At 42.8% G+C, this 287,092-nt stretch overlaps 5 protein-coding genes and 1 long non-coding RNA gene across 11 annotated transcripts; 5 read left to right on the forward strand and 1 right to left on the reverse strand.

Annotated features, from left to right (window-relative positions):
• Nucleotides 1-479: 479 nt before the first annotated feature.
• CLRN3 (clarin 3) lies at nt 480-9,687 on the reverse strand. The gene is made up of 3 exons (XM_074908495.1): nt 9,459-9,687; nt 3,775-3,954; nt 480-1,483 (listed from the first exon to the last, which is right to left on the reverse strand). The coding sequence occupies exons 1-3, from the start codon at nt 9,685-9,687 to the stop codon at nt 1,209-1,211; spliced, it is 684 nt and encodes a 227-aa protein (XP_074764596.1). The 3' UTR covers nt 480-1,208.
• Nucleotides 9,688-18,079: 8,392 nt separating this feature from the next.
• On the forward strand, nt 18,080-128,632 carry PTPRE (protein tyrosine phosphatase receptor type E). Of its 6 annotated transcripts, none has more exons than XM_074907957.1 (21): nt 18,080-18,200; nt 47,599-47,678; nt 89,080-89,189; nt 96,566-96,668; nt 96,931-97,004; nt 98,755-98,891; nt 102,679-102,769; nt 103,300-103,376; nt 103,493-103,529; nt 104,156-104,253; nt 105,809-105,928; nt 108,033-108,193; nt 110,851-110,986; nt 111,430-111,579; nt 113,634-113,727; nt 114,526-114,602; nt 116,107-116,241; nt 117,032-117,157; nt 118,849-119,009; nt 123,920-124,055; nt 125,456-128,632. In XM_074907957.1, exons 2-21 carry the CDS (start codon nt 47,656-47,658, stop codon nt 125,528-125,530), a joined length of 2,121 nt encoding a protein of 706 aa, XP_074764058.1. In that variant the 5' UTR covers nt 18,080-18,200; nt 47,599-47,655; the 3' UTR covers nt 125,531-128,632. The 6 variants fall into 6 exon arrangements, with proteins under 6 accessions (XP_074764058.1, XP_074764054.1, XP_074764055.1 ...); XM_074907954.1 differs by lacking the exon at nt 47,599-47,678 and adding an exon at nt 32,229-32,287 and having other exon boundaries at nt 18,156-18,200; XM_074907953.1 differs by lacking the exon at nt 47,599-47,678 and having other exon boundaries at nt 18,100-18,200.
• Nucleotides 128,633-138,781: 10,149 nt separating this feature from the next.
• On the forward strand, nt 138,782-161,070 carry MKI67 (marker of proliferation Ki-67). Its single transcript, XM_074908045.1, has 18 exons — nt 138,782-138,873; nt 139,989-140,070; nt 140,153-140,268; nt 140,759-140,828; nt 141,735-141,813; nt 142,454-143,956; nt 144,260-144,498; nt 145,274-145,694; nt 147,761-147,876; nt 148,070-148,241; nt 148,330-148,464; nt 151,033-151,305; nt 151,486-151,845; nt 152,245-152,966; nt 153,457-153,532; nt 154,093-155,466; nt 157,835-159,205; nt 160,607-161,070. The coding sequence occupies exons 1-18, from the start codon at nt 138,782-138,784 to the stop codon at nt 160,756-160,758; spliced, it is 7,353 nt and encodes a 2,450-aa protein (XP_074764146.1). The 3' UTR covers nt 160,759-161,070.
• LOC141961540 (uncharacterized) lies at nt 155,490-157,390 on the forward strand. The gene is made up of 3 exons (XR_012633774.1): nt 155,490-155,621; nt 156,644-156,719; nt 157,280-157,390. It is a non-coding gene; the product is annotated as an uncharacterized LOC141961540 (long non-coding RNA).
• A 3,417-nt stretch (nt 161,071-164,487) lies between the features above and the next one.
• On the forward strand, nt 164,488-176,271 carry LOC141961244 (uncharacterized). The gene is given in 12 exon segments (XM_074908046.1): nt 164,488-164,501; nt 165,345-165,414; nt 166,322-166,400; nt 166,857-167,033; nt 167,036-167,368; nt 167,874-168,450; nt 169,026-169,180; nt 169,837-170,630; nt 171,655-171,730; nt 172,294-173,747; nt 174,249-175,650; nt 176,051-176,271. Coding segments are annotated over 12 exon segments (5,166 nt in total). The 3' UTR covers nt 176,086-176,271.
• Nucleotides 176,272-179,919: 3,648 nt separating this feature from the next.
• Nucleotides 179,920-191,966, forward strand: LOC141961245 (uncharacterized). The gene is given in 12 exon segments (XM_074908047.1): nt 179,920-179,933; nt 180,784-180,853; nt 181,760-181,838; nt 182,295-182,471; nt 182,474-182,806; nt 183,312-183,885; nt 184,461-184,615; nt 185,272-186,065; nt 187,090-187,165; nt 187,730-189,183; nt 189,687-191,088; nt 191,489-191,966. Coding segments are annotated over 12 exon segments (5,163 nt in total). The 3' UTR covers nt 191,524-191,966.
• Nucleotides 191,967-287,092: the final 95,126 nt, after the last annotated feature.

The following is a 287,092-nucleotide window of genomic DNA, read 5'->3' on the forward strand; positions in this document are numbered from 1 at the left end:
GCAGGAGAAAATCCCTAAGCAAGGAAGAGACAGTGGTAAGAAATGCAGGGAAGGGATCTGACCCCTGTGCTCAGCACTGGTGAGGCCACGCCTCGATGAATTTTAGGTCCCTCACCCCAAAAAGGCCATGGAGTGACTCGAGCGTGTCCAGAGAAGGGCAACAGAGCTGGGGCAGGGTCTGGAGCACAGGTCTGCTGGGGAGCGGCTGGGGGAACTGGGGGGGTTCAGTCTGGAGAAGAGGAGGCTGAGGGGAGACCTCCTGGCCCTCTGCAACTCCCTGCCAGGAGGGGGCAGAGAGGGGGGGTGAGTCTCTGGAGCCAAGGCCCCAGCGCCAGGCCCCGAGGGAATGGCCTCAAGCTGCCCAGGGCAGGGTCAGGCTGGCTCTGAGGAAGGATTTCTGTGCAGAAGGGGCTGTTGGGCATTGGAATGGGCTGCCCAGGGCAGGGGGGAGTCCCCGGGATCCCTGGGGGGGTTGAAGAGTCGGGCTGAGCCAGCGCTGAGGGATCTGGGGGAGTTGGGAACGGTCAGGGGGAGGGTCATGGTTGGGCTGGAGGAGCTTCGAGGGCTTTTTGAACCAAGATGATTCTGTGAATTTCAGGACAAAATGAAGCATCAATACCCTCATGAGCGTTTCTCATCCCGCCCTGCCTCTTGAGATCCCAAATTACATACGCAACCAAAACCGTGGCTCTGATCCTCCTTTTCAGGCCCGACGGGTTGAAGCAGAAGCACATCCACAGTATGCTGATGTTGGTGCACCCCTGCAGAAAGCCAGGGCAGCCACCGCTTTCCCAGGGTCCAGAAAAATCCAGAAAGCAGAGGTGGGAGCCAGCCCCTCTGTGCTGTGTGGGCAAGAGGTGGTGATACGGAGAGGAGGAGCCTGTCTAGGAGCATGTTTTCACGGCGGTGCCTCCAGGGAAGAGCAGATCCATAAGGTCCTTGAGGTCTGTTCCTATGGGATGGCGCCGGCATTACATACTTCAGGCCACATCTACTCGGAGGTGTTTAAGTGGCACGTTTACCAATGGAAACTTGTAAGTATTACGCTAATGCCTACCATAAAGATAAAATCAAATTACTCTGAAGGCAAAATAGGCTCTTTTGTTAATTGAACTATACACACAGCTTCAATTTGAATGGAAATGATCAGCCATGATTGTCCATATTAAATAGTCATTTTTCTTTACATCCTCTTTTCAGCAGTATCCTTAAAAGAGAATGACATCTTTTGGTGCATTTTCAATGGGCCTTTCCTGTTCTTTCTTCTTAGAATATCTGGCATGGTCATAGAAATATATGATGATGATAGAAGCAATGTTCAGAAAAATGATGAGGAGCATGATCCAATATGAATATCCGTAAGCGTGTTCAGATTCGATATGTGTCTGCAGAAAAGAAAAACATCCTTTGGCCAATTCTGTAGACAGGCCATATTCTTCTATGTTCACAGGAAAAAGTATCATGGCTATAAGTATGAAGATTCCTAGAAAATGTAAGTACAGATGTTAGAGGTGAAACTAGTGTTATTTATGTAGCTACTTGTAGATATTCTAGTTAAATTAGTTAGAATACCTGGACTAAAACAAAGATTAATCTACTACTTCCCGTTAGTAAAATATGAGGTCATTTAAAGGACTTTTATCCCACCTAACAGAATCTGTCAGGTGTTTTGACATTGGCAACTATATCTTCTAAAATTAATGGATTCTTACTGACTTTTCTTAGATAAGGCTATTTAATTATTTTTTTTTTCCCACTGAATTTAGTGCTGATGAATATAATATATTCACCCTTTGGGTGGTTTTCAGAAAGCCTGTTTGATATGAGCCCAAATTTATGAAGTGTGCAGTATCACAACTGGATAAAACCCTGAGCAACCTGATCTGTGTTCAGGGTTGGCACAGCTTTGCTCAAGAGCATAGACTTAAAGACCTAATTTTCTTTCCAAGCTGAATGATTCAATGACGCTGTGATGACTCAAAATGAGGTCTTATTAGATCTGTATCTACTTCCTATACCCTTCTGAATATACATGGAATCTGGATACTTTGACGTTTAGCTAAATAATGTTTTTATATCTCTACTTTCATAGTGCTAATGGAGGTATAATCTCTGATCATTGGTGAAAATATTTCTAGGTACACCATTCTATGCATGTTCCCACTGAAACAGGTTCAGGGTTTTTTTCAGGACGACACTGAACTTTCAGGCCATCTGGTAGGAGAATTAGGATCCTTCAAGATACACTCACACATCAAGTGATGCCTGATTTTTCATAAAAACATACCCATGGCAGAATAGACTTCCAGGTCATAGCACTTATAGGGCTGTAAAAAGTAACCACAATCTTCAGTCAACATGGGGGTTTACTTTCTCACTAATATTTATTTTGGCAAGACCACTGTCCTTTCATTTCAGGTCCAATCTTGCAGATTCAGGCTGCGTAACGGGTGCTGGGCTCAGGAAACTAACAACTTTCTCATGTGATGAGACAATGATCTGCTTCTCCTGAAAGTTAAATAATTGTCTAACCTAGAATTTTGCTCACTCTTCTTACTCTGTTTCAAGGCATCCACAGCTGTTTCATCGTTTATTTTTATACGCTGTGTTAGCCATGGCTGGAGAACAACGGGTGGGCTTCACACCCCCACCAATACTTGCTATGAATACGACTACATTTATCTATACGATTCCCTTTCCACCAAGGTCTGATTTTGGCAAAGGCAGCTCACAGAGTGCAGCCCCAGGACAGGACGATGCTGCTGAGGACACAGCCCAAGGGCGAGCAAGCTCCCGCTCTGCCAGCGGAGTGTCTTCGGACCTGAAGAGCTTTTGAAGGACAAAACGCCAACGCTGAAGTATTCTGTAATCAGATGTCTTTAAAGAGAATTTTCTGAGTGCAAACCTAGTATTAGAGGGACGCATAATCCTCTTGAGGCAAATTGAGTGTGAGAGCTGAAGTCATTACCACAGCGAGATGAAGAGGGTAGGAAGGCTCCTTGGGAGGAGTCGGGCTCAAGTCTATCAGGTGAATGAGGGGTTACACCTCCAGGGACCTGTTTAACACACTTCATGTCTCTTAAGAGCTCAGTGTCTTTTTTTTTTTTTTTTTTTTTTTCCTGCTTAGGGAATGTTAAAACTTACTTTTTATGTGTGAAAGTGTTTTTTAGAGAAGGAAATAAATTTTACCATGACTCAGTCCTCCTAACTGCCACCTCCCTGTGTTAACGCTGTTGTGGATGTGTTTGATTCAACACATTTTTTGGAAATGAAGCTAGAGTCCATCCTGTAGATTCAACCTTAGAGGCCTAATTTGGTATGTATGTAACCCAGCAACAGATATGCTGCAAATACCACAAAATAGTGACGTAATGTCTTAAAGAGGTTACAAATTGCACTTTAGTCACATCCAGTTCATACTCTTCTGTTAGTGTCATTCTCTATTTGTCAGCTTACTCTGTTTTTCTCGATGTGCATCATGCATGAAAGGATGCTACACCTGTTGGGGCTTTTTCATTTCCATTTTTCCTGCTAGTGAATCCAGACTCTTACTGATCGATGGTGTCACTTCAAGTACATGCTCCTATTTTACTCTTACTTAAAAGATAGTTTTCAGGTATCCCAGCAGACATGGTTGAAAATCAAAAGCAAACGAACAGAGTACTTTTTCCAGGTGTTTCCTTTTACAGATACATAGTTCTTAATCTTGGAACTGATGAGAATATTCATCTATATGGTGGGCAGAAAGTGGTCAGCATGGGATGTGTTACTCACCGCATAAGGAATTCCAGGTATAGACTCCTGTAGGTCCCAGAAATGTCTGGTAGGGATTACTGACAGCATTAGTGCAGGTAAATCCAGAACTCAGAAGCGAACTCAGTAAACCAAGAACCAGAATCACAATAATCGCAGTGATTGTGCTTTCTGCCTTGGTGCTCCTCAGGTTATCTGCAACTGAAATACAGTGGCTCAGCATCGATAATCAGCCTTCCCTGCACAGTCTGGTGGGCCCGGATGACCTCATGACTTAGTGACGTGGCTGTAATTAAAAGCTAGTAACCAGAGATTAGGCTGATCTGTAGAGATCAGGGTGTAGAAGGAACAGTAGGTTTGGACACAGCACGTGAACCCAAATCTAAAATGGGGTGAAGGTACATTAGTCTGATATAAGTACATGCCTGATAATCCTGCAGGCACACAAACCTCCCAGCCATCAGGCTGGGTAGTAAATTTCTCTTACTTAATGCTTCTGTAAATATTTTCTCTTGATGTGGCCAGACAGAAATTTTATGCCTAAATCAGATCAAAAAACTAGGTGTTCCTCTGCCCATCATTCCTGAGATGTCTGGTAACTTCTACAGATACACATTTAAAACTTGGCTCCAATTGTAGATTATTCCATTTAAATATAGCAGCAGTTCCACCTCCTATGGAATAAATGTGACAGAGGGAACAGCTTCTAAAGGGCCAGTAAAGCCATTAGCCTGGAGGGGTGAGGTGCATTTGTAGGACAAATGTCACTGAGCATGGTCATTCACGGGCAGATGAGGCAAGGTTGAGCTGGTGTTCACACCCTCACTAGATCTGTCTCCACATCCTGCAAGGAAAAAAAAAAAAAATGGGTGGAGGCAGTGGCGTGGCTGACCATATATACACAGCACGTACAGCCAACCTCTCCAGGACTGTAACCAATTTTTTTTGTTTTTGCCTAAATTCTTCTAGTTATTTGGTACGTTGCTGATAATGAGACACAAATGTGAATGTAATACACCCCAAGTGTAATTGCAGCATAGCTGCGTTGCAATACATTATTTTCCCCTTTTCAATCTAAAGATTGAAAAGGCAACTATAATATGCCTGTGGCTGCCTTACCCTATAACAAATACAAAAACAATGTTTTCAAGCTCTGTTCAAATGGGTGCTGTGACAGACAGCCATCTGTAGGAAACCTTCCATTCTATGGTGCTTTTAATACAAAGCCATTACTGCAAAGTATTCAGTTAGTGCATAAATAGGAGACATCATTTCAGAAAAGATAGTAAAATGCCCATAAAAAGAAAATAAACACTCATAACAAAAAGAAGAACTATTGGAAATAGATGAAAAGGAAAGCTTCTCTCTCATTTTATATAATATTCCTGGTAGAAGTTAATTTCTGTTTGAGGAAATGGCAGGTAAGGATGTGTTACGGAAATCAGTTGTAAATTTAAGCAATTTTCCCTGAAGAATAGGGAAGATGGGCGTTCAGGGGACATCACTCAATTAAACGGAAGAGAGCACACTGCTGGTTGTACCATGTCCTTGCGCTGAAGCAGCCTTACTGCTTGGGCATTTCCTAGATCAAGAAATAAGACTGGAACCAAATCAGACAGGTTTGTGTAATTTCCCTCTGGCAGCCTCACTTAATTTTATCGCTCAGAACATCTCCAGAATTGGCTGCTTACACCTATTGCCCCCCTCCCCCTAACTGATCTTGTTTATCTCTGACAGTGATTCGCAGTTCAGGGGATGTAATTTTGTCAGACTCTGCCTGTTGTAAGCACGTCTGCAACAGCACAAGACAAAAGGTTATAAATAAAATACTGTTTTCATGGTGGCAGATTTTTTTTTTTTTCCTAAATGAAGTGTCTGTGCAAACTGAAGGAACGCACAGTAGCTGATCTACTTGAATGGGATCGATAGTAACCCACAGCTGGATAACTTCCACATCATATAACCTCCATTACATGTACCATAACCTCATTCCAGAACAAAACCAGAGGTTTTTACCTTTGCCAGGTCTCACTTTAATTTTCTGTATCTTTGTTTTTCATCTTTAACTCTTGTACGGTTGGAGAGAATTTCCCAAACTTTTACTGACCAGTGTGAATGACATCCAGCTGCCAGCCTGGAGGTTTTTCTAAGCAGTGCTGATCTGGCAACTTTCACGAGGTCTATGATCCCTTACAACACAAAATGGATGGTTCAGTTAAAGAAAACAAAACCAAAAAATACTAAAGTAGAGTTCAACCTAGCTTTCTACTTTTCAGGATATCCCATCTCGCATCTGGAAACCGATGATAACGTTAACAAAGTTCCAGCAATTTTCAAGCATTTTTCACGTATTTTAAAAAGTTAGAAAGTTCATCGATTCGTCCTGCGACAGGAAATTTCAAAGGCTTCCTCGTGTGCTGTTGGCCTTGCTGGTTGCCAAGAGTCAGATAAATCCTGACTTTATGAGACTCTCTGGGTGTGCCTCTTCCTGCACCTTGCTCACAATTTTTACGTGTTTGACTGGGAAGCAAAGCTGTAAAGAAACACTTTTTACAGACTATTATAGTCATAGGTGGCTCCTTTCTAAGACAAATCATTAAAATGGCTAACGAAGACTCGATGGACTTAAGTTATTTAATAACTTGATCATTCTGCCAGATCGTTCTGCTCATCCCCTGAGCCTCTGAAGTAGCCTTATTGATTTATTGCTCTATTAAGGTCACTCATGGCAGTCAGTGGAAGAGGCTACCCTGACCAGGCAGTTCATGCACTGTACACTTGGAGAAACCATATTCTTTTGTTTCTTTTTCATCTTTACTCTCAGAAATTTCTCTTAATGTTGTGGTTTCTGAAAGAATAAGTTATGGTCTTTGTAAAGGTTGTTGATAATCTGCTTTTGTATGGCCATCAATAAAAGCCAACCTGGGCTATTGCTAACTAATAATCTCTAGGCCCAAGCTCTAGTCTTTGATTTACTCTTTTGTGATTTCCATTCTCCCTTTCTCACACGCAAATATGACAATGTCTATTGAGAAGCACACTCAGGATGCGCAGCAGAGACCCCCAGCCAGGCCATATTTGCTGAGTGACAGATCGCACCGTGATTTAAGAGGATGCTTATAACTCTTCTTACTGGTGTCTGAAGTGTTAGAGTGGAGAAAGCACAGCACTTACTTCATTCCTTTGTAGCACAGGCAATCCATTTACTTAAGGATATCATCAAAGGAAAGACATCTACTCTTAGGAGGACCTGACTATTTGAATTTAAAAATGGTATGTATGCAATTCCGTGATTTTTCTTATTTCAAGAATGTATGGAATCACACTTAATATGTGACAATCATGCCTAGTATGGAGCTTAAGAATTAATTTAAAATCAGTTCATTTCATCTTGGATATATGCCCAGCTGAACTAGTGAGGGATGTGGGCAAATCGCTATTTAGGCTAGTCATAAAGCATGACTTACTTTCAGCAGCTGTTGAGAGCAACTAGAAACTCCTGAAACTCACTCGTTTTGTTCATTCCTAAATGGCTGGTAGGTGAGAATTGAGATAACATTTTGTAAATAAGCATAAAAACCTAAATCTGATCACTACCACCAAAATGCATGTAGCCCGTGCAAAGAACTGAAATCCTTTACTGATGCGAGTGTTCTGTGAGTGCTTGCCGTTAACTGTAATTAAAACCTACCCGATGGTAGTGCCCAGGCCCTGGGACTGGGCTGCGTTAGCTTCTGTGCAAAGGCAAGACATGTCCCCGAATTCCTGCCAGACTGCAGCCTCGCTCTGCAATCAGCTCTCCACGGGTGGACTCCTGGTTTCACACGGAGCCCTGTTAAAACCAGCAAGAGTCTGCGCATGTGGCGCGAGGTTTGGGGCTTGAGCCAACCGGCGTGGGGAGATAGAATCATGTATAAACTATTTTTATAAATGCATATTTACTCTTCTAAAAACTACTCTGATTATTCTGCTATGACTGGTTTGAATGACTTGTGATTTGGTATTTGTTATGTGATGATCTCAATGTATGCTGTGCTAGGAACACCGCTGTGCTCAGATTTTTCACTGCAATATAATTGTAATAATGTGAACTGGCTTTGCTGCTCTAAGAGCTTGGGTGCCTGCTTGTATGGATACAATTTCTGTACTAAGTTAAGATGGGGAAGAGCTCGGAGATGGGAACCATCTGGAGGCTTAAGACTGCTGTACGCTACCTTGGTGGCTTCTCCATGATGGGACATCTTACAACAGCCTACCCAAACCAACAGAATATCTTAAGGTACATCTCATGTTTCAAAATTGTTTGACCTACTCTTCCAAGTTTTCATTAGGTTCCTTTCGACCAGCTTTTTTCACTTTCACACGTGTGTATCATCATTATTGCTCTGAACTCAGTGAGCCAGCAAGATACATAAAATGAGTGCAAATCCTTGATCCTTGCAAGAGCTTTCAGGCTTATCTGCCTTTGGGCTTTGTGGATGCTCTTCACAGCAGTAGTTACTTGTGCATAGAGTTCAGGAAACCTTTGCTGAACCGTGTGAAACCAGTATTGAGTCTGTGGCTTGTACTCGGTATATAATTTCTTGTTTCTGTTTTGTTTTTTTTCATGTTTTGCTTCTCATGCTAGGGTTTTTTTCAGCTTGTCTTAATTTTAGCCAAGATTGCTCTAGGTAAAAGCCCTTCTCCTCTTCCCCTTTTTAATTTTGTTTTATTCCCAGGTATCATCCCTCTGCCCTTATCTCTCAGTCTTTCTGTCCTCCTTAATTATTTTTTAATTCTTTTTCTTCTATAATAATTCTACCACTGAGGATAAATACCAGGAACTGCAGATGCACAAAAACTAAGATCTGTTGCATGACAACATAAGATACAGTTTGAATCTACTGGATGCTTGCTGAAATGTTTTTCTAATAACCTTCTTTCCAAATCTCATTTCAGAGTTTTTTTGGAAAGTCATGATGACGAGAAGTCACCTGAAAACTCTGCATTGGGTGGGAGAAGAAAGGCCTTGTAACAGATTAGAAGCTATTTTGTAATCCATACTTCTCTGTTTAGCATAAAAAAAGAAGACATGAGCAAGCCTAAGTTTTGAAAATACACTAATCAACTGGTTAAGTTTCATAATATCACTTAAAAATTAAATGAGACGCTCTTAAGGAAAGAAATAAAAGGAATATTTTCATTAATACGTAGGTCCAGCACACCTATAAACACCATATCTATCTAAATTACTCTTTTACGTGTTTTGCTCTTTTCCCTTCAGCAGCCTCATAAAACCTTCCTCTATAAAAACGATGCTACATTTGATAGTAGGTGGCAAAATATTTTCAATCAAACAACAAATTTAACTTAACAAAATTAAAAAAAAATCCCCGAAGGTGAATTAGGTATGTAATCCTTTAATAAAATAGTAATTGAATGATGTTGCTTTTCTGTTCCACACTGAAATCTTCCGAAAATGAAAGTTGGTTTTCCACAAAGTTCTTATTTTGTATTTTTAACTTGTTCCTAGGCATAGGCTAAGTTCACAGGTAATTAGAAGAAGTTGCTATCGGCAAGAACGCTGCGGCATTTCTGTGCTTTTTGGGGGGTCTTTATACCACTTAAATCCCCAGACTGGAACACAAGAATGACCCACGGTTCCTACATCCATCACCTGCACGAGCGAGAAGACACCATCTATTTCCAGGCGCAACACCACTCACCTTGGAAAGTCTTTTCTGAAACCTGAAGGCCCGCATCAACGAACTGTTCACAGGTGCCGCTAAAAAGTCCGTAGGTGAGACTCACGGTAACGCTGGAGTTCGTGCCAGAAAAGCGAACCTGACTGCTCATCCAGTGCTGGGTTGCCAGCACGACACAAATCAGCACGAAAGAGCACGCACAGGTCAGAAAAGCAGATGCAAACATGGCTGTTTTTTTTCTGGATGGCATTTTGTCAGTCGGCGATTTCCCACCAATTCAGGGTATTTTTGTCTCTTTAGTCCTGTTTAGCATGCGGCTGTTTCCTCCTTCTCGCTATCCGGGATCTGCTCTCTGTGCTAGCACGAAGTTACCCTGGTAAACTTTAAGCAAACAGCAGTGGTAATAAAAATGCAAAATAATTGAACTTTGGTCTGGACAAAAGGTGTTGCCATAGTTACAACAAAACCAACCTGGCAAAGGCCTGGAGGAATCATCGGCCGATGATTTATGATTGCTTTGCCAAGCCAGAGCTTTTCAGATCACGGCTCTGGAGCCATCTTCTAGAGCCTGACTCCTGCGGGTTCCAGCTCGCCTTACTGCTTTCTGGGACAGTTTTTACTCCTCGATAAAATTTTCTGGCCTGTTCTTTCTTTTTCTCTTGAAAGGCTGATAACCAGGCTGGAAAGAATTTTTGCTAAATCTGTATCTAATCCGTATCTAATGCGTTATATTAAAGAGTAATAAAAAGTTCCTTCTCTGTTCAAATTCCCAGGTTGCTTAACAGCTACTCAACGATCTCCTTTGTGTCCTGTTTTAAACTCTTCATGCTCTTTGTGAAAACACCAAGTTGGTCTTGGCTTTGGCAGAGGTAAGGAGGTTCTATCTACTCTCCATAGATTATTTTCTAAGGAAGAGCTATATTTCGTAATTAAAATCCACATGTTTTCACACAATAATTCTCTCCCTTCTTTTCGACATTTTTTTTTTTTTTTTTGACAGGGAGGGAACAAATAGGGATTCATTTCACTGAAGGAGTGGATATGTAAAGGGAGCGATACTGAAGAAAATCTGTTCTGGACTACAGAACAAGAGAATATATTCTTTTGTTCAGCCCAAATTGACCTAAACAAAGACAAAAGACAGTAACAACATGATATCGCACAGAACATATATTGCTTAATAAAAACACTGAAGACAAAGTTCTGGAATTTGAACTAAACTAGGCACCAGCATCCCCATTTTGTCTGTGTGAAACCTGAAACGTAAATTAATAATCTATCGTCAGGATAAAGTAACAGCGATTACATTAGCTTTTATTTTTATTAATTATAATGTCATTATCCCAGGTTATACTGATCCTATGCTTCTGGATCATCCAGAGGTTTTTTTTAATTAACCTTTAGGAAGCAGTCTCTTTTAACGGTGCTTCTAAATAAACCTGTTGAGCTATCTTCCTGAAGCTTGACTGCTTTATACTGTAAAGACATTGAGAGATTAAAGTTTTATGAATTTGAAACGGCAAATAATTGCTTGGGAGGAGAAAATACCTCTTCTGTAATGCGGTGATATTATACTCTGATTCTTCTAGTGTTATGATTTCTTGAGTCAAAACTTTAAAGCAGTAATCATCTTTGAAATCAATGTAATTAATTTCTTTTTTTTTTTTAAATGTTATATGGTCTTGTGTATTTTTTTTTTTCAAATTATATGGGACTTTAATGATACTTTTGATGTCATTGCTTTAAAGAGTTTATACATTTTATTCATAAAAAATTCATATGCTTCATATATGTACTTAACACACATAGCGTAGAGGAAATCAGTCAGTGTACAATTTAAGCCCTGAAGAGCAAAGGGAAGCTTTTCAGCCCTTGGAAAGGCATAAGAAATAAGACACCTGCCTCTCCTTTTCTGTCCTGTACTTCAGTTAAATTTTAACCACAGCAGTATGGGCTTTTTTAGACTGATCCACCTCCGTGGGTTTATTAATGCACTAGTTCTATTTGCTGCTTAGTTGCATACAAAGAGCATAGTCCAAGGTTTGTTGTTTGTTTTTTTTTAATAAAGTGATGTAAAAATCTGCCTGCCTGCCATCAGCCCTGTGCTGTCAGCTGTGCCACTTGTCCCCTGTGAAATACATTTTTTAAAATACATATTTAAGATTTGCTATTTGTCTTGGTACTAACTTTGAGGGAATAAATTTTCAGCTGTCATTTGACAGACTTGAGAACCAAATTTAAACGAACTGAGCATCCACACCTCTAAAAATGCTAAATAACAGAGACTAAGAGCTGTAGTGGATAGCCTGTAGTCTTTGCTATGCAATCTTATTCAATTCTATTTAGTTTTTGGTGACTCAGCTCAAATTTTTGTGGCTCAAATCATTACAACTCTCCTGTGGCCAGGGGAATTGCTCTGTAAATGAGACCGTAATTTGTCTTTTTCTTCCCTGCCACCTTGAAGTTAATCTATTCTCTGCCAGTGGTATGATTCCTTGTGTCTTTTTTTCCTCACAGCTACCTAAAAAAGCATCATACAACTTGTAATGAAAATTGCAGTTTGACATGACACACCCCATCACTTGAGAGAAAAGAGAAGTGATTGGTTTTCTCCAACTCAAATATTTCCCGATCAGCACCTTACCAACTCTGTACAACAGTCAAACAGAAAAAGCAGAGTAATTTGTTATGAATCAGATGGACAGCAGAGAGATTTGGAATCCTTTGCTATATAAAATTATATATTGCTCTGTATTTTTAAAGGTAGACTCTGTGACTGCTTCTCTTCAGTTTATGTGCAAGTTAGTTCGCTTTAAGCAACCGGACATGTTAAAATATAAAATGAAAGCTTTTAATTGCAAATATTTCATATACATTTATTTTTCTGTGTTACAAGCAGATTCTTACATGTGGGGAAAAAAAAAAATCACACAGCAGTTTGCTTTGCCCAAAGCTCCGGAGAGATGTCATCTCCTGATAGATGCTATCTCCCAACGGATGCCATCTCTTGATGGAGGCCATCTCCCAACAGATGGCATCTCTTGATGGAGGCCATCTCCCAACAGATGGCATCTCTTGATGGAGGCCATCTCCCAACGGATGCCATCTCTTGATGGAGGCCATCTCCCAACGGATGCAATCTCTTGATGGAGGCCATCTCCCAACGGATGCCATCTCTTGATGGAGGCCATCTCCCGACAGATGCCATATCTTGATGGAGGCCATCTCCCAACGGATGGCATCTCTTGATGGAGGCCATCTCCCAACGGATGGCATCTCTTGATGGAGGTCATCTCCCAACGGATGGCATCTCTTGATGGAGGCCATCTCCCAACGGATGCCATCTCTTGATGGAGGCCATCTCCCGACAGATGCCATCTCTTGATGGAGGTCATCTCCCAACAGATGCCATCTCTTGATGGAGGTCATCTCCCAACGGATGCCATCTCTTGATGGAGACCATCTCCCGACAGATGCCATCTCTTGATGGAGGTCATCTCCCAACAGATGCCATCTCTTGATGGAGGTCATCTCCCAACGGATGCCATCTCTTGATGGAGGCCATCTCCCAACAGATGCCATCTCCTGTTTGTGGCAGGCAGGATCCGAGGGCTCACTCCAGGCTGGCTCACAAGTAAGTGCACTCAGCCATGCTCAGCAGCAGCTGGGAAAATTCAAGATGAAGCCACTGCAAATTATTTTCTGTTCTGCTGCAACTGCAATGTTTAGCAACGGTTGCTGGTGGTTTAAAAAAAATCCATATTTAGTTAAAATCTTTCATTTTAAAAAACAACTGACAGGTGACAAGATGATTGAGCAGGCAGTTGCGCTGATATTTGGTTTTCCTTGGACACCACCTTTGGGGTACACCCTTGTGTATCACACAAAGCTTTCACACCCTTTTTATTTCCACTGTCTATGTCTAATTGCAGAGGAGCTCAGCACCTGCGATGGCAGGATCCTTGAGCTTCACTTGACCCAAAAGGAGTCCATGAAGCCCCACGTGAGGCAGATGTATGTGCAGAACTGCAGGATCAGGCTTTGCATTACTAACATTGCCTCTACCTCTTCTAAGATGGATAAATTGTCATTGAAACAAGTTACTATAAATCTACTATAGAATACTAAAAACAAGATTGATTTTTTTTTTTTTTTTCTCCCGTTGCTTTGCAGCCAGCATTCTGAGTGGTGATGGAAGTAAGGATTTGTTTATGCCTTTTGGACAGGGTGAGGAAATCGGATAAAGCATCATGAATTTTATTGTAGCTGGAGATGAAAAATTTGAAGCTCAACTGAACTGCAAAATTATTGCAACAACTGTTTGGGAAAGTGAGAGGGTTGCGATCACAACAATTGTTGTGTCTCCATACCTTGTGAGGTGGATTTGTACTATTCCATCTTCTAATTTCATTCTTCTCTGGCTCTGACCTTTTTTAAAGCACTATTGAAAAAAACCCAAGCGCATTTTAAATGTTGTTTGGATTTCTTCCCAGAAAGTGACTAAACCTTCTCAGCTGAAATCTCCATCACTAGATAGTTACTGATTTCTGGGCTCTGACGCTGGAGCGTATTGGTTGGTATTGGAGTGACAGCTGGAACGTTGCGCTGCCACCAGCCTCTCCGGAGCAGCATCCTTTCACACGAGCAGTCAGCAGGAACAGTGACTGCTGCTTTCCATCCTGAAAGAAAAAAAAGGTGGAGGACTCCAAAGCCACCACACTGGTATCAACACAAACACGATGAGCAAAATCCTATATTCAAACGATTGCTTGCTGCAAAGGCATTCCTCAGTTTTACCATCTGACTAAGCTAGCCGGTGTCTGATCTGGCATAACCTGTGCTGCTCCAGAAGATATGTACAACACATCTGTGTTTTGTACTCAGACACCTGCAGAGGTGATGGCCAAATAAGCCTGGTCTTGGTAGAGGGGGAAAAGCCATGTTCAGCAACTCCTCCTCTTGCCGTGAGCGCTCCTTCCCAAATGGGAAGACCACTTGCCTCGCGTGGCGGCTGCAGGGGCAGCCCTTCACATTCCCTTTTCTCGAAGACTTTTAGAGAAATTAAGCATTAAGTTTCGATAAGAAATTAATTCTTCCATCGGGAAGTTTATCTCCTAAAACTTCTCACACAACACATGCCCTGGCAGGTGAAGGAGAGCCGCACCTTGGGTAGCAGCTCACTGAACTGCATCTCGCCCATCCTGTTTCTCTCCATTTCCAAGTCGTTAAAAGTTTGGGGGGCTGAGCAGAACAGCATAGGCCATTCTGGTAAAATAAGAAACTTTAAAATAAAATATTTAAAGCATAGAGACGTTTTCCTTTTTTCTTTAACCCCAAAGGTGAGTGACTGCAGTAACCAAAACAGCTGAGCTTCACTAAGGCCTCCAAGATGTCCAAGGGTTTCTTTTTTTCCACAAAAGATGACATGGAAAACTTTAAAATACTGTGTTCAGGCATTAACAAGTTGCTGTCATTCATGATTGAATAGTGCAAATTGAGTGGTCAAGTACACTTTATTGAAGAGTGGGGAAAACTGCCTTCTGGCCCTGTAAGAAGCAGAAAATACGGCATTTGCAATAATTTCAGTTTAATAAAATGTGGCTTTGAAGCTTTGTACTGTTTAGAACAAACCCTGGAGGTGGAGATGGAGAGAAGAGCTGGCAGAGAAGGCTTTCATTTCTTGCAATTTCTGTAACAATTATAAAGATATGAAGTCTTGAATACTTAAATATATTCCCAGATACTCATAATTTTAGATTCCAAATGTAGAAATCTTAGACAAATACCTCTCTGAAGTAATTAAATTAGCTACCGCTAGGACATTACATATTCTCATACTTTTGCCCAATTATCTGTACTTTAAAGAGTTTTTCCTGTATTTTTAGGCTGAGATATATTTGCAGTTACAGAAACCACATGTCTGTATCTTATTTGCTGTGCTGCCTCTGATTTTCTAACTTCTTCAGTACATTTACGATTTGTGTCCCAGTATATCGGCAAGGAGGGAGATCGACTGTGCCGCTACCAAGGGCAGAGTGGCCTTTTCTCAGTAAATATGGAAACCTGGTAAATATTTGGAGAGCTTTTGTCTAAGTGAAGGAAAGTGGTAGGATTATACTCAGTATCGTATGCTTTAATTAGACTATAGATGCTTTTCCTTGAAATCCTTTCTCTCAAGGCTGTGACCATGCATTTTTGTCTTTTGGGTTTACAGGCATTGTGAAGAAAGCAGCAAACACAATTTTTTCTTGCTCGGTGCTATCAGGTTCACTATCATGCTGAAATATCAGAAATAAATTTTCGGTGTTCAAATATTGCCTATTTCCTATCATATATTTAATGAGCTTGAAGCAGAGAAGCTACTTTTTGTAACAGAGAGTAGCAAAGTGACTGTAATTGCTCATGGGAAAGTTTCCACCACTTCCACTGGACTAATGTTACATCCACCAGGGCAAAACAAGGGCTGCAGGTGCCGGGTCCTGCCAGAAGCTGTCGGAGGTCCTTCAGCTCCTCCGGCAAATTGGAAGCAAGGGTGAAACGGTTGCCAACGAGCTGACATTTCAGAGAATGTCTTTGATTTGTGATGGAAAGAAAGGAAAAGACAGATGACCAGTGGACTGTGAGGTGAACAAAGAAAAGCCGCCGTTGGAGCTCTGTTGGGCTAAACAGAGGATATCTACCTGTTATGATCTTATTTTTCCTACAGCATTTCAGTCTTCCAGTCTTCTTAAAATTTATTTTCTGATGGAGTGAACTCTGTCAGTGTAGCTAAATTGCTTCAAATCCCATAGCAGCTTCATTTTTCATCCTCTCCCCTTACTTGCCAGCATAAATTCTCTTCAGACCTCATCTGGAGAGCACTGAAAATGGGTTTAAAGATGTTTCATTCTTCAGATCCCCAGCTCCTAGACTTTGTGGAGTACTAATCTAGTTTTCTGGATAAAGAACTGCATCAGAGAACATCCTACTAGGTTGTTTTTCTCTAGCCAACAACTGAAGATAAAATCAGCTTCAGGCTTACTCGCTCCTGTTGGCTCCAGCTCATTAGTGTATCCTGAAACCCATCAGTGGCATAAACCCGAGCTTAGAAGTTTCTTGGATGTGACTGCAAGAAAGCAGAGCTAAGAACACTGATATGGATGAGCAGGGCTAAATTTCTGTCATGCTCTATCAATACTTATATTTAGGACTTGAGTATAGGGTGCTGGAGCAAGAAAGATGGGATGAAGTTTCTCTTACAACTTTATTTCATGATTGTTGAATTTATTTAGATATTCCCCTTATCTACAGAAAATCTCTTTCCCCCAACTAACGACAATGTGCATTTTCTTTGGTTCTTGATTGTATAACTTGGCTTCACATTTCTTTCTCATGACTAATTAATTTTTTACACGGTATAATAGTACTTTTAATTTCTGCACTAATAAAAAATGTAGTAATTTTGTCCAACATGTATAATAATTCCATTTATTTTATTGCTTGGATATAAGCAGTCACTTAAACGAATACACAATTTCTTGCAAATGGTTACTAGTGAGAAAACTGCTGACTTGCAGACATTTGATCTACAAACACGTTCATTAAAATCAAACGCCTTCCTGGTACTGTGCCCATTTACACTGCCATGTCTGCTGAAAAATTTTACCCTTCTACTAAATTGCTGTTTCCTAGTCAACACGATGCCAAAGGGACGTAATTAGGGTCTGATTAGGTTTTCTGCAGGAGACACAAATATTCAGAGACGTTCTAATATTTTGTTTTGATGGGCTTTTCATACAGTCCCTAAGTGTCTGACATCTTTTGGTACACTTAAAATAAATACGGCGCACGTGGATATGGTTTTTTTTTAAAGTATCGTCTCCTTGAACTGCTCCTGGAGAAGAGATTTCTTCCGCAGGGAGACTTGTCCTGTTTTGCGAGAGGCGGTATCCTGGGGACTGGAGACAAAAGGAAGCAAGTTGTGCCTCCAGACTCCCCGATTCTCGCCTTTCCTTCGGTAATTCCCTCCTCCCTGTCCTACTTTTCAGCCTGACGTTTCTATTCTGGGTTTCACCGTCTTGATTCATCGGCCCCGTGCAGCCCAAGCTGCTGCAGAGGTTTCTTGGCGGGGAGGTGGGTGTGAAAGGCCCCAGGCTCGGCCCTTCCGCCCCGGCTCCGACGGGCACGTCAATGGCGGGACGAGCGGCAAGGGGCAGGCTCCCGGGAGGCCGTTTGGTCGCCACAGAGGCCTCGCAGCTCCCTCCAAGCTCCCTCACACCGGTCACCTCACGCGGGCGGCCCAAGGAGAAGTTGTCACCACCCAAGGCCCGTCCCTCGTGCTCCCGCTCAGCCTCGGCGAAGCGCGGGGAGGGACGAGGCGCGTCCGGGCCTGGCCTGGGACATGGCGGCCAAAGCCCTCAGGGAAACTTGGCCCTTCGCTTCCCCTCCGCGGAGACGGGAGGGGGCCGGGGGGCGGGAGGTGACAGCGGTGTTTAAGCGCCGGCCGGCGCGGAGGGGTGCGCAGGATGGGTCTTCTCCTCCTCGCCGGTCCCGCTCCCGCTGATGCGGACGGTGTCCGCCAGGCGGCTCCGCGCCCGGCGCTGAGGGGAGGAGGAGGAGGAGGAGGAGGAGGCGGCGGCGGCGGCGGCGGCGGCGAAGGGAAATTTCCTGCCTGGCTGCCGCCGCCTCTGCCCGCCGCCTCGGGCCGGAGACCGGCTGGGCGTCCCGCGGGCGGGGGCGCCGAGGGGCCGGCGGAGCGGCGGCCGAGGGAGCCGGCGAGGCGAGGTGAGGGGAGCCGGAGGGCGGGAGGCGGAGGGCGGGGAAGCGGGGTGGGGGGAGGAAGGACCCGCCCGGGCAGCGGGCTGGGGGCGGCGGGGCCGCCGCTGCCCGTCAGCAGGTGCTGGCGGCGGGGACCGGCGCTCGGCCGCGGCGCGGCGGGGGGAAGCCCCGTCCCCGGGTGCGCGCCGGGAGGGGACGGGGGTTTGCGGGCGCTTTCCCGGGGCCGGCCCCAGGCGCTGGGGGACACGCGGGTCCCCTCCTCCGCGGGATGCCCGTCCTCGGGAGTGCCGGCAGGAGCGTTGGGCGCCTTCCCGCCGAGCCGGGAGGCCAGCGGGCGCCCTGGCCTTGAGGCCGGGTTTTGGGGCGCTGCGCTGCGTGCCCCGCTGCCGGGCAGCCCCGAGCTGGGCTCCAGGCCGCCCGCCCGGCAGGCATGCCGGCCCGCTCTCCCCCGGCCCCAGCACGGGGCTCGCCGGCCACGTTCCGCTTTAACGGTGTTCTGTCTCCCGCCAGCGCCTCCGGCCCCTTTTCATCCAGCGCCTGCCGGGGTGAGCGGGGCTGTGGGTCCGTGCAGCCTTTAGGGGTACAGGACTGAGGGGGGGTCCTGGCTGCGTCCAAACTCTTTCACTCTCCCTTGAGTAAAATTCGCCTTGTTTAAAACCTTTACGTTTCCCTTGGTGCTGTTTATGGGTTTGCTGCTACCTTGGCCGGCTGGTTCCCGCTGCTGCCAACACGGTGCCTGGGCAAACCCTGAGATTTGGCACCAAACGGTGCCCGGAGGAAGGGGGTCACCCCCTGTGCTCCCCGGTGACCCCTTCCCTGGGGCAGAGCCAGGGGCTCGCTGAGCCCGGGGGCTGCTGACAAGGAAAGCACCTGCTTGTGTGGAGGTAGGTGTAAATCCTGCAGCTGGTGAAAAACTTTGTATTTTCCTTATGCAGGCTCTGAGGGAGAAATCAAATGAGGCTTTCACGGGAAAAATTGAATTATTACTTGCAAAACTAAAGATACTGTATTCCTCGCCCCCCCCATATGGTTTAGTTTAAAATAATAACAAACCTCACAAAGATAATGTAAACATCATTGGATTTATTTTTTTTTTCACTTTAATTGTGGGTTGTCAAAAGGGTTAATGCATATCTGCTGTGCGATTGGACAGTGTGTTTTAATTGGGAAGGGGTGTCTCTTAATTTTTTAAAATCTTTCTGTGAGGTTGCTCTCCTTGTGGCTTATTTCCATAGAGTGAGGTGATTTGCTGTGTGTTCAGCTGCGTAGCTGCTAAAACACTGCCAGTGTCTGATTGGTATGGGGTAGAGGCTGCTGAGTTAAAAAGAAATTACATGCCTTACCGAGCTTTTTTTTGGTTTGTTTTTTTTTTTTTTTTTTTTTCCCCTAAAATGTTATAAGGTCTATGGGAAAACTTGGAAAGTGGAAATAAAGAGGCTGAGAATTGAAAAATACTTATTATGTGCATGGCAATCTTAGCTTGTAAAAACAAAAACCAAACCACAACTTCTGATGAAAATTAATGACATTCAGCTGGAAAGTTGGTGTCAATGAAAAGAGATTTTTATGTGGATATAACAAGCCTCCTGGATGAGGAGAGCGCATTGAGTGCCCAGTTATCTTTGCTGGGTAAGAAATGAAACCGCTTCTGTCTTAATGTAGGAAGATGCAGGTGGTCCAGTGGCACCAGCCCTGTGTTGTTCTTGCTGGAGGTGGAAGTTGGGCCTCGAGGAGTCCCTAACAGGGTAACGTTAATTACTAACTACTGTTGATGGTGTGTGTTGGGGGGGGGGCGTTGGACAACCTGCCCTTGCTTTGTGCTGGGGGTGGTGGCCCTTGTGTCCCAGGAGAGGAAGAGGGTGAGGATGGAGGTGGGACAAGCAGAGACCGTCTGGCTGAGGAGCCCAGGATGAGCGGGGCTGTGATGGTGTGGATGCAGACATCACGTACGGGGGCTCTGCGTGAGGGAGAGCCAAGGGAGTTAAGCTAGAAACGTTTGTTTTCACAAGTGACAGAATCAGTTGTTTTAGAAATGTAGGGGGAGGAGGGAAAGAAAATAATGCGAGAAACAAAATGGTGTGGGTGTAGTGTTTGATTCCTTAATTTGCTCTGTCCTTGATCACAAATAAAAGAATTACACAGGAGCTGTGTTACACTAGCCATCCTTGGTCGCTGTGCTTTGACTAACATACTCTGTATTCCTGAAATACGTTTAATATATTCTTCCAATATAAAAACTGAATCCTAGTTTAAAAGCTTCCTGACACCTTTAATAAAACCAAACATCTTTATATTCCTTAAATCAGTGTACTGATGCTGTTTGAACTACAGTAATTTATCCTCAGCCTGTGAAATGCAGGTGCAAAGTGGATCATTTTAGCACGTTTGGGTCCTAGTTTGCTCTTGTATCTTGCTTTCTCTCCTCTTTTCTACTTCACATGTTTATGTCCGCGTTACCCAGCTCGACTGACGTTTTTCATCTGTATGAGTTAAGGGCTGACCTCTGCCAGAACAGCTGCCTTGAATCCGTGTTTTTCTTGGTTTTATTTTTCTTCCCCCACGCTCCATTGCCAGCTCCTGGATTATACGGCCTGGGTGATGTCAGAAATGCACCACGTGGGCTGAAATTGTGGGGAGCTGGAAGATGATGGTTCAGGGACTCTGCAGGATTGAGGTCTGTGTAAGACCTTCCTCTTCCTCGCGGGTTCTCGTGAAGGTGAAGTGGAGGACAGGCAGAGCTGTGGTCCTTGCCTTGCACAGGTCGAGTGGGCTCTGGCACGTTCCCAGCTGGAAGGGGACAGCGGTGGCTTTTGGGGATTTTGAAGTTTGTATTTTCTTGGCCTCTTTCTTGCAGGATGGTGTGTGCTTCATTATAGCAAAAGTTGACTTGTGAAATAAGTTTGGTGATTGCGAGACACCTGCCTTGCGCTGCGCTCGTCGTGCGCTTTTTGATTCTTCTGTTTTGCCATGAGTTGCTTTTTTGGAGCTGTTGGTTTATGGATCAAAGCTGCAGAGCTGTGTTATTAACTGAACTTGTTTTAGAACATGTGATGGAAGTACTTCAACTGGTGTACATGGTGACCTTTCTCTTTCATTTAAGAGGTTATATGAAGAAAAATGGTGGACGGGGCTTGACAAATTGCAAAGTGAAAAAGAGCTGTAGGAAGTCAGTGATGCAATCCCGCCTTGTCACAGGCGTCCTTGGACTTTTCAGAGAAGTCAGCTATGTTATCAGTAAAGTGCTTATATACTTCTTCATGTTTGATGTCACGTAAATTTGTTCACTAAGATTTTTGGAGCGGGTCAGTCGTAGTGTGGCGTAGAACAAAATAGAGCTGAGGGGAGTGCTGAATGCTGTGTGGGATGAAAAACAGAATGATAAAAAGGAGCAGTGACTGTTTGCCTTAGTGATGTGAGCAGAGTCCCCCTTCCTCACTGAAGGAGTCGGAGGTTCTGCAGGACAAACTGCTGTATTATAAACCTGAGGATTACGTTTGTACTTCTTTTGAATGATGTTGTCATTTTGTAAATATGGTATTATATTTCAGTCTATTTCCAAAATTCTCTTCAGCACAGATTTATGACAGGGCTCAACACCAGGTGGAGATACTGTGTCTGAAGGTTGTATCAGAGCACTTGAAGGCCATCAGCAATGAATGAAGATGCTTTAATGAAGAAAAACCAACTTGCCTTTGCATAGAAACATTAAGGTGAATGACTCTGTATCTGGAAGTACCCTGAAAATTCCTCAACGAAAGCAGTTGGCAAGAAAACAAGCTGGTTTTGGTAGAAGGTGCTGGGGGTTGATAAGAAGGGGCCGGCTGAGCGGTGGGGGCTTATCTCTGTGAGCACCAGAGTTGAGGCAGGCTGGGCTCTCGTTCCTGCCCAGGAACGGGGAAAGCAGCAGCAGGACAAACCCACGCACCGAGGCGCCTGCAGACAAACCCCTGCTTTCAGAAGGCTGATGCTGGCGGTTTTAATTTCTGTGTAAAACAATATGTAGTGATAGGGGGCAAGGCAAAGAGATTGCTGAGTGTACAGTTATATGTTTGAGTTTAGTGAAGGGTGTAAGGGGCTCTTAGGAGTTTTCTCAGGGTTAGCAGGAGTGAGGCATTCAAAGTAGATGGAGAGCGGCGTGAGAAATTGCTGCTTGTTTAAAATGGAAGGCTCGTTACCATAATTGTCTTGTTTAGAAATAACCACGCAGTTTACCCCATCCTGGAGCCTAAAGAAATACTTGGAATTTTTTTTTATAAATTAATGCCTAAAGAGTGAAGGAGGAACAGCCCAACACGGTGTTCCCAGGGAGTCATGGATGCAAACTGAAAGTTGGCTCCTCGCTCCGCGTCCAGCGGGCGCCGGGATGCTGCGGTTTTCCGGCGTGGGCCGGGAAGCGGCAGCGGAGGAGCCAAACCTGAGGGTGCCGGTGGGATGCCTGCAGTAAGCAGGTCTTTGTTTCTTGACAGACATTTCATGATTGATTTCTTGATACAATATTAATGAAAGCAGAGTCCCTCTGTAACTTAAAATATAATTTGGTGCCCCGTAATCGAACGTCTTGTAAATTGACTGGATGCATTATTAAAGAGTTCTGAATTACGTATTCTTTGTGGAGCGCCGTGTATGGGTACCCGGCATGTGATGCTTGTTTTATGGGTTGAGAGCTGTCTTGGGGAATGATTCAGATATTGCTCTAACTGATTTGCGATGTGATGCAGCAGAATTCCAGCTGAATGAAAAGTGGCTGTAGCCACCAGGCTGCTCTGCGCAGGGTTTCTGCATCCTTTTGAACTGTAATCTTCTTTTTCTCATTGCTTATGCCCTTCTGCACAAGGTTTCATCCAGGTGTAGTCTTTGTCCTGTCTGATAATGTATTGTATAATCCCAAATTCTATACGGGTTAATATTAAAAAAGAAGTGCCTGTGTTTGTTCCAAACTTTTTGCTAAAATGTAGATATCTTTTAAATATATATGTACAACAGACCGGAAAACTTGTGTAAGCCAGAGCTGAAATGAGATACTGATAAAGCAGAGATTAGGAGAAGATCAGCGGCAGCAATTTATTGAAGTGTTCGTACAGGATTTATTTTTGAGTTATTCACAACATGGAACATATTTTTCAGGCATGTGCACAGTGTTGTGCTTTTTAATTCAGTCCATTTACTGCAGGTATTCCATCACAGTATCCTTTTGCCTGCCAAAATCCTCAGTGGGGTCTGCAGAGAATGCCTCTAGGCAATGGAAGAGTAGATGGGAGATTTTCTTGCTGATGGGAGACAGTGATGCTGTTGGACTGTATTTTGGTTGCGGCGTGCTCAGGTTTTTCTTTCTGTAAGCCAGCCAACCCATTACCTCCAGTGAAACAGCTCCCTGCGCAAGTGTAGCATTAAAAGCTGATTTTTATTTTTTTTTTCTATCCTTCTGGCCCTGGCAGCACACGAGGGGACGAGTGGCCTCGCTGATGGTTTGCCCTGGCACCCGCAGCACAGGCATGGGAGCCCTCACCCTCCCCAGTGCTGTGGCCGTCGGGCATGGCGGGGAGCTGCCTCCGCTCCTCACCAACTACATCCCCTGTCCACCAGCGATGCCCTAAAAATGCCCTTTTACCTTTGACTCCTGGCTAGTGACTCACTGATGAAGTGGCAAAGTAAAACACTTGCAGAGATCTAGTGCTTGCCCGTGCAGAGGTGATGTGTCTGTGCTCAAAGGTGGCTCCTGGCTAAAGGAAGAAATCAAACTGGAAAGAAATTTGTTGGGGGAGTTTGTTGCTTGCAGTGACAGCTTATTGTCACTGGAAAATGTGGCACAACTCAGTCGTGGGCTTTTCAATCCCTTTTATCCCTGCTGTAAAAAAGGAAAAAGTGCTCAGTCCTGAAAACCTGGGTTATCAGAGATTTTCTTTTTCTAATGTAAAGTAATAATTTTCGGTAAGAATGAGAGATCTGAGCAGGTAAAAACCAAATAACAAGAGTGTAAATCAGGTAAAGATGAGATCTGAACTAAAAAACATATGAGTGATGGAAGTGATGGGGTTTTTTTGATTATTGGCACCGAGAAGCAGCAGCTGTTTCATGCAGGAGAGTGGGGATGCCCCAGCAGCTGGGCAAAGCTGTGCCAGTCGTGCTGCTGTTCACTGAAGGTGACACACACAGACAACGATGCAGCAACGTCAAGAATCACCAGGAAAAATGCTGTCTCAAAAAGGCTTTGGGTCAACAGTACTATGAATTTTTAAGAAAAAGCAAATAACTAGCAGAAGACTTACAAGGGAAGCCAGTGAAAATTGTATTACTCCTGTCACAGAAAAAAGATCAGGACAAAAAAAAGATTAGATAAGCTGGAGGATAAATTTTTCTACCACAGCAAGGGAGTTAGCCGAACTAAGAGGTCTCTTCCTGCCTCGAGGTTTTGTTGCTGTGGAGGCACCAGAGCATAATTCAGAATGAAATATGCAACTCCACATTCATGACAAGATCTTACTCTTTTTTGAGACCAGGCGGTTTCAGGTTTCCTGATGGTTGAGTGTTTCTTTAATTGTTGTGGTTCTTGAGTTTTCTTCCTCTTCAGTAAAATCAATATCTCTTTCATCTGAACTCAGCTTTTAAAGAAAACTTAACTAAAATGGAGCGCTGCCATCGTTCATGACAGTGCCTGGCAGGGGGCTGACTGAAGACTAGCAGAATAATTTTGATTATCGGCCAGCATAATCAGACTGAGGTGAATTGTGGGAGCACGATGCTTTTAAACATCACTTTCCCGTGGACGTGGTGTAATGTGGGTTGTAACAAGGCCACTATAATTTGATTGCACAGAGCTAGTACTTCCCTGGCCTGTGGCCTGGCAGCCGAAGGGACGTGGTGCCCCGTGGTCGGCTCGTGTCCTGCCTGCGGGCAGGACCACGGTCCCTGAGCTTCGTGCTACATCATCTCTTATCTTGGCGTTTGCTCTTATCATTTGTTACCTCTCTTGGTTCTTTTAATGAATTTTTTTATCAGGAACAAAAGATAACTCTTCGGCGATGAGAGAAAGCCCACGTAATCACGACTTTAAGCCAGCGATGAGAATTTGTGGTTAAAGACCCTCTTGTTTTCAGTACATTTGATAAAGGCTCTATAAATATTTCCTTACCAAGAGCTGTGATTCTTCCATTTCAGAACAGTTTTCACTACTACATGGGATGCATTTTAATTTGTTTCTTAGAGGGGCAATTCACTTTTCAATCAACCCTTCCGTCTTTTAATTTATTTTTGGTAAAATGTGGCAATTTGTAAGCATATCTGTGTGTAAAATCTGCAGAGAATTCACCATAACTTATTCACTTTCTTGTCTCACTTGTCTGAGTAATGCCAGGTCTACTCTCACTTCCAGTGTGCTTCAGTTGCAATTTTTAGACTTCAGATGCTGTAAGACTGGTTAGGAGAGTGTGAACCTTTCAATGTGTACTTTAAATTCTTTTTTTCCTAACAGATTTTCTCGGTGAACATGATGATTTCTTCACCTGTAGCTGTTTTTCAGCTGAATTCCAAACAGTGCCAATAAACAAGCAAACAAAAACAATCTTGTCCAATACAAATATATCTATTAACCCTACTTTCATCTTGCTTGCTATTTCTTTTTTAGAAATTTTTCTTTTACCCTTTAATCTTACTGTCTTTGCTGTTTGTCCTTTGATTATTTTTCTGTGCATTCGCAGCCTTATTTTCCGCTGTAATAGGCTGTGTATGGCTCGAGCTCTAATGCTGTGCTTTTTTGAGTAGTAGGCTGTTGATTTAAAAAAGCAACGGAGAATGTTTGTATCCCGTGTTCTATGGCATTAGATGTCTCGGGTACTTTCTGGGGGTTGTGTGTTTTATTTTTTTTTTTTATTTTAAGTGTCACTTAAAATATTTAATTACTCAACAATATTAATTTATCTGCTGCCTGTTTCTACTAATCTTGTACAATTGGGCCAAGTTTGCAAATTGCTACTGAGAGCAAGATAGCCGTAAAAAAGCTTTCATAATGCAGAAGAAAAGCCTTTGTATAAACAAGTTAAAATGATATATGCTTTTCCAGTTAAACATAGAGATGACTTTAAATGGGTTCACATTATCATTTTGTTTGCAGTTGTCAAAAACTCATTAATTTTAAGTCAAACTACCTAGCTTGCTGCTTCAAATTGCTTTTAAATTACGCATGGGCTGATCAGTCTTGAAAAGCCAAATTAAAAACTCAGCTGAGGGCACATTTCAAAGCTACAGATACAACACTTAATTCTAATCTGGTTTTCACAGGCTAACCTCCCACCTCCAGCACCTCTCCGGTTCCCGGCAGGGCTGGGGGGAGAGGAAGTTTTAGTGACTTAGATATTTCTAGGAAGGCTGGGAGGAAAGGAAAAGGTGGAAACAGGGAACTATATTTAAATAATGACCTATTTACATTGCTTAGTTTGAACTACTAGAAGCAAACTTAGAAAGATGTGACGTTGAGATAATTGGTACTGTTATAATGTGTGATTTTTTTTTTTTTTTTTTTTTTTTTTTTTCTTCTTTCAAGGAGACTTGCTCCTACTCCAGTGTAAGTCCCTCTCTGTTTCAAGGGAGCACAGTGTGGCTTAACCTGGAATACAGTGATGTGCAGGAGGGCTCTTGGCAGTCAGATTCTTCACTTTTTCTTTTCTTTTTTTTTTTAATGTCTTTGACCAGCAAACTGCAGAAGTTATTTACAAGTTATGTGTCCATGTGATTTAACTGAGTTGTCATTTGTGCTGAAAGAGCTGCAGAATTGTTGTACTGTATTGAGCTATTAGCCCTTGAAATTTGGCCTCATTTACCGGGATCTTCAGAGGAAAAAAACTTGAACAATTTCCTTGAAAAATCACTGAACCCTCAAAATTTGCTCTGTAAACAGTGTTTTACATTTCTAAAGGCCCTTGGTTAGCATTGGTTAGCAGTTTGTTCTTTCAAATGAAAGCTTAATGCCTTCCAAAAGAGATTACATATTTTGTCTAGTGTAGCTCTGTAGGCAGTTAACCTCTTCAGGCTAAGTTCTGCCTGTGTGCCACTGTCCCACCAGCATACTGCTTTTTCCTCCTGTGATGTTGTATTTAAATATGACAAATTTTAGCAGGTTAATTGTGCACAATACCTTTTAGATTTTTTTTTTTTTTTTTTTTTCTGGTACTCTGTGCTTCCCTCATCTGCCAGGCTCTTTCACATCAGTTTTGACAGCTTAATGTCTATATTCCTGATGTTGGTTTTGCTTTTAAAAAAGTGGCAAGGAAAAGATCATGCACTGGCTGAGCATCCGTGGCATCTTCTGGATTTTAAGAGAGAAAACAGGAGTGACATTGGTGTCAAAGTTGGAAACAGCTTGCACTGTACTGTTCCCTGATAATATACGGACTTCTTTGGGGCATTATGCTTTCAAACTGCTATTTGATTGCAGTGGATATGTTCATAGCTGTCAGCCCTGATGGGGAATGGAGATACCTCTTGTTCCTCGTTGGGGATTATATGATAGAGAACTGAAACACCGGGACTGTCAGGAGGAAGAGAGCAGAGAGCCTGGGAATCGCTGCTGGTTTATCTTCAACCTGCCCCTGTAATCTGTACAGGGCTAATGCTTTAAGTAATTAATACTGTGCAGGATGCTTTGGTGCTGAAGATGTTCTTAAAGGAGAGTTTTGCTCCGTGTACTTTTATTGTAATTGAACTTAAAGGTGGCTGGTTATGAAATGCTGAAGGGAGAAGAAAGATTAGAAAATTCCCTTGGGGGGAGGGCTGTGATTTTTTTTATCTTTTTTAAAGGAGAAAGTATCCTGCTTGCAAAATGAGATGAAAAGTATTCCAGCAATAGATTAGCAAAAGAAAAATCTACTGGTCTTTGAGACAGTGCATTTATTTACTTTGGCCCTTGTGGCAAGGTAAGACCCTCAAGCGACTCTGCATTTTTAGAGACAAAGATTGCTTTGGAGGTTCTGGAGGATAGATAAATAAGAATCCACTGCTCCTATCCAGCCTGGCTGTGGTCTGCTGAGATCTTCCCCTCCGGAGAGAAACTGTTCAGCCCCTTAAAAAACGATCCAGCGTGTGCTTTGGGGACAGACTGTGGCGGAGCTTTTGTCCCCAGGGCTCCTGGTTGCAGAAGGCGCTGGGGCTGCGAGCCCCACGGGACGCTGCCGCCGCTGGGAGCTGCGGTCGGAACCAGCTCCGGAGCGTGGGACAGGAAGGGACTGTCCTGCCGGACGGCTGGCTGCAGAAATGTGCCCAGCTGTCCAGGGGCCGCAGCGGGGAAAGCAATGCTTTGTCAGTTTTTCAGCTAGAAATGCATTTGCAGTGGTGTAGCAGTTTTCAGAGGGGTGTTGCGGACTTCAATTATTGCCTTCGTACCTGAATTTTGTATATATTTCAAACTTAAATTTAATGACTTCTACTAAAATAGTTCTTTACACCTATAATACAGATACTAGACGATTTTTAAGGTCCCTTCAAGATTCTGTAGTCTCCTTCAAAACCTCCAGGCTCTCCTATTCTCTTACAGCTGTTGTCCTGTGCTATTACACAGCCCCATATCTATCCAGCAGTGCTTTGGGCAGCTTTTAACATCTTAAATGATGATGTTACTACGCAAAGACATGTTGAAAGGTTGGTGGATTTCTGCTTATTCATTTAACTTATTGCTCAACATGCAGTAACGTTTTTCACAGTGTTGGTGAGAGGCTCTGACAGTGCTTCGTCCTGCTGCTCTCAACCCTTGTTGCATCCAAGTAATTAATATCCCCATCACTGATGGAATCCACCAGGTTGGATTTTTTCTGCTTACAAAATAATTTTCTGAAGCTGTCAGTGACTCGGATGCGTGACAGTTACTTCCACATGTGCACGCTGCCTGGAAGTGAGTAGCAGTGTTCTCATCTTCCTCCCTGAGTTTATGCACGCAGTGCTAAACCCCGTAATAACCGTTGCATGACTGATAACGGAAACGTCATCTCTGTAGCAAACAGAAAGTAAGGGGCCGGCGTAGTTCAAGTGGTTTTCAAGTGTCTGGACTGTAATACAGAAAATTGCTTATCCTTATTTACTGTTTTCTGTAGGTGTGTGTTGTTATGGCCAAGAAATAGAGGCTGATGATTTAAGGTCAATGGGACAGCAGACTGGCAGGATGTGTTAATAGGTGTCTGTTGGTCAAATCTGTGGTAGGATCATGTAACCTACCTGGACAAAGCATTTGACACAGTCCCACGGGACACCCTTGTCTCTAAATTGGAGAGACATGGATTTGGTGGACAGACCACTCGGTGGAGAAGGAAGTTGCTGGATGGTCACACTCAGAGTTGGGGCCAGTGGCTCCATGTCCAAGTGTTGAGCAGTGGTGAGTGGTGTCCTCAGGGGTGGGTGTTGGGACCAGCGCTGTTTAACATCTTTGTCAGCGACATGGGCAGTGGGATCGAGGCACCCTCAGCAAGTTCACCAACGACCCCGAGCTGTGTGGGGCGGTGACACGCTGGAGGGAAGGGATGTGCCATCCAGAGGGACCTGGACAGGCTGGAGAGGTGGGACGTGCAAACCCCATGGAGTTCAGCAAGGCCAAGGGCAAGGTCCTGCCCGTGGGTCGGGGCAATCCCCAGCACAAATCCAGGCTGGGCGAGGAGTGGCTGGAGAGCAGCCCCGAGGAGAAGGACTTGGGGGTATCAGTGGATGGAAAACTGACTGTGAGCCAGCAACGTGCGCTGGCAGCCCAGAAAGGCCCCGTGTGCTGGGCTGCACCCAGAGCAGGGTGGGCAGCAGGGCGAGGGGGGGATTCTCCCCCTCTGCTCCGCTCTGTGAGACCCCCCTGCAGGGCTGGGTCCAGCTCTGGGGCACCAACAGCAGAAGGACACGGACCTGCTCGAGCGGGGCCAGAGGAGGCCACGGAGATGCTGGGGGGGCTGGAGCCCCCCCTGTGAGGACAGGCTGAGAGAGTTGGGGGGATCAGCTGGAGAAGAGAAGGCTCCGGGGAGACCTTAGAGCGGCCCCCCAGGGCTGAAAGGGGCTGCGGGAAAGGGGGGAGGGACTCTGGATCAGGGGTGTGGGGATAGGACAAGGGGTCACGGGTTTAAACTGACAGAGGGGAGATTTAGATGAGATCTGAGGCAGAAATTCTCCCCTGTGAGGGGGGTGAGGCCCTGGCACAGGCTGCCCAGAGAAGCTGTGGCTGCCCCCTCCCTGGAAGGGTTCAAGGCCAGGTTGGACGGGGCTTTGGGCACCCTGGGCTGGTGGAAGGTGGCCCTGCCCGTGGCAGGGGGTGGGACTGGATGGTCTTGAAGGTCCCATCCAACCCAAACCAGTCTGTGATCCCTTTGAAGACATTCCTTTTATAAAAGTAGATTTATGGAAAATGCTTAGATTTGTATTTTGCTTTTAAAAACATTTTTTTTAAGAAAAACCCAAGCCCCTGAATGGCCTGTCTGGGAAAGGATGATGTGCCCCTTTGATGGTACTTTAATGCTTAGGTTCCTATGCTCCCTTACTAAACAGATGGACAAGTTGAAGTTCAGTGGAGAATAGGTGCTGTATCACAGTTCCTCACACGTGGAGCATCGGGGTTAAAACTGAAGCTGGAATATTTTGTCTTCCTCCCAGTAGTCAGGTTTTTCTCATAACAAGGCGAATGAAATATGCTCTGCAGCCCCTCAGAGAAATAGTCCTTTCTCACACAACGTGTGGGTTTGAGCTTGTCTTATATTTCTGTGTTTGGGAGCAGGTCCAGCTGCTGCTGGGATGGAAGGAGGCTGTGCCCGATCCTTCTGGCAGAGCAGGCTCAGGCCCTTGAACTGTCTCTCGATGGTCAGCTGGCGTTTGCACACACAGAATGCTGAATTTAGGTATATGAGAAATGTGTTTTGACACTGGTTGTATTTTAACACTGCTGCTTTTGCCATGATCAGAATGGAAACTTGGTGGTTGGGTAAATTTTCAGACTACTATAAATTTTCAGACTGAGGCATGCTGCTGTTAAACAGGACATTTGAACTTCAAAAGTGTATTAGTGCTGTGTTTTTTCCAAGATTAATGTATTTATGTGTTTTCAAAGGCAATTTTTTGGTGAATGTCACATAATTAAAGCCTCTAGGAACCTGGATACATTGCTATCTTAATATTACTGTAAATTTGAAAACTTGTATTTCCCAGTCTATAAACTTAGGTATGTGCACTCCCCAGCACTGTACCCCTAAACTGGCAGGCTGGTTTACTTAAGCTCTGCCTTTAGTTGCTAGAGAGAATCTTCTGCAGGGATAGTTCAGACAACCTGTGGGCTTCTGCCCTGTACTGAGGGCACTTCTGGCCTCAAGACACTTGTCTTACCTTGTCCCTCCCTCTGATGAGGGGAGGGAGCACGGAGAGATTAACTGGTCGAGTTCCAGAGTTGAGCAATGTACATTTTATATATCTATTTGTGTCTATTCACATAGAGAGATTGATTCTTGCAGCTAAAAGAAACGTATCAAAGCCAACAGAGCAAGACAGATACATTTAAAATAGTTCAGTTTATTTTTTATATATGAATAACAATGATAACCTGACTGGTAGACAAAATTCATGGATAGTTTGAATGGGAATAAACAAGGTGTGATTTTCTTTTTTTTTTTTTTTTTTTTTTTTTTTTTAAGATATGAAGTGAAACTTCAGGCTGTTGATGTTTAGTTTCCAGGGATGGAGGTGGCTTATGTCAAGCTGTTTGGGGAAAGGCAAGACAAAGAGAACAGATAACTGTGAATTCAAGAGAGGGCTGTGGTGATGCCTGGGTCGAGTGGCAGGTGGGTGAGGGTATGAGAAACCCCCTGAAGGGGCAGGGTTTGGAAGGTGGAAGTGGGCTTGCGAGTTCCTGGCTCTGGTGGTCGTCACCTCCTTGATATAACCGCGTACAGGGCAGAAGTTGCAGCTAGTAAGGGTGATGGGCTTTCCTGTTTCTGCTTTGAGTAACAACCTGAAGCCAAAGAACACTTTGCAACTGTATCTTTACATGTATTAAAGATTTTTGTCGTAAAAATGATTTTTTTTTTTTTTTTATAGCAAGATCTGCCCTCATTTTTGAATGAATTGAATCTGGCTGTGCTGCAGCTTTCCCTTAGGTAAGCACATTTCCTGACTGACTTTCATTTTGAGACACTCTGTGGCTTTGGTGCTTATCGAAAGTTGCTTCAAAACACAAGGACGAAAGAAAAAACCCTGAAATTTAAGAAAATCTTGTATTTCTTTTGAGTATTTTTCACCGGAGGTGATACAAGCACATCTGTTGATGTCTAGTAGGCTGCTGCTCAACCCTGCCTTGAGGAACCACAAACACCCATTGTGTTGGGCAACACGACAGGCTCTGGAGCTCGCTCGTCACACAGTGCCAAACACTGAAGCTATTCACAGTGTCTGATCCAAGGGGCTGACAGCAATCTTTCTCTCTGCATAGAAACTAGAATTTTCCTCTGGGACAGAAGCAACAAAGCTCGAGGGGAAAAATGACCGTGTTCAGCACCAATTTGTTGCATCCTGTCAACGGCAAGGTGGGAGCGTAGGGAAGCCTCCACTTCCCTGAGCCAAAGGCAGGTGGTATCAGCTCTTTAGTATATGGGGCTAATGGCTGTGTTTTATATATGCTTATCTTTCTCAAAAATGAGGCTTTTTATTTATTTTTTTCATATCTTATTAGGTCATAAGGGCATACTGCTTTCTAGAAAGATTCCTTATAGTATTGGTCTATTTTTTTTTAACGCTGTATTGATGAATTGTATCTATGGAATATAAATGTGGTTTCAAAATACTGTTGTGATCTCAGGTAGAAGGCAAAGGGAACTTTTTTTGGTAGTTTCAGCATCTAAAATCAACAGTCAGAAATGATACAGCGTGTAAACATCAGAAGTAGTACTGCATTTGCAGGGAATTGGTGGCATGTCAGAATCTGCTGCTTAGGGGTTTGCAGCAGCTGAACAGTAGCTCATAAATTTTCAAAAGTATTAAACAGATTCTGTTAGTTTTCAGGGCCAAAAAGAAACAAAACTCAGAAACCGCAGAGGCATTTGTGTAATTTCTGATTCCGTGTTTAAGAACTCCCATGGGAACCTCTTAAAACCAACAGGTGTTTTCTAGCTTTTTAGGTCTTTATTGTTTTCTAGCTTTTTAGGTCTCCCTGGAAACATATAAACAATTGCATCACCTGCCTGCTCTTTGATCAGAGTCTTTAAATACTGAAACTCTTCTTGTTTAATTGCAACATGTGCTGTTTGATAACATGATTTGTGAAACAGTGTATTCTTAAAATAACTTCATACCTAGGTCGTGGTAAATACATAATCAAATTCAAGCTTAGTACCAAGGCACTAAGTGGGGGCAATTGGTAATTGTTGCAGTAAAATTAATTTTGGGATTTTTGAGACAAAAAAGTTGTTGTGTTTCTTTGGTTTGGGGTCTATTTTTGATCCGTTTTAATTATACCAAAGTTAAATAATTGAGCAAGGATGATGTTTATGGCAGCAATTCCCTAGTGTGGCTGAGCCTCAAAATAGGAGGTTGCTCCGTCCCAAATCCCTGTAGCCCACATTGCTTCTGGATTGTCTGGCAGCTGTTCTTTTTTTTTTTTTTTTCCCAAGGCATGCAAGCAGGTATTGAATATGTCTATGCTGTCATGTCTGTCTGTAGGAAGAATGGGCAAACAAGGCATTGCCTGTTTATAAAGTTTCTGGAACGCTAGAATCATTTGTGTGCTTTGTTTCCAAGCAAACAAAGTCAGGACAATGGGGAAAGGATATTGTTATTGGGCCTCTGGGACTCTGCGACTGCATTTTATTTTGAAATAGCCTTTAATATTTCTGACCTGATATCCTGAGCAATATAAGAAAATTCCAAGTGGAGAGCTAGCTTTCCTTATTTTGGAAATGTTTTTGCTTCCCCCCATTTTTTTTTTATTTTTTTTTTTTTAACTTGAGATGCAGGTCATGTTCTTAATGCCAGACCAGCTTATCTACTGATGGTGCACCACTGTATCTGAAATGTTAAGTCAAAAAACAATTCTCAACACAAATGAAACCAGCTAATGTAGTGTCAGTGTCCTGCCAGACGGTAAAGCAGAAAGTAAAAAAGGGAAATAAATTATGCAGATAAATAGCATCACAAGAGGGAGCATTGAGTATAGGGTTAGATGATGGATGTTGTTTGAGACTGTTTTGCGTGTCTGTCTGTCCGTGAGCTTTCAGCCAGGATCAAGTCTTTCAAATGTCATCTAAATGAATGAGGAACCTTTATAATGTTGGATCCTAGAGAGGGCTAAAACTATGTCATGGCCTTGTGGTCCAAAGATCCAAATCCAAATTATTTCTCCTCCCAGCCTTGAATACTATTAGCAGGCATTATTTTGTAGATGTCTTTTAAAACTTTATTTTAAAATATTGTTTCATGTTAACTGAGTGGCCCAGGGCAGGCAGGGCTCCCTCGCTCCAGCCTGAAGGGAAGGACTTGAACGGCACTTCAGCACAGCGGTCCAGTTTGATGCTGTCTGGGTTTAATTTAGCAGATTTGGGGCGTTTTCTAGGGTTATTTTTACAAGAAAAGGAACAACTTTCTTGCTGGGAATGTTGAGCAGTTGTTACTGCGCGTGGGTGGGCTGTGTCTGAGCGATGTTACACTTCATTTTGGCTCATCTCTTGGGGGATACCTTCTCTCCGTTTATGTCTTCGGTAACATGTTTACTGTTAGCGTTTTAAAAAAAATAATCTGGTTTTCATTTTCCTTTTACAATGTTTCTGCATAACAAATGGAACAAATTTACTGCATATTCTTGCTGAGTTAACCTCAGTTCCCAGTAACCCGTAAGGACCAGCCAGGAGCCAACTTAGTCTGTGCAGACTCTGTTTCAGCAATACTTGAAATAAAAAGTTGACTGATATTGTGAAATAATGCATGATATTGTGAAGATACAGGGCACGTTATTGCATGGTATTAAGACACTAACAGGGATAGATATCTGGTTAATGTTGTGGCATTCTGTGCTGCTACCTTCCGAGGCTTAGGCTGTGTACTCTTGAGAGTGTCTCTGACACTGACCTGGTGAGGGTGGTTTGTGCAGAAGCTTTCTTATATTTTTGACTGAGGCATAAACTGATCATTCCTGGTAACAAAATTCTATTTCTGTTGTTCGTGTCTGTTAGAGGAACAAGGATAGCTGTCAGATAGGAAATAGCCATCAAAAGAAGAGGTAAGAGCTGCTGTCAAAATTCTTTTTCGTGACTACATACAGAATTTGCCATGTGGCTGAAGGAATCTCATTGGCAAATGGAGGATTTGGAGAAGAGGAGCTACAGAAAGATGCTGTTCCTTACAGTAAACACAGGAGGAATGAAGAGAGAAAAATCTTTCCTTAGATGCACCAATATATTTGCTGCCATCAGTAAAAGTGACTGGGACGTCTTTCATATTGCCTTCAGAAGATTTTTTTTTTAAAAAACCTAATAATTAGAGGAGCTTATGATGACTTGCTAATAGTCCTCATCTTCCGGCGTTCGTGCCATCATTTTACTTCTGAATGCTCTGGGCTGGGATGTGGTTCTTCTCTTCGGTTCCCCCTCCCCACACCCAGCTGTGGTGTAGCTACTGGGAAGCTGCTAAACCGGCCTTAGCTCTGAGGCTTTGGGTTCCTGAGGGCCCTGAATTTTAGGTTGAGGGATGAGAACAGTCAGAGGTCCTTAAAACTAGACCCTTTGGGTTTCTGTCCCCCTGAAACAGATCTCCCTGGGAGTTGTGGTTGCAGTAGTGGCACTTTACACTCCACAGGGAGATGTAAGAGAGGGATACACAAGACCCAGGAGACTGAGTGTTGATTTTTTTTTCCACATCTGTGGAGTGTGGACAGGCATTCTTGTGTAGTCCATCAGTCTCTTGAGCGCTTCACATCTTTTGTTGCTGGTTTGTGGACCTGCCTGCCAGGTCCCGTCACCATGTCTGTCCTTCCTGTAGCTTCAACCTCAGAGCAAGAGGGAAAGAAGAGCACACGAGCAGGAAAGGCCTTTCTAAGCTGATTGGTTTCTAACTCTGTGGTGTTTATATTTGAATTCATCTGTGTAGGCCTATCTGACCACCAGTATTGGAGGGAAAGGTTCATCTGAAAGACAGGCACTGTTATTGAGCCTTTTAAAGGCAACCAAGTCGAAGAGGGTGTTTTCTTCATGGAAAAATAGACAGTCTGTGCCAAAAGCTGGGCATAACTCTCCATTATTTAAGGAGTGGAAGGGACTGGGGTAGCAGAAGAGCACATGGAGAGTCAAGTCTACCCCTTGACTTTAAAACCCTGTCATGTGTGGACTTCACTCTGGAGAAAAAAAATGTAATACATGCATTGGAAGTTATGGGACTCTGGAGGTGGCAGGAGTCACTGTACTGGTCGTCATCCTCAGCCTTGAACAGCTTCTGGAGATCTCAGAAAATATATCGGTGTTCATTATGTGTTTTCAGCTTGGAGTTGTAGAACTCCTCCCTCCTCCTGTTTTTGCAAAATAGTGAGAGTCCATGTGAAATCCTGTATTTTTGAAAGGAGATTTTATATGTTTTTATTTCACTCTCCCACTGGTAGTTTTTGTTTTGCAACTGGATTTTGGGTTGTTTATCCAACCTTCAAACATGAACATCTGACGTGCTTCTGGAGCCAGTAGTAATAATGACTTAAGGAAGAACGAAGCTCACCATTTCTTTTTGGATAATTGTATGGAAGAATAGCTGAAATAAGCAAAGACTGATACAAGTTTGAGTTTTCATCTCCCACATTAGGCAAACGGTGGTTCAGATGTATCCAGTATATTCAAATGAAGGAAATTTTGTATAAATCATGAAATGCTTTTTGAGGGCAGTAACTTGTATTTATCCCCTCAATGTTACAGAAAACAAACTTGGAACCAATTTCTGCTCTTTAAAGCATCACTGTGAGTCTCTGGAGGATGCTGGCCTCCTTCCTGTGCATGTAGAAGTCTCCAAGGAAAAGTCCTCTCCAGTCAACTCAATCTGTGAAGTTGGAACTTTCTTCTGCACTAAGTCAGAGAAACAGTTTATTTGCATCACATTTATTCTAAAACAGAAGAAAAGGCTATAGGGTAATTTAGCATCAAAGCACATTTATAATGAAAATTGGCAATTCTAAGGGGAGGAGGTCATGTCTCCTGTACTGCAACGTTAAATGACAAAATAGTTCCTTGAATCTTACAGATTGGTTGTGGAATGGTTAAGGCAAGGCTGTGCTAGTATGAAGAAGATGAAGGTGATATTTAAACGTTTCCTGCTGTTGAGGTATGTGATTGTGAGAATCCCATTGTGATAAAACTTAATGCCTCAGAAACGGGAGATTGTATGTACTTATCTGGAAGTTACCTTTCTTTCAAGCTGATAAAATTCTGAGGAGACTGAAAATAGAAATTTCCATCCATTGAGTTGTGTCATCTCTTTTGGAACAGGTTTTCTAGGCTCGAGTCGATGGAAAAATATATTCTTTAAATAATATTGAATGCAATCTATCATGTTCATGAAGTAGAGTTGCATTATATGGGCTGTGGAAGAGGGAACTGAGGGAAATAACTTGTTAACTCTTACCGGTGATCTGGTGCTGTGGATGCTGCGCCCAGGCCGAGTGTCTGCTGGAGCAGACCTGACCTGGCAGTGCCGGTCTCCAGGATGGGAGAGGGGTTAATTAATGTTCTCTTTGCATTACGCTGGAAAAAACTATTCCGATGTCTGTGCAAATGGTTCAGGATTTACTTGAGCACCAGACAGAGATGACCGCAAGGACCTGCGAGCAGAGCCTGCGTTTCCCTGGCTCCACAGAGGAGCTGCTCTGCTCGGCATGGTCGGTGTTTCTGGTCTGTTTATCTTCCCTTTTGCCCACAGGGAGCCATTATGTGAAGGAGATTTTTGGACAGGAAAAGTTACAAACTAAACAGAGACGACAGACAAAGGCTGAAGTAAATGAGCTAACAGTGTTCTTGTTTTGTCGATTTGAATGAAGGCTCTTTGGGTTATATGAATGTCTTCTTCCAGCAAAAATTGTTAATAGGTTTCTGCCTGTCCTCAGTTACTTATTCATGCCCCTGAGCTGCCACTCACTGAAGATGTGTAATGTTGTTATTTGCGGGCTGTAAATCAGATCAGGGAAATGTTTCCTTCTGCAGGGCTCTTTTATTTATCTTTTATTTATTTCTTTTAACCCAGATAGTTTCTCAGGCTGGCTTACAGCAAACAGTTCTGCCAACACCAGGGATGGTGTGGTGTGGAGCGGTTGAGGTTCTCAGCTACGGAGGGAGGAGAGAAGAGACAAAGGGGAAGAAAAAGGAGCCTCTGATCTTGGATATTGTTTTTATTGCTGTTTGTATTCATGCACGTGCTGCACTCTTTGTTTTTCCAGTGCTGCTAGCTGTGCTTCCTTTCGGCCTAATGTTGAAAAGAAGGTCCCCCATGGTTAGATGGTGTTTTAGATGGCTACGTCACAACTGGTGGCCGTGTCTTAGACGCCATGCAAAGACAAAAATAAAAAGATTGAACAGGAAGAATAATAAACTAATTATTACTAAATCAATATGAAACGTGACATGGAGAACCATGTTTCTGTAAAAGCACAGATGACTGTGACAGAGCCACCCTTTCCTCGGGCTGTGGCAGTAGGTGCTGTCGCCAGGACTGCCCTTAGGGTAGAGGGAACTGGCATTGCCCAATAACTGAGATTCTGACTTAAAATCGTTGCTTCCCCTGGATATCCCAGTTTGAGAGCACGCTCTTGTACCACTCAGCCTGTCAGGTTTGCACTTCCTGTGACACTTCTCTCATTGTCCCAGGGGGAAATTGCCTTGCTCTCCGTAATCCTTTCAGAATGAGCATGTTATCAAACCCTAACATTATTTCCAGATGTTGCAAAATAAGGTTGTTTTCAAGATCTATATTGCCACATATTGATGCAGAGCTTAGTCATCAAGTTTTGCTTCTGGTAATTTGTTAAATAACTGTTTAAAACTTCAATAACAAATACATCTGGGCTATTTGAAAAGGAAAAAAAAAAATCTCCTATGTCCTTACAGAGATAATATTTCATATTATCTTCTTCAGAAGTACAATTTCTCCTCTGACACAGAGGGTAAATCCAGAGCTACAAAAGCAGAACCCTAAAATGTTTGCTGCAAACACACATCCCTTGTTAACTAGTATTTACATAAAACATGCTGACGCCACTTTGGGGAGATTGAGTAGGATGCTTTCTCAGCTGCTGAAATTTGCACACGAGATGGAAGATGTTTTGATTAAAAAAAAAAAAAAGGGTTAGCTGAATATTTTTTTCCATTTATTCCCATGTGTCAAAATCAAAGCAGCGTTTCTCCAGGCGTTTTGCCCATTTTTCTTTTTTTGTTCCTCTTGTTCAGATGTTTGGATTTTTTCCATCAAGGTTGTGATTTGGGTTGTTTTTTTCCTCGTAATGGAGGAATTCAATCACTTAATGAGATAAATACATGTAAAAATGCCTTTTAGACAAAAATGAACATAATGTTACCAGTTTTAGTTTCCTGCTTATTTTTAGTAATATTCATAAATTCATTCTTTTATTTATTGGTATAGGCAGTGGTGAACTAGGGGCAGACAGTAGGAGACCTGTGAGAATTCACCAAGAACGTCCTCCTGCTGTGAGAACTCTAATGAAAAAGATTACAGTTATAAGGCCTTTTTACTTCTGCACATTCTTTTACCTTGTGAGTTTTCTAACATGAAGCCCCTTCCGTGACAACATTTTAGTATGTGGTTGCCTAGTTTATTTTTGAGTTGTATTTCAAAAGCCTCCTGTCAAGGAGGAAAACTCCAACTTTCTTAATCAGTGTTGAAATGACTTCTTAAAAGCATAAAATAGAATCTTATCTTTTTTTCCCCTGCAGTGAGGAAAAACATTCCCTTTCTCATTTCATTGTTTTTATTTGCTCGTGCTTCTGGCCACTCAGAAACTAGAACAAAATCTTTTTTTAGAAACTAGAGCAGAATTTTCATAATAAACCTGATCTTGTGCAGATTCAGAGCCTCCTTTGGGGGGAAGGATGCTGGAATTAGGGAGAGCTATAAGCAATGTAATTTCAAGGATCCATATTCTAAAAAGTCTCCATGGATTTGCTACTGCTGCCTGGATTAGGAAGCCCTTTAATTTGCTTTTAATTAAAATGATTTTCATTTATTCTGTGCCTTCTTCAAAGGTCCCAAGGCACCTTACAAACTTGTGATTATATATATGAAATGCAAAATCCATATTCATGTGATGCTGAGGTTTCACGTTGAAGTATGAAAGTGAGTTTTACCCTCCTTTTTTCTACTAGCATTTTTAGAACCACAATTCCCCATTACAGTGCAACTTATAAAGCAGTGTACAGGTTTGATCTCAATGAGATTGCAGTCCAAAGTGTAAACATTGATCTTCCATAAATATCTTATCTGAATAATATATTTGAATAGCCAAGGCTTTATTTTTGCTGCCTCATTAAGGTGGAGGAAGAAATCATGTAAATACCTTTATTTTGTATCAAAAGGAAATGCACCTATGCAGAAAATTCCCAGCCAAAATGCTATAAAAATGATATATTAAAATGGAAACTGTTACATAGCTCCTATGTGTAGTTAGTTTATGCTAATTTTCTTTTAAATAGCTGATCTTAATACACTGTAAATATTCAGAAATGAGGAAAAACCTTTCCTAAAGATGACAGTACTGCACTACAGTTTACTTGTGTACTCGACAAGAATTACTAAGGGGAGACCTTCCCATGTTCCACTATTTAAAGGGTGGCTACAAAGCAGATGGAGACTCCCTTTTTACAAGGAGTCCGTGGAAAAGATGAGGGGTGATGGGTATCTGACCGCATATGAGGAAAACTTTTCCCAATGAGAACAATCAGCCACTGGAATACTCCCCCCGGGGAAGTGGTGGGTTCCCCCAACACTGGACACTTTTTAAGATTCGGCTGGACGGGGTGCTGAGCCAGCTTATTTAGGCCGTGCTTTTGCCAAGAAAGGCTGGACCAGATGCTCCTTGGGGGGGCCCTTCCCACCTGCTATTCTATGATACTAAAGAACAGAAGAAATAGGGTCATCAGCAGGGAAATACCCATATTTTAAATTACTTCTGCGGTGGTTTTGTTCTTTTTGGTTATTTGCTGTGGAATTAAACCTGATGATCAGCACAGAAACCTGAAGAAGTCTAAGGAATCATATGGATAACGAAGTCTTGGGTGGGAATTTGATGCCCCAGCTAAGATGATGGAGCCGGTGCTGGGAGAGAGGAGCAGGAGAGAGCAGGAGGCTGGCAGGAGCAGGGATCCACAAATGCTGAATTTTTCCAGAGACTGGAAAAATTGTTTTTATGTTGGTTCTTTTGCTTTTGGAAGAAGCATAAGCTTTAGCGGCAGAGATGCTAACATATTTTTTTTTTTCATGCTCATTAGTTTAGACAGCTCTGCATTAATGTTGGGACATTTTGTAACGACCCACAGTCTGCTGGAGGCAGAAGTTCTCTGTGTGCTTTTGCACGACGTAGGCAGTTGTACAAATTTGGTAACGGTAACATGAGCTTTTAATATGTGGTAATTAAAATGGAGAGACAGAATAAAGTCCTTAAAACAATTTAGACATATTTATTTCATAATAAAATTGTATCTTGAAAAAATGGGTCTTCTACTGTCAAGGAAAACCCGAAACTTTTGCTTGTTTATAGAGCGCCAGAAATTTCACTGTTCAAGTTCGGGTAAGCAAAATGCCATTTTTGACATTACACTGTTGTTTGAAGATATTACACCAGAATTGTGAGCAGCATATTTTCTTATAGTACCGTTTTTGTTTTCGAAATGAATACAGCAGTGTTGGTTTCTACGGAGGAGTTATTCATGAGGAGTTCACAGAACTTGCTGAGGATCTGGGAGGAGGGGAGATGGCTGTGCTCAGTAGTTTGATTGAGGATGGTATTTTCAGGGGTTTAATTTGGAAAGGTTGGAATCGTCGCATGGATATCTAATATACAATCTTGAAAAAAATGATGTGATTCAATTCTGTAGCTGTTGGCAGTCATCTGCAGAAGCTGTCCAGGTAGGGTAGAGGTGGTGCTGGTGGAGGCTGTGGTTGTGTAGCAAGAACTGAGTGTTCCCAGCAAGCAGACAATTCAACTTGCAGGATTTCCTTCCCTAATATGTGAATTTTTGTTTACTGAATTCAGTTTGAGGCTTGTGGGTTTTTTTCATTTGTTTTTCTTCCACCATTATTTCCCAAACATCTTCTCCATCTCTTACTCTACAATCAAAACCATAAAGTCTCAATATTATTTTCTGGTAAAACCAGTAAATAAAAGTGACTGAACACATGAAGACTGGTATTTGATGAAGCATTAGTGAAACCCATTGTGAGGTAAAGTGTCTCCTAAGGGCAGATATGCCACCTTCTCCCTGCTGTGTGCTCTTCTGGCCTCTGTGATTTACGGTGGCAGCAGATTTCTGGTGGTTGAGTCTTTCTTCAGACCTGGAGTGGCTTGTTTCCCGTAAGAAGTTTCTTGCAAACTTTGGCCTGAGAATCTGTGAATTTTTGCTTTCTGGATTCACGTTAGGCAGTAGGAAAACTGTATTTTAAAAATACAGGTGCATGGTAAAGCTGAAAAGGCCTTTCATTTATTTTTTTTCTCGGTTTTAGTTGACTCTTACCTTGAATAAGATGTTTGACTGAATTAGAAAGATGGTTATAACCATCTTATGAAACAATTGTGTTCTGTTACTCTGTAAATAGATATCAGAAATGACTGGTTTGGCATTGTGTTCATCTGAGACCAAGAAACATGCTGCTGCAGGGTCATTTCTTGTGAAATTGGAGGCTGTTAAGACAATGGACTTTGCGGCAGCTCTCCGCATACAGCTTTATGAAGGGCCAGTTTATGCATTTGTGATGAAAACCGTAGCAGTTGTGTACTTTAAATGACTTTGTGAGCCATCTGTGTTACATCTACTGTGCTCTGTTGTTTCATTTAGGCACAGATGTTAGAAAAATGACTGGAGTTATGTAAAACTCCAGTGCAAATGGTTATTCTCTTTGAAATGAGGATGGTGTCGTCTTATTTTGACTCTGGGGAGGTCGGATGAAATGGGCTTCCTAGAGGAACATCAAATACCGCAATTTGCAGCTGAGTGTGACCCCACATGCTTTGTGAGAGCTCACTGCTCTCTATCCCTATAGTAGTGCTACCACCATGTGGCATCGGTGTGAATTATGATCCCCAGAAAAATGGCATTTACGCTGTGTTTTGCTGCCCGGGGTGGGTGTCAGCATCCAATAAAGGACCATCATGTTGGCAATCCAGTTGAAGAGACGTATCCTGCTGTCCTGATGTGCTGCTTTGGGACAAAAGGATGTAGAGAAGTGCCTGGAAATTCTACAAGTTTAATGAACAGCCTTAAAGGCTTCCCACAAAGCAGCGTTCACTGCTCTTCAGGCAGTGCTGTTGTATTTTGAAGGCGAGGGGAAGGTATGCGGAGGTAACCGCTGTAACTGCAGAGGGTTTTGGCCGGGTCTGCTCTGGTGCAACTTCACCTCTTTGTTCAGGATTTCTGATCAGGAGTTCATCTCTTGAGTTTATCTAAAGCTGGATATGCAGTGAATGCTGCAAAGTTGTTGTCTTCTCATACGTGTATGAAAGGAAGTTCCTTAATGAGCGCAGGGTAAAAGTCATTTTCATAATTACTGTTCTAAAATAAATTTAGGAAATACTCAAACTCCGACAGTCCCTGGAAAACCTAATCTAAGGCCCAGCTTTCCACAGAAGATTGGACCAGGTCTCCACAGCTCCTTGCCAACTCCAGCTTTCCTATTATCAATTTTAAAATCACTTGGCATGTTTCTTTCAGGACTTGCAGCCTTTTCAGTAGATGCAATTAATTAATTTCAGGTGGAGAAGGGTGCTTAAAAGAAGCCTTGGGGAGGCACATTTAAACTCGTATCAAGCATTTGTCTTTTTTTGGGAGGGGTGGCAGTGGTGCGCATACATTAACTCAACTGAGTAACCAGCACGTCGGAAATAAATGCGGTCGCACACCCATCAGGGAACATCTGAGTTGAGCTTTTTTTGTATTTCTGCTGCATTGAGGTGTAGTGATGTTTGGGATTTTGCCTCTTGAGTGCTTGTGGCAAATGGGCAAAACATCAGCAATTGAAGTTTGCTGAAATAACTGCAGGTTTTAAAGTGGTTTATATTCATCAAGATACAATTTTTGTTGTGTGGTTTGTTGTTTTTTTTTTTTCCTAAGGTGTGGTACAGGAGTTGGATGTTAGTTAATGTTGTCCTCATTTTGCATTGTGTATACATCTAAAACGTCCTAACAAACATCCTTTGCACATCAAAAACATAGAAGACAAGCAAAGCCTGACCTCTGAACACAGTGGATTTTTCCTGTTTACATTGGCCAAGACGCTTTAAAAAAAATTGTTTATTTTGTCATGAAGACAACTACCAAATAAGTTCACATCTGTGGAAGCTCATCGAACGTAGTAAAACTCGACATGTTCTGCGTGTTCTTGTCCTTCCAGGAGATCACTCAGGACTTTTGTGTGATACCATCATCTTGTCACTGGAGACACATGGGATCAAAATGAAACGACTGCTACTGCGCTTTATCAGGGAGCAAACTCTGAAGTCAGGTTTGCCCACCAGCTGTTCCTTATTTAAACTGAACAAACACGAGAGCAAAGGTCTTTATACATCATTTTCCACTGGAGACTGTTCAGCCGTGTGTTCATATGCAAAATCTTTGCCAGTGACCTGGGTGAGGGGATGGAGCACATGCTCAAGGGGTTGGCAGATGGCCCCGGTTTGGGAGGAGCGGGGCTGCTCTGCAGAGGGACATGAAAAAGCCTCCAGGCCCTGGGCAAAGACAAGTGCAGTCTCCAGCTACCTGGAGGAAGGGGATGGAGTAGACCGAGCCAAGCCCTACACCAAGGTGCAGAGTGCAAGGGGAGGAGGCAGTGGGCACAAGCAACTGGTTCTATGAGGGGGAAAAAACAAAAATTCTCCATGAAGGTGGTGTGCAGCCCAGGAGCAGGAGCGCAGGGGGGCTGCAGCATCCCATCCCCTCCTCGGAGCCCCCCCAGCACGAGCACACGTCCCAGCAGCCTGGAGCTCAGCTCTGCTGTCAGCAGGAGGTTGGACATATTGACCCTGAAAATCCTTCTTGGCCTAAGTTATTCTGTCTCCTTCAGCATGGATGCCCACCTGAAATAATTGCCAGAAGCTGTACGTGCTGTTAAGTGACTGGTTACTGTTAACTGGGAAGTAAGAAAAAATTACTTATGAAAGGGAGTTCACATCTGTGTGCAACTCCAGCTGCACTCAGGTATATACAGCGGGATTCCAAAACGCTGGAGATCCTGACACTTTTTATCATCAATCTGCTTAATTTTATTATTATTATTATTATTAATACTTATTCATTATAATTAATACTTATGATTAGTCTAAGAAAAATGGTTCACATTTCTGTTAAGAGGCTGTATTGACAGGATAGGGTAGCTTATCACAGCAGGTGTTTGTGCTGTTCTGAGGGACTGCACTGCTTTAACAACTGTAACCAGAGGATGTTTTAATTGAATTATAAATAAATTTTCATGAAGTAAGTGTACTGTTATGCTTTTTTTTTTTTTGAGCCGTGCTGTTAGCTGGTGTAATATTGGAAATCCGAAACAATTCTGTTGATTCAGAGGAAAGTAAAATTTGACATTTATGTAATGCTTAAATTATTAATGCTTCTAACAGACTACAGGGCAAAGTGAGAGCTCAGCTTAAATGTGAAAAGGGTTGTAATCTAAGTCTGGTGTACTTAGTGAAGTCAAAGCAGCGTTACACACCGTAGTTAATGGTTTTAAAGAAACTGAGAGGTGAACCCATGTTTCAGGGTTTAAACTCCCAACAGGGGAGGGTCAGACTGGACATTAGGAAAAAAATTTTCACAGAGAGTGGAATAGGCTGCCCAGGGAGGGAGGGGAGTCACCATCCCTGGATGTGTTTAAGGGTTGTTTAGATGAGCTGTTGGGGGCTGTGGGGTAGGGGAGAGCTTTGTAGAGTGGGGCTGAGGGTTGGACTCGGTGATCCCAAGGGGCTTTTCCAACCTGAATGATTCTGGGATTCTGAGATTCAGTCATCAAAAGGTACCATGTTTCAATATCGGTCACTCACCACCACCCATCCTCTGCAAAGAGCTTATCTTCTTGCACCATCCCCATATTTATATCAAAAATAGTGCTGTTTCTAGCCCATTAAACCAGGATGTGTAACACCAGAAACGGTTTGTAAAGGAAGTAAGATATATATTTATATAACCTTGTGTGGTAGCTGAGATACATTTATGTATGCATATATATCATAGTATACATATATTTATTATAGCTCTACATGTATAAAAGGTAATATACAGTTCTACTCTGCTTTGAATTTTCAGTGTTGAAAAAAAGTCAGTTTTGGTCAAGTTGGTACAGTTATGTCTTACAATACATCTACTTTTGTGGGTTTTGCGATGCATTTTGCCTGCGTGGGTGAGCATGCACTAATTAAAAGTCATCGAGGGGTAAAAGTCTTGGATCTTTAATGAGTTTCTTCAGATCTTTTTGATGAAGGGTTCCCCTCTGAAGGAGGAAGCTCTGCAGGTATCAAAAGTGTCAACAGAAAATGTGTTTAGATTTAGATCTTCATAGGAGGAAGAGGTTGAGAAGCTGCACAGAAAGGTATGCAGATAAGTTTCGAATTATATTCTGCTGGGGGAATCATGCTGTTTTAGAAAGGCTTGATAATGAATGAATCACTGGAAGATCTCCTCTAAATATTGCCCGAAAGAGGCCACAGAAGTGTTTCGTTACCAGTGCTGGGAGGTGGAGGAACACAGTGGGCTACAGCCGTAGCTCTCAGCCGCTGCAGCCAGCTCCCGTGCATGCAGTGTGTGGTTTAACTGAGCGCCCAAACCTCTGCCTTTCGGTCGAAAATCACTCTGCTCCAGAAAGCACATGGCAGCAGCCTGCCTGGGGGCCTCCTGCCTTCCATCCATGCCTGTGCAGGTAACTTTGCAGATTGTTCGGGTTTCAGGCAGCACCCTGAGCCATCAGTACCCCCGGGTGCAGTGGGTTAGTTCTCAAGGATGGGCAGAAAACCAGGGGCCTTTTCAGAGCCAACAACATCTTCTCAGGATCTTTTTATCCTGTTTAGAGACAACAAGTTGCGTGTATAGTCAACATTTTCCCCTATTTTACCACTTTGCATTGGTCATGATTGAGTGGCGTGATAACCGTCCCCAAAATCTGATCAGGAAGTGTGAACTTTGTCCAAACGGAAAAATTTGAAACCTGCAGATTTTGTGACCTCCCTCTTTATCCTTTTTTCCAGAACCCTGAAGAATGGCATTCCTTTTATTTATATTGTCCAGCATCAGTGCAGCTCCTCATGAAACACTGTTGTGAAAACCAGTAAGTAGAGCAGGAAGAGTAAAGGGCAGAAAAAGTGATTCACCTACTGGCAGCTCTTCAACTGTGTCCTCTGGTTAAAATACAATGAAGTCAAGCATTTCAGTTTTACATTTTTCCAAAAATGATGTTTAGGATGTGTCCTCCATCCCAATATTATTTTTGACGATCAGTGTTTGTGAAATAAGGAGAAAAAAAAAACAGTGTCTTGCCATTCCACCTCACTTCACGTTTTTTTTTTTTTTTTTCAATACAGGTGAACCAAAAGTTTTGCTTTATTACTTAGGAATCTAGTTGGCCGTTGTTTCGAAAATACTCCCCGAGGATTCATCTTTCACTGGCTCAAAAACACTTTAAAGAAGGCATTGCCTTATCTCAGAAACGCATCTGGGAAAGTCATTTAGTGAGCAAATTGCCAGAATTGCAGTTGCATTGATCTGCTGTTGAGAAAAATGCTGATAATGGACTGATCTTAATCATGATATCAAAATATTGGTTCTGGTCTATTAATTAGCATGCTGTGAAATATATATATATATATATAAAAATATATATATTTCTGCTTTTTTTTTTTTTTTTTTTTTTAAGGAAGCAACTTAGGCTGATCTGGTTTGCTTTTTATTTTTAGTTAATGCCTTTAGTTGGTAGTTGGTTCCCTGACAGAATCAAAGCTTTGTGCCTGTGTGTGTGAGAGGGAAAAACAGAATTTCTAGGGTGACAGTAAATGAAAATACTAAAGACTTTTCCATAAAATAAATTTTGAGGTATATCTCAGGATTTTGTGTAGCTTTGTTGAACGATTTTTCTCTTTCCTTCAACACACTGTTCTCCTAAGAGTTGCCCACCGGTGACACCATGTGCTTTGCTTTTAAACCTGTCGTTAGCAGGAAAACTCCTGCCTTAGTCTGTCATGGTACATCTGCATTTTATTTTGCTGACCTGGTTAGAGCAGGCGATGACTGAGCAGCCAGGAGATGCAGGAAGGTGATTGAGTTTGGCTTTTTCCATGAAGTTTTAAAGCTTTCTTGATGGTTTTGGTGACACCCGGAAAGCTGCTGTTCAGACACGGAGGAGGCTCATTTTATAAGAGGTTTATGACTTAATTTGCTTTTCTCCCACACTTTCCTTTGTAGTTGATCTACTTGATCTATGAACAAAAGGTCTCTTGGAAGCCAGTGTGTCCTGATTTTCTTATGTTGTTGGGTTTTGATTTTGTTTTGAAGCACTTTTTTGCAGAGTACTATTGACCTAAGTGTAGTTAACATCAGTTTTGTTGATAATTAGACTTGGTGCTCTGCTCTCCAGCAATTTTTTTTTTTTTAATTTTTTTTTTTTAAATCTTTATGTAACTTACTGCTGTTAATACAGCCAAATAATTAAGACAGTGAAATAGGTGAAAAAAAATCAGTTGGAGCCTGGAAATTAGTAACAATCCCATTATTTTGTCTCATTCATTTTTCAGACTATGGTTGTTCCGTGCCCTTTGAGGAAAGGTATGCGGTACATTTGAGTATGAAGAGAGAAGAATTGAGGATAGAATTTCTTTTCAGAATTGCTCCAGTGCTACTTCTGATAAGGCTAAGATATGTTTTATGAAAGAGCTTACTTGCATTAAATTGTACATTAATGACTTGAGCTGGAAAAGCAGATCATAAGCACAAAATATGCATGCCCCAGGGCAGGTTTTTATAGCTAATGCCTGATGTGATAGGAAAGGAAGGGATATGTTTCAGACACAGACTGCAGAGCTGCTTGTAAATGCAGCTTGGTTCCATTTCTCTCCATCACTGCAGTATCTCACATATAGGATATGTATATATATATATTTTTTTTTTTTTTTTTTTCTCTGTTGAAAAGTGTGTGAGATGGGGAGAAGCCCTCAGCACCCCGGCAGTGTCTCCTGTGGTCTCTGGGATAATCCTTACCAGTGCAGGAGCGAGTGGTTCTGCCAGGCGTGCTGTGCTTGGAAGTATACGAGCATATTATCCTGTTTTTTTTGTTGGTTTTGGTTTTTTTTCTTTCTCAGTGTAAAGCAGTTGACTTCAACCTAGCAAAATCAGAACTACCCGTTGTTTTGCAGCTGATAGAAAGATTTCTTGCAAAAAAAAAAAAAAAAAAAAAAAAATCAACTCTGGCCTTCCATCTAACGATGCTTCAAATTCCACATGAGTCTTACTGAGACTTCATTAACTCAAGTTTATCTGCTGCCTTTCTGAGTTTTCCACAATTAGTAATTGCTAATGTCGAAGAAAAAGACCTTGTTTTTTGTTATGTGAAACATAGAGTCCCACAGAGCACATGGGTGAACTCTTAGCTTTCCTCTTCCCACCACCCTGCTCAAAATGAGTGTGAGTTACACCATCGCTTGGTGGGGCTTCCCGGAAAGCAATTTCCTTGCTTTGGGACATCTAATAGGCTTTAAATTAGCTTTTCCAGCTCACTGAGTTCAGCTCTTGGTTCTTTTAAATGCCTGTGAAGAGACAGTTCTCTGGAGCCTGCTGGACTCTCAGAATATAGTTAAAATTACCTTGACCTGGTGATAAAAACCTGGTTTACTGCTTCCTGCTATCTCAAGCTTGTGCATCTTTTTCAAACATGATTTTTTTTCTCCTTTTTCTGTCTTGTGAGATGTTCCCTGACACGTATGAAAAAATAAAGTAGTTGGAGATGGGATTTTGAATATAATCTCTTGCACATATGTTGCAGGAACCCCCTTTAGGGGGCAGGGAACTGTGTTAACTGGGTTTGAAGAAGTTGAGCCCCAGTTTCCCAAGCTGGGCTTTCCCAGGGCAGGGGGCAGGCAGCCGGCGTGGGAGCACGCTGACAGTGCGCTTGTAGGGAAAAGGGAAAATTGCAGACAAAAAAAAAAAATCCTGCAACTTCCCCTTTCCTCCTCCCCCAGCATTTGTAAGTAGGGTGTGATGAGACCAAGGACGGTATATTGAAAATTTTGTTTACCTGTACCACAAGGAGATTTTCTGTTATCTCCTAAGATAGAAATATGTGACCAGGTTCTCAGTAGCTGCTCTGTTGAGAAAAAGAGGGGATTTCACTTTGTTGTGGCTTCAGCCAGTCATTGATCAGCCTGAACGTTTCCTTTTCCAGTCACAGGAGGGAAATTTTGATGTTATAACGTGGCCAGTGCGTCTCAGGTTATTCCATTGAATCCGTGGGATGAGCACTTATCACATGCTGAAGCCGTGAGCAAAACATTCAGCAATCAGGTTTTCCATCACCAGGGTGGGACTATACAAGCACACTGAATTTATTCTATAAAAAAGCTCACCCTTTTTTTGGCTGATACACTCCAAAAGACGAGTTTGACAGCCAGCAGCATTCAACTGATCTGAAAAAATGGATCCCCTGGGGCAGTGGCGTTTGCTCTTGCGCAGCTCTGCATCAGTTGGAAAGCAGGTAAATAAAAGGAAAATAAAAACTATCAGTTTGCATGAAGTGTGCCTGTATTTCTAAATATGTGTCATCTTTGGGAGCACAGAGGGGAAATACAGGAGACATTGCGTGTCTCGTATTTTGTCATGCTGGGGTAAACCTGCCCAAATGCTGTGGAAGAGGAGGGCACAGCTGGGGGTGCAGGGAGGTGGCGAGGGACCGGAGGGACAGTGGAAGCACGTCTTGGTGAAATACAGCTCCACAAGTGCATTTAGACTGAAGGACTGCGAATGAATCGGAATTACTTTTAGTAGGCTCAGCCATTGCTTGACCTGAAATAATCTCTACAGGAATATTAAATCAGGAAAAAAAAAAATGAGGGGGAGGACTGTAGAACAGCAAACTATGGATTACTTAAGTGAAAAGAGTTGGAAAATACAATTCGGAGGATCTCCTCCCTTACTCTCACAGGCCTATATGTTTTTTACCATAAGATGTACATGTGTGTGTCTTGTCTCTGTGAAGCTGGTACTGTGGCTTGGACTTAAAAATACGGGTGTATTATTTGTGCTTGAGTGACTGTGGTTCAGAATGTACCAGGGAAAAAACCAAGGTTGTGTTCTGTGGACAAGGAAAACAGAGAACTAGGAAAGTATTTTAAATATTCACTGCTTTGAAAGATTTGTTGTTTTAGAGAAATTCAGTTGTTAAGTGTGGTAGCCGATTACTCAAAATGTAAGATGAAAATGCAAACCAACCAAATGAAAGAAGTGAAAATATTAGTACCTGTGCATTTGTAAATTATACTGCTTTCATACTGCAGATTTTGATGAGGCTATTTTAATCCTGCTTCATCAGAAAGGGTTATCAAAAGGAAGTAAGGTTGACTGGTTTAGTTTCATATCCTCTGAAGCTAAAAGTGTCATTTAAGTAATTTTAGGGTCTTTCTCTATCTGACGAACTAAAATTAAGCGTTTATGTTTCTGTAGCCTAAGGCAGTCTGGAAGTTTTATAGTTGTCTTATTAAGAAGTTACTGTTTAATTAGCTCTATCATACCAGTAGTGTATTTTTATTACAGCAGATGTAACATACTATGATGCTCCGTACTTGTAAAATTGCACTTCTAGTCAAAATTCAAATTCTTTTCCAAATGAAAAGAAAATTCATCTTCTGAAATGGGCCTTGAGGTGTATGGCATCTCTGCGCAGGTGCTTGGTTGTTCTGCAGGTAAGCGGAAGTCTGGAGGGGGTGAATTTTGGAGTAACAAATTATTTGTGTAATATTCCCTGGTAAAAGCCTGTGAGCAGCCATGCACTGTGCAAGCACCAAGGTTGGATTAGCAACCCCAGCGTGTACCTACCTGCTATGACTGGGACCTCGGGACCCCTCAGTGTCCCCAGAATCCCTTGGGGAGGGATAGAGCCAATGATATCCAAGGCCAATGGCATCCTGGCTTGTACCAGCCCTGGCGTGGCCAGCAGGGACAGGGAAGGGATCTGAGCCCTGGGCTCGGCACTGGGGAGGCCGCCCCTCGGGGAGTGGGTTCAGTGTTGGGCCCCTCACCCCAAAAAGGCCATTGAATGACTCGAGCGTGGCCAGAGAAGGGCAACGGAGCTGGGGCAGGGTCTGGAGCACAGGTCTGCTGGGGAGCGGCTGGGGGAACTGGGGGGGTTCAGTCTGGAGCAGAGGAGGCTGAGGGGAGACCTCCTGGCCCTCTGCAACTCCCTGCCAGGAGGGGGCAGAGAGGGGGGATGAGTCTCTGGAGCCAAGGCCCCAGCGCCAGGCCCCGAGGGAATGGCCTCAAGCTGCCCAGGGCAGGGTCAGGCTGGCTCTGAGGAAGGATTTCTGTGCAGAAGGGGCTGTTGGGCGTTGGAATGGGCTGCCCAGGGCAGGGGGGAGTCCCCGGGATCCCTGGAGGGGTTGAAGAGTCGGGCTGAGCCAGCGCTGAGGGATCTGGGGGAGTTGGGGAGGGTCATGGTTGGGCTGGAGGAGCTTCAAGGGCTTTTCCAACCTCAATGAGTCTGGGATTCTGTGGAGCTGATCCCAGGAGCCTCATTTTGTCTCATACTCCTCCCGTGGTGTGAAACATGTCTTTTTTTACCCATCCTCGTGTTGTCCTCCCCAACACACCCCTGCTTGTGTTTTATCCTCAATGTATAATGTGAAATAAGGGGCCCAAACATCACGTAAGTGAATAACTGGACGTGGAGCCTGTCTGAAGCGCAGGGGAGTGTGTGTTTGTGCATCCTCCACGTGAGGCTGGGCTACCAGCAGGTTTCCAGTAAGCAGAAACAGATGGCTTGGGCAGACGCAGAGCTCTTGCCAGCTTCCTTTTTTCAGCACATGCCATAATAAACACTGGGGCAGAGAAAAAAAAAAAAATATATTTTTTTTATTAAGAAAAAAAAATAAAATTTGCCCTTTCAGGGAGCAACTAGTTTTAGAAAGGGAGGAGCTTTCCTACCCCATTATTTCAGTGGATGCTGCTGGTGCTTGGCATGGAAGGGGCAGGACATGTGCCTGCCAGACAGTACCAGGTTGTAGGTGCTGCTCTTGCTGGTGTCTGCTGTTGGGTTTGTGAAAGTAAAGCTTGAGGATTTGGATCTGAGTGTCCTGTACAAATGCTGGATTTTTTTTTTTTTTTTTTTTTTTTAAGTTAACAAACTTCCAAAATAGAAATGTAATTCTCTTTGATCTTAGATCCGGAGTACAGTCTGAGTCCAAAAAGCTATTCCCGTGGTAATAACCCACATTTGACCAACGGGTATTTTCCACCAAATAGTATTTTTGGATTAAATGGGCCAGCATTTCTAAAGACGATGGTCAAATCAACAACTTTGTTATGTGTTTCACTTCAAGGACATTCAAAAAAGGGACCCTCTTCTGTATTTTCTACACATGGTGTCTTAGAGACAGCTGTCAAGGTCTGGTGGGAAAACGCTCTGCCTTTTTTAATCCCTATCCTCAAAGAAAAACATTCCTTCATGCAAAAATCCAATTTAAAGAGTAAGGAATAGAAGTAAATGATTTTAGGTATTCTTGCAAAATTATGTTTTTGTGAGCTATAAAAAAATCTGCTCTAAATACCCAGAGCAGCACTCAAAATTCGCTTCTGCTGAGTATTTCCCGAGAGTATGCTTCTATATTATTGCCATTATTATTGTACTATTAATCACATACCATTTTTCTTCTGTTCCTTAGTAAATACGTTCAGGAGTAGCAATTCTTTTTAATACCATGTCTTGAAAAGTATTGATGAGAGTTTGAATGCTGACTGGCTCTGGATGTTTAGTGCTTTGCCAGGGATTTAAGATACATGTACATTTTATCAACGGTAATGCCATCAGGAATTCCAGTGACAATTTTAAAGCACATTAAATAATAAAATATCAGTTTATTATGCAGCAAGCCTAACAGTAAAGGCATACCGTTGTTGACACGAGCTGTCACTGGAAAGCAAATATTCTTTGTTTATTTGTAGGCAGCAGAAGTGATGACAGTAACCTATAGGAAAATCAATAGCTGGATTTTCCATCAGGCCAAACTACTCCTGAATGAAACCGCTTCAATTTAGCACGTTTGCGCACTTCTTTGTTAATGAATATTGTTGAAATCTGAGTAGAAGAAAAAGGGAGTTCTGTATTAATTGTGGATGGGACAAATGCAAGCGTAGGAGTGGGGGCTGCTGGTGGCTGGGTTGGGGAGCATCAGTGTTTCCTACCCCAGCGTGTTGCAGTCGTGAGTGTCCAGGAGGTCAGCCCCTGCTTGTGATTTGGGGAAGATTCATCATCTCTTCAGTTATTTCTCATCATATTTTCCCATTTATCATACATCTGCCAGTTGTTTTTCCTTCTGAGTGATGTTTTCAAGCTTACTTTATTGCTTGAAATTTGCTGCTTGAAATTATCTGACGATTAAATGCTTGAAGTCCAGCCCCTGCCAACCTCTTTCTTGTCTCCTTCCAAAAAAATAATAAAAAAAAAAATGTTGAGGGCTTAGGGGGAGTTCATTCATGCAATGGTGAATTGTAGCCTTTTGGCCCTGTCTGCTAATGTGGCTGTGGGGAGTTCTTGTACAGGCTGTGATTTTTTTTTTTTTTTTTTTTTTTTTTCCTCTCAATTTGAGTTGAAAACTGACTTTAAGCCTCTGATGCAATGTGGTATTCGTACCTGGTAAGGTCCCAGAGGAGCCACCAGCCTTCCTACTGGTACCAGAGTTGGCCTGTTTTCTGTGCTGGACTTTTTCTTTAGTGGATTTTCCTGATTTTTTTGCTTCAATATACACAATTACAGCTGTATCTCAGAAACCATCTGGCATCCATCTGCTCCCATCCAGCACAAGGTTTTCCTTCTCTTACTCTTCTTTACGTGTGTTGGAAATGTGGGTTTTTTTTAATTATTTCACCCATTCCCTTCAAACCACGCTTGAAACAAGGGAGGCAGTGGTTTACTGCACTAAGGGTCAGGCAGAAAAAGGAGCTATAGCAAAAGGAAAGAAGAACTGTTATTAATTGTGGAAAACAAGTGCTTATTGAAGTTAATTGAAGTGTAAATGAACTTGTTGCGCACATTAGCATCAGTGAAACTGAATATGCTGTTTGGTAATTGCAGTGGGGGCAAGCAACTCTCTAGATCTAGACTGCTTCAGATATTTTTAGTTGTTCCTTTAGTCATCAGCTTCCACTTTTGTCTGTTCCAGGCACCGGTGGGAAAATACAGCAGCTCTTTTCTCCAGAGGGTCACGTTGTTCTGAGGAGATAAGATTTCTTTCAGTTCTTTTTTAGCATAAAGGGAAAAATGTAGTGTTTTGAGCTCTTAGAATTATGCTGGTGAATACTTACTCCCATCACAAAGCTGTAATGTTTCTTCTTCAACGTGTCAGGTTCTTGAGGATTATTAGAAAGGTGCTAACCAGGTCTGACTTTGAGGTGAAATAACAAATACTGCTCATGATAAGCAGCTGAATATCTACTCTAATGAATTATCTTCCGTCTGAACTGCAACATTGGACAAAACATGAAGCAGCACACCTGGGGATGTGCCTCCATTTTCTAGCGATCTGCTGGGTTTTGTACTGAAATGGGTAATTACCAAAAGTCTGGGCAAACTACACCGTTAGTGGCAACTTCCAGTGAATGCTGGAATTGCTTTAAAATGATTTTACTTTCAAAACTTCTCTGGGTGAGGCCAAGTGTTATCTCCAAGAACTGCCTGGTTTATGGGTCTCCACGTGGTTCTGCCTTCTTGTGTGTCTCTTGAAAGCATTAAATGAAGCAATTAGATTATAGTGGAAAAGTGTGCAGTGAAAATGTTATAAAGGTTGTAAAACTCCTCCTTAGCTTCTTTGTTTCTGGAAAAACATTGTCTTAATTCTTGAGGAGTCTTGTTAACTGGAGGCAGGAGTATAGTGCTTTCCCGGAGGTGGTGGCATTGACGTGAGTGTAGAAGGGAGACTCCGGAGGAGGGAATTGTTCCCGAGAGCATCTGCAGATATCAGGGAAGGATGGGTTGACCTTTATCTCCCTTCTGTTGTTGACTTGGACTGTACTCATCTGTGTCATGTGCGTGGCAGTAAAAGCTGTGGTGGTGGTGGTCTGAGTGAACTTCCACGGTGAACTCTGCTCATCACAAGAGTTTGGTTCAAAGAGCAGTTGTATGCCGCAGGTTTTTGTAGCTCTTTAGATCTACAGGTCAATGTTAAGGTGATGAAGAGGAAATTCAGTATTTTAGCAGAAAATCTCAGGAGCTTGGACTCTGATGGGGTCAAGCTGTCAGGGCTGAAGCTCTCCCTAGCTGAAGACCTATGTGATGCTGTGGTTCATGCACAGTACAATACTCTTTACCATTTTTAAAGAACTTTGCTGGCTTTCTCCACATAAAATATTTCAAAATAGCTTGAGGTTGCTATGCCAGTTAATTAAACCCATACTGACTATAATCAGAAATGAATGGGAGCAAACATCAGTCACAGCTAAACCTGTGCTGGTATGGAGCAAGAAAATGGCAGAAACAAAAATTCACCATTTCCCCTGTCAAGCTGCATTAGTAATTGAATATTGTTGATTGTGGGCCAAGATCTAAAGCAAGCTTTACAGCTGGCAGGCAAAACTGGGGTGAAAAGGGGACTGTCACGCACAGAATAATATACCAGGTGTGTTGAAATGGTATAAACAAGGTCTGGAGGAAGCAGAACCTTTCATTTCCATCTGCTCTTAGTCTGTGGGGTCAGAAAAGACCTTGGTATTGTAAATTAGGGAATATCTGCCTTTCAGGTGGCTGTTTACGACAGTCACCTTTGTACAGTGTTTGTGTCCTTCAGAAAATCAGCAGTAATCTCCCCGTGATGCGCACTGATGTGGACACTTACTGTAACACAGTCTGTGCACAACAGAAATACAAACCAAAAAATATTACAATTACTACAAGCTGACTGTCTGGGCTTTGCTGTCTGGGTTGGCACTATTTGAACATATGTTTGCTGTCAGCTTGGCTTGCAGATGAAAACCTTAATGTTTCAAACAAACCGGCTCTTGTGGGCTCTGTATGTTGAGGGGAGGTGTAACAGCCCCGAGAGCCTTGTCTGTGGTCGGATTCAGCAGCAGGATTCTTCTTTCAATGCTGGGAATTCATCTTCATTTAGCTTCTTCAGTATTTTCCCAGTAACAGCTGTTCCACCCTATGACTACTGGTGTATGCTTACATAATAAGCTTACATATTATTATTTAATTATTTGTATTACTGCTGTATTACCCGGTTTGCTAAGCATTCTGCTTTAGGCATCGCGTGAAGGCGCAGAAGTGGTTTTGCTGAGCAAGATGAGGAGGGGTTTACGCCGAAGCCCAGCCAGGCGTCTGCTCATCATGCTGACAGTGCTGGATGTGCAGGATAACCTAAATACACAGTTTTAGCCAGCTTCAACTGAATTGATTTGACCTCTTTTTTTTTAGAAACGTGAGCAGTAAAAAGGGAAGGAAGCAGCTTTCTTTGTTGGTTTTTATTTTCAGCCTGTCTGTTAAGCCCTCTCACATTTGTATTCGAAGGGCATTACGTTTAAACAGTCCAGTTTGGTGTTATGTGGCAGATTGGTACAAGTGACACGTTGCTGCAAGGAACCACACATGCAAACCAGTTCATTAAGAATATAGAATCAGGTTTGAAATCATTAGATATTCTCCTGATGACTCCACTGGTGTCATATGACTCCTCACTATTACAAAAGTAAGAGAACAAAAGTGAAAAAAACCAGCTTGTTGATGGCTTTTTGATTTGTGGGGTTTTTTTGACTTGTAAATTAACTATGTCTTGTCACATAAATATTTTAAGTTTGGCATCAGGAATTGTTGAAGTTCACGCTTAGTCTGACAACTTAATAGAATATTTTCTGTTGCAAAGGTGTGACTCTGGGATGTAAACTACTTTGTGTTGTATTTTCATTTTGGGCTTTATAGTCTGAAACACGACTAATTTCTAAATAGTGGGTGGAAACGTATGTGTGCATGCAGACAGGCCATGGATCTCGAAGCAGTCGTACTTGCGGGATGAGAAAGAGCCATTGCAGCCTCATTATATGTTGTCCCCCAGAGATCCATTTTCTCCCCGCAACGACTCCTTCAGGAAAGGGCAGCCCTTGTGTTTGGGGAGTTGGGGATGTTGCAGAAGGGATGCGGCCCTCTCCTCTGCAGAACAAGTCACTGTCAGGATGCTGCAGATGTCTGCCCCGGCTGTGATTTGTAACCTGCAGTTTGCTGCTCTCGCCAAATATTCCCATTTAAGAGCAGATAAACCTGTCAGTAAATCAGACTGCAGTCTGCTCGTTTCTCTTCCATGGGGGATAAAGTCTGTTTTGAGAGTGCCAACCCCTGTTTTACTCTTCGAGAAGCAAAGACAGATGTAGTGGCCAGCTTATATGAGGCTTTACTTCTCCTGAGTAAAGCTTCATGGGTGATGGCACTTTGTACCTTTGCCTGAATTTGAGTTGAAGCTGCTGGTCCTACATGAGACCTCTTAGTAATGGGGTCCAAAGTCTTCTGAGAAAATGTGCTACTTAGGGTGTGCCAAAAGCAAGCCTGACTGGAAGTTTGCACAGCATGAATAACGTGACTATATGCATCTCTTGTTCTGATTCAGCAGTGACTTTGTGGGAATAAATGGAGAATGTTCTCAAGTAAATATTTTATGCACGTCCAAGTTGTGAAGAAGCGATGCAGACCTTGTCTTGTCGATGAGAAACTAGGGTGTAAGAAGTGGATGGGGGTTAGTTTCATTGCTTTAGACATTTAGGAAGATGTTCCTACTCAGAGCCTATGTGAAGCTGCTGGAGAGAAACCTCTAGTTAACCCATACTGCAAGGACAGAGATTCCTGCTTGGTGACACTTTCCCTGCAATGTCATGGCTGGGCTCACAGAATCCCAGAATCATCTGGGTTGGAAAAGCCCTTGAAGCTCCTCCAGCCCAACCATGACCCTCCCCCTGACCGTTCCCAGCTCCCCCAGATCCCTCAGCGCTGGCTCAGCCCGACTCTTCAACCCCTCCAGGGATCCCGGGGACTCCCCCCTGCCCTGGGCAGCCCATTCCAACGCCCAACAGCCCCTTCTGCACAGAAATCCTTCCTCAGAGCCAGCCTGACCCTGCCCTGGGCAGCTTGAGGCCATTCCCTCGGGGCCTGGCGCTGGGGCCTTGGCTCCAGAGACTCATCCCCCCTCTCTGCCCCCTCCTGGCAGGGAGTTGCAGAGGGCCAGGAGGTCTCCCCTCAGCCTCCTCTGCTCCAGACTGAACCCCCCCAGTTCCCCCAGCCGCTCCCCAGCAGACCTGTGCTCCAGACCCTGCCCCAGCTCCGTTGCCCTTCTCTGGCCACGCTCGAGTCATTCAATGGCCTTTTTGGGGTGAGGGGCCCAAAACTGAACCCACTCCCCGAGGGGCGGCCTCCCCAGTGCCGAGCCCAGGGCTCAGATCCCTTCCCTGTCCCTGCTGGCCAGGCCAGTGCTGACACAAGCCAGGATGCCGTTGCCCTCCTTGGCCCCTGGGCACACTCTGGCTCATTCTCAACCCCCCCAGTCCCTCTCTGACCGGCAGCTCTCCAGCCACTCCTCCCCAGGCCTGTAGCCCTGCTGGGGGTTGTTGTCCCCCAAGTGCAGAGCTTAGTATTTGGCCTTAGTGAAACTCCTCCAGTTGACCTCAGCCCATCGCTCCAGCCTGTCAAGCACGTGTAACACCAGCTGCCTGGAGCTCTGTGGTCCTGCCTGGAAGGCCCTGGCAGAGGACAGAGGGTTGCTTTTCTGTTGAGTTGGTAGAGGTTACCCATCCACCCCAAGGACTCCTCTCCCCAGTTTGTACCACGACCAAGTGGGAAGCTACAGAAACCCATAGCAGCTATACTGCAACATCACCATGGCAACCAGCGAAAATAAGGGCCCCTTCTGGGAAAACGAGATATTTCAAATTTTGTTGCAGCCAAGAATTATTATTAGTGTCTGATTGCAGCGCCAGCACATCCTTGTTTCAAAGTTTCTCATCAAACCAAATGGTGATGGCTATTTCTCTAATGCTTGGGTGAAGGTGTTTGCAAGCCTGTACTGTTGGTTCAAGAAAAAGGAATGGGATTAAGCCAAAAATACAGAAGAACTACTGCGTTAATTGCCTATATCAAGCTATTTACGTGCAAGATTAAAATCTAAAAGTCTACACAGTCCTCAGTTCTGTGTGTAGCCCCATGCCATGTGTGCATAAGGCTGCGTATAAAATCAGAACACCTTGAGTCTGTAGGTGAAGCTTAAGGTCTAGTTTTTTGGTTTTAGTTTAAGACACTGGAGGAAGTAGCTATGCATCCAGTCATTTTCTGAATGTGAGAACCCTTTTTTTAAATATTGGGCTCCTTTGCCAGTCCTCAAGGTATCAGTTCTCTCTAGTTCTTTGTACACAAATTTCTGAAATTGTTCGGTTTTGGATATTGGGGTTTTTTTTATCAGGTAGTTACAAGACTTGAAAACATGTAAATAAAAATGGGGAATTTGAGAATTACAAAAGCAGTGTGCTGTTGAGTCAGATCTTATTTTGCATAGAATTACCATTTCATGTCCTCTTTAGCTAAGAAATTGAACTATGTAAGAAAATACCATATGATATTACATATGGCATTTTAATAACACCTATTTTACATAGCTACTGCTTAGCCTAACTGATAAATGTGAAATTTTACATTTCTAACGGAAAGTCAAGTTTGCCTGGCAAGCTAGACCATGCTTTTTGGTTTTTTTTTTTTTCATTTTTTCTTTGAGCAGAGGGGTGAGTCCTGTGCAACTGGAGGACTCTTGCCCTATCAGCATGATTATTTGTTCACCAGGTCTTCCCGAGCCTTGTCGTCATGCTGTGCTTGAAGCAGTGGGGCTCTGTGGCGGCCACCTCCTTCCTCCTCTTCTTCCTTTAGTCACAGTTAGTGACAGCTCCTCATTAAATGTGGGTTCAGGTGAAGATCAGGGATCTTTTTCAGTTATTTCTGGCTCCTGCATTTTAACTATTGATCTATGCTGATGAGGGAAAGGAGAAAGAAGGAGAGTAGAGGAGAGCCTGCAGCTAGCAAATGGAGAAGGCATATATATATATGAAGATACGACCCTGCTTGGATTTCTGTGTGTCTCTTATAAATGAAAGCTTACATATTTTAAGTGATAAAAGTTGAGTTTATTCTAGTTCATAATGTTGGTGTGGGGAAATACATGGGTCTCCCAATAATAGTACCCACTGGTCTGGAGGGTTGGAGTCTTGGATTTATTTTCTGGCGTTACACAAACTACTTGTATGTTCTGGTTTGAAAGCCTAAATCCATACATTTTTAGGTACTTAAAGGAACTGAATGTTGCCCAGTGAAATTTTCCAAAGTATCGAGGTGCCAGCTGTCAGATGTAACACACAGGGTTTTTACCCTTCCACAATTACCTTTATACCTGACTTGAAGATCTGATATGGTGCCTTATTCACACTTACAATATATAAAAATAAATATAAACTGGTTTTAAATTATAGCTACGGATACTGTGAATTTATCTGTGGGAAAGCTACTTTTCTCATAGAAAATTTAGACTTTGAAGAAAGTTGCTGAAATATTTTTAGCCCTCTACATACTGCTTCCATTGCAGCATATAAAAAGTTTCCAAGATTTTACTCGGAAAAACATACTAACTTTTTTTCATAAATGTAATCTTAGCATTAGTTTATTTTCAGGAAATATATTTCAATCCCTTAAATCTGCCTTTCCTAAGGTGGAGGACTTGGAGTTGGCAATAAAGACCTGACCCCTACCTCTTTCCTCCCATTATTAACATTTGAAGCCTGTGATGGTTTTCCTCTGTTTGTTTATACATGGAGAAAAGTTGGATAGATCAGCTCCATATGCAATTTCCTTCCTGAGAAAGTGGAATTTTGAGGTTTTTTTTTCATATAGATAGGATGAGTATTGACTATACATCATCTTCATCATTCAAACCTATTATTTTAAAAATTGTCATCACTACTGTGATATTAAAATCGATGATTAAGTTGCCTTTATTGCAGAGTAGGCATTTACTTAAATATTGAGAATTCAAGAATAAGAAAACTAATTGGAAGATCTCGGGTTTGATAAAACAGTTTGACCGAGTGATACGTAATTTGTGGATCTCGTGCTCAGCTGCAGGGATTCAGCCTTGGGTATCACTTGGACAAGTAATACATAAGTAAATAGAGCCTCTTCCTTTTTAAATCAAAAGTCAATATGGCTGAACCCTGCCAGCGTTCCCGTTTGCAATCCAGTTCAGTTCCCTGTCCTTAAGAGATGGAGGAGAGTCTCTGGCCACGCTTCTAAAAGGAAGTTATTTAATGATTACAGTAACCTTAGCTTGTACTGCATTTGAACAAGCAGGTCTCCAAGGACACTGTACACTGTTAGCAGTAGATGTAAGACTTTGCTCAAGTGTTTGAAGTTGGGTTTTTTGGGTTTGTTTTGTTTTGTTTTGTTTTTTTTCAAAGAACTGTTCCCAAGTTAACATCAAAACAACGTTTTCAGGTGATCTTGAGCATTTCTGAGAACGCTCTGTGAATGTGCAGCTGAGTCCTCAGAATTATTCTAGATTATCACATCACTGATATGAGACTATATCAAATACCTATTTTAAAAGCCCCAAAGAAGACTTAAAGATCATTTTAATGCTTTTTGGCTTAAATTTCAGGGGCTTTGCTGGGTTTGCATGAAGAATTTTCATAAACATGTATTGGCTGTGTTAGCTTAAGTGCTTAGAAAAACACAGTGTTGGGAGTGGATTGTTTGGTTATCAAGAAAGGAATAAAAAAGTATTATAGGCTTACTGCTTCCATTTTCAGGAGCATACGTGTCTTGGGCTGCTTTCCACAATATGATACAGTCTTTTCCCTAAGCTGATGTACCCACAATTAAAATAATATGATTAAGTAATTTAAATGGGGCCACAATTAAAATAATTTTTATGTGTTTTATGTCCTCTCCAGTCTGACTTCAGCATGGGCTGCAGAGATACTCTGCAGGGCAAATGAATATTCAAGTGTTTCCTGTTCGAACTGCCTGGAGATAGCCCCAAATGTTCACCTTCCTTGGGAGGCGACAGATTGCCTGCATCAAAGATTTTTGTCCTCATTTAGGTGTAATATTTTACCTTTTCCCCAGTTTTGGGGGGTTTTTTTTGGTGCCTTGCTTTTCTTGTATGCATGACACTGCCTTATTACCAAAAAAAAATTGGCTTACTTTTGGATAAACAGTGTATTTCATGTTGATTAAAAGGGATTAAAGATTATAGGGCATATGAAGAGCAATGAAACTCCTGCAGATGTCTTAGAAATGAGTGTTCATGCATCATGAAAGTAATCTTTGGCAGTTATTTATATATAAAGATTCATTGTTTTCCAAGTAGTTTTCATTTTGATGGAGAAATGAGGCATAAAGCTGTACTTCCAGACCATATATGCATTTTGGAAATGACATGTGAACATTCTCCTTTTTCTGGGGTTTTTCTTGGGTTATAGTGAAGTTGAGTCCAGCGTGGTGCAGTTCAAAGCACCGGTGTGCTAGATTTTGCAGCTGTTACATTTCAGGGGCTCTTTAATTTTTTTGAGATTAATCTTGAAATACTAATCCTTGCCTTTTGAGGCAATATCTTAGAATTATTGGCAGGATAAATTTTGCTTGGAATCATCTATTTAACTAGCTCAAATTCCAAGAGAGCTAAACTGAAGGTTTATCATTTATCACTGTAGTTATGATTGAAGAAAAAATGTTAACACCAAGTGCCACAGATACACTTTTAGGAGAAGGATCTAAGCTTCACTTTGGCAGGTCATTACGTGTATCATACTGTTGTTCAGTTTTCTGAGCCAACAGGATATAAATATCTAGGAAGGAAAATAGAAGGTCAAGTGTAACCTCTCAACATCAAAGGATGCCATCTAGCATCTTCCAGCCTTCATTGTGCTAATCTCTGATGAGAAAAACATTATTTTTTTTCTTTCATAATGCAAACAAACCAACACCAAAAGTCTCTGAATTCACTGGGGCTAGGAAAAGTAAAAGGTGGCAAGTTAGGAAATACGTGGCTTGAGGAGTGTCGGGGATGGAGGGGTGGTACAGCCCAAGGGCAGGAGCAGTGACTGACACTGGATCCTTGTGCCAGATTTTCCTGGGAAGCATTTTTAAACTATACTCTTTGATACAGCTGTAAATATGAGAATGTGCCATGTTTAAATGTTTTTTTTGCTGCAGATAATACTTCCAAGGAAGCTCAAAATGTTATGATACTCGCATAAGAGCTTCTTTTCTAAATATAGTGATGATATTTAATTTATAATTCTCTCCTCTTCTTTGGGGCAAGAAAAGCTCACTCTCCTGCTCAAGTTTCTGAGTTGGTGAATATGACTACTGAATGTGTAGGCAGCAGTGGAAGTAATTTGTAGGCATGGAGGCTATACATAAATTTCATATGCTGTTCCCCTGCCGTACTAAAATGCCGCGTGATTCGGAGGCTGGGCAGTGGGGCAGGCCACACCCTTGCCCAGTTTACCGACAGCACCCAACTGGAAGGGTGGCTGGTAGACCTGATGGCTGTGCCGCCGTCCGGAGGGACCGGGACCTGCTGGAGATGTGGGCCAGCAGGAACCTGGTGAAGCCCAACACAGATGTGCCAAGTCCTGCCCCTGGGAGAGTCCTGCCTGCGGGAAGGCAGCTGGAGGAGTGCCACTGCATGATTAAATCTGCTTTAGGATCTAACTTTTGAAAGCTGCCCTTTGGTTGACTAACGTTATGCATCCTTGGCTTTAGCCCCGTGTTCTACATTAGCATTTTAAGCTTAGTTTTTTAAACAGGAGCTCTTGCAGAAATGGCTGGCATTTAAAATTAGGCCATGTGTATTAAAATATTTATCATGGCCTAATGACTTCACTCATTTTGAATAAATCAGATTGTGATTGATTTTTTTTTTTTTTTTTTTTGTGATACAAAACCTGCAAGCAGTGCACTGCTGCTGCGTTTGAGTTTGAATTAAACCGTTGGGAAGGATGGTGGTAATAAGCTGCAAGTTCTGCTGTTGTCCAAGGGACACTTTTTAAGCACTTTTTAAGTCCCCCAGCCAACAACTTTTGTTTTCCTGACGTCTCTTGGACCGACTGGTCTGGCAGTGCTGTAGGATGGGAGTTGCACAGAGACAACTGGAAGGGTTGAAATGTCTGTTAGTGCTATAGGTTGGCTTTGCTGTCAATGCTTACGATTGCTCTTCCTGACTTTCTTGTTAATAGATTAATGTATTTCAGATAATTTCCACTCTCTGGCACAATTTTGGCCTTTATAGATGCGTAATGTAGTAGGCTGAAACACTGAATAGTCAAAAGTAAGAGATAATGTAGCAATCAGCGTTTTGGAAGCAGATCTAAAATAGTCGAAGTATGCTCTTTTCTGAACATTCAGGCAATATAAACCTTGTCAAGGTTGTGCAGTTATCTTGCATATTTATGAGAGTATCGCCTGCCCTTGCTAAAGCAGTGTATGGTGGGACTTCCATAGCTGTGAAGTCTCTGGCACCTCCTCAGATCTCACAAACACAAAATTTGTGGCATAAGTATGTTGTTTTGAGCAACAGCGAGTACCATGGATTATTTTCCTGAAGGTTTTCAAGAAGAACCTTGTTACAGGAGTCGCAGTGTTATTAGTTCACAATAAATATCACAGTTGACCAAAAAAACCTGTTTCGGTACTGGAGGTTGCTGTTTGTATTTAGGTGGCATTGAAGAGAGAAAAATCCTGATGTAATTTAGTGAAGCCATCAGAACTAAATAAATAATATGACCTTGGTTGCCTGATCTAATGATACATTTTCTCAAAAGATGCAGCAGCTCCACTGCAGAGAGATTCCTGTATTTTGGGTAAGTAGCACAGTTTTTGGAGAAGGCGGGGAAGCCACTGACCTAAATACATGTTTATCTGAGAACTAGTCCATTACAGGGAGGTTTTTAAGTAAAAATGATCTTAATGTTGGCCCTCTAAATCAGTAGGGGTTTGGAGATTTTTAAGGTTACAGGACCCAATACATTTGCACGGACTTTGCTTGCATTATTCGGTATTTATTACACAGTTTCTTTAAAAATCTTGCAATTTATCATTGGTCTGGATGTTTGTGTATTGGCAATGTGAATTTAGCGTGAAGGCATGGAACAGATGTAAAGTGCACTGTGTTGGACTGAATATTATGCCTACTTTTCATTAATTTTTTTTGGAATGGATATTTCAGAGGAGATGATTTTCTGGCTGTAACAGTTCAAGTGTTTTCAAGGCTCAGAAGCACTAGGGAGAGAAACATTTTTCTTTACTCCTAAGATGCTGGCGGTTTTTATATACCATGAACAGTGACTTTTTTTTTTTTTTTTTTTCCCCCTGCCGTTCTCACATTTGTAAGTGGTGTCTCTAATGCACTAAAGAGGCTGCAGATGTGCCCTCCGGTGTGTATTTTATTTTTCTTCCACTTGAACTCCCTTGCTGCTGCCTGCCAGCCGCTCTCTGCGCTGGGAGCTCCCCCTCCGTGCCTTGCCCTGGCGGGCCCGTGCCTGCTGGCTTGTGGTTTGGAGAAGTTGTGGTGATCGGGGAGGGAGGGGAGGATGGAAGGGAGGAGGCAGAGCAGTGAAAGGTGCATTTGCAAAGGCCTTGTTTCTTCTGCAAATTTACAGTATAAAAAAATGAGACTGTTAGCTGGGGATTCTGTCATTGCCTGCTCCTTCCCTGAGCGTGAGGAACCGTTTGTTGTACGAGGCGCGGCTGTACGGTGTTGTTAATAAAATATTCGTGAAGATGAAAATCAAATTAAATAATAATTTTAGGAAATTGTACTGTCTGCAGTACTGAAGACTTTTTCAGCCATCAAGGATGAAGAGAGAAATCTTGGAGGCAGGGTAACTTTTTTTTTTTTTTTTTTTCCTTCAAGCCTGAGTTGAGTGGAAAGGAACAGAGGACTGTGTAAGGCAGAAACTTTGCCTGTCACAAGGCATCCTGTCATCCTACAGATGTCTGCAGAAGAGGAATATATTTGGGGAACAGAAGTTTTGTCATGTCACTCCAAGGAGAAAAAGGACAAACAATGCAGCCCTCAGCCCTTATTTAAAGAAAGCTTTCTGTTGACTTGCATAAGAAATCATGAACTTTGGCTGTCCTTTGTAGTGCAAACGCTAAGAGCTGCTCACAGATACCAGGAGTCACAACCTGAATTTTTGTAAATATAGTAACTATAGCATGTGTTTCACTACTCAGCTTTGTTTCCAATTAATTACTAAGTGGTTAAGTTCTTGCAGATCGGAGCCTAAGGCTGTTGTCATTGACAGGCGGGATGCTCAGACAGTGATACTGTTCAGATAGGAGGAAAAAAAAAAGTTCAATAATGTTCCAGTAATGAAGTTTATATTTTCATTCAGAAGAAAAAATTAGCAGCCACCCATCGTTAGACAGAAGTAGTTATGGAAGAAGAATTATCTGTGTGCTTCTTGATGCATAAAGGCTTCAGCCTTAAGCTTTCTGCCTGAAGTGCACAGCTTTGGGGAAATTTAATTACAGAAGGCAAATGGACTGTTCTGGGTTTGTCAGTATATTTTGAATTATAGTTGAGAATGTAAATAATTTTTCTAGTTAATAGTTGAAGGTTTCCAGTTTTCACTTCAGCTACTCATTGCCCTAATGAGCAGGGGCATTATGACACACTGGCTGTCTGCATCTGGGAGAGCCCAGAATTTCTAGCAAATTTGAGAAGGTAAAAAAATTGTTGTTGTTGTCAACCTACATGTGCTCTGCAGTTTAGTGAGGAGGTTTACCATCATTTGAGAGAGGGTATTCGTATACTGGAGATACTGCAGGTGCTTTTGAAACCTGGATGGAAGCAAGCGTTGGTTAAGAAGCAGTGATGGGGCTGGTGGTGCTCTGGGCTGCTGAGGACAGCCAGTGTGGGCTGGTACCTATTGCCTCGTAGATTAGAAACATAGAGTATTTTTGGTGTTTATTTTTCCCTAAAAATGCATTTTTAAAAGATGGTTAAAACGCTATGAGCTGATATTTATTGGGCAGTCAGGTCTTGCATACCTCCTTTGTGAATAGTAGCACAAAAACATTGGCCTGTACCAGATTTTCTGAACAACTAGGAAAATAGGTTTGGGTTTGGATTTTTTATTTTGATAACACCCTAAATATTCTTAGGGCCCCAGTGTAAAATGGTGGTTCTGGATGTGTTTCTTTCCTTTGATGCTATGCTCCTGCTTTTAGTGGCAACTAACAATTACAGAAATGCCATCACAGTGTTTATTCTGCAGATAAATTCACATTTTTCCCAATCTGGTCTTGGACAGGATTGCTGTACCTGTGCTGAAAGCAGATGTGTAACACCAGCTTCTTCAGCAGGGGACTTGACATGGAAGTTAAAGGGTTTTGTTCAGTGCACCATTGTCAGATAGCTCAACAAGCTACTGCTTCAGTAACTCCTTGGCTTCATAAAAAGAACTGGATGTCTCTCTTATCTCTGTATCAAATACAAGTACAAAAATGTAGTGTTTTTTTTTTTTTTAATAGAAAAAAAGCAATCTTACAGTGTTTTAGCAGCTTCTGACCAACATGATGACAACTCTTACTCAGCTAAAGCAGGGGTGTTCTTGGTGGTGACTGAAACAAAAATTGGAAGCCTTCGGTTTTGTTTTGAGCTATTTCCTGTATTAGAATAACAAAAATGCATGAAACTGGATGGATGGTTACTGAGAAAGCTGTTGCTTTGCAAGGCGAGAGGTTCAGAGAGCGCAGCTGGAGAGCGGCCGGGCAGGTGGATTGGCGGCAGGACGAGAAGGTTTGCAGGGGGTGCTTGAGGAGGGGTGGAGGGGAGCCCAGAAATAAGAACTAATAACTCAGTGGGGCAAGAGGGAACACTGGCAGCAATTATTTTTTTCAGTTGTAGTTGTTTTTGGTTTTTTTAAATCTCCATTTGACGTTCTTTTCTCGTGGTTCTCAGACTGTTACACTTTCGCTCCGTATATTGGACATTTTCCCATTCTTATTTATTGTATTTCTTTGTAGCTTAGGTTTGTACGCGGTCCCAAAGTGTGGCCTAAACACCAAGAACGAGGGACATAGTTAACTGGCTTGTTGGGGGGTGTACATCTTTTTGTTTTGTTTTATCTTTGTCTTAGTTTTTTTCTTCTACGTGAATTCTCACTGTTTGCTCTGAGCATCTTCAAGCTGAGGCTCGATCCTGTTTCTCATGGGAAGAGCGTAGGAAATGGAGCAGCGTGGCCTTGCACAGAGGTGCTTATGCTTTTGCCTTCACCCTAGAGACACCCGAGCTGGCCGTGGTGGTAACTGTGGAGAAGAGTCCACACTTCCAGCTGTAATATGAAGGGGTGACAAATGGTTTTTTATAGCTCATCAAGAGCCTGGCTTTGCGAATATGAATGTCATTGCCTCGAGGAACTAACATGAATCCATCAATTGTAGGGCTGTAAAAGCGAGATGATGATGATGATGAATGGGAGGTGAGTTAAGCCCACGGAAAGGACATCTCCAGCAGTGTAGCTGTCGATAGTTTGGGCAGCTCGATGTCTGCTCTCAGCGTAACCATCAGAGATCATCATCTTCCTTGGTAAATTTTACCCCAGCTCTCTGTATGTTTGATTTCAGAATCATTTATCTGAAATGGTGTTCAGCTGTCATGTAATTTGAAGGTGATACCAAGCATCATTTTTAAATATATACTGATTTCCTGCTCAACTTTTAAGCTTAACTGTGCAAGTAGTGGTGTGACAAAAAACTTGTGCAAAGCTTTATCCTTTTTTCTAAGCTTAACGTAAAATTTTTTTAAACTTGACTGTCTGTATCATGCAGCTTATCCTAAAGAGTCCCTGTGTTCTTTAGTAATCAGTAAGTACAGGGAAAATGATACACAACAGTCCAGGATGTTTCTAGACCCAAAATCTTGCCCATTATTTTATCAGTACCTCACCTCCTTCAATCTATATTTCTTTGTCCCATTGCAAGGAGATTTTGCTAATAGGACGCTTGTTAATTCTAGAGTATTTTGAAGTCAATTAGATAACACGACAAAACAATTGGCATATTTAATTCCAGTGCACTGGGGGTACGTTGTAATCTGCAGAAAAAGGGCGAGTGATTTGTTGGAATAGAGCCCAGGTTGGCTAAGTTGGGCTTGTAAATCCAACTCAGGCCAAACGAGATGTTCTGCTGAGTGAAGACTTCTCTCCAGCATAAGTTATATAGCAGAGGGGGGAGAAGGAAAAACAAGGTTGGGGGTGAGAAAGGGGTGGTGGTGTTTTTGGAGTGACTCACCTCTGTGTGAGCAGAGCAGAATTACGCACAGGAGGCTTGGAGAGCCCAAGGACTGCGAAAGCAAGTGGTGTTTGCTTCCCCCTGGGAGAAGCTTCGCAAAGAATCTCCCCACATTTATACTTGGGGGGGTTGGTCTTCCTTTCCTATACATGTAGTAAAAGCCAAGCTGTAATCCTGGGTCAGCTGGAGAAGAAGAAAGATGGTTTTCCCTGGTGAAAAAGGCATTGGAGATATCTGCTCCAGGCATTGCATCAAATACCCAGGTTCTCATTCCTTTTTCTTACATTAAAGCTACCCCCAAAAAAATTATTTTTTTTTTTAATCTCTTTTTTTAGGGAGCTTGCTACTACTGTGCGGTGCTCAGACTATACTTTTCAGATGACCTGTACAAAACTCTCACCCCGTCCTTGCAGTCTGAGGCATTTTGCTGGTGTGAGGGGAAGCTCTGTGGTCCTGCCTTGCCTGGGCCGGGTCCTGGGGGCAGCAGCAAAGCTCCGGTTCTTTTTCACTTGCTGCCTGTACAGAGATTGTCTTTTGATTTGGTTTTGTTTTGTTTTTTTCTGATCATTTTCATTGAAATGATTGATAGATTGAATAATGTTATATTAAAAAAGCGGAATTTTTGAGTCTTGACTCCTAGAAATGATTCATGTTAATATAAGCAGCTGCAGGCTATGTGCTGCCCTTCAGAGGTGCTGAAGTACTTTTTTTATCGGACTCTTCTTTTTTTTTTGTCTTCATGGGGTTTATATTTTATTTCCTTTTACAACAGAATTGACTGATTTTTGTCCAATGATCTGAGTTTGGAAAACATTCCATGAGCTCCCACTTACTGATACTTTTTTAAGAGCATGTGGCCAGCATTATTAATTTTGAAGGTGGAGGTGTTTTAGATGGAAATTCACACATTTAAATTGTGCCTTCCTGCCCTGCCCCTTACACTCTCATTTTTCTCATTCTATGGAAAAGGTTAATTTTTGACAGAGCGCTGGAGGGGAGCAGCTGCCCAGGCTTGGAGTGTCACACATGCCTCAGGGAGGACTTCTCTCCAAAAGGATGAAAGTAATTTGGTTTTCTGTTTTAATACCTTTCAAGATAGTTCCGTTTCTCCAAATCCAGGACAAGCTTAAACTTTGAGAAGGCTTCAAACTTAGAAAGATGATCCAAAGACTTAGCTCAGTTCAATACTGTTCTATTGGGTTTTCTTGACTTTTCCCAGGCCAGTGCTGATCTGAGCTGAAATGATGGAAAATTCACTGTGTTCCTACAGAGATGGTTTCAGTGGTGAATTGCCCTCGTGGTCTAGTGTCAGTGTTTTGCCGTCAGAGCTGGTATTATGGGGAGGAGGTAGGAGTTCTTGCTGCATTTAACCTCCTCTCCCTGCTGCAGAGCCCAGGGTGTTCCAGAGCTTGGTACTAATGCAATTTTTCTATCTGGTGGCTTTTCCAGCCTGCATCAGCGTTTTCCTCTTGGGGTTAACTTTTTTTTTTCCTGGTTGTTGTTCCTCTTTTATGATACCAATTCTTCTTTTTCAGACTGGAGCAAAGATAAATCTTCTCCCCCTGCCAAGAAACCTTAATCTTCTGTTACACCATGAAAAGTTGCAGATAGGTTATTCGGGAGGGATTTTATTTTCTCAGTGCAGAAGAACAGCATGTGTTAACGCTTTCAGCAGGCTGTGGCGATGCCGAAGCTGTGCCTGGGGCAGCGATCTGCCCTCCTGCAGCGACTCCTCAGGGTGTGGGGGGGGAGTCCTGGGGATTCAGGCACTCAGCACCTCGGGGATTCAGGCACTCAGCACCCCAGGGATGCTGCCCAACGTTTCTGTGGCCAGGCTTGAGTGCCTGCATCCCTAGGACTCAACGCAGGCGCCGAGAGCTGCCTGCACAAACCGTGCTGCAGGCTTCAGTTTTCCATTTCTAATAACTCAGAGGCTTGCTAGTTTAATTTTAATAGTAAATGCAGTTTCTGTTTATTTCTTGAGACTCTAGGCTGTAAAGAACTTTACTATCCCTAGAAATTTGCATTGGTAACGATCTTTTTTTTGAGATAAATGGCTTATTAGCAGGTTTAGAACTTAATATTGGATGAGAAAATCAGATTCATTTCATGTCCCAAAGCCTCATTTCAAATTAAAGTGGTTGCTGTTGATACCATAAATTTAGTTATATAAAGAAAATATATCTGCTAACTTAGTGAATGTCACAGGAAAAGAGAAATGCCGAACACTGCTGACAGATGCCACAATATAAATGTAATGCAGGCCCTGCTGTTGCTTTAGTTCCTAGTGCAGGGTTGCTGGAAGAGCAGAGAGCTGCCGTCTGTCCCCGAGACAGCGATGTCTTTCAGATAAATAATTGGAGTATCAGGCTTTTGATGAATGCTCAGCAAGCAACTAATATAAAAACAGATGTTACCCTTGAATCTCTGTGCACGTTTCCGCATGCTGTTATTACGATATGACACCAGTCACAAAACAGGTGTTACATGAAATTGTCTGGGGCCTGAGTTTAACATCTGGCGTAGCTTGCTTCATTAGTTTTGTAATTGTTTCTTACGCATTTAATTTGCCGCGTAGCCTGGCTGGTCAATGGGAGGTGCTTTTGGTTGGAAGGTGCAGATTTTCGCAAGCAGCGAAATTTGTTTCATTAAACCTTCGATTTGGTTGCTGAGACTGCTGTCACTCTCAGGAGAGTGTTAGATTGTGTGAAGGATAAATATTACGGGGTAACTTTTAGTAGTTAAAGTTCTAGCGCTGTTTTGTAAAAAATCAGAGATATGTATATACACACACATGATTTCCTAAGTTTGCGGAGCAAAAAAGGCTACAAAGAGTATGGATTTTTGCCGGCTGTAAACTGCAGCGTGTGCTGTTTTGAAGCTAATGCTTTCCGTGAGCCCCTGGGATGTAGGAAGCAAGCGTGGTCCTCTGCTCGCCTCGCATGATGAGTGGCTTAGTCTGAACATCAAGAACTCCTGTTGCTTGAGCTTTAAAAATAATCCCCAGAGTGACATTTATCGTGCTGTGCTCTTGTATTTTCAAAGATTCTGGTTCATGCTCTTGTCAATGTTTGGATACAGCTGGCTCAGTGTGAGGAAGCTGGATCCTGACCCCCCACTCTGTGGAGGGGGGTTTTCCTGGGACAGTTGGGGTTCCCAGTGTGGGGGATGCCCGTGGCTCGGTGGCAGTCCCTCTTGCCTGGCTGGCAGCTCGGCGTGTGGATGGTGCCTCCTTGCTGCTCCACGCTGGCCAGGTCACAGATAGGGTGTAACAGAAAAAGGTTGAGCTTGGGTTTAGAAAATACTCTGCACTTAAAGAGAGGGTTGAGCTGGGAGTGGGGGCCTCGGGGAATAGGGTCTGGTAAGGCCTTATTTCGGCTTGAAGAGCAAGTACCCGTCTGCCTGTAGGACATCAGCAAAGTCCAGAATGGTGCAAGCTCTTCCAAGGAGGCTGTGAAGAAACAGTCTTTGTAAGCAAAGAGGGATGTGGAACCCCACCTTCAGTGCATGTGTGATCTGCAGGCGTGGCTAAGCTGCTCCTGACTAGGCTGGCTCAGGTACTGTTCCCAGTCTGAGATGCTCTGCCTGGTGTTTACTGCCGCTGCTCCGCAGTCCCTCGCCTGTGTCTGCACTGCAGTACGTGGGCACCTCAGTTTCACTGGCTCAGCTGTTGGTTGGGTTGTGCTTGTGAGTTTCATCATTAAACTGGTTCAGATTTAAGAAAAAAATAAGCTTTCCTTCCTTCTCCCCCTCGGATCGGATGGCAGTATGATGTATGGTTGTGTTGGCGTAAGTAGGAACAAGTGGGGCGTAGGAAGACAAAAGGTATGAGAATGTGTAAAGCCTTGTGCTATCAAACCCTTTGTGTTTTAGAGCATCAGTCAGAGGCTGATACAACCCCTCTGGCATTGCCTCCGAGCTGTGCCTGTGTGTGCTGAGAGGAGGAAGTTTCATAGAAGCGTAGAGTCACAGAACAGGTTGGGTTGGAAGGAACTTTAAAGGTCATCTTGTCCAACCTCCCTGAGCAGGGACATCTTCAGCCAGACCAGGTTGCTCAGAGCCCCGTCCAACCTGACCATGAACCCTTCCAGGGAGGAGGCATCTACCACCTCTCTGGTCAATCTGTGCCAGTGTCTTCCCACCCTCAGCATAAAAAATTTCTTGCTTTTAGTCTTAGCAGCTCCATGTCCTGGTGAACTGCTGGAGCAGGGGGTCAGCCATGTGCAGATGTGGTGCAGAGCTGATGAGAGGAATTATAAGCCTTGAAATTTATTGGTGCCATTACTATTTCTCCAGTTATACTCTTGCTAAAAAAAATTATTACTGTACATAGGAAGCAGCTGAAGGCTTAAAACCAAGAACTTATTCTACTCAAAGTACACCTTGGAGACACACTAACTGCAGAGTGGCGTGGTCCTGTGGAGGACACTGGGCAGGGAGGAGGAGAGGAGGATGGACATGTTACCTGAGACAGCTGGTCTGAGCAGCTCTGGGGCTCTCTCCAGCAGTAAATGGGGGGAAGGAGCAGATCTGAGCGCTCTTGAGCCCTGCCAGCTTTGTGGTGGGGCTGGAGCTCCTGACCAGTCTCACCAGCGAGCTAACCTCCCCCACCAGCCAAGAAGAACCTTTACTATTAACTCTAATGCTGATCGTGTCCATTTCAATCTTCAGCTTTGAAAAAATACTTCTATCTTTCAATTTTGTCAGGTGACGGTGTTGATCCTGAATAATATGCCCAAGGCTTGACTGCTTACCTTTTCTTCACGGATAACGAGTGGTTTACCTGACCAGCTCTGGTGCTGCTTCCCGCCCGGAGGGGCTGTGGGGTTCACAGTGGGACGTGGGGCTCTCAGCCACCTGGAGCTCCAAGGACCTGGTGTGGAGGGGGCTCAGGGCACGGTGGGGTTAGAGGACCAGAAGGATCAGGAGCGAGCTGAGACACTGTCCATGTGTAATGGCCATGAGTAACGATGGCACCGAAAGCAGTGACAGAGTTCCCCATGTCTGGACGCACCACAAAATCCATCTTTTTACTTGGGAGCTTGAGTGTTGCTTTTGCTGCAGGGACTTTGGGTTTGAATATCTGCAGTGCAGAAATGTTGGAGTTGAATTTCTGCAGTGCCAAGCCACGCTAGACTTCGGATATACCCGTAAGGTTTCCAAGCCCTGCTGAGCTGAACAGCTTTAAGCCGTAACACTGCTACCTTCCTTTCTGTATTACACCTTCTTGATGTGTTACAAACGAATTCTCAAACATCCAGATGTCGTGTTCTCCTTTTCTGCTTTGTCTGAGTATGTAGAAAGAGCACACACACGCTTGTGCTTTTGTTTTTTCCCTTCCTTCCCTTCTCTAAAATGAAATACTTTGCTGCCGAAACACAAGCATTTAATCCGGCCTTTGCGCTGTATATAATTTTTCTGTATGTATTTTTCATCGTATACAATTAGCTTTCCTTTTCAAGAAGCAATTTTAAATATTCATATCTATCTGTTACAAGGGAGCATCTGTATGATGATATGTTTTCTGCAACTGAAGAATAAAAGGACCACTGGGATGGAACGAAAGGCAACTTCTCAAGTTAATTGTAAGATTTTATTGGTGTTTCACTCCACTGCTTGAGGGTTTCTCCTGCGAATCAATCGCAGACTGCCTAATTTATGTATGAGCCCCGGTTGAAAGGCGTCACAGATTGATTTGCTGACAATGCACAGGGAAAGGTGACCCTAATTTGTGACTTCAGTCTCCAGCACAGGCCTGTTGGGAGAGGGGGATGCTGGAAACATGCGAAAATGTAAATGCAATTTTTTGTGTTTGCTTGAAAGATTCTCCATATGTATTCAGTAAACCGAAATTAATTTGGGATGTGGATAGGAATTGTTTAGAAGATATTAATGAGGTTTTAAAATCAGTCGAGATGTTTTTCCTTAAATGTTCTTGTAAGATTTTATAAGGTAGGCTTGGAACTTTTTTGTTGGCCAGTGTTGCACTGTTTGATGACTGCCCCGAAAATACTGCTCTGATAAGCCTCCTTTCTTTCTCCATGTTTCTGTGTTAATGAACTCGCTCCTTTGGTGAGATTGCAGATAAAATAGTAAATAATTCAAAACAGAGCCTTGGAGATCTTTATTTATCTAAAATGAGACCAAGAAGGACAGACAATGAATATTTATGTGGCGAGACACATCTGGATATGAAATAGGAATGTAAAAACGGCTGTGGCATGGGCCTAATGGTGGGCAACGGGTACTTTTGAAATAATCATATGTTTTTTTCTTTTATTTCCACCATAATAATTCTCTGTGCTTTAATCTTAACTCCGTCTTTCACGGCTCAGTCTTCCACATGAACATTGGGCATAACGCCAGGGCTGGTGCGAGCACTCCCCGGGGAGTGTGGCCGTGGTGGGGTGGGCTGGAGCGTGGGCATGTGGCGGTGGCACCGGTGGTCAGGAGCCACAGCCACCCTGTGAGTGCGGCCACTGCTAACCCAGGAGTCACAACCACTTCCTTTCTGTGCGCTGCTCCAGGACACGATGACGGTGGCAGCGGCCGGAGCGTGGGCTTCCTGCTGAGTCAGCACCGGCATCCTGCCACCGCTGCCCGTGCCACCGCTGCCCCTCTCATTAACCAGGAATCGCAGCTTATCCTCCTGGCAGAATTGCTCAGGGCTTTTCATTTAATCTATAACTCATTATCTGGACATAATTTCTTCTGTGCCGAGTATCTGTCTCTAAACTTGAAAGTGTCTTTTAGGATTTAGCCTCTGATCTAGAATTCCTAGCGATTTGGGCTAGAACAGAGACTGACAGGGCAAGTTGGGGTTAGCAGTGATAGCCCAGGCAATTTCTAAACCTCCTCTGCCAAAAATGAGGCCTTTTCTCCCACACCGCCTTTGAATTGGCTCCTCTTTGTGCACTCCAAAAGCTGGCGTTACTCAGATGTTCATCAAAACACTGATATAATGCTCTCCTGCGCAGGGGAGTGGGGGGCAAGGGAGGGCTGGCTCCTCAGTGATTATAAGCTTTTCTATATATAAAATAACGTGACTGGCACTATGAAACGTTCTGTTAACTATTTCAAAAATTCTGCCTTCAGCAGTACTTAGAGCACGTATCACCTGCTTTCCATTAAGTCATTTGGCTAATGACTAAGAGCAAGGCGTAGTTCTTAATTTTCACGCATGCAGCCTTGCATTGCAGAAACGGCTGCTGCAATTGGGCACGTTAGCAAGAAGGAAATGGTGAAAGTGGTTCTAAAAAAAGGGAATAAGTCCAAGTGCAACTGCACGGTAAAAGTAAGAAAACATCAATAAACTGAAAATGCTTTGTTCTTGTAAAAATGTCATACAACGGAGATTCACGTTAGAGCATTATCTGACAAGCCTGCAGAAATATTGCAATTTAAATACTGAAGACAATGAATTCAGCTCTTCCTTTGGCTCAAGAAATATCCTTTAGCTCATGAAATACTTCTAGAGCAGCTTTGGGGCTTTGTGTGGGAGCAGTTGGTTGGGAATCGCTCCTGCCTCGGGAGTCACCTGGCAGTGTCTGGTGTGTGAGATGAGCACAGGCAGCAGGTGAGATGAGATTATCAGGGTGGTGACACAGGGACACGTACAGGTGGAGTGACAGTGGCCTCAAGCTCCAGGATTTTGCTGTTCTGGTTTCCAGTTTCTGCCTCTGCTGCTCTGCTATAGTGGAATTTGGGCTCAGACCTGGCATTTCAGGTCAAAGTTGTTCCTGCAGCATGGAGCTTTCTCACCAGAGCTGCAGTTTACTTTTTTGGGGCAGGACTGGGCAGTGCAGTTAAGACATGAGGAAGAGTCTCTCCTGGGACCAAAAAGAAGAAGAATCAACTTCTCGTGAATTTTCTGGTTTCTGAAAAGACTTCTGGGTTTGCAGAGTTGGTGACATTCAGCTCCTTTACAGCTGTACCTTCCCCAGATGACTGAGAGTGCCTGGGCTTAAGTGTCACTGAAAGAAATGGTCCTTCGGGGGCTGCGTGTGTGAATGCTGAAGGTAGGTGAAAGAATGTATGGAAGAGAGGTGGCTTAGCTCTCCTCCCCAGCAAGGATGCTCCCTTCCTCGGGCTGCTGCCCTCCCTGCCTGGGGGCGAGCAGGGAACAGGCAACGAAACCCTCCGGGGGCAGGTGCATGGGTGGGAGCTGGGGCTGCTGTGAGCCAAGGACAGATTCACGTTCAGGTGAAGGTAGGTGTTTTCAAACTGAGTGGTTTGTGTGCAGTTCTCATATGAGACCAGGCTGGAGACATCTCTGGGTTTGTGTTTGGGAGGCTGCAGGAGCCAGGACATGTGTGAGTGGGCAGAGGGCGTTACATGAGTCTGCTGTGGGATGGGGATGACTCCTGGCTTGTGTCAGCCCTGGCGTGGCCAGCAGGGACAGGGAAGGGATCTGAGCCCTGGGCTCGGCACTGGGGAGGCCGCCCCTCAATTCCTGGGTTCAGTGTTGGGCCCCTCACCCCAAAAAGGCCATTGAACGACTCGAGCGGGGCCAGAGAAGGGCAACGGAGCTGGGGCAGGGTCTGGAGCACAGGTCTGCTGGGGAGCGGCTGGGGGAACTGGGGGGGTTCAGTCTGGAGCAGAGGAGGCTGAGGGGAGACCTCCTGGCCCTCTGCAACTCCCTGCCAGGAGGGGGCAGAGAGGGGGGATGAGTCTCTGGAGCCAAGGCCCCAGCGCCAGGCCCCGAGGGAATGGCCTCAAGCTGCCCAGGGCAGGGTCAGGCTGGCTCTGAGGAAGGATTTCTGTGCAGAAGGGGCTGTTGGGCGTTGGAATGGGCTGCCCAGGGCAGGGGGGAGTCCCCGGGATCCCTGGAGGGGTTGAAGAGTCGGGCTGAGCCAGCGCTGAGGGATCTGGGGGAGTTGGGAACGGTCAGGGGGAGGGTCATGTTTGGGCTGGAGGAGCTTCAAGGGCTTTTCCAACCCAGATAATTCTGGGATTCTGTGAAGAGCTGGAGGTTTTGCAGACAGTTCAGCATAACTCAGTTGCCAGGAAAAATACCGTAACAATTAAATATCAGTAACCCCCAGGAAACTGCTGAAAAGATGTATAGGGCCTGACATATCCTGTCACATCAGGCTTTTTCCCGTGACAGTGTAACATGCCTTACAGATTTCAGCAGAACCTGTAGAAGTTGTAGTGGGGTTTTGACCCTGTCTCAAAGAGATGATGCTTTCTCAGAAGCATGTTAGGAGAGAAGGTGGATGTGATGAAAACGATGCTTTCAGAGCAGCTATTAATTGGAAGAACTCTACCCTGAAGAGTGCAGGTGTGTGGCCTTCACAGCAGCCTGGATATTGTATTGTGTCTATTAATGGCTTGGCTTGCTTGGCAAGTATTGTATTAATGACATAGAAAACAATCTTGACTAATTAGGGAAACACTGTGGAGAGGGTGGCGTGCAGATCCAGAGCAGAAATGGTCACACCTCTGCATTTTGGGCTGCTGAGGCCTTACCCAGCTCATCGGGACTTCGGGAAGGATCTTGGGCTGAGAGAGTCCAGCAGACAGTAATGCGAATTACTGGGGTTTAGAAGTGATCTTTTTGGGGAGACTGAGAGATTCGCTGTGGTCAATGACTTTACAGGAGAGAATATTAAAGAGATGCCTGTCTTCAAGCATCGGTGGCTCAAATGGGAAGAGTTTGTAATCTGTCTCTCCAGGTGGGGGGAGAAGGAGCAGTGGGCTGACTCTACATGGGGAAAATCAATTTAAAATACAAAACGTGAAGGACTGGAATACAGCGCAGAGGGGTGCTGAAGAACTGGAGGTTTGGATGCACTCTCCAGGTCAAGAATGGGGCAGGTGTAGTCAGTCCAGCCTGTGGTGAGGACGTGGCCTTGGTGACTTGTCAAGGACCTTTTGCAAAGGCCCTCCCTCTTTGCTCTGCCATATTATTGAGCACTTTACAGCTCTGTTGGTTGTATTTAGAATGAATCCTCTTGCAATTGTGTAAAAACCTAAATAAAAACATGACTCATTTAATTAATTACACTGAAATCATAGGACTTTACACTTAGCTTTAGACAGGAGTTATTTCAACTTCCTTTAATGATTAAAGCCTCAGTTCATGACATAACGAGTATGAATCTTATAAAAATATATCAGGCTAAATTTTCGGAATATTTAAACATTTTTCTGTACATCAGGTAAGAAGGTTGTGAAATTGTTTCCTCGGTGTTTTGACTTTGAACTATAGCTCCTGGTTGTAGCAATCTGGGCTTGAAAGACATCCATCCATCATGGTACTCATCACACCTGAAAATAATGCTGCATCTACACCTAGTGTTAGTCATTACGTCATCAAGTGGGGGGTTATTTTATAAATAATAATTTGCTTGCTGGCTTCATCCTGATTATTTATACTTCATTTATTCTGGTTAGTGTGGGCTGGCTTAGCCTAGCTCATTTTAAATCAATATTGGTCTCCGTGCTCGCTGGTGGAGGTGGATTATGTTTACTTCAGAACTGCACCTGCACAGACTGGTTTTTCCTACAAAAGCTGGTCAGACGACTGAAAAAGTAGCAAATAAAAAGTGTTTGAGAGTAAATGTACATCTGTGAGAGAGAGAATTTATTAATCATCATGACCGTTTTTATTGCCACATCGAAATACAATTTTTAATTTGAAAATAACTTTAATCTCTATCTCTGAAGTTGGAATTCCTTCTCTTTTCTGTGCACTCTTTTCTTAATTTTGGATTTTTATGATATGAAAGCTGACTGTTCCAAGTCTGACCTGTGGAGTTTTAGATATGATGTCCCAAAATCGTCACAGCCTTTGCATTGCTTCTTTGAGTGCCACTCAGCATGGCATGGAAAAGAAATTTTTCTTTTTTTTTTTTTTTTCTTTTTCATTTCCAGAATTATGGGGCTGCAAATAAGCACTAGACATAATACATGTGGAAATGGAGACTTTTCCAAAATTAAGGCTGCAGTCAAAGTTCGTTATGCTCCTGGTTTTAAACACACCTAAAGCAAACCTCTTTTTAATGCAATTTAGCACATAGCATATCTTTGTAACTGCTTTGACTCTAATTCTGGGGAGCAGTAGTAGCAAAGAACCCAAGCAAATCAAAGAAAGCAGATCGCTCTCATACTCAGCACTGCTGCCTCCTGCTCCTGGGTGCGTTTGTAGAATCGTATTGAAAAACTCCTCACCATTTTTAGTGTGGCAAATGTCACCGTGTAACGGTGGCATGTCAGCCCCACTGTCAACACTGTCATTTAATCCTTTTCAGAGCAGACTTGCTAATGCAGTGCTTAATCTGCTGGTGACAACCAGTGATTTATATTCACTGGAGATCCCGGCATTGCTAATTGAAATGGATTTGAACTAGTGTGAGCCATGGTAGACTGGGTTTTGAGACTTGTTCGTGATACTGAGAAAGAGAGACAGGACCAGCTATATCAGGTCAGTAGAATTTAAAAATTACTCTTACAGAAGTGGTAATTTTTGTCTGTATTAAGGTACGTGTCTTTAAACATAACATTTTTTTGAACAGAGATTTTCTCTATAAATCCTTGTTAACTGTATATAGCCCATGAATGCGTGTGCCCTGCGGATGGCTGGTGCGTGCACCTGAGAAACCAGCTCCCAGCACATGGGAAATCGTCGTTTCTCAACACCGCTGTAACTTTTTGTCACGCACATACTCTGTGCTGCACACGCTGACCTCCTACGTGAAAGTGAAAGCAAATGCACTAGTTTGTCTACCTGAATTAGAGACCAAGTGACTAAGCAAGTAAGACAGTCTATCGAGCTTGATTATTCTAAATGGGAATTCATTTTATTCAGTTAATTGGTACTTTGCCTCACTCAATCTCTTACGTGTAAGTGATTATTCTAATTCGGATTTTTTCAATCTAATTATTTCCATCTCCTTTCCATGATCTTTATGGCAAGTGTTTGTATAGAATCCATGAGGAATTGTTATTGTCTGATAGAATTTTGTGAGCATTTACATTAAGTTATACATGATTTTATCTATTAGATATTTATCCCTTAAATTCTCTTGCTATTCCTGAAGAAGTCAGAAACAAAGCTTGTATTTACATGTACAAAAACCCCAACAGTGAGTGTGCTGTAGACAGTCCCATGAAAAACAGATTTTTTTATGATAAAATGTCACTTTCCATCACGAGGTGTTTTCGGACTGGCCGTGCAGCAGACCACACGGCTGAATTTTGAGGAACGTTTCCCAAGCAGAGAGGTCCCTGCCCGAGTTTCTTGCTGTTTGCTAGGCTGCGCTGAACGCACGTGTGAACAGCTCATCAAATACCTCAGTCCTTTTTCGTTTTCTGGATTTTAGGCCATCCTAAGTCTCTGAGGCAGAATTGCAGGGATTCAAAAAAATGAAAGGGAAAAGATGCCTGATATATTCATTTTTTCTAAAATGAAGCCTGAGGTCCTGCGGCTCTCCAGGCTTTGATGCTGACTGCCCAGGGTGGGGATGGCAGAGGAGAGCTTGGCCTTTACTCGGGGGGTCTGCTGGGACTCAGCGCTACCCTCCACCCCATATTCATCTGTCCTGAAGCCACACGAGTTGAATTCATCTTCATGCAAGTTCTCACTTTCCCCCTGTTTCTTTAGAATGGATAAGAGCGTTTGCTTTTCTAGTTATTTTGTAAAAGCATAGTTTAAGTGAATAATTTTCTTTGAAATGCTGCAGCAATGCTTTCTGACCTGTTTTATGATGTCATGGTGCAATAAAGCTCTAACCAAAAATGGAGTCATGTGAGAGCTATTCCAGTTAAACTATAACTTGGTGCTGAGCTCAGGTGGGACGGCAGAGGTGCGGTGGGAATGTCAAGGCTTCAGGAAAAAGAAAGTAGCTGCAGTCAGGCTGGCTGGGGGCAGGACCTGCTCCTGGTGCCCAGGGATCCCGGGCAGGGCGATGCCGCTCCAGGTCTGGCAGCCCCCCAGCCAGCAGGAGAAAACAGTCACTGGGGCTTCAGACTCTAGAGCAGGACCAACAGCGTTTGGGGGTTTATGGGTGAAAAGCAGGAAGGGCAAAAGGAGAAGATGAAGGAGAGAGGATGGTTTTCCCCTATTCCACTTTCAAAGTATTGTGGTTTTTTTTTTAAACTATCAACCTTTTTGGGTAGGCGCTTGCTCTTGGTGTGGCCAACATCCCAGGAGCCAACAGATTAATCAGCCTACAGTGAGAATGCTTTCACGTCTCTCATTTTTAATTATATTTTCTGAATTGATGGTGCTTATCCTTTCGAATATTACTTTCTTAGCACTAAAAATCTGGGGCATGACCTGAGCTGCATGATACTAAAGCCCGAGAGGAAAAAAAATCCAAACCCCATCAGCCTCTCCACCATCCTCTTTATTAGCTGGGATGTTTCGCTGTGTTATTCCAGGAGGATGCGGGGAATGGGTATCTATTTCACCTGCTCTGAAGGAGCTTGTGCATCAGGCAAAAGTCACACGGCTGTAGCAACACCATGCAGCATGACTAAGGTTTTATTAGCATATTTTCTTAAACCCCAGATTTTATTCTTAAATGGTCAGGTCAGATGAGGATTCAGTTCTGCAGCGAAAATAGAAATTAAGCATGTGTACTAATCCGGTAATCCTTCAAAATAATGCTGTTTTCTCATGTTTTGGGGAGCTGGGCCATCCCCCGGGGCATGTCTTTGGGCCGTGCGAGGAGCGGTGGCAGCGATCCCTGTGCTGGGAGGAGCTGTATGGGGGCTTCACATGCTCCCCGGACTTCTGAGCTGGTCCTTCCTGGATTGCTTTGAGATTTCCAGTGCTTTGCCTCCTTGGCAGGATTTGAGTTAGCTGTGCGATTCTACAGTCTTTTTGTTGTCGTTGTGGTGGTGGTATCAAGTTCCCTGTTGGACATAGAAGCATTTTTCTAGAACAATGCAGACTCTTAGAACTGTGGTTGTAACAGGAATCTCTGGCACCTTTTTAAGGCTTCAGATAATCAGAAATAGCTAAGAATCCTTCACTCTACAAAAAGTACAAGTCCTTGGAGTTAAAGCTTAAGTGCCTGGGCCATTTACCCACGCAAATCCAGGAAATAAAGGCTGGAGGATGTAAGTAGATAAAAATGCATTGTGTCCCCATACGGTTATGAAAGCAGTTCCTATTTCTTTCTCCAGGCGGGGCAGCAGTTGCCTTACAGCAAAGCCGTGTAATAATGACAGTGTGTGCCTTTTACCTGGGTCTTGTCCTTTCTGATTTTATCAACAAGAGGTTTCTTTTGTAGTACACGGTTGTCCTTTCTCTTTCAGCAGTGCTCTTCTACCTGCCTGTCCTCTCTGGAGAGGAGTTGTTGTTTTTTGGGTTTTTTTGTTTTTTGTTTTTTGTTTTTTTTAACAGACTGTGCCATGACATTGTACCTTCTTGAGGATGGCAAATGCTGCTGTGTCTATGATGATAGGGTTTTTTGGTTCAAAAATGATATCGTTGTGGTCCTGTATGTGAAATACATAAATATACATATACAATAAAGCTTACAGTGTTTTATGCTATTGCAACTTGCTCACCTCCCCATCCAGCCCAGTCTGAAGAGGAGTACTTACTACTTGGTTGCACATAGTGCTCGGTCGTGCCAAGCTCAGTCTCTTGCGTCTGCCTCTGTGCTGCGGCACCCAAATTTCCTGTAAATTTTAATCCTTCTTTCTTTAGCAAGCAGAAATGCAAAGTGCTTCGGGCAAAAATGAGATCCCAGAATTGGCATAATCTTTATAGCTGTGTTTATTTCTGATAAATTGTGGGGCATCAACTGTACACTCAAGTTGTACTTGAGTACATTCAAGAGAAACAGATACAAGATGTCTGGCGTGGGTTTTGTATCTGTAAAACCCTCATAACAGTAATTTTGTGAGAAATTATGTTCCTTACACTTTCTAGTCTCTCAGAAACCTGCCAGCAAGTTCAATTATTCTGTTTTTCTTAAAGAGCTGGATGTATTTTAACTCTGAGCCAGCAAACTCGATGCTGTTCTGTAAAATCACTCAGCGAAGCAGCTCGCTGTAACTGCCAGGATCGATTACCCGAAAGGCCAGTGGATCTGAGCAGCCTTTGCCGAGGGTGTAAAGCTCTGAAATCAGTCAAGTGCAGCATTCAGCACCTCATTCCTGGCAACGCCAGTCCTTTCCCTATTGATTCCAGGGTTATTCTGGCTTTATTTCAGATTTCCAAATCCTCTTCCTTCCTTTTCCGTCCCTTCAGTTTCTGTAAACTGCTGCTGTGTGTTCTGAGCTTCCAGCACGCTATTGCTTATAATTCTAAATTTAAAATTTTGAAGGGTTATGTATGTAATGCTAAATACAGTGTCACCTTACCAGGTTTTTATAATATGGATTGCTTCCAAAGTTAACACCAAATTCCACTGGGGATGTTTGTTTTGCTGAACAGAAAAATTCACAATGACTTGCAGGTTTCTAGAGCAGGTGATTGTCTTAATTTTTTTTTTTTTTTTTTTTGTTAGACACAGCCTTGTTTTTTTTCCTGCAACATCAAAATGCTAACTCCTTACTCAACTCTTACAATAGATGGAAAAGACTGAGGAAATATATTTGTTTAACTCAGCCCAAGTAGCCTAGGTATAAAACTTCATATAATTGATAGCAGTATGGTCCCTCACCATGGTGACTATCATACAGAACTATAAATGGGTTTGATTTTATCCAGTTACACCTGGCTAAAGAGATTTCTCGAAGCTGGAGTGTTTTGGAGTAAAAAGGGTGGATGTCCTGCTGTCAAAGCTGGGTTGCAGTTGTCAGACCAGGTCTGCGTGTGATGGGACCACCGACATGTTTTGTGATAAGCTATTCTGCATAATTAGTTGTCTAATCCTAAGAACGGCTAGTTCAGGGGTAACCTGGCTGTTGGCTGAGCCTGTTAGGGTAAGACATCAAGTCTGCTTAAATTATAAAGAGTAGCAGAAGGAATTGAATGAGTAAATCTGTCAGTAGGAAGCTGGATGGGGAAAGAAAAAAAAAAAAATTAAAAAATAAAGTTTGATGGTAATAGTACTTTTTATTATTATTTTTTCACTCATTACGTTAGAGAAAAAAATCAGCTAGATCCACTGAGCTTCAAGAGAAGCAAGAAGAAATTCTGTTAAGCGTGTGCTGCTGTGTAAAAACAAATTTTATACCTTTTCTTTTTTCCTCAGAAAATATATTTTGTCTTTTAACTTTCATGTTTATTTTTTTCTCACTCCTATATTCTCAGAACACTTGGAAGAATTTAAAGTAGCATTTTAGGAGCAATGGATAGCAAGCATCCTGCAATCCCTTCTGGAAGGGGTTACTGTGGTAAACAGAGTGTGCTCGAAGTGCTTTCAGCAGGCAGAAGGGCTGCTCTCTATCGAACAGAGCCTTGAGAAAGACAAATAATGAAGTGTAACATCAGATGAGATTATTTGACGCCCACCCTTTAAGGGTCTGTGTGCTCCTTAAGGCAGCTGCAGTTTGAGGTGCCCTCAGCTGAGCCTTGCTACTGCCAACATCCCTTCAAAGCATGAGAGAATTAATTTTGAGGTCTGTTTCTCTTTTTTAAAGAGTACCGGCTGTGTGCTGAGTTTGAATTTAGTCCTAGGTATAGCAGAGAGGCTGGGAATAAGGTTCACTGCCGAGTAATGCATGTGAAAGTGGCGAAAAGGTGGTGTGAAAGTTGTTGTTAGAGGAGTTTTTTATACAATCAAGATTATCCAGAGATAATTTCTGGTAAATTATCCCATTTTACATTGAAAGGAAGGATTTTCTAATGGTTATTCTAATAGTAGATTTTTCTAATGGTTATGCTAAACTGCCAAGTTCGTGGATGATTTTTTTTTTTTCTGTCTGTTGTTAGGCAGCACTATATAATATCCTGTGCAAACTGTAATATTAAATATATAATATTTAAACATCGGGAGCTTTGTTGTGCAGTATTACAATGGTTATCATTTTAGCAATGGATGTAGAGCCACCATCTGGATGTGTTCTGCCATTTGCGAAATACAGAAAGTAATGTTTGTGTGGAACGCCAAAGAAAATCTTTTCAAATCAAGCAAGACTGGCTAATGGCTGAGATGGCAGCCTTTTATAATTAATATGTTTATTAGAGACTGGATAAATGTAGATTAAATTAATAACATCTATTTTTTTCCACATAAACCTTGATTTAGAGGGACTAGAATATTTCTAGACCAGCTCATTTATAGACATTAATTTCCCTGAATTTCTCTACAGTCTTCAGAGTAGCAGCACGTTCTCATCACACCTTTTCTCTAACCTTCTCTACACTGGAAATGATTTTCTGAAATTCTGTGTGTTTGGAAGGCTTTGGTGAAATGCTTTATAGCTCGCAGACGTGTTCTCCAAAGGGACGTATCTGCAAAGCACCGTATGTCCGTACATACATATGGCTGTAGCAAATCAAGGTGGGGTAAGGAAGCTCTGAAAAGTGCTTCTTACAGGTACTTTAAACCTCATGGTTGTTACTGGTCTGCCTGGTCGTAAAAGCTTTTCCTCTTTGTTTTGGTCTCCAGGCATCGGTGATGCCAAATGGTGTGTCAGAGTTACCCCATGGTATTGGTCTTACGGAGGAAAGTCCCTCGGACCCCTGAGACAGGGTCTGGCCACGCTGGGGTTTTAGGCTGCTCTCCCCTCCCTGCAGCCCACGCTCCTCCTGCTGCTCCTTGCAGAAGGTATAATGCATGCAGTTATGGCAGGAACCACCAAAAATACGTGGGGTTTGCATTTATTCTCAAGATTTGTTTTCATTCTCTCGATTCCAGCTGCTGGTCCTCATGAGTTTTCTTCTTATTTATGGAAGTGACTTCCAGACTCCTTGCCTCGGTGTCCTCAGCTGCTGTGTTTTACTGATGTAAAGGAGATTTTCTGGCCCAATTTGAGTCGTTGTCTTTGAATGATGCTGAGCGTTATCTCCCTGTTCTTGGATTTAAAACATTCTCAATGAATTCTTAGTGTGCACAACGGGTGTTTTTTCTTTTCCTTCTGCATCAGAACTGAAAATTAAGTGATAAGGCAGTGGGAGAGTATAAAACAAGTTTTAAAACTTTCCTCATCTAAAGTAAACATTGCTTTTTCTTTTCACTTTGTTCTGATGTGAGAAAAAAACATAATAGTAATTTGACCTGAGCATTTATTTTTTGCTTTCATTTTCTTTTAGGTCCAGGATGGAACATTCCTGCTTGCTCCTGCTGCTCTGTGTTAGTTTTCTGTTTGCACAAGCTTTACCACCCAATGGAACTGAATTGCCCAAACCACCACCAACAACAAGTAAGGGCATCACTTCATTTGTGGGGATGGGAGCGGGTGTGGAAAGGGTCTTACTGAGGTCCCGCTGGTGACGGAGTCCTGGCTGTTTTCCCAGGACTTTGACCCCGCTAATGTGCTTCTAATCTTACCCATGACCTCTGTACTTGGATCTCCATATGACTGGTGTTGTACTCTTTAACTTTCTCTTTCCCACGTACGGGAAATGCACAGGATAGCTTCGGGAGATGTGGGGAGGCACGGGGTGTCTCCTCCTGCCTGGGCTGCAAGCTCTCCATGGCCCAGGAGTGTCACTGCAGATCCTCCAATGTGATGGGACCTGGATGCAGATAATATAAAATATCAGTTAGACAACAGGATGTGCACATTTAAACATCACGAGGAACTACGGTCTATATATGTGTTCTGTGTTTTCTAGTGATACAAGCTGTCTAAAGCAAGACTTGAGGAGATGGATAATAGCACAGGTGTCCTGTGTAAGATTAGGTCAGGTGGAAAATATAAAAGCCCTTTTTAAAGACCTGAGAGCAGTCTTCTACTCACCAGTCCACCACAGCATCTTTTATTCATCCTCATTTCTATTTCTGAAATTTATTCCTCCTGCTTCAAGCCCTCCTACAAGTATGTCCTAAGACATTACAGTCCTGGAGAGGGGCTCATTCAAGTCAAATAAGGATTTGTTGGGTTGTTTTTATTTAAGGTACCGATGCTACTGTTCTGTTCTGTGATGGGATGATATATTTTACTTGCACGTTGTCCTTATCCTTTGTAATTCTAGCTGGATGTCTTTGAAATCCCTGTGCTGGTGGTCAGGCAGTGGTGTGCTGTTCCTGCTCATGAACAATATGCTCATGTCAGAGGGGGATTTCTGAAGGGGTAGCTGCTTCGTGGGCTTGGTCAAAGGGAAATAAAGCTGATGATGTTCCATATAAACAGTGTGGTGAAATCTTGGTCAGTTTTCAGACAACTGTTGTTGACCCCCGGTCTGATAGGAGGGTGTTTTTGTGGTTTGGGTGATTGGTTTGGTTTTAATCTGCTTGTGACCCTTACACCCGTGTGGAAGAAGAGCCAAGCACAAATCAAATGCCAGGCATGGCTGATGGCCACTTCGATTTTTTGGTCCTTAGATGTAGTAATTTAGGTGTTAGGCACTTGCTTCCATCAAAATCTGAGGCTGGAGAACAGCAGAGGTACAGCCGAGCCCTGCTCTGCCCGGGCACTAACACACAGCAGAGGTGGAGGGTCAGGGGCTCTGCCATGAGTAATGACTGTCTTGGTGTTTGCTTGAGGCTTTCAAAAGAAATACATTGCTAATATAAATAAAAAATTAGCTAAGTATAAAATTGATAATAAACTGCTCTGCTGAAAGAGGGTCAAGGAGCTGTCAGTGCCTTACTTCTTGTTTGGCCCTTGGAACAATAGAAGAACAAGTTACTAATATTGGTCTGAGTGTGTAAGAATATGGGAATTGGGAAAGAGAAGTAACACGTTTGTTGTATCACTTCCCAGAATTTTAACAGAATCAGTATAAAGGGAGTTTCTCCATAGATGCTGTTCATCTTGAAAGCTTAATTCCACATTATCTTGAATTTAAGTATGATAATACGGATAAGAGTAATCTTATCATCCATGTTTTAATTAAGTCTAAATTTCAGTGATACGATCTAGAGACAGTTTAGCTGTACAATACAGCTTTTTTCCCCGAATATCAAAGCTTTCATTATTTTGCAGTGAAAAGCAAAGAGTTTTGTCTGATAGCCAAATACATGCACACTGAAAACATACTACGGTGTAGAAAGTTCCAAGATAATAGCATTATCTGATACATTTTATAGCTATTGAACTAACACAATATTTTTTAATGCAAAATTAAAGATTTTTTGATTGAAGTACCAAGAAAACTCCGTTTAAAAGAATATGGAAAGAACTGAAGAATACTAAAAAACATCCAGCTTTCCTTCTGCATGCTAAGTTGATGAATAAGATGCTTTTGATTCTGAAAGGAATAGTTATGTTTTATTGCATGTCATTATTTTAGCTGACTTGCTCTTTAAAACATTTGTTGAATTAAAATGTTGGGTTTATTCTTACTTTAAACATAGATACCTAGCCTGTATGGCTCAATTTTTCAACACTGCTGCCATTTTGCTTCTTACAAGGGTACCATGAAATTTCCCTTGCATAAAATCAGAATATTCTGGGGTTTATTGTACTGCCGTTTACTGGAGAAATTGCACTGCCATTTACTCAGACTATTCAGCTGTATTAAATAAATATAAACCAGTATTTATTTATTTGGTTTTGCATAAATAAATGTGTATTTCAAGTAGATAAAACTTTATGCTATCAAATATGTGTGACAGACTATTTATACATGATGTTGTCCATAGCATTAAAATAATTCCCTGTTACTCAAATATTAATTAGTTATCCAGTATTCTTAGTCAGGATTACTTCCTCTTGTAGTTTTAATTGTTATGGAGTTTAAATCTGAAAGGAGTCTGGGAGTTGCAGCAGTAAAGCTTTTAAGACCTTTCCAAATGTTTCCATTTCTTTAGTGTTTACTGGATGAATGTTTCGTGGGTTTCATGCCCATCTTTACCATTTCTTTCCACTACTGATGTACGAACATGCAGAAGTAACAAATTTATCAGATGAGTGGGAGGTTAAAAGGCAGCAAACGGTGCAGCGTTTGATGCCCTCTTGCTTGCTGGTTTAAACTTTCAAGAAGTTAGTGGGTGTCTTTGAAGACAGCTGAAGCAATGTATAGGAAGAATTCCTATAGGATAGCCAGAGCTGGGGACTTTCACACTAGACTCGGGGTGCTGCTTTCTTGTAGAAAATGAGGCATTAACAGAAAATTGAGTTTTGGAGAAGGAGGCTGGCTCATTTTACTTAGTGTTTAAAAGCCAAAGGGATACTATGCTGGTAGACAATTTCAAGAAGTAGTTTGAAAAGCAGAACTTCAGAAACAGATGCTTTTGGATTGGGGGTTGGGATAGATGACATTTAAAGGTCTCTTCCAATGCAAATTTGTGGTGGCAAGGCGAGGCTGTGACAGGTCTGGCTGTGCAGCATTTGGCTCTTCAATGGCACAATTCTTGCCTTTGCTGCTGCTTGCCTTCTTGTGTACTGCAGGCTGTGGACACTGGTTTGTCTTCCCTACCTGTCTTTTGCCCTTCCTTTATTTATTTATTTTTTTAATTTGGGTTTGCTTTTCAGATATACCAAACGCATCTCCGGGTTATCAGCTGGGTATCTGCTTCCTCTCTGCGGCCAAAGCATGGTGAAGCACTGTGGTTCTCTGCAGGGTTGGGGTTTTCCCTTCCAAAAATAGCGAGAGAGGGCTTAGTCTGGACTTGGTGGTATCCCCGTTGGCTTGGGGCTTCTGCTCAGCCACTGCAGCACAAGTTCATCTGGACAGCAAGGAGGCGGGGTGGCTAGATGGAAACACAGAGAGGAGGAGAGTTCCTTTTTTATTGAGTTGTAGACTTTCAGCGTAGAGAAAGCACACAGTGATGTGCACGAGGCTTAATTATAATAAAACAGTAACTGTTAAATCTGAACAGAGAGTTCAGCAAACGGAAGTCGCAGAAGTCTTTACAATAACAACAAAAACTAAATAGCTTATTTTTACCCAGGGGGCCAAGAAGGCCAATGGCATCCTGGCTTGTGTCAGCACTGGCGTGGCCAGCAGGGACAGGGAAGGGATCTGAGCCCTGGGCTCGGCACTGGTGAGGCCGCCCCTCGATTCCTGGGTTCAGTTTTGGGCCCCTCACCCCAAAAAGGCCATTGAATGACTCGAGCGTGGCCAGAGAAGGGCAACGGAGCTGGGGCAGGGTCTGGAGCACAGGTCTGCTGGGGAGCGGCTGGGGGAACTGGGGGGGTTCAGTCTGGAGCAGAGGAGGCTGAGGGGAGACCTCCTGGCCCTCTGCAACTCCCTGCCAGGAGGGGGCAGAGAGGGGGGATGAGTCTCTGGAGCCAAGGCCCCAGCGCCAGGCCCCGAGGGAATGGCCTCAAGCTGCCCAGGGCAGGGTCAGGCTGGCTCTGAGGAAGGATTTCTGTGCAGAAGGGGCTGTTGGGCGTTGGAATGGGCTGCCCAGGGCAGGGGGGAGTCCCCGGGATCCCTGGAGGGGTTGAAGAGTCGGGCTGAGCCAGCGCTGAGGGATCTGGGGGAGTTGGGAACGGTCAGGGGGAGGGTCGTGGTTGGACAGCAATCCACGAAGAGCAGTTTAGTTTTAGTTTTAGAGAGGCAGAGGGTTCAGTTATCTATTTTCTGAAAAGAATTTCAGACCTGTGAATAAATAGAGCTTGTTGAGGGATTTCTTGTGTGCTTGGATAAATAATAACTTACCTGACAATCACCTGAATAATTTCAGGTACCTGACTTTCTATCAAGGGCAACCCTCGCACCTTGCCTTGTTTGCTTGCTTTTGTGGAGGGAGAAAAAAGTGGTTTAACTGCACTTTTATTCATGGGCCATTTTACTGTTGTTCTCCTACCTGCACAGGAACCAATGCTGCGATGAAGAAAATCAGAGACGGAGAGATTGTGGGGAGCGGTTCACAGGGCAGTTCCTGATGTGCATGCACTGCTGTTAGTTCCCTTTTTTCTTGTGGGTGGCTTTGTTTTTAACACATATGGAAAGTGGGAACATCATAACCCTGAAGGAAATGGTGATACATTTCCAGAAAGAGCCGTTCAGAGCGCTGGGCCAGCAGCTCAGGGAATGAAGCTGGGAAAGAACCCCATGAGTCAGCCTCGGTGGGTGGCAGGGGAAGCACGAGGGGTTGCCACCATCCTCCGGGCAATAATCCTCCTCTCTTGTCAAGATGGAAGTCACTATTTCATTGTATTTCTGAAAAAAATACCCTTGGGATGATCTTTTTTGTGTGGCTGCAAACAGAAAGCCCTGTGGTTTTGGACCACAGCTCTCTTTGTGTTGAAGCAGTGGAAAATTTTCCCTGGCAGTGGCTGCAGTAGAGATCTGCTTTAGAGGACATCTGCCTCTTCTGCGTGCATTCACTCATATGTTTCAGTTGTTAATTTTTGAAGCAGCACTAATTAAAAAATATTTCAGGTCTGCCTTTCAGTCTCCCCTTAAAATCCCACTTAATATGTAGACAGTTGTGTTGCCCAAAGATGGTTCAGCCTTTGAGTCTACAATGACCTAAGCCTAGTTTTAACTTTCTGTTAGAATTTTTGGGCTACATTTATAAAACTACCGGTGCAGATATTGAAGAAAATCCAGGTAATAAATGAAACTGTTTAAAACCACACTGTGCCTTACACGCAGGCTCTGCAGAGATGAAGCCAGTGGTGTGCCACTGCAAGGCTTTGAAAAATGTGACCGTGTACAAGGAAGAAGGGACTGTTTGTGGGTTTTGACCTAATTTCCTTGTGGCATGGTAGGAGGAGAGGTGAGATCTCAATGCAGAGAGTTGCACCGGCCGTTGCAGGGCTGCTCTGTCCTTAACTAACGAAATGTAGACAGTGGTCTGGAAGGAGGTTGAACTTCTCTCCCCCCGAGTTGGATTGAGGCTTTTTGTGTTTGTCTGGGAATCAGAGTTTTCCAAAGACACCCCAGAAATGTGTGAGGTACATCCATTCTTCTGAAGGGAAGAGACGGGTGATTTTATATTGTGCAATGAACTGAGGGAAATTTTCATTCCCTCGTGACTCAAACTTGTTTTTCCCCCCTTGTGTCATGGGTCTTGACACAGAGCCAGTGAGGAGAACTAACACAAAACCCCTACATCCTGGAGGATTCTGAGATACTGAGTCTGAAATTTTTAAACTTCAAAAGTGGGCTAAAGTGGTTCCTTTTTGCCTGTGGGGGGCAAAACCAGGGGTCTGTTTGTCTGTTTGTCAGACCTTGGTTTCTGTGCAGAGCGCGGTGTCGCTAAATACTGCTCAGAAGTTGTTAAACCGTTTCTGGTGATGCACGTTCATCCAGACACTCCTTCCAACTGTGATTGTTTGAAACCCTGTCAAGTGATGGTTTCTGATTACTGTTTTGTCGTGCCTGTCACTTTTATCTTTATATACCACTTAAATGTCGAGTTTTATGCATTTTATTGCCTTCCCTTGCTTTGTATTATTTTGTTGACTTGAGATACCTTCTTTCCTCCTTCTTTCCACATATGCCTCTAAAGGAGGTTTTTCTGTGCCCTAATACCCTGTTTCAGCATCCAGAGAGCTTCCAGCCGCTCACAAGATACAAACCAACACTCAAATGGTTTTGCAGCAATTCTGGACAGTTGGTTTATCCATATGTGCTCTTTTCTATAATATTGTAGGTGCTGTGTACTCCTAGATATTTACTGTAATCTTGTGCTTTCATGATCTTTTATGTCGAGGCTGGTGACAAGATCTCTTCAAAAAACCTTTGCTGCAAGTAAGCAAAAAGACTTTAGAGGAGTGTGAGTGCAAGAGGTGTTAGGAGAATAACTTGGATTTATTCATCTAGTTGGAAAGAAAAATGGGTAGTAGGGTTGTATTTTGCTTGCTGAAAGCTAAGGCTGAGAGTTTTGCTTTCTTAAATAAAACATGTTGGGTTTTTAATGGTTTTAATGTGTTAAATATTGAATTGTTCAGTAGAATTTTAAAAGGTTAGAGAAGCATAATGAAACGGAAATGTGAAGTCACATGCATAAAAACGCTATTAGCAGAAGGAGGAGTCTCTCAATTTATACTAGATATAACAGATATATTTGTTTAATCTCCATTCTGAGTTAAAAGCCTCATCATTCCTACTTGTTCTTATATAATATCTATATGATATAGAAATGTATGATATAGAGATATATAAAATAAGCAGGAGAAGACGCTGCAGTCTGCGCTGTCCCCTCCTGCCCTGCCCCTCCATCACGCTCAGCATGTGCTTTACAGCCTAGCACAGCCAGCAGCAGTGGTTTGGACTGTTCAGTGTTTAAAACGCATGTTGTGTCTCTGGAGTCAATAAAATCCATACAAAGGGTGGCATTCTTGGGTCGTTTCTTTCTGGCTGAGAAATAGCTCATGCGCATAAGGGTACTGCAGCAAACCTTTTGAATGGGCTTCAAATGTGGCTGAATACCTTGTGCCCATTAAACTTACTCTGACTACAAGTAAATTCTGTTCTTAACTAATCATCCCCCAAAAATATCCTTGATATTCTCAGCAGCAGGTAGTTCTGAAGGGGGGTATAAAAAAAAAAAAAAAAAAAAAAAAAATTAACTTACAGCTTTGCCTATATTAAATAATTTGTGATGCTTTTAGTAAGTACAAGTAGATTATTGCAGAGAACCACAGATTTTTGATACACCAAGCACAGTTTCTCTACCAGATTAGACAATCCGTGTCTATAATGCTTCATGTTTTCTGTGTTCAATCCACAGACTCCACAGAGGAGAACAATTTACACAAGGACCTACTGACTTCAATGCTGATTCTGCTCCTGGTCTTCATCATCTTCATTCTGTTGGCTGGCTATTTTTTCAGGTAGGTCTGCGTGGAGCTCTGCAGACAGAACTAGCTCAGTCTTGTTTCGATATGATCTAACAAGGAAATGAAATGCGTATTTATGGTGAGGCGGGAGCCTCCATCACAGCGCAGAGGAGGCTGCCGCGGCGGTGGTGGCTCTCGCTGTCAAGATGAACAGAAAGAGTTTCTCCAGAATTATGTGGTTGGTAAAACAGGTTTGGGAAAATGCTTGTTGCCTTTCCAAGTAGTTACTCAGATGAATGTGGTGTGTGTATTTCAGGTTCAGAAGACATAGGAAAGCTGTTGTGAACTCCGGGGACAAAAAGATGCCAAATGGGATCTTAGAAGAACAAGGTATGGAGAGATTTGCTTTCCTTCTCTGTGTGAGTTTTGTTTGTGTACGTGCACACTTGTTTGCTAATTAAGAATTCAATTGTTCATTTATGTTTCCTTTTTATTTATAACATAAATTATAGGATCATTATTAAAGAGAAAATAGGTTGAAAAAAAATGGAGGTCCGTATTAAGCATGTGTATATATAATCTTAACTTTCCCTTGTTGGTTTTAAATCATTTTCACTTTATGTTGCAATACAGCAGAGGTTTCTTTGTGAATGTTTCTTGTTCTCTTTATATATGTTTTATTAGGATGCCAGCTGAGATCCAGGTTCCTGGCCCTGTGATCTTTGTATTTAGAGAAAGAATTGCAGTATTTCTTCTTAAAAGTGGGAAAAAACAGTCCATAACTCTCTGTGAATTTACCGGCTGGTTCCTGAACGTGGAGAGAAACAAGCAAGGGGATGAGATAGGGCAGTGATGTAAGGCAGTGCCACTAAAATAAAACACTCTTAGGGGTTGAAAATGCTTTCCTGTGGCTTTTTCAGTGTGCTGGGTTCGTATCTGTTCACGGGGAGCCCTTCGGGTGGGTTACTCTGCGGATCTAGGAAGTGTGGAGGGGGCCACTCGCTTCTTGCTTACAAACTATTTGAGCCATAACAAAGAGAAAAACTTGATGATATAAAGAATTACGTCTCTGTGCCGGTTCCGCACCGCTGCGTATGAACTGAAGAGCGGGTTAATAAACATGGTAGCAGTCGGATAGAAAGTCAAACCTCTAAATATACCCGTCTGCTTCCTGTTGGGTCTGTGCTTGTGCACAGGAACCCCGTGGGGCGAGCGCGGCTTGGAGATCCCCGCGGTGGCCCGGTGGCCTCGGGCGATGACTGGTTAGTGCCACCGCCAGCCAGGTTTCATGTGCAAGTGGAAATGCCCCCCTCGTGCTCAGCGTGCAGGGAAGTGGTCGGCCTTTCTGTTTGCCTTGGGTTGTAAATAAAACTTGTCTTCGCCAACGGTGAGCTTAATCCCCCCCACTTCTTCCAGCTGCCCGTGGGGAGGCTCGTTTCAATTTCTAAGTGGCCAGTTGTGCTCCCAAGGGGCCACAAAGGTTTCCTGGGGCTTCATTTCCTGATGAAAGCCTTTATTGCCCTACGTGAGCCTTTATTATTTCCCTGCACGAGCTGAGGTCCAGGTAACAAGCAGTGCCTGCAGCAATCCCCGTACCAAACCCTGCTGCCGTGGAACAACTGTGTGCTGGGGCTGGGCTGATGCTGGGCTGGGGCAGCTGAGAGCCACAGCTCGTCTCAGCCCAGAGTTTCTGTCCTCTGACAAAGTCGTTTGAGTTTTTTTGGTTGGTTTCTTGTTCTTCCCACCCCCCCCCCCCCCCCCCCCCCCCTTACAAGTGAAATAATCTAGCATGTCTTTTCAGTGGTAGATACTAAAAGCTGTCCCTGCCCTGTGGTAGAGCAGCTCTGGGATGTAACACTCTTCATCAGCAGAAGGAACCTTCTCCTTTTCTAAATAAAACTTGGTCACATTTCATTCTGCTGTAAATACAGAAACGATTAATTTTACCAATTGTGGTTCTACTTGAATTTATTATCTTCTTAAAGGAGCTACTTGGCCTCTGGTTTATCACTGATTGAAGTGTCATGTTGAGAAGTATGGTTTGTCATCTTCCAGCAGAAAAATTAATTTGTAGTTGGAAATAGCTTGTTATCTGTTGCTCTGGACATGCCTTTAACACGTTCTTCCCTTGTGCTGACAGAACAGCAACGGGTCATGCTGCTCAGTAGGTCTCCCTCGGGCCCAAAGAAGTATTTCCCTATTCCAGTGGAAAATCTTGAAGAGGAAATACGGGTGCGCTCAGCGGATGAAGGGAAGCTCTTCCGAGAGGAGTTTAATGTAAGTTCTCACATGTGGAGTGAATGGCTGCCTGGGGAAAAGTGGCGGGCAAATCAAAACATCTGCAAATGTTAACGATTCTTTTAGAAGAGTTTGGCGCGTGATGCTGGTATCTCAGAGCCTCAGCACTGGTGTGAGTGTGCTGGTAAGTGCCCTGTCACGCGTGGTAACCCTGTCTCTGGACAAAATCTGAAAAGTTAAACTGCATTATGACACAGTGATGACAAATCGGTAATATATAAACTGCCTGACACTTGCTAACATTTAAAGAAGGTCTTTAGTGCTTGTCTGAAAGCTGGAGGAGAGGAAAATTGAAACTAAATCTCTTTAGCATTGATTTTCTTGGTGGTGGTGGAGGGTTTTTTCAGAGTCTGAGTCTCTCATCTCTACGGGAAGTACTTAAAGGCCACAGTGTCCTCTCCTCTAACATTGCCCTATTGAGGTTTGACTTTTTTTTTTTTTTTTGGTTATTTGACCTTTTGCTCTTTGTTATTATCCCATCTCTTCCCTATTTGCAGCACCCTGTGCCCTAGCACATACATTTCTATGAAGTATCTCAACTTTAAGGGTTTTTCTTTGAAGCCTTGCCTGGTCAGAAAGGAGATTCTATTTTCTGCCCATGAGCTGAGCTTCAGGCACGTGTGGTTGTGTAGATGAGTCTTAACTGGAGTCTGTGGCAAGCTGCTGCAAAGCTGGTTTCTATGGAGAAGCCCGGCGTGATGAGTCTGTTCTCTCACGTCTGCATTTGGGGGCCTTTTCCATACTTTTATTATTTCTTTTCACTTCCCTTAACAGCAGAAGCAACTTGCTCAGAGCAGTAGCTTAAATGTCAAATACAGAGTTGTCAAAGCTGATGCACACATTGATTAGACAGTCTGTTAGATTACCTTCTTAATTGGTGGCATATTTATATCTGCAATTTGTTTGATATATTTAAAACACAGAATTTCTTTGCCTTATCAGAGAGTGAGCATTGTGGAGATATTTATCAAAGTCAACAAAATGAATGTGAAAACTAATTTGGCAAGATGTGCGCTTTTTGGATTTTGACTCTCCTGACTAATTTGTTCTACGGTTAGGAGCAAACCAAGCCGCTATTTTTATTTTTAAAACTTGCTTTGCTTGGATCATTTTCTGCACCACGCTGTGCGTGTGTGACTTTGTCTGCACACAAGTGCTGAGTCTGAAAACTGGGGTCTGATCCCCATAAATGAGCAGTCTGGGCAGTGACGCGGGGGGTGATGGCACAGAAAGTCCTCTTGATGCTCTGTGTGGGTTGGCTTTTTTATTTGGTTGGGGTTTTTTTATCCCACTGTGTCTCCTGTGGCTGCTTGTGTGGGTATCTGAGCTGTTTGCTCAAGCCTGGGCGGGGAAGAGAGGGTGAAAGACAGTTGAAAATGAGCGTGAGCGATATTGTAGCATAAACCAGGGAAGCTGACAAACTGAAGTCTGTTATTGCAGCACTGGAAGGAAGGGGGCTGAGGAATCAAGACCCTTCAGCACAGACATCTGTGCCTAATGGTGTTCTTCAATACTTGTGATTTTATCCTTAAAGCCTAAATTACCCTTGCTCTAAAAATTACCCTTGCTCTAACCAAAATAGCAGCGGCTCCTACTCTCAGTTGCTTCATTATTTTATTATTTGATTCCTTTGTGACCACAAGGCACGAGGAAGTGCATTTTTTTTCCACAGGAAAAAACCCTTACAGAATATGGGCCCTTACCTCTACTTCTCATCTGTAATGCACTATGAGCTGGATGTTTGAAATTCGTGAGGGCTAGCTCATTGCCTTGATTTTTCAGATTAGTGTCTGAAAATCTTCCTGTAAGAATTTGCTTCTGAAATTTTCATTTTGTCTTAAGATGTCCCTTTGGCTCATTTAGTGAAGAAAAGAAAAAAAAAAAAAAAAAAAAAAAGGAGAAAATGCATCAGTGCTGGGGTAGATGGGGCCCCTGGGAAGCTTCAGATGAATTTTAGGATTCCTGCGAAGTGGGAGCAGATCCGACTGCGCTGGCAGCGGATGACCCAACACCACCAGGACTCATCGGCTCCTCGTGATTCGTGGGGTGATGGAGAGGACGTGGTGAAGTGCATCCTCGATGAATCACACCCTCCCTCTGCAGATGGGAGCAGCGACACGGGCCGTGTCCTCGCGCCGGGGTTCAACGCCGGCTCCGGCCGCGCAGCGCGACGTCAGGAGCTTTCTGGGGTGATGTCAGGGCCCCGCAGGAGCGTGGCGCAGGGAGTGGAGAGGTTATTTTGCCAGAGATAATGACTTTTCATGCTTTTTTTTCACATGAAGATGCAGAACTTACGTGACTCTTTATTGGGAAATTATTGCCTGACTTTTGAAGTTCAAAGAAATCATGTTTGAAGCACTAATTATTTCTTTTTAAGCAAAACATAAATTAAGTTTCTGTGTTTTCTAAATTGTAAATGTATTTTAATTAGCAAAAACATGGGCTTCGTTCAAATAAGGAATTAAGCAGTTTTCTAAAAGCAGCTTGCTTTTTCAGCTCTTTTTTAACCTTCTCTCCTTTCTTTTTACTTACATTCACCAGTTTAAGTGATACATATAAAGAAAAAAAACCCAACCAAACCCAACACCCAAACCCACAAATGCACATTGCTGTTTCCTCTGTGGTGGTGTTGAAGTTGTCCCTGCACCCCCTCTTTTATCCTATGTCACCCTGACAACACAGATTGCTGCTTTTAAGGGGAAATTCCAAGCCCTGCTCTCTGCCGGGCAAGCTGGGACAGTTGCTTTAAGCCGTACCATCACTTACCATTTTTTTCCCCTTCCCCTACATGATTCAGGCTGGGCTGTGGGAGGTAGAATGTGGTTGTGTGTTCCCAAACCGCTGGGATTTTACCTTGGTGGGATCCAGCGCGCTAATACTTATTTTTTAGGAGTTTGAGACAAGAAACATGATGAAACTCGGTTCTCGTTTACGCTGTTTGCAGTGAGGGAGCAGCTAAAGGCAGGAGCCTCAGGCCGGGTCTCTTGATGAAACTCCCCCCTGTCCCGGGCTCCTGAGCTCAGCCCCAGTGGTGGCATCTCAGCAGCTTCCGCCGTGAGGGTGGAGGGGCTCCACCTCAGGCACCTCCTTGTTTTCATCTTCACCCTCTTCCTCTCCGTTTCTTCCTTTCATTTGATTGCTCTGCACAACTGTTTTGGGTTTTTTTTTTTAAGCCTGACTAAATTTATCTGCAGTCTCAGATCTTGCTGATTACTTGCGGAATTGGACTTGTGCTCCTACAGCGACTTTGAGCACGAAAGAATTGCGATTTTATTTTTTTCCTCCTCCCTTTCTCAGAGTTGGGCCCTCACCTGTGGATCTCGGCAAGATGTTTGATATTTAATGTTCTTAGCAGTGAGCTATTAACAATCAGACTCTATTTATGCTATTGAACCAACTGTTACTGCTAAAAGTAGCTGTCGGAGCCGAGCTCGAGGGAGCGGTGCATCCGCGCGGCTGGGTCACGGCGCTGTGAATCACCACGGCAGATGGCAGCTTAAAGCAGCAGCTCAGAGTTTCACAATTTTCTAAATAACTGCGATCTCTGGTGGAAAAATTACTTATTTTTCCAAAACTGCTGAACTTGTTTTCTGTGGTTTCCTGTTATAGAGTAATGAAAGTTGTTGTGAAAAAAAAAATAAAATATTCAATTCTGTTGGATGCAAGGCGACATGTATAAATGCAGATTTTCCCGAAGCCACGTGCAGTCAAGAGTTAGTTGTTTTGTAACGCATTGACTTCTGTATCTTTTTTTTTTTTTTTTTAGTCATTAACACCTGGATATGTGCAGGGAACATTTGAAATGGCAAATAAGGAAGAAAACAGGGAGAAAAACAGATATCCTAACATCCTGCCATGTAAGACATTACCTTTTCTTTTAAATCAGACAATGAACTCTGGCACTGAGCAAGCTGCTAGTAGTGTTCATTTGCTGAAAATATTCAAGGAATACAATTTCCCTGGTCACAGATGTCCTTTGTATGTTGTGTGTGCAAAACCTCTCTGCGCTGTGGCAAGTCTTGAGTCTCGGTCTTCTCCTGGTAGGGTTTTCTGTCGGGGTTCTCAGGTGCTGTGCTGTAAAGCTTTAGCTCTCATGGGGCTCTACCAAATCACGCTAGGTCAGGTGGGTATTTTAGGACCTCGGGTTAGCTGGGGACAAGCAAATATGGAGAATTTTGGGCTTCCAGTGTTCTAGAAGACCTGGTGACCTCCGGGTGTGGGAGCAAGGCAAGATGTTAGTGGAGAAAGTTTCTTGATGAGGACGAAAGACAGCACAGGAGAGTGCTGCTTTGGGAAGTGTGTGCTTAGCCTGGCTTCCTGCTTGCAAGGAAATAACATACTACAGATCGATTAACGTGCAAAATGCTCATAATGTGTTTTCTTCCAGATGATCATTCCAGAGTGATTCTGACCCAAATCGATGGAGTCTCACCTTCAGACTACATCAATGCATCCTATATAGATGTAAGTTGACAGTTGTCCACTGTTGGCCAAACTGCAAACTTTATTAAATAAGCATTTCTCTGCTTAACATACGTTGGCATTTGATCTTTTAACTGCTATGATATTTATTTCCATAGGGTTATAAAGAAAAGAATAAATTTATAGCAGCACAAGGTAATTTACTCTTATTTCTCTATCTGTACATCTTATGGCCGAACGTATTTCATTTTAGATGTGTTTTAAAGGTTGTTTTCAGCTGCAGATGGTGGCCAAATGTGAGGTGGGATTTAGAGGCTACAGTTGAAACAGATTTAAAGTGAGCTTGAGGTAACCCACTGCCTTCAGACCTGCAGATACTGCTCTGAGCAAAGAGGCTCAGAGGCTCATCTTCCCCCCTCCACCCCTGCTTGACCTTTTTTTTTTTTTTTTCCCTTTTTTTCATCTACTTATCGGGTGTTTGAAAATCGATGTCTTCTGATAATACAGTCCATCTAAATGATCTGGATACAGAAATCAGCATTTTCGTAGGAATTCTTACACTGTATTTAGTCACAAATTTGGGGAACTTGATCACCACAATCTCAGATACCTGCTAGAGATGTAGATTTGAGTTCGTATGGTTGTGTAAAAGAAAATACGATTTGTTTATTTTTTTTTAAGAAGTAGGTGGTGTGTTCAAAACCTGAGCAGTCGGTGTAAACACAGATCTGGGTGGGCAGGCAGAGGCCGGGGGTGGTCTGTGGGCTGCAATACGCTGGGCTCCATCACCCCTCTTGAGCAGAGCTGTATTCTGGCTGCAGGACCGAAGCAAGAAACAGTTAATGATTTCTGGAGGATGATATGGGAGCAGAAGTCGGCCGTCATCGTCATGTTAACCAACCTGAAAGAAAGAAAAGAGGTAAAGAGCTGTCAGTTTGCTCTGGGATGTCTCTACGAGAGCATGCTCCAAAAGCAGCTCAGCAGCTGGCCAGTCGCCTCTCTGACCACTTCCTTCTCCTGTCCCTGTTAGTGCCTCTGAGTTTCTGCTCATAAATGTAGTTTTCATTTCCAAAATACAAATTTATATAAGTTGTTCCCAAGGAAAAAATACTGACAGCTACTTTGGCCCTGCATAGCCCGTAGCCAAAGGCAAATACTCATGCCTGTTTTTATCGCAGCGTGAGGCTGCACTTGTGGTGGGTTTGGTTAGAAATGAAGATAAAAACTCTATTAATTTTTGTGAGTATTGGGTTTCAAAATTCTTTTTGGCACACGCACAGAACAGCTAAAAACCAAAGCTGCTGCTTTGTGAGAGTGATGCTTTTCCTTCCTTTCCCCCCATTCCTCCTCGGATGTGTCTCACTCCTCCGGTTGTGTGAGATTTTCTACATTCACTGACTGAATGCTGAGACGTACAGGACAAGCATGAAACATTTAATTCCATTCCTGCTTCACAGGCCTGAGAAACTAAGTGAAAACATTAAGGAAGTGTACCATCAGAAACTTAAAAGATACTTTTCAATTATTTTCTTTTCCCCTGGGGGACAGTTTGCCACACTGAGCATGCTGCATTGTTATTTGAAATGTCTATAAAGTCCTCAAAAACTTGTGCCTGAGAAAAAAAAAAAAGGCTCGTTTCCTTGGGGAGTGAGGAGAGGGAGAAGGCAGAAGCCACCCCGTGCCACAGAGCTGGGCTTTTCTGGCCCTCCAAGGTGACCTCTCCTGCCAGTGGGGAAATACGGGGCAAGCAGCAGTAGTTGGCCTTGCAAAGGAGGTGAGGACCCAGTTGTGTGACATGATGGGCCGTATCGCTGCGGGAGAGTTGGCCTTTGTAGCCATTTTGTGCATTTTTGTACAATAATGAAGAGGTGATTGTGGTCCCGTCGACTCGCGATGGTTCAGAGGACGGGCAATCCTTGTCTGCCTCTTCACAGGGGTGCTTTGGCTGTGTTTTACCTCAAGTGTAGCGTTGCTTGATGAAGCTCAAACAGCAAAGGCAGTCCCTAAGTCTGTAAGAAAAGCCCGTTCCCAATGTGAGAAGCCAGCACTGTTCAGTCAGGATGTTCCAGATGACTCCAAACGAGGACTGCCTCGTGTTTCTCACTGACTACACCTAAAGCTTAAAAATCAAGAGTCAGGACATCCCAGTCCCCCCAGTTAGGCACCTCCTAACAAAAAAACCCCAAAAAACAACACAACAAACACCAACCCAAAAAAAAAAAACCCTGAAGCAAAAACTGTTTAGGTCTGGCTAGGTTAAAAAACAACTTCAAAGCTGTTCTCACCTTCTCTGCACAAACTGAAGCACCAGTAGCACTAGCGAAGTGTGAAAGCTGTGTTGTGCCAGATGAGAAACTCTGCCTGCTCATATGCATGCTTATGGACACTATTCTCAAATTTAATTTCAGTGTTTTATGCGTGACCAACAGTGAAAGCGGACTCAGTGTTACAAAACTCACTGTGTATTTGTACAGGAAAAATGTTACCAGTATTGGCCTGACCAGGGGTGCTGGACTTATGGAAATATCCGCGTGTCAGTGGAAGATTCCATCGTTCTGGTGGACTACACCATCCGCAAGTTCTGCGTTCAGTCGGTAGGTGACAATAAATCTCTTGTTGGGGGTCTTAATTTTTAAAGCCAGTTGTTACAATGTCAAATATTTGCTTAAAAGAAAATCATGAAATTAGTTAAGCATATTTTCCACTGGAGAAAGGTGTGGCAGCTCTCCCAGGCAGGGAGGCAAGCTCTGCGGGGCAGCACATGTAGCATCTGCAGCAGTTTAAGGGGTTGTGAGAGGTTCTGCTCCGTTTCTTCTCATCTGTAGCCAAGGACCCCAGAGTCATTCCTTGTGACTGTCAGGGAGGGAGCACAGGAGAAGCGTTGGGGACAAACTACATAGATAAATAAATGAGTGAATTTGGATCTGTTTAGTTGGAGTAATGTGTGGATATGAGTTGGCCGGTGTCAGCCAGCATTGCAGCCTGATTGCTGTTGTATCCTTGGTCTGAGGCACAAGTTAAAGCTTTAGATCACAGCAGAGGTGGAGGGGATGACTCTGCTCTGGTCCACAGCGTGTAGCCTGGTAGAGGAGCAAACTGCCAGAGATCCTCAGCCCCCAGAGGGAGGGCTGCTGTGTTTGTATCACAATGACGGTCCAATTCAGATTGAAAACTGAAGAAACATGGGCTGGTGAGAGGTGATAAACCACATGCAGCTGTGTAGAACTACATGGAGAGCTCAGAGCCCCTCAAAAGATGGCTGGGTTCATTCAGCATCAGTTACAGATTCTGAGCTGTGCAGCAGTCTCTGCTGATTTAGCATGGAGATCACTTTGCTGTGGAGCAGCGATTGCTGATAAGGCATCCCTGATAAAAATGTTCAGAGGAAATGTGCTCAGAAAGGAGAATGGGAGAGAAGGAACAGTACAGAGATGTACGTACTGTGGGTAAAATAGAAGGGCTGGAAAGTTTATCAATGGGCCTGGCTGCCTCTCAGTTGCTCATCTCTGCTGAGTAGGTGTTTGTCGGGTTTGGTTATGCTTTGGTGGAGACAAGGCAACCTTACAAAACCAAGTGACCTCCTGACCAACTGAGCATAGACCTGCTCGACCAGGGCCAGAGGCCACGGAGATGCTGGGGGGGCTGGAGCCCCCCCTGTGAGGACAGGCTGAGAGAGTTGGGGGGATCAGCTGGAGGAGAGAAGGCTCCGGGGAGACCTTAGAGCGGCCCCCCAGGGCTGAAAGGGGCTGCGGGAAAGGGGGGAGGGACTCTGGATCAGGGGTGTGGGGATAGGACAAGGGGTCACGGGTTTAAACTGACAGAGGGGAGATTTAGATGAGATGTAAGGCAGAAATTCTTCCCTGTGAGGGGGGTGAGGCCCTGGCACAGGCTGCCCAGAGAAGCTGTGGCTGCCCCCTCCCTGGAAGGGTTCAAGGCCAGGTTGGACGGGGCTTTGGGCAACCTGGGCTGGTGGAAGGTGGCCCTGCAGGGGGATGGGACGGGATGATCTTTAAGGTCCCTTCCAGCCCAAACCAGTCCATGATTCTATGAACTGGCTTTCCACAGTTGGAAAGCAGCGGCCTTGACCCTGGCCAACAGCCTGAAAGCTTGTGAGACAGAAACGCTTCCTGACCTTCAGGACAGGTTGTGGTTAGTGAATGCAGGTGACGCGATGCTGAGCTCTGCTGTCGTTGCTTCTGTAGCATCTTCTCTTTTCTTCTTGAAGAGCAGGTCAGGCCATGAACCTGTCAATAGTTGGCCATCAGAGGTGCAGCTCTTCTTACGTTTTTTCATACGTGATATGGCAAAATCTCTCATTTGGCATCTCACAGCGATTCAGATCCGGAATGTTTAGACTGAATTTTGTGACTGTTATCTGAGGCTGCTAAAGGAAGTGTTCTGAGGATTGTATAAGCGGAAAAGGACTTAAGATTTGATCCATTATTAACATAAATTGTGAGTCTTACTCTTTGCAGTCCTTTCCTGGAATTATTCCAGTTTTCACTGCAAAGATGCAATTTAATAATATGTGGTAATTTTACTCTGTGTTTATATTTTACATATACTGTAAACTTCTAATCCTTGAGTCTGGCTCTAAGTGTTGCAGGAATTAAAGTCATAAATAAGCACAGAAGTTTGTTTATAAATCTTTGCATGAAAAATGAAACGTCAAACTCCGAGTCTGTGTGTTCCCCACAGCTTCATGACGGTTGTAAAGCTCCGAGGCTCGTTACACAGCTTCACTTCACCAGCTGGCCTGATTTCGGGGTGCCTTTCACACCTATTGGGATGCTGAAATTCCTGAAAAAAGTCAAAACATTGAATCCTGCCCATGCTGGACCAATCGTGGTTCACTGTAGGTATGTATGTGCTTTTCAAGCCATTCTCTTAGCTTGGCCTGGAGTTATGTGTATAACATCAAGGCTGAATTTTAATTTTCTGTTCATAGGCCATGAAGTTTGTGTGTGTGTGCATGTCTATATATATTTACTTACATATTTTTATATGTAAAAGGCAATAATTTGCTGAGTTTTTTGAGATCCTAGAGTAAAAACAATTTTGAAAGATCTTTGCTGTCACTTTAATACTCAAACAGAAGTTGTTTTGGTGGTGGTTTGTTTTTTTTTTTTAATCTATGAGTGATATCCAGTCTTTGGTATAAATATGTTCTTTGTCAGAAAAACAGACTCGTAATACAAATCTGCGCCCTTTGCCACTAAATGCTCCTCTGAGAATTCATCCCCCACTTCTCCCACAATAAAATTGCAGTTTGCTATGTAAATTATCCATTAAATGCCTAGAAATTTTTAAATAAAGGCTTGCATTTAAGAGTCTTAAACTCTGCAATTCTAAAAATTTGCTACATACCGAGAGAGAACATATTCCCACTCATTCGGTCACACACGCACACATGAATGTCCTGCTATTAAAGGCTTGTGTTAAACTGTTTGAAATCTTATGTTAATGAAACCACAAACAAACTCCAAATCAGTGGTAAAAGAATAATTGCAATCTCTATAGCAACTGTAAGCTCACAACTGAGCAAGAAGTGTCTTTTCAGGAGCGATTATCGTAGCGAGGTTAGAAGAAAAAGAAGAGTAGCAGCCTTGTCTTTCTGGGTCTTCTTGTGTTGTTTGTTTGTTGGTTTTTTTTAAGGAAATGGTTGTAGTTTTATGTGTTTGTTTCTTTTTCTCTTGCTTGTGTCGGACAGCTAGAAATACTCTCCAAGAGTCCTTGAAGTGTGTACTATCAAAAAAAAGCGTGTTTGTCCTGTCCAAGCCAGCCTTTTTATTCCTTTGTTTCCAGCCAGATCTTGCCTTGCTAGGATTCATCTTCTCTCCCAGGTGTCATACAGAAGAGGCCTAAAGAAAAGCATTAAATGGAAAAAGAAGATTTTAGTAGCCTCACATAGTCTTTCCTGAAATACACAATATTTTTATAGCCTTTTGCCATGATGTTCTGTGGCGACTCGCACTGGGCTTGAGCCAGCACCAGCAGGAAATTCTGTACTTAATCAGCAGAAGTACAGACAAAATAAAGGAAAATATGAAATATCTTAGTAAAAAATCTGCAGAGATTTACCTATAATGGTCCAATGGAACAGAGTAGCACCGTTATGTGTCAGTGCTGGGGGCTAATGCAGGGCTTCAGCCTGCGTTAGAAATAAAGAAGGAGAGAGGTGACACTTAATTTCCGTTGCAGTTCAGGATATGACACTATTGAATTGTTGAAAAAAGGAAAGGGAAACTCATCAATAGTGAGTAACCGTCCATTTTTAGTGAGCTTTTATAAAAACATCACCTAATCATTCTGACCAAAACTGCTCAGTCGGAATCTTTTGGAAGTTAATAAAACATTTAACATTTGGAATTAAAGCAGATAAAATGGCAGGGAGTGGAGCAGGATATTCTGCCAATTCTTTTTTTTCCAGAAATTTTCAGAAATACTTTTTTTTCGGTGAGCAGAGGTGCACAGAGGAATAGCTGAGTAAGGGATACCCTGGAGTACCCTGGAGCAGGGACGTGGCTGGGCGAGGAGCGAGGGGAACCTGCCAAACGGATGGTTAAACGCAGAGGGATTTGGAGGCAGAAGGTCGGAGAGGGCTTGTTCACTCTGCAGAAGTTGGGTGAAGTTTTGGTGGAGGGTCGTGGTGCTCCACAGCTCTGCCCGTCCCCGTTGTCCCTCCAGATCTCCAGAACTGGAGGCCTCAAGGCCTTTGGTTCCACGAGATGTTTGCAGCTAAAAGTACGTCTGTGTACGTAGGAACCGACACCTATTATGCGTGTGGTGATTTTTTTTTTTTTTTTTCTGGTATGATTGGAAAACCTAATGTTTTCTTGCTGAAAATTGTTGTTATCTTTGGGCGTGCTGGGATGGGGGGAGAGATTTTAGCCGTGTTTCAGGTGTTTGTGGACATTACAGCAGTTGCTGTACAAAGTAGGCTAACAGAAGGTTAAAGCAGAGCTCTGAATGCCTAGCACAGGATGCCATGCCCTTTTCCTCTCCAGGGAAGAGCTGAAAGTCGGCTGGAGTGGTGTGATTTATAATGATCGTGCTCCCTCTCGTGGCTCTGGAAGGATATTTAAAAAAAAACCCAAACCCTATTTGGGGATGGCAGCTAGGAGCTGGTAACAAATAACTATTATCTAAATAGCCTGCGGCAGCAGCCATGCAGAATAGAGCTAAAAATTAAGAAAGAATATTTAAAATATCATCTAAGACTGAATTATTACAGCTTGTCAAGCAGAATTTTTTTTCCAAAGGTCTTTACTAAATAATTCTGATGTAATTTCTGAGATGTTGAGGTGACTTTTTATGTCAAAAACTTACACGCTTTTTTTTTTTTGCTATCGTAGTTAAAAAAAAAAAAAAAAAAAAAAAAGAAATTGTATGTTTCACGGTGGGTATTTCAGCCCGTTATATACAGCGTAAGTTCTACCTGTGTCATTGCAGCAGCAATTCCTGCAGACTTGTTAATTCCATAGAGCTTTCTGTTTGCTTTTGTTTCCTTTTGCAGCGCTGGCGTGGGTCGCACGGGCACGTTTATCGTTATAGACGCCATCATTGACATGATGCACGCGGAGCAGAAAGTTGATGTTTTTGAGTTTGTTTCAAGAATCCGTAATCAGCGTCCGCAGATGGTTCAAACTGACGTAAGTTTGACAGATGACAACTTTTTGTGAAATAATTGGAAAATCAACAAAGCCCAGTGGAAGGCTGGGGTTGGGGAAGAAGATTGAGGCATGTCGGGGCTGGGAAGACCATCGTGAGGGATGTTCTCTTTAGGTATCACACCCAGGTTTCCCCATGCACAAGAGAGTGGAATTTTTAGAGAATGTCACTGGTGCAACAGGCAAACTGTTTTAGCTTAAGGTATTTTATATATCCTATACTTAAGGTGTAGTTGGCAACTGTCAGTGTGAGGTTAATGGTTGGACTAGATGATCTTCACAGTCTTTTCCAACCAAGGTGATTCTGTGATATTTTGATAATTAGTAGATGGTAGACCAAATGAGATAGGTGAAAGTGCCAGATTTGGTAGTTTCACTTCCTTGCTTTGCAGTATGCTTACCTGGCTGGTTTTTGTTGGTTCCAGATGCAATACTCCTTCATTTATCAAGCCTTACTTGAATACTACCTCTACGGTGACACGGAGCTTGATGTGTCATCCTTAGAAAAACATCTACAAACATCACACAACGCGGCACCAAACCTGGTCAAAATAGGGCTAGAAGAAGAATTTAAAGTAAGTATGGAAGTCCTTTTGGCACAGGATTTCTAAGTGTGGAAACATTTAAGCCAAAAAAGGTACTTCAAAAGCAGGAAAAGTGTAACCTTAAGAGAAAAGGCCCATCTAAACGGAACAACTTGTTTTATTTTGTGCTTGTTGTCAGTAGGTCCCGTGGAGTTGGTGAGTGGGGCTTTGCTGAACATCCTGTCCTGCAAATCCTCATTCAAAGCTACGTCGTCTTACGGACCTTTTCCTATATGCTTTCTGTTTATTTATAGAAGAAAAATGGAATTATTCTTTCAGTCTGGTACTAGATGCCAGATCAGATAATGCTGGAGGAGGGACCTGGATTACATGTGCCTAATTTGCATCTCAATGGGATCCTTGACTCAGTGATGACTGAGGGCAGAGAGAATGGCAGAGAATTTACACATCTTGTGCAGAATATCCCAACCTGTCAGGAGAGAAAATAAAAAAAAAAAAAATCATTTCTGTTTAGTGGAGAACCCCCAGATGCAGAAAGCAACCACACTGGCTGCCTGTGATCATCGTTTAAAATAGACTTTATTGTCCTGAGGAAGTAGAACTTTTCTATGGCTTTTGCTATGCTAAAATACTTACTCTAAATATAATATATAAGCCTAAAGCATTAAATAACGTGTAGGTGTTAACTGCAGTTCTCCCTTTCCTTTAAAGGATTAATTTAGTCAGAAATTGGGAACTGGGAAAAGAAAGTTACATAAAAATAAGTCGGATGATATAGCAACAAGTTCAAAAATCAAAAGTATTGGTCTGTCCGAGGGAAGGAACCAAATGAAAACATCAATATTCTACTTTCCTCAGAATTCCTAAGTTGGTTTTGGCTGCCCGCTGTGCCAGCAAGGCTGCATTAAAGTGGAGAGAGCAGCGTTTAGTCTGTTCTGAAAAGCACCAGGAGCACTGAGCCCACCTACACCAAAGAAAAGTAGAGCTGTGATGTGACTGGTGTGAGAGTCTCTGACATAAAGTCACAGAATTACAAAGTAGCTGAAAAGTGACTTCTCAGAGGGCAGGAGTTTATTTTTAATAGTTTGTTGCCAGTCCTAAATACTTTACTGGGATTGAGACACGCTCCTGAAACTCAGTACCTGGCAAATACATGCCTGAGAATCTTGCAGATTGAAAATGAAATTAATTTTAATTTAAATTGAATTAATATTAAGTAGTTGCTGAAAACAATTGTGTAACTATGATCGCTTTCTGGTGAGCCCCACCCCAGCAGAAGCAGCCCATTATTGTGTTACCTTGCACAGTCTTGCCGTGTGTCATCTATGCTATAAAAAAAAAAAACCTGTTGGGGCAAGGGCAGCGTTTGTCTTCTGTGTCCTGGGAATGCTGTCAGCACAAACGGAATAAAAAATATGGAATATTGGTCCCTTCACTAGCAAAAGCTTGAAAATGTATAGAGCAGAGCGGTCCATAAACTCGTGCAACCTCGTTGTGCCAGAAACAGGGAAAGCACAGTCACAGTCTAAAGGACCAGAGTTTTAATACTCTGAACAGGATTGTAATAATAGAAATTTGAATTTTTTTAAAAAATACAATTAATTTGATACAATGGTATGCAGACCTCGTTAAAAGGTGTTTTCAAAAGTGGTTAATTTAATGAAACTTAAGTTTCTAACTGTCAGATTTCAGAAGCGGAGACCTTATCAAAGGGAATGGGTACTCCTGCTTCTGAAAGCCACACTCAGGCCGTCCAAAAGTGTCTTAAAAAACCCAAAGCAGACCTAAAATGCTAAAATCTGCTGTCATTTTACAGCCCTTCAGCTTTATTGATATGCCTTGGGAGTATGTTCAGCTTCTTAAATATTTTATCAGTATGAAAAAATTACACGCCTGTTACTCTTAATTCATTTTTATAGGCAGGACAGTGAAGTGTTTTTTGTGAAGGCTCAGTCTGGCTTTGACTGTGTTGCTGTTTTGCACCTGATAGAGGCACTTGGGAACCCTCTGAGTACAGGATACAGTGAGCCAGAACCACTTCTCTTCCAGCGAGTTCTCATCCTCATCTGTGTGTTTTGTTACAGAAGTTAACGAACGTTCGAATAATGAAAGAAAACATGAGAACTGGCAACCTTCCAGCAAACATGAAGAAAGCTAGAGTCATCCAGATTATCCCATGTAAGAGAGCAACTTTTTAGATATGGAAAGAGGTGCTATAAATACCGGGTTATGCTAAGGCTGTCATCAGTCCAGGCTGTGTCTGTGTGTCACCAACAACCCCGCTCACATCAGGATGCGGCTCTGTTGGGGTAACTCCAGAGCAGAGCTCCTGCCCCACTTGGAAACTGGAATTCTGCAAATAACGACTGCGTATGTCTGGGAGAAAAAGTTTTCATTTCTCTGCCTGTAAAATTCGAAGGCTTTTTGTACTGTGCAGAGTGGTAGGTTTTGGTTTTCCTTCTTTTTTAGCTAGAACACACATTTTGGGGTGTTTCTGTTAGCTGTCCCCTTGGCTTTGTTGTCCTCTCTGCTCTGAAGTTTCTGGAGAACTTACTGATACAAACAGCACTACCCCCTCCTTAGAATGTAATGCCCTTAAAAAGTGTCTGCAAACAATTTAATGAATTGTTTTTCGCTTTATCAAATGCAAAATATATTACAATCAGGTATTTGGTTGGACTGGATTAAATAATGCGGCCGTTCCACCTTTTAAACCGACGTATTCTCTGTGTGATTCCCTGCGCAGCCGAGCGGCGCTGTAACATCTGCACCTGGAAATGGAAGTGTCAGGCCTTGCTGGCCATATCCCGTGTGAACGGAAAATCGAGTGCTCTCCTCCCCACACTTACTAAATCCTGGATAAGATCTTTGAGACGCTCTGGCTTTCAGAGAAAAGATTTTGTTGCTTTTGTTTTCAAAAGCATTCTTTCGTTATCAGAAGTAAAACTCACCTTTTATTTTTTTTTTTCCCCCCAGATGATTTTAATAGAGTGATTCTGTCGATGAAAAGAGGGCAAGAGTATACAGACTACATCAATGCATCCTTCATAGATGTACGTATAAAAAAATTTCATGTATTTAAATCATAAATTTTGCTGTTGCTGATAAGTCCTTTTAAAGAGACACAGTCAACTGGGCTTATGATGAACATTAGCTTTTTTGTTTGGGTTTGGCTTATGAGAGTTTCCAAATATATTTCGTAACTGGCGTTTCCAATTTCACTTTAAACGGTTGGGTATTTTAAACATCCTTGTTGTTGGCTTTTATTAAATTTTAGCAAATGGGGAGCGAAACAAATTAACAATACAACTGACACCCAGCAGTTCCCTGATCTGTGTTCAGGTTAATGGATGTAAATTTGTGTTTTTTGAGGAAAGGAAAAAGAAAAGTCCATATTTAGCACAGGGAAAGGCTGTGACAGTGTTTGGGAGCCAGGGTTTACCTGGGCAGACCTGTGCTAATTCTCAGATTTCTTCCCACTGTCCTGTTGGAACATGGGCAGTGCCTTCCACTGTGTCTTATTTTTATTTAAATACAGTAATTAATTATATCCTTAATCGATAAGTGGTTGAGGACTGTGGATACTACAGCTGTGAAGATCACGCCAGTATGTAAAGAGAACTGTAGCTCAAAAACTGAGGTTAATTCTGTAGTAAAACTAATACCTGCAGTTATGATCGCGGTGTGAAATCCTCTTGGTTACCTGTCACTGCAGAATTTCATCCTCTCAGGCACAACTGTAAAAAAACCTCATAAAATGTAACTCAGGATTGTGAATTTGAGGGATTTTTATTTTTTTTCCTGCATTTCTGGCAATGAGCAAGAGTTGGGTGGGCTCGGTGTCATCAGATATGCAGTAACTGTCACATCACCACGTGGTGAGAATCCCAGAATCATCTCGGCTGGAAAAGCCCTTGCAGCTCCTCCAGCCCAACCACGACCCTCCCCCTGCCCGTTCCCAACTCCCCCAGATCCCTCAGCGCTGGCTCAGCCCGACTCTTCAACCCCTCCAGGGATCCCGGGGACTCCCCCCTGCCCTGGGCAGCCCATTCCAACGCCCAACAGCCCCTTCTGCACAGAAATCCTTCCTCAGAGCCAGCCTGACCCTGCCCTGGGCAGCTTGAGGCCATTCCCTCGGGGCCTGGCGCTGGGGCCTTGGCTCCAGAGACTCATCCCCCCTCTCTGCCCCCTCCTGGCAGGGAGTTGCAGAGGGCCAGGAGGTCTCCCCTCAGCCTCCTCTGCTCCAGACTGAACCCCCCCAGTTCCCCCAGCCGCTCCCCAGCAGACCTGTGCTCCAGACCCTGCCCCAGCTCCGTTGCCCTTCTCTGGCCACGCTCGAGTCATTCAATGGCCTTTTTGGGGTGAGGGGCCCAAAAGTGAACCCAGGAATCGAGGGGCGGCCTCCCCAGTGCCGAGCCCAGGGCTCAGATCCCTTCCCTGTCCCTGCTGGCCACGCCAGTGCTGGTACAAAAAGAAGCAGCAGTTTGAGCTGTGATCTCCTCTGGGACCATTGCCCCCCGTGTCGGGACGTGAACGCCTCCCGGTCTCTCTCGGCAGGGCTATCGCCAGAAGGATTACTTCATCGCCACCCAAGGACCGCTCCCGCACACGGTGGAGGATTTCTGGCGGATGGTGTGGGAGTGGAAGTGCCACACCATCGTCATGCTCACAGAAGTTCAGGAGAGGGAGCAGGTACGTGTCCCGCAGCGGCCGGCTCCAGAGCAAAGCACCTGCTGTTGGCACCAGTAAAATATGAGCATTAACATTAGATAAACTATTTGTTGCCTACAAATCCTACCGATACAAGATTTTTTTTATTTTTTTCCTAAAATAAGCACTTGCTTCACAATTTGGTGTGGGCCAATGTGGTTGCTTTTGCTTGAATTGTCAGAAAACCCACCAAAACTACTGAAAATTACCGTTTGCAGAAAGGCCCAGTTCACATTAAAAGCACATAATTTATAGGGATGCCTGACACAGGATGATGGTTTGGGATTTGGGAACAGCTGGCCAAAGCTTCTGTGACAACTTCCCTCCCTGTTCTGCCAGTAGAAGCCCCAGTGGCTCATTCTGAACCTCTCCTGGTGCCTCATTCGTTAGTGACGAGAGGTGGGGTGCTGCAGCTGGAAGATTGGGGGTTCAGCACCGCAACCAGGGTGGTTTAGTGCTGAAAAATGGTTTTTGGTGGTGGTTTCAGGAGGCTTTTTAACAACACCGCATTGCCTTCAGAATTGCTTTTTATTTATTTTATACTAATCTGTTTTACAGCAGTATTTGCCATCTATGACTCTAAGCCCTTTCCATCTTCGTGGTTTATATTATAGAAATATTACTGTATTCTCGGTTGTTAGACTTTTCATTATGAAGTGTTGAGGACGCGTTTATTACGCTGTATGTCGCGTCCTGTATCGGAGATTCATGACAATGTAGATAACCGGAAAAAATTTCAAGGAACTTTTCCAATTTTCTCTCAATTTTGCAGGAGAAATGCTGCCAGTACTGGCCATCAGAGGGCTCTGTAACTCACGGAGAGATAACCGTAGAAATAAAGAATGACAGTCTGTTAGATGCCATAAGTGTAAGGGACTTTCTAGTCACATACAATCAGGTAAGGTTTTAAAATTATATGAGGGTTTGGGGTTTTTTTGCATTTGAAGGCATTTGCAAGTATGACTGTGTAACTTAAATGCTGGAATTTCTATCCAGAGGTAAATGTGATTAATCAGTGTTGACATTGTATTAGTCGAGAAAAAAACTTATATGAAACATTTTTGCTTAAATCTCCATGAAAATTTGGGTCAGTAAAACATGACCTTGATCAAAGTGGGGTGTGGGGTTTGGAGGGGTATTTTATGTTTTGTCGTTGCTGTTATACTTGTATTTTCTCCCACGTTTCTATATAAGAACATTTGGCTGAAGATTTCTAAATCTGTGAAGCACTTTAGAGCACATGTACTTGCCTCTGCCTACCAGCTCTTCTTTTATGTTGCTCTGCTACAGGCATGATCTACTCAAAACCTGTTTTTGATCTTTTGGATGTGCCTCTCTTAGTGGTATCATTTCTTTAGGATCTGATTTGCATTGCTCTTTTTGAAAAACAACCAAAAAAAAAAAAATTTGCAGTTAAGAATATAACTCATTTAACTATTTATTTCACTGCATGTAATTTAGGCACTTAAATAGTTGTCACGCACAAAGCAAAAGGACTTTAAAGCACTTTATTTCTTTCGGAAGGAGGGTGGTGGGTTAGGTGTGAGTACAGAGCGTCCTTGCCAGTGTGTTGACTTGGGTCACACTGGAAAATATTTCAACTTCAAGTAACAGCATTTTAGGTAATATCCAAGCAGCAATGAGCGTTTTGTGCTACAGTGCAGCGTCGTTAGAAGTGTTTGCTGCTGCAGATCTAAGAAATCTGAGGAACGTTTGTATTGTGCCCGAGTCCAGCTAGACTGCAGCAGTGATATTCGAAGCAATATTATGTTAAAATATCTCCTGCAGGGAGGAGGGAGGGACTGATCAAGCTTTTATTCCTCCTAATGGTGAAACCTTCTAGGCTTCCAGTACAAAACAGTGTCCAGAGACTTCCCAGCAAACTTCCCATCAAACTTCCCATCAAACTCATTCACCAGTTGTCCCCTGGAAGCACCCAGCATCAGCAGAGACCTCGTGTTTTCAACTCCCAGTGGCTTGCCAGAGTTGATGATATCCAGTAAAACTGCCAGAATATTAATGTTGTATCCACGCACTTTACAATGCAGCCGTGGGAAGCAGCAAGCAGAAATTTCAGGGTAGTTAAAACGAAGAGCCTTTCTGCATCCAAAGCTGTCCAGAGCTAACTGCGTCAGCTTGGTGTTAACACCTGTTTAAACTTTTAGTGTGCTTTTGATCAGCGAGCATAAAGGCAAGGCAAATAATTGTCAGGTTTCAAAGCAGCAGGTAGTGGGGTGCAGAGGGCAGTGCGTTTCATGGGTTGGGTTGTTTTCGGGGCACTTTTGCCCTGTGCCTGGTGAAAGCTTTGAGCCGTTGGCACTCGGGATGAATAATCTTTAAGTGTATCCTTAGGGATGAAAGAGCTGTGCAAATGAAAAGGGCAATAATAGGGGTAAATCGGCAGCGTAGGGGATGGGGAATTTAGAAGCAGAACTATCAGGTCGGCATCACCCATAGATTACAGACCGGGCTGCAGACAGCCCTCTCCACGGGAGTGGTGTAAAATGTACCTTACAAACGTTCCGGGTAAGGAGTGTCTTTCTGTTTTGAAGTAACAACTGGGTAAATCTGGTGTTTCCCCACACGCAGGGTAACCAGGAGAAGCAAAGCAGGCTCGTTCGGCAGTTCCACTTCCATGGGTGGCCAGAAATCGGGATTCCCGCAGAAGGCAAAGGGATGATCGACCTGATTGCAGCTGTCCAAAAGCAGCAGCAGCAGACAGGCAACCACCCCATCACCGTGCACTGCAGGTAAGAGTCACCTCTTCTTCCCGCCATTAGCAAAGGGAATGGCTTGATTTTTCTCCAGTCTGGTTGTTTTTATGGCACTTTTCCTTTGCGAGGGCGTACACCGCATCCTTTGGAAAAAATAAATACGAATTAAGAAATATGAGAAAAAGATAGGGGGAAAAAAAAAAAAAATCTAGCATAAAGAATTCCCAATTTGTTTCTTGCTAAATTAGCAAAGCAGACAACTCGATAGTAGCCGTAATGGCTGGGAGTAAACAACCACATTAGTAACTTGGGGTGTTGTATCTTGCACCTGAGTGTAGGTAAACGCTGCGCTTGGAGGAGTGAAGCTGTAGGTCTGTTGTAGGGATGTGTAATACACCCCCCCACCCCAATATAGTGCTCAAATGTTCTGTCAGGATCAAAATGCTGTTGGTTTTTATGACCTATCAGGAGAATGAAATGTGTTTCTAGTCTAAGCTGAAGGCAAAATGTACTCCTGCCCCTGAAAGCAGAGAGGAAACAGTATCTGCATCAACGCGGAGAGGGACCTTGTGTGTGACTTGGTACATGACTATCTTCGTCCTATGACAGGTTTTCATTTTTTGTTTTGAGTTTTTTTCTTTTTAATTGTAATTGTTGTCTCTTTTTTTTTTTTGTTAAAAAAAAAAAAAGACCCAACTTTTTAAAAGCTGTACATTGGGCTTTTCCTCTTTTCAAATGATATTTTTCAGAGTGTGGTTTTTCCTATCAGTCTTTTAAGTTTTCTTTTTTTGTACTACATCTGCTGATTTAAAAAAAAACAAAACAAAGTAGTAGAAAAACTAATATTCTGCCTCTTCCTAATTGAGAAATCATGCCTTGCTTTTAAAATATTTTAAATTTTATAAATCAATAAAACTTTTTCTGTTTTCTGGTCAATACAATGTCAAGCTCACAGTACACAGGGACAGGGTCAGCAGGGTTTCAGAGCCCCCAGAAGAGAAGTTCCTGTATTTTTATTTATTTATTTATTTTAAGAAGCAGCTATTAACCTTTGTTATGGGCCTCTTTTCTGCTGGGGACTGCCTGGGCCTGTTCTGGGTGAAGGACAGACGGGCTCCCAGCTCCCTTACCCAGCACGACAGCTCGGAGAGGCCACGTCCCCCTGTTTCTCCAAGACCTCCTGCAAGAGCCTCTCTTGCAGTTGAAGCGTGCAAGATCAACCGTGACATAAAAAACAATCATTGTTTTATCTCTCATTGCGCTGAAAATCTTTTTTTTTTTTTTTTTAATTTTAAATACCGACCTTTAAAATCTTTTCCTCTTGGGCACGTTGTATAAGATGAACTGGTTTTGCTGGACCGCTAGGAATTTTCTAGCAGTGTAAGGAGGTCAAATTCCTGGCATCTTTATATGTAAAAACATCTGTGGAATTAATAGTGATATTTTCTTTACCTGTCTGTGATCCCACTGCTGAGAAACGCTTGGCACCTACACTGTGGTAGAGCCCCCTCGTGACTGATGGCTGCACGGATAAACCTCTCCAACCTTTGGTCAGAGCTAAATAATCTGTTGCTGCTTCTGGATTTTTCCTGCCTTTCAGAGAATACCGATCTGATTTGGAATGAGTAACCACTTTTTTTTTTCTTCTGGAAAAAAAAAAAATAGCATATTGATTCATGTGACACTCAAACTGTTGTAGCATCATCTACGGGGAAGTAGATTCACTGACCACTTGTATTTTGGCAGAAGCACCTGCCTGTTTGCTACTAGAGTTAGAAACAGGAATGGGCATATTATGGCTGTTCTCAGACTTTTATTTTTCTCGGATTTGAGTTTCAAAGGTGCTGTCTCATTCTCAGAGTACTGTGGTTTGTGTTCAGCTGTCTGCAGCGTCACCTCTGTTTTTCACGCACTGTTGAAGCAAAGAGATCCAGGAGCTTGAGCCAGGACTCAGATCTGGTGGTGTTTTGGGATGTGATCTTGTACCGATGCATATTCATTGCTAAAACTTTCTCCTCTCACTTCGGATGTGTTTTGCTCTTTGCTGTTTTCATACGTTTTCCCCAGGGGACTGTGGGTTCCCCCACCCCGTGGTGGGTGCACTCGAGGGCGATGTGACTTTTTGTGTTTGATGCTGCGATTTGACAAATTTTAACAGCCATTTCTTTTGAAATGCTAGGGAGTTAAAATTCTGAATAAGTGGGTAAAACGTCAAGGACTTCTAGCCCGTAAAATAAGAGATAAAAACTAATGCCTTTGATATGCACAACTCGGTTGCATAAGAACTATTTGAGTAGCTGAGTATCTGCTGCTGCTTTTCCAAGCTTTTAGAGCTGCAGCCTCTCCCAAGCCTTACCTTAATCTTCTGGCGTGCATTTTTCCTAGACGTTAAAAAAAAAAAAAAATCTACTGCAATCATTTTAAAATGAATTAAACAAGAAGATAAAACCCAAACCACACAATGTGTTCTAGGATTTTTAATGCTGAGAATTCTCTCCCGTCCCTGCTTGGGCAGCCTGTATGTACATCACAGCTTTTGAGGTGCTTGAACTTCCTCCGTGAAGTTTGAGTCTTCAAATATAAATGAATGTAACTTTATGAATAAGTCTTAAGACTGATTTTTCAGAGCGTTCGCGTGTACTTGTCAAAACTTCCGTTCTTTTTTTCCAACTACTTATGAACAGTTTAAGGAGCTACAAAAAGATGATTCTTAAGTAGAATCAAGACGTAACCCTAAATGGTTTAGAAGGGTTTTACTGACAGACTTGCCAACAGAACTCAAAGCCAATCTGTTCTAAATCCTTCTCTTCCAGCGTGTGTGTCTGCACCTGCCTTCTGTTTAGTTCATGGCTACCTACGTTTCTCCTCTCCATCATCTCCTCCTTTCCACACTAATAAACGATGCAAATTATTTAGAGATCCCTTACTTCTGTCTTTTGCCGCAGCTTTGCCCATTCTGCGTGTCCTTTGCCTTTGAACTTTCTCTCTCCAGAAATGAGGTTTGAGAAAAATTTTAAAGTCTTCTTTTTTAATTGCAAAAAGAGAAGCGAGTATGCAAAGAGTAGTGCTGTGTTCCCATGAGACAATACGTATTTTCTTCTGCTTTCCAAATGCAGTTTAGTTTTCCATACCTCCATATTAAAAAAAAAAATCTTAAATTAATTAAACCCACCTATCTTGTATGGGCTTTAAGAATTTGCTAAAGGCACGCTTTTTGGAGAGAGTGAGCCTAGCACAAGGAGCGTTCAAAATGGAGTGCAAACCTCTTCTACCCATAAACAAATAAGCAACGTGTGTGTACAGGTTTACTTTATGCCTTCACGTCCTCATCTTTTGATAGTTGTAGACCTGCTTGGAAATGCATCACTCATGGGTTGCTCTAGGAATAGCAAATGGTTACTAGAGATCAGCTAATTACGAATAAATCTGAAGCCTTTTAGATTTTGTGTTTGTCTTTAGTCTGATAAAAGTAGTTGTCTAAAGGGAGTAACACATCAAATACATCATACCTGTTCATTTTTCCTCTGACGAGGCTTCTAAGGAATCCAGCTGAGGACACGTGCATTTGCACTTCATCTTTTCATAAGGCGTGTGCTCATCAGGGTTTTTTTGTATTTGATAGAAATAAGGTAGAAGCAATGACATGGGGTTACAGTTCAGTGATTAACTGTAAAAAAAAAAAAAAAAGAAAACACAACCAAAAAATGAAAACCTGGCATAGGATGAAGATTTATTCCAGCTGTCGTGTATCAAGTCATACACAAGTATGACTTACATACACTACTTATGGTTAAAGCACATGAAAATGATCAGTTTAATAAACTATTTTGTGTTGATGCTTATTCAGCAATCCAGTGAACCTTCCACTCCTCTTAGCCCTGACTGCCCATTTCCCAATCCCGTCCTGGTTTCAGGAACTATTCCCCGTCAAAGCTACTGCCATTCCAGTGCACAGTCACTATTTTGTTGGTGTCTAAGAGTCCTTAATTAGTGTGATGAGGAGAGAGAAGGCAATCTTGTAAAAATCGGGGGGTTTTTTGGCTCTAGAGTTAGGCATAATAAATCAGATAATAATCATTAAAATGCATTTTGGTTCAATGGTATCATGATTTGAAACAGGTAGAAGGACAAAACAGAGAGTCAAACATACTGAAATAAGAGAAACTAGTTAGCTGGGAGTACATTAGGTGAATTATTGTAGTCAAGATCGAGGCAGAAGAGGCAATTTTAGTTTCTTGTAGGTAGTATAGTCTGATTTGTAGTCTTGCTTTAGTTTGTCCTTACATTAATACCTCTGAGAATCACAGAATGGTTTGGGTTGGAAGGGACCTTGAAGATCATCTGGTTCCAACTAGAGAGGTTGGAACTTCTGACTGTGGATAGGACATCAAATTGCTTCGGAGTAGTAACATAATAACGATGATGATAATAATAATAATAATGCTTTCGCATCTGTCCACCGTGCAGAAGTATAAATCACAACCTAGCAGGGCAGTGGGGGGTTGATCACACGGTGCTGCTTTGCGTTATCACCAAGTTGTGCAACTGAAAGTCTAAAGGTTGTGTTCTCCCACCTCAAGGATAAAACCAAAAGCAGAGGGTGGGAGCACCGGGAGCTGTCTTTGCTGAAATCTGAACGCAGACTGGAGTAAGCAGCTTTGCCAGCTCGTTATTTGCAGCTCAGACTTTGGCTGAGGGTGCCCGTGTGCTGCTGCAGGATCTCCCACTCGGGCACAGAAGCTGTCCCTAACGAGCCTTTATTGGTTCCAGCCTGGCTGCGAGCTAATTGCCCTTAATTCTGGCTCCCTTCTAGCATAGCCCCAAAAGAAGCACCAAAAATGAGGAACGTTGGCTAACAGTCCTATTTGGCTATTCTAGATCGCTGCTATTTCTCTTTTTAACGTTTTTATCCTACTGTATGTCAAGCAAATGTGTTTGCGTTGCAGCGCGGGCGCGGGAAGAACAGGCACCTTCATAGCACTCAGCAACATTCTGGAGCGGGTGAAGGCTGAAGGGCTCTTAGATGTATTTCAAGCTGTGAAGAGCTTAAGACTGCAAAGGCCACATATGGTGCAAACACTGGTATGATATTTAACAATCCGGGGCTTTGTCAAAGGATGTATGTTTGTAAATATTCTTGTGGGAGAACAAAGGATTTTTGGGCAGGTTGAAATAAATTATGTATGATGGCTGTGTATGTACAAGGTATTATCAGAAATCTGTATTTTTGCAGGTTTTTTTTTTTTTAAAGCATTTCTAAAAATACGACTTGGCTAAACATTCTATGTCTTTTAGGACAGTTAAAACGAAAATTTTTTTGCCTGTTGTGGGTGACAAAACGTATGAAGGAAATGTGTTTTAAGCTGTGTATCAGTTGTTATTTTTTCTTACCGTAAAATGTCTGGGTTTAAGTTGGTTTGCAGTTGGTTGTTGAAAGGGAGAAATGTCTTTGACTTCTTCAGCCATCTATAAGTAATATGTGAGGCTTGGTGCAGACACTTTTCCCTATTGAATAAATATTGAAAAGTTTTGAGACTTAGGTTTTTGGAAAATAAAAATGCTGATAGTTTGTATTTTGATGGCAGCTTCCATTCAGTAGTTTGAAACTTCTTCAGACACAATTCTCTCAAAACACCTTTTTCAGGTAGATGTTTTCTCCTTGACACGGATAGGAAGAAAGGGCTTGAAGAAGTAGAACTGGATTATCCAGTCATGCTGAGACAGGGATGAACTATTTCTTTTGGCGTTTTGTGATTTAATAATGTTAGTTAAGGGTGTAATTGCCACCGATATTCCCAGCTGAGCCTGCAGAAAGGCTTCTGCTTTCCAGCGTGAGTCAATTCAGGTGCCAATTCCATTTGTTATCAGCGTTGTTAGAGATTAGGGAACACAGCAAATGGCACCGAGGGCGTATCAGCACGGCTACGAGATGAGGATGGTCCCAGCTGTAGGACGCGGAGGACGAGCCAGCAGGCTCACCTAGGCAGCGGCTGAACACGGGGCTGTGACAGCCTGTGCGAGGGAACTCGGGTTCAGAAAAACGAACGCAGAGGGGTTTTGGTGTTCTATACACTGTCACTTAGTTTTGCTGTAGAGCTCAGCGGGTGGAGCCCAGAGTTCACCGGGCAGGCTCAGAGGGAGGGACCTGCCCCGGCGTGAGCCGGGTTACAGCCAGGTACAGGAAGCTGCTTCGTTTTGGTAAGACAAGTCTAAGGATTGATTCAGCTTAAGAACCGTCACCTGGAAAGCTTAAAGAAATCATTTTAACTGAAGAGCAACAATCAGCCCGAATTTGACAAAAGAAAAAGTGAGATACCATTGCTTTTATTTAAAAAAAAAAATAAATGCATAAATAAAAATCAGAACAGACCAACCCTCGGGTACTGGTTGTTAGAACGTGGTACGTTTATCCCTAGGATTTGCATAAGTATGACTTTCTCCACTGTAAAATCATGTTTTGATATCTTTTTATTGTTTTTCAGGAACAGTATGAATTTTGCTACAGAGTGGTACAAGATTTCATCGACATATTTTCTGATTATGCTAATTTCAAATGAAAATTCCTGCCTTATTTTTTAATTTCTCTGTATAAATAGTTGTATATGCTGTTAATTTATTCCATGTCATTTTCATGGCTGACTTTACTGTAAATACGACCTTGTGTTTGCTCTAAAAGTTGCATTTGCTGTATAAAGTTATTTCTTAAATATAAATATCTTCTAAAGTGAAGTATAATGTTCATATACAGTATATCACTATAAGATGGTATAGAAATCTTTATTCTAGATAACAGTAAGTTAATTCTCGAGGGTCTGTTTGAATTTTTCCACTTAGAAATTATTTATCAATAATGTTATCTCCCAATCCTTGAAACTTTACACAGGTGATTTCCATTTCATACTAAAAAAAGTGAATTGTGGTACATACGTTTAAACTAAACATCTTTTGGCCGTAAACCCTCCTTCACAGTGAAAAGAGATGTTTATTTGGGGACACGTTCTGATAACCTGCTCATGCTTACTTGTAATTTATTTCAGAAATAGTCTCGTTGAAGGCAAGGAGACTGTTGGAATGAAGTGCTATTAATGGTAAAGGTATCAGAATATGGCCCTTTGTGTGTGATAATGTACAGTCCAACTGAAAAATATAACGGCTTTTAAAGTCTGTTTTTAAGAACCTCCCAGTTGATGGCAGTTCTATTTTGAGTCTTACTGTCAATAAGATAGAATCCGTATAAATGCAGATGCGAATGTTTGATTTAATATAGTTTTCAAAGTCCATTTATTTTGTTCTTTCCTAAATACTACACCAGCTTATAATCAATTTAGAAAGACAATAATGTGAGTTTACCGCTATTTTGAGAATATTTTGCATATCAGAAGAGTATATTTTGCAGCACCTGAACTTGTCTAGTTGAAGAGGCTTTATAGCCATTGCCAGAAATGGAATTAAAGCTTCTCTATGTACACGTGCATAATTTCCCACTTCTTTGAGAAAAGGCAAAAAGAGATGAACTCTTATTCTTTGATTCGACTCAATAGAATAATTAACAGTATTTGCTAAAATTTTGAAAAAAAAAAAAAAAAAAAATCTACTAAGGGTAATGCTTGCAACATTAAGCATTATAGCAAAAAGCTCCTCGATGTTCTCACCCTCCCGTATATATTATCAAATTATCCTTTATCTAAAAGGGGTATAGGATTGTGTATATAGATATATTTTTAATGAAAGTACTACTGATAATATAATTGGTGAAATAAAGTTTAAAAGTCTTTATCGTAGCCCTGAACAGGATATGCTTGGGGGTTAGAAAATCCAAAAATCACAGGGCATCTGAATGTTGAATAATCGAAAAATTTATCTTTTCCACTCTTTAAAATGCATATATGAATTAATGAGCACAAAGTATGCGAATATGTACTTTAATTACATAACTAATATGCAATAGTTCTGTCTTGTCCAGTTGGTTGAGTTTTTTCAATGCAAACATAAAAGCCTTATTTAAAATAAGCAACTTACACTGATCATTTCACTGTTCTTGCACTATTTTAGCCCATGACCATTTTTCATTCCCGGTAACAAGTAGCATTATCCTCTGTAACAATGCAAGGAAAGGGGGAGTGTTCATACCTCTCCTTTCACTTCATACTCAACAGAAAAGGAGCAGTTTAGAAATTTCTAAGCACGCTGTTCCGAACGCTGCCATTTACTGCTTCTTGTCTTCCCATCGATGCACTTCTGTATTTATTTGTACAGTAAATTATGCACTTAAAAAAGATTGTCTAAAGACTAAAGCTGTGTCATGAGTTGCTATGAGAAGATACACTCAAGGCGCAGGAGGTGTTGAGTAACAAAAATGAATGCTAAGTAAGTTTACATTACTGCTGCATGCTAAAATTTCATCACATTTTCACAAGCCATCAAATAAATTTGCTATGGAAACCAGTACAGTGAGGTTTTCAGTACGATCGTTCCAGCACAGACTCGGAGAGGTTAAACGATGATAGAAAATAATGCAGAGAAATTCCCACTGTTTTTCCAGAGAACCATGTTTTATGGTCCCGTTAGATCGCAATGTCAGGATCTCTCCAAACGTTTAGCCTATATATTTGAACAATAACTTGCCTGTTGGCTGGCCTTTTGGGTCCCTCGGCTAAAAGCCGGGACTAAGAGGTGCCTGGGAAGGGAAGGTGCCAGGCGTGGTGGCCGGGCGGTGTGGTGTCAGTGGGGACCCACGGCCCCCCCACGGCCCCCGGGGTCACGGCGAGGGGTCGTTCTGCAGGGCACAGGCAGCTCTGGGAGCTACGGCAAGTCCTAGGATGGACTTAAGCTGGAACCTCAGATACTAAGTGGGTACTCAGATGTTAGTCGCTAACTGTATTAAGATATCTAGGAGGAAAAAGAAACACTTCTAATATATTTCAGAAGTCACAAATATAGCTACATAATGACTTTTTTTTTTTAACCATCTGAAAAGCTTCCTTTCCAGTTCTTGTGTTCAGTCATTGCAGCTGCCTAATAACGGGGGAGCTGTATCTTGCTATAGATATATATGAATTTTCTTTTAAATTTTCCTACGTTGCATGGAATTCCTTTAAAATGCCAAATAGTTGATTAGAAGTTGTACATTCTGATCTGTATGTGGTTTTGGTCACTATGTGACTTGACTGTCTGTTTTCACGTGTTAAGACAGGTTCCAGTTCACCCAAGCATTTAAGCATTCGCTTTACGACGTCTCTACCCCACAGAACATTTAAGTCCCATAGGTCCTCTGTTCCTGAAGCAATCCCTTAAGTGCTTTGCTGAATTGGGCCTTAACGAAGAATGCATACTGTAATTACCAGTGTTTTTTAGGGTATTTTTACGTATCAGTTTTTTAAACTTTTAAAATGAGCCTGACCACCTGTGTTCAGTATTTTGAAATGTTTTCATTTCCCTAGTACCACTTTTAATGTAAAGTTATTGAAACTTTTCTGTATAACCAAACCGTATTTAATTTGTCAAATCTTTATAATATATGTATGTATTATACAGTTTCAGCTATTATTATTTTCTTTTATTACATTTATAATTTCATCTTGCTGTGTTTTTAATGCCGGTGAATGTTGCTGAATTATTTGTACATGCAAATTGCAAGATCTAATACATTCTGATGCAAGAACAAAGCTTCGTTTTTATTCTCCAGCTGTATTGTTTCCTTTAAATCTTTTCATTTCATTCCTGTACTGCGTGCTCATTTAAATTAAGTATTCTAAAAGAATTGAAATCCATTATCTAGATAAGTAATTTTTCAGTACTCCTCGGCAGCTGTTTGGCAGCGTTACTCCGATTCACGTTGGAACTGAAGCACTGTGCGTATAAAGTGCACAGAAACTCGTGATAGCCGGCGCAAGGCTGGGTCTTATGACTTCTTAATAAGTAAGACCTGACACTATCAAGCTTCGACGTGACTCGTCCCTTTGCAGCCTTCCCTTTTTGAGTATAAATTTGATGATTTGTGGCTCTTTGCTCAAGCCCTGCCAGCACGGTGCCATTTTGCATTTCAGGCTGCTCCCGGGATGGAGGAGCAGGTCTCGGCCTCTGAGGGAGACAGGAGGGTTAGTGAGAGGGCAGAGAGCTGGCTCCCAGCACACAAAACCTCTCTCTTCTTTTGTACCTAAGTTTTAATAGTACTGTGGTACACGATGGTATCACGCCAAGATAAAAATAGTAGCTTAACTTCCAACCATGTCACCCATCCTGAATCAAAAACTTACTCTAGTTAACAGCAATTTATTCGTTAATTTCCACAGGCTTTATATTGGACCTCACGTGCCAAAAATAACCAAGATGGCCCACTGCTGTAACAAGTGTCGGGGGATTTATGTAAACCAGGAGGAACTATGGTGAAAGATTACAATCCTAATGTCAAGTTAATGTCACTGAGATTTGAAAAGACACGTTTTATGAGGAGCAGCTGAGGGAACTGGGGGGGTTTAGTCCGGAGGAGGCTGAGGGGAGACCTCCTGGCCCTCTGCAACTCCCTGCCAGGAGGGGGCAGAGAGGGGGGATGAGTCTCTGGAGCCAAGGCCCCAGCGCCAGGCCCCGAGGGAATGGCCTCAAGCTGCCCAGGGCAGGGTCAGGCTGGCTCTGAGGAAGGATTTCTGTGCAGAAGGGGCTGTTGGGCGTTGGAATGGGCTGCCCAGGGCAGGGGGGAGTCCCCGGGATCCCTGGAGGGGTTGAAGAGTCGGGCTGAGCCAGCGCTGAGGGATCTGGGGGAGTTGGGAACGGTCAGGGGGAGGGTCATGGTTGGGCTGGAGGAGCTTCAGGGGCTTTTCCAGCCGAGATCATTCTCTGATATCTGAGACTAAATGTTACGACTTAATGAATTGACTGAAGTATGATTTAATGGAGCAATATTTATGTGTTTGACTCCTTTAGCCCTGTTGCATCTTGCTACACCTGACACCTAAGATTTAGGGAATTACCTTTACACTGTAGATAATTTTCTGATTATTTTTTCTAAACTTGTTTGGAAGAAGTTTGAGTTTGCATGTCCTCCTTGTGCACTGCTCTAACACTGAGGTATTTGCTCTTGATAATCACACTGGCTTTCAACACAAATTCAACCATCCAGGAATAACTGTAGCAACATGTTTGCCAGTAGTAACTGTAGTGAAGTGTTGCTTCCTGAAGACAGCATGCAGGTCTGTCCTGAAGAGGTGTCTTTGCTTCATCAGAAAGATAGATTTACTAATCAAGACACTGCCTGCAGAGTTTTAAATACAGGGATCCACCACGCTGAAATACAGAGCCTTGAGGAAATTAGTGTTCAGGAAAATATTGCTGTTTCTCACTGTGACACTAAATAGCACCACGTTAAGAGTAATCTTTTTCATTACATGTAAACACTATTAATTTTTTTTTTAATAATTCCAGGTGAGCTGATGAAATATTTTGTGTGATTGGATCGTGTACCTTCAGCAGATAGTGGGATGCACACAGACAGATGGCTTTGTGTGGTTTCAGAAAATAGAAAATATTAAGCAATTATTAATTAAAATTTAATTTTTAAAAAGTTAATTGAAATAATTATTGGTAATCATTACTACAGATCTGCACAGTTTCTAGTGTAATAAGGTTCTGTGTAGCAGTGTAGCAGAATCACCATTTTTAGATTATTCAAGCTAAATAGCGGGGATTACAAATTATGAGACAAAGAACGAGTTTCTTGTGTTCATCTCAGTGCGCTTCTGTTGGTCTGTTTCTGTGATTAAAGATCAACAATAAAAAGCTTGTTATCCAGCCAATCATAGTGGTTTTAGTAAGAACAAATCTAAAGTTGCAGAAAGGGCTTGGGATCACTTGATCCTCACCTCCGTAAAGCCGCTCAGATACGGCTGTTTAGATACTGCGGTGATGGGAATGTTCTTGTATTTGCCTCTAACATCCCCTAAAAAGAGATTTTGGTGAGAAGGTGACAGTGTAATTCGGATCCAAGGAGTGGAAGTGTGTTTCTCACAACAGATAGTGTCTGTTCTATGTCCCATTTCAATGGCAAATCTGTAACAAACAGAAGAATCGTAAAACTTCACTGGAACAGAGAAATAATACAACTATTAAGAAAGTAAGAAACTGTATCTTTTGCAATCTTGTTTATCTATAGGTTCTATTTAATTACACATAAGAATTAAATTTTATCACTCTGCTCTTCTCCAGCAATTAATTTTTCTTGGTTGATCGGATGAGAATGTGCACCTGTTTTTTTTCCTTCTCCTAAACATTACAAAGAAATACCATAAAGACCTTGTGCTTCTTTATCAAGTTTTTGCATTTACATTTTGGGATGCTGAAGACAGTTATGTTTGAAACTCAGCTTTTAGAAAAAACGCACTTTCATTGTAAATGGTTCATGAAATATATTGTTTAAATAACCTATTAAATATCGACTACAGAAGATCAAAGACGTATTTGTTCTGTGTAGGGCATATATGTCAAGTCTAAGCTATGCTTTCTGTAACACAGAAATTGCTCAATGTGTCGAGAATTTCTCAAGCAATTGAACTTCACCATGAATGTTCTTCATCTTAGGTATTAAAGGATTATGTTGTAATTTAAATAGTTTCATAAGAGCTCTCTTCTAATGACTTTTATACATTTTCTGTGCTGCTTTGCACACAGCGGAATTACTAAATTATTAATCAAGTTGAGACTTTGCCAAGGAAGTTCTTTTCACAAATAATCTTTTTTTTTTTTCTTTCACCTGTTTCTATGGCATTAAGAAATTGTTCCAGTGTTTTCCTGAACGTCCCACTCAAACTATTTCTAAATGTTGAAAAAAAGTGGTGACTTCATGCCAGTTGGGTTGGCCTGAAGCAAGCACAGCTGTAGCAGGCTAGAAGAGCTTGAGGAGGAGTTACTTGGCAGGGTTGGAATAGTACCAGGTTGTGAAGCTGCGGTGGTGCTGGCGGGGGCAGTGACCCGGTACCAGCAGACAGGGTGTAGCAGAAGAGGCCACGGGCCACAGCTGTCACATTTCGGTACAAGAGAGAGGGCTGTCTCTGTCCTGCTGGTGGTCCCTGGGGGAGAAGATCATGTTCTTGTCATCTTGGAGACACCATACTGTCTCTGTCTCTATGAAATATATAATTTTTTTTTTTTTTTTGCTTTTATGCTATTTTGCTTCAAAATTTTATCCAAGTATTTTCTAGTTGAGATTTTTACAGTAACCATGTGGTGGCCTGTGGATAAGTGCAGCTGTTTCCAAGGACACAGCACATTGAACAGCTTTCCTCCCTTGTTAGAGCATTTCATGCTTGAATAGAGGCTGATGTCGTTTGCTGAATATGCAGTGGAATCTTGCCCCAATCATAAAACCAAGCGCACCAGTCGCTAACTCTTACACAAACAGATGTGCAGAAGGACTGAACAGGCAATGCAGAATCCCGCTTCGGGTCACCTTTAGGATTCCGAGTCATCTAATGAAGTTAATGGCAAAATCTCCCAGGAAAAGAATTTTGTTTCCAGATTACAGGGGGTTTTGCTGGTTTATTATGGAGAGCTGTCAGGGGTGGTTTCTTGGCCATTCTGTAACGTTGGAGTTGGCAGTCTGATACACAAACACACAACAAGGACTTGCCCAGCCCCAGATACGGATTACAGAGTATTAATTTACATTTAAAAAAATTACATACTTCACCACGACATTGTACAGTTTGCTTTCCAGTCATCTTTCATGGCTTGGAAGGCTTTATGTGAAAACTGCCTATCAGAAAGCTGGTTTTCAAGATGAATTTCAATGTTGTGAAATACAGAAGTTTCTCCTTAAAAATATTAGTGCTTCACATCACATAGGGAAGTTTGATCTTTCACAGTTTCTTTCCCTTAGTAGTTTGTTATGCCTTGTTCTGTCACCATTTAAAAGAAAGAGAAATGTATTATTTCAAAGTATTTATCAAATGTGAATAGAAACCAGTTTGGAAAACGTATCCCGTTTGTTCATTAACTCATGCAGATTCCTCACACATAAGACATCAAAATTAGACTCTGTGTATGAATACAAGCATTCAAAAAAATCTTAGGTGCAATAATGTGTCAGTGTAATAAGCCATCATTTTAAGGGAGGAAGTCTATTGCAAAACATTAAATTTTCAGAGATTCATCATACAATAACTTACTAATCTCTAGACTTTGCTTTACAGAGTGTGAATTGCCTGAAATATGTATTTTTAAATAAAAGATCATAAATTGAAAACCGATCTGTGATGACAGTGCAACTTCATCCATTCTAATCACACCCACGTTAACGATTTTCTGGGAGAAGTTAGCAGTTTGATCATCACTCACCAGGTGTAATTCTGTCTGAACATTTTTTTAGTTTTGGTGATTCTAGGAGCGAGACGTCCCGCCGTTGGGTGGTTTGTGCCTCTGTTCACTTCCCTGCTGCGTTTTCTGGATCCCCTGGCCAAATCACCACTATGTTCCGAGGGCACTGGTGTACATCCAAAGGTAACAGTTTTCTAAAAACGGGGGCTGAGGAGTGGTGAAGGCCTTTCACTAATACTAAAGTCGCTGCCTGAATTTAGGGCCTTATTTACCTAATACCTATAGACCTTATAAAAACCCTAATCTAGTAAAAGCTTTAGGTGGAACTTGTGCTTTCTTAGAATCTCACTTAACAACCAGTAGTAGTACAAATCTGTGAGAAACAAGCTTCGTTCACTCAAGTGCCTCCCAACCACCTCTTCAGAAAACAGAACAAATGACCTTGTTATAAGGAAGGATCTTTGTATGAGGAATTAAGATGCTAACTTTTCTAATTCTCTTTATTTTGTGGTTGTGCTTGTGCTCTTGGCTCAAGACTCCAGCCCCAGTATGCTTTAGTGATTAGGGGCCTTTCTGTATCACTGGGCCACTGTATTCCACTGATAATCCTGACCATTAAATCCTCAAAAGACTCACAAATCCATCCTGTTGGATGCCAGTGAAGTGGCTTTTTTTTTTCTAATTTCCTGTTGATTGGTCCACTAAGTTAAAAATGTCTAAAAATCTAGCAAGGAGGTTCAAGGACTGATTTAAAATAGCCTATTTTTCAAGACGTTTTTGAAAGTTGACAGTTTTACCTCAGAGTGTATGCAGACGTCAGCCTGTATTCCTAGTAAATTCAGTGTTCACAGATACCAACTAACCTAACAGAAAATTTAAGCCTTGAAGAAAATGTCGGTTTTTTCCCTCCTATAGATTTACTTTTTGCATATCTACTACTTAAGAGAGCACTGCTGCTCTGGAAAGCAGGTTTAAAGGCGTGCTTAAAACCTTTATCATTTGTGTTCTCCTGTAAGTATTGCTGTTTACAAACCTTTATCACAAAGGATGTGTGACAGGGTTCTGTGCAGTAGGCGCACTAATAAACCACTCTGTGTCATGCCAGAATATACAATTATTGGCATACTGCAGGTTTTGATTTTTTTTTAAAATCACCAAAGTCCTTGTCCACATGACAACGCCCATGTAACAATAGCAGCAAAATTGGTCCTTTGCTGTCTAGCTCCGTTTGATCAGATGTGGGCTAGTGGAGACTCTAAGGAATTAGGCTTTCAATGAGTTTTACTGGTATAAACTGGTTTAGATACGTTGTTCAGATAAAACTGCATTTGTAAAGACCCTCGGGAAGGATCCAACTTTAATATTTATTTATTGGCAACGACACCCAGTGTTCAAATGCTGATTCTGTTTGAATGTTTTACATCTACATACGAGTTTGTCCAGTAGCATAAAGTTATTGTGACAAGCTGAAGGTATAATGTCATGGCTTAATACACTGAACTAAATTAAAACCCCACCAAAGCTTATAAAGTAGACTTCAGAGTGATTTAATTCAAAGGTGAAAATAACCCACCACATTTAAAAAGCTGCTTACATCTATCACATCTAAAGTATCCTAAAGTCATCATGCCACATAAAATAGTATTTGAGGCAAACTAGGTAATTAAATAAAATAGTAATATCAAAAGGAGTTCTGCTTTGTGAAAGATCTGAATAGTAGGATTTTATCCCCTGAAGCACAAAAGACTGGACGACCTTGTAAAAGGCCTTTCTCCCTTTGTAGCTCTTTCCCCCACATGCATAGAACTTTAACTCGAATTAAGGTCACCAGGTTCTGTATCTCAGTAATGAGTACTTATTATAAAAATAAAAAAATCAGGCATCACTCAACAACCTGTCTGTTTTCCCTTGGAGTCTCCCCCAGCCATCCTGGGGTGGGGATGTGGAACTGTAAAAGTGTGATGTTGGGGTAGGAAGAAAGGAGTTGAGCGAGGTTGTCCTTGCTGTAAATTAGTTAGGGGAATAATAAGGGTTGTTTTTTGAAGGAGTTTGGTAACTGGAATGTTTTGGGTTTATATGTCTTTGATAATGTGCATATCAAAAAAGCTGTGCAACTGGAACCCACGCTGCTCCTTCAGGATGTTTCTCCTTGGTCATCTTTAATGGTAAAAAACAGGTTTAAGTGTTAGTTACAAGTTTATGTTTGGTGGCTAGGAAATAGAGGGGGAAAATATCAGAAATTCAAACTTACTTATGTATGTTATGTAAAGTATATTTTAAATATTACCTGTAAATTGCTCTCCCTTTATTTCAGATTACTCAGTTTCTGGAAGTACTTCGGTTTTGTGTTTATTTTAGATTTCTACTTACTTCCCCAACAACAGAGGTTAATTTGGCTTAGATTTTTGTGGCCAGAAGATGAGTTTTCAGACAGTCTGAGCAAACATACCAGAACAGTCTTGCCCCCTGTCCCCCTCAGTGCTAGCCTACCAGGGAGACCGAGACTGTCAAATCACCTGAATCCTCATGTTTTGCCCTTGTTCTTTAAACATTTTCCTACACTGTTTCATGGAGGCAAAACTAACACCTTCCAACCTCTTTTCCCAAAGTCCAAAAGCTGTCATGCCTCATGTCAAAAAGAATGAGAAAGCAAATAGGGAGCTTGCTTTTAAAACTTAATATTGTGCATCACGGAGAGGAGCCTCCAGAGAACAAAATTACAGAGTTGGAGCCTATATTCTGCAGCTTCAGAACTGCTGCTACAACTGTTCAAACTACAGGAAGAACTGAATAAAATGATGGAAGTTGTACAGACTCAGCATAATCTGCATTTTTTTGCACAAATTTTTAAAAGCATTTTAAAAAAATAAAGATTTTCTATTCTGGAGAGGGCTACAGTTCAAAGCCTTTCCAATCTGCAAAATGTTTCTGATCTGAGATTATATTCAAAAGTACTTTTCTCTCCTTGGATGTTTTCAACTTATAGCTTCTTTTCATTTTTAATACCAGCAATTTATTTCATTGGTTGGAGATGAATTTTTAAATTTATACAAACACAACAGGAATATAAAAAATACAAGATCAAGGATGAGGATGGAAATGATACCTGGAGTTGTATAGTAACAGCTCTTTCTACCTTTGTATGACTGAACTAAATTCTAGGTACTTGGCAGTTTGTTGTGTTTTGGTTTGTTTGTTGTTTTATTTTTATTTTTTTCTCTCTTCAAATACAGAGCAGCACAGTGCTTATCTCGATTTTCAGTTGTCTTACAGATTATCAAACTGAAGTATTAGTAATGGACTCCTGTCAGAAACTAGAGATGGGAATCAGTTTATATAGATACATGAAGGTAATTAAATGGTTTATTAAAAAGGCATTTAAAGTGCTAGCTTACTTTTTACTGCTGCGTTCTCCCTCCCTCTTTCCTTTTTTTTTCTCCTTTAAAGCCCCTAAGTTTTAATTTTTTAATCTCAGTACCAGAAGACCAGTGCAGAACATGCAGATTACTTAAATTAGTTTAGAGAGCCTAGATTAAGAGGAAGCAATATAAACCGATTCTAAACCTTTCCTGACCGACCTGAGGAGTTCTCGGGAGGCTCAAGCAACACCCGTGGTTAAGGTTCGGGGCATGGCTGGGGCCCAGCTGGGCTCCGGGGGGGCCTCACCCTCACAGGGGGCTGAGGAGACCCGCCCAGACCTGAGCCCGCGAGGCGGGGAACCCCCGTCCTGCCGCGGGGCGGAGGCGGGACAAGGGCTTTAAACCCAAAGGCGGGTTCGCGGGTGCAGAAGCGGTTTATAGCGGAGGCGTCGGGGAGCGGCGCCGCCATTTGAAATCAAACCGCGTCCCCGCTTCCGATTGGCTCCGCCGCGCGTTCACGTGACGTACTTCCCACCAATCGTGGGCTTCCGCGCGCCTTTTCGAAAAAAAATTTCCCGGTACGTCAGCGCGCTCCTTCCTCCTCCCGCCGAGCCGGCGGCTGCTCCCGGGCGAGGAGTCCGAGCGCCGCGGGGCGCCTGTCCCCGCCGAGCGGCCCCGGTGCGTCCCGCCCGCCGCGGCGGCTGTCAGCAGGGGAGGGCGGCGGCCGCTCCGCGGGCGCTCTGCGCGGTTCCCGCGCTCTGCCCGGGCGCGGCGCGGGGACCCCCCCGCGGGCACCGGGGCCGGGCGAGGGCCCGGGGCGGGCTCGGCCGCGCGCGGGAAGGCTCAGGCGGCGCCGCGCCCCGACGGGAGGCGCCGCGCCGGGGCTGGGGGCGGGCGGCGCCGCTGCCGCCATCAGCGGCCCCTCGGCGAGCCGGCAGCGCTCCGCCGCAGGTAGGAGCCGTCCGGGCCGCCGCTGCGCGCGGGGGGGGCGGCGGGTGAGCGCGGCTCCGCGGGAAGGAAGAGCCGCCGCCGGGGCTGCGGGGGCTCGGGCCGGGCGGGCGCGGCCTTAAGGCGAGCTTAAGTCCTGCGGCTGGGAGCCCGGAGGCGGCGGCCGCCCCGTTCGCAGAGCCCGGGCTTGGGACGGCGGCGGCAGCTCCGGCGGCGGCGGCGGCTCGTGTGGGGCCGGCGCCTCGCAGGAGGCGGGGGGCTGCGGGGGAGACGCCGCGGGGGAGGCCGAGGGAAGGCTGCCGGGGCCCGGGACGCGCCTTCGGGCTGGGGCCTGGCCGCTCGCTCCGTGCGCGCCTTCGGGCTGGGTGGCTCAGCGCGTGTTTGAGCGGGTGAGACGCGGGGACAGAGTCCGGAGGGTCGCCCTGAAGTCCCCGCGGGCCCTCGCTGCCGCTCGCCGCTCCCAGAGCCGCGCTCTCTGACGGGGCGGTTGAGAGACGCTCCCCCGAGGGTGCCTGGCCTTGGGGACGCGCTCTCGGCGGGCGAGGAAGAGCGTCTCGGCGGGGCCGGCGCTGCGGCTTTGGGGCTCTTGTCTTCCTCCTCCCGCCCGAGCTCACGGCTCTTCCTTCCGCTGCCGCCTCTCCGTGCCCGCCGAGAGGCACTTGCCCCCCGCCCAGCTGCGGCCGATCCTTGCAGCCGTTCCGGTCCCTTCCTGCCGGTGCTCCTGCGGGGGGACGCCGCCGTTTCTTTCCCCCTTGTTCGGGAGGACGCGAGTCCCGTCTGTTGCTCTTCTTTCCTCTCAAGTCGCGTCTAAGCATTTCCGTGTAGAGAAGAGAATGTCTGATCCTTGGAGTGGCGTGGAGTGACTGTTCACACGGCAGTGAAGTGGAGCACGCTGTGCAATACCGGGTGCGTTGCCCCGGAACCCTTGCAAAGGCTCTGATGGTAGGAAATATCTGCTGGAGAGGCCAGAGGAGTATGACCGAGCTGACAGGAGCCCGGGGTGACTGCTCCTGCCGCCCTCTGTAGGCGAGTTGTTTGCTCAGGGCAAAGAGTTTCCCGTTTTCTACACCGAGAGTCTTCTGCTGTACCTTAGAAAACATCTCCTGAAAAGAAGTTAAAAAAAAAATACCCACCCACCCGATTTCCAGTATTTGCATGAGTAATGTTTTGGACGTGCTTTTATAGGTAAGATTAAAGATGCCACTCTTTGGGAATATCATCGTAATTAAACGGAATGGGACTGATGGAATTCGTTTCCCACTAACTGCAAGTTCTTGTTTATTTGGAAGGTGAGAATTGGTTGAGTACTTGTATTCATCAAAATAATATTAGTAATTTTTTTCCTGCAGATTCTTCCTGCAACTTTTGTCCTTTCCTTGCCAGAGCTACTTTTTTTTTTTTTTTTTTTAAGCTTCTGGCCAAAGGAAGTCTGGGAAAGGGCTTAATGGTAATACACTTTAGCCAAGCAAGTGATTGTATAGCTTAATTCTGAGGCAGTTTGGAGAGAATTGACTAGTGCAGTGAGGTACATGTCTTGCTTTTGACTGTCTCATTACATTTTACCTCCTCTAAACTAGGTCTGTTCAGCACTTCCTTGTCTGCCAGATACCTTAAATAACTAATTATTCAGTCTGGAACCCGATTCTGCAGGGCAAATCTACGGGAAGCACTCCAGGGTCAAGAATACTGTTCCTTGGCCTCAGCAGAGCTGCCCAGAGAGATGATACTTAACGGTACAAACATGAATTTCTGCCAGCTGCATCAGGGAGAGGTGTTGGTGCTTCTGGGCACAGCAGTACCTCCGGTATGACAGCGGGTGTGTCTGCTGCCTGCGAGCTGCAGCACCTCAAAAGCTTAAAAAAAAAAGAAAGAGAAAATCTGTACCCTTTGAAACATAACTTTCACTTACTAGGAGCTTTTAGAGAAGGTGCAGGTGGCTCTCCAGGTGAGAGCAGAGCTCCAGCTACCAATAGTCTGTCTCTGAGGGTGATAAGTAACAAATGCTTAAGAGTGACCTGAAGAATATGTGGTGGTTTAAGCACATGCTGGCATTTTGTAGAAATACTCTGCAAGTCTTCAGCAACTTGCAAGTCAGGAGATAAGTAATCTCAAAGCATCAGATACCTGTTGTAGATGTGTCTCCTTTAGCTGGTGACCTGCTTTTTTCAGAATTTGGGTATTTCACATATTTTTTCTGATACGGATTCTCTGCTGAGGTAGAAGCAGGAGTTGCTATTTTTTGCTGCAGTTAGGGAGTTCATTTTCTTGCCATTGCCAAATTTAAGAAAGAACCATGGTGCTGCACATCTATTAGCTGAAAAGTTGGGAAATGACCTAATGCTGTAGTAGTCAGATTCTTCTGTCTTTTGTGTGTCTTGAAACTCCAACTGTCTTTCACCTGCAGGAGAACAGAATGTGATATTCGCATCCAGTTGCCTCAGGTCTCGAAAGAACATTGTAAAATTGAAGTAAATGAAAACAAGGAGGTAAGACTGACCTATTGTAACGAGGTGTACATTGCATGTCTGCAACTTCTCAGGCTACCCAAAATGTTGGTTTTATTTTTAGGCAATACTGACTAATTTAAGTACGATAAATCCTACGCAGCTGAATGGTGATTGTTTTCAGCACCCTGTACCTCTGAAGCACGGAGATGTGTTAACTATTATTGATCGTTCTTTCAGGTAAGTGCCACTGCCAAACTGTTAGTGCCTCTATCCTGGAAGGGGTTGTGCAGGCCAAGAGCACAGAGAGCTTTGTGGACGCAGGCTCTGCTGCTGGATGGACATACAGAAGGTGGCTGGAGATAAATGGGAAAACTAAAATGTCCTTTCCCTATCTTCAGCAGCAGAAGTTAATCTAGTTTATTTCCTTATAGAACTTGTTGAGGAGGCAGGAGTTCTTAAAGATTTTTTTTTTTTTATCACTTTTGGTTTAGCTTAATGTAATATAATAAAGCTAGAATTTTCTAGAGAGATGATTGTGATTTTGTTTCGAGGGTGGTCGTTTTTAGGGGAAAATTTAGAACTAGTCTGATGTAGTTAAAGCCCTTAGAAGTGTCTGTGTGTATTGTTGGGAGTGGACAACTCTTGCTAGGTCATTTGTCTTAATGAGAGGGATTTAGACCTCAGCAATTTGACAGAAAATGTGTGTGGTTTTAAATATTTGTTCCAGATTTGAATATCCTCTGCAATCAACTCCAAGAAAGAAACGTTCTAGGTCTCCAAGAGATGAAACCCTGCAGGTAATTTTGCGGCCATAGGCTTATTTACTGCGAGTAGGTTGGAGTTGGCAGTGATCCAGGGTTCTATTTCCTTGTTCTGTTTTCTTGTTAGAAATAATTTTTCAGCCGCAGACTAAGGTTCTGTTGGAAAATATGAATAAACTCCTTCAGATGAATACTTTTTAAAAAATTAATAATTTATTAATTCTAGACTTGTCAGTTTCTGGTAATAGCTCCTTAATAATCTGCTGTTACTAACACAGGTAAAGTATTAAAAATTAATCCATAGCTCTTTCGAAGAGAGGATGGAATGGAGGAAATGCAGAGTTAGGAGCCTTGGATAGCCTCGTATTTTAAACAGGGATGCTTGCCCTAGAGAATGAGCATGCTTTTTATTCCAAAATAATCTGTTGTTCTATGTGCTAGCACAGTAAGGTGTTGTTAGAATTTATAAATAGCAAACTAAGCCTGTGTTTTAATAATGTATTTCCATTAGTTTCTTTTTTTGTTCTCAGCCAAGTTTTCTCCCTTAAAGGGGATGATGTTAATTTGAGAGTACTGTGGGCTTTGAAAGATTTTTTTTTTTTTTTTTTACTCTTTTATAGTTCTCTTATTTAAGTAAAAACTTTGCAGTAGGTCTGATAGGAAGGTGAGTTTCAAGTGTGCTTCTATATATTCTTCTGATACACCTGCTCTTAGAGCTGATAATTCTAGTGGCAAAACATGAGTGACACTCTTGCTATATAGGGCCTTAAGTGTGTATTGGTCAGTGTCCTTCAACTCGGAAACATTCTAGGATTTCATCTGAATCCTTTTACGCCTGTTTAGTAAACAATGCCTGTATTTCTATGGTGATTTTCAATGTACAGGTGAAAGCTAAACTGTAAAATATTTGTTGCTCTGCTGTAATATTGTGCAAATTTACAGGTTCTTCATGTTCAGCAGGTGGCAGAAGTGGAATTACTACACAAACCAACTTGGGGATCTAAAAGTCTTCATGCTTCAGGTTGGTAGCTGTGTTATGGGGGCTCTCTTGTCTTCTTCCCCTTTAACTGCATTTATTCTTAGGCTGAGAAGAAAAACCAGGTTGCAGAGAGCAAAGGCAGCGTGGTTTAGGACTTTGCAGTGTGAGTCCCGGGTTCCAGTGGACTGGCAGCACGTGGGCAGTGACTTGCTGTGTCTCAGCTGGGAAGTGGCAGCTCTGCAGGCTGACTTTGCCCTAAAGCAGCACAGCCCCTGTGTAAATGCAGGATGGAAAGCAGAAGGGATTGTGGTGAGCTGAGCTGAATGGTGGGTTGATTCTGGGCTCACAGGTTTGTCTTGCGGCGGCCCTGGAAGATGTTTATGAGCCATTGATTCTGATGCAAAACAAAAGCATGAAATACCAAGTGTCTTCCCTGAATGTGGGATAAATTCCATATTACGACTTAAAGTGTAATTAAATATTTAGGTACTAATACTTCTATCATGAGAAGACTTGTTGTTGTTAACAGAGCTTTATTTTCAGTACAGTATCCTGGACCCTGGTTGACCAAGTTGGGAGAGGAAAGGATGGAATTTTCACCTGTATTTATGGAACTCATATTTGTAGTTCTGCCATGTTTAAGTAACTCTGCATCTGTATTACTTTTTGCTTTGCTTTGCAGAGAATGCTGAGTGGGAAGAAAAAAATGCCAATGACAAGAAACAAAGTACAGAGGAAAAAACTTGCAAAGCTTTACCTGTCAAACCTCAAACACCCAAATCTGCACACAGAGCACATCTCTCCAGCAGGAGGCAAAGTGAAATGTCTCCATTTAGTAAACTTTATGAAAAACTGAAATGTGAGATGAAAGTGCCAAAAACTCTGCAAGAGGGAAATGTATGTCACCAAGCTGCAAGAGGAGATGGGAAGAGTGTCCTGCTAGAGCCGAGTGCTCGAACTTCACTGAGTTGTTTTTATGATCTGGGAAGCCTGCCTAGAGAAAAAGCGAGAAGTAGAAGTGAAAATATTGGAGAATGTAAAATAAAGGGAGAAGCAACCTGTTCAGAATTGAACCAGATCTCGGCTGTAGGAAGTGCTACCAGGAAGACTTTTACCAGGAGTCCTCGAGCTTCTGTTTCAAAGGAGATAGCAGGAGATCCTGGGGAAAGAAATCACTTGCAGGATCTTAAGGAAGTAAGTACAGAAGGCAGCTCTAAATGTACTGAAATTACAAGCAAATCCAGTAAGGAGAAGGATGCAAATGCAGCAGTTTCACTAAAGCCGTGCATTGTAGAGTGTTTGGATTGTGCTGATAAAATAACAATACACAGCTGTCCAGCAGCAGTAGCTAAACTAGCACAAAGGACAAACACAGCGAATGTTTCTGAAGTAGATGAATATGTTCTGTCTCCACCGATGTCCAGAAGGAGGAGTCCTGGGTCGCATTTCATAGCACCTCCCAGAGAAACCAGTGGAATGAATCCTGTATATAGCGATACTCCAACAACTCGAGGACGTGAGTCTTTGAAATGTCAGTCTTTTCCAGAAATGTTAGCTGGGACTCCAAGGGAAGATTCAGCGTGTGGAAATGACAGCCCCAAACAGCTGCCTCTGGCAGGAAAGGAATGCTTAAAGCCAAGACGAAACAGTAAGCAGTGTACCCCAGGAAGAGCTGTAAAAGAAGAAGTGCTGACAGAAATTTGTGATCAGGCAAACTTTGTTAAGTCAGAAGAGGAACGTTCTGAAACTCCGGTTTCTCTTTCGAATTCCAGGAGTCCCAGAAGAAGTAACAGGCCAAGTAAAGAATTATCCCGCACCAGTGTCCATCTGGTGACACCGACCTCAGGAGAGTTAACATCAGAACTGTCACCTCCTGGTAGTCCGTATTGTGAGTCTGTAAGACAAAGGGATAGGCCAAGGGCCTCAGGTCTGCTAACTGAAAAAGTCTTGGAGACAAGTGCTGTTCAAGAAAATCCCAGTAAAACTCCAAACAGAAACGACAAGGGAGGTAAAGAAGAGCTGGCCACGAAGGGGCATCACCAGCAGCAAGATTTGGAAGATGCCTGTGATACGAGACCTCGGAGGTTGTCCTCCAGAAGGTCTTCTGGAAATGCTGCCCTACCTAAAGGCAATGAGGCTGTCTCAGAAGTGGATGTTTCTGATGTGCTGACTGGAGTAGACTCAGGTACATATGTTTAATCACTTGTCACTTTTATATTTGAAGAATTCTCATTTTTATGGGAATTTTTTCACTTACCTGAAATGTAGAACTCATTGCTGACGTATTAGCTAAAATATTTATCATGTAGTTATAGTGACCATAAAAATGCACAATAACATGTATAAAAGTTTACTCAATTGAATCTATTTATCTCTTCTGATATGTTTCCAACCTTAAAATGCACGAGTAAGCACTGATTTCTCTGCTGGTGAGAACATTGTCTTGGATTCTTAGATATATAGAAATATTTTCAATTGTTATTTTTAGGCAAGACAAAAATGCTATCTCAGAAGAGGAAAAGTGGTGGTGTGTCACTTCAGCCTTTAGAAAAAAGGAAGAGAGTGTCTTTTGGTGGTCATCTAAGTCCAGAACTTTTTGATAAAAGTTTGCCTCCCAACTCACCCATTAAAAGAGGTGCAATTCCTGCCAGACTGAACTTACCGTTTGGAGACTCGCCACGCGCCGTTCTGAAAAAGGCTCAGGGGTTGAAGCGCTTCGCAGTCCAGGTAAAAGTTGAGACTGATCAGGTTGTGAAGACAACTAATGTGTGCAGAATTTATAAATTCTGAGACTTCTATAAATTAACACCTTGTTAGGTGTATGCGGGGAAGTGGAGATTTTAATGGCAAATTAAAATCGTGTTTAAAATCAACTTGTAATCAGCATTTTTTTAACTTGCTGTTGTAAGAAAGGGCTCAGCTTACACTTTATATCCACCTGTCTCTCTACAGGAGGTGTGTTTTTATTCACCTCACATGCTATTGCTCATTTTCACGCATTCACAGGAGTGTATTTCTGGATGTTTGTGCTGAGCAGCAGTGTCTACAAGCTCCAGTTTACCCTAAGTAACAGAAAACAGAAGTTTGACAGACTGCAGAAGCTACTGCCATGCGGTTTGGCTAGAACTTGGAAAACATTTGCTGTTGATTTAAACTGGTTGAAATGTAGCTCGTGTACTTGATATGAACAAAACTTCTGAATAAAGTAGAATTAGAAGTTCTCTTAATTTCTTCGATGGAATTTGCATGTGTTTTAATGGTTAGGCTAGATGATCTTCAAGGTCTTTTCCAACCTAGATGATTCTGTGATTCTCTCTTGTGAGAGTGTTTTGAAATTTAAAACTTGTTACAAGTTTGTTTTGAGAAAATAATATTTTCAAAGGTTTTTTTGAAATGATCTGAGGATAGTTTATACTATTGTATGTACTTGCTAGGGATGTAGTTGAGCTATGTGCAATAACATTTTATCTTGACCTTTTGTGTTTGTTTTTTTTTCTACCAGGAACTTGCTGAACATTTGCAGAAAGAAACAATGTCACCAAAGCATTTGCCAGCTGGGAAGTCACCAGCTGCCTCATCCCCTGCTTCTGGGAAAGCAAGACCTACACCTCCTTTAGGCTCTCCAGCACCTTTCACAAAAAACCGTTTCTCTGTCTCTCGCATCACGACACCATCACCAATTGCAGAAGAGAAGGATGCCATTGCAGAAAACGTGAATATGAAGGAGAAAAGGGATCCCCGAGTGAAAACCCCTAAATCTTCTCAGGTTCACCCAGATGATAAAACCTCTTCAACAAACACACCTGACAAATTGACAAAAACTGCACAACTTGCTTCAAAGGTCACACCCGTGAGGAGAAGTGGGGCTGTAGCAGTTATCAGTGCAAAAAGAAGAAGCGGTGCCTCTAGTGCCAATCTACTAGGTTGGTTTCAGCAGATAATTTTTAGTAGCAATTTTAATGCTGTAAAATACAGGAACAAAACTGAAGTAGGCCTGTTATTTTGTTATGCAGAGCCCAGCAAATGATTGGCATATCTCTTCTGGCAGTTGTTGGACTTGCTGGAAACAACTTGGGAATTGCAAAGTGTTACATTCTGTCATATTCATAAAGCATATTACTAAAGCATATATGAAACTCTATTTAGAACACATCTTAATGTTCAGAAGTTGACCAATGGTAGAATTAAGGTTCTCTTTGTGAGGTTAGTTGCAATAGCAATCCCAGTCCTTCCAAGTTCAGGTAGTATTGAACTAAATCACGTCGTATCAATGACATCAATTTTGATGTGAAAACCTGAGTTTTATAGCAATCTAGCTTCAGTTTTGTGCCTTTTCTTTGTGCCTTTTTTATAGGCAGTTCACAACTTTTGTCCATGGGCTGAACTGCATTTAATTTTTGACAGTGGTATATAACAGAATTAAAAAACCAGGGTGGTAACCGGGTGTTCATTTGAATAGTTTGAAGCTGAGCATTTGAATTTGAATGTTGAACACTAGTTTGAAAAGGTTTTCACAGCACTGGAAACATTATGATAGGGGACATCTGGTTCTTGATGTTTTTATCTTTGAAGCAGCTTACGGATAATGTGACTTTGTCATCTGCTTCATAAATCAATTTGACTCTTTCAAAGTCAAATTTAAAACTTCCCACTAACACTACTATTCATGCAGGAATTTTTGTTACTCTTTACTGTCTCCTTTTTTTTGTATGTCACTTTAAACTTTTGAACACTGTGCTGCATACGTGTCCCAATGAGGATGTCATCATTAATGTTGATATATGATCAGATAAAATCACAGGCCTTCACAGTGCTTCCTGGTTAATACAGCTGAATGTGGTATGAGTCTTTTAGTGAAATAAGTGAGGGTTCTTTTTTCAGTGGCTTTGGTTCTTCCGTTCATTTTCATAGCAGCAGAGTAGTTCACAAATATTGGTGACCCATCATTTCTCACCACCTCTCTGTAATAAGCGAGTGGGTTTTTATATCAGTGCATCAGTTTATTCTGTAATGTGAAAAGAAAGCCACAGTTCTTAAAAATTTTGGATGTCTGCTTGGTATCCAAAATAAAACCTTTTGCTTTTTCAGATAATTTTCTGCATGCTTGGCACTCTTCTATGTATTCTGAACGCCCTAGCAATGGCAGCTTTTAAAAAGTCTTATTTACAGACTTTCTCTAACTTGAACAGCAATTCTGACAAGAAAATCATAACATTGTTTTCTTCAGGAAGGGCATTCCCCTTGTTATCTGCACTTGAAGAAAACCAGTGGTTTTTTATATAATCATTGTCTTCTCATAGTCCTTTTCTGAAGTAAAGGAGGTAGATGTCCTTACAGCTTCATTTATTAGCCACCTGTAACTATTTTCCCTATTCCTCTGCTGTGTACAGAACGATGCTGTGATAAAGGCAACTTTGCTTCAGGAATTTTCAGAGTATGTTATAAAGAGAAGGTGATATAAGAAAAAATTATGGAATGTCTGTGTAGATCTAAATGCTATAAGCAGTATAAATAATTGCCTGACTGTGAAATCCTTGGGAAGGTGGTGAAAGAAAAGCTAGGTGGTGTTCACGTAGAAGCTGTTGCTCTGATGGTCAATCTCATATCCCACCAGGGAAAAATTCAAGTATAATAATGAACGAGACCGAAAGGCTCATGGCAAATTTCTGTTGGAAAAAAATATTTCCATACAAAAAGAGTGAGGGTGGAACTGGGTTAGCTTTTAGTGCTAGGATCTAACATCTATTTGATGCTGTATAAAGCTTTTTGTTGTTTTGCTGTGGAAACAGCCATAGTGGGTAACTGGACACTTTCAGCTGAAATTGGGTCTTCCAACTGAGAGTGTTTCACAGAGCACTTCAGTGTAGGTGTTGTCAGGTGAGGCAACCGCTTCCCTGTGCCTGACTGTAGCAAATTCACAGGGAAATAAGTGAGAACTTCCAGTTATACAGCTGACAATTAAAGTGGTTATTTCTCTTTTGCTTTCTAGTTGCAAAATCTTGGGCAGAAGTGGTAAAACTAGGTGTTGCAAGACCACAGTCAAAGACTGTTAAAAGAAGTGTCCGAAAAGGAAGATCCCTAAAGAAGAAAACCACATCACCAAAGGTATTATTTTTGGTTTTGCATAACCACAAACCAGCTTGTAGGTATTTTGCTACAGAAATGGGAAGCTTATGAGCTTTTAGTATGATGTTAAATGAGTGTTGATGTCTTTTTCACAGCAAATAAGAAATGTAGATTTTATATAAAAGCTATCTTAGTTTGCTAACTTTTTTTTTTTTTCCTTTTCCCTCTGCAGACTCCAGAAAGAAAAATAAAAGGTCATTTTAGTACAGGTCATGCAGAGTCACCTGCTACGATAGTTGTAGGTAGAGCTTATTCCACCACAGTCACAACAGTTGGACAGGTCCCTAAAGTGGTAAAAAATCCTATTGTGATGCTAAACATGAATATGGACGAAAGCTTCACAGGTAAGGTGTTTAAATCTGTTGCTCACTCTGCCAACTGTGTAGTTCTTTTGTCAAAGTGTATGTTCATTTCTCTAAATTTAATTTATAGGAATAGCTGAAATGTTTCAAACTCCAGAAAATAAGAGTGGAAAAACATTACCTTTGGCCTCTGTTCAAAAGACTGAATTTACACCAACGGGTACCGCAGTGGAAACTTCTGAATTGCAGACTCCTGAAGAATCTGGTATGTTATTTGAAAAGAAAGGAAATGTTTTGGTATATTTAGAGGTAGCAGTGAACACTGATGTGTCCGCTGCTTGAGACAGCGAGTAGGCTCAACCTAGGCAGGCTCGATGTATCGAGATAAAGCATCTGGCAACCCATAAAAGGGACCGCTGACTTTTATCATGTATTAAGATATTTTTGTAGTTCCAGTTAATTTTTGAGTGGGTGTTACTTTATTTATTTGATGTGAAACTTCAAAATGTTGAAGCGTGGCACTTCGTTAATCAGTTGTCTGGATGCATCGAAATCCAGTGACAAAGTTTCATGGTAAGAGGTCATTGTGTAATCTTGTAGAAAAAGTTCATTAAAAAAAAAAAAAAGAAGTTTTGGGTTAGAAAAATTTGTGTTGAGATGGTACTTTGTTGTGCATCTTTTCCTAATAACAAGCTTGTCTACCAGTCATTGTGTCCCTGTATAACCCAGAACTCTTGAAATTAAAATTCTGTGTTCTTGAGAATTTAGCAAAATTGAGCATCATCTACTAATGACGATGAGCATCACGAAAAATCAAGAATTAAGTCCTCCAATATTTAAAATAATAATTGAAATATATTTTGGTTTATTTCAGATGTTGTGGAAGTCAGGCTTAGGTATAACAAAGCTTGTTAAAAATTCAGAAGGGAGTCCAGTAAAAGTGTTTTCTTTGAAAAGAAGAACTAGTAGAGTGATCGTCATGCACTTGAAGATGTCTGTTAGCAGCTGTTAGTTATTCTGCTCTTTAGTGCTTTCCTTAAATCAGTGAGCAAGCCCTTAATCTTAGATTCTACAAACGCCAGTGCTTCTGTATGTCATGAATATGTTAGTTTGATCGTTTGGGGAATACGAGTTGAAAAACTTAAGTTTATTTCTTAATGTTGCTGGACGAGGAATTTGGAAGGACTTGAACTTCTTATGATTAGGACTTGCCAGGATAGGAACTACAAAGGCAAGTTATTGCTAGGTCCTACAAGCCTTGATTTAAAAACTGACACCAGCAGACTTGCATACTTTATTTCTAGCTTGAAGATGAGGGTTATGATTTTAAAATGGATAGTTTTAAGATTGAGTTTTTAGAGTTAGCCTGTTCGTCCAGCCTGCAGTACCCTTGCTTGTTACTGGCTGGCAGGTAGAGACTCAATAGCTGCAACTCTGAGCCTGATCCACCGGCCAGTTCTTGATTCAACCAGTTGCCTGTTCATATACCTGTGATGTTCTCGAGTACCAAAATATTGTGGGAGAGAGTGTTGAAAACTTTGTTAAAGTCACATTGAATATTATAGCCACTACGCCCTTTCCATCACAAAAGGTAATTGGATCGATCAGGTATGACTTTCCTCTGATAAATCCAAGCTGACTGTTTCCAATAACCCTGTTCTTCCTATGCCCAGAGGTGTATTTCAACCTGTGGCACTGTTTTTCAAGGGACCAAAGCAAAGTTCGCCTTTCAACATTCAAGGCTTTGTTTTGAGTATACTATTCCAGAAATAGCATTTCTGGCACAGAAATAACATGTTTGTAGACAAGAGACCTCGGTAGAGGAGAGGTGAGCAACCCCCAAAGGTGTGAAACTGCACAGGAGCAGGTGCTGGGTTCTCCACCTGGGATGGAGTGATCCTGGCTCTCCCTCTAAGTTGGGGAATGAGGGGCTGGAAAGCAGCGCCATGGGAAGCCATGTTGGGGTTGATGGCAAGGTGCATTGTGGGTGGTGGCAACCAAACATGCCATCCGTGTCCCAGGAGATGGCAAACACCACACAGCTGGCCAGTCGGGGAGGCAACTGTCCCACTGGGCACTGCAGAGCTGCGGCCCCTCCTCGAGTTTTGGCGCCTGGAAGTAGGAAGGAGATCAGAGTGTGTGGAGAGGATGGTGACCAAAGCGCAAGGCCTCAAGGGTAAGGCTTGCAAAGAGCAGCCGAGGTGGCTTGGTTTGTTGTTGGGCGTTAGGAAGAGGTTCTTCCCTGGGAGGGTGGTTGCTCCGCGGCGCGGGCTCCTCAGGGAAGTGGTCGCAGCACCCGGCCTGGCAGGGCTCGGGGGGCATTCAGACAAGCCTCGGGGTTACATGGTTCAGCTGTAGGCAGTGCTGTGAGGAGCCGGGCGGTGGGCTCGGTGATCCTCAGGTGCCCCTTCCCGCCTGAGATATCCTGTGATAAGAATTTTACAAAAAATGTCTTTTTTTTCTTGCTTGGTGTCAGAAAGGTCAAATGTATGTACTTTAATGTCAGCATTTCTGCTTTATGTCTGGTATTGCATCAAAACAGAGGGAATTGCAGTAAAAAACTTGCAGCACTAGAAATTTTAGGGACGATAGAAAGCATTTTAAAATCAGTTTCAATGAAAACAGTATATTTTTTTAGTCAATTTTGTAAATGTCTGCTGTTGCTTGTAGGATCAAATTACCAAACCCCTTGTTGATGCACGCTTTCCCATTTGGGTTTGTAGAAGGCTCTGGCTGTTTGAATCCATTTTTCCTTAGTTATATGGCAACTAGAAGGTTTGGATTTTCTGCTTCTTTCTTTTTCCAAATTACATAAGTCTACTGCTTGTTTCAGGAGAGATGATGGTGTCACCGTTAAATAGTTCAGATGCTTCAGAACAGAGACAAGATAGTCCAGATCTTTTTCACTTTCAGACAGAGGAGTCTGTGAAGTTTGTATTTGATACATTACCCATGAAAACTCCTGAAGAAATAAAAGCTATGGTGGGAGAAAATGTTGGTGTGGAGAGTTTGTCACTCATTCCAGAAAAAGAAAGATCTCGTCTGAAAGCAGGAAGAAAAAGGAGAACACCAAAGCAGAAGGGGGAGCCTCTAAACGCCTTGTCGGGCATCAGGCAGCTCAGGATGACCCCAAAGCGCAAGTTGGAGCCTGCAGAGGCCTCGTTGGGCATCAAGGAGCTCATTATGACACCAAAACGCAAGCCAGAGCCCATCGAGGTCCTGTCAGGCATCAAGAAACTCATGAAGACCCCAAAGCAGAAGCCAGAGCCCATCGAGGACCTGTCAGGAATCAAGCAGCTCATGAAGACCCCAAAGCAGAAGCCAGAGCCCATCGAGGACCTGTCAGGAATCAAGCAGCTCATGAAGACCCCAAAGCAGAAGCCAGAGCCCATCGAGGACCTGTCAGGAATCAAGCAGCTCATGAAGACCCCAAAGCAGAAGCCAGAGCCCATCGAGGACCTGTCGGGCATCAAGCAGCTCATGAAGACCCCGAAGCAGAAGCCAGAGCCCATCGAGGACCTGTCGGGCATCAAGCAGCTCATGAAGACCCCGAAGCAGAAGCCAGAGCCCATCGAGGACCTGTCGGGCATCAAGCAGCTCATGAAGACCCCGAAGCAGAAGCCAGAGCCCATCGAGGACTTGTCGGGCATCAAGCAGCTCATAAAGACCCCGAAGCAGAAGCCAGAGCCTATCGATGACTTGTCGGGCATCAAGCAGCTCATAAAGAACCCGAAGCAGAAGCCAGAGCCTATCGATGACTTGTCGGGCATCAAGCAGCTCATAAAGAACCCGAAGCAGAAGCCAGAGCCTATCGATGACTTGTCGGGCATCAAGCAGCTCATAAAGAACCCGAAGCAGAAGCCAGAGCCTATCGATGACTTGTCGGGCATCAAGCAGCTCATGAAGACCCCGAAGCAGAAGCCAGAGCCTATCGATGACTTGTCGGGCATCAAGCAGCTCATGAAGACCCCGAAGCAGAAGCCAGAGCCCATCGAGGACTTGTCGGGCATCAAGCAGCTCATGAAGACCCCGAAGCAGAAGCCAGAGCCCATCGAGGACCTGTCGGGCATCAAGCAGCTCATGAAGACCCCGAAGCAGAAGCCAGAGCCCATCGAGGACCTGTCGGGCATCAAGCAGCTCATGAAGACCCCGAAGCAGAAGCCAGAGCCTATCGAGGACCTGTCGGGCATCAAGCAGCTCATGAAGACCCCGAAGCAGAAGCCAGAGCCCATCGAGGACCTGTCGGGCATCAAGCAGCTCATGAAGACCCCGAAGCAGAAGCCAGAGCCTATCGAGGACCTGTCGGGCATCAAGCAGCTCATGAAGACCCCGAAGCAGAAGCCAGAGCCCATCGAGGACTTGTCGGGCATCAAGCAGCTCATGAAGACCCCACATCAAGAGATGGAACCTGTTACGCCTGGAAATAGATCTCAGAGATTGCGGGACACTCCTGCCCAGGAAGGGGAAGCAGTGAAAGATGTGGCAGGTGTTACCTCTGCAAGGAAAATCCCAAAGCTGAAACATCAACCAGCAGAAGCCATGGTTGGGGTCGGCCGCATTTTCAAGACACCGAAGGAAAAATTTGAACCCATAGAAGATCTGTTTGGTATTAGTACCTTAGTGAAGACTCGGAGAGAGAAGTACCCACCGGTTGAGGATTTTGTGGGTCTGCAGAGGCTGATGGCAGAACCCAAGCAGAAATGGTCTGATTTTGAAGAGGACTGCGTTGGACTTGCAGAGTTGTTTGAAACACCAGAGGAAGAGAAGGTAAAATTCTTTTTTAGCTTTTGGAAGGAATGTATGTGAACTTTGAGGCCCGTGGTTTTAATGAATTCTTAGGCTTCCTTGTGTGCCACCTTGTATGTTAGAGCACTTGAAATATGTCATGCCCAGAACCTCTGGAGGAAATAATACCTGCTAGAGAGGCACCTCCTGTTGGGGTGAGAACACTAAAGATGGCAATCTTTTTATTCCTTGGTAGCTGTCCAGGTGAATGCCCTCTTTCTAGGAGACACGGGGGGGGGGGTTTGTTACTGTTTTCTATATATATATTTTTTATATATATATTTGTGACATATTTGTGTGCTAATACCGAATATACAGATGCAGTTACAAAGCTGAGTTGATTTCATGTTTAGAGGAAAGTGTTTGAACAGACTTTCTTCAGCCATTCCTATACATTAGTTTTGTCTTGGTTGGCTCCGTTATTTCTGGTGCTGTCAGAGATGGATTTATTGATGATGGTTTATTCCCTTAGGTCACATCAGGAAGTGTTGGGGATTCTGAGCAAGAAGATCCTGCCCCTCCTTGTACTAATTCCAGTCACAAATATGGTAAGTGCAAATACTTTGTCTAGAGGCATGATGAATATACCAAGTCATATATGTTGCTGTGAAGTTCTGACATGTTAAAATTCCCAAGTACACGGTGTGCAGCTGTATCTTGTACCTGCGAAGGGACAGCTCATGGAGTTTGTGCAGTCATCCCTAATGAACAGCAGGGGCTGGAATTGCACTGCTGCAGAAGTAATGGTGCAGTAATTTGTTGGTGTGCTAAGGTTGGCATCTCCCAACTTAGCAGTGTAAAACCTCTCCACTTAAAATTACTTTTTTTTTGTAAAGACTTCCCAGACTTCCATAGCTTAAACCTATGCATGTTACCTACCCTTTAAACCAAACATTTTTGGTCAGAAGCCTGTCCAGTGTAGGAATTAGTTAACATCTTTATTTTAAAATTTTTTAAAGATACTAGTTTGATTCTTTTGAGCAAGATGACTCTCTTAGGAAAATTGAAACTCAGAGATACTTTGATCAGTCATAGTAATATGTACCTTTTGTTTGTGCTCTTTTCTTTGTAAATACTTTGAATTTGGAAAAAAAATCCCCTGTTTCAGAAGATAAAGGAAATGTTTCAGAAGGTGAAGATTCTCAACAGAAGGAAGCACCTAGTGAAGATGGGTCTGCCCAGAGACCAACAAAGGGCAGATCAAGGAAGACAGAAGTACCTCCTGCTTCAGCAAAGCAGCGTGAAAATCATTTGAATGCAAAAGAATTGCAAAGTCTGGGAGAAAAGAGCACCCAAGAGGAGATGGAAGAGATCGGTACTTCAGTAGCTAAAAGCAGAGGAAGAGGAAGGAGAGCAAACCGTTGCATACAAGAGGAAATGGTTTCACAGCATCCTCATCAGGAAGAAGTGGAAACTGATTCATTTGTGGGAGGACATGGAGCTCCTCAAAGAGGAAGAAGAGGTAAAGGGAAAAATCCTACTGAGCTAAAGCATCCAAGTGAGAATCTTGAATCTTGTGGCAAGGATTCTTCAGTGGTACGAAAACAACGTACAAATAGAAAACAGACTTTGCAGGAGTGTGGCATCAATGGCATATTAGAGACTGAAGATGATCCAACCAGATCTAGTAGCATTCAAAATGAAAATTGTCATCTGCAAACAGGTTTAAAAAGATCTGAAAACAATCCTGAGCAAGGTGGTGTAGACGACAGTGAGGAAATGCTTCTGTGGCCTAGAAGATGTGGAGTCAAAGCAGCAGAAAGCAGAGAACCACCGATTCCACCTCAAAGAGCTGGAAGAGCTAGAAATAACCCCGTTAAACAAGGTGCTTCAGAGGACCTTCCCAGAACAAGAAGGCAGCTTCGTAAAGGCCCGTCAGCAAAGAGAGAAGGAGACAATCAGAATTGTAAGGAAGATACTAAGACTGCCACAGCAGAAAAATCTGAAAGCGGGACTAAACTTGAGAGAAAGACAACAGAGAATAAAGTGAAGTTTTTAAGAAGTGCCAGAAAGGCCTCAACTGAGATAAAAGCAGACATTTGTGAACTGGCACTTGAAAATGTACAAAACATTCCAAAACCCCAGGAGACTTCAACTGCAACTGGCACTGAAACACAGTCAGACGTCAAAAATGAGATTAAAGGACCTCAGGGCGATACTGTAGACAGCATGTCGGGCATCAAGGTACTGAAGAGAACACGAAAGCGCAAGGCAGAACCCCTCGAGGCCGTGTCGGGAATCAGGCAGCTCATGAAGAACCGTCAACAAGAGCTGGAACCTGTTACTGCTGGAATTGGCTCTCAGAGATTGCTGGAGACTCCTGCCCAGGAAGGGGAAGCAGTGAAAGATGTGGCAGGTGTTACCTCAGCCAGGAAAACTCCAAAGCTGAAACATCAACCAGCAGAAGCCATGGCTGGGGTCCGCCGGATTTTCAAGACACCAGAGGGGAAGGTTGAACGCAGAGCAGATGGATTTGGTGTTGGTACCTCAGTGAAGACTCGGAGAGAGAAGTACCCACCGGTTGAGGATTTTGTGGGTCTGCAGAGGCTGATGGCAGAACCCAAGCAGAATTGGTCTGATTTTGAAGAGGACTGTGTTGGACTTGCAGAGTTGTTTGAAACACCAGAGGAAGCGAAGGTAAAATACTTTTTTAGCTTTTGGAAGGAATGTATGTAAATTTTGAGGCCTGTGGTTGAAATGAATTCTTAGGCTTCCTTGTGTGCCACCTTGTATGTTAGAGCTTGAAATATGTCATGCCCAGAACCTCTGGAGGGAATAATACCTTCTGGAGAGGCACCTCCTGTTGGGGTGAGAACATTAAAGATGGCAATCTTTTTATTCCTTGGTAGCTGTCCAGGTGAATGCCCTCTTTCTAGGAGACACAGGGATTATTTTTTGTTGTTTTGTACAGCTGCTTCATGCCCCATAGATGGCATTTGAAGCTCTCTCTGTCTCTGCACATCCCAAAGCATTGGGCATTTCCCAAGACATGTCCCCGCGTGATCAGTTCTTGCTCACTGTGCCCCTCAGTGTTTGTGTCCCCGCTCCCCGAGTGATGCCTGTTTCAGAGAGGGGGCTCTGTCGCTGTGCGTTTGCCTGTGTTAACATGTATTTCCACTGAAGGAACCCCAAGTAGTTCCTGAGGTTGCTCTGGGTTACCATTCTGACCTTATAATTCACAGCTTCATCAGTGTTATCATTTGTGAATTGTATTAGTATTGATTTTCTGTTCAAAGCCAGATCCGTAGGTAAAATATCAAGGATCACTGGGCTTAGTGCTCATCTCTGTAGAACTACAATCAAACACTAGAAAAGACTGCAAGAATTCGCCTTCAATACCCCAAATTCCTTCTGAGCACTCACTTAGACACTTTTCACTCAATCTCATTAATACTTATTCTAACTCTGTACAGTGTTTGTCATCTCTCAGTTAAAAATCTGCTGCACTAGCTCAGATGACGAGTGTTAGGTTCGATCTATTTGTGTGCTAATACCCAATATGCAGATGCAGTTACAAAACTGAGTTGATTTCATGTTTAGAGGAAAGTGTTTGAACAGACTTTCTTCAGCCATTCCTATACATTAGTTTTGTCTTGGTTGGCTCCGTTATTTCTGGTGCTGTCAGAGATGGATTTATTGATGATGGTTTATTCCCTTAGGTCACATCAGGAAGTGTTGGGGATTCTGAGCAAGAAGATCCTGCCCCTCCTTGTACTAATTCCAGTCACAAATATGGTAAGTGCAAATACTTTGTCTAGAGGCATGATGAATATACCAAGTCATATATGTTGCTGTGAAGTTCTGACATGTTAAAATTCCCAAGTACACGGTGTGCAGCTGTATCTTGTACCTGCGAAGGGACAGCTCATGGAGTTTGTGCAGTCATCCCTAATGAACAGCAGGGGCTGGAATTGCACTGCTGCAGAAGTAATGGTGCAGTAATTTGTTGGTGTGCTAAGGTTGGCATCTCCCAACTTAGCAGTGTAAAACCTCTCCACTTAAAATTACCTTTTTTTGGTAAAGACTTCCCAGACTTCCATAGCTTAAACCTATGCATGTTACCTACCCTTTAAACCAAACATTTTTGGTCAGAAGCCTGTCCAGTGTAGGAATTAGTTAACATCTTTATTTTAAAATTTTTTAAAGATACTAGTTTGATTCTTTTGAGCAAGATGACTCTCTTAGGAAAATTGAAACTCAGAGGTACTTTGATCAGTCATAGTAATATGTACCTTTTGTTTGTGCTCTTTTCTTTGTAAATACTTTGAATTTGGAAAAAAAATCCCCTGTTTCAGAAGATAAAGGAAATGTTTCAGAAGGTGAAGATTCTCAACAGAAGGAAGCACCTAGTGAAGATGGGTCTGCCCAGAGACCAACAAAGGGCAGATCAAGGAAGAAAAAAGTACCTTCTGCTTCAGCAAAGCAGCGTGAAAATCATTTGAATGCAAAAGAATTGCAAAGTCTGGGAGAAAAGAGCACCCAAGAGGAGATGGAAGAGATCGGTACTTCAGTAGCTAAAAGCAGAGGAAGAGGAAGGAGAGCAAACCGTTGCATACAAGAGGAAATGGTTTCACAGCATCCTCATCAGGAAGAAGTGGAAACTGATTCATTTGTGGGAGGACATGGAGCTCCTCAAAGAGGAAGAAGAGGTAAAGGGAAAAATCCTACTGAGCTAAAGCATCCAAGTGAGAATCTTGAATCTTGTGGCAAGGATTCTTCAGTGGTACGAAAACAACGTACAAATAGAAAACAGACTTTGCAGGAGTGTGGCATCAATGGCATATTAGAGACTGAAGATGATCCAACCAGATCTAGTAGCATTCAAAATGAAAATTGTCATCTGCAAACAGGTCTAAAAAAGCCTGAAAACAATCCTGAGCAAGGTGGTGTAGATGACAGTGAGGAAATGCTTCATTTCCTTAATAAGATACCTGCTGCAGGCAGTGACAGTCCTGCTCTTAACCATCGACAGTGGGCAGGAAATGCACAGGCAGTACTTAAACCAAAGCAGACTGAAATCCCGCAAGAGAATCTAGCACAGAAAAATGGAACAAGATGTAGAAGACTTAGAGGTAGAAACGTTAATTTTAAACTTGAAGAAGGCAGCTTCAAGATATGTGGAGGAAATATGGTTTTCCCTGAGTGTGAGAAAGGAAAGACTTGCAAAGATGGTCAGCGTGAGACTCCAGAAAATCCTTCATTGCAAGTGAGGAGGAGCAGGAGAAGGCAAGTTGAATCCATTCCACAAGTACCTTGTGTTCCCTCTATGGAGAACCAAACACGAATTGCAGGTGATAGCAAAGATGAGGCTTCCCTAAAAGAGCAAGATTCAGGTTTGGCTGCTACTCCCTCTTCAACCCAAGAGAATCCACTGAGAAGAGGGAAAAGACGAGAGGTTGCTGCAGCATCACCAACACCTAGATCTCCTCCTGTCAAAAGGCGTGGGTTGCCAAAAGGTGATGATAAAAAGATGAGTGTGAGAGAAGAGGAAAATCCATCATTGGGAAATAAATCTTTGCCTGCAAAAACAAATGCATCAGCGAGGGGCGCAAGGAAAAAGATTGATCTAGGAGGAGAGGTAGAAACTGGTAATATAGAGGAGCGTACTAATGAAGAACAAAATATGTCTTTGGAAACAGTGTCCCGTGCAAAAGAGAAGCCATTAGGAAGGGGCAGAAGGACAGGAACTGCTCTGGCATCCCACACAACTAATCCCATTTCTCTTCGAGGAAAACGCCGTTTGCCAGCAGATAGTGGTAGAGAAGAAGCTCCTAAAGAATATCGAAATGTTCCATTACAAACTTTTGATTCACCCGTAAAAGAAGATCAGCTGAGAAGAGGCAGAAGGATAGGAATTGCCCTCGTGGTAGAAGGCACAAGTTCTGTTCTGGGCAATCAGGGGTTATCAAAAGAAAGTACTAGAAAGAAGCTGATTTTGGCCAATCATGGAACTCCTGAAGAACAGCAGAATAGACTTATGGCAGTAGCTCCATTGGCAAAAGGAAATCCATCAGGAGTGGTCAGAAAGAAAAGAATTGCTTCCAGATGTGAAGAAACTACTTCCCCTTTTCTCGGGAAAGATCCTGTCTTGCCCAGAGATAAATGTCAGAAGAGGATTAAGACACAAGAAGTTGCCCCTGAACAACAGGCAACTGCCTCTTCTCTCAGAAGAAAATGTCAGTTGCCAGCAGATGACTTGGCGTCCAAAAAACTAAGATCAGGTAAGGCAAGAGTTGGCTTTCTAACTAGAGCTAAGTTATTGGTGGCTGTAAAAATACTGCGTACAAAATTCTGGTATTACTGTGGGCTGCCAGGCTCTAACGTAGATATAGAGTCGGGGTGCACTATAGCGAGAAGACTTCAGTGCGTAGGGTCTGTGTTACCTTATATAAACCAGATGGTTTTCCGAAGTCGAAGGGATTGGTTTTATGGGGTAGGACACGGGTTGTTCCTCTCTGAGGGTATTCAGATGTCTTCCTGCTCTTCTCTGATAGATTCTCTCCATCCTAAACAATGTAGTTTAGAGTAACTGCAGCAGGGAACTGACGTGGAGCTGAAGGTGGCAGTGACAGAACAAGTTTATAGCTCCCATTGTTCATCTTTTCTGCAAAATTCCATCCGTGCTCCTGCTTTGCTAGCTCTAGGTTTTGGAGGACCTTCTCTAGCCATCAGCTGGTTTTGAAGTTGATGCGAGAAGGGCCTGAAAGTGTATCTGGGCTGAAAAGACAGCGAGAGTTCCACGTGTCCCCATTTCCTCCTTTCCTGTTCTGCTTTCCCCAAGCCAATGGAATTCTCGCTGCAGACACCTAAAGCCTTCCCTGCAGTTTTCAGCTTGATGCGATGAAACTGCCACGATGCAATTGGGAAATACTCTTCAAGAAATGCACGCCAATGGAAATGACAATGTTCAGAGCTACCTCTTGAGGGATTTCCTGCCAAATGGTGTTAAAAACCTTCTTGTGATGGGACAGTGCCCTTTGTTTTGTTTCTCTTTGGCTCTTTCCCCTTCCTACTGCCAGTGCTTGTCCTCATCGAGCACATACCTCTCTTTTGCCATGTATCTGTCTTGGTTGACTGAGTTTTTTCCCGTTTCCCTTCGCACACTTGCTAGTTCCTGCTGCCTGCTACTGCTGTAGGTACTCCCCAAAGGGTTGGTCTCTCGTGATGCTTTACTGCCTCCCTGGAGTTTCTCTTCCGGTGAGGTCATCTCTCCTCACAGGGATTTCAGGGATGGTTTCTATGTCTGGTGCTTGGGTTAGTGTTGGTCTCTTGGAGCAGCTTAACTTCTCTGTGCTATCTCGATCTTCGGTGGTGGGTATGTTTTAGTTTTACATGTCAGTAAAAGGAACTTTAGCTGAAGTGGCAGCTAATTGGCTTTGGTGCTCTCATTAATGTTAACCTACTCTCAGAAATAGCTGTAAGTCCTCGGGGATCTATCCTCAAGGATCGTGGATGTGCAGCAGTATGGGCTCTGTAACTGGTTTGTTGAATTCATAGGTGCAATCTCTGGAATGTCGTCGTTAGGGCCATTTCCTTTAAAAACAATGTAACTGCAGATTGAATTTTGTATGAAATGCTTGATTTGTGATACAAATTTTTTATTTTTATGTGTGTATAAATAGAGTGCGATGAAAATAAATCACTCCAAAAAGGAAGAAGAAAAAAAAATCAAGAACAACTTGTTGAAGAGGATGTAAGGGCTCCTCAGACGACTGGAGGGATGGACAGGAAGACGAGATCAAGCACAAGAACAAGTGCAAGGACGAGGAAATAATCTTAACTGTCACAGAACCAGCTTTTAAATCAATTCAGTAAGTGAAATGGCAGCTTTTAATGAGAATTGATTCCACTCAGATTTTAAACTCAGGTTTTCATAAGCAGTCAGTGATATAGTATCAAAATATAGTTTTTAATGTGTTTACAATACTTTGTAGGTATCTGTTTTAATAGACTTGTCTGTGTTAGTGCTGCCTGAAACCATGGGGTGCTTGTGCAGAACCCCAAACATAAAACCCATCTTTTTGTTACAGTATTCCTCCACCTTTTGGTTGCTCAGTACAGCAGTCAGGAAGCCATAGTACTTCACTGCCAGTTTAAGCTATTTTCTGTTTAATTTTCCATGTGCTTGAGTCTTATTTCTCATCTCAGTTCTGTAAATATTCTTTTAAAAAAGCATAAATGTATTAGTATTATGATACTGAAATTTTTATGATTTTTAAAACAAGTTCGTTGTATTGCAAAGTGCGTTTTTAGGTGATTAAATTTGCAAAAGCTTCAGGGCGTGTGTGTTGTGGTTCTTAAGCCCAGGTAGGAACGGTACCGAGCGCTGCCCTCCTGGCAGCATCTTTCCGAGCTTCCCCCTTGGGCGCCCCGCGGCGCGTTTCTGGAAGGTTCCGGGGCTCTCCTGCCGCGCAGACGTTTCCCTTCCCGACGCGGCCGGGCTGTGCGAGTGCTCCCGTGTGTGAGAGAGAGGGGAGTAGTGAGGGTGTGACGGGGGGACGGGGCCCGTCCCCGTGGAGCTGCGATGACTGTGGAGCAGCTGCTGCGCTCTGGGCACCGCTCTGGGAGCCGGGCTGTGGGTACCAGCGGGGAGGGGCGGCTTCATGGCGGGGGGCTGCCTCTCGCTGTGCTCAGGGCGGAGAGGGAGAACATTCACCTCGGGCATCTTAACCTGGGGGCACTTGGAAGGCCGGAGTTGCCCGATGGAGTGCTCGTCGGGTCCTGAGGAGTTACACATGGCTCTGCAGCTGGGTGCTGTGGGGATGTTCTCCTGAAGTGCTGGGACCATAAACCCAAGCCAGGGTTGGCCTGCAGAGGAATCCTGTGTATTTTCTAAGTGATAACCACTGTGCTAGTAGGTGTTGCACTCAACATGTGGATCTCGGGTGTATCCTTACTGTCCCGGTGTGCAGGCGAGATAAGCGGGTCCCAGAGGCAGCCTGGGACTGGCCTGGGACCTGGCGTGTGACCTTTTGGGGAAGGACAGTGGCCCTTGGGGCGAGTTCTTTGTCGAGTCTGTTCGTCCTCAGGCTCCCGCATTCAGTAAGAAATGCCTTGGGCGCTGCCCGGGCTTTGAGAGCTCAGTCGCGGCACCGCGTTAAGGGTTTGCTGATTTCGGGGGTTAAAGCGCCGGACCGCGCTGGTGCCCACACCCGAGGGGGTGCGAAGGCTCTGGGCACTTTCTCCTGTCGCTCGGTGCTGCTGCGGCCGGCTGTGCGGCTTCGTGCGTCCCGCCGGAGCAGAGCCGGAGCAGGAGCCCCGGGCCGTTCCTCCGGACCGCCCCGAGCCGCAGCAGTGTCCGCGGCAGAAATGCAGCCGGCGGGGCACAGCCCCGACCCGCGGGACTCCGCCGCGGCAGCGGGGGGCATCTCCCGGGCGGTGCCGGTGCGTGCCGGCCGTCAGCGCGCTCCTTCCTCCTCCCGCCGAGCCGGCGGCTGCTCCCGGGCGAGGAGTCCGAGCGCCGCGGGGCGCCTGTCCCCGCCGAGCGGCCCCGGTGCGTCCCGCCCGCCGCGGCGGCTGTCAGCAGGGGAGGGCGGCGGCCGCTCCGCGGGCGCTCTGCGCGGTTCCCGCGCTCTGCCCGGGCGCGGCGCGGGGACCCCCCCGCGGGCACCGGGGCCGGGCGAGGGCCCGGGGCGGGCTCGGCCGCGCGCGGGAAGGCTCAGGCGGCGCCGCGCCCCGACGGGAGGCGCCGCGCCGGGGCTGGGGGCGGGCGGCGCCGCTGCCGCCATCAGCGGCCCCTCGGCGAGCCGGCAGCGCTCCGCCGCAGGTAGGAGCCGTCCGGGCCGCCGCTGCGCGCGGGGGGGGCGGCGGGTGAGCGCGGCTCCGCGGGAAGGAAGAGCCGCCGCCGGGGCTGCGGGGGCTCGGGCCGGGCGGGCGCGGCCTTAAGGCGAGCTTAAGTCCTGCCGCTGGGAGCCCGGAGGCGGCGGCCGCCCCGTTCGCAGAGCCCGGGCTTGGGACGGCGGCGGCAGCTCCGGCGGCGGCGGCGGCTCGTGTGGGGCCGGCGCCTCGCAGGAGGCGGGGGGCTGCGGGGGAGACGCCGCGGGGGAGGCCGAGGGAAGGCTGCCGGGGCCCGGGACGCGCCTTCGGGCTGGGGCCTGGCCGCTCGCTCCGTGCGCGCCTTCGGGCTGGGTGGCTCAGCGCGTGTTTGAGCGGGTGAGACGCGGGGACAGAGTCCGGAGGGTCGCCCTGAAGTCCCCGCGGGCCCTCGCTGCCGCTCGCCGCTCCCAGAGCCGCGCTCTCTGACGGGGCGGTTGAGAGACGCTCCCCCGAGGGTGCCTGGCCTTGGGGACGCGCTCTCGGCGGGCGAGGAAGAGCGTCTCGGCGGGGCCGGCGCTGCGGCTTTGGGGCTCTTGTCTTCCTCCTCCCGCCCGAGCTCACGGCTCTTCCTTCCGCTGCCGCCTCTCCGTGCCCGCCGAGAGGCACTTGCCCCCCGCCCAGCTGCGGCCGATCCTTGCAGCCGTTCCGGTCCCTTCCTGCCGGTGCTCCTGCGGGGGGACGCCGCCGTTTCTTTCCCCCTTGTTCGGGAGGACGCGAGTCCCGTCTGTTGCTCTGCCTTTCCTCTCAAGTCGCGTCTAAGCATTTCCGTGTAGAGAAGAGAATGTCTGATCCTTGGAGTGGCGTGGAGTGACTGTTCACACGGCAGTGAAGTGGAGCACGCTGTGCAATACCGGGTGCGTTGCCCCGGAACCCTTGCAAAGGCTCTGATGGGTAGGAAATATCTGCTGGAGAGGCCAGAGGAGTATGACCGAGCTGACAGGAGCCCGGGGTGACTGCTCCTGCCGCCCTCTGTGAGCGAGTTCCTCCCACTACCGGGTGCCTTCAGCTGCCCCTGTTTGCTCAGGGCAAAGAGTTCCCAGTTTTCTACACCGAGAGTCTTCTGCTGTACCTTAGAAATCATCTCCTGAAAAGAAGTTAAGAAAAAATACCCACCCACCCGATTTCCAGTATTTGGGTGAGTGATGTTTTGGACGTGCTTTTATAGGTAAGATTAAAGACGCCGCTCTTTGGGAATATCGTCGTAATTAAACGGAATGGGACTGATGGAATTCGTTTCCCACTCGCTGCAAGTTCTTGTTTATGTGGAAGGTGAGAATTGGTTGAGTACTTGCGTACATCGCAATAACATTAGTGATACTTTTCCTGCAGGTTGTATCTTCTAATACTTATTTTCAAAAATGTTTGTTTGTGAATGGTGTTCAGGGAAGGGAAGGTGACACTGCACTAAGGTTAGCTGTTAAGACTCGAAAGCTGAACTTAGTTTTCTTACTGCTTTTTGTACTTTCCTTACCAGAACTACGACTTTTTATTTTTAGGTTTCTGGCCAAGGGAAGTCTGGGGAAGGGATGAATAGTAATACACGTTTGACAAGCAAGTGATGGCATAGCCTGATTCTGAGGCAGTTGGCAGAGAATTGAGTAGTGCCGTGAGGTACATGGCTTGGTTTTGACCATCTTCAGTCCATCAGCGCTCTTCTCAAGCGTTTTGTTTTTGTAAAACCTCGGTAATGGAATACGTCAGGCAAGATCTAGAATTGATATTAAATAGGAAGGAAAATTTATACCTCCTCCTCCAGTCTTGAAACTCACTTTGACTTACACTGCCTAGTGCTAGTGGGTTTGGAGCTTGATCCAGCACTGCACACTAAGAGATAAAATTAATAAACCTGAGTGGTGTCTGTGAAGACTTGACGAGATTACCTTACGCTAGATAGGCTTTAAATAATAATACTTCCCCTACACTAGGTCTGTTCAGCACTTCCTTGTCTGCCAGAAACCTTAAAGAACTAATTATTCAGTGTGGAACCCGATTCTGCAGGGCAAATCTACGGGAAGCACTCCAGGGTCAAGAATACTGTTCCTTGGCCTCAGCAGAGCTGCCCAGAGAGATGATACTTCACGGTACAAACATGAATTTCTGCCAGCTGCATCAGGGAGAGGTGTTGGTGCTTCTAGGCACAGCAGTACCTCCGGTATGACAGCGGGTGTGTCTGCTGCCTGCGAGCTGCAGCACCTCAAAAGCTTAAAAAAAAAAAAAAAAAAAAAAAAAAAAAAAGCCTGTACCCTTTGAAACGTAAGTTCCACTTACTAGCAGCTTTTAGAGAAGGTGCAGGTGGCTCTCCAGGTGAGAGCAGAGCTCCAATAAAGCTGGAATTTTCTAGAGAGATCGTTGTGATTTCGTTTCGAGGGTGGTCGTTTTTTAGGGGAAAATTGAGAACTAGTCTGATGTAGTTAAAGCCCTTAGAAGTGTCTGTGTGTATTGTTGGGAGTGGACAACTCTTGCTAGGTCATTTGTCTTAATGAGAGGGATTTAGACCTCAGCAATTTGACAGAAAATGTGTGTGGTTTTAAACATTTGTTCCAGAGGTGAATATCCTCTGCCATCAGCTCCAAGAAAGAAACGTTCTAGGTCTCCAAGAGATGAAACCCTGCAGGTAATTTTGCGGCCATAGGCTTATTTACTGCGAGTAGGTTGGAGTTGGCAGTGATCCAGGGTTCTATTTCCTTGTTCTGTTTTCTTGTTAGAAATAATTTTTCAACCGTAGACTAAGGTTCATTTTGAAAATACGAATAAACTCCTTCAGATGAATACTTTTAAAAAAATTAATAATTTATTAATTCTAGACTTGTCAGTTTCTGGTAATAGCTCCTTAATAATCTGTGCTGTTACTAACACAGGTAAAGTATTAAAAATTAATCCATAGCTCTTTCGAAGAGAGGATGGAATGGAGGAAATGCAGAGTTAGGAGCCTTGGATAGCCTCGTATTTTAAACAGGGATGCTTGCCCTAGAGAATGAGCATGCTTTTTATTCCAAAATAATCTGTTGTTCTATGTGCTAGCACAGTAAGGTGTTGTTAGAATTTATAAATAGCAAACTAAGCCTGTGTTTTAATAATGTATTTCCATTAGTTTCTTTTTTTGTTCTCAGCCAAGTTTTCTCCCTTAAAGGGGATGATGTTATTTTGAGAGTACTGTGGGTACTGAAAGATATTTTTTAAAATTATTATTATTTTATAGTTCTCTCATTTAAATAAAATTTTTGCAGTAGGTCTGATAAGAAGGTGAGTTTCAAGTGTGCTTCTATATATTCTTCTGATACACCTGCTCTTAGAGCTGATAATTCTAGTGGCAAAACATGACTGACACTCTTGCTATATAGGGCCTTAAGTGCGTATTGGTCAGTGTCCTTCAACTCGGAAACATTCTAGGATTTCATCTGAATCCTTTTATGCCTGTTTAGTAAACAATGCCTGTATTTCTATGGTGATTTTCAATGTACAGGAGAAAGCTAAACTGTAAAATATTTGTTGCTCTGCTGTAATATTGTGCAAATTTACAGGTTCTTCATGTTCAGCAGGTGGCAGAAGTGGAATTACTACACAAACCAACTTGGGGATCTAAAAGTCTTCATGCTTCAGGTTGGTAGCTGTGTTATGGGGGCTCTCTTGTCTTCTTCCCCTTTAACTGCATTTATTCTTAGGCTAAGAAGAAAAACCAGGTTGCAGAGAGCAAAGGCAACGTGGTTTAGGACTTTGCAGTGTGAGTCCCGGGTTCCAGTGGACTGGCAGCACGTGGGCAGTGACTTGATGGCCATTGATTCTGATGCAAAACAAAAGCATGAAATACTGAGTGCCTTCCCTGAATGTGGGATAGATCCCAGATTTAATTAAATATTTAGGTACTAATACTTCTATCATGAGAAAAAATGCTGTTGTTAACAGAGCTTTCTTTGCAGTACTGTATCCTGGAACCTGGTTGACCAAGTTGGGAGAGGAAAGGATGAAATTTTCACCTGTATTTATGGAACTCACATTTGTAGTTCTGCCATGTTTAAGTAACTCTGCATCTGTATTACTTTTTGCTTTGCTTTGCAGAGAATGCTGAGTGGGAAGAAAAAAATGCCAATGACAAGAAACAAAGTACAGAGGAAAAAACTTGCAAAGCTTTACCTGTCAAACCTCAAACACCCAAATCTGCACGCAGAGCACATCTCTCCAGCAGGAGGCAAAGGGAAATGTCTCCATTTAGTAAACTTTATGAAAAACTGAAATGTGAAAGAGCAAAAAATCTCTGCAAGAGGGAAATGTATGTCACCAAGCTGCAAGAGGAGATGGGAAGAGTGTTCTGCTAGAGTCAAGTGCTTGAACTTCACCGAGTTGTGTTTATGATCTGGGAAGCCTGCCTAGAGAAAAAGCGCGAAGTAGAAGTGAAAATATTGGAGAATGTAAAATAAAGGGAGAAGCAACCTGTTCAGAATTGAACCAGATCTCGGCTGTAGGAAGTGCTACCAGGAAGACTTTTACCAGGAGTCCTCGAGCTTCTGTTTCAAAGGAGATAGCAGGAGATCCTGGGGAAAGAAATCACTTGCAGCATCATAAGGAAGTAAGTACAGAAGGCAGCTGTCACGGGTGTTCTCAGTTAAACAGCCACCCACCAAAAATAATAAAAAATTATTATTAACACAGGTAACTAGCTCTCCGTAAATTACAGGTTCAAATGTCTGTGAGAGGAGAGCAGAACAGCTTTCTAGGGTTTAACGGCGACCCAGAACGCAGAACAAAGGACTCTCTAGGGTTCAACGGCGACCCAGAACGCTTTATCACTCCCCTGACAAGTGGGGGGGGACTCCATTTATACCCAGGGCGAATCTGACCTGTCGTCAGTAGCGGCTCGCATTGGCCAAAATCCCCAATTGCCACGAGGCCCTGAGAACAAAGGCAGCCCCGAGCTGCCACACTTGAGCAGCCAAGAAGCTCTGCTTTCACTGGGCGGATGCACCTGCCACAGCAGCTCTAAAGGTACGGAAGTTACAAGCAGATCCCGTAAGGGGAAGGATGCAAATGCAGCATTTTCACTGAAGCCGTGCATTATGGAGTGTGTGGATTGTGCAGCTAAAATAACAATACACAGCTGTCCAGCAGCAGTAGCTAAACTAGCACAAAGGACAAACACAGCGAATGTTTCTGACGTAGATAAATATGTTCTGTCTACAGCAACGTGCAGAAGGAGGAGTCCTGGGTCGCATTTCATAGCACCTCCCAGAGAAACCAGTGGAATGAATCCTGTATATAGCGATACTCCAACAACTCGAGGACGTGAGTCTTTGAAATGTCAGTCTTTTCCAGAAATGTTAGCTGGGACTCCAAGGGAAGATTCAGCGTGTGGAAATGACAGCCCCAAACAGCTGCCTCTGGCAGGAAAGGAATGCTTAAAGCCAAGACGAAACAGTAAGCAGTGTACCCCAGGAAGAGCTGTAAAAGAAGAAGTGCTGACAGAAATTTGTGATCAGGCAAACTTTGTTAAGTCAGAAGAGGAACGTTCTGAAACTCCGGTTTCTCTTTCGAATTCCAGGAGTCCCAGGAGAAGTAACAGGCCAAGTAAAGAATTATCCCGCACCAGTGTCCATCTGGCCTCAGGAGAGTTAACATCAGAACTGTCACCTCCTGCTTTGACAAATTGCCCAGCCATGTAGTTGGCCAAGAGAAGCCAGTAGATGCGGTGGCTTGGGATTTCCGTAAAGGTTTTGATACTGTTTCTGACAGCATCCTTCTGGATCAAATGCCCAGCACAGAGCTAGACACGTCCATCGTATGTTGGGTGAGCAATTGTCTGCCGGGACGGGCTGGAAGAGTAAACGGGGTTACAGCAGGCTGGTGGCCGGACAGCAGTGGGGTCCCGCAGGGCTTAACTTTAAGGCCAGTGCTCTTTAATGCTTTTATAAATGATCTGGACACAGAAATGGAACGTGGGGCAAGTGAGTTTGTCGGTGACGTTAGAGTAGGAGGAGCTGTGGGGCTCCCTCTTGGTCAGAGAGGCCTTCCCGAGAGACCTCGGTAGAGGAGAGGTGAGCAACCCCCAAAGGTGTGAAACTGCACAGGAGCAGGTGCTGGGTTCTCCACCTGGGATGGAGTGATCCTGGCTCTCCCTCTAAGTTGGGGAATGAGGGGCTGGAAAGCAGCGCCATGGGAAGCCATGTTGGGGTTGGGGTTGATGGCAAGGTGCATTGTGGGTGGTGGCAACCAAACATTCCATCCGTGTCCTAGGAGACGGCAACCACAACACAGCCTGCCAGTCGGGGAGGCAACTGTCCCACTGGGCACTGCAGAGCTGCGGCCCCTCCTCGAGTTTTGGCGCCTGGAAGTAGGAAGGAGATCAGAGTGTGTGGAGAGGATGGTGACCAAGGCGCAAGGCCTCAAGGGTAAGGCTTGCAAAGAGCAGCCGAGGTGGCTTGGTTTGTTGTTGGGCGTTAGGAAGAGGTTCTTCCCTGGGAGGGTGGTTGCTCCGCGGCGCGGGCTCCTCAGGGAAGTGGTCGCAGCACCCGGCCTGGCAGGGCTCAGGGGGCATTCAGACAAGCCTCGGGGTTACATGGTTCAGCTGTAGGCAGTGCTGTGAGGAGCCGGGCGGTGGGCTCGGTGATCCTCAGGTGCCCCTTCCCGCCTGAGATATCCTGTGATAAGAATTTTACAAAAAATGTCTTTTTTTTCTTGCTTGGTGTCAGAAAGGTCAAATGTATGTACTTTAATGTCAGCATTTCTGCTTTATGTCTGGTATTGCATCAAAACAGAGGGAATTGCAGTAAAAAACTTGCAGCACTAGAAATTTTAGGGACGATAGAAAGCATTTTAAAATCAGTTTCAATGAAAACAGTATATTTTTTTAGTCAATTTTGTAAATGTCTGCTGTTGCTTGTAGGATCAAATTACCAAACCCCTTGTTGATGCACGCTTTCCCATTTGGGTTTGTAGAAGGCTCTGGCTGTTTGAATCCATTTTCCTTAGTTATATGGCAACTAGAAGGTTTGGATTTTCTGCTTCTTTCTTTTTCCCAAGTACATAACTCTACTGCTTGTTTCAGGAGAGATGATGGTGTCACGGATAAATAGTTCAGATGCTTCAGAACAGAGACAAGATAGTCCAGACCTTTTTCACTTTCAGACAGAGGAGTCTGTGAAGTTTGTATTTGATACATTACCCATGAAAACTCCTGAAGAAATAAAAGCTATGGTGGGAGAAAATGTTGGTGTGGAGAGTTTGTCCCTAATTCCAGGCAAAGAAACATCTCGGCTGAGATCAGGAAGAAAAAGGAGAACACCAAAGCAGAAGGGGGAGCCTCTAGAGGCCTTGTTGGGCATCAGACACCTCAGGATGACCCCAAAGCACAAGTTGGAGCCTGCAGAGGCCTTGTCAGACATCACGGAGCTCACGACAACACCAAAGCGCAAGCCAGAGCCCATCGATGTCCTGTCAGGCGTCAAGGAGGTCAAGAGAAGCCCAAATCAAGAGCTGGAGCCTGTTACTGCTGGAATTGGCTCTCAGAGATTGCGGGAGACTCCTGCCCAGGAAGGGGAAGCAGTGAAAGATGTGGCAGGTGTTACCTCAGCCAGGAAAACTCCAAAGCTGAAACATCAACCAGCAGAAGCCATGGCTGGGGTCCGCCGGATTTTCAAGACACCAGAGGGGAAGGTTGAACGCAGAGCAGATGGATTTGGTGTTGGTACCTCAGTGAAGACTCGGAGAGAGAAGTACCCACCGGTTGAGGATTTTGTGGGTCTGCAGAGGCTGATGGCAGAACCCAAGCAGAAATGTTCTGATTTTGAAGAGGACTATGTTGGACTTGCAGAGTTGTTTGAAACACCAGAGGAAGCGAAGGTAAAATTCTTTTTTAGCTTTTGGAAGGAATGTATGTGAACTTTGAGGCCCGTGGTTTTAATGAATTCTTAGGCTTCCTTGTGTGCCACCTTGTATGTTAGAGCACTTGAAATATGTCATGCCCAGAACCTCTGGAGGAAATAATTCCTTCTAGAGAGGCACCTCCTGTTGGGGTGAGAACACTAAAGATGGCAATCTTTTTATTCCTTGGTAGCTGTCCAGGTGAATGCCCTCTTTCTAGGAGACACAGGGGTTATTTTTTGTTGTTTTGTACAGCTGCTTCATGCCCCATAGATGACATTTGAAGCTCTCTCTGTCTCTGCACATCCCAAAGCATTGGGCATTTCCCAAGACATGTCCCCGCGTGATCAGTTCTTGCTCACTGTGCCCCTCAGTGTTTGTGTCCCCGCTCCCCGAGTGATGCCTGTTTCAGAGAGGGGGCTCTGTCGCTGTGCGTTTGCCTGTGTTAACATGTATTTCCACTGAAGGAACCCCAAGTAGTTCCTGAGGTTGCTCTGGGTTACCATTCTGACCTTATAATTCACAGCTTCATCAGTGTTATCATTTGTGAATTGTATTAGTATTGATTTTCTGTTCAAAGCCAGATCCGTAGGTAAAATATCAAGGATCACTGGGCTTAGTGCTCATCTCTGTAGAACTACAATCAAACACTAGAAAAGACTGCAAGAATTCGCCTTCAATACCCCAAATTCCTTCTGAGCACTCACTTAGACACTTTTCACTCAGTCTCATTAATACTTATTCTAACTCTGTACAGTGTTTGTCATCTCTCAGTTAAAAATCTGCTGCACTAGCTCAGATGACGAGTGTTAGGTTCGATCTATTTGTGTGCTAATACCCAATATGCAGATGCAGTTACAAAACTGAGTTGATTTCATGTTTAGAGGAAAGTGTTTGAACAGACTTTCTTCAGCCATTCCTATACATTAGTTTTGTCTTGGTTGGCTCCGTTATTTCTGGTGCTGTCAGAGATGGATTTATTGATGATGGTTTATTCCCTTAGGTCACATCAGGAAGTGTTGGGGATTCTGAGCAAGAAGATCCTGCCCCTCCTTGTACTAATTCCAGTCACAAATATGGTAAGTGCAAATACTTTGTCTAGAGGCATGATGAATATACCAAGTCATATATGTTGCTGTGAAGTTCTGACATGTTAAAATTCCCAAGTACACGGTGTGCAGCTGTATCTTGTACCTGCGAAGGGACAGCTCATGGAGTTTGTGCAGTCATCCCTAATGAACAGCAGGGGCTGGAATTGCACTGCTGCAGAAGTAATGGTGCAGTAATTTGTTGGTGTGCTAAGGTTGGCATCTCCCAACTTAGCAGTGTAAAACCTCTCCACTTAAAATTACCTTTTTTTGGTAAAGACTTCCCAGACTTCCATAGCTTAAACCTATGCATGTTACCTACCCTTTAAACCAAACATTTTTGGTCAGAAGCCTGTTCAATGTAGGAATTAATTAAAATCTTTATCTATTTTAAAATTTTTTAAAGATACTAGTGTGATATGTTTGAGCAAGATGACTCTCTTAGGAAAATTGAAACTCAGAGATACTTTGATCAGTCATAGTAATACGTACCTTTTGTTTGTGCTCTTTTCTTTGTGAAAACTTTGAATGGGGAAAAAAATCCCCTGTTTCAGAAGATAAAGGAAATGTTTCAGAAGGTGAAGATTCTCAACAGAAGGCAGCACCTAGTGAAGACAGGGCTGCCCAGAGACCAACAAAGGGCATTCAGAATGAAAACTGTCAGCTGCAGACAGGTTTAAAAAGATCTGAAAACAATCCTAAGCAAGGTGGTGTAGAAGACAGTGAGGAAATGCTTCTGTGGCCTAGAAGATGTGGAGTCAAAGCAGCAGAAAGCAGAGAACCACCGATTCCACCTCAAAGAGCTGGAAGAGCTAGAAATAACCCCGTTAAACAAGGTGCTTCAGAGGACCTTCCCAGAACAAGAAGGCAGCTTCGTAAAGGCCCGTCAGCAAAGAGAGAAGGAGACAATCAGAATTGTAAGGAAGATACTAAGACTGCCACAGCAGAAAAATCTGAAAGCGGGACTAAACTTGAGAGAAAGACAACAGAGAATAAAGTGAAGTTTTTAAGAAGTTCCAGAAAGGCCTCAGCTGAGGTAAAAGCAGACATTTGTGAACTGGCACTTGAAAATGTACAAAACATTCCAAAACCCCAGGAGACTTCAACTGCAACTGGCACTGAAACACAGTCAGACATCAAAAATGAGGTTAAAGGACCTCAGGGCGATACTGTAGACAGCATGTCGGGCATCAAGAAGCTCAGGAGGATGCCAAAGCACAAGCCAGAGCCCATCAGGGTCCTGCCAGGCATCAAGCAGCTGAGGAAGATGCCAAAGCAGAAGTTGGAGCCTGTCGAGCCCTTGTTGGGCATCAAGGCGCTGGTGAGGACCCCAGAGCGCAAGCCAGAGCCCATCGAGGTCCTGCTGGGCATCAGGCAGCTCAGAAAGACCCCGAGGCACAAGTTGGAGCCTGCAGAGGCCTTGCTGGGCATCACGGCATTCATGAGGACCCCAAAGCGCAAGCCAGAGCCCATTGAGATCATGTTGGGATTCAAGCAGCTCAGGAAGACCCCAAAGCGCAAGCCAGAGCCACTTGAGGTATTGTCGGGCACCCAGAAGCTGGTGAAAACCCCTAAGCAGAAGGCAGAGCCCATCAAGGTCCTCCCAGGCATCAAGCAGGCCATGAAAACCCCAAATCAAGAGAAGGAACCTGCTAGAGAGGGAATTGGCTCTCAGAGATTGCTGGAGACTCCTGCCCAGGAAGGGGAAGCAGTGAAAGATGTGGCAGGTGTTACCTCAGCCAGGAAAACTCCAAAGCTGAAACATCAACCAGCAGAAGCCATGGCTGGGGTCGGCCGCATTTTCAAGACACCAGAGGGGAAGGTTGAACGCAGAGCAGATGGATTTGGTGTTGGTACCTCAGTGAAGACTCGGAGAGAGAAGTACCCACCGGTTGAGGATTTTGTGGGTCTGCAGAGGCTGATGGCAGAACCCAAGCAGAAATGTTCTGATTTTGAAGAGGACTATGTTGGACTTGCAGAGTTGTTTGAAACACCAGAGGAAGCGAAGGTAAAATACTTTTTTAGCTTTTGGAAGGAATGTATGTGAACTTTGAGGCCCGTGGTTTTAATGAATTCTTAGGCTTCCTTTTATGCCACCTTGTATGTTAGAGCACTTGAAATATGTCATGCCCAGAACCTCTGGAGGGAATAATACCTTCTGGAGAGGCACCTCCTGTTGGGGTGAGAACACTAAAGATGGCAATCTTTTTATTCCTTGGTAGCTGTCCAGGTGAATGCCCTCTTTCTAGGAGACAAAGGGGGGGGGGGTTGTTTTGCTTTGTCTATAAATTTTGCATAAAAATATTTTTATCTATATATTTGTGACATATTTGTGTGCTAATACCGAATATACAGATGCAGTTACAAAGCTGAGTTGATTTCAGGTGTAGAGGAAAGTGTTTGAACAGACTTTCTTCAGCCATTCCTATACATTAATTTTGTCTTGGTTGGCTCCATTATTTCTGGTCCTGTCAGAGTTGGATTTATTGATGATGCTTTATTCCCTTAGGTCGGATCAGGAAGTTTTTCGGATTGTGGTGTAGACGACAGAGAGGAAATGCTTCATTTCTTTAATAAGATACCTGCTGCAGGCAGTGACAGTCCTGCTCTTAACCATCGACAGTGGGCAGGAAATGCACAGGCAGTACTTAAACCAAAGCAGACTGAAATCCCGCAAGAGAATCCAGCGCAGAAAAATGGAACAGGATGTAGAAGAGTTAGAGGTAGGAAACTGAATTTTGAACTTGATGAAGGCAGCTCCCAAGCAGGTGGAGGAAGAAGGAGTTTGCCTGAGTGTGAGAAAGGAAAGACTTGCAAAGATGGTCAGCGTGAGACTCCAGAAAATCCTTCTTTGCAAGTGAGAAGGAGCAGGAGAAGGCAAGTTGAATCCATTCCACAAGTACCTTGTGTTCCCTCTATGGAGAACCAAACACGGATTGCAGGTGATAGCAAAGATGAGGCTTCCCTAAAAGAGCAAGATTCAGGTTTGGCTGCTACTCCCTCTTCAACCCAAGAGAATCCACTGAGAAGAGGGAAAAGACGAGAGGTTGCTGCAGCATCACCAACACCTAGATCTCCTCCTGTCAAAAGGCGTGGGTTGCCAAAAGGTGATGATAAAAAGATGAGTGCGAGAGAAGAGGAAAATCCATCATTGGGAAATAAATCTTTGCCCGCAAAAACAAATGCATCAGCGAGGGGCGCAAGGAAAAAGATTGATCTAGCAGCAGAGGGAGAAAGTTACATTTTCCCTGAAGAGAAGATGGACTTGTCAGAAAGTGATGATACAGAGGAGGGTACTAATGAAGATCCAAATATGTTTTGGGAAACAGTGTTCTGTGCCCAAGAGAAGCCATTAGGAAGGGGCAGAAGGACAGGAACTGCTCTGGCATCCCACACAACTAATCCCATTTCTCTTCGAGGAAAACGCCGTTTGCCAGCAGATAGTGGTAGAGAAGAAGCTCCTAAAGAATATCGAAATGTTCCATTACAAACTTTTGATTCACCCGTAAAAGAAGATCAGCTGAGAAGAGGCAGAAGGATAGGAATTGCCCTCGTGGTAGAAGGCACAAGTTCTGTTCTGGGCAATCAGGGGTTATCAAAAGAAAGTACTAGAAAGAAGCTGATTTTGGCCAATCATGGAACTCCTGAAGAACAGCAGAATAGACTTATGGCAGTAGCTCCATTGGCAAAAGGAAATCCATCAGGAGTGGTCAGAAAGAAAAGAATTGCTTCCAGATGTGAAGAAACTACTTCCCCTTTTCTCGGGAAAGATCCTGTCTTGCCCAGAGATAAATGTCAGAAGAGGATTAAGACACAAGAAGTTGCCCCTGAACAACAGGCAACTGCCTCTTCTCTCAGAAGAAAATGTCAGTTGCCAGCAGATGACTTGGCGTCCAAAAAGCCAAGATCAGGTAAGGCAAGAGTTGGCTTTCTAACTAGAGCTAAGTTATTGATGGAGTAGCTTAACTTCTCTGTGCTATCTCGATCTTCGGTGGTGGGTATGTTTTAGTTTTACATGTCAGTAAAAGGAACTTTAGCTGAAGTGGCAGCTAATTGGTTTTGGTGCTCTCATTAATGTTAACCTACTCTCAGAAATAGCTGTAAGTCCTCGGGGATCTATCCTCAAGGATCGTGGATGTGCAGCAGTATGGGCTTTGTAACTGGTTTGTTGAATTCATAGGTGCAATCTCTGGAATGTCGTCGTTAGGGCCATTTTCTTTAAAAACAACGTAACTGCAGATTGAATTTTGTATGAAATGCTTGAGTTGTGATACAAATTTGTCTTTATTTTTTCTGTGTGTGTACAAATAGAGTGCGATGACTATATATGGATGCACCAAAACTGAAGAAGAAGCAAAACTAAAGAAGAATTTGTTGAAGAGGATGTAAGGGCTCCTCAGACGACTGGAGGGATGGACAGGAAGACGAGATCAAGCACAAGAACAAGTGCAAGGACGAGGAAATAATCTTAACTGTCACAGAACCAGCTTTTAAATCAATTCAGTAACTGAAATGGCAGCTTTTAATGAGAATTGTTTCCACTCAGATTTTAAACTCATTTTGAAAATTAGTCACCGATTTAGTATCAAAATATAGTTTTTAATGTGTTTACAATACTTTGTAGGTATCTGTTTTAATAGACTTGTCTGTGTTAGTGCTGCCTGAAACCATGGGGTGCCTGTGCAGAACCCCAAGCATAAAACCCATCTTTTTGTTACAGTATTCATCCCCCTTTTTCTCTTGGTCAGTACAGCAGTTAGGAATCCATAGTACTTTTATTGTTAGTTTAAGCTTTGTTTCTATTTTCATGTCTTTAAGTCTTATTTCTCAACACAGTTTTTTAAGTATTCTTTAAACAATATAGATGTATTAGGATTATTATAGAGAAATGTTGATGAGTGTTAGAAGTTCGTTGTATTGCAAAGTGCGTTTTTAGGTGATTAAATTTGCAAAAGCTTCAGGGTGTGTGTGTTGTGGTTCTTAAGCCCAGGTAGGAACGGTACCGAGCGCTGCCCTCCTGGCAGCATCTTTCCAGGCTTCCCCCTTGGGCGCCCCGCGGCGCGTTTCTGGAAGGTTCCGGGGCTCTCCTGCCGCGCAGACGTTTCCCTTCCCGACGCGGCCGGGCTGTGCGAGTGCTCCCGTGTGTGAGAGAGAGGGGAGTAGTGAGGGTGTGACGGGGGGACGGGGCCCGTCCCCGTGGAGCTGCGATGACTGTGGAGCAGCTGCTGCGCTCTGGGCACCGCTCTGGGAGCCGGGCTGTGGGTACCAGCGGGGAGGGGCGGCTTCATGGCGGGGGGCTGCCTCTCGCTGTGCTCAGGGCGGAGAGGGAGAACATTCACCTCGGGCATCTTAACCTGGGGGCACTTGGAAGGCCGGAGTTGCCCGATGGAGTGCTCGTCGGGTCCTGAGGAGTTACACATTGCTCTGCAGCTGGGTGCTGTGGGGATGTTCTCCTGAAGTGCTGGGACCATAAACCCAAGCCAGGGTTGGCCTGCAGAGGAATCCTGTGTATTTTCTAAGTGATAACCACTGTGCTAGTAGGTGTTGCACTCAACATGTGGATCTCGGGTGTATCCTTACTGTCCCGGTGTGCAGGCGAGATAAGCGGGTCCCAGAGGCAGCCTGGGACTGGCCTGGGACCTGGCGTGTGACCTTTTGGGGAAGGACAGTGGCCCTTGGGGCGAGTTCTTTGTCGAGTCTGTTCGTCCTCAGGCTCCCGCATTCAGTAAGAAATGCCTTGGGCGCTGCCCGGGCTTTGAGAGCTCAGTCGCGGCACCGCGTTAAGGGTTTGCTGATTTCGGGGGTTAAAGCGCCGGACCGCGCTGGTGCCCACACCCGAGGGGGTGCGAAGGCTCTGGGCACTTTCTCCTGTCGCTCGGTGCTGCTGCGGCCGGCTGTGCGGCTTCGTGCGTCCCGCCGGAGCAGGAGCCCCGGGCCGTTCCTCCGGACCGCCCCGAGCCGCAGCAGTGTCCGCGGCAGAAATGCAGCCGGCGGGGCACAGCCCCGACCCGCGGGACTCCGCCGCGGCAGCGGGGGGCATCTCCCGGGCGGTGCCGGTGCGTGCCGGCCGTCAGCGCGCTCCTTCCTCCTCCCGCCGAGCCGGCGGCTGCTCCCGGGCGAGGAGTCCGAGCGCCGCGGGGCGCCTGTCCCCGCCGAGCGGCCCCGGTGCGTCCCGCCCGCCGCGGCGGCTGTCAGCAGGGGAGGGCGGCGGCCGCTCCGCGGGCGCTCTGCGCGGTTCCCGCGCTCTGCCCGGGCGCGGCGCGGGGACCCCCCCGCGGGCACCGGGGCCGGGCGAGGGCCCGGGGCGGGCTCGGCCGCGCGCGGGAAGGCTCAGGCGGCGCCGCGCCCCGACGGGAGGCGCCGCGCCGGGGCTGGGGGCGGGCGGCGCCGCTGCCGCCATCAGCGGCCCCTCGGCGAGCCGGCAGCGCTCCGCCGCAGGTAGGAGCCGTCCGGGCCGCCGCTGCGCGCGGGGGGGGCGGCGGGTGAGCGCGGCTCCGCGGGAAGGAAGAGCCGCCGCCGGGGCTGCGGGGGCTCGGGCCGGGCGGGCGCGGCCTTAAGGCGAGCTTAAGTCCTGCCGCTGGGAGCCCGGAGGCGGCGGCCGCCCCGTTCGCAGAGCCCGGGCTTGGGACGGCGGCGGCAGCTCCGGCGGCGGCGGCGGCTCGTGTGGGGCCGGCGCCTCGCAGGAGGCGGGGGGCTGCGGGGGAGACGCCGCGGGGGAGGCCGAGGGAAGGCTGCCGGGGCCCGGGACGCGCCTTCGGGCTGGGGCCTGGCCGCTCGCTCCGTGCGCGCCTTCGGGCTGGGTGGCTCAGCGCGTGTTTGAGCGGGTGAGACGCGGGGACAGAGTCCGGAGGGTCGCCCTGAAGTCCCCGCGGGCCCTCGCTGCCGCTCGCCGCTCCCAGAGCCGCGCTCTCTGACGGGGCGGTTGAGAGACGCTCCCCCGAGGGTGCCTGGCCTTGGGGACGCGCTCTCGGCGGGCGAGGAAGAGCGTCTCGGCGGGGCCGGCGCTGCGGCTTTGGGGCTCTTGTCTTCCTCCTCCCGCCCGAGCTCACGGCTCTTCCTTCCGCTGCCGCCTCTCCGTGCCCGCCGAGAGGCACTTGCCCCCCGCCCAGCTGCGGCCGATCCTTGCAGCCGTTCCGGTCCCTTCCTGCCGGTGCTCCTGCGGGGGGACGCCGCCGTTTCTTTCCCCCTTGTTCGGGAGGACGCGAGTCCCGTCTGTTGCTCTGCCTTTCCTCTCAAGTCGCGTCTAAGCATTTCCGTGTAGAGAAGAGAATGTCTGATCCTTGGAGTGGCGTGGAGTGACTGTTCACACGGCAGTGAAGTGGAGCACGCTGTGCAATACCGGGTGCGTTGCCCCGGAACCCTTGCAAAGGCTCTGATGGGTAGGAAATATCTGCTGGAGAGGCCAGAGGAGTATGACCGAGCTGACAGGAGCCCGGGGTGACTGCTCCTGCCGCCCTCTGTGAGCGAGTTCCTCCCACTACCGGGTGCCTTCAGCTGCCCCTGTTTGCTCAGGGCAAAGAGTTCCCAGTTTTCTACACCGAGAGTCTTCTGCTGTACCTTAGAAATCATCTCCTGAAAAGAAGTTAAGAAAAAATACCCACCCACCCGATTTCCAGTATTTGGGTGAGTGATGTTTTGGACGTGCTTTTATAGGTAAGATTAAAGACGCCGCTCTTTGGGAATATCGTCGTAATTAAACGGAATGGGACTGATGGAATTCGTTTCCCACTCGCTGCAGGTTCTTGTTTATGTGGAAGGTGAGAATTGGTTGAGTACTTGCGTACATCGCAATAACATTAGTGATACTTTTCCTGCAGGTTGTATCTTCTAATACTTATTTTCAAAAATGTTTGTTTGTGAATGGTGTTCAGGGAAGGGAAGGTGACACTGCACTAAGGTTAGCTGTTAAGACTCGAAAGCTGAACTTAGTTTTCTTACTGCTTTTTGTACTTTCCTTACCAGAACTACGACTTTTTATTTTTAGGTTTCTGGCCAAGGGAAGTCTGGGGAAGGGATGAATAGTAATACACGTTTGACAAGCAAGTGATGGTATAGCCTGATTCTGAGGCAGTTGGCAGAGAATTGAGTAGTGCCGTGAGGTACATGGCTTGGTTTTGACCATCTTCAGTCCATCAGCGCTCTTCTCAAGCGTTTTGTTTTGTTTTTGTAAAACCTCGGTAATGGAATACGTCAGGCAAGATCTAGAATTGATATTAAATAGGAAGGAAAATTTATACCTCCTCCTCCAGTCTTGAAACTCACTTTGACTTACACTGCCTAGTGCTAGTGGGTTTGGAGCTTGATCCAGCACTGCACACTAAGAGATAAAATTAATAAACCTGAGTGGTGTCTGTGAAGACTTGACGAGATTACCTTACGCTAGATAGGCTTTAAATAATAATACTTCCCCTACACTAGGTCTGTTCAGCACTTCCTTGTCTGCCAGAAACCTTAAAGAACTAATTATTCAGTCTGGAACCCGATTCTGCAGGGCAAATCTACGGGAAGCACTCCAGGGTCAAGAATACTGTTCCTTGGCCTCAGCAGAGCTGCCCAGAGAGATGATACTTAACGGTACAAACATGAATTTCTGCCAGCTGCATCAGGGAGAGGTGTTGGTGCTTCTGGGCACAGCAGTACCTCCGGTATGACAGCGGGTGTGTCTGCTGCCTGCGAGCTGCAGCACCTCAAAAGCTTAAAAAAAAAATAATTTAAAAAAAAAAAAAAAAAAAAAAAGCCTGTACCCTTTGAAACGTAAGTTCCACTTACTAGCAGCTTTTAGAGAAGGTGCAGGTGGCTCTCCAGGTGAGAGCAGAGCTCCAATAAAGCTAGAATTTTCTAGAGAGATCGTTGTGATTTTGTTTCGAGGGTGGTCGTTTTTAGGGGAAAATTTAGAACTAGTCTGATGTAGTTAAAGCCCTTAGAAGTGTCTGTGTGTATTGTTGGGAGTGGACAACTCTTGCTAGGTCATTTGTCTTAATGAGAGGGATTTAGACCTCAGCAATTTGACAGAAAATGTGTGTGGTTTTAAACATTTGTTCCAGACGTGAATATCCTCTGCAATCAGCTCCAAGAAAGAAACGTTCTAGGTCTCCAAGAGATGAAACCCTGCAGGTAATTTTGCGGCCATAGGCTTATTTACTGCGAGTAGGTTGGAGTTGGCAGTGATCCAGGGTTCTATTTCCTTGTTCTGTTTTCTTGTTAGAAATAATTTTTCAGCCGCAGACTCAGGTTCATTTTGAAAATACGAATAAACTCCTTCAGATGAATACTTTTAAAAAAATTAATAATTTATTAATTCTAGACTTGTCAGTTTCTGGTAATAGCTCCTTAATAATCTGTGCTGTTACTAACACAGGTAAAGTATTAAAAATTAATCCATAGCTCTTTCGAAGAGAGGATGGAATGGAGGAAATGCAGAGTTAGGAGCCTTGGATAGCCTCGTATTTTAAACAGGGATGCTTGCCCTAGAGAATGAGCATGCTTTTTATTCCAAAATAATCTGTTGTTCTATGTGCTAGCACAGTAAGGTGTTGTTAGAATTTATAAATAGCAAACTAAGCCTGTGTTTTAATAATGTATTTCCATTAGTTTCTTTTTTTGTTCTCAGCCAAGTTTTCTCCCTTAAAGGGGATGATGTTAATTTGAGAGTACTGTGGGTACTGAAAGATATTTTTTAAAATTATTATTATTTTATAGTTCTCATTTAAATAAAAATTTTTGCAGTAGGTCTGATAAGAAGGTGAGTTTCAAGTGTGCTTCTATATATTCTTCTGATACACCTGCTCTTAGAGCTGATAATTCTAGTGGCAAAACATGACTGACACTCTTGCTATATAGGGCCTTAAGTGCGTATTGGTCAGTGTCCTTCAACTCGGAAACATTCTAGGATTTCATCTGAATCCTTTTACGCCTGTTTAGTAAACAATGCCTGTATTTCTATGGTGATTTTCAATGTACAGGAGAAAGCTAAACTGTAAAATATTTGTTGCTCTGCTGTAATATTGTGCAAATTTACAGGTTCTTCATGTTCAGCAGGTGGCAGAAGTGGAATTACTACACAAACCAACTTGGGGATCTAAAAGTCTTCATGCTTCAGGTTGGTAGCTGTGTTATGGGGGCTCTCTTGTCTTCTTCCCCTTTAACTGCATTTATTCTTAGGCTAAGAAGAAAAACCAGGTTGCAGAGAGCAAAGGCAGCGTGGTTTAGGACTTTGCAGTGTGAGTCCCGGGTTCCAGTGGACTGGCAGCACGTGGGCAGTGACTTGATGGCCATTGATTCTGATGCAAAACAAAAGCATGAAATACTGAGTGCCTTCCCTGAATGTGGGATAGATCTCAGATTTAATTAAATATTTAGGTACTAATACTTCTATCATGAGAAAAAATGCTGTTGTTAACAGAGCTTTCTTTGCAGTACTGTATCCTGGAACCCGGCTGACCACGTTGGGAGAGGAAAGGATGAAATTTTCACCTGTATTTATGGAACTCATATTTGTAATTCTGCCATGTTTAAGTAACTCTGCATCTGTATTACTTTTTGCTTTGCTTTGCAGAGAATGCTGAGTGGGAAGAAAAAAATGCCAATGACAAGAAACAAAGTACAGAGGAAAAAACTTGCAAAGCTTTACCTGTCAAACCTCAAACACCCAAATCTGCACGCAGAGCACATCTCTCCAGCAGGAGGCAAAGGGAAATGTCTCCATTTAGTAAACTTTATGAAAAACTGAAATGTGAAAGAGCAAAAAATCTCTGCAAGAGGGAAATGTATGTCACCAAGCTGCAAGAGGAGATGGGAAGAGTGTTCTGCTAGAGTCAAGTGCTTGAACTTCACCGAGTTGTGTTTATGATCTGGGAAGCCTGCCTAGAGAAAAAGCGCGAAGTAGAAGTGAAAATATTGGAGAATGTAAAATAAAGGGAGAAGCAACCTGTTCAGAATTGAACCAGATCTCGGCTGTAGGAAGTGCTACCAGGAAGACTTTTACCAGGAGTCCTCGAGCTTCTGTTTCAAAGGAGATAGCAGGAGATCCTGGGGAAAGAAATCACTTGCAGCATCATAAGGAAGTAAGTACAGAAGGCAGCTGTCATGGGTGTTCTCAGTTAAACAGCCACCCACCAAAAATAATAAAAAATTATTATTAACACAGGTAACTAGCTCTCCGTAAATTACAGGTTCAAATATCTGTGAGAGGAGAGCAGAACAGCTTTCTAGGGTTTAACGGCGACCCAGAACGCAGAACAAAGGACTCTCTAGGGTTCAACGGCGACCCAGAACGCTTTATCACTCCCCTGACAAGTGGGGGGGGACTCCATTTATACCCAGGGCGAATCTGACCTGTCGTCAGTAGCGGCTCTCATTGGCCAAAATCCCCAATTGCCACGAGGCCCTGAGAACAAAGGCAGCCCCGAGCTGCCACACTTGAGCAGCCAAGAAGCTCTGCTTTCACTGGGCGGATGCACCTGCCACAGCAGCTCTAAAGGTACGGAAGTTACAAGCAGATCCCGTAAGGGGAAGGATGCAAATGCAGCAGTTTCACTGAAGCCGTGCATTATGGAGTGTGTGGATTGTGCAGCTAAAATAACAATACACAGCTGTCCAGCAGCAGTAGCTAAACTAGCACAAAGGACAAACACAGCGAATGTTTCTGACGTAGATAAATATGTTCTGTCTACAGCAACGTGCAGAAGGAGGAGTCCTGGGTCGCATTTCATAGCACCTCCCAGAGAAACCAGTGGAATGAATCCTGTATATAGCGATACTCCAACAACTCGAGGACGTGAGTCTTTGAAATGTCAGTCTTTTCCAGAAATGTTAGCTGGGACTCCAAGGGAAGATTCAGCGTGTGGAAATGACAGCCCCAAACAGCTGCCTCTGGCAGGAAAGGAATGCTTAAAGCCAAGACGAAACAGTAAGCAGTGTACCCCAGGAAGAGCTGTAAAAGAAGTGCTGACAGAAATTTGTGATCAGGCAAACTTTGTTAAGTCAGAAGAGGAACGTTCTGAAACTCCGGTTTCTCTTTCGAATTCCAGGAGTCCCAGGAGAAGTAACAGGCCAAGTAAAGAATTATCCCGCACCAGTGTCCATCTGGCCTCAGGAGAGTTAACATCAGAACTGTCACCTCCTGCTTTGACAAATTGCCCAGCCATGTAGTTGGCCAAGAGAAGCCAGTAGATGCGGTGGCTTGGGATTTCCGTAAAGGTTTTGATACTGTTTCTGACAGCATCCTTCTGGATCAAATGCCCAGCACAGAGCTAGACACGTCCATCGTATGTTGGGTGAGCAATTGTCTGCCGGGACGGGCTGGAAGAGTAAACGGGGTTACAGCAGGCTGGTGGCCGGGCAGCAGTGGGGTCCCGCAGGGCTTAGCTTTAAGGCCAGTGCTCTTTAATGCTTTTATAAATGATCTGGACACAGAAATGGAACGTGGGGCAAGTGAGTTTGTCGGTGACGTTAGAGTAGGAGGAGCTGTGGGGCTCCCTCTTGGTCAGAGAGGCCTTCCCGAGAGACCTCGGTAGAGGAGAGGTGAGCAACCCCCAAAGGTGTGAAACTGCACAGGAGCAGGTGCTGGGTTCTCCACCTGGGATGGAGTGATCCTGGCTCTCCCTCTAAGTTGGGGAATGAGGGGCTGGAAAGCAGCGCCATGGGAAGCCATGTTGGGGTTGGGGTTGATGGCAAGGTGCATTGTGGGTGGTGGCAACCAAACATTCCATCCGTGTCCTAGGAGACGGCAACCACAACACAGCTGGCCAGTCGGGGAGGCAACTGTCCCACTGGGCACTGCAGAGCTGCGGCCCCTCCTCGAGTTTTGGCGCCTGGAAGTAGGAAGGAGATCAGAGTGTGTGGAGAGGATGGTGACCAAGGCGCAAGGCCTCAAGGGTAAGGCTTGCAAAGAGCAGCCGAGGTGGCTTGGTTTGTTGTTGGGCGTTAGGAAGAGGTTCTTCCCTGGGAGGGTGGTTGCTCCGCGGCGCGGGCTCCTCAGGGAAGTGGTCGCAGCACCCGGCCTGGCAGGGCTCAGGGGGCATTCAGACAAGCCTCGGGGTTACATGGTTCAGCTGTAGGCAGTGCTGTGAGGAGCCGGGCGGTGGGCTCGGTGATCCTCAGGTGCCCCTTCCCGCCTGAGATATCCTGTGATAAGAATTTTACAAAAAATGTCTTTTTTTTCTTGCTTGGTGTCAGAAAGGTCAAATGTATGTACTTTAATGTCAGCATTTCTGCTTTATGTCTGGTATTGCATCAAAACAGAGGGAATTGCAGTAAAAAACTTGCAGCACTAGAAATTTTAGGGACGATAGAAAGCATTTTAAAATCAGTTTCAATGAAAACAGTATATTTTTTTAGTCAATTTTGTAAATGTCTGCTGTTGCTTGTAGGATCAAATTACCAAACCCCTTGTTGATGCACGCTTTCCCATTTGGGTTTGTAGAAGGCTCTGGCTGTTTGAATCCATTTTCCTTAGTTATATGGCAACTAGAAGGTTTGGATTTTCTGCTTCTTTCTTTTTCCCAAGTACATAACTCTACTGCTTGTTTCAGGAGAGATGATGGTGTCACGGATAAATAGTTCAGATGCTTCAGAACAGAGACAAGATAGTCCAGACCTTTTTCACTTTCAGACAGAGGAGTCTGTGAAGTTTGTATTTGATACATTACCCATGAAAACTCCTGAAGAAATAAAAGCTATGGTGGGAGAAAATGTTGGTGTGGAGAGTTTGTCCCTAATTCCAGGCAAAGAAACATCTCGGCTGAGATCAGGAAGAAAAAGGAGAACACCAAAGCAGAAGGGGGAGCCTCTAGAGGCCTTGTTGGGCATCAGACACCTCAGGATGACCCCAAAGCACAAGTTGGAGCCTGCAGAGGCCTTGTCAGACATCACGGAGCTCACGACAAAACCAAAGCGCAAGCCAGAGCCCATCGATGTCCTGTCAGGCGTCAAGGAGGTCAAGAGAAGCCCAAATCAAGAGCTGGAGCCTGTTACTGCTGGAATTGGCTCTCAGAGATTGCTGGAGACTCCTGCCCAGGAAGGGGAAGCAGTGAAAGATGTGGCAGGTGTTACCTCAGCCAGGAAAACTCCAAAGCTGAAACATCAACCAGCAGAAGCCATGGCTGGGGTCCGCCGGATTTTCAAGACACCAGAGGGGAAGGTTGAACGCAGAGCAGATGGATTTGGTGTTGGTACCTCAGTGAAGACTCGGAGAGAGAAGTACCCACCGGTTGAGGATTTTGTGGGTCTGCAGAGGCTGATGGCAGAACCCAAGCAGAAATGTTCTGATTTTGAAGAGGACTATGTTGGACTTGCAGAGTTGTTTGAAACACCAGAGGAAGCGAAGGTAAAATTCTTTTTTAGCTTTTGGAAGGAATGTATGTGAACTTTGAGGCCCGTGGTTTTATTGAATTCTTAGGCTTCCTTGTATGCCACCTTGTATGTTAGAGCACTTGAAATATGTCATGCCCAGAACCTCTGGAGGGAATAATACCTTCTGGAGAGGCACCTCCTGTTGGGGTGAGAACACTAAAGATGGCAATCTTTTTATTCCTTGGTAGCTGTCCAGGTGAATGCCCTCTTTCTAGGAGACACGGGGGTTATTTTTTGTTGTTTTGTACAGCTGCTTCATGCCCCATAGATGGCATTTGAAGCTCTCTCTGTCTCTGCACATCCCAAAGCATTGGGCATTTCCCAAGACATGTCCCCGCGTGATCAGTTCTTGCTCACTGTGCCCCTCAGTGTTTGTGTCCCCGCTCCCCGAGTGATGCCTGTTTCAGAGAGGGGGCTCTGTCGCTGTGCGTTTGCCTGTGTTAACATGTATTTCCACTGAAGGAACCCCAAGTAGTTCCTGAGGTTGCTCTGGGTTACCATTCTGACCTTATAATTCACAGCTTCATCAGTGTTATCATTTGTGAATTGTATTAGTATTGATTTTCTGTTCAAAGCCAGATCCGTAGGTAAAATATCAAGGATCACTGGGCTTAGTGCTCATCTCTGTAGAACTACAATCAAACACTAGAAAAGACTGCAAGAATTCGCCTTCAATACCCCAAATTCCTTCTGAGCACTCACTTAGACACTTTTCACTCAATCTCATTAATACTTATTCTAACTCTGTACAGTGTTTGTCATCTCTCAGTTAAAAATCTGCTGCACTAGCTCAGATGACGAGTGTTAGGTTCGATCTATTTGTGTGCTAATACCCAATATGCAGATGCAGTTACAAAACTGAGTTGATTTCATGTTTAGAGGAAAGTGTTTGAACAGACTTTCTTCAGCCATTCCTATACATTAGTTTTGTCTTGGTTGGCTCCGTTATTTCTGGTGCTGTCAGAGATGGATTTATTGATGATGGTTTATTCCCTTAGGTCACATCAGGAAGTGTTGGGGATTCTGAGCAAGAAGATCCTGCCCCTCCTTGTACTAATTCCAGTCACAAATATGGTAAGTGCAAATACTTTGTCTAGAGGCATGATGAATATACCAAGTCATATATGTTGCTGTGAAGTTCTGACATGTTAAAATTCCCAAGTACACGGTGTGCAGCTGTATCTTGTACCTGCGAAGGGACAGCTCATGGAGTTTGTGCAGTCATCCCTAATGAACAGCAGGGGCTGGAATTGCACTGCTGCAGAAGTAATGGTGCAGTAATTTGTTGGTGTGCTAAGGTTGGCATCTCCCAACTTAGCAGTGTAAAACCTCTCCACTTAAAATTACCTTTTTTTGGTAAAGACTTCCCAGACTTCCATAGCTTAAACCTATGCATGTTACCTACCCTTTAAACCAAACATTTTTGGTCAGAAGCCTGTCCAGTGTAGGAATGAGTTAACATCTTTATTTATTTTAAAATTTTTTAAAGATACTAGTTTGATTCTTTTGAGCAAGATGACTCTCTTAGGAAAATTGAAACTCAGAGATACTTCTATAAGTTATAGTAATATGTAACTTTTGTTTGTGCTCTTTTCTTTCTAAAAACTTTGAATCGGGGAAAAAAATTGCCTATTTTAGAAGATAAAGGAAATGTTTCAGAAGGTGAAGATTCTCAACAGAAGGCAGCACCTAGTGAAGACAGGGCTGCCCAGAAACCAACAAAGGGCATTCAGAATGAAAACTGTCAGCTGCAGACAGGTTTAAAAAGATCTGAAAACAATCCTGAGCAAGGTGGTGTAGAAGACAGTGAGGAAATGCTTCTGTGGCCTAGAAGATGTGGAGTCAAAGCAGCAGAAAGCAGAGAACCACCGATTCCACCTCAAAGAGCTGGAAGAGCTAGAAATAACCCCGTTAAACAAGGTGCTTCAGAGGACCTTCCCAGAACAAGAAGGCAGCTTCGTAAAGGCCCGTCAGCAAAGAGAGAAGGAGACAATCAGAATTGTAAGGAAGATACTAAGACTGCCACAGCAGAAAAATCTGAAAGCGGGACTAAACTTGAGAGAAAGACAACAGAGAATAAAGTGAAGTTTTTAAGAAGTGCCAGAAAGGCCTCAACTGAGGTAAAAGCAGACATTTGTGAACTGGCACTTGAAAATATACAAAACATTCCAAAACCCCAGGAGACTTCAACTGCAACTGGCACTGAAACACAGTCAGATGTCAAAAATGAGGTTAAAGGACCTCAGGGCAATACTGTAGACAGCATGTCGGGCATCAAGAAGCTCAGGAGGATGCCAAAGCACAAGCCAGAGCCCATCAGGGTCCTGCCAGGCATCAAGCAGCTGAGGAAGATGCCAAAGCAGAAGTTGGAGCCTGTCGAGCCCTTGTTGGGCATCAAGGCGCTGGTGAGGACCCCAGAGCGCAAGCCAGAGCCCATCGAGGTCCTGCTGGGCATCAGGCAGCTCAGAAAGACCCCGAGGCATAAGTTGGAGCCTGCAGAGGCCTTGCTGGGCATCACGGCATTCATGAGGACCCCAAAGCGCAAGCCAGAGCCCATTGAGATCATGTTGGGATTCAAGCAGCTCAGGAAGACCCCAAAGCGCAAGCCAGAGCCACTTGAGGTATTGTCGGGCACCCAGAAGCTGGTGAAAACCCCTAAGCAGAAGGCAGAGCCCATCAAGGTCCTCCCAGGCATCAAGCAGGCCATGAAAACCCCAAATCAAGAGAAGGAACCTGCTAGAGAGGGAATTGGCTCTCAGAGATTGCTGGAGACTCCTGCCCAGGAAGGGGAAGCAGTGAAAGATGTGGCAGGTGTTACCTCAGCCAGGAAAACTCCAAAGCTGAAACATCAACCAGCAGAAGCCATGGCTGGGGTCGGCCGCATTTTCAAGACACCAGAGGGGAAGGTTGAACGCAGAGCAGATGGATTTGGTGTTGGTACCTCAGTGAAGACTCGGAGAGAGAAGTACCCACCGGTTGAGGATTTTGTGGGTCTGCAGAGGCTGATGGCAGAACCCAAGCAGAAATGGTCTGATTTTGAAGAGGACTATGTTGGACTTGCAGAGTTGTTTGAAACACCAGAGGAAGCGAAGGTAAAATACTTTTTTAGCTTTTGGAAGGAATGTATGTGAACTTTGAGGCCCGTGGTTTTAATGAATTCTTAGGCTTCCTTTTATGCCACCTTGTATGTTAGAGCACTTGAAATATGTCATGCCCAGAACCTCTGGAGGAAATAATACCTTCTGGAGAGGCACCTCCTGTTGGGGTGAGAACACTAAAGATGGCAATCTTTTTATTCCTTGGTAGCTGTCCAGGTGAATGCCCTCTTTCTAGGAGACAAAGGGGGGGGGGGGGGTGTTTTGCTTTGTCTATAAATTTTGCATAAAAATATTTTTATCTATATATTTGTGACATATTTGTGTGCTAATACCGAATATACAGATGCAGTTACAAAGCTGAGTTGATTTCAGGTGTAGAGGAAAGTGTTTGAACAGACTTTCTTCAGCCATTCCTATACATTAATTTTGTCTTGGTTGGCTCCATTATTTCTGGTCCTGTCAGAGTTGGATTTATTGATGATGCTTTATTCCCTTAGGTCGGATCAGGAAGTTTTTCGGATTGTGGTGTAGACGACAGAGAGGAAATGCTTCATTTCTTTAATAAGATACCTGCTGCAGGCAGTGACAGTCCTGCTCTTAACCATCGACAGTGGGCAGGAAATGCACAGGCAGTACTTAAACCAAAGCAGACTGAAATCCCGCAAGAGAATCCAGCGCAGAAAAATGGAACAGGATGTAGAAGAGTTAGAGGTAGGAAACTGAATTTTGATCTTGATGAAGGCAGCTCCCAAGCAGGTGGAGGAAGAAGGAGTTTGCCTGAGTGTGAGAAAGGAAAGACTTGCAAAGATGGTCAGCGTGAGACTCCAGAAAATCCTTCTTTGCAAGTGAGAAGGAGCAGGAGAAGGCAAGTTGAATCCATTCCACAAGTACCTTGTGTTCCCTCTATGGAGAACCAAACACGGATTGCAGGTGATAGCAAAGATGAGGCTTCCCTAAAAGAGCAAGATTCAGGTTTGGCTGCTACTCCCTCTTCAACCCAAGAGAATCCACTGAGAAGAGGGAAAAGACGAGAGGTTGCTGCAGCATCACCAACACCTAGATCTCCTCCTGTCAAAAGGCGTGGGTTGCCAAAAGGTGATGATAAAAAGATGAGTGTGAGAGAAGAGGAAAATCCATCACTGGGAAATAAATCTTTGCCCACAAAAACAAATGCATCAGCGAGGGGCGCAAGGAAAAAGATTGATCTAGCAGCAGAGGGAGAAAGTTACATTTTCCCTGAAGAGAAGATGGACTTGTCAGAAAGTGATGATACAGAGGAGGGTACTAATGAAGATCAAAATATGTTTTGGGAAACAGTGTTCTGTGCCCAAGAGAAGCCATTAGGAAGGGGCAGAAGGACAGGAACTGCTCTGGCATCCCACACAACTAATCCCATTTCTCTTCGAGGAAAACGCCGTTTGCCAGCAGATAGTGGTAGAGAAGAAGCTCCTAAAGAATATCGAAATGTTCCATTACAAACTTTTGATTCACCCGTAAAAGAAGATCAGCTGAGAAGAGGCAGAAGGATAGGAATTGCCCTCGTGGTAGAAGGCACAAGTTCTGTTCTGGGCAATCAGGGGTTATCAAAAGAAAGTACTAGAAAGAAGCTGATTTTGGCCAATCATGGAACTCCTGAAGAACAGCAGAATAGACTTATGGCAGTAGCTCCATTGGCAAAAGGAAATCCATCAGGAGTGGTCAGAAAGAAAAGAATTGCTTCCAGATGTGAAGAAACTACTTCCCCTTTTCTCGGGAAAGATCCCGTCTTGCCCAGAGATAAATGTCAGAAGAGGATTAAGACACAAGAAGTTGCCCCTGAACAACAGGCAACTGCCTCTTCTCTCAGAAGAAAATGTCAGTTGCCAGCAGATGACTTGGCGTCCAAAAAGCCAAGATCAGGTAAGGCAAGAGTTGGCTTTCTAACTAGAGCTAAGTTATTGATGGAGTAGCTTAACTTCTCTGTGCTATCTCGATCTTCGGTGGTGGGTATGTTTTAGTTTTACATGTCAGTAAAAGGAACTTTAGCTGAAGTGGCAGCTAATTGGTTTTGGTGCTCTCATTAATGTTAACCTACTCTCAGAAATAGCTGTAAGTCCTCGGGGATCTATCCTCAAGGATCATGGATGTGCAGCAGTATGGGCTTTGTAACTGGTTTGTTGAATTCATAGGTGCAATCTCTGGAATGTCGTCGTTAGGGCCATTTTCTTTAAAAACAACGTAACTGCAGATTGAATTTTGTATGAAATGCTTGAGTTGTGATACAAATTTGTCTTTATTTTTTCTGTGTGTGTACAAATAGAGTGCGATGACTATATATGGATGCACCAAAACTGAAGAAGAAGCAAAACTAAAGAAGAACTTGTTGAAGAGGATGTAAGGGCTCCTCAGACGACTGGAGGGATGGACAGGAAGACGAGATCAAGCACAAGAACAAGCGCAAGGACGAGGAAATAATCTTAACTGTCACAGAACCAGCTTTTAAATCAATTCAGTAACTGAAATGGCAGCTTTTAATGAGAATTGTTTCCACTCAGATTTTAAACTCATTTTGAAAATTAGTCACTGATTTAGTATCAAAATATAGTTTTTAATGTGTTTACAATACTTTGTAGGTATCTGTTTTAATAGACTTGTCTGTGTTAGTGCTGCCTGAAACCATGGGGTGCCTGTGCAGAACCCCAAGCATAAAACCCATCTTTTTGTTACAGTATTCATCCCCCTTTTTCTCTTGGTCAGTACAGCAGTTAGGAATCCATAGTACTTTTATTGTTAGTTTAAGCTTTGTTTCTATTTTCATGTCTTTAAGTCTTATTTCTCAACACAGTTTTTTAAGTATTCTTTAAACAATATAGATGTATTAGGATTATTATAGAGAAATGTTGATGAGTGTTAGAAGTTCGTTGTATTGCAAAGTGCGTTTTTAGGTGATTAAATTTGCAAAAGCTTCAGGGCGTGTGTGTTGTGGTTCTTAAGCCCAGGTAGGAACGGTACCGAGCGCTGCGCTCCTGGCAGCATCTTTCCGAGCTTCCCCCTTGGGCGCCCCGCAGCGCGTTTCTGGAAGGTTCCGGGGCTCTCCTGCCGCGCAGACGTTTCCCTTCCCGACGCGGCCGGGCTGTGCGAGTGCTCCCGTGTGTGAGAGAGAGGGGAGTAGTGAGGGTGTGACGGGGGGACGGGGCCCGTCCCCGTGGAGCTGCGATGACTGTGGAGCAGCTGCTGCGCTCTGGGCACCGCTCTGGGAGCCGGGCTGTGGGTACCAGCGGGGAGGGGCGGCTTCATGGCGGGGGGCTGCCTCTCGCTGTGCTCAGGGCGGAGAGGGAGAACATTCACCTCGGGCATCTTAACCTGGGGGCACTTGGAAGGCCGGAGTTACCCGATGGAGTGCTCGTCGGGTCCTGAGGAGTTACACATGGCTCTGCAGCTGCTTGCTTTTTGGATGTTGGTCTTAACTCTTCTTTTTGGGAAGGACAGTGGCCCTTCAGGTGAGTTCTTTGTTGAGTCTGTTCGTAATCAAACTCCTGAATTCAATAATAAATGCCTTGGGTGCTGCCCGGGCATTCAGAGCTCAGTTGTGACACCATGTTAAGGTTTTTTTTTACTTTAAGTGGGTTTTTTAAATATGGTGAATGCATGGTGTCCACATCTATATATTTTTAAAGGCTTTGGGCATTTATCCTGTTACAATGTGCTTATTGTTCTTATGTTTTTCAATTCTGGTGTGTAGATTTTAAGTGTAAGTGCTGTAGGTTAAGATCTATTTTCCAGTTCACTCTAATCCTTCCCACACGTGTTTGCTCTGCTTTCCACTGAGCAGGACCAGAAGCTGGTCTGTTCCTCTTGAAATAGTGGCCACCGCCAACCCTTTTTTGTGATTAGAGTCAGCGCTTGGTGATGGTTATGGCTTTGGGATGGGGGTGTCTTTTCCCCAGCTGTGGTTCCAGCCTTCCAGAGGGGAGGAGCATCTGCACCCAACCTGTTTCCCTGGGGCTGTGGTACAGGAGTTGTGATCTCCCGAGGGCAGGTTGAGTAGCTTTGTGCCTCTTGTCGCAGCAAGAGCTGAAGGAGGTCTGGGCTGTTACTCTGGAATTATTCAGAGTTGTACCTGTTTATAAAGATACAATAAATCATAAATAAACCAAGTACAATTCTGAATAACTCTTTAAGTCCCAGCAGGCTGAGCAGCTTCTCCTGTGTCCTTTCACCCTACAAATGTTTTTTTTCTCCCCACTCTTGGTTCATGGCTCTAGGTCTATCTAACTGCAAAACAGACTCCAAACCTCCCCCTTTATTTATTTATAAAGCCTATTTATCAACCCCATTTGGCTGCTTCCTAGAAGCATTGTTTTCAGAGAAGCCCAGAGACTGCAACCATCAACTGATTCACAGGAGAACGGGGCAAAGCGACTCTGCATTTGTATCCCCTTGAAGTTAATGTATAGGAGATCACTGTCAGAACCCCAAAACCCTGCAAACCAAAACATTGCAGACACTGCTGTAGGTTTAAATCCTTAAGGTATGCTTTTATTTGAAAGTTGTGCTAAAAGGCAGATTTTTTTTTTTTTTTAATAATGTCGATACATCATTTCCCACCCTGTTTTTCCCAACATCTGATGTTCTAATGGGAAAGAGAGTCAAGAGCTACTAGGCTGAATTTTTTGCAGGAGATGTCTAGATCTCAGCAGAGAACAAAGGGAAGAATTAGCCATACACGGTAATAAATGACAACGTGCAGAGAAAATGAAATGCTGAACATGATATTAAGGTAAATGGGTTGGAGAGCACTGATGTGCTATGCTTTTGTCTGTGCCAGTTTCTTAATCTATGTATCTTATGTTGCAGAGGATATTTCTCTTTGGATTACTCACATTTGCCTTGTCATTCAACTCCTCAAGAAATCATTTATGCGTTTGTGGTATCCTGGTCACGACTTGATCCAGCTGAATGAAGGTTTCTGCTCAGAACTTGGCGTTTCTGCTCAACTGCTGCTCAGCTTTTGCGTTTACATTTCACTGAGCCATAAGGAGTTTTTCCTACTGCATGTCCTGATGGCATGAATACAGCAAGCTCTCCTTATTTTGGCTCAGCCTTCACTATCAAATGTGGATATAAAGAGGAAACAGAGTAATTCTTTAACCTCTGAGGCTTCTGGTGTAAGTACCCTTCTTCCACGTGAGCCCCACAGGCTTGCTGGTTTTTGAGCTCACAACTGTAAATTTTCTCCTCTGTTCTCAGTAATATAAGAGAAGCAAGTGCCTATAAAGTGGCTGTACCTCTCATTTTTTTGGTCTTTTATTCAAGGCAGTAATTTCTGGTGTAATGATAAATCCATGTCTTAAGGCAGAGGCCAAGACTGTTTTTCCGGGACGACACAAAACAGCTCTGAAGGCTACTGCTCTGTGAGAAAACACTCCGTTTGTAATTGCATAACATGCAACCCTTTCTTAAATTATAATGGGTCACACCCATCTTCCCTAATTAAGGTAGTAATTGTTCAGTGGTGAAGCATCCTCCGTACCACAGAAGTAGGCCTTGTGCAGGTACATTGTGGTTTGCTCGTAGAGGAAGAACACTGGGAAGTTTCTGCTACTGCCGTGAAGTAGTTCCATTGTTTTCCATTTCAGCCCTGCAGCCACAGTGGTAAACTGTGACATGTTCAGCAACCTGGGCTGCTGAACTGTGTCTAATTCTGAATATCAAGGTATTTATTGCATATTCAGTGTAAAAATTAGCTGTGGTTAATTAGAGCAGTTCTGGTATGATGGGTTAAAGCATAGAGAGTGCTTGGGAATGCTTTCCAGTTTGCATGCCAGTTCTTGGATTCTCAGCTGCAGATAGGATCTAAGAGGTCATATTGGTTTCTTTTTTTTTTTTTTTTTTTTTTTTTTTTTTTTTGGTGCAGAACTGTGCATAGCAAATGGATTGTCAGGGAGATGAGCAACCCAGCGTACTGACTGAGCAGTCTTACAGGATGTGCAAAAACCCACTGTACATAGACCTGCATACGGGGGTACATCCAGAGGACAATAAGATAAAGGCCAGAAACCTGCCAACGCAATAGGTATTTCACAGCAGTGTCAGAAGACGTTCAGTCTTGGTTGTGTTTTCATCTCAGCCCGCATTGGCATTCAACTTTTCAGACAAATCGATGAGAAATGGTTATATTGCTCTTGATCATCTGCAACTACTGGATTTGATGTTTCCCGTCAGAGGGAACTTGTAATCAACTCCCCATTACTGAGGTCATGGAAGTTGGGGGTATTGTAATGGGAAAAAATGAAGTAATTTGGACACTGGGGCCAGCTGGCTCTTGCAGATCCATTCAGAGGGCTCTATCTCCTGGTGCTTTTTTAGGTGCCCGGAGCTGAGCTGGCTCTCAGCGCTCTTTCCCCAACCTGCAGACTTACAGGCGTGAGTTTTAAGTGCCGTGACGATACATTTCTGACCAGTTCAGCTGCTGCTGAGTTTAGAGCTAACAAACCTTGCTGGAATCCAGACTGTCAGCTGTGCCTGTGCCACTGTAACAGCACAGCGATGTGGTGTCCGAGCGTGCTCTGCACGGGCCTAATGGGGAATTTGTTTGGTTCAGCTACAGTCCACAAGAAAGTAACTGCTCTGTGTTCATTTTCTGTTGAGCAGCAATGCCCACTCTAACTAAATGGACTTTAAAACCTAAGTAATAACTAAAAAATAATCCATAAGGAACAGCTGGCTGTGTCTGCTGAGAAACCAGAGAAGACAATGTCTCTCTTAACAAAATAGGTCCAAACGACCTGTTTAGGCAGTCCAAGAAATTCCCTCCAAAAGATAATTATTGGTTTTGACCTTGCTCTTACTAGGAAAACCAGACTAGTCCTAATTGACACTAAAAGAAAGAGTGCCACACTCTTCTGAGGCATATATGCTTCAGAACAGATGTAAGACAATCTGTGATTGTCTCATGTCAGGGAACCAGTGATTCGGTGTGTCACAGTAGAGGCTTTAAAGAGGATTTTAAACTGGAAGTGTTTTGTCTTGAAGTTGTTGTCTTCAAAGCTAGCAAACGGAGAAATATTTTGGGTTTTGAGCAGGATTTGAAGATCAGCAGCTTGTGCATTTCATTCTCATAAGGAACAGAAAGAGTGGTTTGGATTGTAGTAAACACAGAGAGGGAGGAAAAATAAGGTAAAAATAAAAGCGAGCCAAGTATATAAATTACACGAGAGGTGGAATATGGGGGGTTTTTAACTCTGTTTCCTAAATACACATCCATAAACCTTTAGGCCTAGAATCTCAGAGGAAATCAAAGTCCTACCATCACACCTAAAAGGAAAATGGTCTCCTCTGCATAAGCACGTTTGCAAACTATGATACAGTTGAGAAATACAGGTAAGCACTGAGGAATATTTTTCTGATACTAATGAGTCTTCTTTTTTTTTTTTTTCTCCAGTGATTGTTCAATGTCATTTTTTATGTCTGATTCAAGTCTGAAATCTAACAGGGGGCTGCATCAGATGAAATAACTGAGAACCCTCCTCCATGGCTGATATTTTTATCCTTCCAGCCAAAATTGTCTTTCAGGAATTGTCTACTAGTCTCATTCCTACTTTCACAGGCTACCTCACTGATATGCAGATTTGGTCTAAAGACTAACAAGGAACTGAAATGCTGGGGTTTCAACCCCAAGCCCCAGATTAAGGTTGACATCTGGGTGATTCCCACAGCCCTTCCCAAAGGGGGGTGAGTTTCCCTTTAAGCTTCCCTCCAGGGTGGGGCCTTGCAGGGAGAGTAAAGGAGCCCCAGGTGTCCCGCAGTGAGTAACCCAAGGTCAGGGCTCCCCCTGAGGGATAAAAGCTGGGACCATTGCAGGAGGGGCAGTGTCTGTGTGTGAGGGGGATGCCCTGTGCAGAGTTCCCTGTTGGGAAGGACCTCCCGCCTCCCTGGGACTGGGCTCCACTCAGGTCTGGCTTTTGTAAACGCGGGCTGTGGAGAGATTCAGTGTGTGGGTTCCTTGGTCTGATGTGTTTGGCTGGTTGACTCGGTTGTCTCCCGTCCCTTCTATGGCAGACTGCATGTCACCATTTATCCCACCCATTGCTGGTCGTGCGGTGTCGTTGTTGGGGTCAGTGCGATTGATGTTGATTATGTATAACCTGACTTGTTTGTACCCCCAGTGCTCACCCATGTACTGACCCTTTTGTGTCAAATACAATCTGGTTATTGGTTCATCTTTATGCTGGCTTTGTCCTTTATGCTAGGCCTGGTAACTGGCAAAACAGGAACACTAGTCAGCCTTCTCTAAGGTAGGCTGTAGAGTCTTTCCTTAAGGAGCGTAACCCCAGAGTTTCTGGAAAGAGGAGAGATCTCTAAAGTTAGATCCTGCTGTAAGACTAACTTCTTGTATGTGATGCTAGGAACAAGCATATCCTACGAAGATCTATGGCAGTCAAGATCTGTTTTGTGAAGAGATAAACAAGACAGTTTGTGAAGTCCCTAATGTCAAAAATGTCTGCAGAAGTATTTTAGTAAGTGATGTTGTCGTCTCTGTTGTAGAAATATTCTTGGCAAAACAGGTGAAATAGCAGGAGAATAAGATAACTGGCTGACATATTTTACTGTATAAATATGTTTTTAACTGTGAAAGTACTATACACATACAAACTAGTGCTTTGCTCTCTGTTCAGAGCATTTCCAAAGTAATTTTACTTAGTGCTTTTTTGGAAAACTCCTATTTTGCTTGAATTCTCATCGACTTAAATCTATAAAGATATATTGTGTTGATAACTACATTTCCCCTTGAAAAACTTGAAACTGCAAGACTGCCTCAAATGCCCTTCCAAAGTTCTGTTAATGAATTTCCCAGGAAGAATTGAGACAAAGCTTTTAACTGAGGGGTTGACAAGTCTCCTTCCTCTAGAAAACTTCTTCCCTGGAAAATTACCTTTTGAATTACCTTATCTTTCTGTGTTCTATACTGACAATTTTTGTTGGTCATGTGCCAACACAAATTTTAAAAAAAGGAAACATTGTAGAAAAAGTTCATTGCTAACTTATCTATATCATCAGAGGCCAGTAATATATATTCTTCAGAAACCTAACCACTCTAAAAACTCCTCTTTCCTTTTCATTTTTAATTTGGGCAGGTTACTTTCTTATAATGAAGAAAAAAATGGAACATAAAGTCAGAAAACAGACGTTGTCGTGCTCTTATTGAAGGACTCCAAGAGAGTTGCTTTTCTCACCATTTCCAGGCACTTCTTTTGTGTCTCTGAAGGATGCTGGCAGGGCAAGTTAAAGCTGCTTCGCTGCTGTACGATGTATTTCTGAAGCTGGGTGATGAAGAAAAAGGGAGTTTAAGAGTGGTGATGACCTGTCATTTTCCAGCTTCCACTGCCAGAGTTTTGAATGATCGTAGCAACCACCTGCACCTTCCTACATTCTCAGTATCTATCTTATTTATGTTCTTATTAATGGAAATGGTGTTATTGGTATTTAAATATGTTTGATTTCATCATTAGATGCTATGCACTTCGTTGGTGCTACACATCATTAGAATGGTCTTTCTGAGTGAAGGATCTGTGATTTTTGCAGTAGAATTCATTCCTCCATCCCAAACCCATCATCAGCCTCGAATCCCTTAGATCCTATTTCCTACACATATTTAAAGTGTGATTATCAACGTTACATATTTAATATCAATATTTTTTTCCAGTGTAGAAAAGTTCAGATTCTGCCTTGCTGATATATATAGAACATTTCATTCATAGTATGTTAATCATTTATTTATAGTTAGTTAAACTACAGTTCTCAGAGGGAGGAAAGTTTGATTTCTGCCCAAATTCTGCCTGGCAGTGTCCATGACGAGCAGCATTTCTCAAGTCAGATAGGAACACTCTGCAAACCTAGGGATAAGCGTTAGAACCCACTGTCTAGGTTGTGTTGCGTTTATGAATTTTAAGAAGTTCTCGGGGAACCGCTTTGAGTTGATGTGCATGTGACCTTAGGGAGAAAATAGTTAAATAAAGATTTACGCTCCCATGTCAAGATCTTCTTCAATGACAGCAATATTCTGCATTAAATACAAATTATTATTAGATTTTTATCTGTGGATTGGATTCTAAGGTATGAGCTATTTAAATGTTTTAGCTGGTTTTTAGCTGGATGAAGTGCAGCTGAATGAAATTTGCTTTTTAGAGCTCAGTTTTAATACAAGTATAACATAAACAACTATTGTTTTCTGTTACTTCAGTTTACCTGTTTGTAAACACACTAACTGTGCTGTTAATACTTGATACACATTTAATATCTGTGTGGCAGTGAATTCTTTTCCTGCTTTTACCATAATATTTCCTGGGGATTGAGTTACACCAGTAAAGAGGAACTGATACTCCATTCCTAACTGAGGGGTGATCCACAGACCAACATGACTATGCTCTCCTGGCTGCTGACACTCCAGTATCACACTCGAGGATACTGAGAGGTGCCACAGCATTGCTTCACGAATTTGTGTGGGACAGTTTGGGAGGTGGTAGTAGAAAAACTTCTGTTTTGGAGATCCATCTTGCAATGAGAAATACTAGCCGTAGCATCATAGTAGTTCAGGTGGACAGAGAGGAAGCGCCTTCATCTCATGAAGCTCACAGCTTGTAACGTGGGAAAATACAAACCCTATATTTTTTTTTGGTGTGCTTTCTTACAAAAAATAATAATATCTTGGAATTTGTTCTAAGTATAGTTGTGTGTCTCAGATTAACTTAATCTTTCCTCAAACACTTTACTGTCAAATACAAATGGGTGGTTGTCATCCCATGCCAAGGGCCGTTTGTTATCTCTTGAATTTACACCTGTACTCAGTCCCTTTCAGGAAACTTTTGGTCTTTCCAAAATACATACCCTCTGAGTGTTGTGAGTGCTACTAATGGCCAGATATTTTTACTTAGGAAACCGAATGCCTCGTTTAAAAAAAAATTAATTTGTGGAGCTGCAAAACAGCTGACAAACTAATTCCTAAGCCACTGTACTTCTATTTCACTCTTTGTCTATTATATTTGCTTCTGGTAGGGTTTTTGCTGCTTCTGAAAGACCTGCTTTTGATCATTGTGACAAAAGATGGATCTGGGCACTTGTGACTTTTTCTTTTCTATGAAACTCCTTGGAATCAGAAGATGAACCCCAGGTAGGTGGTGGAGTCCTTAAAGCAAATGGCAATTGTCTTACTATGCCAAAACATCTCTTAAAAAATGGGCTGTTATTCTAACAGTTATGATATGTAAATATTCCAGGGACAAACAAGAGTCCCTGTGTGAAACTTCTGGACGCAAAATTAAAATATAATAAAAGTTAAAGTATAAACTACGTTAAAAGAGTTCAAAGGTGCTATAAATGCCAATAATGTATATATAATTTATAATATATTCTGTGAGGAAATATTTATAACTGTCAACTACCTCAATTTATTTACCTTTAGGATGTGAGGTGACGGTGTCATTTTCTATCCCAAAGTTTGAGCTGTAAGTGATTTCAGCAAAGATACAACTATTTTTTTTGTGTATAAGTGATTTCAGCAAAGATACAACTAATTTTTTAGTGTGCTGCTGGAAGTATACCGTTTGTATTTAATTTAAAAAAACATTTGTATAATTTTTACCGGGAGTAATGTGGAAATTAAAGATGGGTAAACTGCTGACCTCTAGTGTCGGAAGAGGTTTTGCAACTCTTAAAAATCAGGAGGGATGAAAGTGTCAGACAGATGTTGCCATAATGTGTTTGTCTGCCATAAAGCGTTGCTGTCCTAGATAGTGCGTGGTTTATCCACCGAACTAGGATGATTTAATTGTAAATTTTGGAAGGATTTAATTCATTTTCTATATATGCCTCAGTGCTTTTAATGCCTTGTTCCTAGATGGTGAAAAAACTTGACTGTTCATATTTTTAATAGTGACTTTGGATTTCAAGGATGCTTAAAAATGTGCTTAGAGTGGCTGTGTTTGCATTTACATGTTGCTGTGTATACATATCTAGATATTTTTATATCTACAAATCTGTTTTAGCAATTATTATATGTGGAAAAAGACAATAGAGAATAAATAGTAAATAGTGGTGGTGAACATCCACAGACAGGTAGCATAAAAATCCCCAAAACCATAACTGCCAGCCTTTTCAGCAGCAGCGTGTTTGCTTTAGACCAAAGAGGGGGGGAAAAGAACAGTGTAAGAAACTATGTGGTGCCAAACAGTGCACAGGACTTTTTTTTTTTTCCTTCAGTTTGATATATTTGAATATTACATTATGAAAGACTCAACCAAATGTATTTTTTTTCTGTGCAAAAGAAGCAATAATATTCCAGAAACACCAGAAGTATGTTAATATAAGATCAAAAAATTTTTCAGGAATGGTAGATAATACAAAGTAACAGCCTTTTAATGGGTATATATTACTTTTAAATAAAATGTTACATGGATATAGTATGATAGTGAATATACAGACAAAAGATTTCTCAGTTTTTGTGTTTAAGAACGTGGTCACACCTTATTAAATGTGGTCACGAAACTATTGCCTTCTAAGACTGGACTCTTAGTCAACCCAGTATTCAGATTTGTTTAGTGATCTTGAACCAGGAGTAAAGAAATAAATATTTTTAAACCTTTTTTCAGTAGAGAGAGCTGACTGGTGATGATACTTAGAAAGACAGAATCGTGGAATCATTTAGGTTGGAAAAGACCTTCAAGAACATCAAGTCCAACTATAAACCTAACACTGCCAAGTCCACTGCTAAACCATATTTGTAAGTGCCATATCTATACATCTTTTAAATACCTCCAGGGCATTTATTATTTAAGTAGGAGATGTTGTTTTTCTAGGAGTGGCAGTCTGAACGGGATTTTAATGGCATTTTCTCTACCGTGCTGTTGACTGTCACTGGTCTACAGTAGTTTGCTGTGGGAGCCTACATGTGTACTTCAAATTTAATCTCCACGCTTATTAAAAATATATGGACTTTCTGCTTCTATTACATAAATAAGGTTGACAAAGCAACTTAGTTGTCATGGAGGGTTTAAAAACCTCCAAAAAATTCCTGACAACTAAACTGAATTTTAATATTTCCAACCTGCATTGTAATCAGTGCCACGATTCTGTCTGTTCTCTTTCATATCCAATATCCTTTCTGAATACTGTGAGTTCTCAGCTTGAAAGAGTTTCTTGACAGCAAGATCAGCTGCTTAATTACATGAGGTGTGGAAAGAAAACTTGTATTGGTTTGAATTTTCCACCTTTTAATTTGTATCTTTCCATGGCATTCCTCTCCTGACTTGACACAGAGGTGCAATGCTATTTGGAGAGAACAGTATGATTGTAGCTGTTAACCTTGATGCTGAGTTGTAAACACTATCAGGTTTGATAATTTCCCAAAGGCTGAGATCTGATGGAAGCAATTCTCAAAGATTAAAAGATACCAGGTAATTGATGATCTTTGAGGATGTTGTCTCCATAGATTCCCACTTCAGCTTCTTTTCCTGCTTCTTTAGAATATAATTTATGGCCGATACTCAGAGGAGGTCACAAGAAAAATGGAGACAGGTGGGACTTGCACCCTTTTTAAAAATCGCATGTGAGGTTACGGGCAACTCCAAAAGTCATAATTAGTGAATATTCTCAGGCTTGCAACTAGAGGTATATGCACTTCAAAGGCTTAAATTTGTGGAGGTAATAAACTTGAAGAACATCTCGTGAAGTAACCTTTCCTTTTATAGTACTGAAAAACGTAACAAAAACCCAACTAGAATTTTAACTGTCAGGTGTATTGGGTCATCTGCTAGCTTTTTATGGTACTCAAGACAGATACTAATATATTTTTATGGTTCACATGAGTACTTACGCCTAGCAGGTATTTTAGTACCTGTCAGTCTGTGACTAGCACTCTCATCATCAATTTTCCTCACTAAGTCATCTGTATGATAAAGAAAATAGCATTAGATATTAATACCAAATTTGGAAAAATATCAGTGTGTTGGAAAGCTCAAGAAAAATCAGTGGTCCGATCTTCAGTATTATAATTTGATTTTTTTAAATGAGTGTAAGCAAGTTCTCCATATTAATGTGGTACAGTGTTTTCTGTTTTTTTTTCAAGAAGGAATTTCTAAATTCCAGTAGAATGCAGGAGAGTGGCTAAAATACACCCTTGTAGTCCAAAACTGATGTCTGGTAGCCACAGCTTCTAGAGGATAGATGGCAGAAGTAGGAATGAGTACAGCCTACTATCTTTCACTGTGAAGTATCACTTCTAACAAGAAAAGGATGCGAAGTGTTTCACTATCTAACCGGTTTTAATAGAAGAATTTAAAACCTGTTGCAAATGCAACCATAAGCTATTACAAGCTACAGCTCTTTATGTGTGTTTAGGGCTTAAGCATGCACGTTACGGCCACCTCGTCAGACTTGGCACACAGTTTGTACTGTCACACGTTTTATTAACTGGGGAAAGAACCCAGTAAAAACTGTGGTGATCCTGTGGAAAACAAAGTTCTTCCCTGATCTGAGCTGCGCTGGTTCTTGTTCCTGTATGTGGTCATTCCCTGTACTGGCCACTTGGGACAAGACAGCTGTATCCTCATTTAAAAACTGATCTAGGTGATGGGATTCCTAAACAAAGGCAGGTCTGTACCCTTTCAGAAGGCATATACTGCATATTTTATACTTAGAAAAAAAAAGAAATTGTGCTATTTAAGAATGTAGACAGAAAACTGCGAATTATATTCCCTGCTAGATGCCTTGTGAACTCTGTACTCGAGTCAGAGTTCAAAATAAAGGGTAGACATACCAAATAAACACAGGGAGGGGAAAAAGTACTCCAGGATCCAGTCACATCTGATTCTGAGCATCATAATTCAGGATCTCTTTGTCCAGATCACTCTAGATTGTCTAGAAATATTTTAGCCGAAGCCAGAAGAAATCTCAGCACTGAGACAAATATTCCTGTGTCTGTCTGTGCTAAGGAAGAAACACTGGCAACAAATCAGCATTTTTAACACTGCTTTTAATGCTTCTATTAGAATAGCATGAATAAAATTAGTACATTTTTAAGCTTATAGCACAATACTAAGATCAAGTAATCCAAAAAAAAAAACCCTTGGCAGAAAATACCTCGTGGCTTGCTTTACCTCCTCAAGGTCTATGGCTATTTAAAACAAAAACTGTGTGAGAAATCTCACTCTTAAGTGTTCATTTAGGAATAAAAAAACCCCCAAAACAATTCTGACTTATGAGTAGGAGTTTAAAATAGGTCACTGCTACAAATCCTTCCACACCAAAGGCCAAGCTTTAGGGGAGATCTGAGCTCAGTGACCTGCAGTAGGACAGCACTTGGAAAGAAGTTTAATCAAGTTGGAATGCTCCAACAGACAACAATATCTTGCTGGATTGTTGCTTTAACATACACACATATGTTTTTCTACTGCAAGAGAAACTTCTTAAAGTTAAAAAACCCCTATTTTGTTAAACAAAAAACTTGTATGTGATTTCCAGAGGTGTACCATCTTTGCCATTCATGGTAGGAGATAAAAGGACTGCACAGATTTACAGCCATCTGAAAAATATTTCTAAATATGTTTATTTCTAATAAAGAAATATAATTTTAATATTTAGCTTTTATATTTAGTTTTCTTGATCTTGTCACTGAAGGAAATAAGATTATCTTTTCTATGAAAAGACATAGTTTTAGAAGTGCTAGCATGGTGGAATGGAAACTGGGATGTTCTGCAATTATTAAGAGCCTTTTCCAGGCTGCTGTTTAAGTATGGATGTATAATGAGGAAATCCAGGTGGCTGCAGTATGGCACAGAAATGAGTTCTTGATCTTCTCTCCTGCTAGTTTCCAAGGCAGCTGCATCTACATCTTTATCTAATATACTTAGTTTTGCAGCTCCAGAAGTATTTTAAAATGCAGTGATTAAGAATACCAGGAGAAGATGCAGGTTTCATTGCCCTTAAGATGGTCAAACAGATTTTCCTAAAAATCAACTAATTAGAGCTATAAATTATACTTAAAGACTGGGCTTTTCTTAACCACCTAAGAGTATTTACCATGTAAATCTCTGAAAGCAAAGCACACGCTTGTAAATCCTGGCTTTTCTTTGAGAGAGAAGATATTCCACAAGCTAACCAAAACTGTTGTGTGAACTTTGTAATTAATATTTTGCATGTGTTCATAAAGCTCTGAATGACCTATTTTTAAATAATGGAAAATGAGAAAACCCTCTAGGAGGGTCAACCAGATCATTTTGTCAGAAAACATACGTAAGACAAGTTAAGGGCCAAATTAATTTTAATTGAACCCACTGAGAGCATGTTTTTGGTCAAAGCCTGCAACTAAGTTTAAAACTGAAACCCAGACTTTCATCAGTCTAATCTGGTAGCTGGACCAGGTGAATAAAAAAATCAACTTTTATCTGTTGAAGTTCAAGTCTGTCATTTTACCAAGACTGAATAGTATAACCCTATATATATATATATATATATATGCACTGTAGGGTCTTTCTGAGTGAGTGCATCACTTGAGAGCTCTCTTAAAATGTGTGTGTATTTACTATCAGCTAAGTCAAGACCACCAATTAGCACCAGCTAATTTTTCCCCCTTTTCCAGTGTGTGCTTCCTTTGTTACGCTCTACCTTGTTCATTAGCTGGTATACCTAATGCCAATTAGGGAATGAGGCAGGCACAAAGACTAATTTGATCATCCAGAGACTTGCCTCCCAAGATCCCTGTGTAGTCAGCAGAGACACAGCAGTTCCTCCAGGGCGCTTCAGCTTGGGTTTCTGCTCTCGTTCCCCCTCTAGAGAAGCCTACTTCTTTCCATTAACTAAAGGGAAAGACTGGCATCCCCAGGCAAAAGCTGGCCCTTCTCAACCACGCTCCCATTTTAATAAAGGAACTCACAGACCGAGTTTGACTTTGTTGTTTCAGGGCAGAGGCTGCTCTTTCGCAGCAGTGAGAAGGGGCCCGTTCACATCGCCCGCTGAAGCACAGACCCCACCATCCCGTTCCACCTTCCCCAGGTTGTTTTTGTCCGTAGGTGTACCGTGCTGGTCTGTTCTATCATCCACAGGTTCAGCAGTTCCCTCTTGGCAAGCTCCTGTGCTGCCTCAGGCCACCACTGACCTCCGCAACGCACCAGGGAGGAACGGGAGAGTGATGAACCTCTCCCATGAGTCAAAATTAAGTTGTGTTGGATGAGGCACCCATTTCATAAAACCGTAGAATTGTTTAGGTTGGAAAAAACCTTTAAGATCATTGAGTCCAACCATGAGACCTAATTCGCAGCCTTATTCAGTGCTAGAATTATCAGTGTAAACTTTTGAAGTTTCACTTAAATTGACGGTAAAGAAAAAAGGCCTTTGCGCTGCACATTATCGTTCCCTTTTAATGCCAACTTCTTTTAAAAGGCCAAATCCTCCTGCACTGCGTGAGGAGATCAAAGCAGATCGTGGCTGTCTCTTGCAAGACGCTACATACAGCGTCGTAAAATGAGGTGCCTCCTCCAGAAAGGTTCAGGAGAGCCCACACAGACTGGGTGACCCCTAATACAGCTGTAAAAAGAGACAGCTAGTAAGTGGATTTAATACCTTTTCATATTTAAAATTGCCTTGTCATTTGAGTAATGAGTTCTCTGTGCTTTATGACGGAAAAGATTACAATTGAGTTTTATTTTAGGTAGGGTAGCCGACTAATTTGCTAAACCACTTTGGCAACCCAGGTGTGTTGGTAACTGAACCAAAATTATTAACCTTAATACAATTTTTAAACAATTATTAAGCTAATCGGATGCAAATTAAACAAAATGAACCTATAAATATATGTGTTTTTCAAATTAGTAATTGGATTTTTTGATGATCTTTGGCTTGACATTGATAAGCTGCTTCTCATAACAGTCTAATTAGGCAATATGTAAACTTTGGCATTCGGTTCTGTCCTAGTGGCTTTTTCAAATGATGTTTGTAAAATTTGCAATTTCATATTACAGATTAAAAATTAAAAACTGCAGGAGGCTAACATTAAAATGAGAATTCATTTCATGGAAAGCCCTGTAGACAAAATTCACCCTAATAGAATTGTGCATAAGGGGCTGCAAATCATGATCTATAGTTACACAGGGGAAGGCTTGTCAAAACCAGTATTGTTGGCCTGTAGTTCTATTCACAGTATTAAACCCATCAGTGAAGTCACTTTGGGGAAAATGCGAACATTATCAAAGAACAGTAAATTAGCAAGAAATTAAAGCATATACCCTTGCATTTCCAAAACAAAAGATCCCTTCATTAAAAACCTTTCATCAGTGGTTTAATATTCATAGCAGTAATTTGCATAACTAAATCAGTTTTCACTGATGAGAGACGACCAAAGTTTTTTTCACTAATTTCTTTTTTGAATGAGCTCCCTAGTTTTTTGATTAAAATTTCACACCAGTAGTTGAGCAGAATTGAATACATGACTTAACCGTATTTGTGAGCATCATCTTTTAAAATGCCAGGTTAAATGGTGCTGCTGCACGAGAAAGAAATGGCTCCGACTGCTTTGTTTACCTTCACAGCGTACATCCCTCCCGTGACTCCCGTCCTGGAGTCCGTGTTAAATTCCAAACCCAAAAGATGGAGGTTGGTTGGGTTTTATTAGCTTTTTTCTCATCCTCATACCTGTGCCTAGACACAGAACAAAAAGCTGACACAGATGATTTAGTAATAAAGAAAAGTCATTAGAGTACACACGTTAAGAACTTTCCAATATCCAAAAGCAATACCCTTTTTCCAGGTCCTTTTTTTTTTTAATGTTTTGAAAAGACTAGTTCCCCTGTGAAAAGCAGGAAGGAAAAAGGAAATACATTTACCTTGGGGAACAAAAACAGAAAAATCTTTTTCAGTGTGCAAGATATATGTATATTATGTTGGCTCAAGAGCACATAATAGCCCTTACTAGAAATCATTTTAAACAGCAGGTTTGAGAAATAATGAGAGTTAATTCTAAGTCATTGAGAGATGGAGCGAGTAACCAGTCGTGCAATATTTACGTGTAGGTTCTCTGGGCAGTGATTTGTTCAACTGAAATCATTTAATTCATTTCAATCCTGACGTGGCCTCAGTCACAAAACTGCATGAGAAAGGACACTTAAGATGCAGTTTTAGAGTTTTCCGTCGCATTTCAAGTAAATTAGTTTCAATTGAGTAAATGTCCACATTCAGAGAAGATAGATGGATTAGCAGTTTTTATCTGATTTTTTTTTTAATTGTCTGACACTGAAACTTAAATTAAAACACAAAAAGATGAGTGTGAAAATGAAGAGGTCTGCTCTCATGCAGAGAAGCAGAAAACAGCTGTAATAAAAGTCAGCAAAGTCTTAATTTCTTTTCTTCTCCAATTTTTTTGTTGCCTTATTATTGGTGGTACAACTTTAAAATGCTTAACGTTCACCAGTGCATCCTGTGTGCTTTTAATTGTTTGAGGGTGTGATCTCCCAACCTGTTTCTGCTTTAACCAGTAACTATATTTCATGCAACTGTGATATTTTGCAGTATTTTTTGCATTTAGTTGTAGTTATCTGTAAATATATTTTTATTTATTGCAGATGAAGTGCACAGGAGGTCTCATTACAGGTGTTTCTCTGCCATGGCCCTCACTGATCAACACTAGGAAGAAGTTATCAACCTCAGTAAGTTTTTATGCCATTTCTCTGCTCCCCCTCCCCATCGTGCTGTGCTGGCTGTCAGTCTAGGCCAAAACTTCTTGTATTTTCTCAGTTACTTTTTGTTTGTTTGCATGCTGTACCTGACAGAACTCTTCTTACCAAGGAGAAGAGGGGATTTTTGGCAGACCTGCCCAGCTGTGAGACTCCAGGAGTTGCCCGCCCGGGCATACAGTGCTGCTCCTGCTGCTTGTGAAGGTCTGGCAAGGTGAGCTCAGCTTTCTGTTCAACACACATCGTGCTCAGAGGCTGCGGTCACGCCACCAAGGTAGAAATGTAGAAGAAGCTTTTCGTATTTGCTCAGTTGTGTTGACAAAGTCATTGGAGGTCTCCCCGCAGGGATAAACGCTGGCAAGAAAGCTGTTCAGGGTTTTCTACCATTCACGTAGAACCTGGTCAAATATTTCTGACTAGATGCTTTTCTTATTTAAAAAAAAAAAAAAAGCCACAACCTTATGAGGTCTTATTTCACTGGAACAAGCATGAATGAAACCCGTCAGCATACAGACACTCTCAACGTTATAATCTGGTCCTCTTCTACATTTGATGTAATGAAAATTATTTCTCTTTAGATAAGATTTGCATGCAGGTGTGAAACCAAGGTGGCAGCCTGCCTCAGGAGCTGGGACTGTATGGAGAAGAGGCCTTCACTTTTTTCAGCATCCCCTTTCACACCCTGAATGTCAACAAATAATATTGATGCAGATACAGGCTCTTCCAACTTTATGCTTCCTTTTTAAAAGAAAGGCTTAGTTCCTTGACAGATGACTTTTTAGATTTATTTCAGGGGTCACGAGTCTCACTCTGATATTTAAGTTTAGTGGTGTGAACTGGCTCTGGAGCATTTTGCTTAAATACCCTTATTACTACCTTTGCCCAGTTTTCTCCTGATGCACCAAGGTGCCAACCCATCATGCAATACACCTATATCATCTATCATGTCGCTACTGAAAATCACATTTTTGAAACCAGCCTTTCTGGCCTTGTTTAATAATGTAGCTCTAAGCTTTGTTATTCCTGTTTCCTGAACTATTTTTCTAATTTCTTTCTAATCCAATGTGTGTATTTTGTATCATCCAAAGGGCTGCAAGCAGACTGCTAAAGTGATACAAGCAAGATATGAAAGAGGAGAATCAGCACCTCTGATTAGTTTTCAGGCCACTCTGATAATTTGTAAACAAATTGGAGAATTTTTTTTCTTCCTGGAAGCATATTTAAGGTTAGTGAAGAACGCCAGGGTGTTGAAGGGTAAAGGGAGAAGGACCTTGTCTCCATAATAGTAAAGGTGGATGTTTCTTGGGCTTTTGTATTCTTCTGTCATTTCTTTGAATGATTCATTCCACTGGAAGAACTCTTTTTATCAGTGAGCGATAACAAAGAGTGTCCAACTGTGAAGGAATGAAAGGAGTCAAGATAAACAACAGTTGCTTGTTGTTTACATTAATCAAATCTACTTGTATGAATACCAAAGCATCCCCTGTGTTGTTTCAGAAGGCATGACAGCAATGAGCAGAGAGGTGTTGCATACACCAGTAGTTATGCATTGTCATTAAAAGTTCCTTAAAAAAGAAGCTAGTGGACCACTCTAAAATAGATTCTAATATCTCTGTGGAGATAGAAGGAAAGCTTTTATCCCAGTCCTTGGCTCGCCCCACACCTAAAACGTGTAACATCAGTCCATGCAATAGATTGTCCCATGAGATAACCTGGATATATTTGTGATGGCCACATTTTATTATTCTGTTAAAGAGGAGGCTTGAGTCTTCTTCTCGATGCTCCAGGAATTTCAGCTGAAGATACGAAGGTTATATTTTTAATATTTTTCATGAAAGTTTCGTGAGGAAGTTTCTATGGGAACAAATCCACTAAACTGGACCCCCCGTGGGCTGAATGCTTCCCAGCGTGTCCTCCTGCCAGCCAGCGTGTTTGCACATAAATCCTCCCAGTCAAAGCACAGGGGTCAGTTCTTCAGCCTTGCCCATTCAAACACAAATTCTTTATAGCCTGTATATGAGAAAAGTAGACGAAACTTGAAACAAACAGCCCACCAAAAGCCAAGTGATTGATATCTCCATTTAAAAAAAAAACAACTAATTTCATCAACATGTTCCATGTTTGGCATCTGAAGGACGAGGCAGAAGAACAAAAAAGGGATGGATTTGTTATTTTGTTTAATTATACAACTATCATAAACTTGGATAATATAACAATGACTGTAATTTAAGTCTGTATAATAATGATAGACTGACATTTTGTTGTTAAGGTATTCCTGACTTATTGCAGACTAACCGAGAAATTTTCTTAAAAATAAGTTTAAGGCCTCCATCAGTTACTATCTTCTCATAGTAATTATTTGTAGAAGTGTAGAACACCCATTTTTAAATGGAAGCTGGGACATTTGGAGAGGTAAGTTTACAATGTGCAAGTGATTGGGTAAAATAAACTTTGTTTAAATATCATTCTTATCTATTTTGCAGTGCTGATTGGACTATTATTGGAGTATCTAAGTAGTGTGTGTGTGTGAATATCCAAAATGTTCCATACAAAACTTTTTTGTGGTTTGAATTTTTTTTAATATAATATCATCTGGATTTCTAAAGAAATCCTAGTGGTAGCCCCTGACCCAAATGTACATCAAGTGCTGTTCCCCTATGGCCCTGGCCTATTTATTGCTTTCCTAACTACTTGAGTTCAAATAGGAGCTCAGAACAAAATTGAAAATGAGCTTGGGGTCTTTTTCTAGTCCCAATTTGTTCGCTTCCAAAACCACTACCCAATTTAGCGCAATTGGCAGCGTCTGCTCAAGAGAGGGCAAAGGCTGGAATAACAGGGATGCAGGAGGGCAGGACTGAAGTGTACTGGCAAAACAGCATGGAAGAGCTTTCCCAGCACTACGATGCCTGATGGAATTTCTCAGCTGTACGAGTGTGACAATTAGCATGCAAAACTGAAGATGGCAAAAAAAAAGTTTTTTTTCCTACTCAAAATCCACCTATTTGTGTAACGTGCTCTGGCAACAAGGCTACTAGATTCTTGCTCATGACTAAATATCAATGCGTTGCTGTTTATCAAAGGTGCTACTGTATTGTAGAGGTGGAAAACAGCTGATAAGCAAGCGGTATTGCATGTTATCAGAAGAAACGTTTGTGGGTTTTATTTATGCCTAATGTAGGAGGAAGGAACTGTCATGTACATAATTAATGGGTGCTCTACTGTGCAGAGAAAACCTGTGGTTGGAACAGCAAGGGGCTGGACACTTTCATTGCCCACTGAAGTTGGCTGGAGTTGAGTGCCCAGCACCTTTCAAAGTTGGTTTGTAGATTAACTGGTTGCTCAGAATTAAAACACACTCTTTATTTTTACACAGAAGTGCGTGACTTGATTTCATGCTGAAAAGGCATTCATGTAAACCACTCAAAGCATGTCGAGAGGTAAGTAAAGATTGGTCTGTGAAGAAGGCTGAGAATGTAAAGGAGAAGTTAAAAAAAAAAAAAAAGTCTCATTCTTGTCCTAGTGGAAAATCTTGAAAAGAAAATATAACATTAGATTACTTAAACTGCTGCTCTTAGATGAGTCTCTTTATTAACCTTTGTTTACCAGGACTCATCTTCCTCCTGCTTCAGGTTATCTTCTGGCATCAGTTGCTGTGTATCATCTGCACCTGATTTTGTGAATACCTGACTGTTAGGAGTTTAATTGCTTTTGGATATACAGTAGACATGCACGAAAACTGTCCTGCTATAAACTAGTAGCAAAACCGACTAATTAAAACAAAAAAAAAATAAGAGTAGTAGTAAAAGCAAAGACTTGAAAAACAAAACTCAAACATGCTTTTTGGTTTGCTTGAGGAATTGATGGACTAGCAAAAGAAAACATACACAGACATCACTCTGTAGCCATTTCTTTAGATTATATTACCGTTCTCCTGATATTTTTTTCCCTCAGCTTCACGTGTATTCCATGGCAAGAGACACCCATCACTCAACAAAGCAGATGCTTGGTCGAGGCAGAAATAGAACCACACAAACATTAATAATTTTGCTTTTAAAATATCGAGGTGATCTTTTTTTCTCGCGTGCTTTTAAGGTGCACTTATTAAAAATACATGTGCTCGAATCTGATTTATGTAGGTAGCATGTGAAACAGGCTTCCTCCTGCAATTAATTATGTCTACAGCTGCCTCAACTAGAAGCGTTTACTCTTGTTAGGTAAAAAAAAAAAAAATACCTCTTCTGCCCACAGATATATATATTTTAAAAAAAGACTGTAATAGGAAGAAAGACTTATTTTCAGGGATTCAGTATGAGCTGTATGGAAACAATTTTGCTAGTGTAAGTGAATTAACAATGAATTTGGCTTTAGAAAAGATGAAGCAGCTAAAAGTGAGGGGGGTATTTGTTATAAGTACTTTGAAATCTTCTTACCAAATTGTAGGGTATGTTATTCCTTAGACTCTCTCAACTTTTTCTTTTGGCCAAGAAACCCTTTAGCTGTTACCGGCATTTCCATGTTAATAATACCAAAATAGATTGAGAAAAGTCAAAGCACGTATAGCTCCTTTCTGTTCTTCTGAAGTTCTTGTCTCGCTGGGATCAGCCTACAAACAATTTGTACTTTCTTTTTTTTTTCCTGCCTTATGACGGCTTTCTGGTAAACTCGTGATTTCTAACAGATATTAGTCCAGTTCTTTTAGCACGGTGGGATGGGGACTGCCAGCTGCTCTGGGCAAGTGCGTAAGTGCCAGCATGATTCTAGTAGATTCCTCCTATGTACCTTTGCCCGACACTGGTCCCCAGTATCCTTCCTCAAACAAAACCAAAATACTGTTCCCCATCTTCAGAAATCCACTCACGAAGTTTCTATACCTGGAAATAGGATTCCTGACTTTTTTGTTGACTATTTCATGTGGGCATCAATTGACAGTTTGAGCCTTATTAGTTCCGTTTATCACGTATTAGGTAAAGCTTTTCTGTTCCAAAGTTGCATCAATTTATGCAATATATTGGCTTGAATTTTGATAGGAGTGGAAGTGATAGAAATGTAAGTCAGGTTCTGTGGTGAACATGCCTAAAAAAAATATCCATGCATTAACCCAGAATTAAAAATGCTGAAGATCTTTGTAGTTTAACAGATTTCCAATTAGAAATGTACCCGATGTTGGAAACCCACGTTAGCTGACAACAAACCTCGCTTTCCATAAGAAAAGTGTTGTCTGTAATAACGATGGATAAATTTCACTGCTTTTCTCCCAAGCTTTAAAGGGCTTTTTCCCACCTTGCTGAAAATGGCAAGAAGCTGATTTGGTCACTGGAAGCTGCCGGGCAGCACAGCATGGTGGGGCAAGAGCGAGCTCACCCCTGGGGAACACCACCAGTGTCAGTGGAATGAGAGTGGGCCGAGCCTGCAATAAGGTTAAACATTAATAAGCATTTGAGCATGTAATGTTCAAACAAATGTTCCCTTCTTTATGTTAAGCTCTAGATAGACATATCCTTCCTCATCGAAACCCAGGCTTCATTATTTGGATTTTTTTTTTTCTTTCAGAAAAGTAGGTGAAAATTCAGACTGTTCCTAAACAGTGAGCCAGGAACTCACCTCAACTCTAAATATTGAGTGTTTGGCTTCTTGTGACTCCTCTCCACAAATCCTCCATTTACCTTCAAGAGAGGGTTGTTTTTCCCATTTTTCCTTAATACTACCATCACCTATTGATCTTCTCATATACTCTCTCAAGTGTGGATCAAGGTGTTTGGGATTTTTTTGGAATACCCTCTAAGCTGTTTCTTCCCCAGAGGTTCAACAGAGCCCAGACCAGAAGTTTCATACAGCTAAGGCCAGGAATCTTGTTTCATGGGTCTGAAAGCCAAGGGCCAGAAGGACTGTCAGAGCTGCCGGAGAGGACGGTTGTTCTCCAGGACTCCTGTCTCTCCAGGGCAAGGCTGGGCTGGGCTATCAGTATCTTGGTAAGTAACCAGGTAAGACTCACTGGCAGCCCTTGCTCATCTCCAGGTTTGGGCTGGCTTTTCACCCAGCCCTTTGATCACTGACCTTTTCTGATGGTTGTATGACCGACCACCCATCAGCTGTTTGGAGGCACCATGTGTCTGCAGGGCCGTCCTGTCTCGGGGTTATCTGCAGTGATTCTGTTCACATAAAGCACCTGGATTGGGAAAGAGATTGTCTAGGTTTCTGTTTGTGGGTTTTTTTTTTTCCCTCCTCCTCTAGCATGTGAATAGTTGACAAGATTTCCCTCTGCTCAGAAGAAATTGAAAGAAAACAGCAGGGATGCCTGAGCCTGGTTATTTCTTCTTCATATACTTGTCTACACATGTACACCTCACCTAATTGTTTTTTTAATTATCATTTTTTAATGCTGCATGCACAGGAGTTTAGATTCCTGCAACACAATTCCTGCCTATGCCATCGTTTAGTTTTAAGATTCTTCTATTGCTTCATCAGTTTCTTCATTCATATTGCAGGAAACATCCTCAGCACTGACAAAAAACTAAAATATTTACCTAAGTCTTCGAAGTGCAGCCTCGACTCTGGGAGAATTGTGAGTACTTTCCAGAGCAGGGGATAGCAGTAGTGCTTAGCAGAGGTTCTGGACTGAATGTCACCGTGCTGGAGCTGTTCAGAGCACTGAGCATGGTTGTAGCTTCACAGGGGCTGTATGGCACAGGCCCTGCACCTCAGTAGAGACTCACCCTCCCACAGCAATATCTAGTCTTAAAAGCTCCACAGCGTGCAGAGGACTCTCTTCTTTCTTGCATTTCTCTGCTAAGTTGAATGGTAAAGTAGGATTTGAAGGAAGTAAGAAATGCTTGGACAACATCCCAGAGGGAAAAGGAGCTGGATAGAGTCTCAAAGAGAGGTGGCAAGAGTGACGGGTGGTTTTGGCTTTTTTTTGTCATAAGTATCAGCCTTAGTGTATTACCAATCCATTTCCAAAGAAGTTGGAGAGACAGGATTTGTACGAACTAATTTTCAGATCTTTAGATTTACTTAATCTAGTTGCTTCTGAGAATCTGCTGACTTCTGAGGAGCAGAGGATATTCTGAAGTGTCATGAGCAAGTAGGAGAACAGCCAGAGCAATGCAGACACTTTTGCTGGAAAGCCAATTTCCAGCTGCTTTGCACAAGACATGAACACAAGTATGTCACTCTGTGTGGTAAATTAACTTGCTGAAAACACCTCACAATAATTCTTCTAAAAATATAGTCCTGACACGGTCTATATGCCTTCCGTCACGACCCAGACTGGGAGCCCAGGGAGTTGTAGTAGTTCTGTGATTCCCCTTGGGTTAAAGTGAAACAACACCAAATGACTAGTTAAAATGTTTTACTTCTGGTAGAAAACAATTTAAACTTGGGGAAGGATAATAAGTGATGTGGTCTCTATAAGAAAGAAAAGAAAGGAAAGAAAAGGAAAAGAAAGCAGAGGAAGAGAGTCAAATCAGGATCAGCACCCCTGGATCCAGCCTTGTGTCAGGGCAGGTGGTTTTGGGTGGTAGGTGCACACCCAGCAAAGTTTCTGTCCCCTTTAAGTTAATTTTACCAGCTGATTTACATACTAGACAAGGAGGGGCAGGGATTCCACAAATACATTTCCATGAGAGAGGAGGAAAAAGGTGGAGAAAAAGGTTCTGCTCGTGCATTGAGGGGAAATGGGGTGCACCACCCCTTATCCAGATGAACCAGTGGTTGTGCTCACCCTGTCCGCCTTTGTTTTTTTCCTCAGTTCCCACAGGTTTTTGCTGACTTCTTGAGCAATCATTGGGCTTCTGGGGCAGAAATATTCACCTCTTATCAGTCCTTATCACCTTTGCGATAGTGAAGTGGGGAGGTCCTTAGCAAGGCCTGTGGTGTCTGGCTCACACAACAGAGCCACAAAGTGCTGGGCTGAAGCAGCAGAGCCAGGGATTAGCAGTCCTTGGGCTTGATGAGAAACATTTGGTTTCACTGATTCCACATTTCCCCGCTTCGAGGCCTATCTAAGGAGTTTGTCAATAAACTGCAAGGGGGTGGGGGGTGCAGCCTTCCATACCCTCCTGTTTCCTTGGGGCACATCCCTTAGACTAATCCAAGCCCACAGCTTGTCCCTGAGGTTCTCCGTGTCGATGAATGTCTGAGGCATTGCTCCCTTCAGCTCCTCACACCTTCAGGCAGGCTGACAGTCTGGACTGGTGACACAGTTCCAGCTGGAAAGGGAGATTGCATCCAAGAACAGTGTTGCCCAGTGCGCCTCAGGTCCTGGATTAGATTAGTGGTCAAACTGCTGAATTAATGGTCAAACTACATCATCTACAGCTCCGTCAGGAGCAGAAATGTATGCAATTACATATAGGAAGACCAGCTAGGGTTCTACTAGAGTTCTCACCCTTCTTCATATAATGTCCTTGAGATAAAGCAATGTTTGGTGCCAGCTGTGACTGTGATAACACATATCGCAATTGGAAGTTGGGAACTTCTGTTGAGGTTTAACTACTGTCATTTTTGCAGCAGAAAGTTCACTGGAAGTGCTCCCAGGGGTCAGAAGAATTCCCAACACGATCTCCCCGTTGGTCCTTAGGATCGCAGACTATAGGTGCTTTCACTTACTGCAACAATGAGCAGAAAAGGAAGGAACAAAGTTGTCACGTTGATGCTAGGGTGTGATTTGTCTGTGGACTCAATGCGTTCAATTTTACATCAAATCTCAAATGCTGTCCTTTTTGATCTCCAAAACACGCCCCGTTGTGAGTCTGTTCTGTAGAATGGTTTCTTAATCCCTCTGTCCTGGAAATGCTGCACAAGCAGAAACTTTTGTTCATCACTTTCTAGTACGAGTGCCAACAGATCTTCTCCATGGAGAAAGCAAGTCCAGGCTTGCTGCCAAACGCTTTTACCTTGTCTTAGGCCCTGGCATTGTTTTATGTCTTCTTTCCAGTTCTTATAATCTCCAGGACCACTGGGAGGCTCACACAGGTCTCAGGCCACATCATTTTGATAACCCAGCCCAGGACAAGCAGTACTGATTTTAAAAGTGACAAATTTCTTGGACAATCGACTCATCATCCTTTCATTCTTTTCCAAACTCCCGTGACAGCACTACAGACAGATGTTACACCCTGAACCCCACTTCTAGACGCTTAGCTTGAACCTTTGCCAGGGACCATTCAGAAGAGAGAAAGACCAGTCAGCCAAGACATAAGATATCCATATGGTAAGTCTCCCTTCCTTGGCTTGACTTAAGTGGTGAAGAAATTCATCATGTGGCTCAGCTTATCCACTCTCTAAAGGGGTATCAGTAAGTCGCAGCTGTTTAAAATCTCTATAACCATTTTGTCTTTTTCTGAGCGTGGTCTAGCTGTGTTTTAATATCTTTATAATGTATATGTGTCTATCATATACACTTCTGCCTATCTGTAAACCACCTTTGTCACCCAGTTTCAACGCACGCACTCATTTACCCCTCAGATTTTCACACATTGCAAGCATTTTCCTACATAATTTCCACAGTCATCGCTGTATATGTCACGTGTGCTCACATTTTCTTTTTATACTTGACAGATATATATTGCAAAATTCCTGCCTCGTGCCCTGCTTCCTCTGAGATGTCCAGCAAAAGAGAGAAAACACTGAAAATTAGTAGCTGGTAGTGTTGTCTTTTCTCTCCTAGGCTTATCTGTGTCCTTGTTATTACCTCCTTGATGATTATTTTAATCATCTTTATGATATTTTGATTGCATATGGTCTTTTACTACCTTTGACTCAAGTGGACCAAAGCTTTTGTTATGGTTTTTTTTGCATGCATCTTTAGCTTTTCTGAGTAATATTGGTGATGTTCAGGTACGTGCTTTATTCGAGGGGTATGTAATTTGCTCAGATGAGTACATCAGGTTGCTTATTCCTAGCAGATTTTTCATTCAGGACTACTTTTGGGAGAAAGCTGAGAGCTTCATTGTGAAGTCAGACACCCTCAGAGCCCAGCTCCATGTCTGGCTCATCCAGGTCAAAGCCAGCCGTAAGTTCTACAGGGGAGATTTGTTGTGTTTCTCTGGGGAGGTACCGGGTGCCCTGTCTACGGTTCATCCTAGGTTAGAGTTCGGAGAAAGAGAAAACCCAGAGCTGTGGTTGAATGGGGTTGCTAATACAGTTTCTCCTATCTAGCTTTTATCCATGCTAAATGGAATTTCTGCGAGTTGGTTTGTGTGTTGGTAACAGGGGATTGAATGATAGCTGCAGTGGCCCCTCCCTAGCCTTGCTTTTAGCAGTCAATAAAGGTTGAAGACTATCAACTGCAGTCACAGTGGGTATGAGTATTCATAAAGAGTCTGATCTCTTTGTGTTCCCAGGGCAAAGGATCGCTTAGAAGAAAAGTAAATTCTGTGAGCAGCATGCTGACTCTGGGGAAGTGGGAAGGAAGAGGTGTTTTTGTCAGGGCTGGCAAATAACCACATCCTCCGTTTTACTTGCAGAGGTTTCTTAACTCCATTGCTCTTCCTTGAGGACTTGTGCAGGGGGTGGAATCACAGGAAAAAGCAGTCATACATTCAGGAGCCAAAGAGTAAGTAGACATCAGTTGCTGTCTTGGAAAGCCAGTGTGAAGGTGGGGTCAGGTCACTGGTGTTCTCCTGTTTCTCTCTCAACACAAGTCAATCATTCTCTCTCCATCGCTCCTTGTTTGTCAGTATTTGCAAATGTTTGACCTTTTAAAGTACAAATGCATAATGAATTGGTTTAGCGAAATGTAAAACTTCCCCACTTTCCCTGTGGTATTTACTTTTTTAAGTACATATGCAAGGGATGAATGAAGTAATGATGGCATACACAGTATTTTCAGGCTACAGAGTCTTTTCAGAGGACGTTTGTCATTTAAAATGCCTTTATTCTATTCAATGATCTTGAATATTGTCAGTCTGTGATGCAGACTGTGCATCCTTTGCTAGTCAAAAAAAATTAAATAGTCAAGTCACACATTTTAAAAGGGGCTGCTGTGAGTAGGGAGTTACTATATTTGATCAAAAATGTAATGAGTTTAATGTACATAGTTACACAACGCTCAAGTGGCCCTTCAGATTAAAGCCTGCCCAAAATACATGTTGACACGATAGACTGTAGCTGCTCCAGTCCGGTCCATCACTGCCATGTGCTACAAATTGATTCTGAGCACATATTGAGTACACATCTCTGGAGAGCTGCACTTTGGTGCTTGTTCAAAAGCAGTAGCAAAAATGAAGTGTGGTACTTTCTGTGGCCAGAACTTAATTTTCAGTCACTTTGGTTTTTATCTACAAGCTACGTTTCTGTAAACATTCAAACAGACTTGTTGTCCATGTGTAATTTATTAAAACCTGGTTTGTTTTGTGCTCCAAAGAGCACTTCAGGAAAAGAAAAATTAATTTTAACGTTGACCTAAATGAGAATTAGACCAGGTGACTTGAAAGTCTCTACAGCTATCCCAAATGATTGGCCAGTCAGGAGTTGAGCAAAGGTGTTAACTTCATAAGTAGGTGCTGTTGCAGGAACACAGATATTTTTCTGTTCCTAGGGACTGCATCCAAGCAGATTGTGTAGTGGTGGCTTATGGAGATGGCTAAAATGAAGATATGTGGCTTTGATGCTCAAAATGCTCCCCAGAAAGAAATGGGAGATCAAAACTAGGTCACGGTTGAGATCATTCACAGGACAGACTCACCACTGACTGTCCTCTCCTCAGCATAACCAAACCATCTCCCTCTGCGGTATTTCTCCCCTCCTTGTATTTTGTCAGCTCGCTGTTCTTCCTGCCCTCCTGTACTTCAGCGTTGTCATTCAGTGCTTGGTGTTCATGTTGTGGTTCCTTGCTCCTCGGGTCTTGTATCTGTGCTGTGGCTGGTGAACACTAACCTACAAAATGCTGTGCTGTAGCACTCCAGTGTTTGGAGGTTGCAGGAAACAAAGCCCAGTCTGGAGGAGAAAGGTTCTACAGTGCAAAAAGATAAATGGAGGGAAGTAGCTAGATCTGTCTAAACAGATTGCTCCAACCTGCTGCATATGCAAATCTGCTGAGATCTTGGGCTGATGTCTTAAAGAACAATTTAGCTTGAAGTACAAAAATAATGTTGACATAATTGTCAGTGAATATGTTCATTTTACATAGAAATATTTTTTTTCTGCAAATGCATGGGAACTCATGAGCCATATGGCATGCTTGCTAGGGTCGTTACAGTAGGCAGAACTAAATTTTTGTGAGGAACAGAGAGGAAAACATTAATGTGTTATAGTGTTGTGCCCTAAAATGTTGCCACACAAGCATGTGTTTTAGTGGTGTTGAAAATGCAGGGAACTAAGCTGGCGTCTGGTCTGGGTTGATGTGATTGTGTGGTTCCATTTGCAGTAGTGGGTTTGATGTTAATTTATATCAGATGAAGCCTGAACCTGAGCCTGTGAAATGTTTTGCAGCTGTATTACCCTAATGTATTAACTGTTAGATCTTGTGGCCTGAGTGTTATACAGTTTATTGATGTTTCAAGAAAATAGTTCAACTTCACCAGGTATTTTCCATTAATCCTGAGAAATCCTGTTAAAATATAGTAGCAGCTCTTGATGAACGCTTTTTATTGTTATTATTATCAGAATAGTTTGTGATCTTGTGCTTCTGAGAATAAAGTGATGCTTCAGGATTAAGTTCAAAGAAACATTGAGTGAAAATGGTTTATAGGTTTATAGGTTTATATTTAAGGTGGACAGATGTATCCAGTTTCCTGCCATAATGCTCAGACACTGTTACCAACCCCTGTTCCAGTTCCTTCATTACAGTGACACGGTTCAGGCAGCATCCAGGGATAACCTTGGGTAGGATTCCCCCTTCTCAAGAAGCTTCTCCATGCACCTCAGCCTAAAACCATACCCCGGGGCCAGTAGATTGCTCACAAAAGCTCAGCCTTTCAGAGCCAGAAAACTTCCATTTGCTTTTGTGGAGGTTCCTGTCTCTAGGTAGCAGTTGCCCACTGCTCGGTACCCTGCGTTGTCTCGACCACAACAGCAGAAACGTACCAGCAAATGGAAAAATTGGGACAGAGAGCTGGAATTTTATACATAACTAGGAATTAATTTCTTTGTGGTTAGTGGATAAAATAACACGTATTTCCAGGGGCCAACCCACAGTAGGATTTGGTGCTTTAGGTCAAGATGAGTTTAATTCAAAGCAATATGAAGTCAATGGTTTGACTTCCAGCAGGCTTTGTACCAGACCCATAAAATCCCAGTGCATTCCACAGCAGAAAGACTGAATAAGGACGTTTGTTTCGTGGGGAGTCTGTAATACAGTCTAGTGTTTGTAGTGTTTTTTAGCCTTCTAAATATGCATTTATGTGCAGTCAAGCTCATAACTTTGTGTGTGTGTATTGTATGTACACAAGTCGGAGTAGAGTTCTTACAGCATTAGGAACAATGTTTGTTTTGTTGAACTTACATTATTATACATCATGTGTTTTTTAGCCACCCATGAATCTTGTAACTTTTCACTGAAGGAAAACCTTTGCTGAAAGGAAAAAAAAAATTTTAAAAATCACCTTGTTCATTTGTTAGTGTGGCTGCTTTAAAGGGTCCTCCAGAAAGTTGATTTGGCTCTTGGTCTGACTTGTGAGCTTTGCTGTGTTAATTAAAGCCTTGGTTATCAATAGAAGTAAAGGCTTTTGTAAACCTCTGTACAAACACAGGTGCCCAGAAAAGTTGGAAAATATTGTTGATTGGTTCCATTATGCCAACTCACACCAAATTTGATCAAATTTGTTGCAGCACACAGACCAGGCCTGCACGGCGTGGTGGTTTGGTCTGAGCTCAGCATACAAAAGCTAGGTCTTATTTCAGGCTCTCCTAGGTGAAAAAAGCCTTGAACAATCTTATGGATTGATAACACAGGAATAAAACCTATAGATAAATTTTGCTATCTCAAAATACGGCGCAGGCTGTGATAAAGCTATGCAGAAAATAACAGAAACAGAGCAGCTTCGGGACACTAAAGCAATACATGGAATGAAAGTGGTAGCTGACTTCTAACGTAATAAATATCTACAGTGAAGCTGTCATCGCTGTTCCTCTGCGTGGCTGTGACATCAGGACAATTACAGTCATTAAATTATGTTCTGGAGTTGTTTCCATATGTAGTGTCTTCATGCCCTTGTATAAAATTAGATCTTGGTAATATATCCTGGTAAAAAAAAAGATACAGAACAGCAACGTGTCAGACCATTGCCTGCAAGTCAGCATCAAAACTAAGTTTGTCCAGCTTCAGCTCTATTGTTCGGCACATCTGGTTTGTGTGTCAGGAGACCACCAGCAAAGAACCCACTGAAGAAAGTATTCAATTTTTTTTTTTCAGCATTCCTCACTTAGTTCAAATGTTACAAAATTGTGACACTATAAACAGACATTTCTGAGGTAAATTCAGAACTGTCCACCTACTGTTTGCATTCTTTAGGCTGCCGCTGTGAAAATAAGGAATTTCCACAGGTGTGGCTAGGAAGTACAATTTATGAAGTCGTGTTTTATGTACATGATGATGAATCACTATGGTCATATTATTTAACAAAGCATTTGTGATATCAGGAGAGACTATATCTGGCAGATGCAATTGAAAAAAAAAAAAAGGAAGGGCTGGGATGGTTCTAGAAGAACCATATCTCTGCAATTCCTGACCACAGCATGGCTATAATATTTTTTTAAACTGTAAATACAGTTAAATGCTTTGCATAACTTTTGGTTTTGTTTCCAATTGAAGAGAAAACTGAAAATTAACAGTGAAACTTCTAGAGCTGTTTGGTTTTGTTATTGCTGAAACTTCAGTTCCCTCTGACCAACCTCTCTTGAGTGCCCAAGAAATCTCTTAATCTTTATTTGGCAATGTGTATTTAAAGGTTGGATAATTTCTGCTTATTTAATACCTGGTTAACTCCTTGGCACTAGCTAAACACATTTCCATTAAGTAAAATTTGTGGGTTTGCTGGTCCAATTAACTAACAGTCATTCTCTTTCAGTGTCATTTAAGCTTCATCTATTTCCTAGGGGATGGATGTCTCCTTGGTATAAAATTCAGTTCAGCAGGGTTTACTGCCATAGAATTTTAGCAAAGTTTAGCACGAGAACATTTTCCTTCCTCTTTACCATTACACACAATCCTGGACACGACCATTTCTGGGAGTGGAGAGCAGCAGCCCACTGATGTGCAGGATGCTGCCCAATGATAAAGGCAATAAAGGTGTTGAACACAAGGACAGTTCTCCAAATCCCTTCTACAAAACACACCATGGGCTTTGGAAAGGCTTTGGTCTAGGTGGTGTTCCCTGAAATACGCACCCAGGTCAACTGTAGGTTGATCTGGTCTGTCTAGTTGGAGATAAAGATTGATCTCAGACTGCAAAAGATTCCAGTAGAATGGTGGTAGTATTTCCCACTTCTCTTTGGTTGTTATTAGAAAAGTCAAAATATATGTCTAGTTTAGCATAAGCAACAATTCAAGTGAATTTCTGAATAACCAGTGCTCCCAGCTGTGATCTAAATCAAAATCCTCGCTGAAAATCCAGTACTGCAAATTGAGCTTTCTGTCAAAATTTGTGAGAGCTGGAGTTCCCAGCCTAGAAAGATCATTTCCTTCAAACTTCACTTGTTCCTCAGAGCCATTAATATCCAGCAAATGGTCAAAAATACTCTGCCCCTGAACTGCAAGGGAACGTTTCTGCATTGTGGGACTAAACCAAACTTTTTGGTAAACATTCGCAGAGAGCAAAACAGATTCTGTTGACTCTTTAAGGAGCTGTTTGCCTCTGGGCAGAGAGCAAACGTGGAAAATTTCAGCCTCACAGGAATTTGAGAAAATTAAGAGCATCTGAGATAGGAGGGCTCTAATCACTGTTGGGTTTCAGCTCGAGCTGCCGCCGTCGCGTGGTGTCAGATAGTCCTGCGTCCGGACTCGAGCATGCTTTATCTTTGGAAACAAAACCGGGCATGAGGCCAACAATAAAATGGAAATAAAACCACAATAGCTGCCTTCCGCCCGATGTCAGGTTGGGCGTCGAATCTCCCGGCTGTGCGACAGGTGGGGACGGGGACCTGGAGGCTGTGGGGACGGGGCTGGGCACGGATGGCGCTCTGCCTCCCTTGGCTTGTGTGACAAACGTGTCAATAACGTGGGAAATGTGTTATTTATTATTTAAAGCTGCAGCAAGCTGTGTGACAGAGGTTCAGGCTCATCTGAATGAGTCTCTCTAGGCTTGCAAAGTCACTGCCATTTGCCTCTTAGGCTTGGGTGAAATGCAGATTTGAGAGGTGCCAGTGCTTGTGTGTGTGATTCACAGCGGGACCGGGATGAGAGAGACAAAACACAGTGTCTGTCTCTGTGAAAACAGCAACCGAAAAAGTCATCTGATATTTTTTTTTCCCAAGCTCTCACAATGCTCACATTAAAACAAGTGATACTTAGCCCATTTCTAGACAGAATTATGAATCACATTCTCCTGGGAATGCTGGCTTGTACACCTATGAAATTGGAATTTGTGCAGACTTGAAATAAGCTTGCTTGTAATACTTTCCTTGTTTTCTTTTTCCTAAAGTCTAAAGAGAAAGGTCTTGCCTGCATGTCAAAATTGGAGTGTTATAAATAATTTGTTCTTTCCCTTTCGAGACCGACTGTAAAAATGGAAATGTTTGCTTTCAACCCATTTTGTTTTCTGTTGACTTAATTTGATAGCTGTCCAGATAAAAATATTAGCTAATATATTTTGACATATTTACTTAGAATGAGTGTGACATCAGCTAGCTGTTACTATCTTAGGAAATGTCAGAGTGATGTCATGGCGTCACTTTATTTTAAATGAATTAAAGATGAAATATGACTCCTCTGCAGGTTGTTACACAAAATGTAGCGTCCATGAAGCTAGACGGCCAAATTCATTTTGCATGAGCTTATAAGTATTTCAGGTTTTGTCGCAATAGCAGAAATACTGATCTGGTGTCTAATAGATGGGAAAAATAAAGTGCAGCTCAAACCAGGATTTCTGCAAGATCTGTATCATTGCATGCTTTATAATTTTAACTTATATTTGCTGTCTAACCTGTTTTTCTACGGACTTGGCATTCGTGAACACAGCCATCAACTGTTCCTATGACTGATTCATGGAAGAGTATAAATTACCAAATTAATGCCTCTGCGTATTTTCTGCACTTAAGCTAACAGTAGGGGAATTTGCATAGGTGACCTCAGCGCCTTAAAACTTGACATAAATATAAAATAATGAAAATGATCTCACTCCTTTATAAATAGGCCCAATTTGTATTGGGAGTGTGCTTGGCATTCATTTGTCCAGCTATTCATTACCAGGTAATCAAGTTATTCCTTACTTGAAATAACGGTAATATTGGTTGGTTCGGACAGCTCGGAGGGATATATCCAGATACAAACAAAACCAGCTGAAAATCTGCATCAAACCCATCCCGTTTGTGCGTTATCTCCTGTAAATGAGGTCACGGATTGCAGAAGGCTTCAACCTGAAGTCACAAATCGCCTCCAAAGAATTTCAAAATGACCCTTTAGTAACTGGTAAGTCAAGAGTTGTGGTTTGTAGTTTTTACTACATGCTTCTTAACTTTCTTTTGGCCACCTTCCATGGCCCTAGCTCTGAGGCACGCTTCACTGCTGTGTCCCCAGCTCAGAGCTGCAACTCACACTTGTTTGGAGGTAATGCTCCTCATTTCATGGCCTCCAAAGAAATCAGTGACAGCTTGCCCCGGATTTTGTTGTTGTTGTTTTCATTTTATTTTTGCTGTTAACTCCTTCAGCAAGTGGTTAGTAAAAAGTTTTATAAAGTAAGGAGTTCCTCATCTAAAAATCAGATTTCAGACTGCTGTCTACAGTCATCATCCATCAGGCACTTGGGTTGAGTTAGGAGTCCCAGTCTTGGGTCGCCATTGAGGCCAAGCAGAAGGAAAGTCCACCAGCTAAACTCCGGGCTGGAGTTACTGAGTCTCTGGTCAGGGCACAGCTCTGCAGGTGGGGGTCCAAGCCCACATGTCCAGCCCAGGCCCTCCCCAAACTCCTTGTCAGTGCCACTGCTCTCTGCAGAGCCGATGATCTCAGGGGGTTTGCCCATGGCCTTCAGGTGGCCAGGGCTGGTTGCTCAGGTATCTCCATGCCGGAGCTTCCCCTTTGCCACGAGCAATTAAAGTCTGCATCTGTAGGCCTGCTTGGTGCTTGCTGCATACTTGTTTGCTTGCAAATATTAATCATTTCAAGGCAGGCTGAGCAAAACCCATCAGAAAAACCTCAGCAGGCCAAGATACTTTTACCTCCACATGCTCTAAAGTTGTTCACAACAGATCCACCGTGGTCTGTTCATCGACTTTCCTATTGTACGTTAGAAGTCCACTTTAAAAAATATGCAATAGTAACAGCAGCATGATATGTATCTCTAAATATTTATGGTGTCTTTTTAATTTATAGTGGGGGCAATCACTTATTAACAGAGACTTTAATTAGACTCCAGGATAGAAGTAGTGGCCACATGGATGCACTTCCATAACTAACAGAAAGGCTGGCAAAGATGACAAACCCCCTGGTTTATTTTTCAGCTTCATGAAGATCTGGTAAAAAACCTCTTTTAATAAATGCTGTAGGATACCGACAGGCATGGCATAAAGCATGAGTTCTCAGTAGGATGGAAGAGTTCTCTTCAGTTTGTTATCTAAGGTTAACTGGGGAACAAACTACTTGAGCTTCACTTGAAGTAACTGCATAAGACTGGGGAATTCTTTATGAATTTTAACTTTGAATTAGACCCTGAATTAATTTCTTTAAACGTGTTTATTTGTACGTAGTTTCCTGTCACTGGGCTGGATCCTGAAGTTTGCGCTCTCCGTGCGTGGCTCCAAGTGGGTGTTCTAGATGTGACTGAGTGGGAAAACCAAAGGGATGTCAGCATGCCTTCGCACGGACCGCCCAGCCCTCCTGCTTTAAGAAGGAAGACTCCTTCAGCTGAGTCGGACACTGGAGAGTGGTGGGAACGCACGGTACAAGGAGGACAGGCTGCTGAGGTTGCTTGGTTGTCCCTGCTCTGGCTGGGGAAAAGCAGCAGAGCTCCAGGAGCACAGAGAGGGCACGTGGCCAAGGGATGCTGGTGGCTTGGTCCTGGCCCAGGAGATGCACCAGAAGAGGGACTGTGATTATTTCCTTCACCCCTTATTTACTCCTTATGTTAGGTCTTTTTCAAACATACATTTTGAGAAATTCTTGCCTTGATTTCGCCGGCTGCGTAGCAAAACCCGAGGTTTCTCTAGTCATGTGAAGCCAGGAGGAGCTCTTGGCACGTGGGGGGCACCAGCTCCCCACACGAGTGCCCATTACCCTGCAGCCCGGCCTTTGTGTGCAGATATTGATTAGCAAAACAAGCTCATTATGAAATTGAAGAATTCAATTTTCATTAGTTTTGTCTTCCCCCAAGGAAAATTCACTTTTTTTTTTTCTTCTTTCCCTGAAAGACAGTATTTTACTTCTCATGGTCTTTATTTTACTAGTGACCGTCTGGTCACTAGTACTTTACTGGATATTGATTTCTGTAACGATTCCCGTGCAACCTGCCTCTAATTATTTGAGGTTTTTTTTCTCTTTTTAAAGTAGAGTAGATGCTATTTTTGATGTTGGCTTGGGCCGCTTGCTTTTTCCTCCACAACAAAAAGATAACATGCCTAAATGTAAATAACTGGGTGGGTTTGTGGGTGTTTTTTGTTGTTTTTTTTTTTTTTAAAGAAAATGCAATGAACTGTGTAATGTTCTTGTAGAAACATGAAGACATGCCACGGAGACTGTTTTTACTCATTGTGCTAGGCAGGTATCTAACATGCTTTAGCAAGAATTGTGGCTTTCAGCTCACCTGATGAGTAAGAACACGGTGGGACCAGACCCCACCAGCGACATGAGTCCGCAGGGTATTTTTTATTTCTGTGCTCCCAGGCACTGCCGTGTGTGCTGCTGTTGAGGAGAAGGTGCAACCCCCAGAGCCATGGCCAGGGACCCCTTGGAGCATCTCTCCAAACTCACCCACAGCAGCTGGCAGCAAGGGACTGTGAACTCTGGGGGTGACGTGGGAGCCCTCTCGCCTCTGCCCAGGGCTGCAGCCACGTCGTCAGGCAAGGAGTAACCCCCCCCGTACACTTGCATATCACACTAGAGGAGAAGGATTCCCAAGAACCACTTGGAAAACACTTATTTTTGTGGGAACATCCCACTGAATCCTACTAAAATATTTATAGAGCGCAGTTCTGTTTTATCATTCCTACATCGATATTGAAGTTTAATGTCAGTATTAGTATGAAGTGTCTGCAAGGGTTTGGAAAATAAGAATCAGAAAGATCAAATATTTTATTTTTGGGGCAGTAAATTTTTAAAGCCTCCCTCGTGTTTTGATCGAAAATGCATATTACTGAACAATTTAGTTTCAGAAGTCGTTCTCTGATGTAAGATTTATTAGGTAGCTGCGATGGTCTGATTGAAATATATAAAAAGTCAACACTGCCCTTACCTGCATCCCGGGAAGGGCTATTGAAAGGTCTCTGCTGTTCTGGGGTTCCTCTGTTAAAAGAAACAATTACAAACTCCGGGCAGTGAGTGTTGCACGTCTGGAGCGATGCACAGTTTATAAATGCTATATAGTGTTCCCTCATCTTTTAAAACCAACCCCTGGGTTCTGCCTCCTGCCGCTGCCCCAGGAGCCGCTATCGCAGCTCCATGTTTTCAACTATTTTTTTTCAGGGGATCTCATTTGTTTCTGCTCTTACAAAAGTAGAACAAACCCCTACAAATAATAATCAGGGCAGATGGTCACAGGGGACTTGCAGAGGTGGTTGCAGAGGTCACTGTGGAACAAACTCCATGAAAAGGACCCGGCACAGCAGATTTCTGCTGCAGTTATTTAGTTGTGGTGCACTGCAAGAGTACCCATAGATGTGTATATTAATGCTGCAGTGGAGTTCTGGAATGTTTTCAGACAGGCTTCAGCTCCCTGGAAAATTACTGCAGTTATAAGGGTACACATATATGGAACTGAACTTTTTTTTTAGCGAATAACAGGCAATTAATAGTTCCTAAGTTTTTATTTGGAAGGCAACATTTTCCCTCCTTTTCCTTAGTAAAATGTTCTAAGTAAGAATAATAGTGTAAAAATGAAACTCCCTTTAGTGACAAATTTGTTCATTCTTAGTAATGTTTTTCAATTTACTGGCAAATAAACGTGTGTCTTTAATTACTAATTAATGTCAAATAGCATTCCCTGCACCTTCAGATGAAGGCTCCAACATGAAGCCTAGTTGAAGGAGGCTGTCTGTCTTTTATGATTATTGTTTATATAAATAACTTCAAAATATTGTAATGGTTACTGGTAAATCCAGGTGTGTTACTAGATTATTACATATATTTTAAAATTTCTGAGTATTTTGAAGTGTGCTGTATCTGTTTCTTCTGGAAATTCTGGTTTATGATAGCATTTTGCTACTGAAGGTAGAAAGATAGATTCTTGCAGTTAGTCCTAGTTTACATCCCTGCTGTCATATTTAATTTCATGCATTCCGAAACGGAGCCAAATTCCAGCACAACTTCAGTGTGTTTTGCTAATGTCTTCGTTGGGGAATCTGACAGTGACCACTGTCATAGTAGTGCCCTTTCTCCTTAAATTCTGCTTTGTATAGAATACTTTAAATTAATATTATGGTTTAACACGTATGTATGCACGTATACATATGCATGTGCATGGATAGATGCATATATATTTGTGTGCCTGTGTGTATACAAATAAAACTCTTCAAATATAGATAAACCTCTTTCCCTCTTCTAGGGTACTGCTCAGTTTGCCTGCGGGTGGCCAGCTATGAAGTTTTTCTTAAATCACTCATATCTGGCTGAGGATCCTGTTCTTAATTTAAAGCTAAAAGGATAAGTCTTTTCATCACGGAGAACAATTCTGACTCAGATTCTCTCCCCGAAGCGATGAGGGAGGAGGTGAGTACCATGCACCCACATCCCGGGACGGAGCTGCCGTGGCGGGCGCGTGGGGCTGCATGGAGCTGGGGTGGTCCCACCACTGAGGTTTGAAGAGCTGGGGGTTAGAGATGCCTTTGTCCATAAAAACCTTGTTGTTGTTCAAATTCAGACCCTTTCAGAAGTGTCCCCTTCTCTGGGTGGCTTCACAGGGGCCGGTGGTTAGCCCGTCTGCTCACGCGGGTGCGGGCTTAAACGGTAACTCATATCTTAGTCTAGGGATGCTGCTGGTCTCTGCTTTTTCCAGGACCAGCCATATAGTCATCAGTAAATAAATAAGCTAATAACAGACTAATTCTGGGCAGACAGACAAGTATTTCTGGTCCTGACCATCCCACACGACAGCAGTGGGCTTTGCAGTCACGTATGACCTTCCCCTAAGTGCATTCACACCGCTTTTACTTTTCTTCCTAAGTAGCTATAACTAGTGAAAACACCTTGTTCAGTATAATTTTCACCACTTCAATATAAAAAGCTTTCAAGATTGATTTGAGCAACTCTTTTTTTTTTTAACATCGCAGTGATTTTTTTTTTGGCATGGAAAGCATCACTACTAGGTCATTTCTTTGCTCAGATAGCTCCAAAGCATACGTGTAGGCTTTAAATGTACTGCTTGTGCCCTTTTCTGCCAAGGTTGTTTATTGGCATATAGAGAAACAGTTTGTGATTAATCAAACTGTTCATTACAGCCATTTATTTTACTCGGGAGCGCCACATAGGTATTTATTGGAGGTGGTGGCAGCATTGCGTGATCAGGATCCCTGTCCGAGGGTTGGAGTATAATTATAGAACTGTTATCATTTGCATATTGCCAGGATGCTGCCAGTAAATATTAATGGATTACTTTTTTATTCATTTAGCCTGTGTTTTTGAAAGATGCCTAAAAACAAAAAGATCATATCTGTATGTTGTTTTTTAATTTATTTTCACCTTTTTGTCTCCTTTGGAGACCCCTAGTGTATCAGCACTTTGTTTACCACAAATTAAACCTTAGCTGATTGTTTACCAGACTGAAGACCCTTGTGCATTACTCCACCACTTTCCCTTTTTTTAATAATCACAACCTGGGATTCATTTGCAAGAGGCCCTAATCTGCATGAGAATTATACAATTAACTTTTGATTAACCGCCTAGTTCTTTTCGAAACCGCAGTGTATAGGATACTCTGCATTTAAATAATTTGCCTTAAATTGGGAGCAGGCCTTTCATTAAACCGGTGAGTTTGACTAAACAACAACATTTGGAGATAATCAGGGTCAAAACAATAGGCAAGGCTGCAAGGCTAGAATGTCATCTTTAAATATAACAGCTGAGATAAAGGCACCCAGATTGCGCCTTATCGAAACACAAAAAATCAAAGCTCTCTCTTGTCTGTGGCAAAATACCAGGCCCTAGTGTTTAGGGCGACCATTGTTTGGGCCTATAAGTGTTGCAGGATTTGCATTCAGAGAGCCGGGTCTAACACACATTACATCACGTAGGGTACTTATCTCAGAGTCTGACAATAATTATCAGGAAGAATATACTCAGAATGACTTTTTTGTGATTTTTATGCATCCCCAACACAAGGAAGGGGAGATAACAGCATTATGAAAAAGGGGAGAGTCTCCAAAGGCTCTCCCTGGAGCTGCGTTCTTCGATTAAATTTGCTATGCCACTCTGGTGTGCTGAACAAGTGGAAAGAAAGACTATGAGGCTTTTATAGAGGGTAATAATAGTCCTGAACACAGCCCTTACCAAAAGATAAGATCCATTGTCAAAACAAACAAAAGAAGCAGTATTAAACACCACTTGAAGAATATATATGAGCAAAGTTTTAAATCCGTGGCTTCTCTCGTACCTTGAACCTGGCTCTGTGGTGTGATCATGTTCTAACCAGACCCCTTTGCAAGCGCGGGGACATTCAGCCTGCCTTTTCCCTCCATCCTGCACCGGGGTGGGTGTGCAGTGGGGTCTATCTCTGGTCCCAGGAAAGAAAAAAGGGACTTAAACCCATCATAGCCCGAGTTTGGTGTCTGTTTTCCTTGACATGTTTGCTGACGATCCAATATTTTGTTCCTATAATGCCTTTGCTGAAGGGCGCTGTAATAATTTATTGCTTTTTTTTTTTTTTTTAACAAGATGATTGTGTTCTTGCATCAAAGCTCAGCTACAGCTCACCACAAGACAGCTGAGGGTGATGTTACACCTGGGCACTAATGGCTCAATCCAGCAAAGCTTGGATGGCAACTCCCAAGGATGCCCTTTGGCGCTGGGTCGGTCTCTCTCCAGCTCCAACCATTCCCAACCTGCTGCTGGCTTTGATTTTGATGGAAATACGAGTGTCCATTTCTCTCTAATAGACATAGATTTAACCTGCAAATGAGGCAGTCCGGGCGCACTCCTCCCCAAAAGTGTAAACGTGATGATTGCTGTAGCTGTGTAAAGGGAGTGCTCGTCAAGTTACAAAGCTGTATTGGGAAAAATCATGGCCATGAGGTATTAATCATAAATCTCTATTTTTCCCCTTCAGATATGATTGCTGGGTTAGAAATAAGCATCCGACAGCAAGCATAGCATATGGAGAAAAATGTATAGATAAATGATATGATAATTAAAGCAGCACTCAATTTGACTACAAAATCTGTCTACCACCAGACACTTAAACCAGACAAAACTGCTTAAAGTAACAGGTACATTCTGTGTGTTGCTTGTGGTTAAATTTAAAGGCCACTTCTGCATTTCAGTCTCTTTGTTGCTTAAGTTATTTCACCCTTCTGTCATAACCTGCTGTCGGTGTTGCCTGGTTCTCTACCCCAGTTCTACTCACCAGCCTCTGTTGCAGCCAAGGAAAAAGCACAGAGGGGAGCTACTCGCTCCTAGACCGGCTCTCAGACTTCCCTCTGCCAATGTGGGAGGCTGCCAAACCACAATCAGTCTGCCCGTGGCGCAGACAGTGCTGGCAGACCCAGCAGGAACCAGAATCAAAGGATTTTCCCTCAAAACAACCCTCCCTGGCTAACGTGGGGAGCCATGGAGGCTTTGCTGCATGTCTGTGGTGGCTAGCACAACAGCAAAACTGATGCTGTACCCTTAAAAAAAGTGCTTTTTTTTTCCTCATGACAGTGTATGAAGCACCAAAAATATGATTTAAGACATGTAAACAACATGTGAAGGAGAGGGAGAGAAGTTTTCAGGGGCCTCAGTGCAAATGACTGCCACTGATGCTTGTGGAAGCTGTGATCCTGGTGGCTGAATCAAACAAAGTGAGAGCTCGAAAGTATAGTCTAAGTGAAAATTCGCTCACAGTATTTATGAAGAAAATCAGTAATTACCCAAGGTCAGAGGACACGCTAAGATAAGATGGGGTCAGTACATTTTCCCAGCATCAAGAACGTTCGATACTTTTATTCAAGGAAACCAGAAGGTGTTGATGTTGGATTATCTAAGAATGACCCCACGCCACCGGGGAAGCTTGGTAAAATGTTGAGAGACAGCCCCCAGCAAAGAGAAACACATCCAAAGGTGTTTCTGAAGAGAGCAGCCAAGATTTGCTGTTGCTTTTATCTCTTTATCTGCTCAATAACCAACAACGGCATGCTCATCTCGGAGTGCCACGTGCCGTTGAGAAGCGGGACCGGTGGAGGACGGTCACCAGCATCATACTAAAAACATGTGAGAACTTTCTCTGGTGCCGTGTCTTTTGCATCTGTTATCCCACATGCTTTTAGAATCCGTGTGGGTATCTACATAAACAGCGTGGGTTTAGGAACAGCAGAGGCAGTAAGCGCAGTCTCTCTTAAATATACTGCATCTACTGAAGCAGAGAGAGCTGAACAGATTTTAGCTCAGCTGCTGCACCTGCTTTTCCTTCTGCTGCCTTCCAGCCCCTGGCTCCCGCCTCCCGACCTTGGACCCGCTCCAGAAGGTCTCTCCAGGATAACTCCTGGCGACCTGCGAGCGGGAGGGAACCTGAATCCCAGCTCCCTTACCTGGGGACTGAGAAACTTGTTCTGGGGAGCCATCAGCGAGGAAGGGCTGGGGGGAAAGGGAGGGAAGAGAGTGGGGACGTGGTTTGGAGTCTGGGGAAGTGGGTGATTCATTTGGTACCTCAAAGTTCAGAAGTTCAATCCTGACAAAGCTTTGGTGCTTCAGATAAGTATTTTTATAAAGCTGTGACCCTGTCATAACACTGTTTCAACCTTCTCTCTTCCCCCCCTCTTTTTCTCTTCACTCCTTTTCCTAAGCTTTTATTGCTTTCAGGGGACCTTTTTCTTCTCCTAGAATGAATCCAGATCCTTGCTTCTGTGCTCTTTCTGCTTGTTTTACCCTCTTCCCCTCTCCCCCAGAAGCCTGTGTACTTTTCTGATACTGCATTGTCAAGTCACCTGTGGCATTCAGTTCTTTATAATGCGCTATATGCCAATGATGGAGCCTGTCTCAGAACACACAAGCAATCCCAAGCATTCAGGGATTGAGGTGAGTCCCCCAGATCATGTCATTTGGCTTGAAAATAAGATTGTAAAAAGAAAAATGTCATTGGCGTCCCTGTATTTGGCTTGTGGGTTTTTTTTAACCTTATGGGTACTTAAAGAAAAAAAAAGAGGAAAAGGAAAGGAATCTGAGATGTACAAAAGCACAGCTTTGTGAGCAACCAAAGTATCGTGGGGCTTGTGATTAAATCTGTATATAACATTTGAATGGAGCCGGAGAAGATACTTTATTTCCTAAGTAAATCAAAGCACTTGGATGTGGGATAAACTGCGAGTGTGTATTTATACGCTGCTCTCAGCTGCTTCTGCAGAGCACTGCACCCACTCCAGGGCATACCCGCAGCAGCCCGGGTGCCAGAAGGGTTTCTTTAGCACACAGAGTAGATGTCTGAGTTTAAATTTCAGCTAGTAAAAGCCTGATAGCACTGTCGGACACAGACAAAATAAGATAAAGTATGGCCCTGCTGTGACCCGCCCGCTCCTCTGCCTGTCCCCAGGCCAGGAGGGAAGAGATGAACTTTTTGGGGAAAGCGGAGGCTGCGGAGGGACAGGGATGGCTGTTTGTCCCCCACCACGGGCAACGGTGGCATTGACCCCTCCTGGGCAGGTTTGTGCTGCCGGTGCTGGCAGGGAGAGGGGCCAGGGGGATGTGAAGGCACATGGGGGCTGCTACAGGCCAGGCTGAGCCAAGGTGTGAAGCCATTGCTTTTAACACTGATTTCACCAAAAATAGGTGTAAAGTAAATTACTGCTAAAAGGCAGAACTCTTAGTGACACAATGCAATATTGCCTCAGGGCAGATAGTTCTCTTTTCTTTGATTTTTGGTTTTAGGTTAGGAATTTATTTTATTTTTTTTATGATTGACCTAATATTGGTTCTAAAGCTGTTTACTTAGCTGCTTCTTGCAAGTTTTATGAGTGACACCACAGCTTTTCTTGATATGTTTTTTGATTTACGGAAAGCTGACAAATGTCCTGCAGCCTCAACGATGGCCGTTGCTTCAACCGTTGGTAAATGTGGAGGGCCTGAACCCACGAGGGCCACTTCTTGCCTCTGACAGCCTCTGCTGCAGGCTGGTCATAGCTAGGGCACCCGGTGCGACTTCTTTATTTCTGCATTTGTATTTTTAAAAATATGTCTCAATTGTCACTTAGAATCAGTCAATACTAGGATGTGGTGATGATGAGGTGGTCTTGCCAGGACTATGGAAAAGACACGTGTGCAATGCCAAAAGCAGCACCCGTTTAGAGAAGTCTAACAGACTAGTAGAGATAATAGCTGGTGGAAGTTACGTATTCAATTTGCTTTATTTGATTATTTACATCTCCTTGAACTTGCCTGCCTGGAATTGAGTTGCTGCCTTTTCGTTTTAGCCCTGATTAAGGCTTACATGCAAGAAAAGCCCAAACTTCCAGTTCTGATAAAGGTTCTATGCCAAGGCATGTCCCAGTTTCAGGATACTGAAGGTACAAGAGTGCAAAAATAGCAGCACAGTCAAGATTATTTATCTCGGAGGTAGGAAATTTCACCTGTATGCTGCTTCATCAGAACCTGGCAGATCACAGGGAGAGATTAAAGTCCCTACCACCACATGAACGTCCTGATCATTTAGCAACAGGCAATCCTGGGGTATGCTCTCTTTTTGTATAAAATATGACAAACCTTGCTTTTATTTGCAGTGACAACATGGCTGGAATCCCAAATCAGTCTTTGATTGGTAAAGTTTGTTCAGCTGTACTCTCAGTTTTCTTTTGTGTTATCTAGGAAGACTACTTTCTTTTTATCCAATCACCCAGAGTTTCAAGGTGTATTTACATTGAGTTAAATGAGCTGGCTCAGGTTGTATAAGACTTTAATTTGTTTTATCTATGTTACATATCTTTGCAGAACTGAAACAATCTCTGCAAAGCTGCCGTTACTGATTTCATGCTTGTCATGAACTTTGAACGCTCTTCTCTGAACCAAAGTACAACCCAGCCAGGACAACTTTAATTGATGCTCCTCAAACAGCTGCAAGACCTGGCAGACAGCAGTGTATGCTTTTTTCCATTTCAAGACAATGCTTTAGTTTGTTCCAGAACTTTGAAAAAAAAAAAAAAAAAAGGTTAGAAAACAACATCTTGCACGGAAACAAGATGCTTACTTTTTTTCTGACGGAGTGGAGAAGCCTTTGGGGGATCTTGAAAGCATCTACAGCCAGAAGGCATGTGTGAGGTGCAGCAGGACGACAGTCGTGCAGCAGGAGAGGTTTGTGGCTTCTCCACATGACAGAGTCTGGCAGTCTAAGTCAGTAATTATTATGTTTAAGAAACTGTTGTAGCAAGTAGGAAGGGAAGCATGAAACCTCGGTGATTAAATTAGAGTATCTGTGATTTTTGAAAAAATATTTAAATGAGAGGTTTCACAGGAATTTCTGCTCTTTCCCCTGCACTGATAACCAGGAACACGCCTGCAGTTGTGTGTTGGAGAATTGTGGCAGGACTTGAGAAGCGAGCATCCTTCCTGTGTGTCCTTCCACCCATCTCCTTCTGTGGAAAGAGCTACAATTCGGTCTCACGTTGTCTGATATTCCCTCTCTTCGCTGATTTATTAGCTTTTCTTTTCCCTCTCTCTGTCTGACAACACCACATGGGCAGGGATCAGGGAAAAACATGCCAACTGCTGAGATCCTGCGGTGCGTGAACAGATGGACACGGCGCTGAGCTGTCCGGCAAGGCCTGTGCCTGAGCTGCACTGATCCTGCTCCCTGCAAACCTGTGTAACCAGGCGGGTCCTGGTGAACAGTATTTGTGTTAAATTAATACAGCAGAAGCACATACGTGACCTTGATCAGGTCCCCGTTGCTGTAGGGTGTATAAATTTACAGGAGTTTCATTCTCGCCCATAACACAGTGTGGAACTTATTTCCTCTGTAACACCTTGCTGGGACTGGGAAAGCATCAGCTGTACATCTGGATATTGTGAATGCACTGCCTTTCTAACAGCCCAAACCTAACATAGAAACTTTTCTCTTGCATCTTATAAACCACCTGTTAGCGCCCTCTCCTAATTAGGAACTTTTTTTAAGCCTTTCTTGCTAATACTTGACTTCCCCCCCCCCCCCCCCCCCCCTCAGTATACAGAAAATCTGTAACAGCTTCTAGGTTTTATTTCCAGATTTTAGACGTACCACAGCCAGGTGTAAGGCTATGCATCTGTACTAAGATACCACTTTTTACTGATAAAAATCAAAGTTCATGGATGCATTTACAAATAATAGCACAGATACTCATTATCTTCATATCCCTGTCATTCCAGTCACCATTAATTGGCTAAAATATTAAAGGTAGGATGTCTTCACCTATGATCATTTCATTTACAGTTGTGAATGACAGGAAAGATGAGAGCATTGACAGGGCTGACAGTGAATTTGAGGAGAGTGTCTTAAGAGGAAAGACCAAGAGTCCAATTTTGGTCACTTTAAATTAGAATTTGAACGGAGACCTCCAGGAATAGGTGTCAACAGAGAGACTTTAAAAGCAAAGCTGAATGAAAGGAGACAAATGGGGAATGGAGAGGTAAATGTGAGAGTCATTTGTATAGAAATGGACATTAAATTGTCTATGTGGATAAGCTGCTCAGCCAGCAACCTCGTCAGGAGCAGGAGGTCTGTAGGAGGACATTCTGCAGAAGATGAAGAGGGCGAAGGAGGAAAGTGGTAACTGAAGAGGAAGACTGAGAGAAGCAGAAATTTCCAGAAAAGCTCATGAGTCCTGGGATTTAGTCAAAGGATGAGTGGAGGCTGCTGAAATAAGATTGAAACAAAGATGAAAATTGTTGACAGAATTAGAGAACTGGCCTTAATTTTTCTGAAAACGGAGGCCTTCTCGCTGGGGTACAGCAGGGTTGTCCTGTTTTGAGCCATTCTGGGCTACAGTCAGGATTAGCTAACAGGAAAATGTAATGTGCAATTTTATCATCTGGGAACAAAAGCTTCAAACTTTTGTTCTGGGTGGATTAGCTCGCGTTCAGAGATCCCTTCCAAGCCCAATTATTGTGTGATTCTTACAGATACCAACACTGTAAGTATATGGTAAGGCTCTTTGAAATACTCATCAGCTTCTGAGCCATACTCATACAGATGTGGGTGGGTTTGTTTTGTTTATTTTTAAAGGAAAACTATCTTTCAGTGTAGGAAAAGGCTATATCTGTATTATATCATACCAAAGAAGCTTCAAGACAGTTATTTAATGTACTGTCAAAAGAAAACCTGTGTTGCCCATCACAGCACAAAGGTGAGGGGTGAGGAATTATTATTGTCCTAATTGTCCAAGTAGGGAAATGGGATGAAGTAAGTGAGAAGCTCAAGGTCACATTGGAAGTCTGTGACAGAGCTGGAAACAGAATCCAGGCTCTTTACTGCAATCAATACGTTAAGAACTCCAATGGCCATCTCGCTCACATCTTTTTCCCTTCCACATTACCTCGGTGAGGACCTTGTTACTTCGTTAAAACACCTGAGAGATTAATCAGTGCTGCTCAAAACATAACAGCACCATTTTGCAGTTGTGCTTTAATGCTCTCTAAAATTTAAGGTGATGAGTGGTGCTGATGGCGTTCAGAAGATGCTCCACGAGGAGGTAAGTTGCTCTTGGATTGTATCTCATGCTCTCTCACCTTTTATGCTCTCTTCCCTGGCCCTAGGAAAGTCAGCAGAGAGCAGGTGATGTAATTCTGGTAGCTGCCTTTTAGTTTTGCAGAAAAACTCCTAAACCCAAATCGTTACAGGACCACAGCTTATGTTGGAGGTGCTGTCAGCGTGAACAAACAGCAGCAGAAATGACAATAAATTATTTTAAAGGATCTGTTTTGCTCCACTTCCAATCTAGCAGGAGAGAAAACCAAAGGAGTCGACAGATTTGCTGCTGAGCAAAAGTTATTGGTAAGTAGTTGAATTCACAGTGCTCGTTTCTTTTTGCAATGCGTTTTACATCGTCTCATTTTTGACTTTCCGAGTCAGAAGAGTCTCATTGTCTTGCTGGCGCTGAGTGAAAACTCTGCAGTTACACGCTAGCAACGTTAGAGTAGGGCTCCTCATGCGTTATCACATTATTTTTGCTATCAGCTCAAGGAAATGGACACTTGATTCATCTTCTCGCATATATTGATTCAATCCTCCTTTTAATTTAGCACTGGAGAAGGCTATTAGCCTCCATTCACATTTACAATAAGATAATATAACCTGATAGCTGTTCTCCCAATCCATTATGGAAGAAGGATAAAATAGTTTTGTTTCTATATGGAAGGATCTATTGACTTATTCTCCTCAGCCTCATTTATAGCAGTTGCTCTCCTCAGTACTCTGTGTCTTAATAGCGTTTCACCTAGGTGGAGTATTGATGAAAGCTCCCTCTGAAGAGCGAGATAAAGGCCTGGGTAATGCCTTTGACTCTAAAAGGAATCCAGCTTTTCCCCTTGAACTTCTACTAACTGTATTAAGGATTGCGCAAAATAAATACCATCTCCGTCATCACCATTGAGAATTGTAAAAGAATGATCAGAGTCCAAACCTGAGTAAGTCTTCCCCCTAGCAGCACCCCTCACTCCATCAGCATCGCCCAAGGCCACTCCAGCCCAGCCTTCAGCCACATCACCCACACCCGAGCTCTGGCACAGCTCACCCCCTGCCCAGCAGATACTCGATCAGACGATCCAGGCTGACTTGTGGGCTTGAGGACCCCCCATTTATTTCATGTGTCACTGTAATCCCTGTCTCGCCCCAAAACATAGCTGTCACCTTAGGCAGCTCCATGCCCCCGCTCTGCTCCTGGCCTCATTACTCACAGATTAGTCACACCAAGGTGTTTAAAGAAGTTCCTAGGCACCTACTCAAGCACCCTTTTATTTCACTCAGAAACCAGTGATTTTCTTTCAATTCTTAGTTTGGGACAGTCTTTTGAAGAATAGACACTATCCCCTGCAGCTATAACGGCAAGCCCTGATGGGGTAGAGAGGTAGTTTCATTGCTGTTTCAAAACAGGAGGGAGAAAGAGAGGGGAAAATCTGAGAGGTTTTGCTAAAATGGTGTGAAACCCAAATGAATTCTGCCACGCTACAGGCAGGAGTGTTGGTTTCCCCTCTGTTTCAGCTTGCGTGGAAGCCTTGCGGGGTGGTCAGGAGGAACTATTCTGTGAGAGAAAAGCCAGCGCACGGGGGTGGGTGCATTCCACTTCTGCAGCTTCACCCATTCCTGCATCTGATGGGGAGCAAGAACATGCTGCCGGGTCTTTGTCAGCCCTTTTATCCTCAATTATCAAAAAGAGACAACAGCCATTAACAAACATCACATCCATCTATACCCTCCTATGCCTACACATAAACCAATAATTAATTTGCAGAGTGGAAGATGACATATACACAGCGGAGAATTATTTCTTTAAAAAAATATTGTCCCAGACCTGCCTTTACTTGTAATATTGACAGTGATCCGTTTCCTCTTTATTTCTGTTTACATGTCTCATACAGCATAAAATATATCAAAGATTAGGAAGATTTTTTTTAATGTTGCTAGGAAAAAAAGGTTTTTGTTTTGTGTAATAGTACACTTTTTCTTTAAAAAAAATTAATATAATGTCTTAAAGTCATGATTCTAATTGTTCTTGCCATGGAAAAGGTATGACTGAATTAAATTAATACATAGGAGACTTGTTTCGTTCTGCAGCAACTACTACTGTTCTTTGAAAGGCCGTTCTTTTTTTGAGTTCCTTATCTGAAAAGGTTTACCATGTCTTCATGCGAGTAGTTGTCATGCTTTAGAAAAATCACAAGCAGCAAAAAGTCAGAATTGTCAGTTCAGAAGACACTGCTTGTTCCACTGGGTAAAACTGAGAAAGCAACGCTGGCAAACGATCTTTAGGAAAAAAACAAAACAAAACACAACGATGGAAACAGCAGCGGAATGAAGATAAAAAGGGTTGCAGGCTTTATTCTCATTGAAGGTTGGCGACGGCAAATCTGTTGGAGTAGAAGAAGAATATCTGATAGGTCATCTGTTGTGTAATGAAGAATAGAAGACAGAAGACAAGCTAGGAGAAGCAAGGTGATTCCAAACCTCAGAGGAATGTAAGATCTTATGAGAGAAACATGAAAGCAATACCTTTATAAACTGACCAAATTTAATTTACTATCAACGAGCCTTGTAAGACTGCAAGCTGACAAAATACATTTATAATGTTATGGGTAAGGCTGAAGTCATACATTTTTCTCCTGTGGAATCATTTTATTATGTATTCGTTTCTTTTTTTTTGTGCAGGTTTTCTGATTAAAAATTACCACTAAGATGTCAAATATTTCCTTGTCCTCTGATATCTGGGCTTAGTTACCCAATAACTTATTCCGCCTATCCATCTTCTTTAGTCACAATAAAACGTGTTTTCAAAGGAAGAACAAAAGCAGATAAATATGCTGTCATTTAATACGCACGTTTTTCTGCAAAATGTCCGTATTGTTCTGCTCTCTATGTTCCTTGAGAGACACTGGAGTTGTCAGTGTGTTTTGTTGCAATGTTTTAAATGCTTGGCCTCGTGATCAATGGGCATCATGGCAAACGCGTTTGTGATTTCAAGTAGGAAGGCAGGAAACGCTCTGCTTGACGTTGTGGTCGCTTTTCTTTTAATTTGTGACACTTTGAGAGATGGAAAAATGGCTTTCTTGACGCCGGGAAGAGGTTTGGGTGGGATGGGATGAAAGCAGATTGGCACTGCATTAGGGAAGTGCTTTGGGTACCAACACCCCCAGGCTCTCCCTCGCTGTGTGGAGAAAGGGAAAATGGTTTCTAAATTGATTTTCAAATTCAGTGGTGGCCACTGAGTCATTCCCGTCAGTATGTTTCTGAGGTCTTTTTTACAGATCCGGTAGGAATCTTCACTCTTCACAAACAGAACTGTTTGCCCTGGGAGGAGATCCCGAGTTTTGTGGTTATGAGGTTTAGTTCAAGGGGAGGAAGAAATGACTGAATCCCACCAGCTGCTGAGCTTGGTAGACATGGGATTCGTCAACAGGACTTCCCTCAGTCTTCCACACCATGGAAAGGAGTTGGGGTTGGAGTGCTCTGTGCTTCTGTGCATCTCAGCCTTTCTCTGTGGGCAAAACAGGTGAGGAAAGCAGAGGAGAGGGGAAATCTTCCTGCTGCAGACCACAACAGGCTTTGGAGAGCTGTCTCTTGTTTTAACCCTGACTTAAAGGGGCAGATCTTCAGTAGGAGAAGTCCCTTCTGCATCGTGGAAAGAAGGGCTAAAAAATGTAGGGTTCATTTTGTAGAGGGGGTAGGTTGGAGATTCACCATGGCACTGCTGGAGGGCTGCTCTCCTTTAGCACCACAGGGTGAGCCTGCTTCAGAGACTCAGCTCCAAGTTGGGAGACGCTGAGCGAACTGCAGATCGACTTCTGTGAGGTGGAATGTGGAAAAATGTCAGTGTTGTGATGCCATAGTGGCACTGTAAATTGAAAAGTGAGTTAAAAACGAGCACTCTATTACTGTTCTTTCCTGGAATCCTTTCTCAACCCATAATGAGAAGAAGCTCTGTGCATGGACACATTAATTTTATTTCATCTTGTTTTAGAAATCTAATAGAGAAACAGCTAAATTAGGCTAAACCACTTGATTCTGCTACGCGTTTTTAAATGCCTTAAAATAAGAAGATTATGTTAGTCCCTTCCCAATAAATCAGGATTAAACATGCATTTTCAGGTTTTTGTGCCAGCAAAATCCCCAACTTGCTGAGCTCAAATTCTCTAATCTCAAGCCAGAGGCCAGAAGTAGCGATGCACTTCAGAAATGGCAACGGCCACGTTATGTATGTGGAAGAATTGGGACTTGTCTTCTAAACTCTCAGTGCACTGTTCCTCCTGCTGTGGGAACAAGAAGTTTCTTGTCTCTGTAACCATTGTGCTTTCTCGGTGTGGTTCGTAACGTCTCGCTTCTCACATACTTGTGTTAGAATCAGAATTTCACCTGCAGCATAGCATGCATCCATTAAAATCTGTGCCAATGTGCTCGTATTATTTTTAAGAGAATGTAAGTTTTCCTTCATAAAATTCCAGTGGGCAATGAATTAAAAATGACAACTCTATATACAGTGAAAACAAGAAAATAAAATATACAAAACATTGCTAATGATCAGTTCTTGAAAAATTTACCAGACACATGCTACCCAGGGAGCTAAACTCATTAGCAGAGCCTGATACGAATGCTGAGATACTTACTCCAGGATGAGGCTCAGACACAACACATTCAAATGAAATCTCTTTAACAAAATTGTTTTGTTTCCTTCACAGAGATATTTGGCAATAGCATGTCTTCCTTTAAAAAAAAAAAAAAAAGAAGAAAAAAAAGAAAAATCTGGGAGGTTACAGCATCTCATTAATCAGCCATCCTGATGTTTACGTGCTCTAGAGCTCTTCCCTCCATGGGGAAGGCAGAGGAATTCCTAATGATGGGCTGGAGATATTCCCTGGTTTATCAGGTGGGTCCCGGTGTCAATCTGCCCGGCCCCAGCCCGGCCCCGCGTCCCCGGGGTGATCCTGCCCATCACCGCCTCTCCCGCTAGAGCCGGGGGGAGTTACAGACCTGCAAAGTGACACAGGCCATCTATACAGTGCCAGGCACACTGTCAGCACTCAATAAATTGTAATAATTAATAGTATCTGGATGACCTCACTCGATGGCTGCGTGACATTGGATATATTGGATGACAGTATACGCCGATCCATTAACTTAACGGAGCCGCGTACCTACTCTGTGTGGCACTCGAATGCTGACACCTTCTAGAAACAGACAATTGTTTCACACCTCATTTGCAAACTAAAGGAGATATGAAATGAATTAAACTTCCTGCAAACACTCAGGAGGTTTACAAAGAGTCCTATCTCTAAGTCTACTGTACTATTTGCATAAAAGAATTCAGTATCAATGTAATTATTAATGATAATTCTAAAGTAGTTGTGCTGCTTCAGGATTTTTCAGATTAAGAATGTAATGAATTAGTAATAAAATCCTAACACAAATTTATTCCTAAATACATTTTCCTTTCTGGTTGTGAATCTCCTTGTATTTATTATAAAAGATGTACTTGTTGAAATAGCTTTTCTCCGGCAGCGTGGTTTAAAGATGCATGTCTTCGACAAAGTCAAATTTCTATTAGCAAACCACTTTAGAAAAAGTCTGCCTTTTCTTTAAGCAGAAAGAGGATTTGATTGATGTGTCCTTGCATGCCATAACAATAAATGTCTTATAAATATCTGCCTCATCCACAGCCTTAGCCTACGTGCGGCGCGAGCGGCGGCAGCGTGCGGCGCGGAGAAGGGAGAAGCCTTTGAGATCTTAAGCTGCTCCTCTTCCTCATGAAGCCCATTAGCCTGCAGCAAGACCCAGCCTAAAAACCATGCCTAAGTGAGAAAGTCAGACCTGTTTGCTCTTGGTCACACCTCTTTGTTGGCTGCCTTGGTTGGCTCCCAGTGCCAACCCTCCACCTTCTGAACCATCTGCACTTACCCCCCTCATCGTTAACACAAACCTTTTTATTTGTTCCCTTTGCATGTTGTTAAATCTGTGTCACACCACAGAGCTGTGCCTCCGCGGGTCTTTCCTGCAGACCAGTGAGTCATTAGGAGAGATGAGTCCCAGGTGCTGAGGAAACATGGCAGCACTCTGTGGATTACAACTGGATCAAACAAAAGCCAAAGTTTTAATGTTTATTGGGCACCACAAGGTAAGAAAGTTCATTTAGCTATGTAGAGGTGGTGACACCCTTTAATACAATTTTTTGTTGTTGTTTCAAGGCCCATCTCTTGAAAATATTTTCTCTTGAAAGAATTGTTTACCAGTGAAAGGTGAAGCCTAGCTGCAAAGTGAGAAAATCTTCCGTTTTCTCATCTTCTCTCCTTTCTCTCCAAGAGGCAGCACCTGTGCCCAGGACACCATTACAAATGCTGGTACAAATTTAGCACTTGCTGAGTAGTCAGTTTTGGTGAAGCATGTGATTTTCCTAGGAAATTATAGGGTTTTGTCATCAGCTCTAGAGCAGATTTAAATTAGCGACACAAAATTGTAATAATTTTTCGTCTGTTTTGATGTTCTGTAAAATTAGAAAAAGCAAAATTTAGTTAATATGGTTGGGGCAGTAAAATCTAGATGTTGTTTTCCTTCAAAACAGAGGTCTGCTTCCTCATTTAATATCCTGATGGGAACATACCTTCTTGATTTGATGGTGAGATCTGGCTCCGAGCCCTGATTTCCCATCTTTGCAGTAGATGTGGTCACGCCATAGCCACCAGTCCTCGGTAAGAACTGACCACCAAGCCCAGTCCTTCCAGGGACGCCACTGATGGAGCTGAAATTTTCCTTAATCTAAAGAAAAATCACTGTGCGTTATATACCCAGTTTTGGCACCCTACCTCGTGCTAACTCTCGGTGACAAAGTAAAAGGTGAAGCCCGTGCCCCCATCGCAGTGATCCACCAAGTGACAATAACCCACCCTGGAAATGCCTCGCACTCTGCCACGGATGAATACATTCTCATCTTCCTGCTGCGGCAAGGCTCCCACTTAAATGGGTGAAACATAGCTAAAATATTGATTACTTGGCATGATAAAAATCCCAAAGGAAAAAGTACTTTTGTCCTGGAACACTCCCAGAGAAATTTTGCACTGACAGGATTGTTTAATGATATTACCATGAAAAAGAATTGATGTTTGCTGAAAATGAAGATATGCTCTTATTCCATTCTCAACTTTGGCCTCCAGAGAACTAATTTACCAAGACATACTTTTTCTTGTATTTAAGACCACTGGAGCACACACTTTACATTAGACATCCTGATCTGTGTTAATGATGGCTCTGGTAAAATTTTCATATATGAATGTATTTTTCCTAGTGATCCAATTTTCTGTTCAGATTATATTAGCATATTTAATGTGACTAATAGTGGATTCCTGTTTGTTTCAAGCTACCGCAGGAGCTCTGGAAAAGTGGCCTTGCTTTTTCTCTAAGTTAGAAGTGAGAGCTACTGGATGTTGTATGTCCTGAGCACAGGCACAAGAGATTGCTCCAGCATAGCGCTGTGTTTGAGTCTTATAACTGAAAGGTTAATTGTCTTTAAAACTGTTTGCACGTGGGCAGCGCTGCAAGTCCACATGCTTATTTTACTTTCCTTTCAAGCTGAAGTGTGTGGAGAATCAAAACGTCCAAATTGTTTATTTCGGGTTCGAGGCTGTAAATGGCTTGTTACTACTAGTAGGAAAGACGTGAGAGTTCAGACTTAAGGCGGTGGGATTGTTTTCGATCTGGAAAAAAGAAGTTATATTATTTGTTCTAAGCACAAGTTTTATAAGTTCCCTCAATTTTGCTTCATTAAAATGTAGAAAATACTAAGGTAATCTTGAAGTAATAAAACTGAAAAAATTTTGGGCAAATTACTGTAATGTTTGATTAACGATTAGTTAAAAGCTGTGTCAAGAAGAAACATTGCAGGTCTGAGTTTTGAGTAAGGGCTGCACCACCACGTTAGTGTGAGGGCTGTGATGAACGGCTGTCACAGCTCTGACCTGTCGGCCCAAGGGAGTGAGGAGGAAGAGAAGTAATATCTGATATTTCCTCCTGGGATCTCTTGCAAGAGGCCTGGATCTCCTTCCCACTGCGCTGCAACCTTGGTGGACATCATGGAGGAGAGTGCTCTTGCCCCAAAATGGGACAAATGTATTTTCCTGTATTATCATGAGGAAGACGCAGGGGATGTCTTGCCTTTCTGAGACTCAGGCTCTGGGACAGCTGCTCCTAACTCAGCGTCCTTTGCTAAGTCGTTAAAGTTGAGGTCTGTCAGAAACAGTGAAGGAAAAAGTTATTCTTTGTAAATTTGTATTTTAGCATATATTTTCTCAACTAGCGACTCTTTAAAACTCTGACTGTAAAAAGTGCTGCAAGTTTAGTATTTTAAAAGACACTTTTTTTTTTTTTTTTTTTTAATCCTGAAGTTTTTGCATCATGGAAAACAGTTTTCAGCCTACCCTGGCTGCCTGCCGTATCGAGGTGTTTTGGTTCAGCACTGCTTCCTGAGTTTTCGTGGTCATCTCCAGCCACTGGATCCAGCAGTGCCAGTGAAGCTTCAGCAGGGGCACAGGCAGAGCTGATTTAGGAACTGATGCTGGAATGTGCTGAGCGCTCCTCATGTTCCTGAACAGGCTTTTCTCTGTTCTCTTTCATGTGTTTGGTACCTCCTTGAATCAGACATCGTGTGGCTCATCCACACTTGGTCTGTTTTGGAATTGAATCATGAGCCTACAAATATTAAATCACCGTGTTCTGAAAGAACAATGTGAAATGCTGGACCTTGTCTCCACCTTGATTGTTTGCAGATGTTGGGGTTGTCCCGAAGAAACAGTCAGTGTCATGACTCATCCTAAAAAGCGTTCAACATCTGTGCAAGCACTTCAAAATGTGATATATATCAGGTAATTAGCACCACATGCCTCCCCCTTCCCATTCATATTTATTTAGTTTCACTCGCTAAGACAGGGTAGTAATCAAGCTATTTAGTACCTGAAATTTTCTGGGTTTCAGCCTGTATAGTACATTCTTCTGCCAGTTGCAAGACTTCCGTGTTTATCAGTGTGTTATTTCACCTTTTGTTCCAAGCAGTTGTTCCACTCACAAAATAGCTCCATTATCCGTGCATTTGCCTGTTTGCTGTAATGAAGACAACTGGATTCATAATAGTCTATTAAATGGTCTATTAAATAACGTAGTTGCTGGAGGGACCCTGGTAATACTGTATGGAGTGGCAGGGTAATAATTCTGCAATTCCGATGTTGCATGGATTTCCTTTCTATTACAGCTGTTTGAAATGTTTTCCTGAGAGTTTTCATAAATCTTTCTACTTCTCAGCTGGCCTGCAGCCAGGATGGATCCACTTGTTCTACTAGAACCTGAGATATTTAGCAGACGGGCGAGTTCTTTACCGTTGGAACTGTTAGTCCTTCGTCGGGTTTAGGGACTTCTGCCATGCAAGATACAGAAAATACTCTGGCTGGACTGGCCACCTGGGCCAAGCTAAAATCATGTTTTTGATTATAGGAAATATAAATCTGGATTAACTTCAGCGAGCAGAGGTGCGTGTGTACGTTTCTGGGTGTGATAGCAGGACTGGGCTAATGGTCTACTCACCTTGATCTGTGAACGCCTACAAACAGCTATTCTCTGTGTTGTAGTTTCAACCAAAATTGGATCTCTATATATCGAGTGCCTTAAAAGCCCACTGAGAGGCCGTCTCAGCACTTCTGAGGTTTTATCTGCAAACACAGAAGTGATGCTCTCTTTTCTAAGATTTTAATTGATGCAGAGACTGCGCAAGCGACTTGCCTAGGACACCAGAGAAACCTACCTTGAAGCAGAACCTGAAAAATATGTTTCTCGACTCAGTCTAATACTTGAAGATCAAGAATTAGTTTCCCTCCAGGAATTTGATCCTAAAGGTATGTGAATGGTTCTGCTGAGGTTACGGTTTAAGCATTTTTCTGAACTGGGGATTAATTCACTACCTTGCCATTTGCAGTGGTACTTACTGTTAGACATCGCTGCACTTACTTGATTTAAAATGTACTCTACTAAGTTGGGGTTTTTAAAAAGTTTTTTCTTTTTTTTTTTTTCTCCACGAAGAGAATAGTTTTCTTTTTTCATCTGCTCTTCATTTTTTTTTCTCTTTTACCACAGAAATATTACATTTCCATTCTGACTTACGCATCATCACCCCAAACCTTCATCATGATAAAGTACCATAGGAAGTCCGCGCCACGAAACTTTTTTTTGGGACAAGTGCTGATTCTTCATTAGAAGATGGACTTTTACTCTGACATGATCGATAGGGAACAGTATTTAATCCCAACACTCCTTCTCTTTCCTGTTCCGTTGAAGTACAAGGAATCATTGTGCATTAGAAACACTTCAAATGAAATGACAGCAACCGTGAAGGCAACTTTGTTTACAGTGTTTCTGTTGGTAAGAGTTTTTATTGGCGTGACTGTGTTTTATATCACTAACACTTAGCCAGTTATTTTGTTCTCTGCCCTTTGAACTGAGCAGGAGAGACCCTTTCTGCTTTGGCCGTATTTTGATTCATTTAAAGCTCAGTTGGATTCTGTCTTTCTGCCTTACAGTCTTTCTGGACTCAGAGCTGCTCAGAAGCCCGCTGCGATCCCAGGATAATAACTTGCTTCCATCCCAATTTTGCCTTGCTGGGAGTGACTGCATGGGGAAGGGGAATGCCAGGGGTGTTTGAGTTATACCTGTCCCCTGGCTGGATGATTTGATAATGTTGTTCCCTTTTGCCATCAGGTTTTATTCTGAACTCTTATATTCAAGAGAGAAGTTGCTTCCAGAACAGACATATTTCTGTTCTAGGTGAACTGTCTGTCCATGTTTGTACTCAAAGCTCTTGTTTCTGTGGTATTCCTTACCTAGAGCCTGTGGTGGTGGTGTGCTACAGGAAAAGATTAGATGCTATGGATGACCATCATCCATTTTTTTTATAGTCCTGATTCCTTCCTTCATCACACTTTCGCTTGTTATCTAAAAATCAGTGCGTACCTTTTAAAACTATTACGTTGCTTTCTTCCTCTCTCACTTGCTCTAAGAAATTATTGGATGTTCCTCTGTCATTTTGGTTTTGTTTACTTTTCGCAGTGCTGTTTCAATGCTTAATTTAGTACTTTTGCTGTGGCACCTCAGTATGTTCCATTCATTCTGCAGGATCCATTTTTTTTTAGTACGTTTGAAACATCCTGGTGGATTAAAATTTAAACTGCTGCTGACTCTAAGGACCAGAGACCTTCAGAAGCGTTGCAGTTCTGTCCTGTCCTGGGAGAGCATTAAATTGCTAATGGAGATGTATTTTGAGAGCACAAAAGCTCAAAAATGACAATTTTGGAGGAGTGTCTTCAGAATTTGAGGTCAGTATTTTTTGCTAACTGCGACCAGCACAGACCCCTCCTCTTTAGTGATGTGGTTCACGCTGAGGATTGGTTGAAGCTGTAACATCGTACTTCTGATAGCAACTTTACAATTACATATTTTGGGTACTGTGCTTGCAAAAATCTGGGGTAGTCAGAGAATGAGGTTGTGTGTTAGGAGCCAGGAAAATACTTTATTCTGTGGTTATTATATGATGGGACTTAATTCTGAAAAAATGTGTCGGTTTTACTTAGACTGGTTACCTGCAATTTGTCCACAGTATTGTTTCAGTTGGAAATCATATTTCCCTATGTTATCAACCCCCTATAATCATCCTATGGATTTTCCTGCAGCTGCTCTGGTTAATTCCTGAGGCTCATGGATATCTGCAAATGAATCATTCGGCCTGATTGGGTGCAGCTGGTGCAACTATCAGAAAGGGTGGCTTTGGAAAGATGATTCAAGATGGTTTTGATAAACTCAAAATTTGAGAGTTTTTATTTTCGTTCCATTAAAAAACTGTGAAATAGAAGACCGTTCATATGTTGTAGGAGGAATTTCTTTACCGTGTTGAGAGATGACGAATGGAAAAAAAGAGAATCTTGTGTTTCAGTGGTACCCTGCGTGTTGTGCGCGTTAATGTCCTGCTTGATCTTCAACAAATCTCTGAATGTAGAGATGAGACAGCAGTCAGATTACAACCTGTATCATGGCCTGTGTTGGTGGTTGCTTTCCGTTCTTCTGCATGTGTGTGGCTGCATTTCCCAGGCTCGTTTGTGCATTTTCACCGGTCATTTTTCCTGCCAGTTCGGAGACAGAGCTGTTTGACTTCCAGATTTGCTCTTTTGTGGCACCTTGTATTTGTGGTCACTGCTGGTGTTTTGAGCTGGTGGTCTGCTGTTGGCAACGTTCAGTGTGGTGTTTGGGGATGTGGAGTGGGCGTTCAGAGAACTTTTCTGGTGAGGTGGCTGTTGGGTGCCCCTCTCTGACTGCAGCAGAAGCTCCTGTTAGTCGCTGTAAGGTTTTCTCCACCAGCCACTCTCAGGGACAAAGGCAGTGGACAAGCTGAACATAACAGATGTTCTTCTTCCTTTTGCTGACATTCAGAATCTGCCTTTTCTGATATAACAGATAATTTTTGTGTCAGCTGAAGAGACGAGATCCTTATTTCCCTGAACAACTCAAATGGATATGAAAGCAATATTTTTCTTTGTCTGATTTATGGGTATGTGTTGCCATTGCCAGTAGATTATCTGGATTTTTACTTGACGTTGCAGAGACTTGTTACAGATGTATGTTTCTTTCTCTTATCTTCCTACAGAAGATTTGTATGTTCTGGCAGATGCAACCAGCTTTCTTTTTGGGTAGGGGAGAGAACAGCAAGGGGTTATGCTACCGTTTGCGTGAGCCACCAGAACTGTATCAGCTTTCCTTGGGCTTGCTGCTTGTTTAGAATTTACTTTTCTCCTCCAGTCCCTGGGAGGGAACTTTTATTGCCATTGCAGATCATGACACTGGATCACTCACTCCCTTCCCACTTCGCCTTGCTTGCATTGCCAACGTTTAGTGAAGCTCTACGTACATCTGAAAGCTTTGTCAGCTCATTTTTGGGTTATGTTTGGCATCAAACACCGGCTAAGAGACACCCTGTAGTTTGTTTTTATTCATCTCTTTGTGCCAGCCTTTCGTGCCAGTGGGTTTTTGGCTGCCCCCAAAGTCAGAACACGGGTATTCGCCAAGGGAGCAGACACTTGCCAGGGCACAGCTCTCCCCCATCCCCACCCCACAGTCAGGTTCCTGCACCTCTTTCCACTTCTGTGAATTTCAAAAGCAGTGAAATACAGTAGATTTACATCCTAGAGTTGCTCTTTAACGTAACCCCGCGTGACAGGAACCAGTGGTTCACTCGACACCCGTGCCAGCAGGATCTGACCGTTTGTGGTAAACCCCCACGTGTGGGGTCACCCTGTGCAAACCCACGGGCTGCCCTGTGGGCACCCGAACCCCCTCCTTGGGAGGGCCTCGGGAGACTTGAGGGAAACCCCAGTGATGGGCTTTGCCACTTTCTTTGAGCTGTGGGCACAAGGATTGTCATTGATTCGGCAAAGATTCAGGCAAGACCTCACCCTGGGGGTGCCTTGTCGGCGAGGGGCGACCCCACGGTTATACGGGTGGGCAAATGGATAAATTGAGGGCGATCTCCCCCTGGTGCAGGAGGAGATGTCCCCGCTGGCAAGGGGTAGGGCAGCAGGGGTCGGAGGCCATGCTGGGAGGGGTGGTGGTCCTTGGCAGCCGGGGTGTGCAGCTTTCCGAGCCATCCACCCGATGGCAGCACGGCCGCGGATGTTGCGCCGCAGGGCCCTGCGCTCCCGCCCCCGCGGGTGTTCTCCAAGCCCAAAATAATTCCACTTTTCGTTTTTTTACCCCTGTCATGCTGTCCGACACTTTTCTTTAAACCCCTTATTAAGACAGCTATTTACTAAATAACCCATAGTTCAGGCTCACGGGAAAATGCTGCAGCACATGTAGAACAGACCTAAGAAAATCTCAGCATGTGGTCAAAAAAAAAAAAAAAATCTATCTTCTGAGTGGATGAAACTGGGGTTTAGAGTTTATACTTGTGCTATTGCAACTAAATTAAGTCATGAAAGAGGATAATACAATGTACCATCATTTTAAAGTAATTTAATCATGAAAACTAAAAATTTGGAAGCAAACAGATATTTTACTTAATAGAAACCATCTGCACTGTACAGTAGGCAAATTGTATAAAAATGAATAAAACTGTCTCTGGAGGAAAATGACTCAGGCACCAGCTTATATAATGAAGATGTATATGTGCCTTTTAGCATTTGCATTGTCTATTAGACTAGGTAAATCGCAGCACTAGTGTAAGTGAAACAGTTACAAATTTTATTACCATCATATGACTGATGACAAAGGCAGTAATAGAAGTAATGCCTATTAGAGAGGGCTTGTTCCAGACCCTAAATAGCTCCGTGCTTTGGACTGGTCTGAGCAGCTAAAGCTCTACTGGGGATGGAGGGGGGGTCACTGGGACATTTTGGGCAGGTTGCTGCTTTTCCTGGGGAAGCCTTTTCCCTTTGCTTGGGCTTTTCCTTGTTTGATTCAGGCTCAAAGCTGGGAGAGACTCATTTAGGACCGTCCAGAGAGGATTTCCTACTGGACTTTTATTTGGCAGAGCCGGGTGGGTGATCTTTAAACCAGTCCTTTACTCCCGCCACCGCGCAGCAGAACGCGTTTGTCTGACGCAGAGATGCTTCTCCTCCTCGCTGCTGGCACGTCTCTTTTCCTCTGTTGTTGAAGGACAGATTTCAGTACTTTTCAAAATATTTATTCGTTCGCATTCAGCAGCTTTCCTAAATGATTGCAAATAATATGAATTATTCAATTTCAGGGCTGTAATAGCCTGCGTCTAGTCTGCTTTTAAAATGAAGTTTATAAGAGCCACTTTTCAGTTGCTGAGATTTAACACTCGAAATAAATGTGCCCTGCGTTAAAAGCTGTGTACTATTTCTCCCAAATCCACAACAATATCTGTTTCGAAAAGCAGGAATTTTCTGACACAACTTTTTTTTTTTTTTTTTTTTTTTTACAACAAAGGATAATCCCACCCTCCTAGTGACATTTGTGCTTGTACTTTCCCAGCTGGCAATTTAAAGGATGGGTATATGAGGGAAAATCTGTGTAAGGCAAAAGCAGATTTATTTTTGTTTTAGGAAGAGTGAGGACGCAAAAGCAGAATCGGTTTCCACTTGCATATTAAGCATATTTGGCAACGGGAACATTTCGCATTAACAAATATGTAAAGTAAAAATATGTCCCAAAAGATTAAGACTTGTGTGAATTTAAAACAAATTAGATGCAATTCTCTACCCTGATATTCTCACTTTCTGTGTTGCTTCACGTTATTGTAATACAGAGGTGCACGTGCCTAACCTGCCCTGGTAACGATGCTGAGCAGCGGGGAGCTGTGGAGCTGTTGTTTCACGCTCGGGAGCATAAGCCCCCACCAGCATTTTGGGTAAAATGCTGCTTTTTTTTTTTTTTTTTTTTTTTTTTTTTTTTTTTCCTGAACATGGCTTTGGGTTTTTTTTTGGTAAAAGTATCAAATACCCCCCCTGCACGGTTTTTGAATTCAGTTCTTTAAAAAAGAATCAAATCCTTGGGAAGTTGCTCTTTAGCAGAGCATAACGGTTTTGAGGCAGATGGGTCAAATTTGGGGCCAGATTGTTTAATAATGGATCTATAAGGACAAGGTGTTCTCTGGGGACTTGATGCCACCCTTGTCAAGGCAATGCGAGTCATTCAGTTGACTTCAGTGGACCTGGATTAAAAATTCTCTGACCAAAAAACCCCAGATATTTACCCCAGACCTGCACCGAGATGGAATTAGGCCATCAAGTTCCGAGAAGGATCAGTCCCATGCCTTTAAATAGCTTGTTAACAGTATTTTGTTAATTAACATTGGTTACTTTAACAAAAAGGAAAATATCTTTGCTTACCTATGACCATTCAAATCTGAAGAAAAAATAAATCTTTACCTGTTCGTTTTTTGTTTTTTTTTTGTGAAAATATAGCTTGCTTTAGGAAATCTCAGTCGTTTCCATCTTTTACTGAAAAATGCATGGAATTTAACACCTTACAGATTTTTAATATTACAAATATAATCTTTTCCATATTGCTAAACCACAGATACAAATAGCAGTTTATCTTTTTTATTTTTTAATTTGCCAATTACAAATCAAGGAAAATACGAAACGCTGAGATGCAAATAGCCCCGGAGTCCAAAAGCACAAAGGAAATGGCTTCAGAATGAAGACATTTATTTTCTTCTTGCTTCCCTGTAACATGGTTTATTTAGTTTTATGTGATTTGTGCCAGGACAAAGTGTGTTCTATAAACAAAAAAGGGAAAAGGTTAAACCAGTAATGAAGTGCAATGATAATAAAAAATAATGATGATAAAAAATAACGATGATTTAAAAAAAAAAAAAAGGTGAAGAGTATTGAAAGGAGAGAGTGAGTGGGACCCTGAACTAGATTCATTAGGAAATTAAAGGTCACAGTGTTTGGTGGGGGAAGAAGAGGCTTCAGGACCATTTCTGGCTTTCCTGGGCTGACGGGCTGCCTTGGAACTGCGGGGATTTGTGCTCACACATCACTTGGGCATCTTGGAAGGTTTGTCCCGTGCTCTGGCCGATGCTGTTCAGCCCTTGGTCAGATTTTTGCCTGCTACCAAATCCCACTGTCCCCGAGATGCTCCGTGTAACAAGAATACTGAGAAAACCAAGGAGTGGTCTTTTTTCACAAGCGAAATATCCCCGTGTGGGGCTGGTGGGGTTTGAGTCCCTCCCCTGGGGATTTTTGGGGATGGTGAGTGCCCCGGCCGGGGTCTGGTCACCCGGGGAGTGGGGCTGTGGGGACAACCCCCGACCCCGCTGCCATCCCAGGCCCACGGAGCGGGGACACCGAGTCCCTTATCCACACGATGGCACTCTTAAGCTTTCAAATAATTTCATCTAACTCGGCGTTTAATGTGAAAGCTATTTTATTATTTTTTTTTTTTCCCCCTGCCAAAAGCAAAGGAGGAGTTGGCGGAGGAGATGGGGGACACGCACCGCACAGAACTTGGAGTCCCCCTTGAAATCTGAATGTCCCGGGTTGTCCCCAGCCTACCCCCACGCCGTGACCTTTTGGCTGCACCCCAAGTGCCACCACCGCTACGGGCTGGATCCGGCTATGATGGGGGCACCCACTGTGCTCCCCGTTTTGAAGGAAGGGAGAGGGGCTCAGTCCCTCAAGCGGCTGAAGGGCAACAGAGAGCAGCTGGAAATACTATTTTAGATGCACCAAAAAACCTGTTTAAAAAAGCCCTTCTGCGTGGCAAGAAGACTGCAAACGCTGCAGCCCAAGAGCAAGCTCATGTTTGGACGTTTATTGGGGAAAAAGGTCTTTTTTTTTTTTTTTTTTTTTGGTAGCTTATTCTGTGCAGCCTAAGCTGTACAAAAGTCAGGAGTGTGGGCTGTTTTCTTGAACAATTTTAACTATTAAGTGTGTCTTAAAAACAAGAATCCTTTGCCATCAATCTGGCAACTTCTAGGAGCGCTAAATTTACTCTGTATTAAAGCGTGTGTGGGAGGGGAAGAAGGTGGGGGGGTGTTGGGGGCAGATCCTGCCCTTCTCGGGGCAGTTGCTCTGACGGCTGCATCACCCTGTCTGGGAGGTATGTGTGTGCCTGTCGGGAAAGTCAGCAAATCACTGCACACCAGCACAGCCATGGAAGTAATTTCTGCTTCTTTCTCCCCTCCTGCCAGGTGGGTTTGACTATTGTGGTCAGGGCCCTGGAAGGATTTTCTGGGTCTGCAGCCTCACGGTACATGGTGGTTGCACAGGCAGCACCTTGCCCTGGATTTGTGTGCAGGTTGCTGACCCGATCTGTTTTCCTGGCGGGGAAAAAAAACAAGACCTTGCTCCTTTGTTCGCTTCTTCACCTGAAGGTATCATCTACCTATTGGATACGGAGCTTCAAACTTCTCCATCAGGTCTTGACCACCAGCGCTTCAGGCCACGGCTCCTGCTAGGGCAGGGTATGCCAACCCGTTTTTCCCATCACAAATGGGAAAAAAAAGGGCCATATCATCACCAGGCAGGGCAGCAGCTGAACCAGGAGTGAAGCTCAGTGGGCCTTCAGCATAGCCCCCGTGGCAACCGGCCTCCTATCAGCCAGCCCGCACCACCGGAGTTGGATTTAATCTTGCAAAACTGTGCACAATCCCTTATTAAAAAACTAAGTAGCCAAGGGTCACTGCATCGCAAAACCAAGGGCAGCCACGGCACATGTTGCGAAAAGGACAAATTTCTGACCCCCTGCACGCCAAATGAGCCCTTTGTGGGGACGTGGGGATGCTTCCCAGGTGCGTGGCCTAAAGGTACCAGTAAAATGCACATCCTAAAGGTACCAGCACGTTAGGATTGGGGCTGGCACCGGGCTGGGATCTCTGCAGGCAGAAACTCTCCTCCTCCATTGTTGTGGTGTCTCTATATTGGTGGATATTGGGGTAGCGGGGCAGCCCGGTCAGGGGCAGGGCGGGAACTGGGAGCGATGGTTCCCAACCCCTACCTGCCCTTGAGCTTCTCGTTGAGTGTTTCTGCTGCTTTCTGGGGGTTTGTGGGCTGCAGGGTCCTGTTCTTCCTATCGCCCAGCACCCACGGGGGCACTTTTGAGAGTGGCTGGGGAGAGAGAGGTTTCAGAGCTGTGCCAGATTACATCTTCTGAAAATTGCTAAGCTGGGGTTAGAGGGCATTCTCGAGGGAGTGTCCAAAATCAACACGATTATCTTGATTATTAATATTTGCATTGGCAGAACTACTGTAGATTTGTGTGGAGAATCACAGTCCCTCCACTGCTTATTGCTGCACGTCTGCGGAGCCTGTTGAGCAGCAGCTAATCCATGTACATGGTGGATGATCTTATTTTTTTTGCTTTTTTATAAATGTCAAGATAGTTTAATGTGCAATCTGTATTAGTGGCTGGCTGACGGCACCTCTTTTGGGTCAAATCCTGACAATCGCCCCAGAATGAGATACAGTGAGATCTGGGCAGATAAACTGCAAAAATTTGATCTTCAAAAGAGAAGGAGGACCTGTATTTTAGAGGGGTGTGGGACATTTGTACTCCTAGGTATCACAGGCATCTTCATGCTCTATCCTTTCCATCTAAAACCAATCAATTTTTGCTGAAACTTAGACCTGGGTCATTTTTTTTAGAAGCTCCCTCCAACCCTTGCAAAACTTTCCCTGGCACACCGGAGGTTAAAAATAATTCGCTCGTTGAATTCTTCAGCGCTTAATTAGACAAGAGATTATTTGTACAAACCAGGAAACAATCATTTGGGCAGAGTTCACTCACATGGTATGATCTCTCTCATGTTTACTAAAGAAATTATTTTGTTATGATTTTGGAGCATGAGCAGGTCATCCCTGTCTCTTTCTCTCTCTCTCTCTTTTTTTTTTTTTAAGTGTTGAAGAGCATTTAATAGAAATATGACGGAGACACCTACACTGAAGTATTGCTACAGATATGTTTTTTCACTGATGTGCAAATACTGGATTAAGTCCTTTACTCACAAAACTCTGCTTTTTTCAATCACTGAGCACCACCTTACTCTTATTTTCTGAACTGAAGTAAGAAATTGGGCCGTTTTGTAAATATATAGTAAATACGCTCTAACTTATTGCAAGAAACACTAGATACTTGCATAAGAAGAAGTTAGTGTTGTTTCACTAGCAAGTTATTTACAGTGCTTTTCTTTCTGTGTTAGCTAGAAAGAGGAATGCGACAGGGACTCTTCACTGCAATTACAAGATATCTCTTGAGGTCACCTGCGTTTTCGGTTACATGTATTGCAAAGGGAGCATAATTTATTCCAGTTAATTTTGGATTTGAGGAGCAAAAATGCACAGGCTATTAATCTGGTGAATGTGAAATGTTTGGTGGCTGCAGTGCTTTCCTCTGCTCGGCGAGTCTCGGTTGAAGAGGGCAGTTCATCAGTTGGTTTGGGGGGCAGAACTGATCTTTCCCTTATAAAATGCAGAATGCTCAATGAATGGCAAAAGTGCTTTTAAAAGGGTCTCGTGGAACACTTTGAAAATATTAATTAGTGTGTTGAAGCATTCTGCATAGCATATCATAGTAAAACTGCTCCAGGGGGTTGCTTGGAATGAATTATTAATATGAATCCCTCTCTCCCTTATGCTTCACACCCTGATTTTATGGGACTTGGCGTGGGTTGGGGTGTCTATTAGATTCACTTATTGCCTGTTTAGTGGGAGTACTTTGTAGACTGCATCAAAAGGTCACTGCTTTTTTTTTTTTTTCAGAATCCCAAATTTTAATCAGGAAAAGGACAAGAATCCCCCAAATGTAAAAGGTGGGCTATTGGAAAAAAAAAAAAAAAAAAAAAGGCAAACTCACCACAAAGCCATGAATAAAATTGTATCATTGTTATGCGGTAGAGAAGGGGAACATATCCGGACTGCTCAGTCCCCTGTGGCACTGGGACTGAGCTTTTTTAGGTGCCTTGCCACTGGGTTGTACTGGTTTGAATGGCACGGCCACATGCAAATCTCACCTACACGCTTGTCCAGGCGACTCTGAGAAGAGCATTTTCACTAAAACAGTGTTGTAACATGTTCACGCTTCTTTCACATGCATTTCGATGCCTTGTACAAGCAGAGAATTCATTAAATTCATGGAGTACTGTTCCTTTGCCCCTTTTGGCTTTACAATATCACAAAGTTGAACCTGTTAACCTAACAACTGAAAGAGAAAAGCTTTGCTTGAGAAAAAAATTGTTTTTCAGCTCTTGAGGCCTGTTTTGATGAAGTCCCTTGTGTACAAATATAAATAAATCCATAAAGTAATTTGACTTTTAATTCATACTTGGATTATGGAAATATTTGTATTTTCATGGCTGCTAGACTGAATTACAAAGGGTTTTGAGGGTCCGGCAAAAGAAATATGAAAATGATGGTTTGCAAAACAGTGGCATCCATAACGCCATGATTCTCAAAGGACTAAGGGTTGTGCCAAAACCCAATTTGTCATGAAGGCAGAGGGAGACTGAACTTTGGGCTTGATGTGCTCTCATCATGCATTCAGAGTTCCCAGTGTCTGCAGTATGAACAGCAAACAAGTTGGCTGGGAGTGCTGAGAATGAAGGGAACGTAATATCAGGCGATTTTCCCATAATATTAAAAAAAAAAGCCCCAACCCAAAACAAACAAAAAACCCCCACAAATATGGAGCTTATTTCTACATCTGAAAATAGATGCTTAAAAATAGATCTGTGTGTCATATTTGAAAGTCTAAGAAGAGGGTCTGTTTAGGTTTCTCTGCAAGAAGGAAAAGGCAAGAAGAAAGGGAAAGCTCCCCACAAACAGCACTGACATTCTTGAAGCATAAAGGTTTTAGTTTATTTATGGTGTTAAAAAATTTCAGTTAGAGTCATCAGTTTAAAAAGCAAATCACAGAGTGGTAAATGCCAAGGAGATTATTAATAATAGTTGTTTTTTTTTTTTTTAATTTAAAAAAAAAAGGTGAAAGACAGCATGTTATATTGGAGTCTAATAGATAGCATAAATCTGCACCATCTGCAGAAGTTTGACGTGGAAGATTTTACTCTTTTGCTGTACTTCCCAAGAGTTCTGCCAACGCAGGGTCTTAGCTGCAATTTCAGGTTGATGACAGCTTGCTGCAATTATGAGAGAAACTAATCATTAGCATCAGCCTTTTCTTTTAAGAAAATGAACAGCTATTTCATTTGTTTAAAAAAAGCAAACCTGAGAACTAACTCTGTTTTAGGAGTTAAACTGGTGATGGATTTTTCTGAGGAAAGGATCATCTTACAGTTTCTCAAGTTGTGAGTGTTATTGGCTCTATGTAACGTGTCTTTTTTTTCTTCTTTTTTTTTTTTTTTTCTGTTCCAGAGGAGAAAGGTTGCCAAATGATTAATATTTTAAACACATAGACAACCTGCAGACCTTGCTCTCAGACTCAGATTTCTCCCTTATCCCTTCCGAAAAATGGTTTCATTGCTAAAAACTCATTGTTAGAATTTCATACTCCCAGGTGAAACATGATTACTTATTCACTTTATTTGACTAAAATTAAGGATAAATAATACTAGAAAGAGTTCAACAAACAGTTAAAACAATATCACATGTAACCTCTGTGGAGTTTGGTTAAGATTTCAGCTTCTTGCTTAAAATTATGTGGGTCAACCTTATGATGTGGTCAATGAATAGGAAAATATGCTACATTTCAGGAACTGAATTTTATATGTCTTTAAAGAAAATGCTGGTAGTGCTTAGTCCAAGTATGAGATGCCAATTTAAGCATTTGTGTGTGCACAAGGTACTGCAAAGCGAGTTGTAGTGTGCTGTTGTAGGCTGCTCTGGATAATTTATGGGGATTTGTTTTTATTTATTATTCAGATGAGGATTTAAATATTCCACATTCTCATTTGAAAGTGTAAGCTGAGAAGATGAAAGTTTCTGTGAGATAAGAGAGATAAAGGAGCTGAGAAAAGAACTTTCGGTGGCCTCTCCGTCCTGGCCAAGCCCCAAATCCACGATGGCTTTTTGTCGACCTCAAACCCGAGTGTGCTTTGGACTGCGCGAGGGGCTCTGAAGGCTGGTGTGATGGTGTAGGCTCACGTTACATCCCAGGGCTGCCTCCCTGGATGTCATGAACCAGATTTAGCACCTGCTTATGTCAATGCAAATCCAGAGTGCTCCATCAACACCAGAAGAACCACCTCAAAAATTGCACCAGCAAAACTGGGAGTGCTGGTGTTTAAGCTGAAAAAAACATCTTGATATAGTTTTGCTCTGATAAATGCTACGTTACTACTCTGCAAAGGGCCCTCTTCTCCACCCATCACGTTTATTTTCTCACTGGAGCTACTTTTGGTTTATATCTACGTGACCAGTGCAGAAAACTTTGGACTACTTTAAATAGGTGCTAAAACCAGCCTTTAATTTTGATTGTTCAATTATCGTTTTCATTCCCTCCCTCTCATCCCAGGTTTCTTCTGAATTGTATGTTAGACTCTGCTCTTGCATCTGTGAAATGTTTATAGGAAATAACAGATAGAGTGCAAGAGACATGGCAGATATGTACATCCATTTGTGTCAACGGCAGCAGAATAAATGTTAGTTTACAAATCAAAAGGCACCAGAGGATTTCCTCATATTCAGAGTCCTGCCCAAGAGCCACTTCCACACAATCTGCTGTGCATACTTTACATGAGATACCTACAGAAAAAATGTTTCCTTTGCCAGCGAACACTTAAGTAGATCTACGGTTCAGAAAAAGCAGGATGAAAGATGCTCTTCGTGATAAAGAGCAACACCCAAACAAATTAGGAAGTATTCAGATCTATAAAAACCCATTTGTGGAAAAATTAGTTTAGCGTGTTGGATGGTCTCCATTTCTTTCGGTGTCTTGTGACTCTAATTCTGCCTTTTCCTCCCGGTCGCTGCTGTTATTCAGTATCTAGTTATCACCTTTCTGCTTCCGCTGAGATCAGGGACCCGTTTAGGTGCATTCAGCCTGGGCCTACCTGAAATTTTCATCTGTAAGCAAGCTGGATATGTGTTCGTTTTAGTGGTAAAATCTGCATCTTAAATATTTGCAGAGATACACGCATCTGTTGTAAAACCACAGATGTGTGTCTCTGTAGATATATATACTACAGTGTGATATATTATGTTTTATAATTAAAATTTTATTGAATTTTAATATAAAAACAAATTCATACATTAAAAATTAAGTAGAGAACAAACATGTGTTGTATCAGGAGGATACAAGCTGTGGTACAGTAGGACAACAACATCTGACCCATAAAAACCACCCTGCTTTAGTTATAAAATACCTTTGTGGCTAGGAGATTAGTGTGATATATTATTGAGGTTCCAATATTTGGAAAAAAATAATACTGTTTTGTCACTTCCATTCACGAGTAAAGAAACAGCTTTTGAAGTCCCTTTATTAAACGTTCGAAAGCAAATGGATTTAGACAGAGCAAGCGTGGTCTCCCAACAAGCAGAGTTAAGTGTTATTTATGCTATATAGTTAACATTTTTGAGCAGACTAAATGGTTTCTTGCAGTGCCCAATACACCACGTCCATTCAGATGCGGGAGTTGCCTGAGGTTGAATCAGGAAATAGCACAGCCTTTGCCTGCAATCCTTACCTGGTCAGATCCCTCCAGGACATCAAGGTAAGAGCTGATGGCACACAGAGTAACTTACTCTTCGGACGGGTGATAAGTGGATCCTGCGGTGCCCAATAAGAGAGTGACTCCGAGTACTTTACCAACAAGACTTAATCTTCATATCACCGTCACGTTTGGGGGCAAAACAGTATGGAGAAAACGGATGACCTGCCCTAGGTCAGTCACAGTGATAACCAGGTCACTTCTCTCTACCAAGTCCACCTCGTGGGCATCACATTATGTTCCTTTGACTGAAACCATTTTCCCTGTGCAGCACCACTGATAAAAAGCAAAAGGCAGCATAGGATGTATGCAAATACAGGAGAGAAAATAGTACTGAAATATTTGAATACTGTTACATAAAGGGGTGATGTGCCTTTGCCTTGAACGCTGTATTCATTTCCATTTCAAAAAAGATACAGCTGAAGTATAAAAAGTTCATAGACGGTTGATGGAAATGATTAGACAGAGGGCTAGATTTGTGCATGATGAGAGCCTGTCAAGATTGGAAGATGAATTTTGTGACTAACAAGAATAAAAATGGTAAAGAGGTATCAAATAATGAATAGCACTCGGAAAATTGTTGAGGATACCTTTTTTTCCCCCCCTTTCTGCTGAAATAAGAAGACAGGAAGGGCCAAAGGACGTGGCGGGGACCACTTCAGGATGATGATGAGGTGGAAATTTTGCGGATGGGATGTAGGATGCATTGCTACAAGAGTTCAAGAATTTCAGAGGGTCACGGGTTTAAAAAAATGAGCAATTGGAGATTTGGATAACAATGTTGGCATTGGACGAGGTAAAGCCAAGGGATGTGTAACATCGTTCTCCATTCGCTGCTGGGGCTGAGGAAGGTGTTTCTCAGGGTTGCATTGGGGCTTTGTGATGTCTCTTGAATCTTTTCCAAGATTTTTGGAACTTTTTGCCAGAGCTGGACATGCCCCCTGCCACCAGCCCTCTTGTCTCCAGCACCACCATCACCAGGAGAAAAGAGGCCCAGCTCTGTTTAAAAAAATTTAACTTTTAAATCCGGTCCATAATCCCCTCTGCGTCATCATATTTTTTTTTTTCTTTTTTTTTCCCCTTTTGTTGGAGAAAGTTCTGCAAATCAGGTAACAGCAATAATTTGGGAGCATCCTGGATGGACAGAGACAAGTTGCCGACTCCAGGAACTCATGGCCAGAGGCTTCCTTAAGGACCACATACAAGCCCACGCGTGCACACGCCTGTGCGCACGCCTGCACGTATGCCCTGAACTTGGTGTGACTCTGCGCCTTCAACTCTTAGCACACTTCCCCAATTAAGCTATTCAGGGCTCACACTTAAATAGCTGTCCACAGCTGCTGTAAATTGATTTATCCCCTGATGACAGTCAGAGCTGCTGACCAAACTGCTGGAGAGAAAGAGTTCTTTAATTTAGGTGTTGTTTTCTTTCTTACTTTTTCCTGTTCACACTGACTTTAACTTACTTTTGCTTTACGATTAATTCAAGATTGCAAGTTGAGTGTGTATTGCAGCGTATACCTCGGCTCCATTTGGCATAACTAATATTTGTTTTCCTGTTTCTTAAATGAGTGAATTAAAATAGGATTTTCTTGAAGCCGATGAAATTATTTTTTGTAAAAAAAAAAAAATAAAAATTTAAAAGAGGATTGCTGAGATATCCCAACGTTACAGATATTTTTTAAAGGCATCTGGTTATATGTGCTCTGAGAATTTCCTGAAATGGTGGTTTTCAGATTGGAAATGGCATATTTATTCAGTCTATGAAAAGATGATGGCTTCTATCTGGTGAAAAAAGGGTATTTTTCTCTACTTATACATATACTTTGTTAATCTGCAAACTCAACAACACGCCTCAGCGTGCAGCTGAGTTCCATACCATTTACAGTTTATATAAAACTGTTCAGCCCATCCAGCATAAACCTGTGATGAAAGATTGTACTATACGCAGATAATCTATAGCTCTCTCAAATGATCGCTTTATGATTGTGCGTACAAAGAACATACTGCTTGCTTATTTTTGGTTTGGAGAAAAAAAAAACAAACAACACACCAAACTTGAGAAATGATTAATAGTAAGTGTCAGTAATTTGTTTTGGAGAGGGACTGCCTTTATGTTATCGCATGTCCCATTAACACCAGCAGGAGGATATTGATTCTGCACAAACTTACTATACTTGCAATTATTTCACTGGAAAAGGATACAACAAAAAGAAAGTAAACCCCCAAGTTTCAGATTTAGAGATTTATAGATATCTTTCTTGTGAGTCTACAACAAAATAATATGCAGCTAAACTAGAAAAAAATAGAGATTATTTGCTAATTTTATTAAATATTGTTTTGGTACAGCATATATTTCATATTTTTTCACTACCAAACTGCAAAGAAAACCCCAAAGTTCTGTGAGCTCACAGTGATCCCCCAATTCTTCATATCTGGGTGCCAGTATTTGTAGAAGATACTGTCTGTATTTTATTACATTTTTTTCAGGTTGCTCCAGTGCCGCAGTCGGGATGCTCTCGTGCTGGATGTGCAGTTTCCTCCTTTGGCAGCCGTCACAGACAGGTCCAGCTTTCACGTGTCCGTGCCCTGTGTGTCCTGGAATAGGGAAAGGGAAAATTATCATCCTTACTGGGTCAATGCTCTTCTTCTGACCTGAGGTTTCCCTCGACTTTCAGGAAAATTTGCTTCGCTGGCTCGGTCTGAGCTCTGGCTGTCTTAAATCAGGCCTGAGAAAAAGCCTGCTGAGCTACCCGAGAGCTTTAAAGGAAAACCTTATTGTTAATAGAAAATAACAACCTTTATACGGCACTTTTTATACCAGACTGTAAAATTTAATCGAGGGTTTTATCTTACTGTAGAAATTTGTTTTTTATAAAAATCCCAGGTAACATTATCATTTCTGTTCAGTTACCGTTTAAGGAAGGTCTGCAGGAATTGTCTCTATTTATATTTGTGTACTTTTAAGAGCTGCACCTGTTGAATGCTACAGGACTCCTCCAAGAGCAAATTTAATTCCTCAAAGGGTTTGGAAAAATCTCCAACCTCCTTATGACGTTGAAAACTTCTCTCACACCCCACCTGAGAGTGTCTTGGGGGAAAAAATAATATGTTTTAGGGGAACTTATTGAGGAACACAGCCTCTGCCACTCCCTGACCTAAGGGGGATGCGGAGCTGCACCCCAACCAAATTTTTTTTTTTTTTTGGGGGGAGGATGAAGCCTGTAGGGTCGAACTAAATCCTTCGGCATCTGATGGAGGGTAGCAGGAGCTGGCTGGAATAATCCCTGGGGATGGCCTAAATGCTCATGTGTTTTGCAACACTTTGAGGCTTTTTTGATGCTTCTAAGAAGGAATGCAATTAGCTTTTCACTGATAAATAAATTAAAGATAGTTGATTTTGCCTTTCACACATTTGTTTTCTTTGCTTTCATAAGGGACTGCAGCCTGTTTATGATTTTGTTAGAAGTTTGAGACTTGCTCTCGCTCAGTGACAAATTCTCCCCTCTAGGCAGCACAAGAAGGAAAAAAAGGAGAAAAGCAAAGATAGTGGGAACCTGAAAATGGACAGTGTGTCTGCAGGGAAGGGAAACCCAGGACTTCCAGAGGTTTGGTTTGGTTTCTGGCTGTTTATTTATGTAATTAAAAGATGTGATTCCCCAACAGCGCAAAGAGAAATTTTTAAAAAGCAGCAACAAAGGAAAAAAAAAAAAAAATCACAGAAAAACACAGCTAAATAGGCTGGGTATCAAGGACTAGAATAAAGCTCTGGTGGACCTTCAAGGTTGAAAGGTCAGGATGGCTTTGGCTCAGCAGCTGGTGGTTACCAGCTGGTCCCTGACAGGGACTGGACTTTCACCTGAATCCTGTGTGAAGATTTCCTCCACCAGCACCACCACCTGCAGCTGAGAGAGACGCTCCTGACCAGTCTGAGGGACTGCTGAGGACCGTGATCTAGAGCATCATCCAATGGTTTGCAATATAAGACTTCAGAGTCGCTTTTATTTTGAACTTGGCAATTACTTAATAGTTTACAGCTTGGTGTTCATACCTATATAGACAAAACCTTCCTATTGTGTCAGAGTTTCAAGTAATTCAAAGATGTTGGCTTAAGGAAGGGTAACACTGCTACCAACGTGGAGCTCTTAACAGGCTAGAATTGTGGTATTTGGAGAAAGTCTTTTGCTTCAGGACAGAAACTATCTGAAGAAAAAATACTTAAAGTGGCAGGAATGGATCTTGGAGTTTATACAAAAGAAAGGAAAAATTACTTTTAAAAAGCAAAATCCAAGTAAAAAGAAAAATGACTCTGCATAGTTAAATTAGAAGTGAGGTTATTAAGGTCAAGGAAAGGTTTTGTTTTGAGAACTGTACAGCTGTGGAGTGTAAGGAGAAAAAAAAAAAAAAGTGACTTTTTTTCTAACTCCTCCCGAATGCAACGCGCCGCTTCTGTGGAAGGTCAGTCATCAGGAACTGATCCAGGATGATAGAGGTAGGTCCACAACACGGCTGTACAAATAATTTCAGTAACATTATATATGACCAGTGGGAATGAGGCTGTTCCAGTTTTCTGTCTCCGTGCGTATTTCCATCATGCCCATCACTGCTGTATCTGGTGTGTGAGATCTAATCAAGTGCATTGCATTAAAGCAAGGAAATAGGGTGAGCAATAGCCCAGTCAGCGGGGCATACCCAGACAATCAGAGCAGCCTGCCGCCCTGAACTGAGACTTGATAAACTTCAAGAAGTGGAGATAGGTCATTTTTTTCCTTCCTAGGTAAAGCCTTTATCTGTGTGTGCGTGTGTGAGTCCACGCAGCATCGAGCAGGTGGGAAAGGGGAGGGCAGACAGAGCTCTTCTACCCACCCGGGGCAGGACAGATTGATCCCTGTGGACCATCTGCTCTGAAAAGGGCCTCGTCACCTCTCAGGGGAGTCTGCTGGGTCAGCGAAAGGACCCGTGTGGTGGAGTTGATGTCTCCTCTGAACCACGCTGCAGTAGACTGGGCAGCAAAGCCGGTCACCAACAAGAGGGGGTATGAGGAGATGTAATTAGAAATTACTTCCAAGCTGTGGTTCTCCTTCTCTGAGAGGAGTTATGGAGGGCTGGTTGGGCTAGGTTCTGTAGAAACAAATGTTTCAAAGGTGATGGAAAAAAAAAAATCTTACAGATGATGGTATGGAAAGTAAGTGAAATAAATTGCAGTTGTCTAGCATTGAATGGTCAGAAATAGTTGGAGTACCAGAAAGATGATGACAAGCAACTGCAGAGGTTTGGGCATCTGCTGATGTTGGCTACCAAGAAAAAAAAAAAAAAAAAAGAAAAAAGAGTTAAAGCAAACAAAGTACATGATTCTCATTGTCAAAATGAAACGTGCTTAACTCTGGCTTCAAGTCCCCCAAACTATCGTGAGAGCGGGAGGAAGGAGGCGCCCACGTATTTTGGGAAGTACGTGCAGGCACAGGACAGGACCATGGGAAGGGCGCAAGTACAGGGCCCGTGTCTGTTTGTAGTGAGCATCTTGCCTGACATTAAGCAGAGGCAAGAAGTTTTTAATGACCTAAATTCGTTTAAAAAAGAGAATTACTGTTGTGTATAATCAGGTCAATAGCACTTTCCCCAGGTTTCAATAATCGGATCAATTATCTGAAGCCAATAAAATCTTATTAAAGAAATTCAGAATTATCTTTAAAATAGCTGGCCTTGTAGTCCCTGAGTAGGTTACAAAAACTGCTATGAAGAATTACTGTGACCTACTTTCTGGGCGGTACAGATATCATTACCATATCAGAGGTAGAGTCTGATAAGACTACATGACTTCCATCTCTTATTGAAGATAGTTTGGCACAGAACTAGCACAAAACTTTAATCTAGGTCCCTAAATTAATTTTTTTTCATAAACATCAGCTAAAATAAAAACAAAAAAAAAAAAGCCAAAGCGTTGCATGTGAAAAAATTTATTTAATGGATTGCGTGTGTTACAGCCAACAACATGATGAAGGTTTTAAAGCACACGGGGTGGGCATGAGTTATTGTTGTTGCAGATCACAAATGCTTGTTCAGCCCTCGACAGCTTAAGATGCAGAGCCCCGCTGACCGAGGGGCACTTTGCACCTACTTCCCACTGGTGTAAATGAGTACTTGAATCGCAAGGCGGAGGAGAAGCACGACTGTTATATTGCAAGAGCTAATGGAAAACCTTTCAGCCCCGTCTCTGTCGGGTGAGATATTTGGTTATTGTATTGCTTCTGAGAAAATAGCTTTGCTAAAATTTGGCTGGGAACTCTTCCTCGTCTTTGCAATATAAAAAAATACTCTTCCTCATCTCTCTCTCTGTGACACGGCGACGTGTGTGGATTTAGGCCGGGAAATGAGGTTGTGCTGGGCAGGGCTGTCCCAAAGGTGCTCGGTGGCTGCAAAAGCAACTTTTTTTGGTGTCTTTGATAGCTCTGAAGTAAACCTGGCCTCCACGATGGGTGCTTTTAAAAGCAGTGTTACCCTCAGCTGCATCGGGGCTGAAGCCCGGCGCAGTGAAAGGCAGCGGGTGCTTCACTGTGGTTGCAGCAGAGCCAGGCTGATCCCTGCAGCGGCGTGTTTGTGACCCGCAGCCCTCTCTCAGGCAGAGGGACGGCCGAAGAGAGCGGTAGCAGGTACCTGGGTGGGTGGTTTGGTGGGTTTATCTCTTTTTGGCCCTGTGCTGCGGTGTTTGCCGCTGGCTGGTCAAGCTGTAGCTTGTTTTTGAAGATGAAAAACATCACCGTTCCCATCACAAGTGTGAAGAAGCTCCTCTGAGCCGTGCAAACACAGAATCCCCCTTTTTTCAACAGGCCAAGCGTGAGGTCACAGCGAGGAATGTGCTACCAGCACTTGAAGCCGGGACTGCCTCGTGCCGCCGGCGCAGATGGCAACGACAGCACCGTGGGGTCCGTTCCCATCCCTCCCGCACCACTCAGCCCTCTCTCGCCCTCCTCGATGCCTCTTTCCTCCTGGTAAAGTCGGGCAGCCCCCATCCCTCTGCCCATGGCTTTGGGGGCGAGCACGACACCGCCGGGATGAGGGCAGTGGGGCAGCGGGATGGCATTGGGACTCCTCCACCACCAGAGCTGGCTGGGGCAGTGAGGGGGGCTGGAGCATTTTTATCAGTTAATTAGCAAGCCGAGCCCGTAGGAGCCCACGCTGTCGGGTTGCTCTTTCGGCTTTGAGAACGCGCAGCAATAACGGTCCCAGCTGCCGTTCGCTGGCCCCGCTCGCGCAGACCAGCCAGCAGAGTCAGGCCCTCCTCCCTTCAAACCGCCCGGCTTTGATCTCCCCCGTATCAAACCAGTTACAGCCTCAGTAGGATGGTGGGAGGCAGCAGGCGCCGCGGTAGTTAGTGGTGGCGTGTGGCTTAGGGCAGGCACCTTATCTCCGCGCAGTGCAGTCAGCCGCCGATCTGCGGCGTGACATCAAGGCAGGGCCGACCGACTGGCGCTTTAATTAGGAGGCTGAAATTATAATATTATGTTAAAGAACAAAGAGTCTCCAAAGAAAAAATATGTGCCGCATATCTGACAAAGATAAATTGGATTATTCAAAATATTCCTGATGAAATGTTACATTTTGCAACTAATTATCAATCTGTTTTATCTCCAGACCAGCTGGGCATTTTTGTGCATGCAAGACCTGCCTTACCAATGATCTTAAGATGTCACTGTAGCGTTTACATCTTTTATTTCAAGATTTAAATAACTAGGAAGTAGCTAATGTAATTCACTGCTGAGAAGAAAGGCTAGTTAGTTGAATGTTTTCCAAAGTGATCTTCTCCTAATGAACTTCTTTGGACTGTGAGTAATGAGGCTTTATTCAAATAATGTTTAAGAAAGATTTTTATAATGTAATTTTTTAAAGAAAGAGCAATATTTAATACATTTAAAATATCTTTATTAATCCTATACTGCCTCATGGAGCATTAAAGCATTGTGAAAATTTGGTATTGTTCTCTCTCAGTACTACTTTCAAGATTAACAGGTTCTGGTTGCAACGGAGCTATAGAAATCAGGCAATTATCTCGTAAATGTTCAGTGATATCTTACAAATTACAGTCTGACATGATTACGGTGCCATTTTGCTGTAAAAGCATGTATTGTTTAAGTATATTTATATGTCATAGCGGTACGTAAGTCCCCTGATCCCTAGTCAGACAGTATACACCTACCTGCAAGCACTGTGCTTTGCTACCTCTGTTATAGCTTGCCATTTGGGACAGCTATACCTGGATTAATCTACTGGAGGTGTCATTAAAATTTTCTTTTGTGTGTGATTTTTGCGGTCGTTTTCAACCAGAATATGAGAAAACACCTAATAGGTTCCCTTCAAGAGCCGGTTTCCGCAATATTTTGCCTTCTTGGGGAAGTTATGAAGTTCTGCTGGAACTGTTCTGGCAAATATTGCTTTTATGGGACTGAACTGACAGGGTGGGCAAAAAAAAATTTTAAAAAATTTAATTTCTGACATGAGGTTTGCCTGGCCAGTTGCTAGGAAGGGACAACAACAAATGCATTTGAGCACACCCACCCCCCTCTACTTTTTATTAACTACTGAAGTGTAACCATTGGGCACGGGCTGATCTCATCCTTCAAAAAGGTTGACTCCCACTGCATATGGGAACCTGACTGATACACTGTGTAATTATATATTTCTGAAGCTAGCTTTATTGACAGCAGAGGATTGGCTCAAAAAGGACTACTTAAATCTAGAACTTTAATTTTTTTTTTTTCTTTTATTTCCCAATAATTAATTTTTGACTCTATATTCAGCTTGTCAGACTTTTCCCAAAGTAGGAACTGAATAACAAAGCAGGATCTGATCTCTTGGGAAGGCTATATTTTTTTTTTTTTTCCCCTCCAGATAATTATTTCTGGTTGTCGATGTAGGGGAAAATCCTGGGGGTGTTACTCGTGTAAATAGTCCACATGGCGCAGCGAGTGGGGAGCAGATCTCTACCCATGTAAGAAAGGCCAGCGAGACGGCCGGGCTGCTTGGCTGCAAAGTAGGCTAGTGACATCAGAGAACACAAGCTTCTGCTTCCAGTTGACTTAGGCTTCAGTACAACTCGTTTCCTGGAGCCTGGTCAAAAAATAGGGAGAGTTCAGCTGGTGGCACATGGAATAAAACCAAATCAGTTTGCTCAGTTAATTTTTTTCTTCCTGTTTTCTACAGAGTAAATTGTGTCCCAACTAATCATCGTGTTAACTGTTCATAACAGCTTCCACTCCATTATATAAACAAATGTTTTCTGCCTTTTAAATCAGGGTCTTCCTGGAGCTGATCTCTACATCCTCTACCTTCCCACGTGATTTCAAGGCCTGATTCCACAAAGAGCCACGTGCCTCCTCAGGGGCGCTCGGCACACTCACTTTCTCCCAAAATTCCTGCGAGTCAAGAGTGGTCAGCATCTGGCCCTTTTGCTTTGCACAAAAATCTCTTCCAGTTTGAATGTTTCATAATGTATGTTTAAATAGTCGCAGCTAGCAAAGAACTTTGATGAGGCAAAGGGGTAATTGGATTTTCTTGTTCTATAATTAAAAAGGTATATATTACATCCACATTAATACCAAAAGAGTTCATCATGACCAATGTTATTACAATGAATACCAAAGGATTTAACAGTGATTGGCCACTTAGTTTAAAGGGTACCTGAAATCATTAAATTGTTTGCTGGAGGGCTTATGAAGGCCTATTGGATCGCTTCTGACTAGATTTTTTTTTTTTTTTTTTTTTTTTTTTTACTACTGGCCTGCAGTGTAAGGTTTACTCTTACAAAGTAGGAGCAACAGGGTGATCATTTTCCTTTATTATTCCCTTATTGAATTCCAGTTAATTTTAATCTTTGCGTTAACTGACCTCTATTAAGCATGCCATGTATCTGATTACACTGTCAAGGTCGAGACCAGAAAACGACCTATTGCACCATGTCAATTGTCCTTCACAGAAGCCCTTACTGTTAATCAAGAGAGGGAGATTAAAAGAGATCAGAACTACCAGCCTGAAGTGCATTTTGCATTTGACTACACCTTTCTACCAGTGCACGTGTATTGTCCTGGAAAAAACAAAACAACGTAGGGAGACGCAAACTGTTAGGAGCAGCTTCTGCACACATCTCGTCAGAGAGAAGTTCTCAAGGTAAGGTTACGTATCCAACCTCAGCTCTACATTTATACATTATAATATATCGTTAAAATCCTAAATTATCTCATACTGGGTTTGGACAAGCACAGTGTATGGGTTTTTTTCTGCGATCTTAAAACTGCTCATGTTTAATTTGGTTCCCTTCTACGTAGGCATAAATTAGTTTAATTATCTTTCAGCGTGCCTTGCTCACCTTGGCTCGTTGGACAGGTGATGGCTGATTTTTCATCAGCACACGAATGTTTGTCCAGACTTTGAGTCAGCTGCTCAGGTGGTGTTTGGCCTTTCAGCAGCATTTGGGTTTGTAGAACATTTCGTGTGAAAGCAGTGACGCTAATTTTTATTAGTTTGTGCATTTAAAGCAGGTTTTAGCAGGCCACCATGTAAGTGAAACTCGGAGTGTAAGAATAAGTTATGCATTCGGGATGTGAGATTTTTTTTAAAGATGTGACCTTGTTGAAATCAAACCCCGTTTTTGTCACAGCGTTCAGTAACACGTTGTTTGGCTGAATGTTGTTTTCCCACCATATTTCACCTTACTACTCCCAGCTATTGCAGTGCTAGAGCAAATCCAGAGGAATTTGTTTTTTACTGTCATGAAGGAAATGTACAGCATGAACAAATGAAAGCCGTATCGCTGCCTCAGCTTATTGTGGTCACGCTCCTATTAATAACCCTAAGTGAAACGTAACACTGATCTTTGTAAACTTTTGATTTTTAAACAACACTCTGCTTCTAGGCAGACGGTTGACTTCCTCTCTTTCTCGGCTCAGCTCAGCTCACAGTCAGTCCACTTCCAAAAATATCTTTGCAATGTGAAAGAATTTTACTAAAGAAATTTGCAGATGCAGCAAGCAAAATAGATCAAAGAATGCACGAGAATTTATTTCTCTCGGTTCCAACGTCTTCTCCAGCTGAATCATGATATTGAAAAATTGTCAGGTCCTCAGCAGAAAGGTGATCTGTCAATAATCAGAATACCTTCAGCTGGTTGTGTACCCAAACATTGCTGCCTTTTACTGGAACAGAATAGCTGACTTGGCAGGTATCTTGTCACTGACAAATGTTTTATTGACCTAGAGTTATTGTTTTGAGGGCTTTTAAAAAAAGTTCTTAAGCTTATACAAAAATTCATGGTTTTAGCTCTTCTGAAAGGTTTTCACGTTCCTAATAATGGTATTTATTACTCTTCAGCGTTTTGGAAACACTAAATGACTAGTCACAGGTAGCTGCGTTTGTTACCTCTGCTGCAGGTGAGTGCATCAACATTTTCCTGGATGGAACTGGGAAATGTTAGAACCCGGAGGGATGATAAATAGACATGTCAGTATTTAACACTAACCAAAAGCATTTGAGACCAGATTGAACTAATTTTACTAGTAGTTAGTGTAATTAAATATTTTCACCAAGATGGAAAGTCATGGTTTGATTCTGAAGTAATTTGCTTGACAAATATCAGATGTTAAAATAATTAAAGCTTAGCCATTTATATTTAATCTCAAGTGGATCCACGAAAACAAGCCTCTAAATTATATCAGATTCGTATATTAATTGACTCATGGATTTGAAGACCAGCAGGGACTATTATGGTCATCTACTCTGGCCTTCTACATAAGCAGTCATGGAATTCCACCAAGTAATTCATGCATTCAACAGCTATTTTTAGAAGAAATCCATAAAGATGGAAAAGCTTACACTGACTTTGTAGCCTTTGTAACATTATTGCGTGGAAAATCTGTAGAAATACAGAAGCTCTAGGTGAACATGGAAAAAGACAAGGTTTGCATAGATACAACTGTTACGGAGTTATCCCACAAAATTTTGCAGTATGGTTGAAGCAATTTTTAAAAGGGAAAGTATCAAATTGTCTTTCCCGTTAGAGACAAAAATAAGGCTCTTTGTGCAGTCCTGACAGAGTTATAGAAACGAGCTTGGGTTCCAGTCCACATTCTGTTTTGCTGCTTCACCCAATAAGAGGTGATAGCTCTGTTGCATTATTTTTACGGTATGTCAATCACAAAACTACTTTGACTTGAAATAGAGATTTAACTTGGTGCTTTGTCAGACAGCTGTGTTACGAAGTAAGGTAAGCAATTTTACCGAATTACTGTTAAACTCATATTAGTTATAAAACGCTGTAATGTTCATTTATTCTTTTGGTAAAACACCCTATTTTTCATGTGGTACATCCCAGTGACTCCAATTGGTTAAACCACAAATTTCTTTGCAGACGTGCAATTTTGGTAAAAACTTAATTTTATTGTGTTGGATTCGCTTAATATATTTTGAAAGTTTGCAAAGCAAAGATTCTGAAATTATTAGTGACAAAAATTCTGAAATTATGGTTGAAAGCTACATGCATACTGTGTCTAGAAAACATGTAAATGAATACATATAAAAAAAAAAGTACCGATTTCTCCCTGAATCTACTTATGTTATTACACATGCTTTTACTATAATTTATAAATGTCACCTATTCTAACAACCTTGTGCATATGACTTCACCTTTGATGATCTACAGACATAAAAAACCAGTGTCCTTGAAGTTAAACAAGATAAGTTGGTGTAAAAATCAGAGACTTTCTCCAGTCTGTTAATTGCCAGGTCAACTCTTGCAGTCTAAAATGTTCTGAACTGGCTCTGAATATTTAAAATTAATAAATATTTTGGTAAGAAAAAAAAATAAAATCCCTTTCTAGCTAAGGAATCCAGCGGGTGCTTTAACAAGCAAGATGATCTTTTTGGAAGACCTTCTCCAAAATCTTAACATTATCTCTTCCTTTTTTTCTTTTCTTTTTTTCTTTTTTTAATTTTTTTTTCCCCCAGTATTCCCAGCCTAAACAAAGCTTCACAAGCTTGGACAGTTTGTTTAGCTTTTCTAGGAGCTTGTTGAGCTTAATTTCAGTGTAGAGGATCCCAAGAGCATTTAGCTTTTATAATCAATTCTACATGTACTAGCTTATTTTTAATATAAAAATGACTGGTTGGCACGTAATAATGTCAGGTTATTGGGATTCAGGTCAATAGCAGTATTTGTTTGCTAGGTAGAACAGTCCCCTCCAAAACACTCTGACATTCATTAATTTGATCTTTGTGCTTCATGCATACAGGCTTAACAAAACAGGACTAACCCAACTCGGAAATGCTTTTTCTGTACGGTTAAGTTCTGTTCTGAAAAATAGTTTTATCATATAAAGGCTGCTATCTACTTCAATTAGGCATGAAAGTTGCACAGCCCTTCATATCTCTGAGGGAAATGGAGAATGATTTTAAAAAATATGTGTTTATGAATCTTTGTGACTTAAATCACAGCATATGTACTTATATCTTTTAAACACTGAGCATCTGTTCTTCCTCTTCTCAGATGTGTAAACAAGTATGCCTTGGCTTTCCATAAAATATACCTTATTTTTACAAGTCTAACAGATGCACTGTGGTCAATTACAAGACATCTTTAAGGCAGTCAGCTCTGCTTGTTCTAATCAACTTGCTGTATGAACTGGATCACCAAGGGATTGGTGAGAGTCGGGAACAGCATTTAGCACTTTACTGACCTTGAGTCCACCTTTTCGAAACTCCTTCTGGAACTAAGATTTTTTCCAGCCATTTTCAAGTGATTTCTTCCACTTTCTCCTGAGACTAAACCACTTGATTGACCCATGATGTTAAGCGAAATCCTTTCACTGGAAAAGAAAAATTGTTGGCAGTTCTAGACATGAAAATATTCATGAACTTTTTTTTTTTAGTGGCTAGTATTAAAATATTCAGAAGTTTTCAACATACCCAACATCTGTCTAGACTACTTAACAACAGGTATTTTGGGATTTTTTTCATTGTGAGGGAAGATACAGGAGCAAACATGCAAGCATATCTATAAATAGTTAGATATTGAATTTTAAATGTATTATTTTAATCTGTATTTTAGCCTTGCAGATACCACAATTATTAAGCCTGATAGCACTTTGTCTTGTGTGAGAGTTACTGATAACTGGAAAATGGTTACTGAGAACTTCTGAAATGGCATCATTTCTACATGAAAGTAGAAAATTAAGGGGTGTGAGAAAACTTTTTAAAGAAGTAAAAGCTTTTATAGATAAGATCATGATAAATTATTTCTCAGCATTCCTTAGAAGGAATAATGGAGCTGAAGTCTGTATCGTGTGTATACTATTACTTGATAAATCTCTGACTAATGGTATCTACATGAAAACACGATTCTCCAAAGAGTTGTGATAACTGTATGCTAAATAATTTACAACAGGGAAAGTTGTTTGTTTTTTGTTTGTTTGTTTGTTTCTAAGAAGTCACAAATATATCTTATGTTCTTGCTTAACCTCAGTAGACTTTATGTGACATCAAAAAAATACTCTTTTTGCTTTAAATTTAGAACTAGTCCATGCTGGATAAACTGAGTGGTAGAAATTACTCTCATGATTGATATTTTTTTCTAATGGTAAAATTAAAATTACCAGATTCCATAAAGGAAAACCAAGAAAAAGAAACAATAAAACTTTTTTAAAGTTGTCAAAAGTATTTTTCAAATATTCACAGGCTAACATTTTGAGGCATTAACCTATTAATTATTTTCCAAATGACATCATCAATCAATACAGAAGATATATATCAAATAAGGAATTCTACAACAGTAATTGTTTTAATAGTTGTGCTATGGGTAATCACATTTCATATTACCCTGATAATCTACTCAGTTCATTAGACAGGAAGTTTTTCTGTTGAAATATGTCAAAATATAATAAAATATCAAAGATATATCCAAAAATGCAACTTAAACACACTGAAGCACAGTTTGTAATCCTATTTTCTGAAATTCTGGATCTTGAAAGGTTAAACTCACTCTGTAAATTTCCTCTTATTTATCTTTAAAAGATAGTCTTCTGGCACAGAGTTAGCTTTTGTTTGCCCTTCTGTGCAAAAAAAAAAAAAAAAGGACTAAACACTAAACTAATGCAAGTTTAAGATGAACACTTGGGAAGAAGATATGTAGGGCTTCATTTCTTTTAAAACTTCCTTTTGAGACTCTGTATTTGTTTACTCTGAGTAGTTATCTTGGCTGGATGAACTATTAGTTGCTAGGTATTCATCCCCCAAAACATCTAAAACCTATGGCTTGCCATTGGCCTCTGGGTACTAGTGAACTACGGTGTTAATTTTATTGGTCGTAGGGATTTCCTCCTTCTGGTCACTTTTCCGTTGAAATAAACAGCGTAACACCTAGGACCCAGCTCAGACCTCAGCTGCACTGACAAGATCTCTTCTGCGGCACATAAAATGGGCTATGGCGTGTACAGTACATGTAATTTAATTTTACAGGCTGAACGGTTATTCTCTAATCCCCTTGCTCTGCTATGTCAGAAAGCAGGACCTGATGGCGTGTCTGGGTTTCCATGTTTCAGAGGTGATAGCAGGTCAATAAAACAAACAAACAGATTAAAAAAAGGAAGCCGTAAAGTTGCAGAATAGTTACACGCTACAGGCAAGTCCATTGCGGTTGAGAGAAAGATGAGTTTTATAGTTTAGGAGAAAATCCGGTGTGCATCCCAGCCATGGAACAGGATTCCACTTTATGGACACGTGGTACAAAAATTTGTGTAGCCTTTGGTATGTTGCTTAATCTGGTTGCTGAGCTATAAAATGAGAATATTGATTCTTATCTCTCACCATCTCCTGTGAGATTTTTAAGAGTATATATAAAGCACCTATAGATCAGTATACACTAAAGAGATGCTTTAGAAGTGAAAAGTACTTTTGAATGATGCAGATGTGTGCTATGATGGTTTGTGTTTGAGGGTTGATTCACCAAACGATATCCCACTTTTTTATGGAGAGGATGCTTGGGGGCTTGCAACACTGCCTCGCGATGGAGCTAGCAGTGTCATGTTGAAAACAGAGCTGGAAAAGTCAATTCGGCTATTGCTCGGGTTAAAGTGAAGATTGCATTGTTATACCTTTAGTTGTAATTCCGAGGAACACACCGGTTGAATGTAGACTGTATTAATGTGCATCAGTTATCCATAAACCGAGTCAGTCAATGACTACATTGATCCAGGCCTGTGTTTTCTTTCAGAGGATGCTACGATGAGGCAATAGAAATCATTAGGACTTGTGATATTGAAATCCTCTTGGTGCTGGCAGACATGGAGCTCGCATTTCACATACTATTGCAGCAGCGCAAGAGCAGTCGTGCCTAGCATTTTGAGGTAAAGTTTTTGTTACATTTTTTGTTGGGTAAATCAACACTATTTTGTTCCTTTCTTTTGTGCTTAGGTTATATCACTGAGGTCATGTCAGGTGCGTGCATGTCATCCAACTTTCTCATGTGTTGAATGTGATACTGGGTATGACATTATAATAATTTCTTGCTCCAGTGTTTGATTTTAAATTAGTGGACCCCACTGACATGGGGCCTAAAGACCGTCCTCGCGTCTCTCTATAAATTGAGAGTGCTGTAACAGCCAACTATCGTTTGAAAACTTGATTGCAATATATATGCTTGAGTGTACCTGAGAAAAGCTGGAGCTTGCTGGTAAACCCAAAAGCTGCCTCTGAAGGTCTGACACAGCCCTTCCAAAAACTTAGGACCTCAGGTGCATACAGTTTCATCTGCTTGAGGACTCTGACCTTCTTAGAAGTTGTCACAAACATCTGAGAATTAGCCAGGGTTTTTGAAGCCTCGCTTTTTCCAAGGAACTTTTGTAAATGGCAGAGTGTGTGGACACTTAATAGACTTCCAGAGTTGATATTTGTTTGATGGTTGTTAGTAGTTATTTGGTCATTACAAAATTGTTTATGAACCCTTCTGGAGAGGGCAAAGCAGAGGCACGGAGCAGAAAACAGTTCTTTTTCCAATCTAAGCATAAAGAGTCTGTTACAAGTAGAAAACACAAAGAATTGATGTGACACTTAGTGGTTAACATTATACAGGGTAGTTTCAACAATCTGCAGCCTCATTATTGTCAAGTTATTTAGTATATTTGTAAAGGGAGAAGGTGAATAATGATCTAGCATTGAAGAGTGGGAGGCATGAATCAAACAACATTCAAAAAAGCTGCAAGTTTAATTTGGAGAATATGGCTAAGGAAGAAATGGCAGAAGTGAAAACAGAGGAGAAATTTGGAGAACACTCAACAGTCACCCAAGTAACACACCCCACTAAATACACCAAGTAACATATGCTGGTAAATCTGTGTGCAGGAAGGTGGGTTGTCAACAGGTCGTTCCAATTTTCAAAGAAGATTTGTCCTTGCAGGTTTTCTTTACACCTCTCCTGATGGCTGCAGGATTAAAACTGTAAAAAAAAAAAGTCATAGAAACAAATTGAAAAATGCCAACCCTCCCTCTAGCTTCATGTTTCCTCTTGAAAAACTGCTTAAAAAAAAAAAAAAAAAAAAGAAATCTCCTAAGAAGAACATTGCTGACTTGAGAGATGGAAGAACTACTAGAGTATGAATGCTTTAGGAAGCGTGTCAGGCTATTGGTGGGTTATGGAGCTGATTCAGCTCATCTGGATGTATTAGGAGGCAGTCTCTACGGTCTACCCCGCCTGAAAATGGCAAAAATTCCTTTCATTTCCTGCAGTGGACCTGAAGATGTGTTATAAGGTGTTTTTATTTTGTCTAGATGATCCTGAGATAAACAGAAACTTCATAAGAAAAGTTGTTCTTCATGATAACTCCACTGCAAAAAATAGGGACTTTTGGATAAAGTTTCGTTAATGTGCTGTTAAGGAAGAAAATGTTATTGAAGGCGTTGTCGTTCAGGTGAAACACTAACCCAAAATCTTGACCGTTTGTTACTATTAAAGACCCCTTGGCACTTTTCAAGAGAGCAGAGGTGTGAGCCCTGGTGTCCTGGCCAAATTCCAGCTTGGGTAATTAAATTCTGCCTTCCTAAAATCCCCCCTGTAGTTTCAGCCGAGTACAGTATTCTTCATTTCCTCTCCAAAACTGCTGTACAGAATTGCTTTGTGCTGGTAAACAGCTGCCACATCTCACCCCAGAGGAATTGCTGGATTTCGGTACTGAAGCTCTCTCTTTCTCTCTTTCTTTCTCTCTCTCCCTCTCACACACACACACGCGTACGACAGAGTATTGGCCCGGAGCACCCACGAGCATCCCTCCTCGCCAGCGCTGTTGGAGGCAATAAGTGTGCAAGGCGCAGCCAGCCAAGCTCTGTCTCTGCAAAGCAGCCCTGGACCACGTTCCCTTCTCTTATTACAATATTAGTAAGCTGTGCTCGACTTTAGGAATTCAAACTTAAAAATACCTTGCTGTTTCTAAAGAGCTGTGGAGCTGAAGTGTTGTTGGTGCTGCTACCCTTGATTTCTAGATATTGGTCATACCTGGTAAATGGTTTCATTTTCTTTGCTGAGGAAGAAATCTCGAGTCCACTTCTACTGGGGCTTGTTAAGCTGTTGCCTTGGGGGCCAGTTGATCAGTTGTTAAGTAGTAAGCAGCTTTGGCAGTCAACAGGCATAGGATCCCCTGCAGCTACTCCAGCCTGCCTGTCCTATCATTCTTTATAGAGGTAGCAGAGTATTGTCTTAGAAGTGCAATAATGATAAAATACGAACAGATATTGTTCATTCAATTTTGCATGCTCTGCTGTTTTAGAGAAGTGTGTGACATCCATATGGACATACATACATGCATTTACTTGTCAATAGTGGCTATGAAAGTCCTGCTGAGCTTTTCTTACAGATATTTTTTTTTTTTATGATAGATCAGGAAGTCTCAGTGAAAAGACAACAGCCTGAGAATTGTGTGAGCTGTACCTGAATGCTCCTCAGCTGTTGCCAGACAGCTTCAATTCACCATAAAAAACTAGGAGAAAATATGGCAGGGATTATAAGGCTTTTTCCAGGCATTCCAGCAAAAATCACGGCCAGGCCACGGAGCGCCATGCTTGGCACCGGGCAAATCTGACACGCTTTTATCTGACAGCAAGGAAGTTCTTCATTTGTAATATCTTATCTGAATTGTCATATCAAATAATGTATTTTTATTTACTCTCTAAAGTGTTATGACATACGTGCATGAAAGCTGTGATGTGTTCTAAGTCCTGAGGAAAAAAAAAAAAAAGCGCCAGCTTTGTCATTTCTCTATCTCAAAAACACGGTTGCAGAAATATCGTTTTTCTAATCCGTGTGCACACTAAGAAATTTTGTCCGTCTGATTTTTACTTAGCTAAGTACACCGGGAATGATTCAAAGCAGGCTCGACAGATTTCTACTTTTCACATGCCAGTAGGGTTTTTTAAAATGTATTTTATGCTGGGGTTATTTTGTTTGGTTTTTTGGTTGACTGAATTACCTATATTCCTTGAAATGGTGTTTAGTAATTCTCAGCGACTGCAGAGATGCCTACTGGGAAGTGGTCAACTGATCACAACAAACCCCACTGACTCCGGGCTCTCCTACTGCTTTAACTCAATTGCACTTTCTTATCCAAAGCCACATCTCTTAGGAAAATCCCAGAAATGCTGTTTGTTGTGAAGCATGGTTTTAATATTATCACAGCTATTTGAAAAGACAAAAGATTAGAAAGACTATTTGGTACTGACGGAAGAAACAGTTCCAAGGGATGGATTTACCGAAAACAAGGCTCACATTTGCTGCTAAGGTTTACTTCATAGTTTATCTTCAGCTAAAACATTTCCCCCTTGATGCTGAACATAACTTCTATGGATATGAAAAGGGATGTCCATCCTTCATTTGTGTCTTAATCTCCTACAGTCTGTAAATAATTATGGGCAAAATAGAAGCTTGGAGATTTTTTTTTTCATTTTTGTCCTATAATATATTGTTGGGATTCAAAGCTTGTTGAAAAGTCAGATGGGGAAGTTTGGACATGATAATTAAAAGACAGATGGGTATTAAAGGAGGTTGGACGCTAAAATCAAAGCCCATAGAGCGGATCCACAACAAAAACATTTGCGTCCTCAGGAATGGCTCTGAACCCAGTTATGGTTTTGCAGCGAGGGATATGATAGTAGTAGGCCGTTTAGTCTGAACAGCTAATGTTTGTCACGTGAATCCTGACACATGATGAGGAATATATTGTTACCCATACTTGCTGAAAAGACATAAGGCAAGATTTCCGGTAGTGGCTAGATATCGCCGCAGTTCCGTTTCTGCATGCCCGATGTGAAGTCCACAGGAGTGGTGGGTTAAGCCCAGTTCATTCCACACAGAAAAGGAAGGGCTTTAATGACCAGTGCCACCTCCAGCACGGTGATACATGCCTGAGGCTTTCAAGTGTCTGCACGCTCGTGCACGTGTGCTGTTGGTTCCTCTGAAAAATACCCTCTCCTCCTCCTCTTCAGCCAGCTCCTCTCCAAAAGCACCAATGTCAGGTGAATAGGAAGGAGCTGCAGGTAGAAAATTAAAATCGTTTAATAAAAAGCATGTCAAATTAAAATAGCTAATGGCACTTTATAGGCAGAGGTCTTAATTTCTAAATTAGGATTGGTCTTCTGTTGCTTTCTGCCTTCCTCTGCAGTGACTTTCTTCTGGAGCTGATTCTTTATTAGTGGAAAAACCACAGCAGTTTGCTCCTTGCCCCATAGGAGACCTCCAGCAGATCTATTAATAATCCACAGCCAAATCATTCAGATGCCCTGTCTTAGGACAGCATCTTCTTTGTCTATTTCTCCCTCTGAAAGAAAACTTTCTTTTTAATTTTTAACACAAAAGCGAGCGAACGAGATTCTCTGATTCTGTGGCTTCAGCCCTACTGATGGCAGGAATCACAGTCTAGAAAGCAGCATCCTCTGCATGTTGGATCTTCAATACATCAAATGACAATGTTGGCATTGTTTTGAGAGGGTTAACTAAGATTAATGAGAAAAGAAACATGAAGCCATGGAGGATCAACATTACAAATCAATGACTGAATAAATTTAATGTGTATTCCAGCTGTACTTTACCTGGCATGAGACTGATTCTTAAGACTGTATCTTTTATGCTTCTAAATAACCCACTAAGACAGGAACACTGCTTCTACTTTAATAATGCTTTATTTAAGGTTTATACAGTAGTCAATGTATTGATTTAGGAGGAATTTGTAGAATAAAAAAAGAATGCTTAATAAGGTACAGATAAACTCCTCCAGCTTTCTCCATTCCCCATCCTTAACTTTTGCAAACTGTAACTCCAATATTTTAATTCTGGAAAACAAAGTCACTAGAAAATAAAACCGGACTTGCTGGTAGTCAATGTTGGTTTGAAACTTGGGCTTTGCATGGATGAAATAACTTCCTTGAAAGGTGAACTCTTTAAACTGTGTAGCTTTCTCTAACACCATTCAGTAACTTTTGAAAGCATCCCTTGTAGCAGCAGATGAAAAGAGAATGCATATTTTATTTATTTATACCTAATTATTGCTCAGAGCTAGGAAATGTGACCTGTGTCTTTGCGAATTAGATCCTTTGTCGTTAAACTTCACGACGGAGACGGCTTGCTTTGTTCCTCTAATCAAAATGCTATTACCCTTAAATTGCCTCTTAAAATTGCCATTTGTCTAGCAAATCTGACGAAGTCGCTTACCTCCTGATAATTACACGTATAAAGCCGGCGACAAAAGGAGACCTTTTACATGTCTGAACGGTTTCGCAGTCCAGCCTCATAATCAGATTCCAGAAATTGAACTTGCAGAAAGTTTGTGCTAGCCTTGTGGATTTTCATTTCAGATGTTGTCAACTCAAGGGCATTTGGACCAATCAATATCTGTCTGTCTTCTCGCACAGAGAAAGTTGGCTATTAGAAAAGAGAGGCTTACAGCAGGCTCAGCCAATACCATTAGCCCTAGCCTAAGGGCAGTTGTGTCCATGTGCCGGGGTAGGCACCTGCCCCCTCCCCTCCCCCACCATTAAGAAGGCCACTGGGGATGTCATTTGGACATAGCGGGCAAAGAGCACTTCTTTATTCTTTCTCTTTTTTACACCCAGACTTCACCAAAAATCAATAAATCTGTTCTTTGCTTATTTTCAGAACTTTACTTCAATATAAGCAAGGACTTTCCTTCCAGCTACAAACTCCAGTAGCACCAAGTCAGGGATTTTTTTTTTTTTTTTTCCTGTGTGTGTGTATTTTTTATTTTCCTTTCTCTGTTCCAATTTGAGAAATAATTGGAAATAATATCCACTCTTTCTTCTTTTCCCTGCTAAAGATTTTTAGAAGAAAGACCTTGATCTGCTGACTCTTTTCATGATTCAGCACTTGATTTTCCTCTCCTTGCTGTCCTTTTACTGCTAATGATTTTATATGGTCAGGTAATGAAATGATGTATTTCTTTGTTTTCGATCCGCAAAGTTTTCTCCATATTAAATTAGGTTTTACTGCTTTCTGGGTCGAGGTGCTATTAATGACACTGCTGTTGATAATTCTTTAAATATCATCACCCTTCAATTTTAGGCATACGTGCATTTCTGTATTGGGGAACTAGGTATGTATTGTGGGAAGGCATCAAGCCCATGCTTGAATGTTGTGAGATTGTATTTTGAAAGAAATATTTTTTAAACTACTCTTTCTCTGCACTAAGAAAAAGAAAAGATAAATTAAGGCATGATAGAACTCAGTAACCCAATGACCAAATCAAGTGGCAGCGGACATAAGCATGGAGCCTGGATGCTAAGAAACCTGCATGAAATGCAGGTAAATTGTCACTGGAAGGCTATTTACTGAGAAGACAATGACAGAGGACAAAAGAAGAGAG

Source organism: Athene noctua, chromosome 5 (assembly GCF_965140245.1).
Source record: "Athene noctua chromosome 5, bAthNoc1.hap1.1, whole genome shotgun sequence".
NCBI classification, from domain to species: domain Eukaryota; kingdom Metazoa; phylum Chordata; class Aves; order Strigiformes; family Strigidae; genus Athene; species Athene noctua.

What these genes read in the sequence shown, in the direction of transcription:
- PTPRE (XM_074907957.1), top strand. Translation starts at nt 47,656, where the DNA reads ATGAAACACTGTTGTGAAAACCA. An exon ending in AAACACTGTTGTGAAAACCA is followed by an intron (nt 47,679 to 89,079) that starts GTAAGTAGAGCA and finishes ATTTTCTTTTAG; the next exon opens with GTCCAGGATGGAACATTCCT. An exon ending in TAAATTTATAGCAGCACAAG is followed by an intron (nt 103,530 to 104,155) that starts GTAATTTACTCT and finishes TTCTGGCTGCAG; the next exon opens with GACCGAAGCAAGAAACAGTT.
- MKI67 (XM_074908045.1), top strand. Translation starts at nt 138,782, where the DNA reads ATGCCACTCTTTGGGAATATCATCGTAATTAAACGGAATGGGACTGAT. An exon ending in AAGTAAATGAAAACAAGGAG is followed by an intron (nt 140,071 to 140,152) that starts GTAAGACTGACC and finishes TTTTATTTTTAG; the next exon opens with GCAATACTGACTAATTTAAG. An exon ending in GTCCAAAAAACTAAGATCAG is followed by an intron (nt 159,206 to 160,606) that starts GTAAGGCAAGAG and finishes GTGTATAAATAG; the next exon opens with AGTGCGATGAAAATAAATCA.
- CLRN3 (XM_074908495.1), bottom strand. Translation starts at nt 9,687, where the DNA reads ATGCCATCCAGAAAAAAAACAGCCATGTTTGCATCTGCTTTTCTGACC. An exon ending in TTCAGAAAAGACTTTCCAAG is followed by an intron (nt 3,955 to 9,458) that starts GTGAGTGGTGTT and finishes ACTGTATTTCAG; the next exon opens with TTGCAGATAACCTGAGGAGC. An exon ending in TACCTGGAATTCCTTATGCG is followed by an intron (nt 1,484 to 3,774) that starts GTGAGTAACACA and finishes TACATTTTCTAG; the next exon opens with GAATCTTCATACTTATAGCC.